General features: G+C 39.9%; 3 protein-coding genes and 1 long non-coding RNA gene across 6 annotated transcripts; 2 read left to right on the top strand and 2 right to left on the bottom strand.

Annotated features, from left to right (window-relative positions):
* The first annotated feature begins 37,691 nt into the window (after nt 1-37,691).
* Nucleotides 37,692-41,036, top strand: LOC105250989 (protein escargot). Its single transcript, XM_011257450.3, has 2 exons — nt 37,692-38,330; nt 39,464-41,036. The coding sequence occupies exons 1-2, from the start codon at nt 38,207-38,209 to the stop codon at nt 40,858-40,860; spliced, it is 1,521 nt and encodes a 506-aa protein (XP_011255752.1). The 5' UTR covers nt 37,692-38,206; the 3' UTR covers nt 40,861-41,036.
* A 120,209-nt stretch (nt 41,037-161,245) lies between these two features.
* LOC112638966 lies at nt 161,246-280,789 on the bottom strand. 2 transcript variants are annotated; one of them, XR_003123234.1, is made up of 6 exons: nt 280,758-280,789; nt 279,227-279,345; nt 277,594-278,027; nt 276,608-276,726; nt 232,976-233,226; nt 161,246-161,617 (listed from the first exon to the last, which is right to left on the bottom strand). It is a non-coding gene; the product is annotated as an uncharacterized LOC112638966 (long non-coding RNA). The 2 variants fall into 2 exon arrangements; XR_003123235.1 differs by lacking the exons at nt 279,227-279,345; nt 280,758-280,789 and adding an exon at nt 278,104-278,180.
* Nucleotides 280,790-281,142: 353 nt separating this feature from the next.
* Nucleotides 281,143-284,819, top strand: LOC105250987 (EGF domain-specific O-linked N-acetylglucosamine transferase). The gene is made up of 10 exons (XM_011257447.3): nt 281,143-281,422; nt 281,655-282,032; nt 282,321-282,527; nt 282,628-282,776; nt 282,853-283,016; nt 283,083-283,203; nt 283,290-283,644; nt 283,718-283,851; nt 283,958-284,060; nt 284,201-284,819. Exons 2-10 carry the CDS (start codon nt 281,859-281,861, stop codon nt 284,456-284,458), a joined length of 1,665 nt encoding a protein of 554 aa, XP_011255749.2. The 5' UTR covers nt 281,143-281,422; nt 281,655-281,858; the 3' UTR covers nt 284,459-284,819.
* A 55-nt stretch (nt 284,820-284,874) lies between these two features.
* On the bottom strand, nt 284,875-286,701 carry LOC105250988 (uncharacterized protein At4g17910). 2 transcript variants are annotated; one of them, XM_011257448.3, is made up of 2 exons: nt 286,579-286,701; nt 284,875-286,502 (listed from the first exon to the last, which is right to left on the bottom strand). In XM_011257448.3, exon 2 carries the CDS (start codon nt 286,473-286,475, stop codon nt 284,913-284,915), a length of 1,563 nt encoding a protein of 520 aa, XP_011255750.1. In that variant the 5' UTR covers nt 286,476-286,502; nt 286,579-286,701; the 3' UTR covers nt 284,875-284,912. The 2 variants fall into 2 exon arrangements, with proteins under 2 accessions (XP_011255750.1, XP_011255751.1); XM_011257449.3 differs by lacking the exon at nt 286,579-286,701 and having other exon boundaries at nt 284,875-285,691; nt 286,395-286,479.
* Nucleotides 286,702-288,358: the final 1,657 nt, after the last annotated feature.

Below are 288,358 nucleotides of genomic sequence, written 5' to 3'. Positions count from 1 at the left end.
AATTTATATCATTATTATTGGATGTTAAAACTAAATGATATGGAAATAATATTTTTATAATCTGGTTCTATAAAACACTAACCGGCCTCAAATACTCGCCGTAATTTAGTTATCTCAAGGGTTTCTCATGTAAATAACATTCATACTCATAATTCGCGTCAGGACGAGCTCATAAAATCGCTAAAAAGTAACGGAGCGCGTTAATACAGATTCGTGGACGATTGAGCAGGAGGAGGAGGAGGAGGAAGATTCTCTCTCCGGACCTTGTGGAATCGTGGCAGTCGGTTTTACGACTGCGTCTCCCCTGTATAAGATTTCCACGGTGACACCGATCTCAGGGTGAATTTATAGCGCGACTTTTACGAGCGACCTATTTCAACCGCGTGGAAGAGATTCGGTACCGGCAAACGCACGAGCGGACCAAGACGATAGAAACATTGTGTCTCGCATTTCTCTTGAATTTTATACTCTCAAATTGCTCTCTAGAGTAGCCGAAATTATTGTAAATAAATATTCGCGCGCTTAAAGTGACTAAATGTTAACAAAATTATTCTATGTGATATACTTGAATTTTTCAATGAAAAAAAAACCATTACAAGCGTATAATAAATAGTATAATAAAAAAATTTAATAATATTATAATAAAATAATAATTTTTCTCGGTATTAGTAGCGCGATACATGCTCTGAAATATCATGACGCAAGCCAAGACAGTCTTCGAGGATCTTATCGCGAGCTCTTTCTTTCTTTGTAGGACGACAAAAAGAGAGAGAGGAGAGAAAGAAAGGTGGCGCATGTAGATATCGGCGTATCTCGAGGCGCCGATAAATCGAGCTCGCCAACGGTAGGAGCGTCATGACATTAGAATAATTCGAAGACGCATCGATACTCGCGCCAAGTTCCTCGGTAGCTCGCCATTTAATACCGTTCTGCGATCGAATAAGTATTGACCGTTCGTATAGTCTCTCCTTTCGGGCCCGGGGACGGAGAAATCGTCGAGACAACGTCTCGACATTGTTGCGGGGAATCCACGTGGTTGCCACGCGATATCATATTGTATCGCGTGAAATACGTTACTGCGCGTTTAAATTTAAATCCGTATGATTTTAGTAAATTTCTCGTCGTCGGAGAGATCGCCTCGCGTCCCGACAATGTTGCGTGCACGATTACGCGAGGGCCTCTCCTCGATACCGTATCGCGGAATGCGACGCGTTTTATTGTGTTCGACAGTTTAAATGCGTATAATTTTGGCGCGCGACTCGTCGGGAACGTTGTCGACTCTCTCGGATGCACGTAGCATTCAGGTGTACCGAACTCGCACGCGCGCGTCCTACATACTTTGGCCTTTAGCACCGAGTTTTTATACGCGAAGCTGGGTGGCCGGAATTAAATCGGGAATTTATGTTATCGTTTATAAATTGAGTTACGGCCGAAAATTGCAGTCGCGATAGATACATACTTTACGATACGACTCCCCGTCCTCGAGTTCAACCCTTACGACGATGTGTATGTGTGAAATAAGGCCCTTGGAATAGCCCTTCAATGGAACTCGTGCGGATACGCGCGCTTGGAATAAGTAAACGCGTAGTCTAGTCGGAAAACCTGATCGAGGACGAACTTGATATCCTCGATAGCCGGGAAGGTATAGGCAACCGGTACAGTTAGATCGGGATATTCGCGGTTGAGGTCGCGTCTCTTTTCGGGATCATGTGTCTCTGTAATGTACACGCGTCGGAGTAGCCTTCTAATGAGCGATAAAGCACCGGAATCGCTTGATATATCCTTCTCGAGTGTCTCATCGCGTGCAAGCAGCAAATATAATTCGAATCTCTGAGAATAAAATATAATACGCGGCTCCTAAGGCTTTTAGAGAATTGATCGGTTTCTAACCGCGAAGGCATAATTGTTTCATTCACCAAAAGGACTTTGCGAAATCCTTATGGAAAATGGCTTTCGGTCAAATGTTTCGAAACTTTGCAAAAAGATAGTTCTCAACATATAGATTGAAAGTGTTCATGGGCATGAAGCTCTAAAAATTTGAGATTTTCAGCTACAGTCATCCAAAGTAGATTTTTTAAAGAGTTTGAACAATAAGGTTGATTTTTGGGTCAGAACTTCGCACTTTTTTGATTGCATATTTGTATAGTTGCGATCGAAAGCTTTCCAAAACACCCTATGAAAAACTTTACGTTGGGGAAAGTTATAAGTCCTCAAAATTTAAGAAACATAGGCATGTAGGAAGCATGCGAATTATCAAGACTATCTGATTTATGATTTTTTGTGCTAAGTAGACTGCCTTAATTGTGTGTGTGTGTGTGACAAATTGAAAATATATACATGTATTTGTTATTTTATCCTCCTCTTTTTAAATACAGGCTTGGAACTATTAATGGCAGAGTTACTTTTTTTTCTTGTTTTTTTTTTATTTTTTTTTGTCCGGTCAGTTAAGACAAGACTGTGGGGTGTCTTTTTTATAAAACCTCACCCAACTAAGATAAGCTACCGTTGCCGATTCGGAATATGCTGCAGAAATTCAAAAATCTACCACTTTGGATGACTGTAGCTGAAAATCTCGAATTTTTAGAGCCCATGGACACTTTTAATCTACATGTTGAGAACTATCTTTTTGCAAAGTTTCGAAACATTTGACCGAAAGCCATTTTCCATAAGGATTCCGCGGGGTCCTTTATTTTGAACTTATAAATGAATTTTTTGATAATCATCATAATTATAGGATATACATTAGACGCATACATATCATAAATTGTAATTAACTGTTGGTTAATTAAACTTCTAAATATTTAATCACGGTAATCGAGCGCTCGTATCGATGGAAGTATTATAATTGCTCGACGTGTGTACCTGTGCCCGTGTACATCGGCTGATATTAGCACGAGGTCGCAATCTCCAGAGTAATGGGAGTAATCGATGCGAAGAATGCAGATCGATTCTCCCACCCGGTGCGATGGTAAAGATCAAGGCGGTCCAGTGACAATGACGTCGGATCGCAATAACAATGTTTACTTCACAATCAATTCGCATCTTCCACTCTTATAATTTTTTTAACATTTTACGATCCGTGATAATCAGTTCAAACCCTCTGAAAATCGCGAGAGATTTCTTCTCGTCGCTTCTTATTATTTTTGCAATACCACTCGTGATGAGCGAGGGAGGATAATTGACGTTGTTGAGCGCTTTCACGCCCGAAGTAAAATGAGCGCCTACTTCTTCAGCAATGCCGGTTCCTGCTCGAGAGGCGTCTTCGTTTTCATTCGCGCTAATTGATAATCCTGATGGACGTTGGCCGTAGAATTAGCGTCACGGTTCGCCGTTCCTGTCGCAAAATGACAGCCGCGCAAAGGGACGAAGGGGAAGAAGACCGACAAGAAGAGGAGGCCGCCCGTGTGTCGGCCTGGCAACCTGATACCGGCAACGCGGTTTTCTTCATCGTCATGACAGAGATTTCATGCATACATTGAGCCTGTGCTTGCCTCGTAATTGTAATAATTATTTTATTAACGTCTTCTTAATATATGTAACTGCTCCTGCTGACGTTTCGTACAAAAAAATTGATTTAAAATTTCTTGGAATGAATTTTATCACTCGCATACTTAGATATAATCATTATTAGTAAATCGGAGAATATTTTCAATTGCCAAGTACTTCAGTTAGGCACGTGGAATTAAAAAAATATCTTGTTTTTCCATCAAATTTCTCGACATGATTGTCCTTAAAGAAAATATCTTGTTTTTCCATCAAATTTCTCGACATTCTCAAATGATTATCCTTAAAAAAATATCTTTTTTTTTCATCAAATTTCTCGACACTCTCAAATGATTGTCCTTAAAAAGAATATTGTTACGCATCATCGACCACCTAAAAGGGCCAACATCCGCGTGGCATCAAGCGCGCAGGTATGGATTCGTAATGTAGGATTTATTTGTTGCATCGGCACCGGCCGTATGTGTTCCGCGCAGAATCCGAAGAGTAGGCTTGACGGTAGCGCACCATCCCGACGACGAGAAGGGCCAGGTGCTACCGCGGGGCGCGTGTCCGTGTTGGGGTAGGGGGCAGGTGGGCCCCCTGCATTGTCAATCTCTGCCTTTCTGTACCTCGTACGTGGGGCTGCGTATGTGTGCGTTTGCGAAGGGTTCGCCATCCACGATGAACGCACAAACGCGTGTAAATGCGTCGCTCACGCGCGCACGGTTGTGGAGGGTGCGGCCAACATATAATGAGGATGTACGCGGATGAAGAGGGGTGGCTTCCCGGATCGGGGATGATGTGTGCCCACCTCGGCTCACCTAGCCGAACGGGCACTCTCGCCATTGTAAGTAGAAAAGGCAGGTGATGAGAACGGTCGACACCACGCGACTCCGCGCGATGGTTCTCAATTCGCGGACCCGGAGATGAAGCGAAGATGAAACTCGTGCCTCCGTCGTCGGATTTGTATTCTCCTTGCGAACGAGTTGGATTTTTGCGGCCTTATACATTCTTCGTTTCGTGGCACCTGTAGCACTTTAAATTTTTATTTTTATTTACTTTCGTTAATCTGCCCTCCATAGGAAATTAAATTTCTATAAAATAATTAATTTTACTTATTAATTTATCGTTTACTAAATTTAAAAAATTTGTGGAAAATTGCATGTTATAATGCAAATTAATTTTTAATGCAATAGTTTATTTTTATAATAATATGGACGTATTAAAAGTCTTTCTATTTTTTTAAATTTATTTTATGAGCAGTAATTTCAGCAATAATTCGAAAAATACTTTAATATAAAGTTGATATAGTTGACTTTATTGTTATAATATTCCGTACTTGTGCATTTATAAAAATGTTTTTAAATTTAATATTTATTCGCAAAAACATAATTAATTACAATCGCTCATATACACTAATTTTTATAATAGATTGAAAGTCTCTCGTTTTAATAAATCTCGCATTGATATTTATGCACGTGCTATTCGTCTATTTTAGACTGTTAGGGTGGTAATATATGACACTATTTTAAATTCGCAATTGAACTCTTACATCACTTGTAATAGATTCTTTTAGTTTCTGTATAACATTAAGTTAAAATCCTCCCCATCTTGATGCTTCAGTAAATCAAAACACAACGATAAGTCTTCTCGTCATAGAATTAGCTTCATTTCAAGTTGCAGAGGTGAAAATCGGAGGCAAGTCCAGAAGCTTAAGACTCGCGACAAAAGATGTCCTTGATTATGTCGCGTTGCTCGTCTTGCTCGCAGCTCTTGGAACGGGGAAAAAAGGAGCGTTGGCGAGAAAAGTCTGGCGTACCATGAGCGAGGAATCGTAAATCCAAGGAAACGCAGTAAATCTGCACCCGCGGACAATGTGGCGCGAGTCGGAAGCGCCGTGATCAACGCTTGGATCAGTGAGACCGCCATCCTGGCGTGGCCAATGAGATTACGGTCTCCTGGTCCGACACTATCGCTTTAACTGGGTCCGGTTGCTAGTGAATAGCGCGAGGAGATTTCAAGGATCTATCAGACTCACAACGAACGCTGAATAGATGTACAACCTGAATGAGCTTCTTTGAAACCTATATGTATCAATATTTTTAGCTACCGTTTACGCAAGCGGGAGGCTCCACGTGTACATTACGTTCATTATTTTTCCAGAAAAAGATGGGAAAACCTGTGACTTTTGAAGCCTGATTTACATTCTTGATAATATATAATTAATTTTCAAGAATATTCAACGTAAAAAAATATACAATAAATTCGTAAGAAAGATGTTCAAAAAATATTTTCATTTTATAAATGATATAAATATTCTAATTTTATCATAATTATTTATCATAATTTTATCTATTTTATTTTTGAATTTTTTTTTCAATTATGATAAAATTCAGAAATAAAATAGAAACTTAAACTTCCTTATTTAATTTCATGGGGATTAAACTTACGCGTTTATTACAGAGTATTCATTATACTTAAGAGATAAACACAACGTAAGAAATCACCAAGCTCAACATTTCGAGCATTAATTACCAGAGTCGCAAATACGATTACGCCCGATTCCAATCCTCCGCGGAACTATTAATGATGTGTAACGCGCTAGAGCCGCTAATGCGATTCTAACGGCACATATTAAAGCCGCTTTGCCATTGCAAGATCTCGCAACCCTCGGGCAAAGTGGGAGAAAACGGAAAAAGTTTATACGAAACAGATCTTCGGACGCGCTCTCGGTTGTTTAGGTCAGCTTGATCCTCATTAGTGGAGGTTGCCATCTCTCTTCTTCCTGTGCACATGCGTGCATTTAGTGTGCGTGCACGTACGCTCGTAATTCACCTCGCACCGCCTGTGGTGTCTCGTTCCTCGTGTTGCTCTCTGCTCTCTTTCTCGCGCCTTTGCTTCTTAGGACGAGGTCTCTCTCTCTCCCCCCTCCCCGCCCTCTTTCCTAGTCTTTCGCGCTCTGGAAACATAATAGTGCGGTCTTAAACACCCAAGCAACAAAGCGTAAGACAATCCTCCTATCAACGCCGCTATAATAGTCGGCCGGGCACGATCACGGTGGACAATCGCTCCGCGGATTGCGCTGGAGAGACTGGCGTGGGCTCACGAGTTGTTGCTGCAGCAACAACTCCAGCATGTTGCTGATACAGCTCCGTCCAGCCTGTCCAGCCAACAGACCGCCCCGAGCCTCGTCCATAAATGGCAGCGCGGAAGAGCGCCGCGGATCTTCCTTCTGACGGATGAATTATTTCGCAGGCTGATACGTGTTGCAAGCCGATGTCAACTGGCGCGTGATACGATCGTAGTGGCTGCCGAGCTGCAAAAATTTTATCGACCGGTTCCTCATGGAAGTTATAGCGTTTCAAGAGAAGCAATACCTAACTAAGCGATTTCTTTCATTAAAGTAAAGAAAAAGAAAATATCTTTTTTATGTATCTCTAAATTAAATTTGAATTTCTTGGATAATTTATGGATGGATTTCTTTGAATATTAATAATAAAAATAATTTATGGATTCTTTGAATATCAATAATAAAAATAATTTATGGATTCTTTGAATATTAATAATAAAAAATGTTAATGTAAAATATTTTCTTCATTGCTAATATATATCTGATCATTTGATAATTTGATCTGGGTCATTTTACATTTATGACTTATGGAAAGTAATTTTCTCTTAAAAATGCTATAATACTAAATACTATAATAATGCTATAATACTAAATATGATCAAATGAAAAATACACTTAATTATTACGTCTCTTCAGGGAGGATAAAGAGGGGTCCTATAGTATTCTCGGAATTAAGAATCTATATCTTGGTTTATGCACCAAGTAAAATATAGGCATATGTCTTTCAAACGCGTTTTAATTTTCGCGAATTACTAATCTTTAAAATTTACGCACTACCATCCGCGGCTCTTAATCGCTCTTTTCTCGGATATGATTTCCTTGAGTGTGATGTTCTCGTGCATGAGGTTGTTTTAACACTTAATTATTCTTTTATGATCAATATTTTTTCACTATCTATTGATAGAAAATTCTTAAACACTCGTTTACATCTTTAACGTATTTTAAAAATTTTAGACAAAATACAATTTTGTTAAACAAAGTAATTTTTTTATAAATATACGAAAACAGCCGGCACACATCTCAATGGACCAAACGCAAAAGGTGCACATGCATCTGTCCACGTTGCGTGTGCATTGGCGTTCTGTAACCTTTCTTTTGTTGACAACCCCCCCCCCCTTCTCAATACTCTTCGATGATCCCCCCATCAATATGTCGCCCTTTAACGGTTGCAATCAGTCTGCTATTCTGGCAAACACTATTTCTGTATCTATCAACAGTCAATCCATGAATAATTTATCATTACATTTTATTGCCTAATTAGGTAATATGATATTTGATCAAATGATCGGTAGCGGGTCAATAACATATCAAAGAGAGAAATGTCTCGAATTTGAATTAAAATTAATTAAAAATAAATTTAATTAACAGGTTTTTACCTCCGTGTAGGGATAAAGGGGGACGCATTCCTCGTGATCAACATCCGATCTCGAATTATTCCAACGGTCTTTTCACGTATGTCGTTGATTCTCGAGGACTCAGTGAGTAGAATAATATAATATATCCCTTCTCGCGACGATGAGAAAGCCTGTTGAAGCATTAAGAGTGGTTAGTAATGAATTCCTACGTGAAACACGGGCGCCCCTGCGGCGACGATGAAGAACGCGTCTGTTCTCGAGGCGATTCAATTCACCGTTTCGATTCTCACGCGCTTCGTCCTGAGAACCTGAAGTGGCCTTCCTCCTCGCAAGACTCTCGAGCTCTACCGGAGCCTCGAACCCCTTCCGGATCGGACGATGCGACGACGACACGCAGGTAAATGCGAAAGAGAGGAAGAGAGCGAAGTCCTCGTTTCCATTAACGCTCCCGTTGATTGGCTCGAGTACGATTCTCCTTCCGTTTTCTCTTTTACGCGTAGAAAAGGCGACGCAGAGCGCCCGTATGGGTCACGAAATAAAGTATCTAGATCCGATATGAGGAACTCATTATTCCGCATCGTGCACCTGGGCACTCGAGAACTCCGCGAAGATTTGCAATCACTTCCGTTTATACCGCTGCCGCCCTTTGTGGCCGCACCCTTGGGTCAGTCTCTCGCCAAGTAATCGAGATTTCCGTTGCTGCTCGAAACAATCATCTATCGAGCTTCTTTGATCGCGAATATATGTTTGGCCTCGACTGATGGTTGCACTTTCAGCGAATTATAGTTTAGCAAGCCATCAATATACTTTCGACTTTTTAATATTGCTCCAGATATTTTCTATAAATCAGATATATATCAAGGAAAAGATAAACCGTTTCAGACGTTAAATCCTAGTTGTTGCAACGAGAACATATTAAACATGTTGTTCGATGGCGAGAATATAGTAGTAGAACGTGAGATATAATCGACGTGGGCGAAATGTACTCGGTACGCGAACGTAACTTCTTATCGACCTCTGATTGAATTGTCCACGTTAGCGAATTACGTGCCGCCCGCGCACGCGGAGAAATCCTCGCCTTTGTCACATTATGCAAGAAAGTTGCCGGTTGCGATATATACCAGTACTAGGAGTTCTACGCATGAATATGATTGATAGCCGGGAAGTGTATTATTAGGTCAACGAGCGCCGTGTGTTCCAGCAGTCGCCGTGCGATTTCATTTCGCCTCTCGAGCGCTCCGCAAACAAGCAGGTATATCGAAAGAACGCGTAAATTAACGAGCGAATATGAAATTATGATAATTTATAGTGGACTCATTTGCAGCATTACGCGGGAAAAATTACAAAATTACCGTAGCTATAAAATATGATATGGGCGATCGATGTTTGGTCGCAAAATAATTTCGTTTTTTTCGTTCGTGAAGAATTTCATACTCGTTCGTGCAAGGTTCCTGGCGTAATATCGATTGTACACTTGTTAACGTCATGAAACGCGGATATACTATGCGAAAAATCAGTACCGCGCACTTACGGGCAGTTATCTGTAACGAGTATGTAAGGTTCGTCGAGCCTGTCACATTATGCAAGAAAGTTGCCTATCATAAGGATGTAATCGTATGTATGATTGATAGTCGGGAAACATATTTAGGTTAACACGAGACTATTATAATAGACTTGTGTGTGAATTCGACACCTCACATTTTTAATAAATTAAGTTTTAAGTTAATAAATAAAGTAGAAAATAATATTTTGATTAAATTATTACAATAATTTCGAAGTCATATAAAAAATAATTCGCCTGACTTTAAGATTAAAAAATCGTTGAATTATCTTGATTTAAAATGTTTGTAGTTTATTTCACTTATAAATACGCTTATAATTGAAATTATAATATATTTACACAATTGCCAAACAGTTTTCAAGTTTCAAAGGTATCTAAAATTCTTTTGCACTGTTTTTTAAAATTGCTTATTATATAGTTGTAGTGATTACTTTTTCGTTTGTCATTTATTTGTTCAACAATTGTATTAATAATATCTTGATAACGTTTAATTTTAAACATATTTCAAATTTACTTACATCATGTTTTTTAAAATTATTTATAGCTATTTCGAGTCATTTTCTTTTTGTTTATAGCACTGTTTTTCCTCAACTATCTCGTATTTAAGTGATTCAATTACAATAAATTATTACAAACAATTAAAAATAATTAGTAATCGATATTTTTTCCCACATCTTCAAGTCGAACAAATTATTTTTTAAAATGCTATATTTTTTATAATCTTTATTTAACTCTGAAAGAAATTGTTATTAATAAAAATAAAAATTATAGAAAGAAAATATTATTTTTTATATCGAAAAATTAATTTATTAAAAGTGAGAGTCAAATTCACGTAGATGGAAGCTTTCTGATGTCGCTGGATACCGATGCACGGGGACAGATGCATGTGTACCTTTACGTACGGTCCATCGGCAGCCAAGACAAATGCACACGTATACATTCAGGGTGCCACACAGCGCGATTCGCGTATGTACGCACATGTGCTACGTCGTCACCGCCGGCACCCCGAAGCACAATGCCAATAATAACCTATCGCCCTCGTAGCATCCCTCCCCTTGCAGATTCCAGCAGATGCTGCCTGATCCACGCGACCCCTCGTTTCCACGGCGGTCTTCTAGTTTTGTCTAGGAGGGGTCGCGTCGGGTTTTTTGGCGCACACAATGAGCCGCAGGGGCAGGTGTGGACTTCCCTTTACGGGTCCGTGGCGAGCGCGTGCCCCACACGAGCGGGGGCGGGATACTCCCCCTCCCCGTCTACCAGTTTCTTCGCTCGCGCCACGTTTCTCTTCCCCCCTTTCAGGCTCCCTTTATTTTTCCCCCGCGAGCTCCTTAAGACAGAGATGGCTTTGCCTTGGCGCGATTTCCTCCCCTTCGGCAACTGGAAAAGCTTACGCGCGGCTCTCCTATTACCAAAGGGGAAGATGCATGGCTTCATTGGGGGTTGCAGCAGTCGCTGCGACCTACGCAGCGTCTTGCGGTACTTTTTGGCAATGTCTAGTAAACGTTGATGCAATCGAATCTTTTCTATTGTCGAAACGGAGAACGTGGGCGTTGTTTCCAAAGTGAAAAGCAGTTGACGTATAACGGTCGCGATGCGCGATATTCTCGAACGATTCAATCGTGTACGTTTATTATGTGATATATATAAATTATATCGCTTGTACACAAATCACGAATGTTAAACTATGCATTTATACACAGAAAAAAAGGACATTCTTGTTTTGGAAATATATTTAGTTTTAACGTGGAAATCTTGAAATGAGATTATATTGTGTTAATTTAAGAAAAATATAATTGCTTGAATAATTGTTTACTTGAATGAAGCCATTTTATATAGTTCAATCAAGAAAAATATATTCTTAATTCTGATTTAAGATTTAATTTTCTTGAATGAAAAAGAAACAATGTTAAATAAAAAAATAACATTTTTAAATCAAGGATTATAATTTTCTTAAAGTAGAATTAAATAATTATATATTCTTGAGGTGACAATTACAATATTATAAGACTATAATATTGTTGAAATTTCAAATTATTAAATTCTTCTAAGAAGATTATAAATTGTTGCGTATATACGAAACACTAAACACGTTCATTTAAGTATATAAGCTTTGACACTTATTTTTTTCTGTATAAGACTACTCGATGATCAAGATGGATAAAATTCATATCGCTTCTGTGAAACTAAAGAGTGTAGTTACTTATATTTATTATTAGCGACTTTCAAAAAAATCAGAAAAATAACAAATTTAATAAATAAAAGTTGAAGACAAACATTTTTTATGATCATCTTGGAGAAAAATATTTTAGAGATAAATAATTACTTTTTGCCGCGAGACCATCCAAGTATCCGGTGTACTTAAAAGCAGCCCATCCAAATCCTAACGGTCACCGCGAAGTCGAGGAGGGGTGGTGGCATGTGTGCGGCGAATAATAAGAGCAAAGGACGCATGTGCGCTTCCGCGGGGTGTGTGTGTGTGTTCACCCCCTTTCAAAGCCGGGATTTCTAAACGGACGCGTGCCATCGGTGAAAGTCGTTCTGGACCGTACGGGGATATGTAGAAGGGGCCCGATTTAGACAAAAATAGTCCTTCATGGCATCAGAGGGGTCTTACATCCTCACGGACAGCTTGGCACGATGCTCAAAGGGTTCATTGTTGTTCTTTGTCCGCTGTTTTGTATCAGCCTTTAACTCCTCCGGAAGCATTTGACTTTCCGAGCGTTACGAGATGGATGGAAATGAATGAAAACACTATCTTAAGTAGCATCTTATTCCCGCAGAAAAATAATTGTAATCTTCTCATAAATTGATATTTGGGCGATACATTTATTGTGCTATAAATAATTATTATTATTTAATATTCGTGGGGATTTATTTTTTATCGCGGTAGTGCCATTGATATAAAAAAATGGACACGTGTTTGTTTAGTGGAGAGAAACAAAGATGATCGCTTCCTGCGGTCAAGTGCGGTTGTCTACGTCTTCAAGTACTTTGCTAATAAGCGGCCGCTAAAAACGATACAGCCGGTGCTTCGGCTCGTATTACGCTCCATATTGAAATATAAATTCTCTTCTTTCTAAGCAACTGTTTTCTTTCCTTTTCTAAGAATATAATTTAGTATATTTCTATATTTCAAATTATCTACAGATTTCTTTCTTCGTAAATTCCTCTGATATATTTTCGTCTTTTAATTCGATACAAACTCTTGATACATTTTATATTCCAGACTCTTCTTTAAATTATTATCATATCAGACTGAAACATTTCTTAAATTCTTTCAAGATTATTTGACGAATCCCTTCGCCGATTGATTTTTTTTCTCTGCAACAATAGCAGTCCAGATGTCGTTTTATCGCAAGATGCATCTCGCGGGTTACTACCCTCAACCCTCTCCTTCATATGCCAAGGATTCGTGGAAGAGAGATCAGTAGTATTGTAATCCATGAAAGAACAAAGCCGGCGGGAGGCACATTCGTCCTAGGGGATCGAAAAAGGGAGTCTCGGATGTCTACATCCGGTTGGTCACTTCCGGCACGCGCTAAGACACGTGGCCTCGGTTGCCCCTTGCACTCTCGCAGCAACTCTCTTTTACTTTATATGATGGCGAGGGAGAATATTTTTCTTCAAGGTCCGGCCGAAATTAATGGTTGTCCAGGCTAAGGGGTCTATCTCTAAATATTAGGTAGGAAGTAGCTTTTCGATCTGTCAAATTGAGTTCTCTCGAGTGCACTATATTAACCATGACATATAAGATGATAAAAAGGGAATTTTATGTTGTACTTGAATAGACCTTTCACAAAATATCAAATATTATTTCGTGTTTCAAAGACTTAAAGTGTTGCTATAATTATATAAAAATTGATTAAAATCTATAGAAATTTTTTTGCGTTATTTGGATTGAGTGTGATTTGAACTTTATTTTTAGGACGATCGCCTAATTGATGAAATGTCATTTTAATTTATACATATGTATTTATATAAATTTTGAAAATATATTTATCTACTATTAGTATGATCTCCTGCATTTTGAGGAGAATGTTTAAAGCGCTCTTCCACAGGACGCAAACTTACACTTGTGCGCCATTTATGCCGCAAGGCATTCCGCACTTGCCGCTATTCGTTTTTGCCTTAAGCGCGTACCTTGAATGGTCCACGGTTTTCAATAGAGAGGATTTCACAAAGAACCGGGCAAAGGAACCGACAAAGGACTCCAAGACTTCTTTTGTCGAAGGGTCTCGCAGTCGATGTGACACAGACTCAGAGTCGCGTCTGCGGGTCCGGGATCTGGTTCAAAATCCCGGCCGTCCACGATAAACCTGCCCGATTGACGAAGTGCGTTCCTGCGCATCTTTTATGAAAGATGCAAGAGGCGAAGAGGAAGAAATGTGTGGACAGGTGAGATGGCATGCCATTGATTCTATGAATTTTTGCATCTGTCGGTGGATTGATCTTCTCAAATCTTATTTTCCTGGAAAAGTGTCGTGGATTCCCCTCTTCACACTTCTCGAGATTTCCTAGTCGTTATAGAAATTGTTAGCTCGCTATCAATAATTAAACCAAATAATTAAACAATTCCATCTTTGCAAAAAAGTACGAAATGCTATTTATCTATTTATTTATATATATAACTATTTATCCAAAATCGCCATTTTGGAAAAATTAATAATAGAATAATTATTACTTCAATATTTTGTTCTGCAATATTTTTATTTTGCTTTTATATTTTTCAATTGATGACGATGAATGAAGAATATATAAATTTTATGAATGATTGCAGTTCCCTGTCGCCATTTGGCGTCCAGTAACGCAACCTCCGCTATTTCCGGCAAAGATTGTCACCTCTTCGCGTCTCAAAGACATGAATGAAGTTTCGCGACAATGCGAATTCACCCCTAGAGAAAGGGTTGTAATTACAGCGTGCACATGCATTGCTCGCGTGCATCTGCCCATCATCTGCGGACAGATGCAGGGCCGATCGTGGACGTCGCCTGGCTCGAGAGAGAATGCCCGGAAATGAAATTCTAAATACCTCCCCCTATTTTATATTCCAATTTATCCGTGCTTCTTTCTTTCTTCCCTCTGTCTGTTTCTTTGCCGCGCAAACAATACGAAGGAGAACTGACCAAGTGCACGTCGTGAATCGTGTGCAAAATTCGCTCATTTGACGAGGATAATGTTACCAATTAGCATAACTTTGGTGGACACAACAATGAAAATAACAATAAAAAATTCACATTGTAATATCCGAGAAATGGACCCGGGAAAAATCTTCTATTTATAGTTACCGCTTTTAAAAATAATTCACAATTTCGCAGCTTATTTTTGGAGAAACGTCGACACCCCTTCTCGACAAGGGAGGATGGTTGTCACGCAGCCATCGTTTTTCGGCGACGACTTTGAGAATTTCGACAAAACATCAACACCTTCTGTTTTTCCTTAAAGACGCTTTGAAAAGCCGATGCTCTTAATTCAACATCACTCGAAAATAGAAGACGTACATCTGAGGATAAGGCTAATATCGCAGTTCCTTACGAAAATAGAGGACAATATCGATTGCGTGAAATAGAAACTAAAATTCTCTGTCAAACACATTTTATATATAAATACAATTAAATAATATTCTAATATGCACCTATATAATACTAATAAACTCCCATCGATCTAAATATTGCTCTAAATATCGGAGCATTAATTTCTCAATTGTGTTTACGCGCGTACGCTTCTCCTCTTCCTCTTCCTCCTTCCTCCCTTCCTCGAAGTATTTATCAAACACACCGCACCTATCCCAAAACTCCCAAGGCAGATGGGCACGAAAGTACCTACTCACTCAGAAAACATATACTCCCGACCACGTGGTCTTTCGGTTACACCCATGGTCACGCTCTTCCACTCCGTCGTACATATGCTTCTCATACGACGTAGACAAACACGCTCTTACCCTCTCGCTCTCGCTCCGCTCCGCACGAGGCGAAACCGATTCAATCTCCCTAATGGCGTCGTGTTCTTCGCCACGAGCTAATACGATGTATCATGCACCCTAATGGGCCAATGGACTCGTACCTGATCATTTCGGCGATGCGTGGGTCGGCAGGTGATACTCTCCCGGATCACCTCTTTCCAGTAGGATCGCGATATGGGTGCAACCATCACGGAATCATAATAATCGGCGATGTGATAAACAGAGGCTTCGCGCGTGTCGGCAGTCATCGCATAAAGAAATTAAACGTCAACTAAGAAAATTCGTAAACGAAACACGAGCTTTCTTGCTAACAAAAAACTCATATTCACGTAATAAACTCAGCTCTAAGAGCAAGGTATACGATAATAAGGAAAATATACATGCATATCTAATAAAATAAATTTGTTACATAATATATTAATTTATTCTATATATTTTGTTTAATAAATTTAATTTTTAGAATATATTGTAGATGCGATAAACATTTTTCCTATCGATCGGCGATTCGATAGAAATCTTTGGACATGGATGTGGCTCGCGGAATGTTAAAATAAGACAAATCGATGAAATTACGCGGTCGCGCGATAAGATAAGACGGATAATAAAAACAATGGCGCGTATTAAATGATAGACAGCGTTATCCGCAGATCGCGATTAGCCGAGAGCGGTGGAAAATTTATGTGGGACTGACACGGAGATGAAAAATCGCAAAGAGCGATATTTAACGTATATACCACCTCGACATCTCCGATCGGAGAAGGCTGATTTCTCGTAATTTCATGCGCTCATATCGGCGCATATGCAAATGCCGGCGCTCACAAATGCAACCAAGTGCAACATTCGCGACTGCCAACGCGACAGTGTCCGATAATTTATTGCGTAACGGTGTTATTCCTTTAAATCGCGACGCAACAACGAGCAAATCTCGCGCGCGCGCGATAGAATTATGAATTACTATAATGCCGTTCGTGATCTATGGATCCTTTTTTTCGAAATCGTTATTTATTCCTTTGACTTCTCTCCACATTGTTGAATATTTTACCGAACGCGCGGGCATTCGTGCATGAGCCCAATCGTTTAACATAATTTATTTGCCGATTTCGAGGACGATTTTAAAATTCCAGCCGATAAGACGATCGCGAATCGCGCGAGGTACAAAACAAACCCCCCCCAAAAAAAAATCGGCGGAGAAACGCGCCGATGAAGAGAGACCGGAAAGATCGCGTCTACGACGCGCCTCTTCGTAGGAGGTGAGAAAGAAGGACTCGGCGTTTTCTCGTCGTCCGAAATGGAGCGTCGTCAGTCAGGCGCGAGGTTAATATTTTATCGGGTGAACCGCGCGCAGTTATCTCTTCGATTCCCGCGAGAGAGCCCGGTAGAAAGTAAATCTCGTTCCGCGCGCTCTCGGGCCCCGAGGTCGCGAGCGCGAGCATAAACATCCTTACGTACACGACCTGGAATTCCCGTTTGATTTACTGCCGCTATCTCGACGCATTAGTCTTTGGTCCCCCGGGGGCCGATATCATCTGCCTTAAAAAATGCGCCCGTCAACGCGGCCCGCCAACTACCGTGCTACCCATCCCTCCGCGAATCGGAGCCGATCGCTCTCTCGCTTCCGTCTCTCTTCCCTCTCTTTCTCCCCTATCTATCTATCTATCTATTTACCTCTTTCTCTCATCATCGTCGCCACTTTCGACGACCGCGCGTCTGATCCTCGTCTCTCCCTCCGCTTCGTTTTACCCAAAGATTGCTCTTCGATCTCGGTGAGATCGTCTTACGACTGGACAGAAGCATGTTCCGGTGTAAGGACCAACAGGTAGCCGAGCTGGATCTGTGGCTACCAGCGAGATATTAGTTTTTTTATCGCGGGACGTAATGGATCTCGCGATCTGGTAGCATTAACATTTTTATATCCTCGTTAAAGATGGTGGATAGCGCGCGGAACGTGATCGCATGGAAATTAATGTCGAGGTTTGCCGCCGGTTTTGCATCGTGGCCATGCTCCCTCGATCGAAAATTAATCGCAGCAACGATTTTTTTGCGATTACGAAAGCAATTGAATATCATTAATGATTAAAAAATATTCAATGTTTAATATTTTATATACAAATTTTGGAAAAAGTGATTTTTTAAACTTCTTAACATTTTTATTTCTTCTTCCTATAAATAAATTCACAAGCATGCTATATTATTACCTGTTTCTCGAATGCAAAAAACTCTCTTCCGCTATATAGCTATATTAAAATTGCTTATTTTATGTACGGCAACTCGAAGATAGTTTATTCAACGTTGGCCGTAACTCATTCGCTTACGAGGGGCTGAAAATTCAACATACGTGGATTTCGCATAATCTACAAACATTTATTATGGCAAAGTTAAGACATAAAAATCGATGATTGAATTACCACGTAATACAAAGAACAGTTTTTTTCATAACCAGATGATATCTATAAAATTAGAATACCATTTTCAAAACAACAAATATCAAATATGCATGATAAATGAAAATTTAATATAATCACAATCGATGATTTCAAATTTAATTAAATATTTAATTAAATATTTTGCTTTATATGCGTAATTTTATAACCCATAATCTTAGGACAATATAATTTCTTTCTCTATATAAATTTATATTTACGATCGTATCGAGAATTATTTAATGGACCTACAGGTACACGGGGTCCGAAAACGAAATTAGTGCGCGAGCTCTCGATGCGGGCGGGTAGCTCGTGCGCCCCACTGTTTTCGCCGGTCGGTGGTCCCCATGAAGAGGACGGGAGCATACATTAAATAAATAAAAATCCCGATTCTCTCTCTGTGCGTCTCTCTCCTTGTAACGCGGCTGCTTAGAATACCGTGGAGAAGCTACCGCGGCGCACCGGGGCCACCTCCTTGCGCAACTGTCGGCCGGTCGTTTCAATTAATTAGCATCACGGTATAAAAGACGATGCCCGTCAGCCGACGCCGCTCTCGGCTCGCCTAGATTATTCAAAGCAACTTGCAGGGATGCGAGACGCATCTCGTCGGCGTTACTCATCCCTCGCGCATGCTTTATATCCTGGAAAAGCTATTAGTGGCCGGCCGTGTCAGCTGGTCCGTACATTTTACGCCGCTCGTGCCGCATAAATAAATCGCCGTAGTTTGCATCGCGACGATTTTTCGATCGAGCCTCGCGGAAGCGATTCGCGTCTGACGACACCTCCAACGTGTAAAGCGAACGATAAAATACTCGTACACGAGTCGTTCATTTTGCCAACGGTATCTATTTACGAGGCTCTTGCGTCCAGTTATTAAGCCTCTGGAATTTTTCATTTTTCAGGGCGAGCACTTTATTCCAGAGTGCCCGAATAAATAACGTCAAGTGATGATAAATTTCGACTAAATATACAATCTGATGCAGTGTTTCAAAATTTAAAAGTCATGTCCACTCGATTAGAAGTTGAAGCTCGCAATCCGAAGAAACGTAATCGATCGCCGCCAATTTCACGATTCAATTGAAAACTCTTCGAGAACACGTTCCAACTAATATCGCACGCGACAGGATATACTGATTTGATCCCTCTAATCATTCGCACGCGACAGGATATACTGATTTGATCCCTCTAATCATTCTCTTGGTTATTAGGGTCACGCTTTCTCCGTCTACCAGACGAGACAATGACCGATCGGATTACGTGTATTACGTATGCGCGCGTGTCGGGGAGTGAAATTCCGTTTGCGAAAATCGAAGTGGCGAATGAAGGCTCGTTTAGTTAAATCCACAAGAGGACCAGACTCGGATCGTTCTGGCAGGAAAGAAAGCGAAACGGATTGTCGATATTCTGCTGACGACTCGAAAGCAACCTCTCTCGAAGCACTTGAGACAGGACAGATTTTCTCATGGTTTGCTACGGCCATACTTTGGATTTTTCTCAGGGTATTTTATAGGTTTTTTTCCGATAAACAACTCTAGTTTTTTTGAAATAAATTATTTCTTCTAGTGAGCAGTGAAATTGTTAATAATTGCGATTAAAATTTGATATTTTTATATCAAGTTCAAGTCTGATTACATAACATTTGTATCATTTTTTCAATAACATTCACGATCGATTCAACGATCGATCAACGTGATTTATCGGTAGATCTACATGGCATTTCGCACCAATCGAGGTGCCAGCTTACAATTATTTCCCTCGTAGTCGTACTCATATGTTCATTTATCTGTCGATCGTGAAAAAGTGAAAACGAGAAAAGATCGAAGTCAGCTGCGCAGTCATGTCCGTAGGTTATTACATTGACTCGTTATTGTTGATGCTCGTGGCGCGCGTGTATCTGAGATAAATTGCTCGCAATTATTACCTACATCAAACGATGAAAATTATGACAGATCGAAGTGGGGAGAGAACAATCGCCAGAAAGTAGCTCCCGGCATTCGATTAAATCACGTTTTTTTACCTTGAATGAATATTGCACTAAATTTCTACAAAAAAATGTGCAAAGATCTACATTTTTTTTAAATTACATATCAAAGATTTGTCATAAACTAATAATTTTTTTTATTGATACTAATTATTATTAATAATTTTCATTAAATTTTAAAATGCGTATTTTTCTAGTAGAAAAAAGTTATTATTAAAATACTATTTATAAGCATATTGCATGTGTATTGTGCACAAGCACACTGCTGTTCACACATGAACACACCTGAGTCTTTTATCAAGTGGCGCCTAACATTGCCAGTCTCTGGACGAGCTGGCGCCTCGTGTCCTGAGGGCATGTTGCAAGAAAATCATATAATTTACGGGGCGACAATGCGTCCGGTTCCGCTTCATTAAATCGCGAACAGCTAAACCCCTAATCGTTGTCCTATCGATCGTTTGATATGAGGCTCGTACGAGAAGCTCGTTCTTTTTCAAATTCCGCGAAAATCGGCGCTTAATTATAGTACGTCGCTGCAATTTTTAGAAACGGGATGAAATATTCATACAATTATTTCCTAACGTATTCATTAATGATTTAAGAAAGTATATGCTAAAGTGTGTAGTTAATAATGAGAAAAAGTGGACTCGAATCTTGGAATTATAATCGAATGTCACGTATTTTATTATGTCATATATTTAAAATTATATATATATACTCCTGGACAAAATTAGCGCACAATTTTTTTCACTTTTTCTTGAAAAGCTGATATTGAAATTTTAACGAAAAATTTTAAAGAAAAAGTGAAAAAAAATTATGCGTTAATTTTGTCCAAGAGTATATATCTTACAATTATTAACAACGTGATCGATACTGCTAGTATCTATATTGTCGAAACTGTCCGCGAGAAATCAAAGACAAAGCGTTTACGGATCGCCGACACTTTTACGAGCCGCGCCGAATCGTCTTTAGATCATCAAGTCACATCCGTCCGTTGATGACGAGGGTTGGTTACGGCCTGACGGCGCGCGGCCCGATCAATTAACGCGGTATTGATCTTACACCCGTGCTCTATACGATGATCGTTTAGAAAAGTTGTCGGCACCTGGCCCGACCCCCGCAGCCTGCCATGAGCAGATGCGTTTTCCTCGTACGTTCTTAGATTTCTTCTATCTGTGATTCGATCGATAAACGATATTCGACGGCTGTTTGACACCGCCATTCAGGCTTCGAATTTCTCAACCGACTTTTTTCTCATACGATGCAACCGATTTTTTTATTGTATTTATATTTTAGGGAAAGAGTTGAAATTTCTAAATTTAAATTATTCCAATTTCAATATATTAGTTTTGAAATGCGATATACAAATCGTTGCGCAGCGTTCGAGATGAGAGACGGTACATTTGTGCAACGTTTCTAACGTTTAACGGAAATCCTTTCTCGTTTCGCGTCTAGAAAAAACGTCGGGAAGATTTTCTGCAGGAGCTGCACGGTTATTGCTTACGTTTTTCACACGTTCAACGGTCCCGGGGGGGACCGCCTTAACCTGTCCGGGCCTCAACGGTCATTCCCATAGTCACCTGTGCCCACGAAGATACTCACCGGCCCATTGTGATGGTCCCTAATACGCGTCATCCTTGCGACCGGTCCTCTTCTTTCCTCGCAAGTGCCTTCTCTTTATCTTTTGCTTTTATTCTCCTTCTCTCTCCCGCCGATTGCTCGTCGCGATGACACCTTGCTCGCGGGAGACAAAGGATCCCGAGCTCGCGGTCGCACTAAGCTGGAAATGCTAATCCCCGGCATGGTGGCGAAAGAAGCGAGAGACGGAAAGGGTGAAGCTGGCGTGAATTACGAGACAGTCTTAATTTTGTCATTCATTCCGACGAGAATCTCGGGACCGGAGAGGAAGTATCACGGGCGAGGCGACGGTTGCATTGATGAGAGACGCTGTTGTTGTTGCTGCTGCAGCTAGTTGTATGCGTATGCACAGGCCGCGTATGATATATACTGTCGTTTCATTGGAGAAAAGTTCAATAATCCTCGGCCGCGCAGACGGCGAGACACCGGTCGACAAGATATGCCACCGCCATAATATAATGGCTAAATGTTACTAATAACCGGTTTCGAGCGTTTAACTAATGCCCGCATTAGACGATCGAGACTTTGATAAGGGTGTCCCTAGAGAGCTAGGTTCTCGCAGTTTATTTGATCGCTAAATGGAACACTGCCATTGATTCCACTATCTATTTTATCTCGACTATTTCCGTCTTTATCCCAACGTTCTCGATACGCTACAATACGAATATTTCATGAAATTAACTATAATACAACGTGAAAACTTGCACTTTTTATTATATTTCATTTATTATCAGGGAAAATGAAAATTGTAAAGGACTTAAAGATTTATTAAATATCTTAAATTTCTTTATTTTTGAAAAATTAAATTTTGAATTATTTATTAAATCCACTAAATTAAATTTCTGAATTTTATTATATTTCTAGGGCTTTATTTAAATATTGCATCAATGTTTTATTAATAATAAAGCGATAGGTGGCATTAAATTGACATCGACTAATGACGTAATGTGTCATTTCCTTTGTCCTAGTCATACGGCGACCTGTTTAGAAAAAAATCTAACACCTCTCTAATCACCGTTAGAATAACCGTACGAGCGCTCATCGAAGCCTTTGACACATGTTGTCGGTCGGCGCAAACTAGTGTTTCGCTTCGAAAACAGATGTAAATCACCGTCAATTTGGTGGTCCGATTTTATGTTTCGGGCGAAACATCTAATTTACGCGGAATTTTATACGATGTTTGGTACGATTTTGCAAATTCCATTTGGCGAATTTTGATTCCGAGAAATCGCGGCTGCCCATGATCGTAGAATCATCGAGTTTCTTCGGTTTTTTCGGGAAGATGATTAGCGGAATTAAACATATAGCGGTTTGTGTGTGCGGATACTCGTAAAAGTGGTCAAAGTAAATATTATGTCGATTTTTACGACATTCCTTTACGCTCGCTGTCCATTATTCGCGTTCGGTCCGCTATGGGATTAGCATGTATCCGTCTTCCTTTTCATATCGCAGTTCCCGCGATTGTTGCGCACTCGTCGAGATAGCAGGTAGTTGGAAATTAATATTGCGGTTAAAGAATAAACAGTCGGAGCGAGAAGAGAGAAAGAGAGACACTGCCAGGTTACGATCGAAATCATCAAGGTTGCGGCAATAAAACTTGTGGTTTCGGCGGTCGCGTCTTTACGACGATCTAGCTGTCTGATCAAGTGAAGTTGTTAGGCATTTTTTCACTCTTATTCAAAGTGCCAAGCGAGACAAACCGTTTAAAAGGATACTTAAAATACTTGAAATTTGTTTTTTGTAAAAATTATGGCCGATTATATCATAATAACCGTTCGACTTATTGCAACATTGTTATTTAAAATTCTTGTCTTTGACTTTTTTTTACAACGCAATTATCGTTGCGAGTATTAGCCGCACTTGAGGTAAAGTTTACCATAGTACAATGAAGTCATGCAAGAAGCAAGAGCCGATGATTGGACCAACGGTCGATACGGTTCAACAGAGATGGCTTTATCCTTTCGTGGCACTATGGAACAGTAGTATTTTTGTATGCGATCCACCACACATGCCACGCGATAAACGTGCCATTGAACACTTATCGAGGAATCGATAAATGCCTGTACAATGCCATCGTGAGAAATATTAAGACGGAACTTGGATTTTTTATCGCATGGAGAATAGAAATTTTCTGGGTGAACGACACTTGATCAAGAATTAACTCATCTTTCATAACGTGATTCATGCATTCTCTACTTTTTAGATAAATTTTTTTAAACTCAGAATTCTGAAAAAAAAATCTCGAATTATTTCGAGAAACTTAAAAAAAAATTATTATTAAAAAAACAGGCCACATGATTCGCCTTAATTGGTTCTTAATTTTATAATAATTTGTGTTGTAAGAAGACGGTAACTGATTATATAACAATATTACGTGTATTACAAACGTTCGCGCCTTTTCTTCTCTTTAGATATTTTGTACTACGAACTTCCTGTTTAGTCGCTTGAGTGATCCTCGCGCGAGATCCATCATTCTTGCTTGCGCACGTGGGACGATCAATGATCCAAAGATAGATACTTGCCGGGCCAGTCGGCGGCGCGCGATCGCTCGACTCGCCAAAAACAGACAGAGCAACGGATTAATTAGAGTCCGTTTGTTCGTGGGCCGCTCCGGCATCGCGGCGAAAACGGTATTATCTTATTCAGAGCGTCTTGAGTTGCCCGAGGTCGGTACCAGCAGCCCCGCCAAAGGAAGATGATGGATCGTCGGCATTAGATAGAACGCTGGTCTTTCATGAGAATGCCGGTCCACGAGGCGCGACTTAATAACGCCATTGAGACTCGTATCTATCGTGCTGAACGACCGGAACGTTGCAACTGAATGCACTGAGACTTGGGTATATTGCTGCGCGAAGCTGTGTGTCCGGCCAAGTTGCAGGGAGATATCTCTTCGATCTATTATCTCGTCACTTCTTTTCGCATTTAGATTATAGATAAGTAAAAAATAAAATTATATAAGAAAATTTGTGCCGATTTAACTCTAAATATCTAAACCTGAGGAGAAAATTTATGCTTCTTGAATTGCAGTCAGTTGTCAGTTTCTCATCTTATCATTTAATTTTGCTATAAATTTTTTTAATATTATTACATTACACAATCGTGAATTTAAAAATTAATTTTATATACGTAGTCTCTTTGAGATTTAATTACAATATATATTAATAAAAAAGCAAATTTTCTTCTCTATTAGATTTACTGCTAAATAATAGATATTTATCTGTGCTCTTATTTTGATGATGTATATTTTGTTACAAACATGTCAGGGCTTTATATCATTCCTCCACCTCTCCTTTCATATTATTCCCTTCATTTTTAAAAGAAAGAGAGACTGTACCGTATTATTCTGTGATTCCGGAACGTCTTGTATCGTAAATATTTGAGGAAGCCGCATTAAAGCGTGCAACCCCTAAAGGATCACGAACGAGTTCTAACCGGCCACGCTGTAAATTCATCATGCAAGTCTCATGCAGTTGCTTGAAAAGAACGGTCGGTGGCGAGCAAACAGCAATTTCACACCGTGATCGCGCGAGAAGCACTTTCCGAGACTCATTCGCGGATCGAATCGAAACTATTGAACTATTTGTTATATAATACTTTATATTGTCGCATACAATATATCATAAATATTAAAACTATAAAGCATTGATTTTATATCGATCGAGAAAGGCAATGACGCACTCAATTCCAATATTTGCGATGGTATATGAATATGTTATTTCTATTAACGTGACACTGATAATATATATATATATATATATATATATATATATATATATATATAATATTGAAAAAGATTGCAATTTTCTAAATATAATTTTATTTTCAAAAACCTGGATATTTATTTTATTATTTCTAAATATATGGATAAACATATATTAAAAGCTTATTAGATAAGCAAAATAAATATTTTTCTATTTAAACATTTATAGTACATAATTTAATATCATGGTTCTTTGTGTGTATGTTGTGTTGAAAATCAACTTCAGGTCTACCTTTATCGCTCGTTTTACGCACCCAATTCACCCTCGATATCTATCGAAAGATAAGGATGAAAGGTAGGTAAGAATTCTATATATGTGTGTTTATTTTTTTCTATATCAGTACGATTCCGTGAGACTCGTACTGTATTTGCGGTACCACAAGGTGCGTTGTCATCACGCGCGATTGTCACAGACTGTCACCTGTCATATTAACAAATAATGTTATCAAGATACTACAGAGTGAAAGTATCGTCCCGCCTCTCCTTGCTTTTCTATCGGAATATCGATGTATGGAAAAAAATTCCGACTTTAGTCAATATTTCTTAGTAGTTATTTTTTTTATCTGCTATCAAAACTCTACAACGACAAATTTGAGTCGAAGTTCAAAGCTTTAAAGTCTAACAAAGTTAGATTAAGAGAATTTACAACAAATAGGATACAAATTTTGAGAAATCTTCAAATTAGTAAAATATCTATGTTTACATAGTAATTAAAGCGTAATTAATAAAACGTATTCGAATTGTATATTCGAATTTTTTATCGTGATATGAAATATTGTTGGGAGAATTGCTGACGATATCTTTCAACTTTATATGATGATCATTCGATAGTGGTCGATTTCTTGACTGTTTGTGTCGTGTCACTGAATAAATTCCATAAAATGTAAGGTTGTGCTTGTTTGCCATGTTACGACCTGTTCTTCGTGACCCGGTTTTGTTTGACTTTTATCAGAGCTTTTAGCGACAAAGAATGCGGCATTTCGTGAAAACGATATATATTATCGTATCGTTTATGGTATTTTCGGATTAATCGTTGTTTATAGACCATATCGATATCGAAAATATCGTTTAGAGATGATGAAACGAAAATTCATAAAGATACAGGTCAGTTTTTTATGTTCAATCATATCGCTTTAAAATTTTGTTTATATAATTGCTTTCCTCTTATCGATTAGTTATCTTATTCTACTACGCTATCGTATATAAAAAATTATATAAAATATTTTGTATATTTATAAATATTGTGTGTATTTATTCTTAAATTAAATATATTTTTTTAAATATACTACATTTATTTGTCTAATAATTATGCAATAGCTAAAAAAATTATTTTAATTATGTTAACGATATATTGTAATAGTCGATATTTTTGGATAAAATAAGCCATAATTTTTTACTTTTATATTTTTTTATAACTCGTAACTATTCATTTTCGAATATGCGCAAAGCACTAATAACTAGCGTTAATGTGAATTCGAGCGGGTTTAAATCTATCAAGAAACCGGTTTTTATTCTCACAATAGTCGGTCGACAGGATGAGGCAAAAATCCGTGAAATCCTTAAAGGAAAACAAAGTGTCGGTCATGCTGGGATCAATTAGGCTCGATTTATACAAACCGATTAAAATTTAAATTTTTAAAATCATGTATATATAAGTTTATAATTAATTATTTCTATATATATATATATATATATATATATATATATATATATATATAATATCTATTTTCTTCGATAAAGAACGAAATCCCTTTCCCTATCTCGGTTTCTTCAAAGAAACGGAAATCCTTTCCCCTATTTTTTGAAACCTCAATATCTGTTTTCCTTCCAAACAGCTCCGATAATGCTTCGTCACTCGTGTCTTTTCGCTTACGCCACGTTTAAGAGGCGGTTTCTCAAAGTGCTTTAAGCGGCCACGCGAGATCTCTACCCCCACGCTTCCATTTTTGTCTCGGAAAAGCTTCCTGTGCGCGACAGAATCCTAGAACGTGCTCGACTGATCAGAGATCGTCTTATAACCGTGGAAAAAAAATGCTCCTCTCCTCGCATCGGAATCGGCCATTCATAAGCGGAGAAATCCCGAAGAAAGATTCCGTTCTCTTTCCTTTCTAAAGGAGATTCCTCTCCCGATGGAAACTGTCCCTGGATCGAGAACAGGTCCGGTTTCCTCCTCATCCACGCACGGGATCCCGCGGTCTGATCCTGAATATCCTCCTCCATCTTCGTCTCCTTCTGCCTCTAGCTTCGCCGCTCGTTCTACCTCGTTTTCACTACGGTGGGTGGTGCATTGTACCGACGTTGAGATGCGTGTACGCCTTGTCGACGCTGATTATGAACGCATCCGTAAGCTCCACTGCCCGCGTGCTAACACGAAGAGCTAGTAGACGGTCGTTCAACCCTCCGCAGGATTTTTTAAATGCATTTTTCCCCCGGGGTGGAATGTTCATGGGACGACCGGGACTAAAATTAAAAGGTTGACATTGAAAATATTTTATCGCGCGAATAAATCGATAAAAATCGGAAAATTTCGCCGAGGCCATACGACTCGATTGTTCCTTTCGTGTCCGGTCCGGAGCGACCAATCGACCGAAATCATGACGTAGGATCCGAGGGGGAATAACGGTCGGCGCGCGTTAGTCGCGTTCCAATTCCTGTCGGATAAATCGTTGAAATTTCGAGGCGCGACGCGTAACGGACGGCGGACGGGCCCGGTTGCGTTACGGTAACCGTGCAACTTCTTAAGCGGGCACCCACGAACGGGGCCCGAGGCGTCTCCGACATTGTTATCAAGAGCGAGGCGTACCTGTATCAGATCGAGATAGTGAACGTCGGTGCTGAAACAAACGCTTGCACTGTCGCAATCGCGCGGGTGAAAGTGTATCGGGGCTCTCCCGCGCGATACGAGAGCCCAATTGAAATTAATTTAATTAAGCAAGCACTCGCCGTGGAGATTGCCTGGAGGACCTGTAGTCCGGCGCACCTCCTTGCGCACGCTGGACAGTCGTTGACTTGATCATCGATTGTGCCGGTCGATGATTATCGACGGCACGAAGGAACGGCAGGAATTTGATCAAAGTGTGCCAATTTATATGTATTGATGGCCGGTGTTTTGCATAATTTACTCATTTACGCGAGAAATTCAATGTTTACTTGGAAAAACTGAATATTTATTGATTATTATTTTAAATAAAATAAAAAATCTTCAGTAAAATAAATTTTTTATTTTAAATAATTAATATATATATTTATTTATAATATAAATGTACTTTGATATGTTTAATTTCATTTATAAAAGAGTTTTGTCAAAGACAGAGATGAGAATGATGAACCGGATGATTTAAGTCAACATCGCGTTGTTTATACGAGTCGATGATTGCGAGCAGTGGTCATCACTTTTAATTTGCTTATTCGACAGGAAGGAAGATATCCATTCGCGAATCTTTCTCGATGATATGACAGATAATTTTGGCCGATTGAAAATAAAGACGTCATCCGTTGAAATTATATCCTCTGTTGCATCATATATTAAAAAAAGTTTATTGCTTTTTATTTTTTCTCTTGGATCAAAAACATTCTTTTAATGGTTCCCAAAAATAAATATAGAATATATATATCATATATTAATATGATAATGTAAAGTTAGACATTATCGCGAAAATAAATAGGCAATTAATTTTATAATTAACAGGTAATAAATTATGATTTGATGCCTCTCGGGCCTTTTTATGCATTCTTTATCTTTGCTATTTTTTTTAATAACATTTATGAAAACATGGTTATTTACGCACATTAATTACGTGATAATTGCATAAAAATTACGCGTATTGTTTAGCAATCTTTAATTGCTTATAGAATAATTATTTGATATCCTTATATTTAATATATAATGTATAAGTATTTTTATATTTTTAATATCAATTTTCTGATATTTGATAAAAGTAACCTGTAATTAAGCAATCATCATCTTATTTATTTCATTATTATCTATGATTGATTTTTATCAAAGTATATCTATATTTGCTCAATGTTTTTACATATCAATATAATACTTTGTTATATTAAAAAAAATATAAATTTAATTTCTTACTAAATTTAACGTATATTTAAATATCATACCATTTATATTATTTTTTATATAAATTACTCAAGAATCTGAATTTATAGAGTTTTGCACGATTAATTATTTCATAAAATCGGACTGTATCTCGATGCCATAGACGATGGTGTTACTTCACACACAGGTATTCGCAGAATGCGTCGCATCAGATAAAGTTCCGTTCGTAACGCGTGAGGTCCTGTCAAAAGGACGAAACTAGTCCATCGAAGATGCCGGACGGTAATGACGCGGACATGTACGGGGAAACGAGGGCGCATCCCGAAAATATAAAAGTCAGGCGCGTTTTGATGTATCAACCGTGGTTAGTGTCTCGCCCTAATGGCTGATCAGATAAGGGCGTCTTGTCCGGTGGTCTTGGCGAGATGCTATCGCGTTCGCACGCTCTCACACTCCGGAACATGTACCGTGATGTCATTATAGCGTCAGAATATTTTGTAAACGTGCTGCTGAAGGAGGTTCGGCGCTTCCCTGCTTTACCGTGCCCTTAAAGACTGGCACCAACATTTCCTGATTGACGAGGGACGTGCTATCGACCGTAAAAATTAACTCGTTTTGATATTCGACTTGCTCTTTTTGTGATTGAAATAATTTTTTTGTCGATCTGAGTGTCGATACACGAAAAATGTATCATTTAAATGGGACGTGATTTAATGAAATATTTATTTAGCTTTTTGAAATTTGTGCGCATCTCGGAAATAAATTAATTACTTTCAGAAGATATAAATATATATTGTAAGATACCATTATTTTAAATTTTAGTATCGTAAAGCATTATTTTCCAAATTCTATCATCGAATTATTTCTCTTTGTCTGTTTTAAAAATTATTTGATTAAATAAATTGAGTACTATTAATATACTATAAATATATTTATGAAAAACTTTACGCATTCTCAAATTTCGGATTACCTTAAGTAAGAGTTAGATTTGTGTAAAAGGGTGAACAGTTGTTTTACAAGATCATCATCAATGTTAAGCCCTGCCGGAAGGTAAGCTGGACATGGTAGAATTTTACGAGGGCAGAATTTGGCGGAGTTTTGGTCATCTGGTCCATATTCGATCACCTGCCTGTCCCTAAGAACGCACCCCTGATGAGCACGCGTCGCAGGAAAATCGTCTGGCAAACTGACCATATGCTAGATTTCTGGAAATGCGATATGCAGTGTTCTTATCTCCCTGAATAGACAGACGTTCCATCTTAGGACGGTTATATCTGCGGTTCGATGCCCCTCGCGTCTTCTTACATTTTAAGCACGTTTCGAAAAATATATTGTTTATTTATAAGTATCAAAAGGTTACATCATAATCACTGTCGAATAAATTTGAAAAAATGTATATTCATTAATAAAATATATTTTTCCCTAAAAGCAAAAAATATAGTATAAAGTTAATTATTTCAATATTAACGTTGCTTATTATTCAACTATTTGCAACATTATATTTCCAATTTTCTATTTTTAATTTCCTGTTTTTGTCACAATATTGAAATTGTTAAATAAAAAGTTTATATCAATAAAAGTTTATTAATTTAACAGTATTCGACAAAATGCTAGTTGCTTTACTTTATGATAAAACCGTAAATATTGAAAAATACTGAATAAATACGAAACCGTTTTATTTATTGGACTAATAATAGACGAGACATTCGAACGGAACTCTAGACGAGGGACCGACGAACCCCCACACGAGTCGATTTTTCGAAAACGGTAACATTGCCACGCGCCCCGCCGGATCAGCTGTCGTGAATCCAAGACAGATGCTGTCCGCTCCGGTACATTCGCGTACGTTGCACCGGAGTTTCATCCCCAGAGATCTTTTGAGACGTCGATTTTTCCTCGATGAACGCAGGTGAATACGTTCGGGCTGGAGCTGAACAAGTTTCGACTCGCACGGAAGACGTGAAAAATCGATATTTTTTATCGGCAAAACGCGTTCTGTTGCCGGGGGCGCTTTATTGCTCACGTCGAACTGTCAGGGCGGCAGGTTACATTAAACGAGTTCCGTTGAAACTGTCGTGTGAATCTCGGCCCGCTGGCGGCGTGTAATTGACGAATTATGTTGATACCTTGCTACAAACGAATAACGGTATACCGTATGCAGATCACGACCAAAAATGTGACGGTGTTAGTTGAATATATATTACACAGATTTTACCAATGAAACGATGCATTTGAAGGAAAAATTAATATAAATATTGTACAAACAAATCTTCTCTTCTAGAAATTTTATCTGTCAAAATAAAAATATATAATTATTGTTATTATAAATTAAATCGACTATTAAATCGATATATATAAAAAGCGTGTCGTTTTAAAATATTTATCCGAAAATTTATCCTCGATTAATTACATATCGATGAAGTATTCGATAAATCCAATAAATCGAGTCGTATTATTGTTACGCGATATGTTGTCGGTTGAAACGATCTAGCCGACTGCTACATGCATCGTGAAAAATTTATATGCTCGTTAACCACGACAGAGAGCTCGATTCGCCCATCGATAAGCGGTATAGCCACGATCTTGAAAGAACTATCCGCTATCTGCAGCGGCTCGAATCACGCGTTATTGCTCCCTATACCTGCCGTCCCGCTTATCTCATCGACACCCACGAGTACAACGTCGCATGTATATCGAGTGCGTGCCGATGAACTACGTTCGACATGACCGCCGATCAAAGGCAATGAAATGAATGTACTCGGTGCTAATTTTTATTTTATGCAGATCTCGCGACGTTCATTTATATCAAGACGTTCTTATATTATGTCAGTATCTTTTCTTAAATATTTTTCATTTCCTTCATATAATATTTTCACGATTTTACCTAGTTATATAATTGATTTAATCACTGGCGCATTAATTGCTCATTTCATCTAACAAAGAGAAATTTATAATTTTTAATAAAATTCATATGTTTATATAAATATACATCCAAGATATATTTCACACCGTGTCCTGATTCGACTTGGACAAGGTGTACGGGTGCGTTTAATTTGCAATCGTGTGGCCTACCTGCCGTTTCTCGGATGCACCGCATTAAATTAAAAGCCACAATCCTCTCTCGCAGTCGCGTAAATATGCGCAGAGGGGCTGATCGACGTTTTCTTCTCGCGGCGGTTTACGAAGGAGCGAGCGTGCACCCTACCGGTTGGCACTGCCTCCATTTTAACGCATCTCGAAAACTAGAGAGAGAGAGAGAGAGGTATCAAGAATGAATCGTGCACCGGTCGTCGACGAATCATCCATATATCATATATACACATTTAGCTACGCACATGTATAAAGAAGGGCTTTCACGCGGCTATCTGTCTCTCGCACAACTCTTTCTCGTCTTAAATTGACGCGAGAGCGAGAAAGAGGGAAGGTGAAGAGAGATCCGAGGGAACCTGCATTTTAACCCGGTTATTCCGGTAACTATGGTTCCGGCAAAGAATTCCGATTCTTTCTTTCTTTCTTTCTTTCTTTCTTTCTTTCTTTCTTTCTTTCCTTCCTTCCTTCCTTCCTTCGTTACGTGGCGGATAAATTATACGGAATACTGGGCGCGCTAAGTTACCCTCGCTTTCGTTTGTCAACGATAAAGTGTACGTCCCATGCGTGTGAATTCCTAGGGAACAACCCGGCGCCCTTCACGCTGATACTATAGGTAATCGCGCGTTCGCACAGGTTGCTTGCGAAAAGATTCTTTATGCGCACGTAAATGGAAGCAGGTCCCACTGGCACCGTGTTCGTCGGTTATGTTGTTGCGCCGCAATGGCCAACCATTTCCGCCCTATCGCGAGAAGAAATACAAATACAACTATGCGCGATGGAAGAAGCAGGTTGAGACTGCAGTGGGTTTCATTAATCGATTTTAATATCTTTAAAAAGTTCTTGATTTCTCTAATTTTTAATTATTTTTAATTATTTTTAATTATTTTGTAAAAGATTAAGAGAGATTTAATTCCCAAAAATGCTTTCTGACGCACATCTTCTGTTTACAATATGAGATAATGATATAGTCAAAATCACAAAATGGCCACAGTCGTGAACAATTTATAGGGGAGAAGGAACGCTCGGTTTTTTGAAGATAGATACATACGTCGGGCGAGCGTATACTTATATAGACAACCGTTTACGGCCGGTATCTCGGTACGATTCTTGTTTTCCCGCTCAAAGTGGTAAATTACACGTTACAGCGAGAGGAAATGAAAGGTGTGACTCCTCGACCCTCGGCAAGATACCCGACGCGCGACGTTACGAGTCCCCGGAACACTCAACCAGTTCGCGCGCGCTCGCTATTAACCCGTTGCGAGATCCGGGCCCGTCCGAATAAATCTGTATAATTATTACGGCGCGCGCATAGAGGATCCGTGTGTGTATGTACCGGGTGGCCGCCCCGTTAGAAGGTATAGCCCCATCGGAAGGAAGCTGGTTTATTTTTTTGTTACGTGCCGCCTCGAGGGGCGCCCCATCGCCTCACCTTTGAAACACCTGGCTATTACGCTGAAACGCTTTATACGAGTGTGTGCGCGCCACCATATGCGATCGGCCCCACCGAGACTAGCTACGTAGACCCATTTTCGGGGCCCGTGGATCCCTACACGTGTGGCAGATACCATCCGAAAAGCGGAGGGGAGGAGAAATCGAAAAAGGGCTTTTTACCTCTTCTCGCATCGAATCCAACATCAAAGCTAGAGTCGCTTCGTTGATATTAGATTTTCCAACTTTGGAGTGATTAAATAAAATTTGCCTCGTATTTTATAATAAACTCTAGCTACATTGGTAATAATTTATTTTCAATTGTACAACGCGAATCATTTTTGTTTTGGTCTTTTGAAGGAATTTGGATTTATATCTGTTGTATAAATTTTATTTTCTGACATTGGACACAGTGCAAATCTTATTATTAAAGTTTTAATCTAAAAATATTTTTGCTTTCTCAAGTGTTAATGTAAAATTAATGAAAAAATATATATGTAAAGTTTTTCTTATTATAATAAATTATAATAATTATTTATTTACGTGCAAATCGTACCAATAATGTAATAAGTCTTGCCTAAAAAAAGTTAGAATTGAAAAATATATTTTAAATTGATAAAAAGAGAGAAATCATAAATTTAAACATTAACACTATATATAAAAAGTAATTTATATTAATTACAAAATACTTTTATCATATGCAATTGAGAATTCGGTTAAAAGAATAATTTAGATAAAATTTCTATAGATATAGATAATTTAGATAGATATTTCTATAGATATTTTTATACAGATAATAAAATATACTCATTTATGAATTAAATATGAAAAACTTAATATATTTATTTCAAAAAGTTATTTGAACCGCAATTTATCATTCAAATTTTATTTTAAGCATTATCTATTTATGCAACTTTCTATGCATCTTAAGGTGCATCTTAAAGTATTTCTGAATTATTCTACTTTAGAATAATAAGCCCAGATTTTTAATACTTTGACCAATGTACGCCAATATCTTGGTTTTTTGTGGTGAATGGATCACGATCAAAGATGCAAGATTCTAACAAAAACTTTGTCTTAAAAATTATTTAACGAATTTCCCTATGACATATCCAAAATAACGTTGGTATCTTATTCATATTCGTTTTGGCTGACTTCTATAATGACATCTCCCCTGTTTTTATCATTCTTCTATTTAATATTTAATTTTTATCATTCTTGTATTTAATAAAATTGTACATAAAATATTTAAGTAATTTATTGCCATAAGCAATGCTTTGACGCGATTATATATTTAAATCTCATATTGATAAGAATTATATTTTATATATTTACGAATAAAAATAAAATACTTCATTCATAAAGAGAAATAAAAAATCTTATTAATATTTTCCACTTGAGAATTTCACCGTTACTCGTACAAAAAACCAGAAAATTCCACAGGTTAATCGATTGAGGAATTCAATATTGTTACAACCGAGATAATGCCTCCTCGGATTTTAAAAATCCACATGTATCTTATGTGAATACGTTTTCTCTCTTAATCCCTTGCATCAGTATCGCTCAATCCATATGAATCGGTTTTCTTTTACGAAAGTCGTCAACTGCAATGATCATCGCAGCAGATCGAGAACCACAGCATTCACAATGATGGATATTTCGTCAATCGTGAATAGAAAAACGGTGTGCCTGAGTTTTTCCTCTTATTTTTTCTTTCCATTCCTCTCACGGTGAATAGTCGCTACGACGCGTAAGGCCCCCTTCATTGTGCAATGATCTCAAAGAATCACAGCCTCGTCTTAAGTTCGTTCGTTCGGCCAACAATCAAAGTATTTTGTATCAAGAACCTGAAATCTGCTGGTATAATTTTCTCAATAAGCATTGTTTTATCGCATTCGTGCCGAATTTTACAAATAATGATGTTCTTTATTATCTCAAGAATTAAATAACGTCGCGAAAAGTATGATTTAACATTGTAAAATATTTATTTATTATATATTGATCGTTTTGCATTTAAAACAAACTTTGTGAAATTACTGTTTGAAATAGATTAGCTTGACTCTCTCTCTCTCTCTCTCTCTCTCTCTCTCTCTCTCTCTCTCTCTCTGCAAAATATTATTTTAAACATCTTATCAATATGTAATAATAATCTGTGCGATATGCTGACTATATGACACAACTATCATTGCTATTGATAGTACAAAAAGATGAAGGCAGAATTGTTTAATGTGTTTGCTGCACAAAATGAATGCATCACTCTTGGCTGCTTTATCGTAGAAATTAAAATATTGTAAAATAAACAAATGTTAAATCCATATTGATGATAACGAGGACTATTTTATCAAAAAACAAATATTTAATAATACTCATACTAAGCCAAAATTTCTGCTCTGCTTGCACCTATATCTCTTTTTCATTCTCTCTTTTTCCGTTTTCTTCTTTCCAATTTTTCTTACTTGACTCGATTTCTTCCATTATTACTAAATAATACGACGAAATGACTGACTATGTGCACGTCTAATCCGAAGAATAAAGTAGATACGAACTGCTTTCGATAGGTATAAAAATCTTATATAAAAAAAATCGCTTAGCTCTTACTTTCTCGCGATGCCTGTCCATCATTCATCTCTTGCTCCGATTATTATTTCATTTGAATAATTAATTAATCTCATTGACAATAGCGAAAAAAATACGCTTTTATTTATTCCTATTTTCATAACTTGAATATAATTTAGAAAACAAGAGGAAAAATATAGCTTTCGAGCGAAAATCATAAGATGTTTTCCTAAAATCGAACAATTCAAATATTCGCAAATATTATATGGGTCCGGTTATTAAAATTACAGGCAATATATTCGAGTATTGACAAGCATCCTAAAAAAACGTGGACGCTTTCTATCTCTTTCCACGCACGTAACCCACAAGACGTCGCGTGTTTCTCCCTTCGCGCGAAAATTGCAGGCGATCTAATGCGAATCTGTTGCTGGCGCACAAGAGGGGGGCATGAGTGCTCCCACAAGCACGTGCACGTACGTGCTACAAACGCACGTATAGGTCCCCGGCGCGCGTGGGCGATGCTGTGGCACGCGACACGACCGTTACGTTCAGATCTGGCACCGTAGGTCGACGCGAAAGGGGGGAGGATGAAATTCAGAAGGGGAACAGGAGGTGGATGTCTGCCCTCTATACCACGCTCTCGCACGTACACACGCGTGTGACAGGCAAGCGTGCACACAGGTAAGAGACGTACAAAACAGCCGACGCGACAACTACTCTCGCACAAAGAGGGAGAGAAGGAACGGCGCGGGGTTCAGGTAGGCCGAACGGAAATTCGAATAAAAAATGCGAGTCGCCGAGTTCTCGCGCGGAGGGGATTCAATACACGCGCGCGCGACCGGCGTATCCCTGATATGTATATATGAGTGGAGGGGGGTCTCCTAAGAGGGGTCACAGCATCTGCTCCGTAGAGAACAACATACATGCACACATTGCAATTCACGCGCGCGCGCGCGCGCGCGTGTATGTGTGTATGCGTGACAGACAGAAAGAGAGAGAGAAAAGAAAGAAATGGCGAGTAGAGCGGAAGGGATGATGAAAAAGGCAGGAGGGCATGCGGTACGCAGCGGACAATCGCGTCGCACTCACGAGCATCCTGTACCTCGACGACGACGGGGGGACCAGCCGGTGGAACATACGTCGATTGGCCAACGGCCCACAACCGACAGTCTCCCATTGGCAAGCAGCGCGGGGCCTACAGGCCCGTATTGGCTTGGCAGCACGTGCGGGCCACCTGCAATTAGTTGGTGGGGCGATCTGTTATAAGAGACCCTGACACAATCCCCTGCCAGTCAGACACCGGCTTGCAGCCGAAACTTTCGCAGCGAGTCGATGCAGCGTATCCCTACGTTTCACTTTCGTGTTTCATGCGAGTTCAGATCCACTTGAATCGCTCGATCAGTCGGTCGAATTCGAACGGACCTGCGGGCGGGATCGATCTTGTTTCTTTTCCTGAGAAGAGATTAAAAAGTGCCGATTTTATTTTCGGAAAAGAAGACATCGAACTTATGTGTGAGATAACAGTGCAGTGACGTTGCCGCGTAAAGATTGTTATCTTGAGGATTTCATCGAGAATGTAATTATTTGATTGACGTTGTGACAAATATTTATAAAAGAACACGAGAAAGGAAAACGCGGTGCCTTCGTCATGTCGTCGTGTCATTAAATAAAGAAAGAAAATAGATACGTAGATAAAAGAGAAGAAACGCAGCAAGAGAGTGTCTTCGTAGTGTCGCGGTGTCAACAAATACGAAAAAGACTATTTCAAGTATTTTTACGAAAAGTGCCAAAATGCTGGTCGCCGAGATGCCGCACAGCGTCATGAAAAAGAATAACAATTATAGTCACTGCCCGCTAAAGAAGCGGCCGTTTTATTACACATCCGAGGACGAAGATGAAGCCCCTGAAGTCAAAGGTGATTATCGCGAAATTATTCATTCGCTATTGTGTAAATTGAAATTACTTTTATCATGTACACGTTGACGTTTATATCGCACAGACTTATCTACACTGTAAAAAAAGTATGTAAAATTACACATATAATCAGTGTAACAATTATGCTATTTATAACGGAAAAATATATATTCATGTGCTTTTACCAAAATTAGTTATTTTACTCTTTATTGTGTAAATATTCGTTTATATTTGATAAGAAATTACAAGATTAAAAGTGTAATTTTTGGAATTTATGTAAATGTACAATTTTTTTGTAACATTTATATAAAATTTAAAAATTACACTTAATAAACGAATATTTACACAATAAAGAGTAAAATAACTAATTTTTGTAAAAGTACATGAATTTATATATTTTCGTTATAAATAGCGTAATTGTTACACTAATTATGTATGTAATTTTAAATTAAATTTAATATGTGAAATTGTATAAATACATATACAAAATGTATTATTACATAAACATTTCTAGAAATCTACTTCTAATATGTAAATTTATTAGTATAAGATGCTTATTTACCATTAAAGATAATAATTTTATCTATGAAATGTAAATTTACTAATGTATATAAATATACACTTTTAATAGTTGGTCTCAATATTACCCACTATAATAGTTGTAAATTTACACAAAACTTTTTTACAGTGTAGAATTGGCATAGAAAATATATTTTATACATCATTTCTCTTGCTTTCTTTTTCTTTTTGTTTTAGATATATAATATATTAATTACTATATAAATAATTATATATTATTCAAGAGACAAAATAAATAATAATAGCAATAATTTTAGTTTTACGAGAGATAAACAGAGAGAGATATATAATATTTCAATATCTCATTATTATCTCCTCTCTCTTTCTTTTTTTCTTTTTTGTTTTCGTTGCTTCTATCTTCTTTCTAATCTTATATATCTAAATTTTTACAATTTTTATATTACTGTATTCTAAAATAACAAGATATCACTATAAATATGTGTAACATATATGACACAAAAAATTAATAAAATAAAAATTAAATTTAATAATACGTATACTTGTATTTTGTAAACTAGACATTTTTTTATCATGTATGCAACGCGTATCTTGCAGACGAGATAATCGACGTAGGAGTAGACGATATTCCCGAACCCGAGAATCTTAGCACAAAGCCCGAGGATCTCAGGAGAACGGCCGATCGCCATCATAATCACCATCAACAACAACAACAACAACAGCAAGAACAAGAACAAGAACAACAACAACGCGCCGGATCCAGGACACCGCCGCTGATCCCTAAATTATCTCTTCCGCCTCTAACGATAGAGCCATCCTCGCCGACGACTCACCACTCGATGTACGTCCATTCATCACCGTTGCATCACTATCACCATCACTATCCGACCAAGACTATCACGCCGCCAGCGGGTATCGCGCCGATTCATCCGGTCGCGAAGAAAGCGCGAGTCGAGGTGATCCAGCACAATGAGAGTTCCACGGCGACGCCGACGGCGGGCATGACGGCGACATCGGCATCGCTCTTTATGGCAAGCAAGACGCCCTTGGAACCGTTGAATCTAAACACACCGGTCGAGCCCTTGGCGCATTACGCCGCTCCAGGTTGGGCCCGCGCGGCCCCGCTGTATCCGCCTCATTACCTGCCGTACCATCCGCCTGCCTATCGTTATCCCGGAGCGGAATTGTATCCGTCGTATCCAGTATCAGGGTATCCTCACTCGTCTCCGGAGCATCATCCGTCAATTTCGCCACCGCCGCACGGTGCACTGACTTGCCCGACCATTCAACGACCCATCGTCAGGAACTACCACTGGCACAGTCCGGATCATTGTGGCTTATCGCCCACGAGTTCCGTGGGTTCCGGCTCGCTGCGGTCACCTCCGCCGGTCACGCCGGAAGACCTGTCCTCGTCACCCAGCAGCGACAGCGGCAGATCATCCGCGGGTAGCACCTCCGCCGGGCCTACGATCGTGAACACGAAGATGGAGAAGAGCAGCCCTGGCGCGAGCGCGTCTTCGAACACGACGTCGCCCAGGTACTCGTGCGCGGACTGCACCAAGTCGTACTCGACGTACTCGGGTCTGTCGAAGCATCAGCAGTTTCATTGCGCGGCTGCCCAGGGCCAGGCGAAGAAATCCTTCTCATGCAAATACTGTCAGAAGGTGTACGTCAGTCTGGGCGCGCTCAAGATGCACATCCGGACGCATACCCTGCCCTGCAAGTGCCAAACGTGCGGCAAAGCGTTCTCCAGGCCGTGGCTTCTTCAAGGTCATATCCGGACGCACACTGGCGAGAAGCCATTCAGATGTCAGCATTGCAATCGCGCGTTCGCCGACAGGAGCAATCTCAGGGCTCATCTACAGACTCACAGCGACGTCAAGAAGTACTCCTGTGACAGGTGCAGTAAAACCTTTAGCAGGATGTCGTTGCTTACGAAGCATCAGGAGGGCGGTTGTCCCGGTGTCCCGGTATCGGTCACTTATCCTTGCTAAAATTTCAAGTTTGCGCGATCTGTACCACGGAGACGAACGTATGTTTCAATCCCGGTCTCAAAGTGCCTTAAAATGCAGTACAAACGACGAGATAATGCAGCCCGGTATCTTTCGGTGAATCGCTCGCGGAATATCGTCTTTAGTTAATCCTTTTTATTATTAAACGTTTTTATTAAAGCGAGCATTAAATTGAAATTTTTATACAAAATTGTATTTTGTATTTTTGTACAAAATTGTATTTTGCACAATTAAAATTTAATTTTGAGAAAAAACAAAATAATCTAATATTCATATATATATTTGGAGTTAATTTTAGAAAAAAATTCACTACAAGAATTATATGATTTTATTATTTTTATTATCTTGCGGAGAAAGGATTAACAATTTCACGCATTTTAAAATCATATCAAATACGCGTCGCGTTACGAAATTGAATTTTACAAACAAATATCTCGAAAAGCTTTATAAAAGTTGGTTTGTTCATTTTTGCTCTTCGCTGTAAATATCGGTATACAAGTGTGTGTAACAAACATGCAGTGATTCATAAAAATATATATTCCTTTCCAATCTTTGACTTTAAATTTTTAAAAGAGTGTAAAAGCATTTAATAATTTTTTTAAAATATCCAAAACCGACACGTACACATAAATTACATAAAAAAATAATTATATGAAGTTATATTAGTAAGAAATTTTATTTTCTCACTTTTAGAAGAATATCAATCGAAGTCAGAAATGAAGGAATGAATAGTTTTATGATTTATCGTATGCGCGCTGATAATACTAGTACTTAGAAATTATTTCGTCCTTCCGAAAGATCAATCACGTCATTCAGAGTACGTGAAGAATATTGGCAATAAAGAGCCGCTCGATTACCGCGTGATGTGGTCCCGTGAAACTGCTGTGCCATTTTTTTATGTCATGCCATTTTCTCTCTTTTTTTTCATTGTTTCCGATACATTTGAACATGTAAAATGCGATCAAAACGAAAAGATCGAGATGTAGGACGATTTGCAAGTTTTTCTTTTTTTCTGAGTTTCATTTCGTTATTGCTTCGGCGTGCGAGCGTATCTCTATTCGATGATGAATGACGCTTGACTGTATCGCTAACGATTTCTCAATTTTGCTGGAAGAAAACACTTAAAACATGAAAAATACGAAGTGTTGGAAAAATGTCGTATTAAAAAAAAATTTTAAGATGCGAGAAATATATTTTAAATGTAATAATGTAAATTTGAAAAAAAATTTAAGAAAAATTGACGCGTTGCGATGCACCAAGTGTCATTCCAAGTGCCATGTGGAGGGCGACGTTAAATCATATGCACGCGCTCGCACGCGTTAAAGTGCAGATTGTACAGTTTAGCACTTATCGATTAGCGAGTAAAATAATACAAATATTATAATTTACCTGCGTTGGGCACGGAGCTGTACTGATAAAAGGAAAGAAAAACGTTTAAAGCATGGAATGAGAAAAAAAAAGATCTCGGCTCTGTATGTTGCATTAACGTTTTCCGTACTTTGCGTTTTGCAAATCCACTATAAGTTTCTCGAACAAACTAGTCATTGTATTATACGCAGAAGAACAAAAGACTCGCTATGATTATCGAAAAAAGATATATATATATATACATATATATATATATATATATATACATATATATATATATATATATATACATATATATATATATATATAAAATAAAGATATATTATATATATATATATATATATATATATATATATATATATATATATAAAGAGAGAGAGAGAGAGAAGTAGAGAGATTTTTCGAGCGAGCCGTTGTTGTGTAGTTTTACTTTTTATCGTGCGTGTAATTAACAGCGCGGCTCAGGTGAATATTACTATTCCTAGTTTTGTAAAGAAAGTAAACTACTACATGAAAAAATAGAGATATTGCCTATATATATAGAAAGAGATATTTTATACAAAATGAATTATGTGGATTTTAAACTCTCATGTGTTTTATATATATCCTTGTCTTCTCCATTTCCCACATATGCCTTCTCTAGTATATATTTATATATTTATAAGTTTAGATTAAGTTTAATAAACCCTATTTGTGGTATAAAATATTTATAATATTTTTAAAATTTTTATGGACACAAAGTTTTGCTTTATTACATTTCCAACTGTTTCAATCGCTTACGAGAGATTACTAAATATATGAGTATTATATAATCTTGCCGAATTTTGGTTATCACATTTTATCTATCGTGTCGGAAGTTTGCTATAACATATCGATATGTCTTAGAGATTCGTATAATCACGCGCTTTATCTTTCGACAAGAAAACGCGATACTCATTTTGGAGGACAGAAATCATTTAAAAGAGAAAAAGAAATCTTTCGACGAACATTGAAATGCGCAGGTGTACTTAATCTTTTGGAATAAATGATTCAGAAGTCTCGGAGGCCTTCGATAAAAATAATTGTCAGTGCCTCGTACTTGACTCGAAACAAATCGATTGAATCCGATTCGGGATTGATTTGACGTACCAAGTATATATTTCGCTGCATGTATTGGTGTCAATGTAATAAATAATATACGAAAATAGTAGAAAAATTACAAGGTCGTGATAAATAAATTTATTCGCAGTTTCAACAAGCAGTGATATTTATATCCTTTTCATCAAATTATGCTCGTTATGCAATTTGTGCCGCCGAGAAAAAGAGAGGAAATCATTATTATTTATCAATGATAAAAATAATCTTTTTTCATAGTTCACGCATTCTATATTTTTCAAGTATTATCATTTATTCATTACTACAATTTTACACGAATGATCCGAATCGATCATGCGACAAATAGAGAGAATTCCAAATTTTTCTGTCAAAACGAGACTTGTTAATTTTTTAAATTATCAGATATTTATGTGAAAAATGTTTTTTAAATCAGCTGTATAACTACATTCTATCCTTAAAAGAAGAAAAATCTTTAATTATATTTTACAATTATAATATAACGAGTATATTACGATATATTACAAATATATTATTTGTTCAACAGCTATATCTTTCTGCAGCAAACAATAGTTATAGTTAAGCTTCTGTGAAGTTGATCATAATCCGCGTTACTTACACAACGTGTGTGTTAACCGCGTCTTCCGGTTATGACAGTTATAGCTCGCCTCGCCAATACATCTCATCATGCGAGAGTTAATCGATACATGTCGGATGCGTTGGCGTGAATGCGCGCGGATTATCCGGCAGGTTATCCAATTTCTCCGCACAATGAAGAATCGAGAGACGGTTCGCGCTCACGCACGAGGAAGAAGGAGAGAGAGAGAATCCTTCTCCTTCCATCCTTTTCTCTCTTTCCGTCGCGTGTTCATTCATACATCGAAGCGTGTTCGCGCCGGCACAAAGCTCTTTTAACGGAACAAACAACATATGGCGAGTAAACGCGCACTAGAAATGCGTCCAATTCATTTCGCCCGATCAAAAACGGGCTACCTGCAATGCGTATTAAATCCCACGCGCTTCTAGCACACACGCATTGCCGATTCAATCGGCCGTGTTGGCTCCGAATCAAGCTTTTTGTTTGGCCGACTCGTCCATATGGATGTGTGCCACGATCTCGCCCTTCCGACACTATCGCATCGATAATATATGGGTCAACGTGCGAGTTAAACACGCGTTTAATCGAGGTTTCAGGCTGATCGATGCACGCGAGCAACATGTGTTTCATTTAGTTATCTAAGATCGATTAAAGATATTATTATAAAATCAATGCGAAATTTCATAATTCCTTTTATGATAATAATCTGGATAGGGACAATTATTTTGTAATGAATAACGTGGCATTCAAGCTGATCTTAATGTTCGAATACTCAAATCTGAGGGTTTTACATTTACGGTCTCGTATTGTATAGTTAACTGCCGTTATGACTGTAATTATGACGGCCCATTGAACGGTGTCCTTTCGCTCGGCACGACAGGTGCACGTGCTATTTTCGAGTACCGGCCCTTGCAGAGGCTGCGCTGTATGTACACACTCGCTCAGAAATGCATGCACAAGCAAGAAAGTGTGGAAGCAAACGCTACCTTGGCCGCTGGGCTTTTATGGCGACCGGCCTGATCGAACAGGTGCGTCAAGACGGATATGCACACATATAAAACGCCGGGGTAAAAGGTTCCATTATTCGTTTGTGTATGGAATGCCGAGGCTTTGCGCTGTGCGAAGACTTTTGCGACAGAAAAGCGGCTGCGCGGTGACAAAAGATCGCAACGTACGGACCCTGAACCGAGAATAGAACGAGGTTTTCGGGCACAAAAAGGAAGAGGTCGAGGTCATCGACATCGATGAATATTTTTTTCTTGCCTTCTACAACGATTTCGATCATTGAAATTGATAAGTTCTATTGTTGACATATCGATTTTTATAAATATCACTGTAACTTTATTTCTAGAAAATCAAAGTAATATTTCACGAATTATGCTTGAAAAATATAATTACTTTTATATTTTTATTTTTTAATTGTACATATTTTTCCTCATTATTTATAAGAAGCAATGCAGCGTGTAATCTGAATATTTCTGCATGAAATTTCGAGCAATAACGGTCTCACGATCTCTGACATTGCTGAAGAGGCAAGTTGACCCCGTATAAAACTAATCGTTCTTTCAGAATGTACAGCACACCTGACCAACGAACGAGAGTCTTTCATCTCTTCCCGGAAGACTCTCGTCTTCTTGCAACCCTTTACTCCTTGGTGGTACGTGTCCCATTGTGTCAGGATCACCGCTGCCGGTTACACCAGGTGTGTTAGTGCCCGTGCATTTCTTCCTCGAGAAGCATGATCGCCGATAATGCGGCGATCCGTGCACAAATTATATATAGTCGTTGCCCTTAAAAATTCTCAGTCGCTTGGATAAATATATTGAACAATCGAAATATAATGTATAGTTTCTAATCAATTCTTATTTTGTCATGTTCCGCTAATCTTGACATCTTATGAGAAGAAATTATTATAATGTCTTACATTTTTTAAATTGTACTATCTCGATAAAAATTTAAGTTTAAGAGAAATTAAAATATTAATAAAAAAGCGTAAGTATTTATTAATAATAAATTTTTATTATTAATAAAAATTTTTCTACAATCATCATTTAATTTTTATTTATTCATTACGTTCTTCTGACTCCTCAGATCGTAATCGATACAAATCGTTTTAAGAATGTGAGCGATTGAAAAAACGTGAGACAAATAATGAGATGAAAGAAGCAAGTCGTATACCACTGTGCTTGTATTCAAAGTAACCTCGACAAAAGCTATTCGTTATTTTATATCTCTGATCTAAATGCGATACGGTTCAATGATCCTTTGAAAAATTTGTGATTATAGAGTTGTTTACATTCATTCATTTCGAGGCAAGGACATCAATATATTCTTTTTAACTAATATTTTAATTTTCATATAAATAAAATGTTTTAAAATTTTACACATTTTTACGGTTCCAATAGATTTAAAAATCTAGAAATTATAAAATGCATTTTTAATTTTTATTTCCCATTTGTAATATCCGTTGAAAAATCGGGAAGCCCGTAATATCGTGTGAAACCTCACGCAGGTGGGCTGCGCTTAGGAGCCCAAAATATCCAAGTCACCGTACGAATAACGAATGGGTCTTATATTTCAGTAGCGCTGATCAAAAGCAGCGCGAGGCATCGGGCCAATATAACCGGCAGAATGGCTCATTAGTCCGTGGAGGACCTTTAAGGCCGCGGACAAAACAATCTCTGCTCCGTGGCGGCAGCAAGGTGTTACCTGCGCCTTATTTTAGGTGGCGTGTACAACATATGGCTCGCGGGCGAGCCCAGGCAGATTTCACCTGCCGTTCCGCGGTCCTCTAGGACGCGGATCGGTGGCGATTCCCTCGCAAACCTGCAACGTTCGCAGCTCGCAGGTCGTTAAGAAAGTTACCAAGACAGACTTAAATCAGGCCCCGCGGTTCCCTGTACCTTGTATCTAAATTGACTGGGGTATGAATTTACTCGCGCGTAAGAATCGTTGTTATCGCCCTCTTCACGCCGGCCTTAATGATCCCTTAACGGTCGTTTCGGGGCTCGAGCTGCGAGATGTTATCGCGGAGCCTCACGAAGGGGGTCCTCACTGACGAGAGAATTCGTGATACTCCAAGAGAATGGGCCGTCGATGTGAAATAAATGACGTGTCGTTGATTCCTTTTTTATGGATTTCATCAATTTCAATACTTTGAGTGTTAAATTATTTTTATACTGACAGGTGAAGATTATTTTCGATGACACGACGTTTATTTTAATGAATTTGCAGAGATTCGAGTTATATGTAAGAAGATGCAATATTTAAGATATTTAAAAAATGCTAATGTCTTTCATTTGTAAATGTAATATTCTATTTTGCTAAATTCACATTGACATTTCTCCTGAATTGCTCGGATGAAAGAATAGCGAAATTTTTAAGATGATCGTACTAAAGATGACATGGCATGCAAGATGACGTGTCATCCATTAAACGAATCACAAAGTGAAATACTTGTCATGATCATATGTTACATGAAGATTTTATGTACTTATGTAATGGCATGGGAACGGACATATTCACGTCTATTATTAAATTGGCATAGCCACTTCAGCATAATCGAATAAAACTTTTATATAAATTTAGCGCTCTTTTGTTGCTGATTAGTTGCTCTATTCCCAATTTTTTTCCTTCATTTTTAAACTCCGAAAACCACCGCCAAAGTTAGCCGTATTAAAAAAGTATTATGAAATTGAGAATTAATCAGATATGCTTTGTTAAAATTAAGAAAATTCAAAAAATGCATTTAGTTTCTCATATATGAGGAATGTATGTAAATATAAACATTACGAATTAATTCTTGTGAGAGTTAATATTATTAGCCACTTGAAGAGTTTTAGAGATCATATGCAACAATTATTAAGATGCAAAAAGAGAAGAAACGAGATCTACAATAATATTTTTATCATAACTATATTAAATTTTTATCGATCTTTATTAAAAATTGAAAAGTCAATATTTTTGAGTATTTTTGAAGAATTATATTTTAAAGCCTATATTGAATTCAAGTCAATTATCTTTTCATTTCTTTAAATTCAATTTTTTTAAAACTGTATGCAGATAAATTTTGGCCAATGTCTAAAATTTATTCTAGTAACTTATTGCATCATCCAATATCTCAATAAGCGATCTCGGTTTGTCGGCGCGATCGCCCGTAATCTTCCTTGTAGCAAATAATTTTTCCCTCGTTCGTTGATGACTCAACGTCATCATCGCGGTTCCTTCTCCTCTTCGCCAATCCTCCCACGCTTCTCTCATTTTGGCTCGGAGCCGTAGGACCCCCGAGTCGGGGAGCGCGCGAGGGCGGAGGAGGGAGAGGGATGCCGGCACACGGGATCATCAAAGTGCTCCATAATGAGCGACTCGCGCTGCAGGGTCGGAGGTCATGCGGTAATGAATTGTTTTGCACCTCGCGGGCAAACCGGACTCCGTGAACCTTCCGTAAGAGCACATGCTCTCGCGCGGGCTACAGTAATACGAGTAAGGCACTCGGGGCCTTATCCGGCGCGCGGTCCCGATAGGCATCCGAAGGGCGATTCCGCTTCGCCATGAGAAAAATGCACGGTGACTTATGGCGATCGATCAGTCAGGCCACGATGGCGGACTAATTGACCGTGATGCGGCCGTTAACGGTTATTGAATTTTACGTTGGTCGCTTTTTCGATTATTTTCATTTGCATTTAAAAGACCGGATCCAGGGCGCCCGCGATTCTATCACAAGATTAGTAAACAATTATCGTAATTCGCTTTAATTACTAGGAGAAGATTGCATGTCCTCGATAGAAGTCTTCGCGCGGTATTATCTGGGCCCATCGACTTCACATTATGCCAGTTATGTCTTTCCTTCCCAAGCAATGACGCCGGCTCGTTAAGACTCGAAACGCCGGCCAGTAATGGTCAGGCACAATCTGTATGGATAATTAAAAGCCGAATCTCTTTCTTCCCGATTATCCTCGTTACATTACATGTCGCTGCTTATTAAGCAGGTGGCAAGGTGATTGGCGATCTCTTCGATCTTAACCCTTAGCTATGTCAATTTTGGCTCGTTGTTGTTATTATTGACGAATAATTAATTATTGATAAATAACGGGAGAGACAAATAAAGATTTATATTTATGAGCAACTAATAACGTAACAATATAACTCGATACAAAAAATGTATCAATAAAAATAAATATTTCGGCTAATTTAACTAGATAATTAAATATATGCATTTTTATAATATTGTATGCATATTATATTTTGATTTATTGACGCAAAATATTTAGCTTATTAATTTTTATAAACAATATTTTATATGCACCTATATTTATTTATTTATAATAAAGCAAAAGATGAATTTTGTGATGCATTTGAAATTGAGAATGCTAAGAATGCATATGCATCTTATAAGCTGAAACGGGATTTTAACGATACATGAATGTCATCTCGTATACTAATGTCCGCATGTTCATCATGTTAAAATGAACGGCGTCACACATATCTGAGAAAGTAATTAATTTCGACGCTGATTAATTCTTAAAAATTGCTGGTTTCTAATAGATAGGTGGGATAATGAACATCTATTTCCTCATCCGGCCATCTCGTAACGACAGGTAGCAGATTTTATCCTTTCAAAATGCATGTTTCCGAAACGCTTTTTTTTATAATTATCTAGGACAGATGGTGACCGTGCGACACGTTTATTAAAAAAAGAATAGTGCTTCTTTTTTTTACGTATTATGAGTTACACGTAAATTTCACACGAATAAAATAAATAAAATAAATAAAATAAATATTTCACAAGAATAAAATAAATACATAACATAAATAAAATAACACAAATAGAATAGATAACAGAAATCAAAGCGCGAAAATTAATAATGGATAAAGTAAAAATGGAAAATTTATAAACAATTGTTGATATCACAGAAAATTAATTTCAAAATACCCGGATATGAAATTATTTTTAAACTTTTTCTATAGCAACGCGAGTACAGGAAAATTTCTATCGAGAAAACAATGCTCCCAATGGACTCTGATGAAGAAAATCGAGCGAAAAGCTTTGTTCCTCACGCTCCTTATACACTTCCGCGTGATTATTCTTGCTCATTATTCTCTCAGAAAGCCGAGATGTGCGCCATTATCCATGATTTCGCCGGTTTCTCGCCTCCGACATGATGACAGTCATGATCGGAACGATCGTCAACCAAATCGAGGTTCACACATAGCGGTTTGCGACCGGTGGACCACCCACCAATGAGTGTCAGCAGTGCCACACCTTGAATAATAACGCGCGGCGAATCGACCGAGTTTGCTGATTTCCAGCTGATGACTGGTTAGCATAATAACGACTGGTAACCATCGGAAGGTGAGTAGAGGGAAAGAGTCATCTTGTCTGTTTCGGTTTGCACGCGAGTGATATTTTATGTACGTGTGCAATCTTTAAGGATATATTTCAGATATAAATTAAATGTTTCTTTCAAATTTTTCTTTCCATTATTCCAAATGACAGGATCGATAGGAACAGAGTTCGAGATAAATAGGTGCGAGACGTTATTGTTTTCCGCGGCGGTTTCGAAACTTCTCTTCGAGAGCTCGTATGAATCATTTGCACCTAACGATAAGTAACCCATTCCGCGCGTCCCGTCGCGTCGCGTCGGCGGGAAGTCGGGTAATTACGGCGGGTCGAGAACGTGCGCGATTATTCAAAGGGAGATAAAACAGACGGCGGGGCGGAATGAGCGAAGGAGGATACACGGCGGTACTTTCGATTCCTCGAAATATAATGCACCGAGGAAGATGGGGGGGTCGCCCAATCCTGCTGGTACTTACCTATATACAACGAGCGCGATAACGGTACTGGTTCTTAAACGCGCCACGTTATTCCGTCAAATGAAATCCTCGTGACCCCTTAGGTCCCGCATTCTTTATCCTTCGTCCGGCAGCCTCCTTCTTTCCCTCTCTTTCCCTCCTTCTCTCCGTCCGCCACCCACTCCATCCCCCTTTCCTCCCCCTTCTCCCCCATGGCCCGGCTCATCTCGTGTGCCTTATAACATTACAATTGCTAATTCTTCCGTTGCGGTTGCTCTCGGCCACGGTAAAGCTCGGCCCGTCGTAAAAGCAAGGGCGACTCTTCATGTACGTGTCGTGCTGACACGGATGCGCTTATCATTGCCGGATTGAAAAATCGCCGGCGCCCCTTAGTTCGATATGGGATCAACAATCGTGATCTAAAAGATACGAGAAAACGTATTTTCTGCTTGTAAACAGCTTTATAATATACGATAATTAATTGGTAAATTATTCATAGCGATAATAAATCGCTGTAATATAACGGCAATGCCTCGGATACCATGTTGTCGGGGGATTTTAAGGCTGGTACAAGTTTCGTAAGTTATGTAAATCCGACACCTCTATCGAGGCAGCCATGTAAAGAGAGAAAGAGAGAGATTGTAATCCTTAATTTATTTCGATTAAAATGTCGTTTATTTGCTTGGTATTATGAATAATTATCATAACTGATAAAGGAACAACAAAAGGTGAATGATTTATCGATAGATTCAATTACACGCGCTACTTGAAAGACATCGAGTTACTCTTTTTTATATTGCTTGTACCAATTAAATTTTTTGCATATTTTATAAATTACATAATATCCAGATAGAAATAGATTCTAGACAATGTAATAAATTCTGCGAGCAACATATCCTCGAAAAAAAGAAAAGAACAACCAGTTTGTACAGGGCATTACCTCCTTTAGCGGCACTGACGATTCCGCACACATGCGTGCGATCGGCCGCGCGCACCGAGGGCGTGCGTGCACGCACGTGCATTTTGAAGGATCCACGGACGGGACTTTAAACGATCATGGCTCTTCCTGGTGCGCCGATAGTAGGTCAAGTTAATATGCTTGCATTGTGATTTTTAATATCGTCCCGCTGTCGGTCGTACCCTCCGCCTCCACCTCCTCCTCCACCACCTCCGTCGTCGACGACCTCCACCTCCGTCTCGCGCTCTTCACGCTCCTCCTCCGCAAAAAAGGAATGAAAGAATTCAAGTACCGGTGGAACGACTCGTTTCGCGGCGAGGACTTCGAGACAGCGAGAAAAAGCATTGTCGAAGATTACAATCGGGCTGGTTAACGCGCGGACATAATGCGCCTGGCTTTTTGTTAGGTGCGTAATGGAGTCGTGGATGTACTTTGTCAAGTAAATATGTCGGTCGCCCGGAGATATTTCACCCGCGAGCCGGACACGCGCCTCCTTCCAACGCGCGAACGAAACTGCCAATTTTTCTCTTGATCCTTTTTACGAGCCCTCTGCTGCTAAATCCCGCGATATACGACCGCGACGATATGAAAGGAAAGCGAAAGATGAAGGAAAATGCGACTGCCGGTTACGTGGTCGTAAGTTAATTTATTAAACCGGAGATTATTAGCTCGGAAAGAATTTCTTCTCCGCAGCGTTGCGTTACGCAATTGATTGGAAAGTTGACATTTCCATTCCTCGCGCCTCGGACGAAACTTATCGATAGTTATCGTTATCAGCCACGCGTTTATTATTTCTATTACAATTGCCAACACAGTCATAAATTCTTCGCGTAAAATGATATAAAGGTCCTCGAACGTCCTGAGCTGAGTGTTGTGGACGAATAAATTTTAATTTCGCAAAATCATTTACGATCCCGCGATTTCTCTTGGTTTATAATTTATAATTTTGCAGACGTTGAATCATAGCGCGATTTCGTCTCGATCGATATTACGTTTGTAATCGGGATAGACACGGGTCGGTCGTGATCGGCGAAACGACGTTAGATACGCCTCGTACGATCGATCCTACCCAAGACAAGTCTAGCCCGTACAGGTACTCACGCTGGAGGAAGCTTATTAGAAGCTTCGGTTGCATAACCGGGGGCGTTTAAGTAGACCTATCAGAGAGTCGACGGTTAACCCCGGCAAGGCCCTATTGCGCCGTAGGGCCCGATCGTGACCCAACCTGTCCGATCTACGGTCAGGTTGAGCCTTCTCCACGGGCCGTACCATATTTCGCGCTCCGTGAAGATTACCGATCGCTTAGACACTTCCGTGCCACGCTGCTCCGAGAAATCGCGTTCCAACGGCACGGCTGAATCGGCCGGAGAATCAAATCGGACGTAACTATCTCCCGCCAACGATAATGCGCTCTATTATTAAGAGTTATTACGAAGCAGGGAAAGAGTCTCAATCTAATAACGTGCACAGGTCGCGAGATTATCGTTTACGTAATTAATAACAATGAAGTAACTTTTCGTCTATCATGTATACGGAATCTTTGAATATTAATCTCCCGTCTCTCATTTTCTGCATTAAATATTTTTATCATAAAAGGTGGAGTATTATTCTCCACGTCTACTACGATTAAAAGGTTTTATATCTATCTCAAAAATTTTTTAAATTTAATGTGATATATCAGAGAAATTTATTTATAAGGATCAGCAAAGATTGCAAAGGATCTTGCTATGATATAGAGTTAGTATGATATTTAAATCGCGCACAATTATTGCATAACCAGAATCCAGCGACAAACGTGATGCAATCGCCAGTTACATTGTAGCATCTCCCACAATTCGCGCGTTGTATCGGAATGGCGGCTATATCATGGTCGTTCCATCCTCACAAGGAACAATAAAGCTGATGAATGCAACATTAGCTGTTTTTTTTTATTTCTTGTGGAAGTTCTCATATTCAATTTTATTTTATAAATAATAGTTGTCAATTGTGTCATGTCTAGATTTTTCTCCTTCCTAGACTTACAATTAAACCTCTCTCGCTTGTTGCATCACTACTTGACTTGGTCTACTCTAAGGTCGCCTCATCTCGATCTCTCTTTCTCCCATTTCTTTCATCATGTTCTCTGTACACTTGGCGATCAAATTTAATTTATGTGATTCCAATATAATGGGAACCAAATTAACTGCATTTATTCTCCTAAATTATATTTAAAAAATTTAAACAATTTAAAGCATTTAAAATATTTTTTTAAATCTCATTATTGACAAATTAAATTAATAATAAATTAATCCGATGTTTTCTATATTAATTTTCTGTTTTTTTTTTCATGTTAAGAAATTGTAAATGTATGTGCGTCGAGAAAGAAGGCACTTGCATAATATATTGCGAGCACCTCTCGATTTTTCTTCATCTCGAGATGAACATGTAGCGATCGATCGCGCATCGAGCTATAAGATAAGAGCGCTGTTCTCGCACGGGGCGGAATAAAAAATGAAGCGGGTTTGGCGGTTAACGGAATTAAATGGAACTTGCTCGTATGGGCGGACGCATGAAACGCGTAATTGTCAGTATTAACCCGCTTGGGCGTCTTCTTTGCACAGACGCATCGTACGTGCGTGCGTGCGTGCGTTCGACGCATGCACGCGAGAGCGTTCGCTCAACCGAGATCGGAAAGTGGTGATGCACCAATCCAACGTTGTTCTTTTATTAGGGTGAAGGTAACCGCAGTAACCGCGATAACTCGAAAAGAGAAAGATGAATACCTCGCTGGTTGGAGTCACAAATAAAATTAATAAGGAAAAAAATGATAAAAATCAATATCGCATAGTGCATGCATAGAGTTGATTGTAAATTATGCAGTAATTTCAATGCTCTACTTCAAAGTTTTATATATTTTATATATTTATATAGTTAATTTAATAAGCATATATTTTAATACATATATGATATAATATTTGCATATATATGTATATATAAATTGCAAATATTTAAATATGTGTTTAAATTAGGTACATAAATACATAAAATATATGAAACTTGTTACCCAAGTAGAGCGTTAAAAATTACTGCACAATTTATAATTTCGCTGAATACGAAATTACATTGACATATTTCTTGCGAATAATTTTTAGATTTGTCATAAAATGCGTTTATATATTACATTGAATCAACGCATTCGAGTTGAGATATTCGCTCATTTCGTCTATCACTTTATGTTGAAAGTTATCCGCAAAAGATTGTATTCGTGGCGTGCAACAGGTGCCATGCAACAGGTGTCGTATAACAGGTGCCAGTGCGAATATATCACACTTACGTTTGGTAATTATCGCATACGAGAACTTCATACTTAAGTATATACGCTCGTTGATTTTTCAGCAAAAATCAAATAACCATTTTAATGACTTAGCGTCTTAAAATATAGATAAATTTCTCTCTCAATTATTACACAAACTTTCTTTGAAATCAAAGGTTGCACGAAATAATTTCTCAATCTTTGGATTCAATAATACTTGAACGTATTAATTTCTATTAAATGACTATATACATCGCTTAATTAAATATTACGTACAGGGAACAATTTCTCAATTGTAAAGATAAGATCGATAATGCAATCGATTCGATCAATCTGAGCTCGATCGATCCGATTGACTCGCCTAAATACCACTAACACGCATCGGTAACTATCCAATATCGTTATTATCTGCGTTGCAAAAATATTCGTAATAAAATATCTCCCTAGTATCGAGCTACAATAAATTATCGCCGTACGAGAATTGCACCGCGCCCTGTTCTAACGTTGTATTTACGTATACACGGCCAGTCATTATATTCGATCGGTAATTAGTAGCTACAAGTTGATCGATAGTTGCACACAACTCCGAGAATTCTCATTATATCGATTCTTCTCACGTTCGCTACGGCATTGTCCACCAGCCGTAATTAAATGCATACATTTAATGAAGCCCTCCATCGCCAAATTGATCTCGATATCGGTTTCATTGATTCGCTGACATTTACGTTAAAATAAAGAAATGCAAACCCGAGGGAAAAATGAAAAGAGCAAAATCAATTGCAGGCAAAATCAATTTACGATTCCGATTTATTATTCACCATCTCGTTTCGAGCAACTGCAACGGACGAAGGAGAGATATTATTCTCTAATCAACGCGATGTGTCTGATTGCAAATATTAATTACGCTATGTATCAACGATCCCGTTATCGACATCAGCATTCGCGTCTCTCTTTGCACCTTACTATCGGCATCAAATCGCAGGCGGAAATTTCCTTGTAGTGTGGTATCGCATCCAATGTCAAAATTGATCGCAGGCGATTACGAAAGTACTGTCTTAATTGCCGGCTAGGAAGCAACGGGTAGGATGAAAAGAGCGCGATCAGGAGGAAACGGGCAGGTTCATCGCACGCGTGCGATTCGATCAATGACAAGATCAGTCGAATGATCACCGTGACTCGCTTTAATTACCATCGGTATCGGAGTGGGGTAGGATGGGAGGAGAAAGAGGCAGGCTCTCGATGGGAGTCCTCGTGCCATGTCGACCGGGACCACCGGCCTCACAGTATGCCAACTATGTCTTCCCTGAGCAATGACGCTGGGCTTGTTAAGACTTGAAACGCCAGTCTGTAACGGTCAGGTACGATCTGTACGGATCTGTAATTAAAAAACTGAATCTCTCTTTCTCTCTTCGATTACGCTCGTGTAAATCCTTACATGTCGTCGCTTATGTAAGCAGGTTGCGAAATAACGCGCGATTTTAACATCATGTATCATTGATGTGTGTCATCAATCGATTCTATTATGTGCAGCGCATGAATATTCATTATGGTTGATGAAGAGATTTTACATTATCATCGATAGATTCTCACTCGCTAGAATTAAATGGCTTGGGTGCAATTAACAATTGGAATTCTCGACCCTGCGATAAATAATAAATAATAAATAGATTTCGAAGACCCGTTAAAATTAATGATTTGTTAATTAAAATTAATTTTGAAATTTTTAAATATTATACAATAAAATATTATGTATATACATGTTTCTTTATGTCCATCTTATGTATCTTAAGAATATCAGATAAATTCTTCATTGACTTTTAAGAAAAATATTCACACGTGGTCGCCAAGCCGGGTCATTTCCGAAAAGCAACACAGTGTATCTTCGTGGCACGCGGGCTACCGTATAAAATAACCATACGTCATTTCATGGTAGTGTCCCGTGGGCGCACCCCGCGGTTAAGGTACAATACAGCCCCCTTCCCTTTCCCCCCCGAAAGCAAGACTAAGAAATTAGTCATCCATTCTCGAACAGTCGCATTCTTCAAACCTTCTGTCTCGATCGCATAACGCTACTCCTCGCTCCTTCTCATGCTTCCTCGTCCAAGCGGGAATTTACATTATATTGTTGGCGACCGTAATTTCCGCGAGACCACCGCGATGCGCGAGAAGAAAAATGGTACCAGGTGATAATGCCTTTCCCAGGTGAACGCGTCCCCGGGAAAAGGAAACAATTACATGTCGGTTTATCGATCTGTCTTTGCCCACGCTGCGAGCAATCAGGTGCCACACTTGCCAACCTGTCGTCCGAGATGCGTCTTCTTAACGGGACCGAGATCTAATGGGACGATTATGCGCACGACCGCTATAGCACCTTTCCGTTATACGATTTGATACACCCATCTATAACTGCACGAATAAAGCGTAATTATAAATCAAAGAGAGGAGAAAAATATAATTATTAAATTAATTAATTGTTTAATTTCTTTAATATAAAATTAGAAATCGACAAATTATCATTATTTTATATCGTATTGGTACAAGTAAGCGACGATAATGATTCAATTTTCATAATTGCAGATGAAGACTGACACGTGTCTCTCAAATTTGGATCGCGACTCAGAATCCTGCGAATTATGTTTTCGACTTGGCACGAGTGCTCGTTAGTAGAGTGCCGTGAGCGCGTCGGTTGCCATTCATCCTGAAAACAAACGCGCGCTGATTCGCTCGCGAATCGCCGCGCGATTCGTCCTACGTACGTGTGCACGCATACACATACATATACACGCGTTCGCTTCTCACAAGTCAGCATCACTCGCGAGGCACGCATACTAATTCCTTATTGATGAGTGTCATTTATTACCATCGGCTGTTCGTATTCCTCGTCTCCCTCTTTTCCCCCCTCGTTCATCTCCGTACCTCCTTCGGCGAGCCTCTCATCACCTTCGAGCAATCGATGGCAGCCACCGAGGTTGCGTTACGGAAAAGCGCGCGGATGCGACTAATTGTCCCTCGAGGGGCCTCATTTTTTGGGCCCCCGATGGCGCCGGATCCCTTGGCGATTTGTTAAACGTCAACGAGCCTCGAGAACGTCACGATCGATCGATCGATCGACGGCGTTGTTAACTCACGAGCTTGTAACAGTGAGCGGAGCACGAATTCTCTTTGATTGTTAAATGTAATCGATTGAAAAAATTCAATGTGCAACTTCATTAAACGTCAAACAAATATGAGAGAGATCGCACTGCCTCCTGACTGTTGTGGGAATACCGATCTATGGGGATTTCCATCGGCAAAGAGCCAGCGAATAAAAGAGAAAACGGTATATCTCGGTCCGAACGAGCATCAGCCATTCCGGACGATTGCGCTTCGGATTGCGCCCGAAGGCTGATCACGATTTGCGCGCGAGTTATACACAAGATCGGTAGATCACTACCGATGTAGATCACTATAGCCCGCGGAGGCGAGATCGCAGGATCGTACACACGTTTCACCCCGCTCGTTGCGATGCAACTGCAACAATAATAGCGTCGTGAAGTCCTGGGAGTCGTAGGGTGGCATCTCCTTTTCTCTCTTCGCTTTTGCTCCCTCTTAGATTCAACTCGATTAGCAGATGAGATAATGTATAGCGTATACGTATATATTATATGGTCGATTTCTCCACTCGATCACGATGCAGCCGATCGATCTTGACTTCACGGAATACCACGATTCTCGAATTTCCTTTATTATGTTTTACAGATTAAGTGATTCTTAATAATAAAATATTTTACCTAAATTTATTTAGATTATCTAAATCATAGAAATGAATTTATAAAATAGTAAAACGTCAGAAAATAATTCGAAGAAAAGCTCGAACGACGCGGATTCCAGCGAGGGTTGGAGCTCGTTAGAAATTGCAGAGAAAGATTCTCGTTGCTTGGCACGGTATGCCATTATCCTACTATTTCGTTATTTTATTTCCGTGCCTTAATGGCCGATCTAATGAGCCAATAAACTTAGATACGACCGTCCGCGGTAAAATGTCGTTTGCAAACTCGTGTCTACCAGGCCACCGAATAATCCACGATTTGACGACGAAGTTTCGCTATTAAGTGAACGGCGAGTATAACTGCCGGTCGTAGAAAAGCTAAGTATCTGTCAGGAGCAAGTCCTTTCTGGCAGGATCTCAAAAAGGCGCAATTATGTCGACTTGACATAGAGTTTAATGCGTTTTCGGGGCATGTCATTTTTAGAAATAAATATTTTCTAGCTACTATCGCGTCGAAAGAGACTATCAAATGACTATAAACGAAGAATACTGGAACTTTAATGCGATTCTTGTTTTCAATACTGTTTCCAACGTGCATTCTTGTATTTATCTCTTCCATTTCAAGCTTATATAGTAAAACCTTTGCACTCCTTACGTTTTTTCCAATAATATCTTAGACTTGTTTACATTTTTTATTTCTTAATATAAAACATACGCATTATTCTTTGCATTTGAATTAATAAATTTATCTGTTTTAATCTTGTTTAAGTTTCAATTCAATTATTCAAATTTTTTTATTGAATTATTGGAAAAGTCATCATGTAGTTGTTTTCTTAATGTGCTCTATTCCATCTCGGACGATACAAATTTAAATTTATCTCGTAACAACTAATCGTGTACATTATTATCCCTCGGAACAATAACGGCGTTGTAAACGACTATAGATGTGTGTACGAAGAACGTTCTTCCATAAAAATCCGTCGTTTTTTCCCCTACAATATTAAATGCCAAAGAAAACCGCGTTCGCACATTATTATTTTTTACGCGCGAAAGATCGTTCGTTCTTATCTTTTTTTTTCTACAGCGAGGCTATTATGTACAAGTTACGCGAAGTTAATGAGGGCATTTTAGGATGTAAGAATTTATGATGGCGATTTTTGTGGGAGCTGTTGAAATTCTTATGTCCAGATTATGTTCCCTCGCTGCGCAGCTTAAGCTATAAAAATACTAATATTCTCTCGAGAACATGCTTGCATATTCTGATCTATACAGACAGATCACAGAAAAAAAAATTAATTACAATATTTTAATTTAATATATATAATATAATAATTAATTATAATATTTATTCAGATTATTTATCATGTAATACTTTTCGTATAACCTATGTTAATATAATCACGTAAAATATTGCTTAGTATGTAGGAAATAATATTTAAATCACTACATTATTAATATGCTATTATTATCTATTATTCATAGAACGCATTCCAACGCAATTATTTGTTTCAAATTATATTTTCTTACAATTATATATTTTATCGTCAAATATTTACATCCATTTCTTACATGCGTTCTGCCAGGTCAGTCGACAATAAAAGTCGCGTTGGTCATTAAACCAATTACTTTCACCCGGATTTCGTCCACATTCTCGAGAGAGAATGCGCGAAGATATTGATTTTCCACCACAATTACGTTACGTGTATCTCCGCCCGCTCGCAAAATCGCGAGGCGCATAAATATTCGCGCCATCTTCTGGCATTATTACAAGTATTCGTGTGCACGTGACACACGTGGCAAGGCAAAAAGCCGTCGTGCACGCATGTTACTCGGACTCGTACTCGTATACGAGACACTGTTCTCGTCCCGCGGGCACTTCGGGACTCCCGAAGTGGGGATTATACTGCTGCCAAATTACAGTGCCTGGCCACCCATAATGCGGCCACAGAGAGACGGCCACGACGGTAATAATGTTGATATTAACGGCGCGGTAATGTTCCCGCCAACGAAATTATAGGTGTTAGGGGCGTGTTAATTTTTATGCTTATTGATTTTCATATATGGCATGCGCGGAAGGGAGTGTCGCGGGTTGTTGTGTAACGGAGAGATGCCGACTAACGTTGTCATCAGTCATAGTGATATTTTTGTGGCGCGGAGTTTGAAATTCTTTCTCGGCTCTAAATGTCCGGAGCTTGTTCGCAAATGGCCCGATGGCTATCGTCGGGATGGATGTTCGGATTTAGGACGCTCGACGTGCTTTTACAGTTATTGATCTCGGGTTATTATTACTATGCGCATGCTGAATACGTGCTAAAAAATGCGTCCCACGTGCAATCAGGTGTTTGGTGTGTCAATGACTCGAGATTTCGTTATCGATTTTCGCAATTTCGGACGACGCCGGCAGAGGTCGATTGCGAACGGTCCATCAACGAGTCGTTATTATTATATTATATATTATTTTTTATTATTTTTTTATTCTACAAAATCTAAATTATTATTTATAATTAATAGTCCATTTGAAAAACTCTATTTTATCGTATTTCTTAGTCTCCTTCTATCCTTAATAATAATTATAATCTAAATAAGATTTTAAGTTAATTTTTCTAAACTCTAAACCTTCAAAGTTTAATATATAAATTTTTCTAAATTTATAAATCTTACTTTTTCTAACCCAAATCCCTCACCCCTATCATCTAATATTATATTATCTCCTCTTTACTTTATATTCACTTCATATCCTTTATGTTTTAACTTCTCAAAAAATATCCTTAAACTTGCAATTTAATATTTTTACTTAAACTATAAAACCTAACAACCTAACCAATCCATCAATTAAAGACAGAAAATACAAAATAAATTATTTCTCCTAAACTTTAAATAAATAATTTATACACTATAAACTTAACTTATCTTTAATTTAATATTTATTCTCCCCCAAGTCGTGTCCCGGGTCAAAGGTGATCACGAGGACGTTTATGCTCAATTCCAAGAGCATTCCTGGAATCGAGAGATATTTAATATACCATCCGGACGGGAGAAATATACGCGGGGTAACCCGCACTCGCACGGGTAGGACCAGGACACGCTGCCTCGAAGGAGGACGAAATCAGGACTCGAAGAGTGACCAAGAAAAAGAGGGGGAAGGGAACGTTGCCGAGAGTTACGGGCCATCCACGTCACGCTCAAATATTTTGGCAAATTTATGCCCAATAAAAATTAACCAGACCCCTTCTCGTTCTGCGGTTTCGGTCCACCACTACCATCATCCTCCGCCACCTTCCTGCAGCCGTTTAACGACAAGGTGGACCTCTGGTAAATTCTCCCGTCCGTTACACGTATATCCGTATATTTGTACGTTCGTCTGTCCGTCTACTACGAACGTGCAAAAACGAAATGATTTACCGCTGGATTTTCTTCCCCTTTCCTCTCTTTCCCTCTTGCAGATCTATCTTCGCTCGTCTTCTTCTTTTCCGCGTTGACGCCCGTCGCGTTTTCTTCGTGTTCATCGAATGTCCCTTTCGTGCCGCGCGAGTTCCATTCGAGAGACGAACGACCTTTTTTTATTTCGACGCTCGCTTCTTCGCGTCTTCCATCCAGCGGGGGCGCGCGAGCCAACGGGACCTTTTTTCATTCCACGCGGGAATGTGTCGCCGGCATAAATCAGTCAACGTCTCCTGGGATTAGCGTTTACGGTACCCCCTGAATGACTTCTCGCGGTTCCAAGGATGGAGCAAGGTGCGCAAAAATTACGCGGTTTGACTTTCTAGTTGGTATCTTCTATTTTTCTTCATCGAAATTACTATTTCGTATACTATTTAAACACTTAAATATTTTATTATTAAAAATGATTATTAAATTTTTTAATTGTACGCTTTTGCTCGACATTTTTCAATTGTACCAATATTTTATTGACACCTAAAATTGTATTTATAATCCTTTATTATTTTCTTACGCAAACAATTGATCGTTCCATAACATGCATTATAATTTGCTGTTTCGAACTGCATTATTTGATTTTCACAGCTGCTCAATTAAAGCCTTGTTCTCTATAAAGTTTCTCAGATAATATTTCGAATATAATACATAATTTTAAATGATTTTCACAATGCTCGGAACGTTTCGCGGTAGCGAATTAGCGTGCCTGGCATGACGGCCAGGATGCCGTACCTGAAGAAGGCGGCGGTTAAGGTGGTTAAGGGCTAACAACTGTGACGCGCCGCGACCGCGGACACTCGCGCGAGGAACCGAGATCAAGCGAGTCGGCTCTGTCTGATTTCACGGACGCTAATTAGTCCAGGCGCGCTTTACCACACGTCTAATCGCAAATTTATATGCCGTCCGTGGCATTCGCGGAAGGTCACACGGGGGCGTAACATCGAGCACGCGGCGAGGTTTTTTTTTGTCTTTTTAATCAGTCAGTCGGAAGTCGTCGCGCCACGTTTCCATATACGCAGCATCCGATCCCTGTTTTTATTTCCTGCATAAAATGTCGCGGGTCGAAGCACGAATATTTCTTTGTTACTTCGTTCATTTTTGATTTTATGATTTTATGAAGTGAAATATAAAAATTATTCTTTACCTTGAAATATTAATTTTTTTTATCAATCCGTCTTTTTACCGCGGATGCGATGCATGTCGAGCGGTTTATCTCCTCTGGAGATCTCCCGGGCGCATTAATTCACCGGCGAAATCGTGGATCTTCCCCCCCTCGACTAGTCTGCTCGCGACGAAACATCTTGATTTTGTGTGCGATCGTAAAGTTAATCGATCCGCTCCATCAAGTCACGTCCGGTAATCGCGCGGATACACTTTGCGGCGTGTTGTGACGCCGGGCATCATTTTCGTCAAATGATGTCTCGCGCGTATCTGTGAGGGCGATTTTTGAGGGACGGGTGAGGAGAAAGGACGACGGCCTTCTCGTTGAATCGCGGCGACTGAAAGCGACCTTTATCAAACCTCGCCGCGGGCGCCCCAGGAACCCGGGGCCTGCTCGCGGGGCCCATAAAACTCTCGCGTTATTTACTATGTTAATTGGCACCCACGTCAAACACAAATTTATGCTAAAAGCCAAGATGTTATCGAGTAGCCGAATGCGTTACGGCGCTGACAGATCCTGCCTCCCAGTGCCGGACGATCAGGCACCGGTCCCGAGACGCATGATAATGCCGATATCTATCTTCGACTATGGTCGACTTCATCCTCCCGTTCGTCTCGCCACAGATACGCCTTTTCTTTTCATCGCGTGCTTCATTTTCGTTCTCTCGCCGTGATGTGCGAATTTCAAGTAAGATGTTCCAAGTCTTCTCTGCGAAGTGGTAAAGAAGACGGACTCGAAACATGTATAGATTAAAAAAAACGAAAAAATACGGAGCAAAAATTCCATCAATAGTTAGAATCTTTAGACCGAATAAGAACAAAATAATATGTAGACTGTTAGATATTCTTCAAAATTTTTGTAAGAAAAAGGCTTATTTCGTTGCTTGAAAATTTTTCTGATTTTTTGAATCATTTCATTTTCTTTTAGAATTTTACAATAGCAGTTCTTCTGCACTCCATATGTCTGCTGATCCGATGTATTTGCGGATTCGTCGCTTTATCTAGTAGAGCGACCTAGTCACGTACAGAAAACATAAAATTTTATGCTCCATCCATCCGCATAACACGGGTTCATCAACCATGTGCTATCCAGATAAGAGAATAATGGGATATAATTTGGCTCTAATTCTATTATATTCAACATGTCTAAGAGAAAGATGTCGAAGTATGTTTGCCATACGGTCAGAGTATTTACCGTTTACGGAGGGTTGTTTCGAAATACCAGTGTCACGCACATGCAAGATTTCACTCCATCCGTCTCGTCCGTCACGGCCCACCACCCTTTTGCAGCAGCCTTCGCCTTCTTAACGTCTCCAACAGGTGATTTACACGCGAGGATTTACTGCTCGCAAGATTTTACGAAAGGCTCTGACCAGCATCGAAACTGGCATGTCGCGAGGTGAAATGCGCATTTCTTCTGAGAACGAAAAATCATTTTTTACGACCGGCCACACGAGCTACGAATTACAAGCGCGATGTCGTACAGTTGAAGCTCTGAGACTCTCGGGACGTGAATCCAACGCGTTTTCTATATATCATATAATGGTGACAGAACCGGCAGAAAACATGAATGTTACAAGAGAGAAAATATGAATATTACAAGAGAAATGTCAATATAATTTCGATTGATGACCTTTTAAAAGTCTAACTGATGTTCACGTAATAAATCTTAACTGCCAAATGAAACTGGCATTGTTGGAAAATCCAACAATGTCTCATTTTGAATAAAATTAGAAAATATTTCAAAATTAAAATAAATAGGATTTTAATTTTTTTTATATTTTACTAAAATATACTCTGATTTATACAGAGATTTATGTCAGAAAAAAATAAGCCAGATGCTGGATTTTATCGAATTGCTGAAATTAACAATCACGCTTCTCCAATTTTCTGATAAATTTTCTGATAAATTCACATAAAATATTTTCTCATTCATTTCTCTTTTAATTAATAATTTATTTGGAACTATTATTCGATAAATGATAGATGGAAAAGTCAATGGTTAAATGCGACAGGAAGTGCTTTAGAGGGTAGATGATAATAATATAGCAGGTAAATGTCACGTTATTAACACACAACCACATCGATATTCTCGTACGTGAATAGAGAGAGGATAATAATAATGTGCAATTTCAAAATTTCTCCGGTCAACTATGGGAACCGACGTTGCGTGTACTTTGGAAAGGCAGGTGACGCGAATCGATTTTATGTAACGCATTTTTGTTTACTTGTATCCGATGATATTCTCATTAACAGGTGCCGGTTTCTATAGCAATTGACCACAATTTTTTAAAAACATTATTAGTATTCGTGTACGAATTCTTAATACTATCGAGAAAATTCCATAATGTTATCTCTTGTTGTAGAATGATTATGGAACAATAATTGACAGTCAAAGAGATTAAAAATTTTAGCGGCTGATTAATATTCATATCGCAACACGTATATTCATATCGTCCACCACGAGACATGTAATAAAACCTTCAAATCAAATTATTATTTCATTTTTTTATTTATAAGTTTTTCGAAAAAAAAATTTTTTTTTCTTATCATAAAGTATTCTTTTTTTTCCAGCGTCGCTTCATATCAGAACAATTTTCTCATAACATGTGCTTAATTATGTCTCAACCTTGCCGAAAATCTCGGAGAACTATGCTTGTCTGTGCATCATACGATGTCCATTTCGTGAGTCTGTATGGTTCGAAAAATTATAGGAAAGCTCGCAAAAACTGCTTGCTCACAACTTCTTTCTCAACGCGAGGAAGTGGCGTGGGTGTTTACGTCTTCGCTTTTATTACTGGAATGGGCGTCGTCCGGCGAACACGATCGCGCCTTTACAAGCTCATTCTCCTTTACGGCCGAATTTCGATTCGCTTTGCTGGGAAGAATTCTGGAAATGCTATCGACGTAAACGTCAATCGGAAGATCGAGGTTTTCGAGCATCTCCCGGTCGTCTTTCCCTTTGGAATTAAGTTGTTTGTTCCACGTTGACGTTAAAGAATCTTGTATGTTCAATTGTTTACTGGCATGTATAATTTTCAGAACTTTACGAGCTGCCAGAATAAAGTTTATATGCTTCTCGTTTTTAAATTTGTTAAATCAATTTATCGAAATTATAATGTATTATAATATAAATCAAAGGTATGCTCCAAATTATCAAGTTCTGGAGCAAAATACTATTTTTTAAATATAAAAACAAGGGAGAAACTTTTTTTATATCGTTCTCTTAAGCTTTATTTGGAATAATTAATAGTGCAATTATTTTATATATTTATCACCACAAATATATACACGTAATTTTGTAAATCTGTAAGGACTAAAATCTACGGGGTTAAATACATTTTAGGAAGAAGACGAGGGAGTCAGAAATTTGCAACAAACATCGCAAGCATCGGGAACGACGAGTCAGTTGTACTGTAGAAAGCGAAACGGAGAGTGCATCGGGTTGCTAAGGTTTTTCCGCCGTAATTTATGCTCGATAATGAATCTACACTTCGCAGATAGCACGGGGTCAGGTGTTAATGTCGGTGCGTGTGCGGTGCGAGAGCGCGGCGCCGCGTGAGACTCGTGGCACATTGGGCCCACCCGCACTCTCTCGCAATTCAGCGATACTCAGTCGTGTCAAGTCGCTCTAACGAGCACTAAATAAAGCTTTTTCAGTTACTCTCTAATTTCAATGAAAAAATACAAATTACGTGAATTTTGCGCCGCCATGAATTTTAATAAAATTTGAATTAAAGATGAAAATTGTATTTTTTCACAGGGTAATTTTTTATCACATATACTGTCGAAGTGAAAACAAACTTGCGCGATCTTCTTGCGAAACGCTCACGACCAATGAATCGATGAATTGTGTGGATTACGTGTGCACATGTGGGAGAGGCAATCCTGGGAGAACTCATCCTACACTTTCTCTCCATGTGCATCGTTTTTCTGAACTTGTCGCACGTCTTACTTTTTCTCTGGACATTAATTGTTCATCTTGATTACACGGCATTTAGTGATAATTTACAATAGTTTATCTCTCATATCGGGTTAAACGTAATGTCCAAGAAATGAATAAACAATTACTTATTCGCGAGTTAAAATTTATATAATGGACGGATTTTAACTTAAGACATGTGCGTAATTTACGTGTCAACGTTCACATAATTCTCGTAGGTTGAGAACCACCCGACGAGCGCGACGTCCCTTAAACAATGTCTACATTAAGCCTAGTTAGGCGAGACGGCATTTCGCGGCAACGAGACGGGCGTCGTGCTGGCAGACACGTCGCCGTCGAGAGTCGTTTAAAAGCATTAAACGCTCGCTTGCTCGGTGGAAACACCGGCATCGGCAGTTCGCCATGGTATTCATCGGATATATCCGCATATACCCGACAACGTATTCGCGATTCACGGTGTATAAAGTACGTGGTTACGAGCGTTGCACAATCGCGCGAGCGGGCTGCGCGCGAGTACGCGCGTATGCGTGCGTATGCGTACAGGGCACACGAGGCTATTAAGATATTTGAATAATATTAACATGGAGAACTCGCGCACGAGAGAGTCGCGGTGTCGATAACGGGAAGGGTCCGCTTGTGCAAAAGGCCCATCCAAAGGACCTCGGGCGATATCGCGCCAACGTTTTAGTACTCGCTACGTCGATAAAACGGCCCCGCGATGATGATGCTGTTAGCCGCATATCGTGCACGACACGATACGTACAGGTTGACAGAGATTCAGGATTTTTGTTGAATTTTGCTGGTGCTTTTTATATCGACATGACAGAATTATTCGCGTGTGAAAGGGTGAAAATTTTAATCATCGCTGTCACACTGAGAAAAAAATCTGGTTGCATTAATTATAATTCTGGTAGATTCAACCAGTATGTCTGTTGGAAAATGGACGAACCAGAATTCTTGTAGGAATTATCAGATGAATCTGATTAATTTCTTCCTTAAATTTATCAAATTTTCTGCTTAATAATACTAAACTCAGCACCAAGTCGTCTAAAATTGTTTCCATCTAATCTCAAAAGCCTGTTTAATATTCTGAATTCCAACAAGATTATTGGATAAATTATTTTAAATTCAGTTTGTTAGAAATTTAATCTAAATTATTGAATAAATTATTTTAAATTCAGTTTGTTAGAAATTAAACTGATAGAAATTAAAAAGTGATGCAAGAAGAGGATGCAGCTCAAATACACACAATCAGAGAGCTAGCATCCTCTTTCTGGCACTACTGCTAAGAGAAAAAAATATACTTATTTAATACTAGTTCTTTATATACATTTCATGGCAAATATTGAATACGAGTTAAGTTAGGAATGCTCACCACCTAGCAGCAAGGAAAGAAATTAATGTAACAAGAAATTTTATAGATCCAACTAGAAAATACTAATCAAATCCTTATAGTAAAATCTATTAAACGTTCTAGTTATAAAAAATCGAGTCTTATCATGATAACTACATGAAATTCTTGTTTGCTTTAACCAAAATGCCTTCAATCATATACGTCTTGTTGGTACAATCAAACGATTTTTCTCAGTGCAATAATGAGAATTCCGGCCTTTTTGTAACGTTAAATTATTGGCACTTCTTACATAATAATATAATAATAATTTCTCTGAGATGCCAAGTCAAAGTGTTCTTAAAAAGAATCTCCTTTTTCTCGTCTAAGAAATAATGGAGTAACGTGAGCTGTTGAACAGGTATCAGGCAGCCTTGGCAGCGCGAGAAGGTGCAATTGCAACGCCGCTTGAAAGATGACGTCTCGCATTTCCGATGTATGCAGGCGGTGAAATAGAGCACGTGCTCAACCATACCGGTGGCAGTTGATATACGCGGAATTACACCGTGTTTATTGGCCATGGCTCACGTACAGTGTTTCGCGCTTATCGCGGTTGCGATGCATCTCTCTTGCATGGTGCACCAATGAAATCACACGGGTGACCTCATTCACTGAGTCAATACTTTCGATGTGTTCTGCGATCGGTCATGCGAGATTCCGCGAACACGAGTGTGCGATTTCGTTCACAGAGAACGTGTTCGGAAATGTAAACTACTCCCGCGTGATATGTTCGCCTGGCTCCGTCAGCTCTTGGAGACAAAATTTTCGGTGTGGCCGTTCAATGGACTACTTCAGGATTATATTTTGACTATGTCATCTGGAAGAGAATAAGTAATCGGCGAAATTTTCTCTCGCTGCAATCTGATGCATTTTACAATTTAAAAAAAAAATAAAATACATATGTGATATATGGTAGCTTTGACTGGTTGGTAAAGGTACCATATGTGATATATGGTAGCTTTGACTGATTGCAGATAAAGGCGGGTTGGTGCAAATGAAATCCACTAAAAGCCACAATCCATGACATATGTGTTACAAAGATTAACTAATGGTAAATGTAAATTTCCGGATCCCACATGTGAGCTTTATGATTGTTTTGTCTGGTGTCCTCCTATTTTCCTTTTACATTTTTCTTTTATACTTTTCGACATGTGAAGACATGTTTTAGTAAAAATAAGTTTAACACGAGTGATAGGAAAGAGAAGGGCAGAAACCGATTTTGAATAAAAAAAGATCTATACAGTTTTAAATTCACTTATTAAATAAATATTAAATGCACAATATAACAAAAATGTAGAAATATAAAGAAAGTTTAAAGTAAAAAGGAGCAATAAAGAGAAAGTCGCGAATTACTGTTCATCGCCGAAAGGAAAATAATGCAAACGAGACGGTGCAATATAAGTTCATGTTTATATAGATGCAAGTACGTAATGTTGCACGCGAACGATCCGAATACATGCTAGTGTATAATGCTTTATAAGTCGCATCGTAAGATGCAGGTTTGAAAAGAAGTCCGGAACACATGTGTAACTTCCGAGATTCTTCCAAGGTTTATTGAAACACAAATTAAGGATGCGCCCGTGGAGCACACATGTGTCGAATAGTTGTAGTGCACATGTCAACGCATTTTCGAGGAAGAAAGTTAAAGGTTCTGGAAATGTTTAAGGGTCCCACGCGCGTGTCTATACGTCTCTTGTTTCGATAAAATATTCGTAAGATTTATTACCCTACATCTTTAATCTTAAGGTCTCTCCGCGCATATATCAAATCGTTCTGCGCGCGATTATTGTCGTTACCTCCGCCGCTCCGTGTGTATAATTTTGCAAAGCAACGGTGATTGTCTTAAGATTTGAATAATCGTATTTCCATTGTGCCATTACTGATCCTAGCGATTATTATCATTATGATAAATGCGTTGGTTTTGGCCAATTTAAACTTCTCATTTTGAAAATATATGTAACATAATAACCCTTTAATTTATACAATGTTTTCTAGTCCATATGTGTGCAGTTCTTTTTATTTTTCTTTGTAAAATTTAAATTAATTATTTCAGATCCTAAAGAATTAAAAGCTAATTTTATTATAAAAATTAAAAAGATCCAGATTCAGAACTGAACATTTAATTATTACACTTGTATAATCTAGATATCAATTAATTAATATATGTATTATCAATCATATTTTAGCTCTGTCATATTTAAGCTTCTCGTTTTTATCATATTAATTTAATTTCCGTATAATATAAAGAAAATACATTTATTTATCTTTTTATAAATTATACTCAAATTAAGTCATCTGATATTTATTTTAGTCTAAAGTATTCGCAGTCACACATTATTTTCATGTCTGTCTAAAAGTCACACGGAAACGTCACGGCAGGTGCAGGCAGCGGAACTATCGATATTCATAATTGACAGAGTGTTGGCGGAATCACGATAATGTTGATTTGTTATCGCATATGTGTGTGTATGCACGTTGGTGCACTTCCTATCTGCAAGTATCCTATCGCAACGGTCAACAATGCGTAGGCCATCGGGGGTCCGCTGACGATTAGTGGACAGGTTGGCCCGCAACATTCCCATCGTGCCTCGCACGAAACTCACCTGCTACCGGTCGATGCAGCTTGTCGTTCTATGCCACATGGTGTTTTACAATCTTAATTTTCCCAAGCCAATTGACCGTGCGTGCCTCGAAAACCTTGATATTTGCGAGTTTTTTTATATCTCTGGTAGCAAAAAAAAACATGGCTTATTTTTTACATATACTGTGAAAGAAGTTACAGTCTTATACATCCGTTACAGTTTAGCACATGATTTCTCACACATGGCGAAACTCATTCACTTTTACTTTCCACGAAGCTTTAAAAGACAGTTTTGATGAAGATATATAGTTAAAAGATTTAGGGACCTGATATTTATTTGAACCGTTTGACTTTGTACATGTGCATTCCCAAAAAGAGTGAAAAACTTTCGAGATAAGATGTAAAATATATTTTTGAAATATATTTATAGCATGTGATTTACAATCTTAATTTTAATGATGTTTTCATGAATTTGAAATCAAGTTTTCTACAATCTTACTAGTAATTTCCAAATTATAAGCGAAAGGAAAAGACCTCTTATGCTTTAAGAGCATAAAAAAGAATAATTAACATAAGTATTCTTCGGTTAACTGTGAACTTAATTTTAATAGAATTTTTATTTGCAGTTTAATTACAAAAATATAGTATTCCAATTGAAAAATGCCAATAAATGATTTCGTGTTTTTATAGAAAAAAATTCGATTTCTAATAGTCGGTCGTTATAGATAGCGAGACATTCTACTTAAAATAATTATGTTATCTTAATAAAAACTACTTAATACAAACTAACACAAATACAGAAGTAATTTATTGTTAATACATGATATAGCTGTTTTAAGCTGCAAAATCAATAGTTTAAGGAACGTGCTTAAATTTTTGATCGGAGGATTTCGCTCTTTTACAGCACTATTATCCATTCCTCATAAATTTCGATATACATCAAAACAGTTAGCTTTGCAATTTATTTCAATTTTGTAGGTTTCAGATGATTCTAAGGAAGTTAAAAATCACAATATGATGCCCGAGGGGCATTCATTCACGTCTCAAAGTACAATGCGATTCGCATTATGTTAATGTCTTTAATGTATTATTAAGAACGAACGTACCGTCACCTGCATATAATCTGCAATGCTAATGCATCGCCTCGATATCACATCCTGCGACCAATAAACACTATTCGGCCATTGTTCGCGTAAAACAAAGTTGCCAGTTTTATTCGCAGCATTCTTATTGGTTGACAATATTGTAAATGTGACATTAAGAAATATAGTTAGTCAAGACTTATACTTCATTCTTTGCACAACTTTTTTAATTATCATCTAATATAATTGTTTTCTTTTCTCTCTTCCTCTCTTTTTCCCTCCTCTTTTTTTCTTCCAAAATTAATAAATAGAATATTTTTACTTTGATGGGAAATATGTTTATAGTGTGTGTTTTCGTAAAAATTATTGATACTTGTATTTTTTTCTTATTCTCACCTTCACAGAAATAATAAATTCAATGATTTAAATTTCTTGGCGAGATATCCTAAGGAAAAAGTTTCACGATAAAGTAAGACACTTTTAATTAAAAGTTCTATACTAATTATAAGAAAAAATTATAAGAAAAGTTCTATACTAATTATAAGATAAACAGAGCAAACCCATGGACAAATATATATTCTTTAACATAATATTTTAAAATGAAGATATAATAAATATTATATGCAATATAATTTGCAAAATTTATTCATAACATTATTTCACGAGAACATCCATCGTTCAAAATCGTAAAAAAGAGACGGAGGATACTTATGAATTTACGGACATCCTGCATATAAGATGCAGTACGCGATCTCGCGAAGAATAATCATTCGGTGAGAGATCGGCTCTCGATCTTCCTCGGTGCGGAAGGTACTCTGCGCGATGGAATCGGCGGTAATTAACGTCGACCGGAGGCGTGGCACGCGGGAGATGGAGGGGACCCCCTCGGCTCGCCAGGACGATTCGTCTTCGTCCTGCGGTGCGTGCATTCGCGCGCATCTCACATTCGCCCGTCATAAATTTATGCAGAACAATTCAACGACAACGGTGCATTACGGGGCCGACGGCGCAGGTTCAAAGACCTTGTCCGTCCGAGCCGCGGGTACCGTCGATCGTCCTCGACGCGGATACGCGTTCCTCGTTCCTCCCGTCCCTTTGCGCGCGGCCGCGCTCGTCTTTTGGCTGGCAATTAGCATACGATTGACCCTGCGCGATGACCCTGCGCGACTTCACCGCCGAACGATTGAATTAAAATACGCTAAAGGTGCGAATCGCCCCGGCAATTTTGATGCGCACAGGAAATCAATTCCTTCCCCGTAAAATCGTACACGGATACGTTTAAATTCGACGTCACATTGATATTCGTTCGATATCGAATATCGTATACATTGATATCACACAGAAAAAAAATAAGTATTAAATCAAAATTTATATACTTGAATAAACGCGTTTATTGTTTCGTATTTCCGCAACAATCTATATAATCTTCCTAGAAGAATTTAATAATTTTAAATTTCAATAATATTTAGTCCGATTTTAAAATATTGTAATTGTTATTTCAAGAATGTATAATTATTTAATTCTTTAAGAAAATTATAATCTGTGATTTAAAAATGTTTTTTATAACAAAAAAAATAAAAAAAAAATAAATATTTTTTCTAACATTGTGTGTGTGTTTCCTTTCCATTCAAGAAAATTAAATCTTAAATCATAAGAATATATTTTCTTGATTGAACTATATAAAATGGCTTCATTCAAGTAACCAATTATTCAAGCAATTATATTTTTCTTTAATTAACAAAATAATCTCATTTCGAGATTTTCGTGTTAAAACTAAAGATATTTTCAACAAAACAAGAATGTTCTTTTTTCTGTGCACGTTTTCGATTATGCAGTTTATATTCCTTACAATCAAATGAAAATGCAAAACAATACGACTGTCTTGACACTCAATAATTTTTAAAAAAGTATCTCTTTCTAGCGATTATTAGAAAGTTTCTATAATGTGAAATATAAAATAGAAAATAGAATCTTAATTTTTGATTTAGTACTAATTTCTCTACTTATATATACAGAGAGAGAAATATATTTTCCTCTCTAGTTTCTTCATTCAAGTTTTCCTTTTTCGCTTTGCATTTTTTTTCAGCTATTGTGCGAATTTTTCTTAATTCTTTTTTGGTATTCTTATCTACTTTCACTCATTCATCTATTATCATTTGTTACTCATTAATCATTACTTTTTTATTCATTTTTTATTTATATTCATTTTTACGACAAAGCATCGATGAAAACAGAGAGAGGAAATTCTTTTTCTATCGATATAAATTATAATGACAGATTATAATTATTGTTTTTTGATTCCCCTCTATCTATCTAATTACTGTATTTTTACCTTGATAAAAATAAATTTTCATATTTCATTCTCACAATAATCTCAAAATTTACATGCGATATTTAGTCATTTTTCGAACAAATAAAGTAAATTTTTTGTCATTTAAAAATACAATGTTAAAATTAATACAATTAATACAAATTAATACAATTTCAGAGTAGATTGGAATTTTATATAATGTGTAAAACCTAAGAAATGTTAACAGAAGTAATAAACGAATAAATGAATTTGTCGAAGGCTCTATAGATGATTGACTGTTGGTTATTATTGTACGCTTATTCGCTATTTCACTATTATTCACTTTTCTCGTCGAATTTCGGTCGCGTAGCGGTATCGCGTCGTAACATGAGTATCGTCTACCATCTCCGTCGATCTTCGCGGATTATCGCGGCTTGTACGATCATTTCTTTTCCTCTCTCCCGTGTGTCACGTCGAACAAATGTACGGCGCCTACGCTTGGCGCCAGACCGAGAAGAAAGTGCGATCGGGGTCGCCGAGAGAAGTCGAGTCTTTAAATGATTGCCGTGCTTGTTTACATCAGCGCGTCGCCCGAAATGCGGGTGAGATTCGGGGCGTCGCGTCGCCCTCCTCCCGGAAGCGATCACGAACGTACGAAAGACGGCTACGTAACGACGAGAAAAAAGAAAAACCAACGCGTCATCATTTAGTATTACGTTCCCGTTGCGCAGGATCGGAGAAGAGACGCGTGAAAGTCCCGACGACAATACTTTAAGCCTTCGTGTGCTTTACGGCGCGGGGGTGATCGTGGATCCGTATCGTAAGCGGATGTCGTTGTCGAATCCTTGAGAAAGGCGGAGAGGTGTCGTAATGAGATGCTTTCGTTCGCGAGTATTACCTTTCTCAGTGTCGAATAAGCGGGCCGCAATTTGGCATCGTGTGTCCCTGACAGGAGACGTGAAATGTTGCAGGCGGATTTCGTTTTCTGCAACGATCACTTGTTGCATCGATCGTTTGCTCACATATTAATAGTAGAAACGTTACATCGAAGCTGAGGAACGAAGGGAGAGAGGAGAGGAAAGGAGGATTGGCCAATTTCACAAAATTATTGCCAAATTGGCAGGTGACTATCTAAAAAATACGATCTCATAAATATTAAAATTATTTAAAATATCAATATAAAATTTCCACTTTACGTTGATCGGCAAAACACTCTTAATGTTTGAAATGGCGGTTTTTATTTGCATGATACATTTGTAGTACGATGACCTACTCAAGGAAATAAGCGCGTAAGTTACAGACTTTGACTCGCGAGCAAACTTTCTCATTTTGATCCGATGTCCGCGAGAACTGTTTTAATTGAGTGGTTAAACGCGTCGTCATAAAGATTTCCGCCGTTGCAGCTGCATCCCCTGTCCCCCTCCCGCGCACCCTTGCGAAATAGTCGGCTAAAAACCAGAACCGTGAAACCCGAACGCGGCTTCCGTGATGCCCGCGGCACGTTTATACGCGCGTGGCAGGTGCATGGCCCACATATTTGGCGCAAAAACTGGTAACCTAACTCAACCGTGCCACCCTGCGGCGCATACTGGACGAAATATGCGCGCGATGCACCTGACGCGAAGAAAGAGTTGCGGTCATCGATGTTTCCAGCCGATATATTATAACGATATTAATCGCGATAATTATATTTCAAGTTTAATGAGATCTCTACTTGAAGTAATTGGTTATCTGAGATGTTTAAATATAAATAATATGTTATTGATACCGAATAATAAAAGCTGATTTTTTTATTGAAAAATATTATACTTAACTATTATACTTATTATACTTTAAATAAGGAATTTTCAACTATATAAAATATTTAATTAAATCCAGAGAAAAATATTCCAGATATGAAAAAATATTGGAATATATTGTACCCGTTTTAATCCGAGATATATGAAATATCTGTGTATATTAAAGAAATGCACTTTATATTTAATAAGTTAAAACATTGCGATATTTTGTCTCGTCTGGATATTTGCGATATCGACACTTTTCCCGCGCGATGACGGTACACCTGCTGCGTTTGCTAGTGACCAAGATGGGCCAAGGTCTGGTGACCTCACTTCCTTCCTACTCGGCTAGACCCCCAAGTCTCCACCAGTACATCGATTAAGTTCTGGGGTGGACCGTCACCTGCGAATCGCCCCAACTACTTCCTTGCACCCCTTTTCCGGACCGCGTTTAGAAACCCCGTTCGAGCGAGGCGTGCGTGCATTTCTTATCGTGGGTGCCCCCACGAAGTCGTCACACCTCGGCGAATCGCTTCCAGAAGCAGGTGACGTCGTGGTTTTCGTGTTACGGAAGCGGATGTACAGACGAGCAATCTACCTCACGAAGTATAAACTCTCTCTAAATGAGCTTAAAGTTTTTATTATACCCGTGACAAATTCTAATAAATCTAATCCATTAATATAAAAGTATTTCTATAAAGAAAATTATATATGTATTACGACACATATTTTTAATTTCCATTTATAAATTAAATATTTTAAATATTTTAGTTATTTTATATTTAATTACATTTTTTAATTAGATTTTTTATATAAAATATTTTTTTTAGATTGAACAACATACGGATAAAACTTGATATAAATGACGTTGTACATTTACATAATAAATTAAATATAGAGAAATTAAAATCATCAAACAACGACGCGAGGCAATCGTCAGTTGGCTTTCTCTTCGATTCAAATCCACCGTGAAATTGTCGCGACAATCGCAGCGGCTGACGGGAGTCATTACGGGCGTAATGTTCGACGGTAAGATTGACTTCTCCCCGCGTCGAACTCCCTTGGGCCCTCGGAGAAAAGAGGGATATAAATGGAATACAACACGCGGCTGCTCGAGCTCATTCGAGTGCCCGGACACGCGCTGCACCGACACGCATACGATCGCGTCTCTTTGCACGCGTCCTCCATGTATCTCGTACGAGAGAACGACGTGATATGTATATACCGTAGATTATATCATCAACGTCGTTACTGCATTACGCCTCTTTGCCCCGAGGGACGAGCCGCGGAGGGAACCTGCTAATATCCCGCCCGGCGACAGCACTGGAGGTGTCGATGTATACGTATGCGTGTATGTACGTATTTCTCCCGGTTATTTTCCAGATTTCTTGCCATCGAAAGGGTCTTTTAATGAAGGCCACGTGACCGTAATAACGCGTGTTATTACGCCGAGATTGTGCGTGTTATCAATTCAATTGTATATAATTGTATACACGCTATTGAATAATTTCTCTCGACAATAATGCTACATATGTTAAGTCGCAGAGTGAAATTTTACTATTACGTGAAGGAAGTAATTGATTTATGATATTATTATATAAAAAGAGCAATTAAAAAATCAAGGAGCAAGATTAAATTTAAAGAGCAAGATTACTCTGTTGTCTTCATTTTTTATTCTTTTAAATTATCATTGAAAAAATTATGGAAAACGTTGAATATGAACATGTGCCTCCATTAAATTATACATTCTTGAATAAGACATGTTCGATACTAATCGATATTAAAATCTATCAAAGTTCTTTCGAACATCTCGAAATTTATTGTTGTTTCTTTTCTGTAGTGCTCATTGATTCTTTTTTTTTAACGATTGTCATCGTTTAATTTTATCGCTTTTGAAAAACGAAAATTTATTTTTATAAATATCTATCACTTTGATACGCTTATAAATAGTTAATTGTTAGTGAATATTAATTTGTTGAGCTTATTAATATTTCACTAAAATCTATTTATTTGAAGTTGTTTCATCTAATTTGTTCCAATTTAAGATAAATAGATTTATTTATAATTTATAATCTCTACAAATCCATTGCCTAAAATAAAATAAAAGTTTCACTCATTAACCGATGCGCTGCAGCAATTATTTTATTATATATTTGCTTATATTATTGCACGTACTGAATGGAATTAATGCGTAAAATATTATTTTTTAAATAATTAATTATTTCTGACATTGCTATAATTAATTATTTTTTAAATAATTAATTATTTCGGACATTGCTATAATTTGGGTTTTATAATTATATGTTACAAATCAATATAGCTTTAAATCGATTCCTTATTGTTAGCATCGGTTGATGACTGATAAACTTTTATTTTATTTTAAGGCAATTAATATATAAATAATAGTAAAGTACTCACCCCAGAATTGCTTCGCCAGCGCCCGATGTCTTTTGTAGGTCTTTTCCATCCTTCAAATCGTTAGGGTTGTCTGAATTGTCGGGGTTCGTTGATTTACATGTTGTATTTGTTGTAAAACTCCATATAGTTTGTACAATTCACTCGCGAAAAGTTTTTATAATTTACTATACGACACTTTGCACTACCGCACTTGACTCGCGACATTTTGCACTCCCGAATTCATGATAAAGACGGACGCGCGATATTTTACACAGCACTCCCGAATTTTGCGATCACAAAATAATGTCGTTTCGCATTTCGAATCAATAAGGTAGGGTAAACAGAAGAGAGAAATCGAAATTAATAAATGGAATAGTTGTGAACAGGTGTCTGCTCTGACTCTTGTCTCAGACTCCTGTCGCGATCACTTTTAAAAAGAAAATTTGACAATATACAGGAATGTCTCACATTATTATTTTATTATTCGAGTATCGCCGAATGAATAACAGGACTATGGAATGCGATACGTCACAAGGTCGAATTCTGTGTTATTGTCAATTCTCGTTTGACGAAATATTTCATAATTTATAAAATATGTATCCGCGAAATACTACGTTTTTTTATTAATTACAGATTAATTATTTATTAAACAATTATCGCATCACGGATTTTTTCGTTATGTTAATTATTTGATTCTGCGATTTGTGTTTTATTGATTTCAAACCGAATTGAATTTAGAATATCGAAAAATTAAACGATTGGACAAAATATATTTAACTATTTTAGAGAAATAATTATTATCAGTACGGATCACAACAACACAATAATTTCTAATTTTGATCGCTGATATATATATTTCGATTTTTATTTTCAATAATAAGTGAATAAATCACGCTCGAAAAATATGTGCTATAAAAGCTTATTATCGCGATATAGTTATAATCGCTTATGATAATTAATGATTATAGCGAATTATATTTCCCGATATTTATAGATCGATTTATTTCGAAAAGGAATTTGACATACGGAGCGTCTCGCACCACTATCTTACTCCTTCGAGTGTCGCTGAGCGAATGATGGCGAGGTCGCGGTATGTAAATAATGACGCGCTATACGTCAAGGCTGAACACCGTGTTATTATCAATTCTCGTAACTGAAATATTTTTCTATAAAACGCGGAATACTATGTTTTTAAATCATAAATTGTTTATTAATTTATAATTGATTTATTACAGATCGTTTTATCATGTTAATTACTTGATCCTGCGGTTCGTCTTTGAGTGTCTTCAAGTCGAATACTAAATGATATTTAAATCGATGAAAAATGTAAAACATCGAAGTATATTTGACTTTAGAAAGATAATTATATTGCCTATTATAAAGAACAAAACAATGATTTATCATTTTTATTTTATAGCTTTGAAATTCTTACTCAAAATATTAAATAATTTTGATATACGCTTCGATAATGACATATCATCGTGATATAATTATATCATTTATTGAAAATTGATTAATTAATTGCAACAATCATAGCAAATTTGTCATAATTGTGTTTCGAACAGGAATTTCATAATGTATAGAGTGCCTTACATTACTACCTTATTTTTCTCAAGAATCATAAATGATAATAAAGTCGCGGCATAAACAATACGCTACATGCTTTCAAGGAATACCATATTATTGTTAATTCTTTACTTTGAAATATTTTGCGCGTATTATAAAATGTATATATTTAGAAAAAGAATATTGTTTACTGAATTATATATCTTAATTATTAATTATATATAACCAATTAATATATTTACGAGATCTTTCGTTTAATCACTTGATTTTGCGGTTCGCGTCTATCCGCAATCTTAATACAAATAGCGCAAATTAAATTACGAGATTGACGAAAAATTAAAAATGTCAAAATATATTTGAAATCCCACGAATATCGTTAGATAATTAATTATTGCTCATAAAAATCACAATAAAATAATAATTTATAATTTTTATAATTCTTTAATTTATAATTCTAATATGAAAAAAACGATATCCAATTATTGTGTCAATTAAGTTGTTATAACCTCGAAATATTTAACATTGTATAACATTTTAAGCGTCTTTTTGTATTTCAGATTAATTTTATTAATTAGACAAGTATCGCATTTGAAATCTAACGAATTTATTTAAAAGATATAATTTATCTTGGTTTATAATCAAGAATCTATTTATATAAAGTATTTAATATCATAATTTATCAATTTTTTTATTCCAAAAGATATTCTTTTCTTTAAAATTAGGATTTTTAATTTGCGGTTTATTAAGTAATATTTGATATATGAAAGAAATAATAAGAAATAAATTTATATAGCGCGCACTTTGTAATATTTTAGTTTATTAAATAAAGAATTCGCATTAATAAAATTATATCGTGTAAAATCGATAGTACACGAAATTTCAAAGTTCACATCACGTAGAAGGCGCACAAATTTTATTAAAATTTTGTATGCCATATTGACTGTGATATAATGTCATAATATATATGCCATAATTCCTTATTTAATGAATCATTTAATAATTTAATGGAGGTGTAACGCGTTCATATTCAACGTTTTTTATAATTATGTTAGCAAATATTTAAAAGAAGAGCTTTGGATGATCGGAAATCTCAAAGAAATAAGACGATAATGATAATAATAACAATGATGATGATGATAATGATGATGACGATGATCGCAGCGAGCACCACTTCACTTCTTTTCTTTACTCGACTTTATCAGCTCTCTCTGATTTACCTCGGTAGCGAGCAAAGTGATGAGGCGTGGTCGATCACCTTGTAGCCACCGGGTTCAGTCCGGTCCTTCGCGAAGGATTACGACCCGCGTGGCCTTTGCTCGCCGTTAGGTTCGATAAAGCTATTTCGAAGGCGTAGAGACGGTATCCATCGATCGGCAGCTCACTCTTAACACGTTGGCCATAACAGAATAATAATCTACAACAGTACTCGTTAGCGAGTCTTATTTTTATTTTCTATTTGTATGTAAACGAATCATAAAGCAACACTGACATTCAATTTTACTATTTATTTAATATAATATTATTTTTTAAATATTTATTAGTTTCGCAAAATATTTAAAAAATTTTTATCTATTAATAATAATAACAACGAATCGCTAATAATGTAAGAGAAACCGATGATCGCTATACTTCGTGACCGCTGCAAATAATTCTCTCTTCTTCGCGGCCGCACTTGCTCGCTCGACTCTCGCGAAAGTGCAAGTGTACAATTCAGAAGGAAATGTTATCAGAGCTGATTAATACATACATTCGGAAGTGTGCGATCGCATATACGAGCGACTCGCTCGCACACAGTTGCCGGTTTCTGATTTGAAATTACAAGAGAATACGTGCACTTTATCTCGGCGGATGAAGCTATACCGCCGTAATTTATACGAAGCCCGCGAAAAGTAATGGGAAAAGCATTCGTCGGGCTGCATAGCGGCCCGCGTCTCTGCTCCAACGATGCGAGGCGGATTACGATCTCGAGGATTCCGGCAGTCGTGCCGCTCACATAAGCAATAAATAATTCCCGCGGCGGCCGCGCCGTCAGTCGGCATTACAAAATATTGCTGTCGTATAAAAGTTAATCGGGAGAAACAAAGATTTTTTTTCAAGGGAATGACGCGACGAGGAGAGCTTCCGGTGAACCGATTACCTTTCCACTTGTCAAAGTGAGATGATCATGACGTCTCGATCTTTACTCGTTTCTTGGGCTTTATTTCTTGAGAAATTTATATTTGCATATACATTCCCAAGTCATATGTGTAAATGGGAATATTACCATTTTTTTAAGAAAATTAATTAATATTAATTTCTTCAAAAAAATTCTAGATTATATTGTTACACTAAATCCTTGAATTATTCCTGAAACATGATATAAAGCCACGACAGGCATCGCGAATCGTGCCCGTTCTTCTCGTCACACAGGTGTAAAAGATGCGCGCAAGTAAGATCATCACCTCGCGTCGCAAGAAACAGGATCCTGGAGTGGCTCGGGAGAAAAGAGGCGAGATCGTCGAATCATCGTTCGCGCCACCCACGTCAAAAGGGACGTCGAGGATGACGATCGCGACGAGAGTGCTCGAAACGAATCCTACCAATCGAGCTCGCCGGCAATGGGCGCAGTCGCGTCCCGTTTCGAGAAAATGAAGTGCCTTCTCGGGGAAGCCCAACAGGCACGAGCGACAGCAGGCACTCGTGCGCGCCTTCGTTCGGCCGCGATTGTCGCGGGGGCCGACAAGAGCGAGGAGGCGAACGAGGGGGACCGCCGAGTCACGATGCACAATGCGCTCGCACGCGCCTTAATTAAACTTATTTAATTATCCCCGCTCCGTAATGACCGCAGCTCGCCGTCTCCTTAGCGGCGTGTTAGCGTTAGCTCCTTCACACGCGCATCGTCGAGAAACCTCACACATCGGGTGACGGTAATAAAACGGCAATTGTGAAGAGAGAGGAATTTTATTATAGTCTATTCTTTAAATTAATTTTTGTTTTTTTTTTACTGTCTTTGAATTCTCTTTAAGGATGTTTTGTATGTACAATTCCAGCAAAAAGTAGCTGAAAATCAATATTGACGAATATCAACTTTTGATGTATTTTGAATATGAGAAATTGTGTGGAATATTACAATGATGATCTTAGCTACAGTGTATTTATTAATATTTATTGCGTTTTTACTGAAATATTCCGAATTTTGTTAATCGAAATGATTAACTTTTGGCAGAGAATTCTTTGGCTAACTTCATTAAATAATATTTAATATCTTTTTAATCAGTTAGTACTTGTATAATATTATTTGACCAAATATTTCCTCTGTATCTAAACTTTCGCAAATTTTAAACAAATTCCGAATATCATTTCCATGTGTTTTTGTCATTTGACTTGACGTGGTTATACGTTTCCCATAAGAACACATGTTAATTCGGTGTAAATTAAAATCCTTATAACTTGTGAATCGATTTAAAAATTGTACTGAAGATTCTATACATATATAAGGACATTCTGTACAATTTTCATTAAATTCTCAATATTTTGAAAATAGGTACAAAACATCCTTAAACGATTACGGATGAAAATCGTATTTATGTCCTGGGTATTTTGCAAGAACGTTAAATCTTTCTAGATAGTACTTTGCGTTTAGAGGAATGATCGCCGATGCCCGCAAGAGTCGTAAGAGATTTCTTCAGCGATTTCATCTCTCGCAATTATCAATCTGTGATCCGACTGGAATAATTAAGTAGGAGAATGTTCGGTATCCCGCAAAAGCACGAGATTTATCGCGATCGATGGGACGAATCAATTTCGAAAACGCTTGCGAAAATGTGGCTTCGTGACCGACCCCACCCGCGATATTGCCGAACCAAACGACCGCAACGTTTGGAAATTATCCGCCTCAAGTAGCAGTTTACGCTCATTTTAAATTGCAGGTACGAAGCCAGGACGATTACGTAGTCTCGCTTGGAAACGGCGAAATGCAGATTCCTATTTTTTTCTAGTCCCCTTCCACGATCGTCGCTTGCGCTATCGGTCAACATGCTTGCATATTTCTCCGTTTGAGAAACAAACACAACGCACATTGCCTCATGCTATCCATCTAATTAACGATTCCTCCAGATTCGTTTAATTCGATCTGGCATTTTCTCGCAGTCAGTAAAACGAATTAAACGAAACGAAGAGATGCCATCAGCAATGTATGGCAAATGACAGGAGAAACGCCCGGTTCGGTCGATCAGGTGAAACGACGCGGCAGTTTTCTCGCAGCGAGGTGCAGGTTCAAATCGATCACCTCTATACGATTACGCGGATTTTTTCACCGGCATCTTCCGTGATCGCGCATTCACATCCAAGACGGCTCTTCTTCCGCCCTTTCCCTCCGCGCGCGACAGCGCCTTCTTTCTTCTCTTTTCTTTCATCCACCCTCACAATAGAAGCAGCGTAATAGCTCACTTCGTTCACTGTTACTGTTATGCAAGATATAATAGGGTAATAATGGCCTCTCTGTCTCTCTTTCTATCTCTCTCCCCCTCTCTCTTTCTCTCTCAGGTCTGACCGGTAACGCAGGGTGGAGCCAGTCACGATCAGAAAACTGACGTAAGCATCTCGTTCGTTCTCCTCCTCCGCTTGTTCTTCTTCCTGCGCGGCTCCGTCTCGTTCTTGCTGGCGCGAGAGACCGCGTTCATCTCGAAATAAGCCCGCAGCGAAACGCTGCTCGACTTCCGCGCTGATTACTTGAAAATTGTGGAGGGCGCTCTGCGCTATATAATATTGGAGGAGGAAGCGGTAGAGAGGTTATTGTGAACCTGCGAGGGATGCCTGCATGTTTTGCAAGGTATTCTCTGACGAATGCACGAGAGACGCAGTCGTTTCCTACGGCGTAGCAACGCTGCGCTCGTTATAGAGATCCCCATCCTCTCTCGAATCCAATCCCCGATATATACAGCTCGCTCTAAAAGAGGCTCTCTATAATAAAAGTATAAATGTGTATGCTTTATCATTCTGACTTGTTACACAACGGATCGAATAATCTCGAATCAAACGAGAAATAATATTATACATCTTATTTTTGTCCTTATTAAATACGAATTTTATCAAGAACAAATAAATAATAAATTAAGTTTAGAAACCTAGACGTCTTATAAATGACTAAATTTTATTTTAAACTTTTAGCGAGACAAACTTAATGCGAATCTTCCTTTGCTTTCCTGGATCATATGATATATATATGCCACGATATCTAAATATTTGATCTTTCCTTCAAAAGATAGTATCGAGAGAAATGGTTAAAACAGTCCGGTGATCCTTTCGTGAACCGGTCCACGACACCGACGATAGATCGGTGTCACAGATCACGCATCAAGTCGGGCGATGCGAGTCAGTTGTCACGTGATGAAGCGGTACTGGCACGACACCGGACCATGAACCCGGACGGGGCCTCGAAGAAATTAGGCAGGGCCGCGCGAGAGGAGACCGAATCAATGGGTCATTAGAGAGAAAACGACGCGGAATTAATTACCGCTCGTGTAAACGACGGACAATTCGCCATCGGTTATTAATCGCGCTGACCGGCCGCGATGGCTCTAACGGTTCACCTTGTCCATCCCGGAGGTGTTCCGAGAGAGTCCATCTTGCGTCTCTCTCTCTCCTCCCTTTCGCCGCGTGTCAATGAGATACATCTTCGTGTATCTAAATCGAATCATAGATCCGTTCTCGATCTGTCGTGGGCGACTTTTCGTCGTGCCTATTACCTACGCGAGCGAGGTAGATAAGTCGGGATACCGTGAGGAATTCAAAGTTGCCTCCCCCGTCTCATCTGCCACGGACCAGGTTCTATCGCGATATATCACAGGTAGATACGGATAATCGATTTACATTCAAAATTCATTATAGTATCGTTGTTACTTTGGAGATCTTTCCGAAAACGCTTCGCTTTTTTCTCAGGAGGTTATTATGTTTTTTTGTCATTAAACCACTTTCATCTCTATGGTATTTCATCGATTTGCCTGGCGAGTAAAAATAAACGTGCCGCGGGACACAATGGGACCTGTCATCGCGCTCGGTGTTCGTGCGGGCACGTATTCTCGATGCTCTTCGCGCTCGTTAGTTTCTGAAACGAGCTTGAGCGGAGCGATCCGTGACCCCGGTAGAAAAAGGGAGTCGATCGATCTCGAACGATCGATCCGCCTAGTGTTGCGGCTATCATCGCGATCCGATGGAGATCTCCTCGAAGACCTCCGCGGAGAATTGCCTTTTTGCTCCTCGCGATACATTACTTGCTTTCGCTCGGCGAAATTTCCATTGTTTAAATAAAAATGTAAGTAGAATAGGAGTAAAATAAAAAAAGCCTTGTATCGTATTTTTCAAAATTTTGTATGAGATTAAAATTATGTATCTATTTATTATGTATCTATTTATTTTAATTCAATGTGAGTCACAAAAGGATACACAAAGGAATACACAATTAAGTAATCGATATATATCATTGCACCGGGCGTTTGCTCTTATCCATGCACGGTCCACGTAAATGGATATTAATCGCGATATCTTTGTAATCTCAGATCGCACTTCCGATGCCACTTAAAGATCCGTAGGGATTAAGATCAGCGTCATCTGACCTGTCGTCGAGTGCCGGAAGAGGAAGCCGCCCTGTCGCAACGAAAAAGAGTCCTCCTTGTCATTCACCCGCAACACGTGTGCATCACGTTATTAAAGTGTGCAACATATGTGATGTGCGTGAAGAAACGTATCGTTATCAAAATTGCTTATCGTTTTCAGAATGTGAGATATCGATTTAATTAACGAAATATTATATTATCGTAAGAAAGACACGAAATATTTTATATCAGTGATATTTCAAATTTAATATTTCTTTTCAAGAATGTTGAAAAAAATTATGATGATAAATGAAGTTTTATTAAATTTAAAGTATAATAGTATAATTAGAAGTATTCAAGCTTGAATTTAAAAAGGAGAATATGTTATCAAATCAATTCTTTGAAAAATGACAATAAATCTTCCCTGTACTTGAAGAATTCTTGTTTACTGCAAGACAAGAATCCTCGAAGACACGATCAATTGGATTCTGCCCACGGCTGGATCGTGCTCAATTAACTTCTACCCTGTCGATCAATCCGTTTAAAAAGATAATAAGTATTGCGAGAAGCGCTCCGATGACTAATGCAGTCGGGCAAACAAACAGGGAAAATAAGAAAAAGGGAACGCAGGGACAAAGATGGAGTATATCGAATCCTACTCGTGTTTCTCCTCGTCTCTTCTCTTTTTCTTTTCCCTACCTGCCATGCGCATTGCTCATGCGATCCTCCTTCAGAATTCAACAGGTGGTGCGTTGCCTCGTAGCCGTCCACAGTGTCCCACACATCATGCCCACGTAATCGCGTACGCATGGGTGTATACCCCATGGGCACCCATATGTAGGAAGTACTTTGACCCTTCATCCGTTTCACGGTCTCTCCATATGCATTTGTACGTGATCTCGGAACCTAACAGGTCCCTCGGAAATGCTTTTAAAACTTTTTAGAATTTTTCTGCTATAAGAGTAGACAGTCCGATCAATTTTATGGAACAATTTAATAATTTTTTTGATTAATGAAATATATTATAAATTAAGCTTGGAAAATTTACGTATAATCTTTATATAATCTTCAAAATTAATATACATATTCAAAATTAATATATCTTACTACTTGTTACTTAACAAGAATGTTATATCGTCTAACTTTTTTTGTAGTCCGATGATCTATCTTTGACGTCTGCTACTTACAAGAAGTTAATGATGTTTCGTATAGCCAACGGCTCGGTCGAATAATAAATAATAATAACTTAAAGAAATATATTTGCCTTCACAGTCTTTCACTTCGGGCTGATGCCTAACGAGGTGGCCGTCCACGAGTCACCCCTGAGCCTCGTATTCGATAAATCGCGTTAGCGAGCGCATAAGTTTTAATAAAGCTTCTCTCGCGCGAGCGTTCGGTGCGATCGACGTTCGGCGAATTTATAATATTGACATGGCAGCTGCTTACGCAGCATCGCCCGGAGCGGAATTCGACAAAGGAATAAAATTCAAGAGTGGGAAGGAGAGAGAAAGATGGGAACGAAAGGAGCGAAAGCGCACGTTGCGCATGTAAATCCGGGGAGGATCTTCGTGATCTTTCTCTCATCCGAGAAATTACGCACGTGCGTGTGTTCCTTTAACGTTCGTGCGTGCCTACGCTGCTGAATCGTGGGTACAGTTCCGACCAGAGACTAAATCAGTGTACGCCGGAGAGCGGATGTTAGGCAACACGAGTGGCCGGCAGGTGCCGCGATGTGGGTGTCGTTTTACGCCAAACCCGAGAGAAAATGTGCGGCCTCTCGCTTCCTTCGTGCCACCCGCCTTTCTATCGGTAACCGAGCGCGAGAGAGACGAATGACGAGATGAGATGAGCCTTCGTAACGTAGAAAGTTCGTTCGCTTGCTTCATCCGCCAAGCGAACTCGAAATCATCCAATTTAGTATGCTACTTATTTCATCTATTCATATATGGATTGCTATATCATCATTCTACGAAAAGTTTATTAGATTTATTTTTTTCTTAATACACTTTTAGAATTCACATGTATATCAGAATTAATGATTAATACACAGTTACACAATTTCTCCTGAGTTAATATTCGAGATAATGTTGAATAGATTTTTCTTACGTGCTGCACATTTTTTTATTGCAACAGTTTATAATAAAAAAAACTTGTCTATTAAATTTTATAGAAATTTTATAGAAATGTATTATTTGATATTTTTAATATTTTATGTAAATTATTTTATATATAAATATTATATAAATTATTATATATTATATTATATATTATATAAATTATTTTATATGTGAATTACTGATAGACATAAGCGCATATAAATATTAATTACAATACATATCAATTTTATTTGAGTTTACGAGCAGGATATTATTATTGTTAGATATCAAAGCGCACTGTACAAGGATCAATCATTCTTTCTATATTTTTTTATTTTAATATCGTACAAGCTTTTAGTCTTCGCAGGATCAAAGATCACAAGGAACAAGTGCGAGCGGTCCTTCCACGAAGTAGTCTCATCAATTTCCTCGTTAACTCTATCATAATCGGTCAGAAAAAAAGAAAGAAAACCGTCTAACAATGTAGTCGATAAATGGCCAATCTTTCTCGAGCATTCCTCCTCGCTGAACGTGGACAGGTTTCCGCTGGTCTTCTATTTCATTCCATAAAGATTCACTCGTGTCCAGACTTTTGTAAATATTTTCAGCGCGGATGATGAACGCCAAATTAAATGAGCAATCGCATAGCTATGATTTATAGATCGAAAATGCGCCTCTTTCTTCTCTTTTACACTCAATATTTAGTTTCTCATCACTTTTCTCTTCATTAATTTTTATTAATTACATTCTTTATTCTACTCTTTTTCTCACAATCATTGAAATAATCGACATAAAATGTGGTGATAGAAATTTAGCATAAGTGATTTGATTAAAAAATATTTTAAAATTCCTATTTGCTCCGCTTTTAAAATATCATGTTTACTTGGCAAAACTTTCAGATCAATAATATTGCAAATAATTGTATCATTAATAGAATCGTTTAATACTCTCATAATAAATTTTTATCCGAAAATGTATTAATATAAAAAGAAATTTAAAATTTAATATAAAATTTAACATAAGTGATCTAGTAAACTAACCGGTATTTTAATACCATTATTTGCTCCAATTTTGAAATATCATAATTTCCTAATGGAAGTTGCAGAATGATAATATTTATTGGAAATATTTATTGCTTTATTAATAGAATCATAATTCAGATGTAATAGTCCCATAAATATTCGCTTAACACAGATTTTTATCCGAATATATCACTATGAAAAGAATCATATATCATCTTTGCCTGCCGCATCCTGGATTAACCAGCTGATAAAAGCCAGGGACAATCTCATCACGGAAACTTGCTGGCAACGCAGGAGCACGTGGTGAACGCAAATACGTTGCGACGTGCAGCGAGCGCTTTTTTCCGCTCTTTTCTCTCCTCTGTCGCCCTCCTTCCTCATCCTCTTGTTTTGTATAAGCGACTGGCCTCATCGGTAGACTGTCTCCACGTCAGCATCACTCTGCCGACACGAAGTTCGCACTGATTTAACGCGAAGCTACGTCGCCACACGTGACTGCGGCCCATCCCATATCTCGATAAAGTCTTAGCTTACCTAACCGGTGGGGCACCTGAATGATTTGCGTCCTAATCGGCCAGTGAACTCTCCCCGTGCCGCGAATATCGATTCCGTCATCCCTCCTCCATCCTCCGATTGTCTTGTCCTTCTCTCTTCCTTTCCGTTTGGTCGGTAATATTGTTACGTAATCCGCGCGACGCCCTAGCATTATGTGGGTGGAGAACACGGAGGAAACGTCCGGTTGGAAAACGTACGACTTAGCCGCCGGTAAAAGAGTACCACGAACAAACAATCTATGCTTGGTTTTGAGTTATCGGGAGCGCAGGCCATCGGGTCCACAGTGACAGCCGGGAGATCCTTATACTAGCCCTCGTTAGTCGGATTTATTTATAACGAAACAGGAAATTCTGCCAAGACGTGTGTACCTTTAAACGCGATATCCTCTAGATAAATTATTACTATGTGTATGAAATAAATATATAATGATAAAATGACAAAATACAAATGCAAGAGAATAATGTATAAATAAAAAAAACATTAAAAAATATTATGAATTTTATAAATTTATTTTTTTTTAATTAAAAAGCATATGAATTGTTTTGATATGCGAGAAGAAGCGTAGAATGTTTACGTGTCTATAGCAAAATAACGATATTTAGATTGATTAATATCAAACCGTATTGTGTGATTAGTTGGAAAATAATCGTCAATCGAGAGATAGGTACACACGGGTGGACGAAAAATGTTTATTAAAATGCGTGTAACGGTGACGGCGCGTTTCTACTCAGGTGGATACATCGCGGTGCAAGTTTCTCCGCCGTATCGTGTCTACCTCGATGGAGTATGGCACAAATCTTTTAACAGCTATCGTAGTACCGCAACGTGATCAGGGATGCGGCAGGTAAAAATCATCCTGACACGTTTGCACGTCCATACATATGATTCCTTAAGGTTGAGTAGGTAATCGTTACAGATACCGATGAGAGATAACGCACGACACAGGCCGGCCGATCATAATTTGTAGAATCCACTATGCAAATTTACATTATGCAGGCGTATTACTTCACAGGACGAAATGTCACCTCTGGCTGTAATATGTATGCGGAAGGTCACTGCAAATTATTACTCTATTTCTCTCTTCGATACCAGGATGACATTTATCGTTCGCGCGATTAAAATAAGCGAGAAATACACTTTTTAATCGTAATCTAATATTTTACACTCTCGTGATGTTGTCCTTTTTATTATATTTTTTTGTCCTCCTTATATTACCTATCTATATTTTTTATCTTTATCTTAATATACGTGCTAACATGTGAATGTGAGATGCTCATTTGCATGCAATCATTGCTTTTTCCAAGATATGACGAGTGAGAGAGAGACATTTAAGCTATAATGATTAGTACTGTAGGTAATGATCTTTTGTAGAAATATCGGCGATGATTACTCGCATATACTTGATATCAGTTAAATAAAAGTTATATATTTTTTAAATCAACATAAAACTTTGATTTTATTAAAAATATTATAGTTAAATTAATAGCATACAAGCATAATTATTCATACTGCGATATAAAAAATATATCTTATCATATATATTCTTTATTATTTTTATACAAATCTTTTGATTTTATGAAGATAAATGGATAAATGTTTGTAATTTTCTGAAGACTTGCATAATGTTTCAGTTATTCTTGTCTACTTGCTCATCTCTCACTAGAGAAAATATATGCTCATTCTTTCTTTCTTTTTTTTTAATCAATTCCAGGCGATTTCTTCATCGCTTTCATTTTATCTATTCTCTATATTTTTGACACTGTTTTAAATTTTTATTTCTTTAAAGAAACATTTGCTTCAGAATAATGATTGATTGATTGCCAATCTATAATTTTTATATTGTTTATTTAAGATTTGTACGTGGTTTATAGGTAATTCAAGGTTAATGACTATAATATTAATTATTTTTTCAATTTAATTTATATATCTACATTTATAATAAAAGATTGATAAACAAAGAATTAATATAAAAGATTGATAAATAATAGGATTAATACAAGAAAAAATAAACTCAAAATAAGTTATGACTACTGATATTAAATCCCATTGGCATTGACCTAAGAAAATGCAATCATGATCTGTTACAAAGAAGAAGATATAATTTTGTAACAATCGCGCACTGAGAAAAAATATAGGAGGAATTGTTTATTCTTCTTGTATACTATGCCAAATTTAGCAAATTTAGCAGTATTACTCGGCCAAGTGACATAAGCTTAAAGCGAACACCATTAGTCGGGCTGACGCTTAGTTTTTACGCGCCGTGTACGCATTGTAATAACGGACGTAATGAATAATAGAATGATTTTTCAGCGGGCATTATCGCGAGAGGAGCCGCAGCAGTCCGCTCTCCTAAGACTCGGGACGAGGACCGAAAGGCTCGCGAGTTTTCGGTGGACGATCCATTTGTATCCTCGTCGGACTTGTCCCCAAGAGTGTAAGGACCCCTGCAGTTTCGCCACACTCGTATTTGCATTCGGTGATCGGGTCCCGTGGCATAACGCGGGGCCCATCCGTAAATTTATCCGCGGCCCGCGGCGTTCCATCGCGTGGTCGAGAATGAGATATCGGTCGGCCGCCCTCGCGATGCTCGCCCTTCTATAAAGAATCCCTCGTCCTGCCGCAAGAGAATATCGCCGCCCATTTCTTCGGGACCGGTCTCCGTTCGGCGCTCGCGAGGCATAATTTTATTAAGATCATTTCTTTATTACAAGGGGATTTTCTCTCTTTAGATTATTTGATAGTCTATGTTTTTTTTTTTTAAAAATAAATTAATTTTGTAACTAATTTTTTTTACTCGATCGTATCTAAGTAAGGTTGATGCGTGCTTGTGTTTGTCTCTATCGTGATAATTAATCCTCAGATCAATTCTACTTGTTGATGTTGTAGTCTGCGTCGACTATATTAGCCGTCTACGCTGTTCGTAACAATGACACAAAGAAAGTGTATAATGAGTCTAATCAAAACGCAGTATCATCGTGTCTTTCCAAATAACCACTTACAGTTCCTCGTCCAATACAATTACGCTCGTTCTTTCACTTTTGTTTACGTGTTGCTCATTTGTATTGCAAAGTATTGGGTAATCCTAGAACAATTTAGCTCTAGCATATATGCATTTCTATTGACAATACTCAATTACCGTGATTCTGATTTAGCAGGAGAAGACATCAGAATGTGCTGCGGCACGAGATAGATACGAGATGCGAATTAAATGATCAGATTCAGAATCTCGTGGTTGACGCAACGATGTCGCCACGAGAACAATATTGTTGGGTTTCGTTTAGCCGGCGATTTTTCCCGCTTGATTCTTCGAAGATCCTGAGCTTTGTCGTGACCGGTGCCACGTGTGTATCTGATGTCTACATGTGTACGAAGCGACTCCGGCCTCGGACTCACGTGATCCCACATAGTCCTTTATACATCCACTTTAGCAGTCTTAACCACCTGTGCTTGAACCAAGCCGCTTTCCCCGTCGCCGTCCCTTCTATCGTACCCATTCCGTCGTCTCTCCCCTTTCGTTACCTCCTCTTTTCCGTTCAGCGAGAGGACATGCCGATGCCGCGTTGGCATCGTTGCCGCGCTCTGTACAAGGAGAGAGAAATGCACTTAAGGTACAGCCTTCGTTCCTAAAGCGGCCAAGATCTATCGTCCCCAGCTTTTCAAAGGGATCACGAGGAATCGCATGTCGCAAACCATTTATCAGCGTGTCGGCCGAGGCGTGCCCTTCGCGCTTGCCGGGAAAGAAAGGGAGAAAGAGAAGAAGAGAGAACAGTTCCGCAAGCTTCGATAAAGTCTCGCTGACATAATGAAGAGGCGGCCGCTTCTGGAAAACTGGCTGACGTTTCAATTTCGTGCATCTTCGATGCACGCACGGTTACTCGCGCTTGAAAAACGAAATCGCGAATTGATTAAGAACTAAAACCGAATCGTGGAAGGCGATATTAATTATCTGCAATGCCATGTTATGTTGGGATCATATTTCTTGATTGACACTGTATTAAAAATTTTTTAAAGTTTTTTTTTGATAGTGCAATAATGAGATTACGTTGTCTTATATTTTGTTTGACATTCTTGCAATAATTGATTTCGTTATACTTATTCTCTCCAATTATGTAATTTTATTGTGTTTTGTGTTATCGATAGTTTTAGAAGATATTTTTAATTTATTTTACCGCATTGTTTTTTAAAAATTCTGAAATTTTTAATGAAATATAGCAATATTGCTTTAATCGTTCTGAAATGTCAAAGTCTAAATTCTCTGCAGAGTTTACTAGTATCGAAAACCCAATTTTAAAGATCATAATGTGATATTTAAAACGATGATTAGAATCTATTGTCGGCTGATAAAAATGAAGATGACTCTTTTTGATTTTCGTAGCCTTTATGGTGCGGTTAAATGGTAAATAACGGCCGCATAGTTTCTATATATATAGCCCATTTTATGATGAAAAGAGAATACCTTTGTATCCTTCATGTTTTTCCGCCGATATGATTCTTTTGGGTGGCATCGTTTCGGCATCCATCAAAACTAAACGCGTTCCTCCATCTCTTTGTCTTCATAAAAATAATAAACATTCTCATTTTTTCTCTAGAGACCCATAAAATCTCAATTCCCTCGATTCCCACATAAGAACCGATCGCTATTTCATGCATGCGCGGATCCATCTGTGGATCCGAGATTTCACGCGGACGACGAACGCTCGCTAGTTCGATGGATCTTCTCGGAAGAGCACTAATTTTCGATGATGGCTGCCGGCGGAGTGTTCTTCACCTATCTGAATGTCCCGCTGGGTCGGCCCTGTAACTTCTCCCGGCTATATCATAACCCGAACATTAGGAATTCGAAGCGGTGGGCGGGATAGGTGGTTCAATAACCCGGCAACGGGAATGTGGGGGACATATTTCAATCCGTTCTGGCATGTCGCCTCGATAAGCGACGCGCATCAGTCAGCCGCGAGGTGTTCGTCTAAATGAATCTCCACTGAAACTCGGTTACAGGTGACTTGTACAAAATGGGTCTTAATGGCCCTTTCTCGACATACCTATACCTATACGGCTTTTCGAGCGTGTAGCATTTAAGCGAGTAGCGATGGGCCGAATTAATGAGCCCACACTACAGTTGATTACGCTAAATTCTTGAGACTTTTTCTTTCGTCAGTTATTACTTTTTAAAAATAAAATTTCAATAGCGAAAATATTAAATATCTTTTATATCAAATATATTTTTTTCTTTAAATACATTTAAATTTATTTTTTCCGGTCATTATTATATTTAAATTTTTTTTCAATTAATCTGTAAAATATCGCTAATTTATATACAAGCTTTAAATGAATTTGTATCATCGCTAAACGGATATAATTCAAAATCATTCTTAGGCTTATTTAAACCAATAAATTTCTACTATAATTCTTTCGATCAATCGTTTTAAAATTTCTGTAATCGCCGAAATTATATTCCGATCCATTATTACGAATATTTTAGAGATTTTTATCTGGTGATGTCGAAATCTTTTAATCATACATGTCGTGCTTTTTGAGATAAGATGCAACCTAACAATGTATAAATCAAAATACGAAATCTATGATCTCTTATCAATTAAAAAAAGATATCTAGATTAGGTGTAACCGATTAATCAAGCACAATTTGAGGCACCGTTACTTTTTTAACTCGCGCAAGTTCATCGAGCCCCAGTGGCGAGTTTAAATCTGAGAGTGAAGAGAACAACGGGCAGGAGACGTAGGACACGAGCGAACCAGATTGCTTTAATTTGTTGCGCGTCCGACAAAAATGTTAATGCCCGTCGACCGCTCGTAATTCAGCCCCAGCTCCGGGGCCTACTGTTCCCCCCTAGCTTTCATTCCTTCCCGCCAACGCGTCCTTCCTGTCATCCTTCCCTTCGTCCGTATTCTCTCTCGCGCGCTACACGGTTGCCCTTATCTGCGGTTTTATGTTCGGCTTTGCGTTTTAGCCACGTCCATTCGATGGCACGGGAGTGCGGGAGGAGGGTGCATCGGGTCTTAAGTTTTACGAAAGGCCAGTCGAGCGACAGGTTTATTCGTTCTTCGTACACGGCATCTTGTACCTCCGGATTTGCGATTCATCGGGCGACATACGCGAGAATTAAATCGCAAAGGAACAGCGAAAAGAAATCGGGCTAAGCAATGAGAAAAAATCCACGACATCGCCGAGAAAAATTTCTTCTACTTATCAAAAATATTTACGCGTACGTGAAAAGAACAATTTGGAGTATAAGTAAATCGAAATTTTATTATTGAATGTTTTATTTAAATTGTTTGATTATTTTTCTTCATTTGTCTTGCAATTGTAAATCGGCAATAAATTATTCATAAACCGTAAGGCAAATTTACTCCAATAACACGTCCGAGCCGATATCGATAAGTAACATGTTCCAGGTGTGAGTATTGAAACGCTCATAATTTTCGTCCGATATCTTAGAGCCGCGCGGAATCTTGGGGGATGCGATATCACGGTATATTTACGCTAAATACGATACCTGGTCTCGCTACGACGGTGAGATAAAACCGGAAAAGAAGAGGGCAGCGGGAGGGGGAGCGGGAATAAAATCAGACTGCTCGTTGAATAGACTCACGAATAGGATAAAGCGCACCGAGAGCAGAATCGCACCTTGTCTAGTATGCATCGTAATAAGGTCAGTCTATATTAATCGCATAAAATAGTATTGCTCGCGTTCATGCGATTGGCTGTTAACTAAGGTAAAATGACGACCTATATCCAACGAGAGTTGTTCTCGCAGGTTGATGCGCTTTGAATGCACTTGTCGCGTCCACTTTCCCGCGGGCGCATTTTCACACGAACGGCCTGTGGGAACCGTTCTCATGCACTGCACCCAGCGTCGCAGGCTGCTGGTATCGTAGGGCGACATGTCGAAGAAAAAATCCGGGCCCTTCTGCAAACACTCGCAGCACCGACGACGCCCCGGCGTCTCTTATGTATGTGTGTGTGTAAGCACATGAGAAGCGAGAAGAACTATGAAAGAACCTCCGTTATAAATAAACACAACCGATGGATATCGATAAGTTGGAGTCCGGGTGTCGCCCTCAATATAATCCTAAGCTCGTTAGAGCGCCTGTCGCGCGACGATTCGTCTCGGATTTGCTGGTGATCTCACGTTACGCGAGTGCAAATTTCCTCGAGGACTTTGTCATGACGGAAATAGAACGCGATTAATAAGATAGGTTTGAAGTTAACGGCCAGACAGCGGAGCGAGATCGTTAGGACTAGGATCGCTAGAATGTGGCATGATTCGGGAAGCGATCCAGATTACGTAATATGCTGGGTAAGAGAGAGAAAAAGAGACTCTATATGTTAATAAATTATTCTTTAATTGTGGGAACGCGGATGCATAGATAGAGGCGATCCTCGATTAATATTTCGCGGAATACTCGCATTCCACTTTATATTTATATTTATATTTATTCTAAGAACGACGATTAGACCTAGATCAAGTGAATTAATTCGACGATTCAATAAATTTCAATAAAGAGATGAATGATAAAAACGATATGAGAGAGAACGGCGCTCAACCACTTGACTTTTTATTAAAAAAATATATATATAAGGGTTTGTTTGATATAAATATTATTTTACGATCCACTCGAAACACTCCCTCGGATCGTCCCATTCATAAACTCGGCTTCAAATATTGTCGAAGCGCAATCGTTTTACTACCGTCATTAACCGGTCGGAGAGTTTCGCCAGGTCTCTTCCCTTCGTCGGCTTTCTTATCCCGTCGCAGGACTTCATCCCCGTTTTTTTCTCCCCGTTTCCGTGTATTCGATCAACAGTAGTCGCTCGCTGTTGACAGTGAGTACCCTTTTAACGACGTTTCACGAGAGAGAAACGGCGTCGGACAGGCATCGATCACTGGTCGCGAGATCGCATCTGTCACTACGGAAACGGCTGCGCACCCGCGACTTCCGTTTCTCAGTGTCATGTTACCATCTCGCTCGATTAATGTACTCCGAGGTCATTGGTTCCCTCTACGCCACTGAGAACAAAATCATCGATTCGAAACAAATGTGATCACTTATAGTCGCGAGATTAGATTTATGAGCAGTCATGATCGTAGATTTAATCTCCTATGACTTGAAATTTAATAGAGACGATTATTCGATTACACAGACATAATTATTGTACATTAAATGATGTTGTACCGTGATATTGGGTTCATCGTTCCCATCTTACTACGGAGAGACAAGAGGAGAGTATTTTCGGCGATTCCTTCTTTAAAGAACATGGAAAATATGGTAATTGATTGAGCAGCGAGGCTCAATGACCGCGTTCGAGTCTCTCCGCGCATCAAACACGGTGTGAAAGACGTTCCCGGCGTAGATCGAAATGCATCGGCGCCGATAACGATGGCCGAACGTTGACAAAGGACGTTATCTGAAATCTGTTTGGGACGCACTGCATACCGCATGCCGAGTAGGCCGCATAAATGCATTTATTTCACGGTCCGCGATGGCGCTTCTGCTCCGTGAAGAACGCGACGTAGATGAAGAAGAAGGTCTTTCATCTCGGTTCTCTATTAAAAATACACTTGGACAGAAATATACTTGAATTAACCATAAGCCCCGCACCGACTCGGGTCAACTATATTTCGAGGCTCGAATACAATCGTCTCTCAAGCTAAGGCATACAATGTCGTAAGTGTGCACATGTCACGAAATATATATTAAGATAAAAAGAAATATTTTTTCGTTATAAATTTATATTCACTAATATTCATTTTTTTTTATTTACAGATATTACAATGTTTCAATAAAAAACATAAATGGACTTTATTTTATATATAATTAATTATAATTTTATTAACATAATTTATATGTCTATCATTTTTTGATGGGCTTAATTTATAATTTTATCTTTTATCTTGTTAAATAATAATATTTATATATTTAGAAATTATATCAAAGAGGGTCCGAAATATCTTTTATTACAAATCGATATTTTCAATATCTTTAGATAACATTTATCACGAAAATAAATGTTATTGATAATAAATATTATTTATAATAGGCCTGATTTCATATCATCATTTTTAGTTAGCCGAGATTTTTGCATCAGCATGATGCTCTGTCTCCAATAATTATAAAAGAGAATAGACTAAATTACCTGCCTTTAAAGAAACGTTTATGCAAATTCACATTAAAATTAAAAACTGTTGATTAGATTATGCTGGAAAAGCAATCATGGATTAAACTTTTACGCTCATCAGAAATTCTCGGATTCATTTCTCTAATTTACTATTCTTTCTTATCGATAAAATATGCGTGACGTAATAACCAAGCTGAATAGTGAAAGGAATTTAACTGACGCTATTCGGAATAATTAAGACCTCTTCTCGTTAAATCACGAGACATGTCGCTGCATCGAGCGACTATAACAAATTCCAAGTAAAGATGACAGGTTTGTGGACATAAGGCTCTCAGTTCGATTAGCTCGCTGCACGTACAGTGGGTCATTGTTATCTCATTGGCATCCCCGGCGTCTCCTTTCAGGAACGGATATATCATTCTCGTTGGGCAAACAGGTCCTTTACAGTGGAGATAACGGCGTGGTGGGCGCCGATAGAATTGCTGCATTCACAGTGCATTCCCCGAAGATGCGTGACGCGCTCGGAATCGTAATGCGGACTCCACTTGTCTTCCTCTCGGCAGATTCATCCTCCAGAAAGACCAACGAGAAAGAGGATTCGACTTTATCGTCGAGGAATTTTTCGGCGTTGACAAACTCGTATACCGCCCATGCTGTACACTTGTTCGGAATGCATTTTTAATTTACGAGGCTGTCCGTCTTTACATTTTTGTCCACGATTTTTCTCTCAGAGGAAACCGAATGTCAAACGATAAATACGTCGTAGATTAAAAGAATGTATCTCAAGAATTATTCTCAATTTTATCTTTTAATTATTATTTGAGATGTATGTGTTTAAAATAATATTATTTTTTATTTATATTTATATTTTTTTAATTCTCTTGATTTTTTTTTAAGTTTCTTACAGTACATGAATTTTTTTCATACAAGCATAATATAAATCGTGGCTCACCAATGACAGAAAAAAAGGAGCTGACCAGGGAGGGGCTATCGCTGTAGAAATATAATTAATTTCCTCTTGACTTTGGTCGATGGGTGGAACACAGTCAATTTCTCTTGATACCGTAAGCCAACTTCGGAGTCCTTTATCCCTTATGCCACATAATCATTAAATCCATCGAGCCAGGAGACGCACACAAAGAATGACCCCGTTTTCCATTGCATCCAAAACAAAATGAGCGCTTGAAAAATATCGATAACTGTTCTCGATCCAAATCTGTATTTATCGTAAAGACACCAGCGATATCTTCGTTTCGATACGGTTGTGAAAAAAGGAGTACAGGGAGGAGGATGCGCCAGGTTCGGCGACAATTAGAATATAAATATGCCGCGTTATTTATTATATCCGTGTGTCACATCTCCGTAAAAGGTACGGGACACTTGTTCCAAATCGATCATACGCCGGGGTATTCACAATGTTAGCCGATCCGAGAGGAGCGTAGCGAGAGAGGAACAAGTGCGAGTCTTCTTCTTGACCTTCCTCACGCTCGATACCACAACCACCTCATTAATCTCCTCCTCCCCCTTCTCCGGATATTAGCTCACGGCTGCGTATGCGTGCGCGCGAGCGCGGCGCATTCGACTCCCCCTTTTCCCCCGCTTTCGACCGACTTCTTTATATCTTCCTCACGATCGGCACGTACCGACTTCACGACTTCGCTTTCGTTTCTGCCGTTAAGAGTCCGGCCGCGTCACTGCCGGGGTTATCACCAGCGTCCTCCTCTGCGCTATAGAGTGATTAATGATCCATCGAGCTTGACCGTTTGCGGGCTAATAGCGTTTCTTGTATCGAACTTATTGTAGCGAATAATGAATGCGATCACTTGTTGAAGTTAATTATTAATTACTGTCTTGTGTGTTGCGCACATAAATTTTTATTATGTAATTATAAATGAAATCAAAGAGTTTTTATAAAAAATTATGTTTGTGTATATACAGGTGTTTCTTAATAAGTGCGAGAAATTTTAGAAAATGATTCTTTGTCGAAAATTAAAGAGGATTTTTGGGGGTAAAAATTAGGTTTTTATTTTTTTTGTCAAATTTGGAACAAGTTAAAGAAATGAAATTAGGTGGATATTCTCTACTAGTAAAAAGGTTATTTATTAATATTTTTTTCCCGTATTGTTATCAGGGGATGAAACTAGCAACCCCTATTCAATTTTTTATTAAAACTTTTTAATATTTATATGAAAAACCCCTCTTAATTTTCGACAAAGAATCATCTTCTAAAATTTTTCGCACTTATTAGGAAACACCTGTATATATCTTCCTCTTTCTATTATTGTAGAAATATTAATTTTGCGCATTAACACGATCGTACTTTCATTGTGAATCTTTATTGTCAAGACACTTTTGAATTTTATTCTAAAATCTTTGCAATCTTTCAATTATGAATTCCAAAAGAAGCGTCGAGATAACCGTTATACTTCATTAACAATTCAAAAAAATCCTACATTATGAACAACGCGACAGAATATACACGATTGACACTTACATCTGTTACTATACATAAAACATCTGCAATGCATAGAGCAATGCACTCCGTGCAAACTTCTCCTCGCGGAACGTACATGTGAATCCGGCCTGAAATATAGATAGTAGGTCTGAAAGACAGCGCTTGGAATCGATTATGCTTGCACTTACGGTGCTCGGCGGAATCCGCCTATCTCGTATATTGCGGGAGATTTACCTCTCGCAAAATCGAAAAAAATGCATCAATGGATGGGAGGAGATGCGCAACGAAGAGAGCGACTACTTCTAGCTCGATCGCGCCGATGAAAGAAACGAGAAAATTGATTCTGCGCTCGGTTTACTTTAATAGTACTGGCTCTCAGCAAGTATGATTTCTCTAACTAGTATCACACACTAGGTCGTGCAAAAGTAAATTTTTATCACAGTTCCATCTTGGAAGTATTCTAGTGCCGTCTGTTTCTCCCCGTCTTTCTCTCTCGGCAGTTTTGTGGGCAGAAACATTCGCCTCAATCTGCACAGCTCTTCTTATAGATCGCTCCGAGATCGTATTAACTGTAATGGCACGGAAATCTTTGGCGCAGTCAGCTCGAAGTCGATATATATACATGCATTTTAAAGTTCCATGCAAATCGTGATCGTTCAGCTTTCATTCGCGATCACATATGGCTCATTTGCTGATATTACATTTATTAAATTGTGATCGCGCAATTTGCGGTTTGCTATCTGAATTACATCAAAGGATTTTAATCAATTATTCAAAAAGAAATCAATTTTGAAAAAAAAGACAAAACATTTAATTTTAATCTGAAGCAAGATCTAAATGCTATATGAAATCCAATCAATATTATAACGTAGTATCCATGGAATGAATGCGACTCGCGAAACTCGGATGAGTTATTCTCAGACCCGACATCTTCGACGTAACATCCAGGAAATCATCATTCCGCTCCTTCTCGACGGACTTAAAGCTCGTGTCAAGTCTGCACACCGCGAGTGGCATTTTGTACATGAGTGGCCCTCGCGATCTTGAAGAGACCCCGCGCGTTATCTGAAATATTGCGGTCGTATTTCGCTTAGAGCTGCAGTACGTACGGCACATCGCGAGATGACCCTTATCGGGCATGAACGCGACCTTTCGGGCCAGCGCGCGCTGAAAGAACCAATGTAATAACTCGCGGCGATAATCGGTGCCTAGTAAAGGAACGAGAGGGAGGAAAAAGAAGCCTCGCGCGGATACAATAAATAAGAGCTTCTTCAACGCGAGCAACGCGATGGATTCGCGAGATTTAACGCCGGTGCTGGACGACCTGGGTGGTAATAGCCGGATTTTACGTGTGGACTAGAACGATGCATTATCATTATTCTTCGCCTCTGCCTCTTTCACACGTACTCTAAAAAGTCATTTTTTATTTTTGTTGGGATCAAGACTGTGAGCTTAAATTTCACCTTGGATTTTATAAAGTCTAATCATATTTTATCTTCTCGATTTTTTCGTGTTGATAACATGATGTTAACTCAGAGAGAAATGACACTTGACAATCGATGGAATCATTAAAAATACAAGATCATGTTTTATATCTTCAATTATTGAAAGTCTGCCTGCGAAAATGATCCGGAAAACTTGGACAACGAGCGATATATATTTGAATTCGATGACTCGATAGTGAAATACTCGCGTCGTCAAGCTAGCGGGTCCGTGACACGATCGGCGCGAAGGAACCGCGTGCAGGCGTCTCGTCGTATTATGCAAAACGACGCGGGACTGCCGGCTACAGCGCCTACACATGCACGAGATCGTTCGATATATCGAACCGAGAGACCACCAGGAGGTTGATCGAGAGCACATCTCGAGCGTACCTATGTCAATATTTCTCGGCGCGCCGCGAAAGGACTGCGATCCGCGTCGTTTTATCCTAATGCAGGATCGAAGAGACTTAATGATCTAGTCTCGATCTTCGGCTCGTATTCGGTAGCTGCAGCTTCGTAGATTATGCTCAACTCTTCTTGTTCGATATCATAATATATGTTTATGCACGTATGATTCCGATGTGTGTAAAATAATGTATATCAAATAAATGTTATCATCAATTGTATGTTTGATGATAATATTTATTTTATGTATTTCATATATTATTTTACACATCAACAAATTCCTCCCTCAAGATAAGCTTTAAAGATCGTGAACAATTGATCTTGACAACATTATTGACATATTCGCGACAGGTAATTAAAGAACACGAGGTACGTGTCAAACAGCGTGATACATAGGCTATTGCATTATTATTGCTTGATCCCATAACGTACCTATCAGTGCGTACGATCGATAGATTCCTCGCTCGATTCGGACTCTCGACAGTTCGCTCTGCGATCTGTCGTGCACCCCCGAGTGCGCCAAAGCAAACCTTCTTTCCGTTCGCTCGTTGTTGAGCGTGATTTAAAGATATTTTTGATATGTCTGATAATTGATCTGTCCGTCCATCTCTGCCTCGATGTAGCTAACCACATGACAGGTGGGACAAAAATAAGAAACTGTAAAGAACTATAGCTCGTTGAATTTATAGTACATTTAATCTAGACTTTTATTTTATATGTCAATAGTAATCTTATATATATTTGATTTAGTTATTTTAAATTATAAAAATACTTTCCGTTTATATAGGATATTTCTTAATAAGTGCGAAAAATTTTGAGAGATGATTCTTTGTTGAAAATTAAGAGGAATTTTTCATATAAACGTTAACAAGTTTTTATAAAAAATTGAATAGAGGTTGCTAGTTTCATCTCCTTATAACAATACGCGAGGCTAAAAAAAATATTAATAAATACCCTTTTTACTAGTAGAAAATATTCACCTAATTTCATTTTTTTAACTTGTTTCAAATTTGACAAAAAAAATAAAAACCTAATTTTTACCCCCATTTTTGGAGGAGTGTAATTTCACAGGGTGGGATGTAAGAGTATATGTTTATATGAAAAAATCCTTCTTAATTTTCAACAAAGAATCATCTCCTAAAATTTTTTGCACTTATTAAGAAACACCCGGTATATCGAAAAATTAAACTGTTGCAAAGATGTTTTCAGAGATCACGGGGGAGAATCAAGGAAGCTTCATTCTCAAGTGAGAATATGACATTTCGCATATTGTACCTTGCGCAAAGAAAGAAATAAAAATATATTCAGCCTAGTGTTGTATCTCATATACGTATGCATGATGCCTCGCGTGGGTGCATCGAATATGCCGATCGTCGAAGACGTACACGATATGGGACGAGTCGAATCTGAGCCGTTACTCCTTCGTCGTGGCATTAACTTCCTCGATTTCCTTTTGTGTACGAGTTTGATATAGTCAGCGCAGAAATATCAACGGGCGATTTTTAGATATAAAATTATCTTCCTGCTTTTAAAGCGGAGCTCTCGCCGAGATAAATTGCCTAGAGGAGCGATCAATTTTCTTAGAACACCGTAATCTTCAATATCAATGAGAATCTTTGATCTGGAATGATTAATGCGTAATGAGATTCATTTATTTAGACCTCCATTTATCTTCCTTATACCGATCCGAGAAATTTACAGAATCAACTCGACTGCGAGGGGCATTACGTGCGCAACACCTAGACGCAGCACGATATCCGACGCATCCTCCCGAGGTATCCTCTGGCGCGCGGAGCCGTATCTATTAAACCGAGATAAATTCCATCTCACCGTCGTCCCGTGCGGAAGTGGCGTTCATACGCAACGCGAATGCGCGAATATATCTCTGGCGAAACGCGAACGAGGAAACGCGACGGCGATTCGCTATCCATCGCCGGTAGCCCGGGTTCCGTAACTCCCACAATACCGTATATGCTCTCTTCCACGAGAGCGAACGACCGAGTATACAGAGTCCCGGTGTAAGAGGATAAATTTTCTAAGTGAGCGGTGTGCTGCATCACCATATACGAGAATAATGTGACATTTTTTCCCATGCCCTCCCTCACCCAAGGAGGAACTGCTCCTGCCGCGCAGATATTCCGTACATGGTTCCCTTATACCGTGCTCGCATATGTACAGTCGACCTGTGTACGAGCCTCCTCTAGACGCCAAGAACGCGCGCACGGCCCGTAAGTTAACGTAATGTTACGTTTACACGAGACTACTTTCCTCCTTTTCCCCCTTTACTATCATGCTTCGCGCTCTCTGGACTCGTTGATTGGATTTGATAATAAAAGCATTGAACATATAATGGCGAGAGAGTATGAAATGAGTGATTATCGTCGTGAACTCTGATGACAGCATGGCTAATGCGCAAAGTTTTAGCGATATTTTTGCAACTTTAGATTCACACATGCGACGTCTTTAATGATTAATTAATATTTTCACAAGATCATGACATAAAATATTATATGCTTTTGATATATTTTTATTTGATATATTTATTTGCATTTTTTATTCTCCAAGTGCGCGATTAGAATGAATATATTATAGCATTTAACAAGTACGTCCTTAGCGCGAATAACGTATACATTATTTCGGGTACATTCATTAAATTATAAGCTACACGCGAATAAAGTCTCATATTTCTTCGGTCCGTTTCACCTTGGCGAGCAAAAAACTCGCAGTGGGCGTTGGGCCGCGCCATTAACTGCAATTTCACTGATGCGGCCCTTCTTCCGGATCGTTAGCGGACTTTGGCTGACTTATGTAAAGTCTCCGTGGATGATGCAGAAGTGATTTAACGAGGATTCCGAGGCCTCTAAAGCGGAGACGACAAGGGTATGAATTTATAATCGCAAGTATTCGACAAAAATCTCGACGCTCTTATTGTCAAAGCGCAAAAACATAATAGTAATCTCCACAAAAATCAATGTCATTTTTGCTTGCAAAAATTCTTTCTTTATATTACCGCTCATATTCTTTACTAAGCGACTCGTTTACGCTCATAATTATTAATTTACAGCGCGAACACTTTGGGAACGCGATGGAAACGAGACGTGTTCGTCGCGGCTACGCCGACTTAATGGCTACCCAGCTTTATGATATAAAAGTCTCAATGTCTTTAGAATTTTTATGCTTATATTAAAATTTTTTTCAATATTGAAAATTTTTTTAAGAACTGTGGGCAATGATATATTTTAAAAAGTTGCGTGAGAATACATTTTACATCTCCATTTATTCATGTCATGCTCTATTTTTAACATTATGGGGATAATTTAGAACATTAACGAACTTGCGTTTGAACCAAACATTCCACACTTGATCCTTCCGATACTTTTTTTACTCTCACTCAAGTTTCGAACGAAGGGAACTGCACGATGACGGATGGCTGTCTCTTGGAGGAGTCCCTTCGCGTGGCCCCCCATCGTCATCAGGTCCATTACAATTCATTACTGTGTGATAGATGTCGTTCGTTTAGCTTCGATGCCTGATTGAGTTTAACCTGTACCTGTGCCCTAAGGATAGAGTATAAATTTTGATCTCTTCAATCATATTTAACGCGTGTATAGCACGATCGATGTTCCTTCTTTCGAATCATCTGATCCTCAGGGTAAAACCAATCAACGCTCTTTTCAACGGATCAGATTTAATAATATTAGAAATCTTTCAAATCTCATTCGATGAATAATTAGTCAGCCTTTAAATTTTCCTTATTTTACCATCTTTATTGTAAAATATGATTAGTTTCTTCTTTTTTAAATACTTTGCTCTTTCTTTTAGACTTTATTAAAATGATCTCATTCTTTTAATGAATCTCTCTCGTCGAACATTCAGTTTATAAAATTATTTGAAAAATAATTTTAATTGTTGTTGACAATTTGATATTTATTTGAACTTTATTATTTCTTTATGATAATTGATTTCACTGCTTTATACAATAATAATAATGTGTACTTTCTCGACTATATAAATTATGCGATGTATACAATTCCTCTTAATTTTTAAGAATATGTTACATCATTACTGTTTAATATATTTTATAATCTAATACCATAAGAATTTGCTATACCAATGGTTAACGATGTTTGTACCGTAACAGGAGCGTAGTATCTCTTGAAAGAAAAGAATATGGCAAAGTGGACCGAGAGAGGAAACACACGAGAGTTCAGGGTAGGATGTGGTATATCGGTCTGTCGCCTCCGTAAATCCTCGGTGCTTGGTAACCGCCACTGTCGTGCTATGGTCTTATCATTGTCAGGGCCGCAGGACTGCGATTCCTGCGAGTTTTGCTTCGCTAAATAATATCTGTCGTATTAATGATTATTAGCTCTCTAAAAGGCATCTACCTTTAACATTGAAAATTATATAGAGGTATCTGCTTTATACCATCAATTGAATAATTTTGTCGATTGGACAAATTTCGGTGAGAATTGAATCTTAAAATTTGTAAACTTTGAGATACTTTTCTATACATAATTATGTAATATTTCTTTTTTATGTAATTTTATCAATTATTTTAATATTCTTATTTAAGATGGCGTTATGAAGGGAGCCATAAAAAATATTGGCAAGTTATTTTGAGTTGTATGGGTATTAATTCCGCACGAGAATGCATCCCTGGTTGGCGGGAGCGCAGTACCGGACCACGGCGGTCGTCCTCATGTATCGTTTGATCTCGTTAATAGGACCGCATTGTCCCGGCATCTACATACTCTACGTGCTCCTCTCTCAGTATGCACTTGGTTGGTGCGGAGTCGAGAGAAAGAAGGACCGGGGAGAAACGTCGGAGGAGGAGAGGGAGGGAGGAAAGGGATAAGCTACGTGCACTTCGCGGTCGTAGGTGCTCGGCAATCGGTGCATTATTTGCGAAATATCTGCCTGCTTATCAAGCACAATGCCGTACCATAGAAATTTGTATGTCGACTGATATCGTTTATATTTAACAACTCCTCGAGTACAATGCTACTCGATTTATTTATTCCGTCTTGTTCGGTTTATTTATTGCCGGCTTTCCCTTCGACTCTTACTTTATTATCCAATTTTACAGTCTCGTTATTTAACCTTCTGTTATTGTTGACTGTAAAAGTTGTTATCTATCATTGCAATATCGATTAAACAGTGCAAATTAATAATACTCGCGATTATGAAAATACTCTTATAATTTATATAAAAATATGGCTGTACTTTCTTATTTGCATGTTAAGAATTCTGTTGCTGTTCTCTGGAGTCTTTTTTATTCTTAATGCGATGCAACGAACGGACTGCACTCATCATTCTATTGTTCTCTAATGAATCCGTAGATGCTGACGGAAGCGTCCTTGCTCAAGATGCATGGGACAGGTTACATCTGTGAGTTTCTTCTTCGTCGCCTCTCTATCTCCTCGTTTCTCTGCCCCGGAGAACAGAAAAAAAATTATTTAGGCATAACGAGCGAGGCTCTCGAGACTTTTGTAGAATCATTCAGTCGCAGTATATCACCTGCCAGAAAAGCTGGCCGAGAGAAACGACTTTACCCGTCATATATGATGGTAATGAAGAATGAACTATGCTTGTCAACGAGAAACGTTTGCATTAGAAAAGAGAAAGTCGCTTATCAAGTTACTTATTTTCTTTCATTAAGGTCATCCGTGTGTTAATAGAAGCTGCAGTACTGCTAATTACTGTTGTGAGAAACATTCGTCACTGCCAGAGTGATAGATATTTAACCTGTGAGAATTTGAGATTCAAAGAGAGATACAACATAATGATACTTTTACTATGAATGATGATGAACAAAATTTTTTGTCGAGGAAACTCATTAAACTTTGAATTCTTTTATCACACACATAGGATTATTTATAATTATTTTGTATTTTTTTCCTCACGTTACTGCACAATTATAATTTGCCCTTCAAGATTCTCTTGCAAGCTGCATCAACTTTCAAACGGAAGGACATCAAAGTGAACGACAAAAAGTCACGAAACATCAGAGAGATGTTAACTGGACGCAAAGTTAGCTGTTCTTCACGGGACCGTTGTAAGACTTTTCTTCCTTTTCTTCTTCTTTTAACCGCAAGTCGCAAGAGACGAACCAGAGTCGTGCGCCGGAGATTTCCAAGTTTCTCGAATCCATTATTTACATGGATCGGAACGTGCCTTTCTTCGATCTTGATTCTGGGCGGGGTCGCGGGGCAAGGGACAGGAGAAAGGGTCGAAGAGCGATCGTGTGGACAATACCATATATCTCTCGCGGGCGTTTTATGGAAATTTATTCGGTTGACCCTCTCGATACAATGATCGGTGGTATCGATACGATCGAGATCGCGGCACCTGTATCCTACGTCTCTCTGCCACCTTCCTCGATAGTCACGCAGAAGCAGGCAGGCGGCAATGAGGTCTCCGGGCCATTGACCTGTTTTAAATATGGAAGAATCGCGGTAGATCGCGATAAGAAGGGTCAGAAGAAGCGGGTTCAGAGGTTCAGAGGAAGAGAATTTCGTTGTCATGTAAATTACTGTCTCTACGTTTTCTACGTCTCTAACTAACTGTGAGCTTACCGAAATGCGATTGAAAGATTGAAGCAACCATGACAGCGCTTTCTCTCTCTTTTTTAACATATTCTTTGGATACGTGCTTCTTCGAGATTATTTCAAATAACAATGTCTCCCTATGTTTTGATGGTTCAACAATGAACTTACAGTGTCAAATTTTGTCCTCTTGTTCTGTTCGAAATTATTTAGTTACTAGTGCTTCAATTATTTAGTTACTAGTTGCTTCAATTTATAGAAATATATACTTTCATATAATATATACTGAGAAAAATCGCTTGTACCAACAAGACGTATATGATTGAAGGCATTTTGGTTAAAGCAAACAAGAATTTCTAGTTATCACGATAAGATTCGATTTTTTATAACTTGAACGTTTAATAGATTTTATTATAATGATTTGGTTAGTATTTTCTGATTGGATCTATAAAATTTCTGTGACATTAATTACATTTATTTGCCATGAAATGTATATAAAGAACTAGTATTAAATAAGTAAATTTTTTTTCTCTTACGAGCAGTAGTGCCAGAAAGAGGACGCTAGCTCTCTGATTGTGTGTGTTTGAACTGCATCCTCTTCTTGCATCACTGTTTATCAGTTTAATTTCTAACAAACTGAATTTAAAATAATTTATTCAATAATCTGGATTGAATTTATCCAATAATATCTTATTGGAATTCAAAATATTAAACAAACTTTTGAGATTAGATGGAGAAAATTTTAGACGACTTGGTGTTGGTGAGTTTAGTATTATTAACGAGAAAATTTGGTAAATTTAACAGGAAGAAATTAATCAGATTCATCTGATAATTCCTACAAGAATTCCGATTCGTCCATTTTCCAACAGACATACTGGTTGAATCTACCAGAATTTTAATTAATGCAACCAGATTTTTTTCTCAGTGTACGATTTGAACGATGGAGATGATTTAACGCCATATCGTTCATTTTACTACAGAATTTATCCGAGTAATTTTACTCTCTCTTGGTCTATAGAAATGTGCTCAGCCAGAGATCATATCGTTTATCTTATTACTTTATTAGACGCTTCATTCTTGTCAGAGATGTGCCATTAACAACAAACTCGGTCTCGGCCTCGGTTCTAAAAATAAGGAAGATATCAGACTGTCTCTCGCGGGAAACGGAAGATAGTGGACCACCTTCGTGTCTCCATAAAGACGCCTATCGCGCCTAAAGGTGGGAGGAAATAGAACGGCACGTCGATTTCCCTTTTAATCTAAGACAAGCTCGGCGGAACGCGATAGCTCGCACGCGTCCGCTCGTTCTCGCCCTTGCGGTCCCAATAAAACGCGCGTTTTGTGCCCGCGCCCGCGGTCATAAAGGACCATTTTGGTGGGCCGAGGCGTGGTCCGTGGTCAGCCTAGGTGGCCCGACAATAACTTACGCGCGGCCATCACCAGACCTATCCGAATAATGCCGCGCTATCTTAAATATCCGGCAATTTATGCGTTTACACGGATTATCCCGCCGTGGCTTTACGGCCGGTAGTTACTTAATCACGTTAGGCACCGCCGCACGAATCGCACGTGGAGCCGTACACAATACTCATACCATCGCCAGAGAGAGAAGGGATCGAGCGAAGTATGCAAAGTTCCATCGGCGATGAATTTATTATTGAATCTAGAGATAATTCTATTCTCGACGCAGAAACAATTTTTATCTTTACATTTCAATCATAGTGTTTAGAGTTTATTTTTTTTTTGGATCATAGAAAATTATCAAATTATTCTTGCCTTATCGAATAATGTTCTTAATGTCTTTACAATGTATATATTTTCTGCATATTGCTTTAATCTCGTGTATCCTTCTTAGGTATTTTGTTTAACAATGGAGGTATATACTTTAAACACGTGACATTCGCGTGATCGTAGCCATGTGTTTCCGACGTGAAAGTCGAGAAACGGCGTCATCGGCCGACTTCTCGAAACGTAACGAGACCCTCGAGTGTATCACGCGTGCGTAATATACGCGCTTTAGAGAATGCTTATACGTGTGGTTAGTTGACGCTCACGCGTGCACGCATGAAGAATCAAAGATACAGGTTGCCGGCCGCACCTGTAAACTCGCTCTCGAGAGACCGCGTGGGCGTCGGAGACCGCAACCAGACGCCAAGAAGGTGACGCGAAACTGCCAATTTAAATATAATTTTCATTTTTTATTCCAGAGAATTTGGAGCCTGTTTAGAAAGCAATGACGTCAGGCCTGTATCAGGTGGAATTTGTTTCGCTACCCATACATTATCCGCCGATTAAGATGTTTAAAGTGTTTTATAATTCGATTTACGGGTCTGTATTTTAGATAAATTACAGGGAACACTGTTGTTTGGAATTTTTTAAATTTTCTTTTTAATCCACAAGAGAGAACCAGTTGTTTTTTTAGTCTGACATGTCAAACATTATGATTTACCACAATTTTTATCGCGTTAAAAAATATCGATAAACCTGACTCGTGCTGCATAATATTAAAAATCAAAAATATCGCCAGCACAAAATCTTGTCTTTTATCAACGCAACGTCATTTATCTTCTTCATACGACATAAAGTTGCTGCGCAGTCGTTTAATCGTCATTCGCGGTGAACTCAGCAAACCTCGCGCGTATCGAGAAAGGATTCTGTGTACTCGCATCCAATCTCGATAAAGAATCATGAAACGGGTCACTCGCAAGGATACGCTACTCGCGAATCTCGCATTTAACGGCCGGCAGGGACGCGGTAAATCACAAAAATGCTCATTGAAATCGCGTTTCGCAAGCTCGACGGGGCCCGTCGATGATTCAACCGCGTTTCCTTGGCGCGAGCCTGGCAACGACGTGCATTCCACGACGTGCACCGGCGCGACCCGGCGCATTCCGCGCTCGCTAAATGCATTTCATTTCCAGCCTGTCGTGTGCCGTGTCGATATTCCCTCCTCGCGGCGAGGCAGGTAGAAGTAAAGCGGCCGAGACCCGGTGAACCTTGAGCGGTCCGTGAATCACGGTGAAATAGATGTCAACCTCGTAACGAGCGTAAAGTGCCCGTGAAGAGCGGATGTTTCGCCTTCATCGAAGGATAAGGAGAATCCTCTCGCGGAGGAATTCGTCGTTATATCCCGCAAACATTACAACCGCGCGGCTTATTTGCACAATCCCGTAAAACCGCGTCTACTTCACGAAAGGGGGGACTCCTCCCTCGCTCGCCGATCGATTATTGACCGCGTGACTCACGCTCCTTCCGTCACGTCTCGGACGAAACTTTCGCGATTCGCGCTGAAAGGACGCGCGGCGAATATTTTCGTCGTCCATCGCGCCTTCCGTTTTACCGCGGGAGCGACAATTATTCTACCGGTGGACTTGGCGCGGCACGGTAGGCGGGATAATGGCCGGCATAAGTTAAAATTTCGGCCGATACACGCGAAAACAGGTGAGTTACGGACGGAATTAAGTGACTTAAGGCCGGCGTCGCGCGTATCGCGGTGCGCACGGCAAGGACGTCGGTTTTATGGCTAATTTGTCGGCCGTGATCGTATTTATCGCGCCAGCCGAGTTGCATTCTGACGCGCGCGTCAGATATTTCTCAATTAAACCCTCTGCATCGCGTCCGTATATGGCACTTGCATCGAGCTTCTCGGTAAAAGTTTCCTTCTCTTTGCGACTTTTCACGCGAAATGCGTTTAATACGATGACAATATCCGAGCTCAATTAACACTGAAATATATTAGGCAAACTCTCTCTCTCTCTGTCTCTTTGGTCTATGCAGATAAATTACTCTTTATTTACATCGGACGCTGTAATTACGAGACTCGGAATCTTTACGACGAAAGTGATATACGTTTTCCAGTGTTTTACGTAAACTGATTTTTAATGATGCATATATGGAATCGCAATTGGCGTCTCGTTAATAGGCGGTTGTACGTTGAAAGAATGCAGATGGCGGAAACACACGCGTGCATTCCGCCTTGCGGTTGGTAAATTGCCGTTAATTTCGCCGGGAAGACGCATGGATTACCATAAATTTCGACACAAGTGACCGCTCATTAGATATGCAAAGCAGCGTGTGGGATATAGCGCCCAAAAGTGTTCACCAGTCGCGTGTCCTTCCTCGTCGTAAAATCTTACGCGAGCTTAAATTTTTTTCTTAAACGCTTATCTTGTTAATTTTTGCAACGAATATATCGCGTGAGTAATGCAAAAAAAATCAATATTAATAAATTCTTTGCCGTTATTAATATCTTATCATAATTTTATCGCGCTATTATAAATACCGAAAGAGAAATTAATGGTTAATTAAATTCTCGCAGCGATACATCCATTATACTTCTCGATATTTATCGCTCAGGCAAGTGAGAAAGATACGCGGAGCGGAAGAAATATCTGACGTAATCTCTTTAGTCTAGTTAAACGTACGATTAAAGCTTTTTGTTTAGCAACGATCGACCATTTCATCGATCACTTCCTGCACACGGTACACTCTCTCGCGTTACATCACGTAGATAGCTAGCTGCACGATGCAACAACGTGTCGCGGGCGACTCCACCTCGGAGAAATTAACAGCATCGTTACATAACGACGATGCAGGCGACGTGGGAACGCGTCGCGTAGACATTAAAATCAAACGCAACACGCGTCAATGGGTCCGCGACCCAAGGGCGAAGATGGGAGGAGGAGACGCATCGGCCCGGGGCTCACACACAATGCCACTCGAGTGGTAATTTGTCGGAGATGGGTCATTACGAGCTTAAGGCTGCATCTTCGTCGTGCCATTCGCCGAGAGACACGCGGAGAAGACGGGGCCCGTTCTTCTCGCGACCGAGGTTCGCCTCTCGTCTCGAGAAAGCGAGACCGGCTGACCTCATCCGTGAACCGCAGCCGTCAAAACACCCGCGTCGGACCCCCCCGATACCCTTCCTCTCTTCCCTGGGCTCTCGTAATTTCGGCGCGCCATGGAAGAAGGTCGCCACGAGACGCGTCCCAGAATGGCAGGTCAAGATACATTCCCGACGACACGAGGACCGGCCCGGGCTCCTCGTTCCGGATCCATTTAGCCCGTTGTCGCGTCATGATTTTCGCGAGACTGTAATTTCTCGAAAGAGAACGGAACAATGGTGGTAGGAATACGTTGCGACGTGCTTGACATTGATCTCGAGTACTTTGAGTTTACTTACGTCACACTGGGTAGGGCTCGTCGCGTGTTTTGATACCGGGGGGGACAAGGACGACAGAGAGCCGAAGCGCGAAGCGTAAAATGAAAAAATTAACGGGAACGACGAGCAGTCGTTCGTCCGTGAATCGGGCTGTTTGGACTTTCGCGGAGCGAAGACACGGGAGACATCGCGTGACGCGCGATTTTTAACGCATCTCAGTATTGAGACAAGACACATGACGCGAAACAAAACGCCGTTGCTGAAAGACACGCGGAAGGTTCATTCTTGCGCGAATATCAGATCTCGTTTGCGGGGCGCGATCTCTGCCTCGACTCGAGCTGGATGCAGCGGGGGAGGAAAAGAAAAGAAAAGAGAGAGAAAGAGAGAGAGAAGGAGGAGACAAGGCAGTTTTTAAGCGCGTTTTAACGCCGAGACAAGACCGCGACGGGTCCCTATCGGCGGCGAGGCGTCGGGCTTCGAGAATTACGGCTCCGCGTGTCTCCCGTAATCCTGGTTTATACGCCAACACCGGGCCTGGACGGCGGTCCCCGCGGATTCTGGGCCTCGCCGCTCTTACATCTTCCCCGGAGCCGGCGTGCCCGACAGGCCCGTCGTCCTCGGAAGCCGACGCGACCGACGTACGTGCTCGACGCACGCAGGGGCCCTCGTCAGGAACGAGTTTCAGCAGGTTGAGACGCGGGCGGGCGGTCCGCGCCCACGCCACGTTGCACGTATTGTGCAGGTACCTTCGCGAGGATCCCCCTCGTCTCGCCTCTCTCCTCTCCCTTATCTACCTATCTGCCCCGATAGCTCGAGGCCTCATTGTTTCAGCGCGATCTGCTGTCATCCGCCACGCGGGAATCCTGACGGATCGCTCCGCGCTGCGCGAATAAGCCGCAAGCGGATTCGTTCCGTTGTCGATCATTCATCGATGATCGCTCGGTGATATTTCCTATGATTTTTCGGTGCAAAAGCCGGATGAGAGGTTGAATTGATATGTGAATAAACGAATAGTTGAATGGAGAATCATATTTTTTTGGAGCATATTTCCGATAAAAAATTCCTATTGTTGTTTGTACATTTTATGTTGAGAATTCTGTTATGTAATATTACTAATAAAAGAAATAACATATTTATATGTATCTTTAATAATAATTAATATTAATATTATTATTAGTATGTATGTTATATATTATTATTATTATTATTATTATTATTGTTATTATTATTGTTATTGTTATTGTTATTGTTATTATTATTATTATTGTTATAATTTCTATTAATTTTTATTAATTTTTATTTTAATTTTTATTAATTATATTATAAAATTTTTATTGATATCATCTGATGACTTCTTAATACACTCTACTTTGTGTTATTAAATGTATTAAATTTAATGAAATTTAAAATAATAGCGCACGCTTATACACATATATATATTATTTCTTTGTTCCTCAATTAAACTTATACTTTTCATAACCCGCTCGATTTTTCATTATAACAGCAATTATTAGCGCATCGTATAATACGTTCTTCAAAACCGTGACGTGCAATCGATACGCATCTAATTGAAAGTCGTTCATTCGCGGCTGCCAATTACACGCTCGTCTCGACTACTCTCGCTTACGTGTTAATTTAAATTCTCAGTCCTAATACACCGCAACGTCGACATGATTAGCAGACATTAATAATTTAACATATGAATTTAAATATAAATTACTCTCTCTCGACGAGAGATTGTCCGCGTTATATTTGCGTCCTGCCTTTAATTTGGACAATCCTTCATCGGCCGGTCATTCTCGTTGTTGTCGTCCCTTCGAGCCCGATATTCCTTTCGTACGCACATCAACCGAGGCGTGCCACGATCCATCACACAGATATAAACGTCCTACGTGCGCATCGCTTATATCCGCGAATGCTTTACGATCTCCAGTAATTATGCGTCTCATTATATTTTAATTAGCATAGCCCGACAGCACCGCGCTCGATTTGTGGATTATCATTAATGTTGTTTACGAAGAACTCATTAAATTTGAATATTATCGAATAACGCTCGTTAGGACGTACAATCTTACCTACGTGTGCCACGAGTGACCGCGTCATCGAACGGGATCCCGACAGGTTGATGCAAACATATATACATATATAATGCTCCTCGACATTAATATATTTCCTCTAATAAGACAAACGCCGAGTCCACCCCCGCAGCCTCTCGATGGGAAAACTATTACGCTCTCGCGAGCGCCAGGTATCGGTGGAAATCTTCCACCTTGTCCCGTCCATCACTCGGTGGCCATTGCACTGTCGAGGAGATGACCGGGAGGTCGAGCCGTTTGAGGTCGACAAACCGTGAAGATCGTGCCGTTTCAGGAACGCATCGCATCCCATCGCGTCGCGTCGCATCGCATCGACGGATCCGAATCGGTTTATGCCGATCAGGACAATCGCTTCGCGGTGAATCGCATAAAGACGCGTTTGCGGAAAGATACGCGAATGCGAGCCCGATATCTCATGCGATTCACGGGCGACCCGAACCGTCGATAATACCAGACGAGTGTACGCGCCATTTTTACGGCGCTAAAACGATCGCGCGACTCATGGGACGACGTCGTAAACCTATGCGAATTCGCGATCCCATGTTTATTACCAGCTGGCTGAATGCGAGGATACTATTGGAAATTGTAAATTTTGTCAGAATAAAAACATCTCTACGAGATGGTGAGATTCTTGACGGATGTAGTAACAATAAATCCACGCAACAAGGAAGGTGAAGATTCCAAATTTTATGGGATTAAAATCAGATCGGTCAAAACTGATAGGTTTTGAGATGCGGGAAGTCTCAAGATCTCCGAGATCTTCGGACCTCCGACGTAGTCATTCCGGGATTTTGCCGCGGACTGTATTCCTAACGATATGCGATTGTCGCCCCATTAGATGCACCTCTCACGGCCTGGTATATGGATATCCTCTCCCACTGCAAAGCGACCGGCGGGGTCCCGTAGCGCTGTTTATCTCTCGACTATGGCAGCGCGAACGTTCATATAACGAGTCGAACCGACCCCGCTCGCCTCGCGAACAATGGTCGCGGTCTGCGGTCCGATCATAACCGCGAGAGGAGAGAAAGAGGAACGAGGGGACGAGCGAGAAGGAGCATCCGAGGCGCCGCTGCCGTCTTCTCCCCGGGGCCTCCCTCGTTGTTATCGCCTCGACCGCTTTCGCTGCCGAGTCCCACCGAAAGATCGGTTTTGATTTATGCATCTGAGCCACGCGGTGCATCGCTGGATCTAACTGATGCATCTCGGTATTATTAGGTCAATTTGGATTAAATGGATATTGGCTATCTTATACTTGTCACAGCGGAAGAACTGTCATTAATTGGTAGAAAGAATAGTGACCGTACAAGTTTGCTACACGATTGTCAGAGATATATTTCGAAAGGATTTTGCAATTTTCAATACCTTATCAGAACAACGAGTTTTTTTATCATATATTTGATATTGATTTAAAATAAAATATATTAATTAAATTCAATTAATTCGATATTAATTTAAACTATTACTCTCTTGATTATTCTTTAATTTAAACTACTACTCTCTTAATTATTCTATCTATTTCCCCGTCTTTTTATTTTTCCCGTAATAACGACGAATGGCTGACCGATTGATGGTCAGTTGAATAAATTGAGCGTCAATCAACGGCAAATCGGTGAGCATTTACAGTTACTTTTACGAATACATATACACTTACTACGAATATATACACTTTTGGGAGCAACTTCCCCGAGTTTATCCGTGATACTTATCTCCGCTGCAAATTCCACGCATATCAAACATTCTCAAGTAATCTCGATGCCACAAGCGGATGAAGTTCTCAGTATTAAAAGCATCACTTTAATTATTTAAAGTGTAAAGTAATTCCACTCGTCGCCGGTCGCTGATAATAATCAAACTAAAAATGAAAGGTATGCGCGATAACGACTGTCAGTTTATTACGCGACTACTTAGTTAAGGATCGCCTCGTTGCCGATCGCTGACGCTTCGATCCGTCTAGCAATTATCGGACTGACGGAAAGCGTGAGAAATATCGCCTCGCGATATGAGGCCGCGCGAGTATCTTCTCTCCCGGAGAAATGTTAGGAAAAAAAATGAAGCTTCCACACCGAAGGCGATCGCGGCATCGAGGCGGTCGAGCGTTCGACTGTGACACCAGGTCGTTAAGGGATCCCTCGTGGCCTCGCGCGTTGCTCGCTTACGTCGATGATTTACCGTGCTGTCGTGTCCGCCTATAAAACGGTCATAATGTTTTATCATCTCGGACGAAGCACGGAAACGATCCACGACTGCCGTCGCGTCGCATAACGAATAATGAAATCTTACTTTCTTGCCGCGAGAAACGGCGCGCGTCCATTGACCGGGTGATTGAGGAATAGAGGAGTGCAAGGATGTAGCGAGCATGAGTTTTATCGTCTCAATAGATCCGAGGCGGTGTCCGGCTTAAATGATATCGTTGTACACCTGTCAGAAGAGCTGAAGGTTTAATGGTGATGAATTGAATAATTCTTAGTTCCTCGAGTTTTTTTCTATCCCTCGAGCATACATACGTCGATGTCTCTTCCGACGATCTACGTCATTGAAGTGGTTTTGCGAGCATGAGCAGCAGGTAGTAGCGATAGAATGACTATCGATACATCAGGAGGATCCAGCGCGCAAGGTCGGCGCTTCCAATGTCTGCAAATGTAATCCAAGTCTCGATCTATCGTGACTGCTCTCGGCACGTTCTGCTCCATCGAAAATTTCGTTCCGCCTGTCTCTCCCAACACTAACATTTATTTTCCGACTATCGGGATACGTGTCGTATCTCTTCCATACCTATCTATTTTATCCGATATATATGAGAGTACTGCTACTGTTGATTATTTTACTCGTAATATTTTGCAATGCTATACATTTTTTTATTTCATTATATTATAAATTAATAATAATTTTGGAATAATGTCAAGTATGAGACATCTTGGAATAATCTTGAAATTAGCATTTTATTTAATTTACTTGCTGGCGGATTAGAAAGATGCGGAATCGTCGAATTCCGTCCATCTCTTGCGTCATCGCGATGCGAATCGACGCGACCTTCGGCACCGAAAATTCCATTTCACTTGTCTCCGCTTTACCTGACGCATTTATATTTGCTGGCCCGCAGCACGTACAAGAGCGTGCCACGCGGTGTGCACCGGCCGAGCGAGCTGCAACAACTTTCGCCCTTGGGCGACTCGCGTTGCTCTTATTTAAACAACATACCTAACTCGCTCGCCTCTTTTACTCGCGACTCCCCCGCCCCCCACCACGGCGACCGGAGTACTCAGCGTCCTTTTTCAGGGACGTATCGCTTTGACAGCGATCGAGGAAGGCTTTATCCAATTTGCACATATGACGAATATTCGAAGGGGAAATGTCATTAAAATAATAATAATAGAATTAATTTTATTAGCATTTTTTCGTTTTTAATCGGATGTAGGAAAATCGATAAAATTTTTTATCATTATATTAATGGAAATTCCAAGCTTTAAAATATAAATATTACAAACAATTTATGTTGATGCTTATTACACGACATTTGTTATTTATGTCTGTTATCGTTCGGCTATTCTGTCCAGTTATTAAGCAAGTACATGATTCATCAAAGATTATCATAGATATCTTTTTTAAAATAGCAATCTTAACAATTAACACAAACAATCGAACTTCGGAAATAAAAAATTCTTCATTTACTTTCCAAAATCTTTTGCAGATATGAATAACGAGTCACGTGGGCTCCAAAAGAGTCCGAGTACGTCGTTGGTATCGCGGGTATCTCGCTTGGAAAGAGCCGTACTCGGGGTTTCTTAGCCCCGGTCCAGCAGGTACCTCCGCGACTGTAGAACTGATCGCCCGGCGATACCGGCGTAATTTAAAATCATCGGGGCACGAGACAAAACAGGCAGCCGGGGAACAAGTGTGTGCGCCTCGGAATCTTGATTATGCATTCCAGGGATGACGGGCTGCGGGATCTGCTTTCCGCTCTCGGCCTCGCCACCCCCGACACCCGAGTGTCAACCCTGTTGTTTGCGCGGCCAGATAATCGGTCGTCAAGCATGTCCTTTAAGCTGTCGCCGTGATGCACCGCACGGTACGATCGTGGTCGACGACGTTAGCACCTGAAGGCTCCCCTCGCCTCGATGGTAGGACGGACGGAGGTGATATTTCCTCGATAAAATATCGCCGGCGAATAGCGAGCCGCACGTCCGTGAAGTTTGCGCAGCTTTTAGCAACGTTGTTACCGCGGTCGCTTCTCATTTTTCTTCTCGCCTTTTCTTTGTCCGTCTCTTCTTCTGGGAACTGGTGCCGGGGCGATCGCGAGCCATCGGCTTGATATATCGCGATAGATATTGGCATGCTGGAGAACACAATTGCGCGCGAGGAGCAGCGCGCGAGGGACGTCGTTCTCCGATTAAGGCCGATTCACGCCTCGCGTTAATCCATTATCCTTTGAGTTATTTTAATAGAATTATGAGCGATTAAAAAATTGTTCGTTTAATTCTATGTAATTATTTGCATACGTCAACATAATAAATTTCTTAAATTAAAGCATACATTTATATAATTTGTAGTAGAATTGTTTTTAAATTAGTATACATCAGCTTTAAGATCATCATGCCATAAGATGGTCACTTGTACGTATCGTATTTCATATCCTAACGTTCGCTGCCCGATGCGTAAAGACGATTCATATTTAACCGTCGTCATTTATTCACATTCAGAATCAATACAAATGCGTCAGTAGAGTAAAAAAATCGCGATTGTCGGATTAATGACTGTTGACAATATTGCAAATATTGTTGACAATCACAGGCTTGTTTTTTTCTTATTCGCGTCATATATAACCGCGCCAGGTCCGCTCGACGTCATGAATGATCTTTAGATTCGATTGCGTGAGATATACTTTATCAAATTGTCTGTCTTGTGTATTTTTTAGCTTTCACTTCTCAACCATCTGACAACGCCTCCTTTCGAATATCGATATTTTTACTATTATACATACGCACACTATCTGTTAACGATTTTATACAATTCACAGACATCTTTCAATATTATAATTTCAATATTATATTACTTGCTATGTCGTCTAGAATTATTTATATTAGCATGATGTTGATTGTGCATGATTGGATTGACTAATGCAATGTCCTGCATTGCATTCTTGAATGACACATTAAAAGAAAATGAGAGAATGAACTGATTTATCCTCTAGAACAAACAGTACACGTAGAAATAAATTACAGCAATAAAGATTTGCATAGATTAGTATAAAAACTGACAATTATTTATAAGCTTGCATTAAGATACATATCAACTATTAAAAAAGGCATTAATCAATATTCGAATATATCAAAGTCTCCTCGAAAGCTTCGAAGTTTGTTACGTTATTTCTTTTCCGTAACGTCAAGTGGTTCTTTTGTTGTGAACTGTCATCACATAATTGTATTCCTCTCAAAAAATATATTTAACATCTACTTTGATAAATATCTGTTATTTCGATATGTTAATAGATTGTTAAAAAATATAATTCATCTTAGTTTGGTCAAGAAATGAAAATTGTTGTGTAAATTAATTTAATGTTATTATTTTATGCTAAATTTTTTCATGTACTAATATTTCTTCTCTTATTTTTAAATTGTAGTTTATTAAGTAATATATAGCGTGAGGAAATAAATGGCGCACGTTCTGTAATATTCTGTAATATTCTAGTAACTTAAAGTTAACAAAATTAATAAAATATTGTAGAGCTCGATGGATTTTATCATTTGTTTTTTACAAAATATGAATAATGAGTGAACCGCAATTAAAAATTATATAATTCGCGTTTTACTTTGCGCTGTTTAATAGTATTAATATTAATAAATATTTTTTATATATGAGTTCACACAATATATTTGAATTTAATTAAACGAATAATTTTATTTATTTTATTTTATTTTATTTTTATTTTATTTTATTACGAATAATTAAACGAAATTTTTGTTATGCTAGATATATATAATCTATCGTAAAATGTTTGAAAAAAAACTGAACGGTATTACAATTCGAATAAGAATAGCAAGAGATGCAAATGTTAAATAGCACTTATATATAAAAGAAAAAACAAAGAGAAGAGAAAGAGAGAGAGAGGAAGAGATGTATGACGCCCCGAGAGCGATTACCGCTATAGCAGCGCACCTGCAGCGGATGAGTTCGTGTTTGAGAGCTCTGCTCGTTCGCTTCTTCTCTTCCTTCCCTACGAAACGAAGCGATTCCGTGGAGGAGATAAAGAGGGGGGCGTAGCAGATCCGCGATCTTCCCCTGAATCCGGCAGTGGTTAACCGATGCATTAGTCTCGCGTGTGTCTCGATACTTAGGATGCAGTTCATGGGGCCGCGTATAATCCAGCGGTTAGTGCATAAATCGCGCCAACGGGTAAACGCGATCCTCGGGAAGAAGCATCGCGTTCCCGCGGCGATGGAGCACTGGAATTCTAGTCTGCTCGATGCCTCCCCCGCGACTAATAAATCTACGCTCGACGTTTCCGTCCGACATTTTTACTTTCACTTACAGTAGTATCCATACTTGCTATTTCATCGTGTAATTTATTGAAGCGATTACATTGTGTGGTTCATCATAATTGTTATTATTGTTATATTTTTGTTATGTTACGCTCTCTTCATATCTGTAGATAAATAAATATTATATTTATGGTACACATTTTTATAAATTTTTACTTTTATTTTCTGATTTGTCAATTTATTGTGTGCGATTTAGAACATTGTGTTACTTCCAACTCTTCATTCAGATTTGGGGGTTGCTTCGTTTAATCGCATCAAGAGTACAGAAATGAACGCGGCTCTAACAGGCGCCTCGGTGTAATCTATGTAACTTTAAGCGCTTGTGACATCGAAGGTAATCAAAGAACCGGCCGGTCATAATTGCGGTAATAAACATTACGATTGTACACATAATATCTATCTTTAGCCCCGGTCATGGCGATACGGTGCGGTATTAGAGTGTACCTTCGCGTATAAATAATGACCACTATTAAACGATCTGGTTGGAACGCAAAGACTAATGCGTCTTCGGCATTATGTTCGCACTGCTCGCTCTTTGAGCCGCTAAAAGGGCTCGCGAGCTATTTGTCTGCTATGCATTTTGTGCCTTGAAGGATCTGCGCGCACGTTCGCGCCAATTCGGCCTCAAGGCCGCGAACGAAAGATATTATAGTCCTATGAAAATATTCATTTGTATGTAATTTAATGAATGCATTTATAAATAATAATCTTAATATTTATTTGCAAAAATGCTCATGTATCGCAATATTTTAAATAAATTTCAATTTTTACATTATTTTATAAATATCTGAATGTGAGGGGGGGGAGAAAAAATGTGCAAACACAAAATACTCGTCATTTTGACTAACGTCATTTTCAACGCCCTAAACGTGCGGACGAGGGCATGCATTCCGTCGTGGATACACGAGGTCCCAGAGGTTGCATCGTCGCCTCGGGGTCCGTGCTCGAGAGGTGCGCACGATCAAAGGGCCCATTGCCGAATCGCCGGAACTTGGCGATCGGCGCGGGCCACACGCCCCGGGCGAATAAGAAAATGTCGATAATTCGCTAAATAATAAACGGCCATTATGCACCAACGAATTCTACGTATGCGAGTCTTAACGACGGCGCACTCTTACATTGTAGAGCCCGTGATATTAAATCCTCCGCCGCATGATAGATATAATGTAATCGCGGAGAATGGGGCGCGTGCTCGCGCGCTATTTTTTTCCTTTATTACAAGCGTGTTCATGCCCACTTAATGCATTCGAAAGTCACGCGGATTCACGCCAGGATTAATACCGTCCGCTCGGTGCGCTCTTCGAGCACGCGGATCGGTTCCTTTGGCGCGTCGGGGCCTTCGGAAGGAATCCCGCAGGAGAAGAAGGCCGGGTACGATGCGGAATAAGAAGAGAACGAATGGGGAGCGCAGAGCGCAGTTTCTCTATTGAGGTCCCGCATGACAGATAAGCTTGAAAAAAAAACCTCCGGCCCATTAACATTATTAACATCTGAACACAACGGACGGGGCACGAGAAACGGGCCGTATGCTCGGCACGTCCGGCCCACGCGTACGCCTCGAGTACTCGTGAACTCCGACGCGCTTGTATCGCGCTGTGAGGCCCCACGAGAGGAGCATTAAGGTCCCTCTCCGTGGCCGCGCGCGACCGACTCGGCCGGATAATTAGGGGTACAGCATCGTGGGGGCCTCGCGGGGGCCATTTCTGGTTATTAATTCACCCCATAGTCGATTCCGACGGGCCCATGGGGCCCATTGTCGGGGAATGGCGGTACCCGCGATTTGGCTCTCGCTCGAGAATACGATTATGAATATCTTGATGCTATAATGATACGCTCTTCGGTGGGTTCTTTTCCTTTTTTCTACATAAAGCATATAGCATGATAAACTCGCTCTCGGATTGTAACACGTGACTATTTTATGATGGATCGAAAATTGGCAATTTTCTGTCGCTCCATTCTTTAATCATGTCTTCTCTCCGCTTTGGATGTGTTTTATAATCTCAATTAGTATTCAATATTTATATTTTTATTATCTTAATCATCTTAAATTTTGTTTTTTCCGTCAAAAATAAAAAGTATAACAAAATGCGAAAATAATATAAAATTGTATCGTACTGTTTAACGCTATGCTTTTTCTTTTTAAAGAACGTGTTTTGTATTTTGTAGAATAAACCAATAACTATAGGATATGAATTAATTTTAGAATACATTTTATTATAAATAGTTATTTCGTAATAATAATCATCGAGCACGATGACATTTATTGTGCAAGGAAGTGCGGAGAACGAAGCGAGGCTGATCGTTGCCCGAAGCGAGGTCAGTTTCTTCGCGAGGCGTGTCAACCTGCCAAATATTATGGAAATTTATTCCTGCAAGCGTATGCCGTTGTAATGGATTCCAACGTGCGAGAAAGACGAGGCACGTGCATGTAGGGAATTCGCCGTGTATGTCTGGGCTCCAAAAGTGAAAAAGCAATTCTCACTTTCATCCTCGTTAGTAATTCTTTTACATTTAAAACGCGCATTTGCTCTTCGTGCATTTAATTAAAATTTATAAGCTATGATAACATCGACACGTATATAATTTCCTTTATTTTTTTTCCATTATAAACAATTTAACGTACAAGAAAAATATATACACATGTAATTGAATAAACTATAATATTTATATAATTTAAATAAACGATTGAATAAAAATTAATATTGAAGAAAAATGAAAGAATCTGCATTACTTTGTCGACTTAATAATATCTCGGAAAATAATCATTACGAGATGTCGGAAGGAAGATCGTTGTTGGTGTCAAGCGATAGCCCAAGGTGAGTGCGCGCGAGTGAGGGTGCAGAAAATTAAATCCGAGGATTTTTGTTAGCCTGCCCCCTCCATCTCGAAGCGAGAGGAGATCACGACAGGTCTCACGGATCCTCGTCGAATCTACCTTCCGCGGCTTCTCTCTCGTACTCACCCTCGCTTTAGGCCCGCTCTCTCTCCCCCTCTGTCCCTCTCTTTCTCGTTCTCGCCCGTTCGGGCCCATGACAGTGTCACGTCCCCCGAAGCAAAAATCCTTATAAAACAAGACACGCCGCGGCGAGGCGCGAGGAGATGAGAAGGAGCAGTCGTGAGAAGCGGCTAAGTGGATAAGGTGCTAAGTGTGGCCCGGAGGGACGACGGAGGTCCTGCGCGGAATCGCCGTAGCCGGGCCCCAATTACCGGGCCCGCTCGGGGAAAGCGAGGACGCTCGCGCACGTTTTTCGAATAAATCGGGGCCCGAATCAGCGCCACGTACATCTGACGTTCGAACGGCGCCGCTTGTCGGAGATGACACGTGCTTGAAAAGTATAATATTGCTCTCACGTGAGAGAGGCGTGCGATATCACTCGGACATCTCGGTTGTCTCGTCGATTATCTTATGAATATTCGCGTGCTTTTCCATCATTATCGCACGGCTGCGGATTAAATTGCATACGATTTCTTTGACTGCGGGTATGAGTGATACGTGTGTGTAAAGAGAGACGTGCACGCATCTGTTATTCTTACGCGTCACCTGTAGGATATGGAAAATTATCGGATAATTTCAAAGAAGGTATAACTTTCATTTGAGAAAATATGTAACAGGTGTTACCAATAATATATGAAATGTCATAAGAAAAAGAAACGAGATGAAAAGAGATGTTTGTACATATGTATTGAACAAAATTTCATGTAAAATGAAAATTTTAAGACATCTATCGGATTACGTCGGTGGTGATTTTTTCAAGGGATACGTTCAAGCATTTTAGGGAAGATGTATAGTACCGGAACAATTTCTTTCGAATTTTATAACGGTTGAATTCTTTCTCGTCGATCGGCGAAGGCGGTATCGAAGCGCGTAGCCAATCGATAATCGCTTACAACATGTGTTAAGCCATGCATCATCGGCATTATCGTTACAGGGAATTCAACGACTCGTCTTTAGCCGAAATCTTGTAAAAGTCTTTCGTGAACGATACTCAGAACGATGATTATATAAATCTTCATGCGCGCGAATTTTTATTACAGAGCTTTGCCGAAACTTTATTCAATAATCTTAATTTAATTCAATTAGCTTAATTTGATTCGATTATTTTTCTTTGTTAGTTCTGAAATATCTTTCCGCGAAATTATCAGATTTTTATTTAAAACATGTACTGACAAATCCCTACAAACGCAGAGCGCAAAGCTGTGTCTGTTGCCGAGAATTTCACGAACGCTTTCTCTTCCTCCCGCTCGACCTCTCCAAAGCCAGATTTGCACTTTTATCGATTTTCTCGATATCAGTCAGGTGCGCGGTAGAGAAAGGTGCGCGACGAACATTCGGTAGCGGAAGGAATTACAAGCCGGCCGTTCTGCTGAAACAATAGCTACTGCTGCAAGCGGTGGCTTGGACCCGCTCTTACTCGGCGAGCGCTGATATTTTACGTTTTCTCATTGTATAATGCATCTAATGTATATACCTATGTACGTGCGTGCGCGTATTTTGCATATATGAAAGTGAGAGCCCGCCAGCGCGAAATCCACGCGCATGCGCGCTCATTATGATTCATTATTGAGTCCCTTTGTGAGCAGTCTGGTTCTCCGCTTCCCCTTTTGCCCATTTTTCGTCCTCACCATCGCCGTTGCTACCACGGACGATTTTGGTTCCTCTCTTTCCAGATCTCCATCGCCTCCTCGCTCTTCATCCTCTGCAACTAGTAGGTGCGGCAGACACCTGTAGAGCGAGTGCCTCGGCGACGGACGGAAGGAGAAGGGAAAGAGAGAGAGGGGGAGAGAGAAGAAAGAATTAAAGAATCAAAAGGACCAAATAAAAAGTCTGTCTTAAAACGCGCCCGAGAGAGAAGCCGGAGAGAGAGAGGAGGAAAGGGAAAGGTAGGAGGTTGAAACCGTCGAGAAGGCGTAGCGAGGTGTGAGCGAGCGAGAGGAAGAAGAGACGGAGAGGACTCGAACGGAGCCTCCGGCCCCGCCGGTGTGGGTGAACACAGCGGGGTCAACCGAGTTCAACCTCAACTGGGTTCCCTTCAACCGGGTCCCCTTCGCGTTTCGCTGCGGCTCGCCCGTTCTCGCGTATTCGGCTGTGAAAACAGCCGTTCTCGGTTCGGCCGTCTGCCAATCACAAACCTTTCTGCGCGATTCTTCAGCATTATAATTTTTTTTTCTTTCAGTAAAGATGCGACGACATTTCAAATTACATAAAAAGTGAGGATAAAACCTGCGCGTATCATCCGTGCGATTAATGATCCTTTCTCGTTGACTTTTTATTAATTCTTCAAATTTTATGCACGTTTTTCGCCTTGCACGATGCTTCGAAATGATTGTAAAACAGGTGCACGCACCTTTTGCTGAGAAAACACTGCCAGGTGCATCTCGCTTATCGCTTCTACGATTAGAAACGTACGCCTGATGCATATATCTGACATTTGCGATGATTTTGATAAATTTTATCTTGCTGATATATAGATTTTGCTTATGCTAATTATAAAATAACTGCTTAAACAATTGTTATAATATGTTATAATATTAAGTTTATAAAAATAAAAATAATTATACACATGCACGGATTCTTTCCGTTGCATTATAATGCGCACAGCTTCTTTGGCGAAAAATGAAATAAAAAGTAAAACGTTAGTGTGCGAAAATCGAAGTATATTAGATCTTAAAAATGCTCGGCGTTTCTCTGATTCGCGGCACCTGTTGCGAATTCCTGAATCTTCTTGCTGCAAGCCTGGGCAGGCCTCCCCTTCTTCCTACGTCGTACGACTTAAAATTCTTTTATGCGGCGAAACAGATGGGCACCTGCTCAAGCTAAGGCAATTTGTGGAGGGATATAACCGGGATGTATTATCTTTCTTAACTCGACAAAATTTCAATCAGTGCCATTTAATTATCTCAACCACCACTATATATCATTATTAAAACGTTCAATTAAGTGGCTTGTTTATGTAAAATTTGAAATTTCCTTTGATTACAAATTTGTTATATATCGCGAAAAATGACGAAATAAAATACTTAATAAAAACAATAAAAATTAAGAAATATAAAAAACAAAAGATTAAATATTAAAATTATTAATATCTTTCATGTAAATTATTAAAATTATGCAAATACAATTTTGTTGTTATTTTTAGAAATTTTATATACATATAATTGTGATTCTCTATAATTTTTTTTTTATTTCTCTATAATTAATTTACTTTTTCTTCCCTTTCAACATAGAAATTATATGAAATATATAAATTTATAATATATTGATATACGTAATTCGACTAATTCTCTCTATTGAGTCAATAAACAGATCTCTAGAACAAAAATTATCGTTTTTTTTTTGTTTTTCTCGATACTCAACTTCTTCACCTGTTTAGCAACCTGCGCACAATCGCTCGTATGCGCGTTACGCGAAGGCGGGGCACCTGCGTGACAAGAGAGCTACGCTCTCTTGCTTCCTCTTCGTCGATTTAATTTGTCGCATGTATCATATGTTTCGCACATCCACCTGCGCTTTCGAGTCCTGTCGGCTCGCTAAAGGGAAAGTAGGGTAAAAATCGAGCACGAGATAAATCGATGGAAAATTTGCCACGACGAAAAAAAGGACACAAAAAAAATGATTCGCTTCGGTTCGATCAGTTGTACATTACGTCCCCATGTTGCACCGTCGACAGGACGGTAGCGTGGTAAAGTTTGTTGTATGGAATATTTTTCTCCGAGACGATTATAACTTTACAAGGCGTGACGCAACCTATCGATAATATCCTGATTGTTACATACAGTGCGGTGATAACGAATAAGAGGTAGTTTAAGACTCGTCGAGCACTGTAATTAGAAATTTCACGGCGCATAATCTATTCTGCTCGGGAAGAAATCGCGCGCTGCTTGTTCGAGATGTTACGACAACAACGAAATCACTTTCGCACGACCCAGAGAAATGATCGGCGCTCACCTGTACGCGGGAAAGACGCGGCACCCGGAACGTAAGGTAAGGTAAGGCAGGGTATACGAAAGGTGAAATCCCAGATCGTGCGAGACCTGTCGCCAAGCTGCATCCATGCGGTCCCCACAAGCCTTTTCATCCCTCTCTGAAGGTGCAACCTGCACTTCCCACGGACGTCCGGTTCAGGCCGAGGGATGGAGGCGAATTGAAAGCGTTGCAATCGAGCGTGCAACGTCGCACGTCACATTTCGAGAATCTCCTATAGAGAATCTCGCCTTCTGTGTGTCTAAGATTCCCGTCGCAGGCTCGATCGTTACCTGAAAACACGCTTGCGCTCGTTTATGCGCAGATGTTTCCCGAGAATTTTCCTCACGATTTGCCTCAGAAAGAGAGAGAGAAAATTGCTGAGTTAACATTAAATTATCTTCTCGTTGATAGATTGTTTCTCACTTTACTCACGGTTTAATTCATCCTCCTTTGTAAAAGATTAAGAACGTGACTCGAGAGTGTGCTAATAAGAGTTTATATCGTCTTCAAGTATAGCGAGATACAAGGTAATTTATGCATCGGTTTTTCATTCTTATTACTATTTTTGAATTATCGAAATTATAAGTAAATTGCATTTATTCTTGAAAATTGCTCTTCACAGATATTACTAATTTTATTAATAAATTTTATATTTACATGTCGATTATATACATTGATTGAAAAAGATTCGGGTCATCCTAGGCTTAATTTCCTGGGATTAATTTCCCTCTGTTTACTTTGCTTACTTCTTTGAGGATGATCGAAACATACTCATGCCATGCTCGATGATACTGTCATTGTATATGGAGACTCACGCGATAGAGGATGACACGGGAACGCCACGTCTTCAAGTCCGGGCTAGTAAATTCTGAATACTCGGAGGCTGCCTTTCTTGATATGACTTGACACGAAGACAATCGCCGATGATTGCCGTTAAGGAGTATAATGGGATCTGTCTGTGATTTCTGCGCCATTCTCGAGATCTCTATCGGCGACGCAACCTTCCTAGTTTGACCTTCGTTTACCACGATAGGAAACAGACAATTTTTATCAAGGTGTTCTCGTATTTTGTGCAAACTGCGCGCAACATTAAAAGACACTTTACAACTTTTAATTAAAATTAATTTATGGCGGTATGTAAATGTTATCTCTTTTCCCGATCTGTTAATTTCAGGCGCAATTAACGGCATAATACACCGTGAAATGCATTACATATTTTGTGGTAATGCGATATTAAAGTAAAATTAAAGCGATAAGTGCGATTACATAATTTTAATAGCATCGCAGCGAAATATCCGGTTTTTACGGTCTATATAAACTACATTTTCGAATCGTCTCTTGATTTGAGATTTCGCCGCTAGAAATATAAGGTATCCAATCATTTTGCAAATTTTCTTCGGCATTACAAACGGATCGCCGCGACATTCTTATGTAGCACATTCCGCGAACCACAATCTTTCTATTTTTCGTCTCCGAAAGGCAGTACTTGACTTTTAAAGGCGAACAAACGAAAGTTACTGCTCGGTCCAGACGGTTCTTTAACTTCACGCTGTTTTTACGCGGCGATACGTCAAATAACATGGACCACCTTGCGAAAGAGATGCAATCTGGTAGCGATGTTAATGCCCGGCTGTGGCGTTTAAGAGACCGCGTCTGGCCCTCTGACTTCACTGACGCTCTGTGTACCTGGCCACCGTTGTCATTTTTACAACAATGTTGTTATTCCTTCTCGAACCGTGAAGGAACGAATCGGCTCATAGTCCACATTTTTCCCATTTTGTCAAATAAAAAAAAAAAATATTACGACGTTCAATATTCGACGAGCCAATCGTTCGAAAACCGTCTTAGGTTCCAATTGAAATTCTTATGGCATGAGTGTTCGCCGTTTAACCCTTTCGCTGCGATTCATCCGACTGAGGAATGTCCGACCATGATGGCACACATGTATACTTGTATGAGTCATTTAAGCGTAATTCTGAATATTTCTGCAAGTTGAAATTCTTCTCATACTTTCGATCTCTCAATCAAACATCCACTTTATTATTTTAAATAATCAGATAATCCTCTTTTGAAATTATTTAATTTATCTTTATCGAAAGCTTCTTGCTTAAACTTTTAAGTAGGAAACTGTTTGTTGACATCTAGAATTTAGAAATGGGAGCAAAATTTCGATTGAGATTTGTTAAAATAGGTAATATTAGAAAAATACCAAATCGATAATTTTTTATAGTTTGACTTGTGTTTTGACTGTTTTACATGCCTATTCGCAGCTGGGGAGCAAATGCCAGCACCAGGTCGGGCCATAGCGATATTTGGGTTCCAGTGCACGAAATCGAGAGTACTCGCTCAGAGAGTGCGCGCTGGAACACTGGACGGAATTCCAAGAAGCCCGTGCCTTTTCTTTTTCTCTTCTTTTCGACGGAGAAAGCACGCCGCAGACGATGAACTCTCCATAGAGTCGGGAAGAGGGGCTTGTACTGATTTATTAATTCTCGTTTTATTTTATCAAGATCAACGTGTTCCGGTCTACAACGACGTGTCGTGGTTAACGTGGTTAATTTTACAACACTTGTTTGTGCGTTAAGCATGAAATTTATTAACGCATAAATCTGTTCTTCGCAGATTTACGCGTTTCTTACGCATTTCGCCATTTACCGAAGTAATATCTATATAAACGTTGGGAATTCTCTCTATTTTGTTATAAATTTACGATGGAACACGCACAAAATACTAATTAGGAAAGAGCAATGTACTACAGAATGATGTAGCCGGTTTGCGGCGCTTATGATACGGTGCGAATTATGTGCGCTATTTTATTCTGACGGCTCGGCCGGCAGTTTATGATTGCACTCGCTATATTTGCGTTGAATAGACCGATAAATACGACGCGCGAGACAATAGACTTATAGTTATCGTCACCGGGTGTATGGTTATGCGTGTGTATAAGCTAAGCGATGTAACCGATGCATTGTGGTCCTCGATTTAATACTCGAAAATCAGTGGAAAACCGCGCCGGTTCGTTATGTGTAACGGCACAATGCGCAAATAATGGAAGTCGACAACGATCACGACCAGTGCTCACGTGAATTAATGTTGCGGCAACTGTATAACGGAGTATGATTGTAACTCTCTTTGTATCGCGATTAATTGTACAATAAACTAGATAACGAGAAGTTGAATTAAACATTTGAAAACGATTGCGAGGGAATGAATTAACCGCCGGCGCAATGAAAGCCATGCTCTCCTTTCGACGAGCGACATTACGAATAAAGTACTCGGGCTCGATACTCTCACTTTCCGCAGCTTGTAATGAAAAGCTGTAAATACAGGACGCTTTGTTATATATACAAACAATTCTTAGTATTATGCAGGGATTCTCTTTCTTCTGCCTGTCAAGGTGGATGCAATCTAAAACGGATTTTTTGAAATACAAGAATATATATTTTTTAATCATGTGGAATGTGTCCAATTAATTTTTTATATAATTACATTTTATATTTTAATTGTCATAAAACATTTGTGATTCAAAATTAATTTTGTCTCAATCTCATCTGAAAAACATTGGCTTTCTAATGTTGCATCGACCATATCTGTTTTTACTTTATATGACGATTATATAAATTCACATGAATCCGTTTGCGAAAATAATGGATTTCTCGATTTCAATGAGATAGCTTCAAAATTCATGGCAAGTTTCTTAAAAATATTTCAATCGGGAAACTTGTCGTTGATAATGAATCTCGAGGATTGCATGTTATCATCCGCATTGCTCGATCTCAAAAGAAGCCAAAGAAGTAAAATCGGCTCTTCGATTTTCGATTTCATTGCTCCAGATCAAAATACATCGGCAGATTCTTATCCAATGATTTTGCACGGCCGAAAAGTGCATCGGAGCGCCGTATAAGGTCATTTATACGATCGACGGTAGCCCGATGCCGACGCCAGATCTCGCGGTGGCTCACGTATACCTGTACGTGCCTGGATTGCTTATATCTTTCTCGCGCGAGTATAAATTTTATAAAACTTCTGAGAAGAATTTTCGGCGAATCTTTGCGTGCTCCGTTTTACTATATCCGGCACTATATCCCGTTTCTGCAGCTTGATTGATATGTTTAACCACTTACTTGAAGATAAATTTAAAGTAGCATTACAAATAAATGTCACGTTTCTCCGTACAATCTTAAATCTCCGTGTTGCATCAGATTAAGTATGAATTTTTAGCAGATTTTAATGCCGGCGTTTCTCGTCTCGCAGCTTTGTAATTTTACAGTGCGCCGAGTTAACTCGTTAGAGTTCCTACTCGTTTGCGGGTAAGTACGACGAGTCTTAACATAGCGTGAAATATTACGATTCCTCATCTAATAGGCGAATTTCCGAAACGTTCCCGCTGATCCCACGGTACCCGCTGTGAACGAAAAGCGCACCAAGGGGGCCCAACTTGTTTGCACATTGTGGTCGTCTGGTAGGTGACATCACCGCGCGCCGTCGTCGATGACAGCTGGAGACTCAAGGACCTTGTCGTAATAACATTGTACGCGCAGTATAATATATATAATTGCACTGTTGGGTGTTCATAAAACTTTCGTGATCTTATCGCGTACAACGATGAAATGCGCATCTCGAACTGGTCGGTGTTAATTGCCGCGCAAAAGCAAATTTAATCAGACCGCCAGAATGTATGTTCGCGCACGCGCAGGAATACTAATTTGATGTTGACAACGATAAAAAAAACCGAGATTGCGCGAAAAAGGAAAAAGGACTTATAGCCGCTACCGATGCATCGTGCCAATAAAAATAATTGCCGTCATTATTCATTGATTAATCTTAATTTGAACGATCCCGCGAAGGATATGATTAAATACTTTAATTAGTAACAAAGTAAGTAATATAGCTTTTTGCATCTCTTTTATTGCAATTTTGTCGCGAATACTTTCGAATGTTTGATTTGCAAACAATGTCTTTTTGATATTGTCACAGAAATTTATCTTATTTATCCTCAAATTTTTGTAGAACAAGAAATGAAAATAACTTGTGCGGTTATTATATTTGATCAGAAATTGATGAAAATTTTCAAACATCCTGTTCATCGAGAAGAAAATGAACGATGCGTCCCGACTCTTCATCGAACGCGAGGAAACCCGTGCACGCACACTAGCGCGGGAATTTATGCCAATTTGTTTGGTCCCGTCGTACGCAAGCGGAGTCACATTCACCGGCCCCCTCTCTCTCGCTTTTGATTTGTGCCCTCGTTATGCGTGCCTCGCTGGAGTCGCGCTGCTCGGAGGAGCGTGCCTAATTTCGTATTCCCGTCCGCGATGGGCCACGAGCGCGTAATTCCATCTTAACGAATCTCGGTGCATCTCGCGAGCGGCGAGTCTGGTAGGTAGGTAGCAGCGCGGCCGCATCAGTAGTATCGATGACTCGAAGAAGAGAAGAAATACGAAGACAACGAGTCAGAGGGACAAAGAGAAGGAGAGAAAGATAGGGGAGACGATGACGGCAATGAGAAGAGGGAAAGGAGAACTTCAAGGAGAACTCGAGGGAGGCCGAGAAGGCGGGGGAGGAGGTAAAAAGGGCTTCCTGTTCGGGGACTCGTTAAATCCCGTCCCGAGCATTCCGAGCGTTAACTCTGGCCCAATTAGCATACACAGCGCAGGCTACATCGCGGAATACACCTGCTTCTTGCTCCTCTTCGGTCCTCCTCCTTCTTGCTATCTCGCTCTCTCTCTCGTTCTCTCCCTCTCGCGTTCTTCAAGAGCGCGAGTTCGGTTTCGCTCCCGCGCGCAGGTTGCACAGCCAGACGCAGGTGCCCCACCTGTTTCATCGCGACGTGCACGTATATATGTGCCATGTGTACGACGTAGCACCGATTTACGTCACTCGTCCGAGAGGCCACCATTCGCACACTGTGTACATGAGTGCGCGCACTTGGCAAAGAGGATATTGAGGATCTATACGAGGCTATTTGCGGTCGGCGCGAGAGGAAGACGCGTGCTTACAGATCTACCTAGACCTCACTCGTCTCGTATGCCTCTCACGTCCTAACCAGGTACCTTTGGCATCGACAGGTGAATCGAATTTGCTGCTTCGATCCGAGGCTTGTTTAGAAGAATTTCCTTTAAATTTATTTACAGTTGAACTTTGATTATTGCAACTTGACTTGTGTATATTTTATTAACGTATTCATTTATATATTTATTAGTTAGAGATTTTCCCTCTTAATATTATGTATGCATTTAATTATTGCAACAGATTTATATCGGAAAAAAAAACATAAATAAATATAGCAAATGAATTATACGAGGTAGTCGTGTACGCGATAATGGGATTATTTCGCAGTCTACTTTTCAAACGGAATGAACAGCCTCGGGGAAATGAGGGTAGGCAGCATTACGTAAAGGGTTAATAACACTCGTAATCAGTCAGCTAAAGAGGGCATTACCTGTCCAGAGTTGGATGTGATACGGTCTCTCCTCTTAGAAGCTCTACGGAGTCCTGATACAACAATATACACGCTGCATATTATGGCAGGACATGATTATATGCCGCGCAAAAACGTAACAAGGTAATATGACGACCGACATTGGCGTGGAAATCAGTGGATTGCTCTAATGCGACATGACACGAATTCACATATGATTTATAGGTGGCTCTCTAAATTTTATAGCTCTAAATATTAAATAAATCCATTACATAAATTATCCAGTATCAACAACTTTTTTCAATTAAGTCTATATAATTACAAATCAAATCTCATTTGTCAATGCGATAAATTATGGGAAAACTTTTACAATAAAATACATTTTTTAATCATTTTACTCTCTGGAAAATTTCAAAATGGAAAGACGCGTGCAAAGAGGTTGCCACAGGAAGCATATTCGAAATAACGCGATCCTTATAATGGATCCGTGGGGTTGCATTTCCCATGGAGTGACCGCAAGGTGGTCCATCGAGTTTCTCAGCTCCCTATACTCCGGGATCACTATCGGCACCAGGCTCCCATGAAGTCCCATAGACCCGTACACCTGCCCGCGCGATCACCGCCCCGCTGGATACTTTCTCTCTCTCTCTCTCGCTTTCTCCCTCTCGCTCTCTCGCGCCAACCTTCTCCGCATCCGCGCTGCAATCCTTGCCTGCAGTTAATCTCGGGTCCGCGGTCGAACCCGAAAGAAATCACGGTTGGGAAAAAAAGCAAGAGACTGGGTTTGACCCGAGGGATCGATAACGGCCGCTAATTAATTCGTGTTCCCGGTTCGATAATTGGAGTACCTATCCGTCGATCGTAGATCCTTTCCCACTTTCCCACGTAATGCATCGCGCTATTACCACACGTACGCGTTCCAATGACACTCTCAGCGTATCTCAGACGTCGCCGCCGATCTCCCCTAGCCGATCCCATCTATGTCTGATCCCCCGCGAACAGGTAAGACGCCAAGAGCCTTTCTCACGTGTCACCAACGTAGTAAATTTCATTCCTCGTGCGCGCTCATCTCATGTGAAACTCTGCCATTACCGCCCGCGGATGCATCGCTCCTTGCATTCGCGCCGCTTCGCAATCGCCTATGTATTCCGCGTGGATCACGATCTTGCCGGCCAGAAGACATAGCTGAAGTGATAGCGCCCGATCCACGCCCTACTTTCGGGCCCACCTATGTCAGCAATTATTGTATGTGTTCTCCGCTGCAATGCCATGTCGAATTCCACCGAGATTTTCCCTCGATGACTACTCTTTGCGCGTATAATTAACTGATTGTAACTAATTTGCCTAGATTGCTATAATGCTAGCTTGTCATCACAATTTTTTTATAAAAGATTAAAAATATAATTTGTAATTTTGTTAACAAAAGAGATTTTTTGACGATTATATATTTCATCCAAAAATAATAAACTTAAAATTAAACCTAAAAAATAATAAACTGTTTAAAGTAGCCGTGAATATTGAATTAATTCTTATCGTAATTTCATAGTCAAGATGGCAGAAGTTCGAGAAGCGCTTATTATTGATAATTCGATAGACTATTAGCGGCAATGGCAACGAAAGGTTGTACCATGGTTGTCTCTAGTTCTCACGAGGTTACGAGAAAGCGATTCCCTCTTTCTCTTTCTCCCTGCTCCCTTGCCTTTTTTCACCCGATTCGTCTTTCTCCGTGCTCCTTCCTCGATCGCGCACTACTCTTCATCTATTCAATGCAGCGATTGCGTAGATATTATTCACGTGTTCAAATTACCATAGAATAACTTGATTCCTCAATAACAATTACGATTACATAATCGAATACGTACATCATTCAACATTAAAATAATAAAAAAATGCAAAAGAAAGTACAATAAAATCTATTACTATTGAAATACAAAAGTAATATAAGATGAATATGAGAAAATTCATATTTGCGTGCCTATTGTATTGATATACAAGCAGGATCTTATTTTATATCAGCGATTAAATTTCATCTAGTAAAGTTGAATAAAAAATTGATGGATCCAAAAATTGATCTATAATCGCTCGGCTGTGCTATGAATGTATTGTTGTAAATCCGTTCCTGCCAACACCTGCCGCATGCTCGTTCATTCACTTCTTCGTCTTCTTCTCTTTCTCCTTCTTCTCCTTCACTTCCTTCTTCTTCTTCCTCTCGCAATCTCCTCGCCCGCGAGTTCTTCACCCGATCGTATCTTCGACGTGCCTTCCAACGCAGATTATAAACCGTCGAGATTTATGTTGATTCCCGGAATCGAGCCCAGAAAGAAAGGGGCGAGACGCCACACGATGTTCTTCTTTCGCTTCTTCGCCACCCCCATTTTTTCGCGCACCAGCGTACCGTTGGATTATCACGAGATCCCGATAAATCAAGTTCGCACGAGCGGATACAAGATGAATATCGTTGAATAATCTTAGCGTTCTCAACGGGAGAATATGCATATGCATATCTAAATGTTTTATATCAACAATTTGTATTAAATAAGTAAGCTTAGCAATTTTCTCGAATTTTCATAAAGGAATTATCAATGCATGACACATATTGATATTACTTATTAAATACTACACTCGATGAAATACACATGCTATTTAATAATATTATGGACTATAATATATGGATTTTTTTTGGTCGGAAAATTCGTGGAAAAAAGACATTAGACTGCAGCTACCTAAATGGATCAATGTTCCATGAAATTTGATCTAAAACGAATAGACACTCACGAATCTTACGCCGAAACTTCGTGAGTGAATCCTTCTACGTAGTCTCTCACGAGTTTGGGCGCACGAGGAGAGCAACAGCCGAGGAAATCTTCCCACAAAAAGTAACAGGTAGGTATCCTGTTTCCATTGAGCGACAGGTAGACTCGTTCGCTCGTAGCTTCGGCCGTCAATACCCGTCTCAAAGATCCGTGAAAGGGCGACGGTTCGGAAGGAAGGAATAGGCCCGAATATAGATTAATATATGCAAAAGTTCCATTGACCGACGATTTTTTCCCACCGGAACAAGTGAACCTACCGGAGGATCCATTCTAGAGTCTCCTATTTCACCTGCTGCTCATCCTTCCTTTCTCTTTTGTTATATATAAGCATTTGCGAGTCCTAAGAGAGATTTAAATCGAGCATCTTTTTTCCCAGACTACGAGAAATCGTCCATCTATAGCAAAAGTATTCTCGCTATTTCCATGTATCCGACTTTCCATGACTATTCTTCGTGTGATTACAATATTTACGTGATGTAATGTTTACACAATTATTTTCGTCATAATTTAATTCGTGTCTAAAGAAAGTAATTCGAGTATCAGATTGTTCGCAAACTCGCTCGCGAGTCCAAGCTTGTATCTTGCATCGCAAACGCAGGTTCTCTTCAGGAGTCGCGAGTGGAACAGCCGAAACCGGCCCGGTGCTTTATTTTATGGTTTTTCGAGACAATGTTCTCGCCGACCGTTTCTGCGCTCGCAGGAGCCCTCCGATATGGGGCCGTGCGCGTATCCAGGACCCATTGTCTTCGTACTCTTGCTGCGCGACCCTATCGACCCGGACGCTACTTTATCCTCGCATTAAACCAGGTCCCTGACTGAGAGCGCCGCGGAAATTTTGTTCCGAAATTCATTATGCGTTTGTGCTCTGCGAGCAAATCAGCTGAACATCTCTCCGCACCTTGTTGACTTTTTTAACGTCGAATTTGCGCACTTTATTATGATGTCTGATGCACACGCAAACGTGTATTCACCGCTGTTTATTGGTTTGGGGCCCGCTATTTCGCACCTGTACCGTTCATGTGCCGTGTTTTAAAAGGAGAGATGTGGTATAAACCGTACAGAATTTGTACAGATTTTTTGAAATTAAAATAATTATTTTTTGAGCGATACAAGTTGAAAAGAGAGAGAGAGAGAGAGAGAGAGAGAAATGTGTTATGATAATTTTATTAATATTTAATTTTCTGTAATATTTAATAATATCAATAATTTTTTTAAGAAGAAAGTAATTGGTTATATATTTTTATCAGAAAAATATTAAAAAAAAACTTGTCAAGTTATGTACATGAAATCAAATATAACTTTTCTATCAAATTTCTACCTTTTTATGCTTATGGGAAAAAATAAAAATAAAGTACCTGCCAAACGAGCTCGTTCACGCTTCTAAAAAAACACGCTCGAAGGATGCGCGTCGTTCGGCATCCGCGAGATAAAATCTAGCGTTACTTTATAAGCTGCGGGTGATTCTTTATGGCGCGAAGAATCCGCGCTTAAGCGTCTTTTATCTCTCCTTTTGGCAATTTCTTAATTTTTTTCTCTTATTTTTCAAGGCCCCGTAAGCGCTGACAGCCGAAGTTCTTCGTTGGAACCCGCTGTTTGATCGCGCCGCGAAATTCCAAAGTGAGAAACTGATACACCCGGAGATGTAACTACTCCTTGATGAACGGCGGGGCTAAAATTATTTATTCTCGTGCCGAAGTAAAACCACGTAATTTCGTAATTCAAATTTTTTGTAAATTGTAAAAGTGATCTCTTCATAAGAAATATATTATTTTTCTAATTAATCGATTTTAAATAATTTCATCTCGAATCTCTCAATAAAGATTATCTTTTTAATATAAAAACTAAATTTCTCAAATTGTTATGTTTTAATGCAACTGATATTAATATTAAGTGTTACAATTTTGCTTTATCAAATATTATAAACACGAGAGGAATATTTTATCAACCGCTTATTCATGTCGATCGCACTCTCTTCTCGCTCTTCTCCACAAAAATCTTTCTCTCGCGCGCGCGTTAGTCGCGTGGGCGATCATCTCGTAGGTGGAGTCGTTTTTGCGTGCACGCGAGTGCATTGTCTCTTATTGTCCACCAAGGATCGGCGTATCCGCTTTCCAAAACTCTCGAGTGCGCGCAGGTTGGGTTTCTCGTTTTAGACGTCGCGACGACCATTGTTCGCTATCGCTCTACACATCTGCTTTCCAAAAGGCTTAGAACTAACGGCGATTATATTATTCACGTTTTCCTCCTACGATCCGCTAATGTGTCTTCGTAGCTACTTGGATCTGCCTCACGTTGGAAGCAACGATACGGGTGAATCACCATAAAAAGGATCATCTTCCAGGAAAAATCGATATTCCTTATCGAACAACAAACTCTTTAGCAATTTATATAATAATGATGAAATATATATTAAATCTATTGCGCTAATTACTCTATTTAATCAGCGCAAAGATTTGCAAATCCTTAAGTTTTCTGTTATTTTTTAATTCGTTCTTTTAGGATATATTTTTTTATAATTATTATTAAAATTACATGTGTGTGTGCAAGTTATTTTTATATGTTAATATAAGAATGATATATCTCAACGATTCTTTGTCCGTGCAACTTGCCAGAAACACTATCGGGTACCTGTGTTGTTTCGTATCGTGACTAATCTGGAATTGCGACACGTGCGCGTTCGCGAAATTTACCGAGTCCGCAAACTGCAAACTGATACGCCGAATCTTAAAGAGTGACACTCTGCGTATGCGTACGCATTTCAAGTTTTGTCCTTCCAAAAATAACAAAGAACGAACGTTGAAAAAGTGCATGTCGGCGAGATTTATTATCGGGCGTTAACGCGAAAAAGTCATTGCGATTGCGGGAATTTAAGTCGTTGAACAAGAGTGGCATCGTTTTCAAAATTATCAAAATATAGAGAGATATAATAGTGTTACTCTAGAGCAGACAATAAAATATAATCCTGTTTAATTATTTTTTTACAATTTATAATACCCATGTACGGGATTGAAAAGTGTTTTAAAATACTTTTACATGTCAAGAACTTTCATTGATGCGTTCATTAATGCATGCGCAACAATTGGACGAGAACAATAAGTCCTATATATTGTGAACGTCTGCACGTACGAAGTGGGTGGCGATTGCCAGCTGTGGCTACCTGTATTTTTCTGTGGCACGATTCCATCTCTCTCCCGCACGCTCTTCCTTCTTCGATCATTCATCTCTTAGTCCATTAGAAGCAAATCGGGCTCGCAATATCGCCCGTATCAGAAAGCACATGTGTATCGGCGGCTTCCTCTCGGCCTTTCCACCTAGACGAAGCTGGATCTCTCGCTTTGTACTGGAAGAATCTCCGACTCATAGATCACTGTATAAATAATAATAGCACGATAATTGTGATATATCGTGATGTGTTATACCAAGCGCGCAGTTACAACGCAAGATTGAAAAGAAGATGTATGAAACGTAAGATGTACCTGCTCCAAACATCTTTCTATGTAACGTAGAAGCTATACTCTACTTTAATCTTTTTTTTTTTCATAATGCGCGGATACCAGATAATGTTTTTTTTTTTATTCAAGACGTAGGTCGCGAGCAACACCCATTTTTTCCGCGAGAAGGGATTCAAGAGATCATCCGCTATCGCACGGACACGCGATTGAGTTATCTATCAGAGAAAGCATATCTTAACGACGTTGACACTACACCGGCGAACGAATGCCACACACCTCGTGACGGTTCACGTTAACGACCTGGGTGATCGTCACGGGCCGATAACCGGCGCGATCCAGAAAAGGGCAATTATCGCGGGATAGAGAATGAGCGGCGTGAGGACGAGGCGAGGCGAGGCGCCAAGTCGTGAGCTAGTGGTTAAGTGATTCCGATAACCTCTCAATCGTCCGCAAACGGCCGGCAGGGAAGAAAAATCGCCGCCCAGATCGGTCCATCGTCGCCACAACGTGATGCCGTGGAATAATTAACGGTGGATCCAACGACCTGGATCGGTTGAGCGTATCTCTTCTTCATTCTTCTTGGCTTATCCTCTCGTCTTGTCTCGCGATATGACATTAACGGCCGACGAAGATCGGATACTCTATCGGGTTTAACAGAAAATTTCTACATCTCGAAATTTATCGAGAGATTATAATAAGATTAAAAATTATATTTATACGTTTCTTTTGTTATACGCATTCGGCCATCAATCTATACTAATTTCGAAGTGGTACTTTTTACCAATAGTTTGCTCAATAATATCTTATGAGCAAATAAATTATAACTTATTTAAATAAATTATTGAAAGAAAGGGAGATATAAATAACGAATGAATTTCATCTTTTATCAGAATTAAATATTGTGCGTATTAATGGCGATTTATCATTTGCGTGTAGACAATCATTTAACGTCACACGTCAACGAGCCAGTTTATAAATTTCTGTTGAATTTTATTTCGAAGAACGGTAATATTGTTTTTTATCCTCTCGCAGCGGATCGTAATCATAAGCTGAACAGCAGGTTCGCGCGCTGCTCGATTTTATAATGTAATATATTTTCGAATTCACGAGGACGCAGTGCGTAACTTAAGAAAAGGACCAAATCGGAGAGATGGCTGCGCTGCGCGTCATCAAGAGTTTCCCCTCCGAATGTTGCGAGCAAAGAACCGTGACGGTAGTCGGCTCCCTGCAGATTTGTGGTTGCTTGATTGAAATAAACAGCCCCGCAGCATTCCCGTTCGTGGTCATCGTTCGAGATCGTCTTATGGCTATTTTCGTCTTGGCTACAGCTTCCTTACGGCGGTGATAAGTTATGTCATCATGGAATATTATCAAAAAAATACGAGTCTACGAATCGAAAAAGTACAAGCGGATTAATAAATAATCCCCGCGAGTTATGACAATCGCAATTTTTTGGTACTCGTACATAAATAGATAAGAAGGATATGCATTCCGAACGTACTTTTCACGAGCAATATCGTGATGCAACAAATTATTTTTTAAAAAGAAAGTGTAATTTTAAAGTCTTTCTTAGCGTTTTCTTTCTCCCGGGCTCAAATATCAGATTTTATTCTATTATATAATTAATCGTTTATATTCGTGCTATTTATTAAATGATGATTTAATCATATGTCGCGCTAAGAGAAAAACTTGAATAAAATATTCTTTTCATATTGTAAGATTTTTCACGATTATCGGTACTTGGCACTTTAATTATATAAAACAATTATGTGATTCGTCTGCGATTTATTTTAATACCGACTAATCTTGAATGTTCCCTCAAAAAATTATTGTGCGGTATATATATCAATATAACAGCATAATAAATCATTATAATTACGTGTCGTACTTGGTTGCAATGTCGCATTCTAATTATTATATTCGTTATTACATCTATGTAAAACATTATAAAAGATTTTATGGCAGGCTACTGCAGCACGTAACAACCACCGACTAAGCTCTCCTAAATTACGTGGCGCGGAGGTCATTGACCTGTATCCCTCGCGCACACACGGGGATAATATCCATCATGCCGCTCTCCCATCGGGCACTTTTTATCCAGCTTCCGGCTCGGGGTCCCTCCTGTGCACGGCGTCCGGGCACCGGAAGCGTTTAGGCCTCGTCACGCTTGTTTTAATTACGAGAACAGGCCACCGTCGGTCCTCTTTCCTTGCCCGCGGTCCGTGAGTCGACAGTCGGTTCGACACCTGGCACTCTACGAGGGAATTAATTTTTCGGATTAGCTTATCGCGCACGATCTGCTAGCGACTTCGCGGAGAACGGGGTTAAGATGGGCTGAGCGGCTTTAGATTAATAAGGTTCCGGGAGGTGACGAAGCTACACAGGCGCGCCGCCTCCGTCGCGCTTGTCCGATTATTATCCCGCGCCTGTGCTAATTGAAGAACTGCGCCCGAGGGGAGCTTTCAGTGCCGATAATATCGCGGTGATGCGCGATTGACACGAATCGCGATCGTTGCTGAGGTAGAAAGTAGCGAATATTCAGGTGTGTCGGGGAAGTATGCAGAGAAAAGTGGACGGTGTTGGCTCGTACACAGAGAAAAATATCATTCTACTGCCGAGAAAAGCGATTACTCAGCTTACTTTTCTTATTTTAAGTAATAATTTTCTTCAACAAAGAATTTATTCTTGATAACAGTCTTAAAATATACTCATCACAAGTGTTAGAAAATCTCATTATCGTGTACTCAAAAGAAGAATTTATTTTCTCTTCAAGAATATTGTGAAGTTGTATCAAAGAAAAATCAAATTTACTTTATGTAGTAAGCAAACCAAATTTTTGTTTTAATTTAATATTCTTGATTAAAATACTGCACTTACTAAAATTCAGAATATATTCAATTAAATTTCATGTTTGTGATGAATTCATGATATATTTGCGGATATATAAACTTATGATATATTTAAAATAAATAATATTTACTTGAATACATTTTTCTCTGTGTACATTCCTGCAACGCGAATCTCGTCGAAAAAAATTAATGTTTTCGAGCGTGGAATAGAAAATATTTAATGGAGAAAGAGGAGATTTATCTCGCTGCTCTCTCCTATCTCATCGAGATTCCAGCTCGCGATTCTATCTCGACCAGCCATTTTATAAAAAAATAGTATTGTAAAATATCGAGAATTTATAAACGATATTGCAATGGTTTAATAAATTTGGGCATCCCTGTACGATTAATATCATTCATCGCTTATGCGCCCGAGAGATCCGCGAAAACTTGCAGGGATCACGTCGATCATGAATCCTCGCCTACGGCGATCGTCGATCACGTCGTTTTTACGTTCGCATGTACACATATGCACGCGCGTATAAAAGCGATCGCGGTGAGCAGGTGTAAGATGATGCTGGTGCGCGAGAGCGGATGCTGGCAGAACAGGTTAATCTCCGGGATTCCAGCAATCAAAGTGCCATCGCCGTCCACGGCCATAGCGCGAGATTTACCGGTAATGTGCCTCGTAAGGTAGATTATACGCAGCTACACGATTTTCGTACTGGCGGCGCATAAACGACCGATTAATCCGAAAATACTGTCTTGTCCGAGGATCTCGCGCTACCACCGGTATTGCTCGTCCAACCCGATCCCTCTCCTTCTCTCCGGTTCGCGCGGCTGACAGATGACGATATTTGTTCCTGGAATAATTAAGCGAAGCTTTAGTGCTCGATATTCCACGGTTGTTTATTCGGCCGATAAACCATACGACGTATATCGGCGCCGAAAAAAAAATGCTAATTGTAATGTCCACGCTAATGATCATGCGAGGACCCGCGGTCGGATGACGAAGGGGCTGCACGTGAGCCACCCCGCGGTGGTCGTCGATCGTTCACGCGAACCGATTCGTGGCTCCTAAACGCACCGCGAAGAGAGTAAATTGTAACCTACCGCATGCTGCGCGCGTTCCAGATGTATGCTCACGCGATGTAAAACATTGGGCTCCCGTTACCGAAGTTATTTTCGAGATATTAATCGCACAAGGATGAATTTATTATATCGTTGGACGTGGATAGATATTTTAAACAATGCGTTTTTCGGGATAGATACACTCGTTTGATTGTACCAACAACATGTATATGATTGAAGGCATTTTGGTTAAATTAAACAAGAATTTCTAATTATCATGATAAGACTCGATTTTTTATAACTAGAACGTTTAATAGATTTTACTATAAGGATTTGGTTAGTATTTTCTGGTTGAATCTATAAAATTTCTTGTTGCATTAATTTCTGTGCTTGCCGCTAACCGGCGAGCCACTTTTAACTTTACTCGTATTAAATACTTGCCATGAAATGTATATAAAGAATTAGTATTAACATTAAATCCAAAGTATATTTTTTTTCTCTTACGAGCAGTAGTGCCAGAAAGAGGACGCTAGCTCTCTGATTGCGTGTGTTTGAGCTGCATTCTCTTCTTGTATCACTGTTTATCAGTTTAATTTCTAACAAACTGAACTTAAAATAATTTATTTAATAATCTAGATTGAATTTTATCCAATAATCTTGTTGGAATTCAGAATATTAAGCAGGCTTTTGAGATTAGATGAAAAAAATTTTAGACGACTTGGTGCTGGTGAGTTTAGTATTATTAACCATGAAATTTGGTAAATTTAACAAGAAGAAATTAATCAGATTCATCTGATAATTCCTACAAGAATTCTGGTTCGTCCATTTTCCAACAGACATACTGATTGAATCTACCAGAATTCTAATTAATGCAACCAGATTTTTTTCTTAGTGCACTGTTTATCAGTTTAATTTCTAACAAACTGAATTTAAAATAATTTATTCTGGATTAATATAATCTGGATTGAATTTTATCCAATAATCTTGTTGGAATTCAGAATATTAAGCAGACTTTTGAGATTAGATGGAAAAAATTTTAAACGACTTGGTGCTGGTGAGTTTAGTATTATTAACCAGGAAATTTGGTAAATTTAACAGGAAGAAATTAATCAGATTCATCTGATAATTCCTACAAGAATTCTGGTTCGTCCATTTTCCAACAGACATACTGATTGAATCTACCAGAATTCTAATTAATGCAACCAGATTTTTTCCTCAGTGTATTTTTAACAAATTAGCAAGAATCGCATTTGAGAAGTTAATCTTTCTTTCACAGTGATTTACACACAATGGTTATATCGCATTTGCGTTTAAATCCCAGATCTTTCTTTGGGAGCATGCCAAGCGATATCATCTCGGAGTAACGTGGAGAAAATTTCGACGAAATTCATCTGCAGCGGAGCTTCGTCGGTCTACCACAAAAGCGAGCGAAAATCGGTGAAAGAGGCCGCTTAGTCGAGCGAGTGGATCTCGTCGGGCGAATCAATCCAAGCATGATTAAGGCTCTACCTTAAAAGCGCGCATCTTTCATGGCTTCGTTCTTGTTCTATCGTTTCTAACGTCTTGGGCTCTCCCTCGCCGTACTATCCGTTTCAGGTTGCATTGTCTTCGCCGGGGCTGCGCTGTCTATTTGCACGCGGGTCCTTTGTGGAAGCCGCCGCCACTTTTTCGTAGCTACCGCTGTTAAACTAAGCGAAAGGCATCCTTACCGCAAGGAGGAAGCTTGGGTACACGACGGTACACCAGATCCATGCGCGGTTCCCTGTTTTCAGGTCACCGTACGAGGTCAGCGCGCGCGCTTTGTACCAAGTGTGGGTTAAGTTACTCGGGTACCAAACTCCGCGAGAGCCTTTGTACCTTTTCGAGTTATAAAACTGCGCCGCGGTTGCTACGCTCATCGTGCCAAGGGAGCCATTGAAACGCCTAATCATGAGTAGTCGATGCGTCAGAGAGTTTACAATATGCCAGAGTAGGAAAGAAAGCTTTTCATGAGCCATGGAATGTTGGTATCTTTTATACATCTCATTTCTATTATACTGAAAATTCATATCAAATATGTAGGGCTCTCGAATAACGTTTTCACTTAAAAATGCTTCACAATCTTGTATTATTGTACGCGGAATATGCGCGAGTGTGGATGCGGAAAAGTGTCGTTTATATAAATATAACTCTTTCGAATTTTCTTGTCTTCCGCGTCACGCGCGCGAACGGCTGTGGGTCAAACACACAAAAATGATCCCACGGTCCTTTGAAACGGCAGCATCCTTTATTACGAGACGTTTGATTCAGTATCACGCCTCGTTCTCGTACGAATCTCCACAATCCTTTTCACAGGACACAAGACGTTTAACATATGAAAAAGTCTCCCGTAGGATGAATGGCGCTGCGAAGCTTTTGTCGGAATTGCTTCTTCTTCTTCTTCTTCCCCTTCTTCTTCCTTCTCTTCTTCTCGAGCAGACGACAGGTTCGTGCTATCACGTGGGTGAGGTCACGCCCGGATATACGTCGGCATATATGAATGTTTAGTGCTGTTCTACCTGCAATCTCTTTCGATGCCGTATCTCAAAGCTTCTTTCATTTTCCTTTACATCGCACTGCTAGTTGTATCGTTTTGTACATTAATCCGTATGAGTATAATATATCATAACAAGAAAAATGTTAATTTTTATCCAAATCAACGAAACCTACATTGATTTGCAATCGAAAAATTTTAATAATCACATTTGTATTCGAAATGTGAAGTCTGACAACCGATTAAAACTCTCATTCGTGTAAATGAGTATAACTTGTTGACGCTTATTATGCAGGGCTTGGAAACGCTATTCAAGTGCAAAAATAACTCAGCCATATACGAGCGCATCTTTGTCGCGCAAGGTAGAGCCCATTATCCTCGAACAAAGTTTTGTTCGTTGCTCGTAAATTTGCCTGACGCTGCCGCGACGCGGCGGCTGTAACATGCGAATAAAGTCGTCATCGCGTCCTCAACGTCCACTAATCCTTCCCCATTTACTCGGGGGACATCGAGTGTGCAAGGATCGGCTCCGACAAGCCGACGAGACGTTCGTTGCGAAACAGCTAACATGCCGGTTTCTTTTTTGAGGCTTCGCCACTTGACTCACGCACAATGCGTCGACCGTTCCTCGCGTCCCCTCCCTCCCTTTTAATTTCCCCCTCGCTTATATCCTTTCATCTACGTTGATCCACGAGCTTCGCAATCCCCTAATGCGGGTTCATTATTTTCATGTTCGGGACGCGAGCGCATAGATCGCGATCGGAGAGCTCGAGGAGTCTGGGGTGGCCGCGCGGGGTGGAATTTTTCTGTATGATGGATCAAAGGAACGGAAAACGGAACCACCGACGGACAAGTGGCTCGCGAGCCCCTCTGCGAAGAAACGAAACGTCAACGGCCATCTAATTGGCACTCCGAGATGCATTTAAATTCGGCTTCAGCGCAGATTCAATCACCTGGCGCAATTTAGAAACGGAAGCGCGAGGAAATAGTCCCTTATATACGGTTTAATGAATTTATCACAATTTTAATCAAAAGAAATTATATAATTATATAATTATCAATACAATTTCTTTTTATTAAAATTTATAAAGGACTGTTTCCTCGCGCTTTCGTTCCTAAATTGCTCCAGGTGATTGAATCTCTTGAATTTAAATGACAAATAAATATTGCAAGATGTAATTATATTATATTAAATAAAATATATATAAAAAATGTGAAAATTGAAATTAAAAAGAATAACATAAAAATGAAAAATATGATACTAAAAAAATATCAATTCTTCAAATATTTCAAAATCACAAACAAGAGATCATGAAAGTAACTGAACGCATCGAACATGTGCTGCATATTTAAATTTTAATCGGGCACATTTATGCAGTATACCGTGAGCGAAAAGTCTCGCAACAATAAGTAATTCGATAGTCCAGATTAAGACTACAAAGATTTTGAAGCGAGGCGTACAAAGCGGCAAATGTGTCACGACAAAACTCGCGCGCCCCTCCGGATCGCGACGCGAGCGACTTACCCTTGGCGTGCATAATGTCGCTCCGGATCGTACGAGACGCGATAACATCTTAACGGTCGCGAGGCAATTCCCTCCGTCTCGCTCTTGGTGGCCGGCAGAAAAGAGCGGCGGTAGTAAAAAGCCGCACCAACAATAGTCAAGTGTCGTGATTTGTGCCCGGTCGCGGAGGGGCGTACGCCACCATCCAGTCTTAATTAACCCCCGTTCCCACGTGACTTCTTACCCCCGGGAGACCCCGAAGGGGGGTTCTGTCCTTCGCCGTGTAACGTACTTTTCTACGCTCCGTTACACACTGTCAAAGGGCCCCCGATTCCCGTCCCCGAACGAAACATACCGAATCACTTGCCGCCCCGTCACCTGCGCTCCAACGTCTTCCAAGGCGAATATCGATCGCCATTAAATCGGAAATGGCCTGGTAACAAAGCGCCGAGAGTAGCAGTTCATCATGACGAACACTTTTCTTATTTTCCCAACATTCATTACTTATTTTCTAGACTTTAATACAATATATTAGCTCTATTAGTGATCGTAATGTTTGATTTTTGCGCATGCAGGTGCCGATTATTGGTAATAATGCCCAGCCTCTACATGCTACTATCTCGAGCGTTGTCTGTTCATTATTCCGATGAGCTGCGCGCACACTTTAATGGCTCAATATACAAGCAGCATGCTTCGCTTATACGTCATCGGTGCTGCGCGCAAAACTATGTTCTCCTCACGTAATATCGATATTGTTTCCGCGAATGGCGAGAAATGCCCCGATGGCGTTATAACGCCCTGTGATCCAGGGGTTAACCGTCCCTCGTAACAATAATAGCGACTATTAGCTAAGTACCGTCTCATGCCAGAGGAACGAACTTGATGATCTTCTTAAGTATCCGACTTGTTCCTTCTCGCGCATGTATTATCACTAAATGAAGCGATAGAAGCATCTATCCTCTTCATACACTCGATAAATCCTTGCGCAAGGGAAACTTAAATAATGATTTAATAATGTTCTTAATTATTGATCTGTTGCTGTAAAAGTTTGCTTCGAAAACTTTTGACGAAATAATTTATATTTTCGTAATCATTACTGGCAAAGATTTCGGGCATTAATTATTGCAACTCGTAATTGACTTTTACACTTTAACGGCCACATTAGCGTTCTCCACCGTCGTCAATCAGCGAACCGAATTTTTGCGTCCATCCGCAACTTCGGAGAAGCGCTGCGCGTTCGGTCACGTATCCTGCGGTAAGACCGACGCGCACGTTACGAGGATTAATGATGACGAACGTACGAAACAATCAGTCGGCGGCGGACGACTTTTTAGAAGCGTCGGCGAAAAGCGTTCCTTCGTGATTCTCGTTAAGTCCCTTCCCCGTTTAATTCATCTAACGGTACGCCGCGCTGGCGGGCGCCATTACGTCAGAGATTTCGTAGATGCCTTGGCGCCAGACATCGTAACTAGCTCGCGAGTTAATATCTCGCGATGCGGCGGGTAATGCGCGGGCGATATATTCCCCCAGGTATGCGTAAAAGGGGGGGGGGGACGAAAGGGAGGGATACGGAGCCCAGTAGGTAGGAAAATGCGTTTCCGGACAGGTACGGGACTTATGACCTCGGGCAGATGAGGTGCTGTCCCGGCCTGTAATCTCGCCTAACAGGGGCCATCGAGTCGCCGGTAATCTTGACTCGGTTTCGAACCGACCTAAGCTAGCGGCAGCCCTCACCTATCTACCTACCTACCTACCTACCTACCGTAGTAGTTGCCTCGGCGTGGTTTCTCGCGGAATCGAGTAATGGAAACCCCGTGTTAGCACGTTCGATTCCCCGCCGACTCCAGCTAGTTTCGACCCCATGGGAAGCCGGCCTCAACTCGGTAGCCGGTAGCGTGTTTGTCCTTCGCCGAATGCACGCCCGTTACGTGGAATTTCCAATTGTAATTTCATTCGAGAGTACGGCTCGCGCGCGCGCGTGTTTCGCAATTTTAATCTTTAATCATCTTACGAGTTTGCGCCAGATACCTCTCTTTGCACTCTTGCGCTTAATACGTTTCCAGACAAATTATTACAATTCTATTACAATGTGTAACACTGTCTAAAAATCAGTGTACATGCATCTGCGTGCTTGTAATCTCCTTCGCACTTATTCTGAAAGCGATTTCAAGGAAAAGGGGGAAAGAGAAAGATTTTCCTTTTTTGTTTATAAAGTTTAATGATCGGAGATCTTTCTCTATTTTTTTATCACTTTCATCAAGAGGACTGGCGGTGGCAATGGTGTATCCATCGTGATTCGTTCGATCCCGAAGAACAATTACGGGAGGCAGTAGTCGTTAGCCTATGCCCTCGCGTTAGTATGCGCTCCGTCACACCTGACTGGCCGCGTAGCACACGCGGTGCCTTCGCCGCCGACAGCGACTTGAGTAACGGCCAGCCACGGCGAAATATCCTCTAACTACCCCGGCAAATCTTTCGCAATATGTCTGCCGGGTTAACAGGAAAGAAAGACATCGAATTCCATCGCGATCGCTCACGTCGATCGATCCGATGACATATCGAGCTAGGCCTTTTCACTCTCTGCGACAGCTCCTTTGCGTTCACGAGTGATAATCTTCGATCGGTCACTCATATGTATTATAGGTCAAACTGTACACTCTCACTCTTTGGCCAATCTCTTCTCTGATCGGCGATGAAATTCCGCGACTTTCTAGAGCGTGGCGCATAAACCCGATTACGCCACCCGCGGTCTATTCTCGCCGGTCGACTCTTCATCGTTACTCAAAATATTATTCGAGGAACACGAGAGATCTCTTTGTGCTTGGAGTCAGATGAAGATAATAGTATGCAGCTAAAAATCATAAGCATAATAGTTTACAGAAAGTTACTCATAACTGCACTGATATGTCATTATTTTATATATTTTTCTTCGTGCAAGAATACAACTATATTGTTTTGCTTGAATAATCTATTCTCATTGTAAGGTTCTTCAAACTTCTTATACTAGACATCCCTTATCGCACGTTTATTCAAGCCCGCTCGATCGTCGATACCGCGCAAGGACTGGATTATTAATGATCCAAACGTCCAAGACAGCTCGCGCGCGAGCCGAGCTGGTTTTGGCTTAGGTTACCGGCGATTTGTATGACATTCGATCCTTCGCCCACACGCGCGGTGCCTCGCGTATCCTGCACTCGATCTGCTACACATCTCTCTAGTCCTCTCAGTTATCCCTTCGGTCGCGATTACGACAACTCGTCCTACCGCTGTCACGCTTTCAAGATTCACTTGACGGCTCTATTTATGTCTATAACTCACTTTATTTATTCAGAAATTTACCCGATAAGCCGCATTACCCGCGTCTCAGCATTTACATCATACGCTGATCAATCAGTATAAATAAGAAGATAATCTCAAATTTTTCCAAAAATTTTATTCCGTCCCCTCTTTTTAAATTATTACTTATATCGTGTATCTAGAATTATTTCGCGGTGCTAGAAATTTTAAACAAATTGCAAAAGAGCGATTGATTAATTTAATAAATGGCAAAAATCAAACGGGATAAGAGAATTTAAAGAGACAGCTCGCGGAAGTACGAAATGCGCCGAGGTCGTAAGATTCAAAAGAAACGAACCCACAGAGAGATAGAAAGAGAGAGACAAGGCCCAACGAGAAGGGCCCGAGGCAGCAGGGCTCAAAAGGTCTCGCGCGTTCGTGCGCAGGGAGACGAGAGGAACGAACACAGCCTGTTCCCAGTTCCCAGGCAATTCTATGAATACGAAATACGAGGTCGGTCGGTCGGTCGAACCGCCGCGGTGCACGCTGCCCGCTTCGCTCAATCATCGCAGACACGCCCGTCATATTGGCTTTGCATAAGGCCGCCCGCGAGCTCCGGTACCTCTCTATGGACCTCGCCATGGATGATGCTGGGCCATGATGTTGACGTGCTCGCGCGTGCGACACGCAAAGATCGTCTCTCCTCTGCGGGAAATCGCAGACTGTGCATTGCTACTGCTCTTATATAATTGTTTTACCGTTAAATGACAGTGAGACAGCTTGATTACCGTCATTAACTCCGTTAAAATGTCTATTTGTCCCGAATGATCGATGGATAATTATTATCGAGTAATTGAAAAAAAAAACATTTATTTCTGCAATAATCGCGGAGAATGCATTTTACCTTTCTTCAACATCGATTCATGAATGTATTAAATGCTACGAGCTAATCAATAAAAGAAGACATTATCTGAGAAGAGATATAAAAATTGTATAATATCGAGACATTGTTTACTTTGATACATTTTTCTTTATACATTCTCCCCTGTATACGATGTTTCATTTTATTGTAGTGAAATTACTAATGCATGTAATTAGCTACCCTAACAAACGAAATATATAACGTTGACTTTTCTCGCGCGTTAGTCATGCATTAGCAGCAACCTTTTCCCTTGTCGCTTTACGATACATCTGGTAGTCTACTCTGTCGTCAATGTTCACAGCACCGGTCTTAAATTACATTCGCTTAACAATCACCGCCAATATCATTCCATATTGTTCAACGTTGACATACGAATACACATCACTCAAGGAAATTCGATATTTCCTGTATGACGAAGTGTCTCATGTGTTTAATCCATCAAACGTCTCTCTCCTACTCTCTCTTTCTCATCTCTTGCCACCTCCGATGTAAGGACACGGATGTCGGGAGGAGAAACGGTGGGGACACAACGAGACAAGCACGTAACGAAGCGAGTCGTAAATAATGCGGACGGACAATGTTGTGAATTACGGTGGTACGCCAAACCCTTAAACGGCACGGTTTTATGTTTGCCGCGACGAGACGCGGCCGAGTCACCCACACATCGTAACGTCGTTCGCGCTTCGTTGTCGGCGGCAGCGAATGATCCGGAGACCAACCGCGTTGTCACGCTGGTAGACGCTTTTCTTTTCCGTAATTGGTGCTTTCTCCGACGACGAGACTTCTGCCGGCCTCGTACTGGCCGGGGAACGAAGGCACTGCCGGAATAAAGTCACTTTATTGCCCGTAACGTTACAAAGTGGGACTCTGACGCCTGCATTTTTACGTCTCCGCTGTCGCAACGTCGGGGGAATATCTGCAATATTACAGATATTGTATAAGTGATGCGCATGGCATAGTACAAGGAAGATCATCAGGAAAATTAATTGCGAATTTTTTATCAATCAATCTTAATTAATTAATAATGCCATTAAATAGTAATTTCTCTGTCAGAAGTCGCTTATCTATCATCAAAATATGGGTACGATAATAAATAATAGGAGACAAAAGATAAGTTGCTCTCCATAACTGTTTGACATTAACCGCGAAATGGGGCCCGTATTCTATATCAATCTTAATTAATTAATAATGCCATTAAGTAGTAATTTCTCTGCCAGAAGTCGTTTATCTATCATCAAAATATAATGTCAGTGTAATAATAAATAATAGGAGACAAGATGAGCTGCTCTTCATAACTGTTTGACATTAACCGCGAAATTGGGCGCGTATTCTATATCAATCTTAAAGTCACTAGATTAACAAAGTACCGCAATTTTGATCTCAATAAGATATGCTGGAGCAAAAATGGCGTCCGATAGTATAGATATAGACTGCGATTGTTGCATTTCTCCACGCAACAACCTGGCATTTTTGATATTTTCTTCTTTTTCTGCGCAACAGAAGGAGTTTTCTCACCTCACACACAACAGGACACAGGACAGACCAGGATCAAGGTTAGAAAAATTGCACTTGGTATAGATAGCTACACAAAGTGTGCACTATCTGCATTATCGGACGCCTTTTTGCTCCATCTTATCTTATTGAGATCAAAATTGCGGTACTTTGTTAATCTAGTGACTTTAATCAATCTTAATTAATTAATAATGCCATTAAATAGTAATTTCTCTGCCAGAAGTCGTTTATCTATCATCAAAATATAATGTCAGTGTAATAATAAATAATAGGAGACAAGATGAGCTGCTCTTCATAACTGTTTGACATTAACCGCGAAATTGGGCGCGTATTCTATATCAATCTTAAAGTCACTAGATTAACAAAGTACCGCAATTTTGATCTCAAGATAAGCTGGAGCAAAAATGGCGTCCGATAGTATAGATATAGACTGCGATTGTTGCATTTCTCCACGCACCAACCTGGCATTTTTGATATTTTCTTCTTTTTCTGCGCAACAGAAGGAGTTTTCTCACCTCACACAACAGGACACAGGACAGACCAGGATCAAGGTTAGAAAAATTGCACTTGGTATAGATAGCTACACAAAGTGTGCACTATCTGCATTATCGGACGCCTTTTTGCTCCATCTTATCTTATTGAGATCAAAATTGCGGTACTTTGTTAATCTAGTGACTTTAATCAATCTTAATTAATTAATAATGCCATTAAATAGTAATTTCTCTGCCAGAAGTCGTTTATCTATCATCAAAATATAATGTCGGTGTAATAATAAATAATAGGAGACAAGATGAGCTGCTCTCCATAACTGTTTGACATTAACCGCGAAATGGGGCGCGTATTCTATATCAATCTTAAAGTCACTAGATTAACAAAGTACCGCAATTTTGATCTCAAGATAAGCTGGAGCAAAAATGGCGTCCGATAGTATAGATATAGGCTGCGATTGTTGCATTTCTCCACGCACCAACCTGGCATTTTTGATATTTTCTTCTTTTTCTGCGCAACAGAAGGAGTTTTCTCACCTCACACAACAGGACACAGGACAGACCAGGATCAAGGTTAGAAAAATTGCACTTGGTATAGATAGCTACACAAAGTGTGCACTATCTGCACTTTCTAATCAATCTTAATTAATTAATAATGCCATTAAATAGTAATTTCTCTGCCAGAAGTCGTTTATCTATCATCAAAATATAATGTCGGTGTAATAATAAATAATAGGAGACAAGATGAGCTGCTCTTCATAACTGTTTGACATTAACCGCGAAATGGGGCGCGTATTCTTCGGGGAAACGATTGCTTCTCTCCAACCTTCACGCCCGCGACCACCGATAGCGCGGACCGTCGCGTTGTCGAGCCGGTACCTTTATTGCCCAGCAGGAGTTACGTATCGAACGTGGTCCGCGTGTCGAAGAGTCAGACGGATAAGTCCGTGGAGAAGTGGAGAGAATAATGGAGGGACTTTCTACTATCAAATAGATTTATGGATATCCAACCGGGTACCTACTACCGAGGTTTATACAGCCGCGAGCGAGCCCCGTCATGCTTTATCCGCCGTTAAGAGCGCAGACGTCTTGCAGATATTCCGCGCGCCACGCGTGAGAGAGGCGAATATGTTTATCGTTCCACGCGGCGAATTGACGCGGGAGGAGCACGTGAAAGCGGACTCTCGTATTGTTTGGATACTTTGGGGAAACTTGCTGTACCCGCCGCTGTGTTTTATGGCCAGCTTCCTGAGCAGCAACTGCGACTTTAAATTATAGCGGATGATTATAATGCCATATAAAAAGATAATAGCTCTCATGGGGTTTTAACCATGTTAAAACTGCAATATGAAAATATGAAGTCTATTATTTGATCGTGCACGGGCTTCACTGTTATTTACGGTCTGCTACGCGAGGATTTATCGTATAAAAAAATTTTATGTGCTTGAAAAATTATATAATTTATTTTTTTTTTCGTAACAATTCAAGAGGCCATTACCGCACAATACGGATTATTCGGAAGGAACAATGGAGCCGCGAATATTGACTCGGGAGAGGTCATCGAGATAGTCCATCTAGCTATCTAGCGGGATTAAATTCGACGATGATCAATACGTCTCGTGTACTGTCGCATCCTCCTCGCTTGGACTCGTTTGAAGAACACAATCGGTGGTCAATTATTCACATGAGTGACTCGGCAGAAAGGCGTTTGAACGAGATCGAAGAACAACGATACTCATCATCTAATTCTAACTCACGATTCATGATAGACCAACGTTGCGATAACCATTAGGGAACGATTCGGTCTCTACGAAAGCCGGTACTTGCCGACGAACTCTTTGACCCTTTGGTCAATAAGCTGGTCTTTGATCATCGGTTCGATCAAAATATTCTTTGCATGTAATTCGTTGATTACAATATTTTTAACTTTGATATGTTATATAAAACGTTTATGTTATAAGAATATGAATGTTCTCCCTTTTTTCACGATTTCTCTGAAAATAAAATATTTTGTTAGCATTATAATGTTTGTTCATTTTACGTACATGTGTACTGATCATATGAGATGTTAATTCCTGTTCTGTAAGCTGCGTAAGTTCCAGCAATTATCCGTTCGCTGGTTAAACCGGCTACGGTTCTCATCGCGGAGGACCGATCTGGAGTTTCACGTTATCGCGCTACATCTCGATACTTCCGTTCGCCGGAGGGCGTAATTCTGTCCTCGATCATTGCACGATTCGCTCGTCTACGATTACACGATAAAAGTATGTAAACCTGTTCGTGAATTACTCTAACTACATCGTTTCTAAACTTCTCTTGAAAGATCTACAATACCGAACCTTATCAGAAATAAATTTTAATTCCGCGTACAAAATTAAAAATATGCGTTAAGAAATATGTGCTTTTATTTATGAAGAATATTACAAAAAGAAATAACACATTTAATAAATTAAATACAAATAAATAGAAATTATAATAGAATCAAATTTGACAATTTATTTGATATCCATCTAAACGTATTTAGATTGCATATCCATCTATTTAAACGTATTTAGATTGCAAGATTAAACAACTAACAGATGGGTCGGGTTTGTCCAATTTCATATATCGGTACATTACGTAAGAATAAAATAAAAGAAGACTATGTCAATGCATAAGTGCCTTGCCAATGTTTGCCCATTTTCCAACTGTTTATTTTCAAATTAACCTCCCGTGCGTACAAACGCCCGCGCGTAACGTGCACGCGTGGCCGGCGCGTGTCACCTGTCTGTCATGGTCTCGTGAGTGCACGCCACCGCTACTTTCGTGAACACTCTTCATGGTGGCGACATGGCCGACTGACCCCCAAGACCTGCTGCTGGAGGTATCTCTGTCCGCTATTTCGAGCGTAGACTAGATAATAAAAAATATACAAAGTGTATATCGAGACATTTTTATTTTGTGTAGACATTTTATTTCATTTTTTTCAAAAAATATGAATGTAAATAGAATCTCAAGTCTTGGATCGAAATTATTAAGAGTAGTTTGTCTAAAATAATTTCTAAATTTTAGCCATCAAGATCGATATTTTAAGCTGATGCTTAATTAAAGACAAAAATTAATAAATGTGTTTTAGTAATACTGTAAAATAGTCGGATTTTCTATTATAAATGTAATTATATAATGTTATATAATGTTTCATAACTGAAGTAATCTACGGGATACAAGTCACTTAAGAATTGCAAAAGAAGGAGACGAAGGGTTGCCCGGCATCACATGCCGAGGATTCACGCACGGTTGGCGTAGACGCGCCCCGTCTTGGGGGCTGCAGGTGCAGGAGGTACTCCTTTGGCGGATTCATGCTTGCGTGATTCCAGGAGCCGGCAGGTCCTCCGCGGAGGGCCCTTCCGCCAACAAGCGAATCCTCCTGGCACGCGTTTCTGGTGCCGCTGGTGTTCTGCGAACATATGTGAAGGAATCATGCTCGACTGCGCCGCCTTGCCACCCCGCAGGTACCTCTTGGTGGTGGCCGCAGGTGGTGCGGTGCACCTTAAACTGCCACCTCGAAGCAGGTTTTCAGGAAGTCTGTAGCGTGCCGATGCGTAAACTTTAGTATGCGTAGCATTTATTATCTATCTGTACACTTGTCTAATCTTTATATAAATTTCTATTTTTTTCCATTAACTTTTGTTTACTTTTGTCATAATATATTTTGACATATATGAAAATAATTGAAGTATATATCTCTCTCCTATAGAGATTTATCATTAACATTGCCTTGTGTAATTTTAGCAATATCCATTGTGCTCCTTCTATGAAGAATTGGCGCACCGCACATGGATATTGTAGAAAATATAGCTGGTTATAAATAGTCGTCGATGGACTGTAGGAGGCTGCATAAGCACAGGACGTTTTTCATGTGACTAGATCCCGGCGATATCCCGACGGTATTGTCGGTCAGTATTTTTACCGGAGGGTGAAAATCGCAAATGTAAATCGTCACCGGGTTGCATGTTGTTGCCCACGCGTTCGGATGTTAAATGTAGAGGGATTACGGCGATCGCGCGCGTCACGGTACCGATATTTCGAATGTATCGACGACCGACATCAATCGGGGAGGGGTTTACGAAGGTGTTCTGGCGACGCGACGGTGTGCATAACGGAACAGCACGGATTTTTGCGCGCGAGGCCTCGAATCGTCCTTCTTTTCTTTTTTTCCTTCTTGCTTTTTTTAGCCACAGACGGAAGTGCCATCGATATTCAATGACGAAAGGTAAATGAATAGATAAGTTACCCAAGTTATCTCCATTGTAAAAAAAAAGGAAATGTAACGAAAGATGTTAAATCGATGGCAGATAATAGAAAGATTCTCAAATAGAAAAGATTTCCCGATGGGATAAGCATGTAAAAGTCATCGAGGTCACTCGGGGTCAAACGATAAAATTGATTCGTATGCCGTACGCATTATCGCATCCGCACGTTATTACCCTAGCCGATGGACAGTCTGCAGATGTATATATTATTTCTTAGATTCTCCTTTCTTGTTGAAGCTAAATTGCATTATACATTCATGAATTAATATCGCATTACCTACACCGGTAACGTAATCCTCTTCAGTAGTTTTAATATCTCTATAAAATTATCTTAATTCCATAAAATTATTTTAATCCTTCAGTAATTTAGTATCTCTATAAAATTATTTTAATTAATAAATATAAAATTATTTTAATCCTTCAATAATTTTGTCATCTACATAAAATTATAATTAATAAATATATGATTATTAATAATGTATAATTATTTGAAAAATGGAAAAACTTTTAATTTTGATTAATTCGTATTTAAATTCTATAGACAAGAATTTTATAAAATTATTTTAATTCTTCAATAATTTTATTATCTCTATAAAATTATTATAATTAATAAATATATGATTATCAATAATTCATAATTATTTAAAAAATTGAAAAACTTTTAATTTTGATTAATTCCTACTTAATTTCTATAGACAAAAATAAAGAGAAAATCCCAACATTTTTTCAAAAGAGATGAAAAAAACTACACTCCGATTATTGTTTCATTGTGGAAATATCGCGTGATATCGAAACGTTAAAGGATTTAATACAATTGTCGTCGTCGCCCGAGATTGAGCCGCCGTGACGTCGCTTTCATCTTACATTCTCAAGCCGCGACACGAAACTGCCGTCTCACGACGACGCTCGACAAAGAGTCGTCGTGAAACGCTCCGAAAAGTGGAGCAGCTCCCTTTTCTCGCGGGCGAGGTCAAGAAGTCTCGCGCTCCCTTTGTTCCCTTTTTCCGTAGCGGCCGCCGTCAGTCGGGCCCATTGAAATCAGGTGTTGCCGCGCGGTTACCTTTCACCATGGCAACGTATTGTTTCAAAGCAACGTGCGTTTCGTCAACTCGGCGCGTTTCCGTGTACTGCACAGGGACCACGAGCGAATGTATCGGCACGCAGGTGCGTGCTAGTCGTGCGTCGTTGCGTTGCAAGGCACTACCCGCACGATTTCTAAGATAACGGTTGACGCTCATAATTATCAGCTCTCCTAAACAGATACATATCCTTTATGCGCGCTCGGCGCAAGGTAATGCTTTGCGTTACATCCGCATTTCTACATCTGTCAGGTTTTGTCAGAATTTATCGTGGACCTTATTAGCGTATACGCAAACGATATTAGCGGTACGCGTGCAGTTTCGCGAGAGAAGCTACTGCACGATCAACCCATTAGCGCTAACCGTGTAATTCGAAAATAATTTATCCGCTTCCTTATTATCCGCTCTCTACACGGCTGTTATTATTTCGCAGTACGTGCTGCTATTCTGTCGACTACATTATTATTATGGTCCGATTATGCTACGCGCTGCTGAGAATTGCGTGCTTATCAATTCTCATCAATGGTAAAGACGGTATTAAATTAGATTCAATTATTGTTACCATCTCGTATGCTCGTTCTATTAATAATGTACTCGTCCTCGAAGCGCATTGTCAGGGTTAATAAACGCGATATTAAATTGAGATCGACAAAATTATTGTTAGAGGGGCGTGTAAATATTTTTCACGCGCATCTATCAGTCAACTTGCATTCTTGGAAATTACTACGTGCAAAATTACTTGAAATCAAATTGTATTACGATGCCTTTGCCGGACAATTTTCGATAATAACTGAGCGAGGGCGAAACATCATTATTTCGTATGTAACTCCGGTACTTTTAGCGGGATAATCGTCGTCGATTGGGATTGATCGCGCAATTATCGGTCTCAGCACGATCGTCCCATTAACGTCAATTGTCGAGCCTCCCCGGTTCGAGGCAAAGCGAATACAGGCGCGACCGGTCGCGTGGCCGGCACGCGCCTCCACCGATGACAACTTCCGTTCCTCGTACCGGAAGTCGCGCCGTGTGTCGACGCAACTGTACAGCTTGCATTCTAGATGCACCCGCCTGTATGTACGTACGTTGAGCAAGTGGCTGTCAACATGCCGCGTGCGAATAAAATGACGTCCTTTTCTTGTGCGTAAATATGCCTTCATCGTTTGGGTGCGTTCACTTATTTACGATGAAGAGACATTTTTATGATTGCTTCGAAAATTGCGTGCTTTAGTTTCTTTCTCCGAAAATAAAAATTCTTTTTTCAGATAAATAGAAAATGAAAGAATTAGAAATTAATTTCTCCCTTTCAAGTCATGCATTCCATCTCCGATTAGCTTAAGACCTTATTACTGTTGCTCCTTGTCGCAGCTACGGTTGTCGCAATCGTGCTATCTGGATGCAGCGAAATCGCGGATTTTATTAAAATCAAGATAGAACGCAACAACTTATTTACGCATTCCAAAATGGTGGCATTCCAAGATGAGCCCCGTCATAAAATTTAACTTGTAAGATGATATAGTGCCGAACCGATACTCCAACACGGGCGCAATGCGGGAGCTGCGCCGTAATAAACGCTGTTTTATTGTGTGACCCACGGTTTCGCTGCCCTTTCGTAAATAAAGAGACGCTGCCAGAGCTTCAACGTTTTTATGCTCTTACTAGATCATAAATCTCGATAAAATGTGAAATTGAGAAATTGAACGTTTTGTCGACCCTTACATCAAACTGTAAATCAAATGTTCCGTAATATCTACATTTCCTTATAACTTGATTTTGTATTTTTTAAGTCTGAATCTTTGTAATTTATTGCAAAGTAAGATAACTTTATAAAAAAAAAACTTTTATTTTTTTATATCAAATAAATTCATTTTAAAGATTACATTTTCCTGAAATTTCTTCTACAATGAAGTGATCTCTATTTTTAATGGGATTCAACCACGGAACGTAAATTTCAACTTTCGCGACTTACGACACAACCAATGACAATTCGTTTTTGTGAATATATGGCCAATGCAAGAAAAGAGAGTTGCCAACACGTGCATCTCCATCCATTTACGCGTTTGAAGGATAAAAGTTGACCTTCTTCGTGATCTTTTCCCGGTTTCTCGCTGTTGAACCATCTACAATTTAAAGACATTCGGACGTGCGCGACCCTCTTTCCTGCGTTCAAAGGAAAAAAATAACTCTCCCTCCCACTCCACCCTTTCCGGTACGAAAAAGTACTTCGCGAGAGGCCGCATCGCGACTGGCTAATCTAAAAATACTAAAGTCGACCTTTCCCGCGGCAAGAGTGATGGCCCTGGACGACTGCTAAATCAACGGCAAGATTGAGATGCAAATGCAGTCTCTCGCATTCAGCGAGAGAAGAGAAGAGAGGAAATGAGACGGCGGGGGCGCGGAAAGAAAGAAGACGCAAAGTCGGGGATGTTGTAAAAGACGAGAGAAAATGCGGAGAGCAAAGATAGGATCCAGATGAGAGGGAAAGAAAGTAAAAAACCGCGAAGGACCGCGCGATAACTGTGCAATTCGGGCAATTAACATTTATAATGTCTCCATCCGGCAGCGCTGACAGGTCAGGCGAACAACCGAGCGCGCATAAAACGCGGGATTTAACGCCGATAATTCAATCCGACCACGATTGTGCGCCGTCCCCGCCCTCCTTGTCACCCTTTGCTTCCCTCTCCGTCTTTTTATCGCAAAGTAACTTTATTAAAATTCGCGCTGATCTCGCAATAATTCATGCGCGATGCGCGCACGACTCGAGCACGTAGTCAGCTGATATCGCGGGCCCGATCTGCCGCATCTCGCGTGCGTATTTGCGGTGCGTATAAATGCGAATGTACGCGGGTATTCGCACGTTCGGAAAATGAAAATAAATCGTGTGCTATCTCGCTATATTTTCTCATTGGTGTCATCAGTATCATAGAAGGTGCAACGTCTGGAACGAACTAGTTCTAATATTGTCAAGAATGAATTCTTTTAATGAAAAATGATAAATTATAATAGCATATACAATAGATAATATAGGTACACGTAAAAATATCTAAAAACATCAAAACATCATCACGATAAACATATGTGAATAATGAAGAGAATTATAAAGAGAAACTTTACTTTGATAAATATGTCAAATATTGTTCAAACTTTAATATTATCACGTTTTACTGATCGCACTTTGAAATTCAGTTAATGGAAGACTGTCTGATTCCTTATCTCCTATTGGCAGCCATTTGCAACGTATTTTCTTCATTTCCTAAATAGAATAAATTTGTAATATCTCTTAGCTATTGATTCAATGATAAAAGTCGACGTAGGAATTTACAGAATTTATTACGGTTCCATTTTCGTCGATTTCACATATCTCATATTTAAAGAGAATAATATGTTCGTTATCGCCTATATATAAAATCCTCTCACGTATGTCTTTAATGATATGAAGTTCAAAGATTTTCGTAACAACTACGTTCGTTATCAACCCAAACCATTTCGTTCTAGATAAATCTAAAAATTATCAATGTAAAATGTTAAATATAAATTAAACGATGTATCAAAATACTTCACCTTCGTGAGCTGCGCGATTTATCGTCACATTTCCCAAAGTCAACATGTCGTGTGCTTTACTGAGAAAATAATAATTGTGACCTGTAAAACTAATTTGATTTCTCCCATGTTCAAGAATTATCTGCAAAGAAATTTCCGTCTCATTCCAACAATCTATTATTCCATTTTAAAGTCAATCTATAACATCATCGGTATCTTCACCCGAAAGTTCACTCGATCACCGGACGTTCGCACACTATGAAATTCCTTACTGAGCCATTTGAAGTTTGTCTGGGTTTTCAACACAAAATCACGAATCGGTCCGAGAATCTTTAGAACCGGTATAGCACGAAAACATGTTATCTATTTAACAAGAAACCATAGAATAACTTGAAAAAAGTGTAGATTATATCAAGACATTTGTAATAATCCGTTACTTGCGTGCTGGTTGGCACAAAAATATTTCCGATTTTATACGCATTTGTGTCAAAGCAATATGGAATCGGAGTATAATCGAGTGCTCCGATTTCTTGAGCGACGATCGGTCCGATAATATTCCACGTATGATTGATATTTAAATTCTTGGAGATACAAAATTTTCGTTTTTTCTTAACGATTAGCGTATGAGCCTCATCACGCATTTTGACAACATTTAATTATTTTGGTTATGACTGTTTCTTCGATAAATAACATTAACGTCAATTGTTTATTATAATTGCGATAAACATCATACTGAAATTTATACTTCTATACTATTATTTAATAATAAATAATTTGTAAATTTCAATAAAAATCATACAACTATTTCTTCAACTTTACCTCGCTTTAATTTTAAATTATCTGAATATTTTATATTCAGTTCCTTTTAAAATTTATATATATAGTCACATAAGAGGACCAGCTAATCGAATCTCATACGAGAGAAAAGTTAACCGAGAAATCGGTGACATCGGCGAGTTCCAAATCGAATCGAGTGATATTCTTATTGTCGATCGATCACGAGGCCCATCTTTTTAGTACATCGGCACAGTCATTTGTAATCATTAGCAGCATGGTACCGTTGAACTCGATATCTTATTATGTCATTTCGTTTCGTATCTTTTCTTTCACGCCGCATCATCGATGTAGATACCTCGGTATTGTTGTAAATAGTATTCGAAGCGAGCATCATTTATTGATGAAACATTGATTAACTTTTATTCAGCGCGGACGAATGCAGCAAAATATGAATAAGCATTTTAATTATAGAATTACGTAATAATAATGTCATAAGTAAATCATCTTTTATCATTGGGATCAATGTAATATTTATAAATATTATAAATATACTTTAATGTACTTATATGTGTACGTGATCCAATTATAAATAAAATTTGACGTTGCGGAAGAACGTTTTTTTAGAAAAACTTGAATCTTATACATTTGGTGCAACTGGTTCCGCGACACCATCGGTGCGATCCTTACAGCAGTAAAGTGTACTACAGTATTGTATCCATGCGATGATATTTAATTCACGGAATGCGATAAACACGCTGATATGTGAATCTACCGTATTCAGACGCGAGCGCAAAATTAACGTCTCGGGAGCAACCTGTTTGCAATTTATACATTCCAGATGGCTCCAAGTAATTGAAAAACTCGATCGCGAGAACGCACTCACGTTTTCCACTCATCGCGACCTTGGATGTAGTACAACTCGAGATTTGCGAAAAGAGACGTTGCGCTTGTAAAAGAAGTTCCACCTGCTCGCCTAACTATGTATTCCGCCTCGTAATTAGCGAATTCCTGAAACTGCCGCGTGAGACTCGACTGCGAGGGGTCTCTAGTAAAGTGAAGTAAAATATCGTCGAAGTTCGCGCGACTTGGAGCGATTATGAGAGAAAAAAAAAATTGCGAAAAATTCTACGTTCTTTGATCTTCGCGGTGAATTTGTGTGATTACGATAGAGTAATTGCAATGCATCATTCGTAGTGTGGCGACGTGGTAGCACTCGCGGCAACAAGCGGGACGGGCCCTGGGGTGAGCCTTAAATTTCCAAGCCGGCAAATTGAAACGGCCCCGGGCCGCATCCCGATATTGCTTATGGTACAAATTTAATAAGACGCCTGCTGGGGCCACCAGTTACCATGCTAATATCATCCGCCATCGGCGCAGCCTCTCCACCTGACGCCGGGACGAATGCGAAGAAAAAGGTAGTGGTTGGAAAAAAGGGGCAATGCGCGGGGCAACGAAACATCGCGCAAGAAAGGGGGAAGGGGAAGGGGAAGGAACCGACGGCGACGACGAAGATGACTGCGACGTGAATGCGGACGCCGAGGAACGCGGGGTGACTCGTAACCCGTAATGTTATGGCGCTGCCCACCGCGAGAGGGGCCTTAAAGGGCCCTCGTGCCGAGGTCTTTAGTGCCAAATTGGTTATGCGGACGCTTTACGACACGGCGCGCCGATATTAACCGAATGAATTACATAAATTATCCTCAGCGTTACTTCGAGAATGACGTCGACGACGACTGCGTCGAGGAACGGCGAGGCGAACTTTCGTGCGTTCGTCCGCGAGTTCCGCGCAGATTCCATCATTTTAATTGGAGTTTCAGAGAGAAAAACAGAGAGGTATCTCTGGAAATAATTCTTCCTTTATGGACGATGTGATGTAGTTGCTTGCGTTTTAAAATTAACGATGTCTCTCTGCGCACACATATTCACATATTCATACATTTAATTATTTAACTATGTAAAACATCTAGAAATGTTAAACTCTTGGAAGTGTCTTTATATGTTAATTTTTTGTTCTCGCAATTGTTATTTTTAACGCTAATAACCGAGGAAAATTAATCTGCAGTTTTTCTCCGCGCAAGTTGGTCTGAAAACTCGCGGATTCCTACGCTGAAATTCCACGGGACTCATCATTCACTGATGCTGCTCGCGAGCATAACGAGGATAGTGTCCGCACATCACATGCGGTCCGGTCTCATCCCTCGTCATTTTATCATCCGGCGAACTGACTCTTGCGGGGTACCTACCGCACTCGGGACGCGTCTCTCGACGGGCAGCAACGCAGTAATCTCGTGCGTCCCTCGTCATTCGTCCGTACCAAATAAGACGAGATAAAGGCGGGCGAGGGGAGAAGCGAGGAAGAGGCTTCTCTCTCGCGGAGAAGCGGAATCAAGTAGAGACATTTTTATCAGTCGTCGAGTCCTCCACGGGAGGTCCTCGTGCCAGCGTACACGTGTCTGTATATCCCATCGAAAATTTCGCAAAGTTTATTTTTCCAGATTACGCTCTCGGCAATTTAAAGTAAAGATACACGAGATTGAATGAAAAGCGAAATAGAGTAGCAACGGTCGGTAGATGAAAAATTCAACAGCCGCCTGGGGTGCGGAGAGGTGAAGGAATTGTTTGCGTGAAGGTGTAAGATAAGATGAAGATGCGGGTTATTTAATGCGACTCGCAGGTGAAGCGACACAAAGGCCGTTGCTACCACAAGGTGTGTCAATGTATCAAACAATTTAATGATAAACCTGCACATTAATAACGATTAATGTAATAGCATCCTTATACACGTTAATAAAAGCACGGATATTAAAATAAGAACACACGCACACAGAGAAATATATTCTGTTCACGTTTCTGTTATATTCATAAGTTATAAAAATCGCATAGAGTTATTGTATACAAGATCAGTTTTAATTCTGGCCAAATATTTCCACTATTTAACATTTACTTAGATGTTAATTTGATTTAATAAAAAAAATATATATTTTTATGGCTCGCTTTACATCCAACCTTGAGAAAATCTTGGCTCCCGACGATTCAATGATCGCGCCGATCCAAGGCGTATCTTTCATCCCGACGCGCGAACGATCTCTCCTTCTAAGTAAACCGGCGCGCAGAGATTTAATGCAGATCCCAGCGTGCTCTTCGAGTATCCTCGAGGGTCTCCTCCTATTTCCGTGCCGGTCTCGCGTAGCGGCGCGCGTACGAGACGCCGCACCGAGAGCGGCGAATGGCGCGGCGCGACGCACAGCCGGAGAATTAGCATACGAGGTTGGAATCGAACGAGGTATCCCCGATGTCTCCATCGCTCGTGAAATGGATACCCCATTCCATCGCGTTCTCCTTTCAGGATTGGTTTATGCCCGAGCGAGACTTACGATCGGGCCGTGCTTCAATCGCCGCTCGGGGAGCCAGCCAGCCAGCCGCTTCACCTCATCTCGTGTGGGTGTTTTACGTGGATATTATTGACTTCGTCTTACTCTTTGTTGTTCTCCCCTGATCCTCCATGAACGAAACGTCTCCGGATGCTACGCCGGGTAATGCGTCGTATGTTGTGAATGGAAGGCGATTTATTCGTACGCCGAATGTTATCGTCGCGATGAAATGCATTAAAGTCAAATGCATCTGGCGACCGTGTCTCTCGCCAAACGCGCAATGTAAACGAATGCGAAGTACCACGCTTACAAATATGAAAATAAAATTAGCATAAGAGTATATAATTAAAATCATAAATATATATTTTATAAACATTAAAATTATATTAAAAAATATTATATTAACAAATTATATTTAAAAAAATTATATTAAAAAATATTATCATAATTTATAATAAATTTAATATAAAAATGCAAACTTTTATTAAGATAACAGTAGCATGGGATCAAAAAGTAATAGTAATAGTTCAGAGTGCGAACAACGCATATTATACATGCATTGAAATCTCTACAATCGGTATCTCTCTACTCGGTATTGAAGTCTTCTTATCTGACTCGACGCGATCGATTCGTCCCGAGCTTACGTCTTATATTTTTCGTGCGGAATATAATCAACGATGCATACGGGAAGCTTTAGTGACAGAAAGACTGAGATAGAGCGACGGGAAAAGGAGACAGAAGAAGGAAGAGAGAGGCTACCGGCTACGGTGAGTTACGTCCTCGCGCGAATGTTCGCCAATTATCTCCAGACGGGTAGTCGACTTTAATTGGACTTTACGCCGGTGGGTGGGATCAGAAATTGTGCATCGCGAGCATGCAAGAAACACGCATACATACTCGACTCGCTGATAATCGATAATTGGTCGAAAGCTGGGATGATTTGCACCATTAAATTCACATGACACGAACTGCCCGGAACTCTACGATCTAATCTGCTCGCTCGTTCGAGATGTCCGACCGGTTAGAAAGATCAACATCGTGTCGGTTTATTGCACATCTTGATCCGAATACGCGCACATGATGGAACTCAAATTCACTTTTCCGACACGTAGACTCGTTTATGGTCGTAACCGGCGAGTTATATTACCATGACGTTCATTTATCGGATATGACCGATGTCTGACGATTGTGATCGTAATTTAACAACGTATACTCATTCGAGATTTCTCAACCAATCGCTTTGTTTTAAACATATATAGATTTTTATTATCGAATAAATTACAGCAAAAACAATCGATAAGATCGAAAATTGTTGTATTTTTCATTCTAATTATCAATCTATTCTCATCTCTCTTTTTCGCTTTGTAGAATTCTTCCTTTTTATGACTACAAAATAATTAGCATTTAGCGCGGACAGACTTGTTTAGAAACCGTCTAGACGATAGTGCATGGTACGAATCGTCGTGAGATTATGTGCAGAAAATGCGAGGTTCATTGCAGCACGCAACGAGAAAGATAATTAAACGCGCGTTTATGCTGCTGCTACTGGCGCACGTGCCAAGCGAAATTAATGCCACACTCGCAATCCGCAGATAGTCTGAATAGTATCTGCGGATGTTTCTGTTATCATTGTTAGCAAATGTCATTTTCTCTTTTCACTCCAAGTAAAGTGGATGTGAATTGCTTAAATAAATATTTTATAAGTGTATTATACATAATATAAAAATGTTATACATAATATACATTATTATTTCGTCTAATCAACATTAGCTATTCATAATTTAACTGATTTCTTACATTTTTGGTGAATGTATACGTGTGTGCAACGAGATCGCACGATGAACGAAAGATGCAACCGTACCAGGTGGAACCAATCCTTCGCTTGTTTTTGCTCCGACTGACTTATCGATATTGGCACGTTGTACGATCGTGTATGTAACTACTCGAGGGAGACAGAGCGGTTGGTGGGCGAAAGGGACGAGAAGCGGAGGAGGAAGCCGTACGGAGGCGCAAGTCTCCGAGGAGGATAAACCAGCACGGCTGAATTATTGCTAAGTGAGGGTAGAACTTTGACCGGCGACCATTGTGTGTACGCGGGCGCGTGTGCATGCGTGTTGCGTGCACGCGCTTTCGCGAGGCGACAGTGATGACCTGGATGGACCGACGCCGAATTCGAAAACACGCAAAGAAAGTGTCTAACTAAAAAATGCTCGCGTGCTTGTATCATTCGTATTTATTACACAGTATCAGAATTGTTTAAAATTATGAATTTATTAGTTTGTCAAAATTGTTACTCTTCCGACTAATTAATAAAATTCAAATTGGAGCAAATTCTGAATTCGCATTTTTTGCGAAAATGGAATAATACTTTTTTTGATCTCGTAATAAATGCGAATAAGGGATATTTAATTCTATTAGAACAGTTTTAAAATTTATTAGTGGACTGATAATTTTCATATAATTGTGAATTGTAATATTCGTGCAGTTTGGAAGGATGAATAAAATAGATACGTATACACTCGATCAACGCGTCTATTATCTGCGCCATGTAGCACCCACCATGTGAAGCGCTTCGTCGCTTTAGGCGTCACATGACGTCTTCTTCAGCGAAGATCCGCGCTAAAATCAAGCATTACGAGAAGAACACCGCCGGAGTTGGCGAGGCTCTCGAAGGAGAACGATTACGCTCCGATGAAACTCCGAGTTATAAAAGCGGAGAACAGAGTGCGAAAAAGAGAGACAGTAAACGCCTCTCTCCCTTCCTCTTCCTCTTCTTCTACGCGCTCATGTTCGAGTCGTGCTGCGGAGGTGGACGAGCACGGAAGGCTCCATGCAGTCAGGGTGTGTTAACTTCTATCAAGCCTATATTATCATGTATTGGTCGATGGCACTACTCGCTGAGAGAGGAAGAAGGAGCGAGAGTCGAAAGAGGTTCCAGGGAAGGCACTTCTCCTTTCCACGAGATATTAGAATTTACAGAGAGGAAGAGTGATGTTACAACGTAGATGCAGTTCAATTTGCTCGCCTATCACTTATATTAACCATCGTATTTTCATGGTCTAAGCTTCAAGGGATACATTAATTTGTATCGTTTAATAATAGTAACGGTAATATATATACAAGGAACAGAGTATATTATATATCACACGTTGATGAGATTTTAAAAGGATTATGTATATTGACATTTTGTGTTTTCCATTCGGGGGTTCTCAGATAAACGCATCTATGTAAATTTTGAAGGCAAGACTCGTGTATTAACGTTACATTTGCCAGCGGGGAGTAATAAATCCGTTTGTTCCCTCTCGCGCTTCGAAACGAAAGAAGGACGAGCCGTGGTCCACCTCCAGGTTGTCTCTCGAACATTTTATTCATTTGGCTCCTCTTTCGTAGGGGGATATCCTAACGGTGTATCGACCTACTCGCTGCCGGAAGTGCAGATCGAGTATTTTGTCTTACGCGTATAACAATAATTGTCGAATTTCAAACACCCGCAGACATCCGCATTTCAGTCGCCTTTCACAAATGAATCAACAATGAGAAGGTTACGCCACGTTTCTTCGCGAGTCGAATGACGTCGCATACATGACACCGATATACAAAAGAAAAAACAAAGTCTAAGCACTTCGAGATTATTTCAAACATACATTTAATGTTAAAAAATTCGGCAATTTTATCACGATTAATATTCGTTACGTTTCTTTTATATAATGGCAATTCTAAAAATGGCCTCGTATTAATCGTATCACCATGAATAGCTGTCCAGACATATAACTTCCTATATCTAGAAAGCGATTCACAGTAATACCTGCGCCGACAGCGCGTTATCGACCACTCTCATCCCACTCCCACATTCCAAACGCGCCGGTCGTTGCATACAGCCACCTGCCGCATGCATTTCTTTCTACGGAGTGATATAACGACGGGGAGGAGAGAGAGCAGAGAGTAATTCGTGCAAACGGCGTAAAGGGAGAGGGGAAAAAAGGATTGCGTAGATCTAATCGTATACGACGGGGAGATCGTATTACGCAAGAAAGCGGCAACCGCGATGCAACTCGCGAACGCTTTAATTATTTAAGTCCCGGATCCAGCTCGCGCGATTCCACCTTCTTCGTTTTCTTGCCGCAGCCTTCTCGTAACTCAGCGACTTCTTTCGCTAACTCTAACCAGTGGCGCGGTACTCGTTACCGATCCACAGTTTTCCACCAGCCTACCCGCTAATCATGCGATTATTTATTTCACTTTATTACTCCGTGATCATTTCGATATTATATTAATCATCGAAATAATCGCAGAGGTTGTCGCAATAACTTTTTGCCCTCCCATCTCGATGGATTATGAAACGTGTCATCAACTTTATCCATTTTTCTCTATCGTCGTAAAAAAACTATTATCGTCATCGTTATAGTATAAAATTTATTTTCTCTCTGAGGATAGAGTTTTTTCTTTCTTTTTTATATTTGTTTTGTTTCATTTCTTCGTTTGAATTGATTTTTATTTTGTTGAGAGATTTAAAACAAAATTTAAAATATTCGAAGGTTAACATGTTTATTATACGTAGTTTTTCTGTAACTTTAAACTGCGACTTATCTCACACAATGAAACAGGTTTCGCACGTCTGATTTTCGTCAGGGTCAAAATGTATGCGGGCAAGGTCGCCTACATTACGCATATAAATTTGGTATGCAGTTAGATTTGCATTTTTTTTTTCGGTTGTTTTCCCATCGTTTTACAAATATTCAATTAATAAACGTCCGTCAATCAAACTTAAGAGTAACGTCGATTATACATTTATGCTTGATTGATATCCTATTAACAATTTCTGACTGGTAAATGAATCGATGAAAGCATTCGAATGCTTGTGAAAGAACGAGTGTCCTATTTACATTTTTCCGAATGCAGATTCTTTGAATACTATGCAATCGTAATCGTATCCTTACTATATTTTTCTGTGCTAAAGAGTTCTAATGCTATCTTTTATGAACCACTTTACATTTTCTGAGCATTCCCGTTGCTGCCCATTTAATCAAACGTCCCTTCGCAAACGGTAATGATGGAACGTCGCGTGCTCTCAAACGCTTAAAAGACATCGTCTCGCAACAATAAAAAAACAGAATGAAGGACGACACGCGCTGCGCCGATGTCGCAGGAGAGGACGACCAGCGCAAGTCCAGTGCTCGGGAAGAGAGTCTGCGTGCGGGGGAGGAGAGAAGTCTCGAAGATGAAGAGAAGGAAGGAAGAGGAGCAAAAAGAGGAAGTAGAGAACACGAGCGAGGAGAGACAGAGAAGGAGCGAGAACGGAAAGAGAAAGAGAGAAACGCTGATAGGATTATAAGTAATGCGCCGCAGCACGTGGCCCCGCTGGGCCCACCTCCAGGTTGTCAAACCTGTTTCTTCCTGTGTGCCATCGTCTCGAAGGTGCAGCGAGAGCGCGGGTGCCGCATCAACGGAGCGTCCGTCGACCGATTTTAATATTCGTCCCAGAAATCGGCCTCGCGGCGGCGCCAAAAGGAATTTGAGATACCGCGCCCCGAGTTTGGGCCCCCCCGGAAGAGCCCCGACGAGTTACCTGCACGTTGTCGATTTCGCGCGACATTTCGAGCGACCGGTCGAGGTGAGATCCACTGCCGAAACACAAGCGAAGGAGCAAATAGCGACCATTAGGCGACCAACCTGTGCCTTAATGGAAAAATTGAAGATAACCACCGGCCTGCCACTCGACCACTCAACCGATTCGCTCGCTGCCCCGGCACGGGAGGTGTTTTCGTCGATTACGTCAACAAACTGGCCCCGATCGCTCCCGCTCTTGGCGGGCTCCGATGCTCATCGAGACGCAACCCGAGACGCACCGTCCTCGACATTGCATTGTCATTTTTTCTCATTACGCATCGTGAAAAGCGATGTTGGCTTCCATTAGGCGATCATCGTCTCCGGGACGGATGGAGAAACGAAAGAAAAAGAAGTTTGTGGAGAAAGAGCCTGTTTCTAAATACATTTATAGCGATTGGAGTTGTGCATTTCTGCATTCTTTCAGACAGCTAAATCATCATGCGCATCATCACATTTCAAATAATAACTAATCAAATCCGTATCAAATAAATTATTTTTTCTTTGCGGTATCTCCTGTTTAAGTATGATAAAAAAATTTCTATCGAAAAACACATGCTAATAAGAAGTTATGTATTACGTTACATAATTTTTATACTACACTGAAATTATATTATTATCTATGGAAAAAAGTTATGGACATATTTATAATTATGTAATTATTATATTAAGTTATTATATATTTGATATTATTTTAAACGCTATTTAAAATTATTTCAACCGTGCTATCTGAAGAGACAGAGTAATGAATATTCAATCAAATTATAATGATTATTCAATCAAAAGAAAAAAGTAGAGATCTTTATTGACGCGTGTATCTATTAGAATTTCTTGAGGCGGTGTGATCCAGTTCGCGCTTCTCAATCAGCGACAGGTTACACCATTTCGTGTAGCCTCCATTCCCGACGAATGTATGTTATTATGCGTGTTTATCTGCCTTTCACAAGTGGTATCTGCGATAATTATACATTTCGAGTATGAAAGCGATGAAAGGTCGCATTTCTACGTTCGCTACCTGGGGCGTCCATTACTCGCGCACGGTTACTTGACGAAAGTGCCTCGATTTCGTTTGAAATAGGACGTCTAGACGTATTATTATCGCATATTGTTGCATCGATGATTTCTCTCCCATCGAATTGTCTTTAAGGTCCGTCAAACAAGTTCGACTCGGTGATTTCGAAAAACAGATTATCCCCAAGGCACCTTATTTCGCGCGACTTCCATTCGTAGTCCATTTGCGCGATTATCGGTCGATTGATATCGATCGATGATGATCGACGATATAATTACAGATCCTAGTGTTTTAAACGTGACGAGGGACGGCGCGTTTCTACCTGGACCGCCGTCGATTATTTGTAGTTACCGCCGAATATGGCCGATCGACCGTGCAGACCGTTATAATCCGCTGATTGAATGAAACCGATGTTACTCCGCGACCGGGCGGAATGTGCGGGTGAAAGAAATTCGCTGGATGAAATATGGTCAGTCTACACGGTGATTAGTTGATTTTTGGGCTACGGCGGCGTCTGCTTTGCCATCCTCACGGGAACTTTCCCATGAAATATGATCAGTCACAAGTTTTATCTCTGTCATCTCTAATCTGAGATATTTTCTTATATATCGCACATTAATATCTTTTTATAATAATTATCTAAAAAAAAAACATCAATAATCTCGAAGATTTTGCTTTCTAAAACAGGGTACTTTTTAGCGCATAATTTTATTCTGTTGATAAATCATTTAGGAAAAGTAGTGAGAGAGACTCATGAGAATAAAATTAATCGACTAATAATAAAGTTAAAGAATTAATGAAAAGTATGTTGTAATGGATTTTCTATTGCATCCTCCAGACACTTGCATAGATTGGATATTAACAGCGTCTGCAAATACGTTGAAAAAAATCAAATACTACGGTGTAGAAGTTTTATTGTAAACGCACTTCATCGCATTTGCGTCACCATGTCGATTCGGCACGACAGTCTCGATTTGAGGTACCACAGGGGTCATCGATCCATCGATCGGCTGATCTGATGCCAACGACAGCAGCGACGACAAAAAAGTTACGACATCACACAGTTCCAGTTTCGACGCCGGCGTTACGCTGATAGATCCGTGGGATTTGATCGCGCCGATACGAGGAATCAATGCTGATCGTTCGATCGATCCGTCGTTCGGCGCCGATTTCTCCGCAGGTGTCCCAGACGACTAGAATACGTTGACGATCGTTGGCGTGCCATTTCACAGAGATCGATAAATCCCCCCCCTCTCCCTCCCCCTCGTTATTCTATAGCGCGTATAGTTATACAGTATGATCTCTCTGTCAGATCTCCATCGTGAAATTGGGACTCCACAATCGCTCGTGGATGCTGATTCTCTCGTCAAAAAGTTCAGGCAAAATTGCAATGATGTTTTCCCATGAGGTTCCGTGTCGCATTGAAATAGATGCTGGGAGAAAGTTACGCTTGAAGATATTGAATCAACCAGTTCGTCGATAATTGATATTGACACAAACTTACACGCATCGCATTTTTTGCATATGTAATTCCTCCGTGAAATAATTTTTTTGCACTAATATCTATATCATTAACAAGACAAAAAAATCTAGAATCTATAAATGCTAAACGTGTCTGCAATGAACGACTAATTATAGAGCGGTGGTAGAGAGACACTCGTGACGGACAATCTTTAATTATTTAATAAAATGTTGGTATTGCTGAAATTCGCTCCTTTGTTCGCCGCGCGCGTCCTTCTGTTTAACTCGTCAAAGAGAATCGTTCTTGAAACGAGCAATAAAGGCGTCAAGCGGAAATTTACAAGGTTTCGAAGTAAGCGTCAAAAGATCATGGCAGAAGATCGAGCACGACGATCGGCGATAAAACGTCATTACGACGTCGAACGCTGGGATCATCACCATTTGCGAACATGCGTGAAAGCGGCTGCTCGAGGCGCAGGTGGCGAAACGATCAGTTTTGCGCCGAACCATTAAAATCAGAGTCGATCGTTTCGCATAATCGATTTAAGCGAATCGAAGAATAGAAAGCCGAGAACTCGCAATTTTGCGAAAATAGATCATAAGAAACGACATAATGTTAATTCTACATATTATTGTATCTGTCTATTTTTTAAATTTGCAAATTATATATTTAAATCTTTTAACTCTTTCCTTTAGAGAAGATGCAGAAGTCACGAAAGAATTTTATTTTAAATTTTATATTAAAATTCTATCAATTATATATTAAATTTTAAATTAATTTTATTTTTTAAATGTCATCGTTGTTTCCATAATAATTTCACGTAGAAGATACATTGGCGACTAATTTATTTCTCCGTAAGAATTTGATGAGTTTTTCGTTAGCGACACTGTATAAACTTGCAGATTTCATTTTCTGGCTTCCCGACCGCGAGTCTCAACTCACGCGTATAAAATTCGCCATTTAATTGTAGACATCGAAACTTCTTTCGTACCTATTAAAGGTGGACGCTTATTTGATCTTGACCTTTTGCGAGTTTTGCAATTCCGCTTCCAAGATAGGCAACAATCGCATCGTATACTCGCGAACCAAACGTCAGCCATCATACGCACTTCTTATGTTTTCGAGATGCACGTCGCAAGAGAGAAAAAGCCTTGCTTCGAGCAGTATATTGCATTTGCAAAAGCTAGCTAATTTATTTGACAGGAATATTTTCCTGTTGCTGAATTTTTTGCTAATTTTATTCTACATATTTAAAAACATACAATCAATATGTAATAATTATTTTCCCTTTAAACAATGATAACTGAAACAGAGAAACTTATTTATTCATTTCACAATCTATGTAATATAATTAAATAAATGTAAAAATTATAAAATAACTTAATGTCGCTAGTCGATAATCAAAGGATCATTGAAAAAAACAGTTTCTTGACGAAGTCTCACACGGACGCATCAGTTTCTCTCAAATTCGAATCTAGTTAAATAATGTTTTTGTTAATGTGACTTGTGCAATTTTGCAAGATTATCGTCTATGCCTGTCCCCTGATTATTATTACATCGTATATACTTGATAAGGACCACAAGCATATGGTTGAAACGTGTCGTATTAATAAACAAAATTTCTGGCTAGTTTGGTCGACTACACTTTTTTTTTTCAATGATCCTTAAATAAATGTATCTAAAGACTTTCTAAGCGTTATCATTGTATTCCTATAATAATTGATACAAATTATCATTGTATTCCTATAATAATTGATACAAATCTCTGGACGTCGTGAGTTACTGATGTTAATTGTGATTCAATAAGCAGCTGCATTATGCTCCTCATAAAGAAAACTAAAGGCTTCAATAGCTTAATACAAATGAGGTGGCAAATGAATCGCAAATAGAACTAACCGACGCTCGTTAAGACGACGATATCCATAAATTCCATCCTTAATATCGAGAACAGGTGAAGGTGCACCAGTGAAAACCAGTGGGAAGCGGCGAATAGAATGTACTTCGCTAAACAGGCCAATAACAGTGATTACTTGAAATCAATGGCGCGTAAAGTAAGTATCGGTAATAAGAATCCGTAAAATCGTGAGTATGAATATAGAATATCCATAATACCGCACGACACGCGGCAAGGAAGATAGAAGGTTAAAGAGGGTGGGATCAGGCGGAGGCTGCATAGGTGTATCATTACCTGGCTGACCCCTCCCGCATCTGATCTTTCGGAGCAGAATCTAGAGCAGACCGTTTCACATGTGAAAGGATACCCGAGTACCTCGCTACAACGTGCAACTATTGTCGGGATTCGTCGTGAATCCACTTTGCGCACAACCGACAATTGTTTCCCGGTCGTCGGGCGAAAACATCTTGTGGGACATCAGAGCTGGTCACGAAAGGGAGTTTAGAGCAGGCGCCGAGGATTCTAGGAGAATTCTAGATAGGAGCGTCCACGAGATGATAACATTTAACGCGGTTGACAGTATTCGTTAGAGTGGTGTATGCGTTTTTAGCAGACAGATAAAAGATCACGTTCATGATTGATTTTAGAATGCATTACATTCGTATAAAGCTGAAATTGTTAATAATATTAATAATATATATGATGAAGAATGGTAATAATTACATATAAAATAGGCTTAAATAGCAATGTCAATTTACAGGATTGATTATTCATCATTAAGACTATTAAGATTCTTTAATTACAACGCCTTCTTCAATGATCAGCAATCATATTTACATACCAGAGATTTATTAAATCATTTAACTGTGTCCATCATTTAACTTTGTTCAATTCAAGCATCATGTGAATCATGTTTCTATTTTGATGGGATTTCAAAAATTTACAAAAATTTACGCTTATTACATAAATGCAAAAAAGTGCTAGAATTGAATATCGTTAATTTAATTATACCTAATTTTATCATTCATTACATATTACATATCATTGATATCACTCGACATTGCATAAGAAAACAGCGTTCATTTATCACGCTACCAGGAGCATTTAATTATTTCAAGGAAAGTTTTATTCATAGAACAACGTATATATTACTTTCTTTTATGTCTACTGGCGATTACCTAATCAGAATACTAATATGGATTTTTAATACCAGTCTACATGATGATTAACGTAAGATATAGTTTTCATTTACTAGAGCAAAATTAGTTCCGTCATAGAAATTAATTGCTAAATTTAATCATAATCATAATTAAGGAATATCCAAAGAAATTAACGCAAAAGAAAATCCTCTCTGTATAGAAATATATTTATAAACGTACGTCAAGGCGTAGTATCTCTCTCTTGTGACCTGGACACTGAGTCAAATGCCGTTTGTTGCCCCGAATTCTCTGTGTCGTAAAGCATATTTTTTTATTGCATGTCCGTGATTCGTGAGCACGGTCATCGACGCGTTTCACCGGCTGGCAAACGTGCGCAGAAATCACTGCTATTAGCGATTGTAACATTTGAGAACAGACGGCAGTCAAATGCCGAATGTATCGATAGGCGATGTGACAAGAACACGTTTTTGCAACATATAAAAATGAATTTGCAATTTGATATATCACGAAAAATGTTTCGCATGCTGGCAATAATGACAGTAATTCGCGAAAACGTAAACAATCGCGTCCTTAATATCACAGGCATCTGAAAATTCAGGACAAATCCAATCGATTGTTACATTTCACACTAGAAATGCATTGCATAGAATCATCTCAAAAACTTTGATTCGAGTTGTATATAATTATATATGATATTTTTTATTTCAATATTTTTATTTCAATTTATAATTCAAAATAATATAATCATATAATAAATCTGCATTTCGCGTTTTTCTAAATATGCTTCTAAAAATATTTAATTTGATTTCATCTTGATAAAAAAGAATCTGTAAAAATGAGCATTTAACGCTCTTCCTCGTAAAAAGATTAGAGTGTCCTGTCAATTTAGACGTAAACAAGCTTTAAATTAAATCGCACTTATTGCTCGCAACAGCACTAAGGGCAACAGCGTGCCGGAAAGAAAAGTGATAGATGGACAGGTAGAAAATGCATTATTATGTTTTGCATCTGCGTCTCTCTACGAAGCGAACGAAATTGCCTTCGATTTACCGCTGTCCGACACGTTTCGCGCGAAAAAAGGACACAAAGTAGCCACGAAACGCACGCGAGTGCGGAAGACGGCCGTTTATATATCATCGGATAATTACTGACGTCTCGATATCTCGCACCGTTACATGCCAGTGCGTTTCTCATCAATCGGGATCCGCTAAATTGAATCAAATCCCGTGTTTTCAAGGCGCGAAAAGCGGACGAAAGGAAATCGCGGAAGGGAATCGCGGGCGCCATGACAGCTCGACCTGACATGCATATGGGAACGTATCGTAATTAGTTAAGTGGAAAAGAAGTTTTCTTTAACACGCGTACACATCGAACGTGAAGTGTCGATAAAACGCGTGATTAAAACTTTCCGTTAACGGGAACACGTTAACAGGCTCACGCGTGTGTACGCAGCTCATTATAAAACGCATATACACGGATAAATATGCATATGCGAGTTCAGCGAGGTCGATCGCGCGGTCTGCGAGCTTTGATGTCGACGGAGAAACGATTTGACCGGTTTCAAGACACTCGTTAATCAACCAAGTGGTCCGCCAGTGGTATCTAATTGACGGCTAATTGAAGTGGACTGCTAAATGAGAAACGGCGATAAGAAACACCAGCGCCGGATTATTACAAAACGCAACGCCATGCGTTGCAAGAGCGGATACGTGGATAGCTGGGATTATTAACAATTTTTATGCAGTTGGACCCGATGACGACGGCGATAAAGAATTTACGATAGAATGTTAGACGCCGCGGATTCGCATTTTTCACAAAAAACGACATGGAAGCCTACGATTAACCGTCACTTAAACGATTATTAATTGAAAGTGTTGCAAATCGCACACACGACGTTACGTCAAGTGAAATGACGAATTTTTCATTCGATCGGTATCTACAATGTATCGGGTGTGAGACACGCAATGAACGAGCGGGAACGAGTTTCGCATAATGAATCGAACGTGGAAAAGAACGCCAGCTATTTTTGTCGCTTACGGGATCGAAACGCGATAGAAACATTGATGTATTTTTAGAACGTAGAATGTAGAAACAGGTGTATATACATGGATAAAAGTCATATCTCGTTGGAGCAGAACGCATTGTACATATATTGATGCTGCTGTAATACTTGTGTTATGATTTATCCAGTCATTACGTAGGATACACAATCCTTATATTTATGAATATTAATTCTTCCAATTTTCCAGAAAAAATGTGTAACGCAAGCACATAAATAAATCATTCAACAACCTAGCAGGGAGTAGCAAGGAGCCAAAGTTTAAAGGGGCGACTTGGGGAGAACGGCGTCTGCGATTCAGACACTTTTGTGGTTATCATTCGGGCATCTGCCGCGCTGACAGATTCTTTCCCGTTGCCGAGGAAGAAGAAGAAGCGTGCCGACCATACGTCTACGTCTATTTCCGTACATCATTTCGGAGCACTTACCGGCGCGCGAGCCCACGCGCTGGTCGTTAGGAACGCGCGCGTTTTAGGATGCCACGCGTGCGGCAGACTGTCGCAGCTGCATGCGTTGCAGCGGACGTTTGGCTCGGTCTCCCTCTATCGCGGACGAGGAACGGAGAGTTCGGTGAAGCGGGACGGCTCGAAAGGGGCTGTTCCGCGCTGTCGTTACGACGGCGACTTATGTACTTTCTAAATCTATTGCCTCGTTTTATGGATCTCCGTTAACACGCTGCTTGTCCGAGTGATAAACAGCCGGCCGCGAGATGCACCGCGGCGATATTGTTTACGTCTTTTCCGCGCCGGAACGAGAGACTTCATCTCCCGAGCCTCGTATTTTTCACGACGTCTCTCACGTCATCGGCCTTGGGATTTTGAGTCCCATCAGCATTTGTCTCTCTTCTATTGTTCGGCTATAAAATGAATCTCTCATTTTGGTTTTTCCCCGAAAGTATTTTGATAGCAATTTATTTGTCACGCGGAACAACGTCGAAATACGAGATACGTGAACGACGAATACACGTGGAGAAATTTTGTTTTCGATAAGTCGTCGGCGTCTTCCGGACGGAATTGGGACCCGCGAGGTGATTTATGCCGCCTCGGGATGAATCATGCTCGCCGGCAAAAGAATCGGATAAGTATATAACCATCGATGTCGGAGAGATTACTATGGCTCGTGCTTGATACGAGGTTGAAAGTAGGAGTGTGTGGGTGAGAGACGGCCAGGCAAAGAAGAGAATTGACTCGGTATTTTTTCCCCGAAATTCTCCCATCGCGCACCCCTCGCCACGCGACTCGGAAAAAGTCAAGCTATAAATGAAAGCCGCTTGCAAGAACTCACCTTACGATCGCCTATAGTGATAGCATCACGTTGGCGCGTCGCTAATTATGCAATCGACAATTTTCAAGCTCCAGCTTCGTCATTAATAATAACCATGGACAGCCATACTTCACATTATCTCCCTTTCACGGATATTCTACTCGTACGTTTCGAATAGATAAGAATAATCTCGTGTCATATTTATGCTGGATTTTTTTTCTTAAGAAACAGCTTGTTTAATCGGAGATGCGTTGATAGCTTAAGGCGATTAGTTAGATAGGCCACGTGCTCTTAGAATTGTCGCCTGGATATCGCGTTCAGGCCTGGATCGAGAAAATTTCATTCGTGACGACGCGACTTTCCAATGAAACTCGAAGTGTTATCGGTAGCATCGTAAATTAACCGAGGAGAGAATAGAAGTGTGTGCTGTACTGGTCGGATTTACCGCGGATAATAACGGGATTTCCTTATCGTTCGCGATTTACGATCGGCGTCAAATATATTTCGCAAGAAACGGGTTGACACGTGATGTTTAAACGGGATCACACGGCCAGTCATAAAACGCTTATGCAAAGTCGCACGATTCCATTGATCGCAATCGATTAATGGAAATATGAAAAAAAAACCTCATATTATACATTTTTATAGCCAAAACTTAATTAAGCATAATATGACAACAAGAATCATTCATTAAATATTCCTCTCCAAAAATTTCAGAAAAATTCAAACTGACCGCTTAGATCGCAAAATAGATTCGTCGAGTCCAACAGCGAGATGAAGAGGTCACGCGAGAAGACGCTCTTCTAAAGATCTCACAATCAGAGGAAGGACCTGCTGGCACATGTTTCGGCTTAAGTCCTCTTCAGCGGCACCTGGCGTAGAGTCCTTGAATCTTTGGGACCGCGCCTTCCGGGTCCGATGAGGGGTCCACACGTGTACACATACACTAGCAAACACACATGGTGCACGCACACGTCGGCCTTCGTGTCATCTCCCCCGCAGTAAAGGCAGAGCAGTGGCGTAGCCAGTATGTAAATTAGTTCGTTCCTTTGCCACGAAGAGACGTGAATCCACCGTCTTCGATTTCCATTAATGCGAACGACAAAAGACATCATGAGGAGATGTTTAAAAATCGTTAAAACAAAATTTAAGATTCTAGAGAGGGATGGATAGATCTAATCGTATCCCTAACTATCGAAAAAGTAATATTTTTCCGATCTTGTGGACATTGCACAGAGATTAATTTTGCGACGTTTAATTTTGTGACGTTTAATATCCTCTCTTGCCGAGATGGCGGAGATAAGTAATGTCGGATAAGGATGGGATTACGCGCGTAATCGATATGTCGAGATTACTCCTGCGAGCCTGTTTTAATTAATTTTGCGAATAAAAATTGCCGAGAGAGATTAAAAATTCGTTCAAGAAAATACCAGCTGACGCCATTGCAATGCACCCTGCGGCACGCGCTGTTATAGGAAGATACCCTCTCCAGCGGGATTTAAAACGTTATATACGGGTTTTCCCGTGTTCACGGCATCCGCTTGTCGGATAGGACACGTGTCTCGCCAGACACGGTAGTCCTAATGCGTCTCCGGAACGTGGGGGAGAGCACGATTTATTATGAACCGAGGATCCGATTCGGATCTTCCATCAGAGTTGGAAAAGCACCCGGAAAGCAATCTAGGGTGAAACGAAAGAATGACGGCGAATACCGTTCAAAGACAAACCTAGAATTCAAGTGGCATGCTTGGCAAACGCGAGAAAAACAAATAAAGCGATGTAAAGTTATTTAACAATTTTTTGTTTTGCTGAAAAAATGCAAAAATATACGTAAATATATACGTGATAATTAACGCGTGAATGCAGTTTCGTTCTATTTTCTCAATAATTCCAAAATAATCCTCTGAATAGAAACTGACATCTTGACGTTTGCATGTCGCGAGAAATGGTGGAGGAGACCCAGACGAGGACAGCGTTTTTTTTTTTTTTTTCGGAGAGCAAAATAATAATGTCAAATTTATCTTCTTGTTCTTCTTTTTTTCTTTCGCTTTTTTTTTACGTCTACCGCAGCGACGTAAAGACACGCAATCTCGTGCGAGCAAATGAGTGCGATGTTCCTGTCTGGTCGAATCTTCGATGCATGTCGCAGACCCACGCCCGAAATTTCCGATCCTCTACATCACCCGGGGCCACCAGATGATATTGTCCCTTGGCTGCGTGTGCACGGAAGACGGCAGATTTCACGATTCGTTTTTCGCCGCGAGCACAACATAAACCTTGAAGTACACGAAGACGAACATACTGTCAAAGTTCCTACAGTACCGCGTTCATATTTTAATCCTTTCTTTTTTTTCCTCAATCGCTCCTCCTCCTCTCTCCGAGATGATAAATCGACAAATATACCTTTACGACCGTATCTTATGATATATACAGTAGATGTTTTGTAATATGCAATTAAATAATGCGTTTTTACAATTATTTATTCGCAAGGGAGTATTTTCTCTCTTTTTCTCTTTCGCATATATTGTATATTATACATTTCATATGTAAACTTTCATTCATATATTTTTGGTATACAATATCGAGATGTAAATAATGCAGATGTAAATTCTATCAAGCACACTATCCGTCTATTATATCCCGTTGTAAAACACTTGCATTTGTCTCCTGTGGCACGGCATATTCGTTAATAACAGGCTATTTCGCCGACGTGCATACATTACGCGGTGGAACCTGCGTCTGGCAGGAGAAAATAAAGCGATCTCGTTGATTTATCCGCGATCGTCTCGCTCCTCACCCCGTTTATCTCCTTGCGAAGTGGCGCGGAGATACTATCGAGCGATTCATGTGTCTCGCCGATCCTCCCCGCCGATTTGACAATGTCGTGGCATCGCGGCGCACGAGGTCAAAGAGACACCTAGCTGTAAATGCAAATACATATACGCGATGGCCCACGATTATTGCGCCGCGTCGCACATAATCGGCTATTTGTAATTATAATGCCGCAATTAGAGGGTTGTCGTGATCTTGGACGATCTATCGGCGCGCTCGCAAGGACGATTAAGATCAGGCCCTCGTGTACGCGCGATACATGCTTCATCTGAAATGTAAAGTCTCCACCCGTCGTTTGACCCCGTTCGGCACCGGGTCTTGGGAAAGCTGCACCCACAGAAAAGATTTCTAAATTTAGTGCTATTGCACTTCAATCTACCATAAAATAGGATCGATATAGCGACAATCATATTTTTTATTTAAAAGGAATATTTTAATCTTAAATGGAAAATTATTAAATCTATGAATAAAATAATCCTGATACTATCTATGAAAGACGATAGACGTATATCGGTTTCACGCAACTACTGGCGCTAATATATAAAATTATTCCAAGAATATATAGTTTAAATTTCTTTATATTATTCTTGTTTTCGGATTATAGAGACAATCTTATTTAATTCGAGAGAAAAGAATAAGAATTATTGTTTTCGTTTTGAAATTGTTCCATTTTTATACTACATAAAATTGTGACGGGATTAAATGTGTCAAGAATAGTTTTCTTGTTATCAGAAATCCTTTCTGAAAGGGTGATGAAAGACAGCGTGAATTTTTCAAAAAGTCCTCGTCTCGAGCCGAGACAACATCACGTGGGACACGTGGGATTATTACGTAACGACGTGACCGAAAATGTATTATATGACTAGAATATCCGTGCTTAAAATATCCGTCGCTGCAATTTACACAAGTGCAACGTACGGGGTTCGTTTTAAACCGGCGATCCGTCCTTAAGCCGGAACGTATGGCGGTAATATTTCCGTACGGTTATTACCGGAATAGTTCGCGATCTCATCCGGATTATCGTATATGCTAATTTATCTTCAAAGTGTCGCTGCGTAGAAAGGAGACTCGAATCTTGATTTTATCCGCATAACGAGACGATCGCGAGGTTTTTATGATCAGGATATCCTTCGCGCGACTTGGCAGATTCCGCTGGCTTTTGGCCTCGAAAAACCTCCCACCACGCTCGTCGATCGAATTTGAAGATACTCAAGGCGACGGTGCGGCGTTTACGCATTTCTAAAAAAGATAATAATTTGCTTAAAAAGTCGCGATCACAGATAAGCTCGTATGAACAATAAAGGAAACGTTCCTCGAAGCGAAATGTTCTTCAACCGTGCAACTCCGATCTTAATACCGAGTCTATCGCGCGTTTATCTCTCGCGGAGAGATCGCTCGTAGAGAAAGCAATTCGTATTTCGAACATCCGGCGTGGTTGCGAGAATCGAGCTCGTAAGAAGCCGAGCCGCCCACCGAGGATCACGATCGCACCGATGTCGGTTGGTTCGAGCTCTCGAGGATCATTGAAGGCGGCTGTGCATAGATTTAACGCGCTGTACTTACGCGCGCGTGCCTTTACGGCCCCGTGGGTCATTCAATAAAGGTACCACGCACACAGCGACCATTCAGAGACGGTTGTGCGAAACTGCGCGAGGTTGGCGGACGTGAAAAAGAGCGGCCGCCAGGGGAGGAAGAAAGAGCAGTCCTGCCACTATACGGTTTATGTAAAACGACATTCCGCGCGTGGTGGTGTCTACTCAATCCTTATCTAAAGCAGTTATATAGAGTCGTTGGGAGTCGCGCCTTCTTCAGAAGGTAATGCACGCCTCCCCTCGCAGCCCTCGCGTTCCATCGTCATTCTTCCCCATCTTGGAGTCTATCGTCTCTCGTAGAGTCTCTTCGTTCTCGGCCTCACACTAGCGTGTATATGCGTAGATGCGTGTATGCGTGCTTGCACGCGCTCTCGAGTGTTTGCCCAGAGAATGCTTCACCCGGTTGTATCCCATCGAGCGCTCGCCGGCCGGCTCTTACATCGCGCCTGCAGGATTATCAAATCGTAGCGAAATGCGGCCGCGAAGAAGGCTGCGCGATCAAGCCGTGGATGGTCCGTCCTGATAAAGATATCTTGAGAAAAGGCACGAAGCGCACAATCTAAGTACACCGTCTTATATCGCCGACCTCAGGTGTCTGTAGCAACAGGTATGCGTAGAACTCGCAGATGATGAAAATAATTTATCTTAGCGTGAGATATCGAAAATAGCAAATTTGTATCTCGGAAAACGCATAAGGAATAGAATTTAAATTTAATATTTGAAAGGGTAATGTAAGAGCAAATAAAGTTGATAAAGATAGCGTAGCTGTCTATTATATTTAATTACAATTAATTAATATTCATAATGTCTGATAAATATATATTATCAATAAATAGTCGACGGGATAAAACTGCTATCATGAAATCGTTAATCATAAACAGATTATGTAACCACTTTAAATATTGAAATAGATAACTAGAGAAAGTGCGTAATATAATAAATAGTATTTACAAGAAGCATAAATATTATTTGAATCAAATCGCTGCATTCTATTTTATTAGGCCAACAATGAAATTCAATCAAATGCGTTCACACATTACAACATCCTTCTGGCTGTAATCTCAATAGCACATTTTACTTATGCTGAATACATTGCGAGGGATTAAATTTCAATCACTCGGAGCAGGTTTGACGCGGCGCGAGCATCAGATCCGCGGCAACGCGGAAGGTGATTAAGTACGAAGAGAGACATTACTCATATCTCAACCTTGATCGCTCGGTTTTATGAACGTTACGCGCTTCGAGCAGATAAGCGCGTTTATTATATGTATGGGCGGAAAACTTGCGTGCCCTCGATTCACCGAAGCCCGCGAGAATATCCGTGGCTGGTGCTCCCCCTTGAATCTCCTTCTCTCTCTCTCTCTCCTTCTCTCTTTCCACACGCGCGAAGGCGTGTCGAGAGAGAGAGGAAAAAAAGTTATAGATTACGCGCCGAATGTAACTTTAGTGGCATCGTAAACCGGTATCTTTACCATTCTCGACGCCCACGCGCTGACGCACTATCCTAGAGCGATCTGCCTATCAACTAGCGTGAAAACTCGGTTTAACACTCTCGCGCGTTCGCTGCGCCTTTCGTGACAAGGCACCGTGGCCTCGGCCTTACTCGCTCGTTGCCGCTTCCACGCGTCGTATACGACTCGCCAAGATCAAACTGCAGCCTTCGAACGCAGCCAAAGGCGACTTGCATGAACGATCGGATCGATCGGAGCGATCGCGTTCCGTTAATTCAATTATATCGTGACCATTACTCGTGATCGTTCCTATGTCGGTGTTTGTATCTTCGATTCGCTTAGAATTGTCGCGTGGCGCGACAATAATAATCGAACGATCAGATATCGACGAAACATACTTTATTAAACGTACCTTTGTAATTGGAAATTTTCTCTTTCATCGTCGGAAAAAGAGAGAAGCGAAGAATTCTTATATATTTTAATAAACCACATTTTTTCCAATTCCTGAAAAATTAGAATTTAAATTTCCCGATGGACCACGAAATCTGAAAGCGACGAAATTCCAAAATGCCGACCGAAAGAAGGAAACTTGCTCTATCGCGTGCTCTCTCAAAGATGTATTCGAAGAAAAAAATGTTTCCGGTATGCAAGGGAATTTTTCGTGCCATGGAGAAATCAATGCTAGCTGCCAGCGATGTTTGTACGATAGAAATTTCACAGGAAATCTTATTTTTCGTTCGCGGATTCACGAAGTTCGACAATGAGTCGTCGATCTTGCCCATGCCCAAAGCGCAACTAAACTCCATTTAAAGTTGTCGAGAATTGATCGAGAATGATACCGCCCACAAAATTGGACAATGGGACATCCGGTCCTTTCGTACAGGTGAATGTTTACGTTGGTGGAATGTTTTCTCCAAATTTTTTTGGGACTCGACAGTGCTAATATTACTCAAGCGTAACTTTTGTTAACAATCTAATCTTTCATTGGATAAATATGGGATACCTGTATTTTTCCTTAAGGAACAATATAATGTTTGCTTTATATAAAAACGATCTTTTAGAATGCACATGTTGCGATTGCCGTCAAAGTAGTCAACTTAGAGGCAACTTTGCGTTGTCTAATGTCGGACACGGTGCTAATGCATTGGTTCTACGCTCGCGTTTCGGCGCGTGGACCGTCTGTCGGGGGATAAAGGCTCCACCGCGCGTACCGTGTGCGCTCCATAAGGTGGCGGCGAGAGGCGCGTGGTCCGCGTTTCACGGTTTACCGAAAAATTAGCCATTAATTTACGCCTGCCGGGCTCTGGTGGGTGTGTCGAGCGCGTGTAATGAATAGCCCGCGTGGCGATCGTGGCCCACATGGTGCGTTTTCCGGGAGGATTATCATGGCTTTCAAACACCTTGGGGAAAACTTGTCAGGCAATCTATATTGTAGAGAATGCGGGGCGTTTAATTATAACTCTACACGAAATATAAAAACGTGTTGTGTATGGCATATATTCCAGAAAACGTTCTTTTTTTCCAGAAAAAAGTCACGGAAAGAGTCTGGTTTCCAACTTTTCAACTTGCAAGTTTCCAAGTCTCCAAGTTTTCAACTTGTGACAAATTGTTACTTGTAATTAAAAATTAAAGATTATGTTATATTGTTAATTTTTTTTTATTTTGATTTTTCTTTAAACAATGCCTAGAAATAATAAAAAATTGTAAGATTAATGATAATTGTATAACGACACCTTATTAATTTTATTATATGAGATGAATATTTAATTAAAGATTACATTTAATATTTTTGTATCCATGATGCGAGATCATTTTAAGATAATCATTGCAGCGAGCTGAAAGAGAAAAAGAGAGATACGACAAGAATGTGAATCATGGAATCAATTTTAAGCGCGTTCCCATAGCTGCGTAAACATTCCAGATTTCTTTTTCTCGCATTCCTGATCCGAAAATGAAGCTCGGATCAATAACAAAGAGACGGCGGAATCCGTGTCGACACGGGCTAGAAATCGATTCGAGATTCACGCGCACGATGATGATTATATCGCGAAGCGAACAATCCGTCGCGCCGAAGGAGGCGCGATTTGTATATATCCATCGTCGGGAAAAACCGGGTTCGCCAACGGCAGCGCGATTGTGTTGCCGAGAGTGTTTTACGGGCGGGATACTACGGTTAATAAAGCTCTCGTATCCCCTCGCCTTTATCCCAGTTTCCACGTAGTCGAGCGGATCATCGCCGGGGCGTTCGGCCGCCTCGTAAGTCTCATCGTAATTATTAATTTTTACGAGGTGGGCAGAGATAGGTAGGTAGGTAGGTAGGTAGGCAAGCAGGCAGTCAGACAAGCACACCTCGTGCAAGGCGCTGCAGGTGCGATAGAGATCTCCCTCTCCTTTTCGCGGCCGCGGACCACCGGCGCACGTCCCTGAAGAAACCACCTCGTTCACGGCCCCCATTACCCCCCCGCTCGTTCCATTAACCATCGGCGTGAGCAAACGCCCGGCGAGACCTGGAAGATAACCCTACTGTCGGCGCGGCGAAATATTTTAATTCCCGACGAATGGAAACGCCTCGTTCTCTCGCCTCGCCGGAGTTAACTCATCCTTCCTATCGGTCGAATCGTCGCGTCAACGAAAATGCAATTTTCTTCGAGGCGATAAGTAGACGACGTTATGAAGCTCGCCGATAATCATCGAGATTGCTCGCGAAAAAAAGATCTGTCATTAAATCATCTCGCGCGGATTAGAGGGATGACATTTATGTGATCAGCTGATCGACGCGCGCGCTTATCAGTCGTTTCTCACGGCAATCGACCGCAATTATCCACGGTAGAACCGCTGGGAGAAGTTATGGAGATACTTAGTTCGTGTTAATTAATTACACCGTTCCTTCATCGCCGTAAATTGCTCGAGTATATTACGGCGGTGCAAAAACTATTACGATTTCCTGCGATCTACGCAGATTTATCTCCTGCAGTTTAATGGAACTCGGAGATAAGTTAACAATATATATCTCGTCTCTGTCTGCTCTTTGAATCTATTCATCGGCTCGACTCGAGGCAAGTATTGTGCAACGCGAGAGGAGATCTCGCGTTTGAATTCGCCAGCACGAAAATCACTTAACAATCCGCCCCCGGCGACAGGAGACAAAATTCTCAAAACGAGCGCATAATTTCGTTTGCAAATCGTCGACTCGTAATTCGCCAGTAATAATCTCCGGTGACATTTAACAATCACTCGGGCAGCTCAGAAAATCTGCCTTGAAACGAGCCGATCGCGAGTTACCCTTAAGTCGACGCCGCGGCTACCCTTAAGTTGACGTCTCGTTGAGATACTTAGGCGAAAAAAGGTGATCGTAAGCACACTTCTCATGACTGGGGGCGATTACACGTCCGCTTCGGCGTTTACTCCTTACTAGCCGAATAGACCACCCACCGCGCATCTTATCCGGGATCTCGCCCGCGCGAGAGCAAAGATACGCGCTAGCGTTATGAGTCGGTACTCATCCCTAGTGATGGGATCAAGCGTCATCGCGGTCGACAATTTTTAACATGATCGAGACTGTTTTTTCGACGAGCATGAAATCACAACAGCTAGAAATCTAAAATAGGCAGCGTGTCCTCAGTGCCACGATTGCTCATATATGAGAGAAACTAAATTTAAATTTTCACCCCATCTTGTTTTTTAGAGATTTATCTTTGTCGAGTGTATATTGGAATTATACTACATAATATATTTATTATAAATATCTCATATAACTCTAAAAAATTTTGTAAATTAAAGATATTTCAATGCATTAAGTATCACGGTATTATTTAAAATTAGTTGAAAACCAAAAGATAATGTAATTGGATCGAGCCCATCGCTACTAATCCCCCCCGCGAGTGTCCGGTCGACTTCTCAGATTCCATATCCTGTTCGAGCGTATGAGAGGATTCCTACGTGCATTGTTTATCCTGTGGGAGGCTGCGGGATGATACGGCGCGGCCGTAAGAGTTGCGCAATAACATCCCGCAGCATCGCGCCTGGTCCTAAGCTCGTCGTTTTATGCTGGTTGTAAGGTCCTCTGATCGCCGATGTGTGCGAGTGCTTCTTTCGAGCAATGGTTCGAGGTATCTGTGGACGCAGGTAGGTCTCGCGCATGGCGAAGAACTTTAAACGGGAAACAGAAACCTTTGCTCCATTCGAGAGGAGCTTGAGATCGTTGCCCTTCGTTTATTCACGTCTAGATGCTTCATTCTCCCGATGTGCTCTTATTATTAGAATCGCACACGCTACGCTCTCTCTCATGCAGAAGAAATAATTTCGAAAAATATTCCTTTATACACAAGATTTATATAAAAATATTCGATTTTCGCGACCAAACTTTCTCTCTCATCTAGATTTTATAAATTATTTTACCGCGTGTTACGCGTATTGAAAAAAGCGAAATTACTTGTCGTAAATCATGATTCTTTCACTGGCAATTACAATTTGCAATTAGATGTCTTCATTACATTTTATTTCTATATCCTATATATATTGCTATGCTTTTATCTATCTCGCACATGATAACCATAATATGTATTCCACGTAAATGGGAAAAACATCTACCGCAAGTGCATCGTGGCCGATCAAGCGCAGTTTGCAGGTAATAACGATAAATATCGCGCGATTGAGTCCTTTAGTGGAACGCAATAGGCATTAAGTGCATTCTTCGTTGCTCGGAATCCCATGAAGATTCGAGAGACGGAGCTACCTGCGCTCCGCGGATCTCTCGATGCACCTTCTCCTGTAATGTGCTCATCCAGGCTTACATCATCGGCGTTCTACATATCTCTTGCTCGCCGCATCTCGTTGCCGGTTATCCGAGATCGGTGCGGGTAAATAGAATCCGGCAGGACGCGGCATATAATTAGAGGAGATTTAATGGGCTGAGTCGGGTGCACCTGTGAAGGAGGCTACCCTCTCGAGGTGCCCGCTGGATTCGTGCTTTGGGTATACCAGCCGAGAGGAACAAAATGGCCAGACGCGTAGGCGAGTGTCCGGTTCCCTTTGTGTTCGCTACCTGTCTTAAGACATCCCCTTCGTGCTATCCTTGTCTCCTTCTTTTTCCTTGCGCGTGCGTATTTACGAAGAGAAGAAAACGGACGAGGGCGGAGGGGATGCCAGATCTTTTGATAGCACGGCATTCCTGCCCATTCGTCAGACATTTGATAGCTTCACGTGGGAGCCGCGGAATTCTTCGTGGTGGCTATCTTTGTCCCCTTTCCCTTTCTTTCTCTTTCTATTTCTCTGCCCTCTGTGCAACTTCATGGAGCGCGTTTAGGTATCAGGTACACGTTTCGTAGCCGTCGATGTCCCTTGATATGTCTCCTCTGTACAATCTCGCTTCTGCGTATCTTCTAACACCACTAGCCAACTACATCTGACCACCCTTCTTCCGTAAATTCCACAATGGCTGCGAATGTTCTTCGCGAACCGTGTCGTTTTACTGCCAGGATCGCTCGCGCCGATATATTCTTTCCGTCAAGAAATACGTTATATTCCGTGTTGCAAAGACTTACGTAAAACGAAATATCGTTGACTGTTAAGTAGCTTTCTAAATAAAAATTATGAAAATATGCTCGATGTAAAATCTAAGAAATAATAAATATAACCCGAAATAATCTATGGTGATGATGTTTCTAGTTTCAGTAATCGCAACTTTGCCGTTGCATGATTGATCGATCACAGCCGCTTTGCTACAAGAAATTAAGTCAAATAGAAACAAGGCAAAATGGAGCTGAACAAGGCGAACAAGTGCGACGTTCTGATCGGGTTGTTAAGTTAGCACGCAGGTAATCCAATAATTTCCTCGTATCGCGAAAGCGAAAGTATCGTCGAGGCCGCGCATGGCGTCGTAAAGTCAGGTTTAATAATCCGACGCGCGTACGGGCTCTTTTAATAAATAATTAATGACTTCTTCGCGGATGCAGCTCGGCTCGTTCCCCCCTGTACAGCGAAAGTTATTGCAATACGTACGTCGGCGCGCATCCGACGGATTTCTCGAACGGAGAGGAAGGAGGGATGAGTGGACCAGCGTGGAGGCATCGCTAGTGAATTTGCATAGCGGCTATCGTGCCGCACGACATATGCTCGGTTCACTATGCGCGACTACCACGTTTTGTGCCGGTCGACATGCGTGCGAAACGTATAAATAGAGAGAGAGGCGCACACGCATAACGCACGCAATATATTTGCAGATCGACTGTGATACCGGTACCGGTGTACCATACCGTTGACCACCGGCCACAGAGGTCGAGGATCGGGGCAAAAGGGGGATCGCGATGAGCCCTTCCCCCGCGACGACTTGCCACGGGTATCGCGATGAGGCGTGCCATGTGGTGGGAGACGGCATATGGGCACGCGCCCAAGATCTGATAAGGTCGGCCGCTTCAATTGACTGCAATCAAGGGGGTTAGAGATATTAACTCGCGGGGATTCTCGCACTGGTGCGCTTCCCGCAGGCTTCTCCGGGAATTTCCACGTAACGAGAGCCTGCAATTGACGGCTTTATCGGGCTTTTCGGATCGTTAAAGTGGAAGGTTGCAATTGGTCCCTAGAGAATAGACGGCAATTGTGCCCCGTGTTCAATTGTTATTAAATGCATAAACTTGTTCATTTGGGGATGAACAAAAGAATTATGTTTCTCTCTAAAGAGTGTTATTTAAAAAAAAATAATTTTTTTTTATTATCTGTGGGAATAATTGATAATTAAATTATATTGTTTAAAACTCTCATTCACAAATAAAGGGCCAAACTCTCGAGAGATTTCTTCGGTTTCAATAGATATGTTGGGGAATATCAGTGAACATATGGACGTGACATATTTATAAAGGGTTGATTGTCACATTTTAGGTTGATTTGTCGGCTAACAAGAACTTGTAATTGACAGCTTTATCGCACCATCAAAAAAATCAAGTCACTTGATTGTGAATATGATAGCAAAAGTACATTCGACTGACAAAAGTACATTTAACTGACAGATTCAGTACTATAAAATAGAATACATAATATCATTATTACATTTTAATTATGCGATCTAAAGATAACTCAATATTAAGACTATCTCTTTTAAGACGCACAGAAATCATTCTAAATGGAAACAATTCACTAGCAGCTGAACGCTGATGTAACACAAAAATTTCGTTGGTAAAAAATCGATCGATTGGCGAGCTGAAATAAAGACTCCATTGGTCTCGCGACATTATTTACTTGTCATTGCTGCAAAAGGTTTCGTGTTCTCCTTCGTAACGACTTCGTGATGGGTTGCGAGCAACACGTCTTCATTAAGCGGCTGAAAGAACCTCTTTCATTGTCTAAACGAGCCACAGAAAACCGGTTGATCGATCAATTGGCCGGGACACGCGCGGAGTGCCGTAGGCAAGAGAAAGACCTCGATCCGATTCATTAAAATCAATTTCATGCCCAATATGGCAGCGCCGGCTGCTCCTTGTTTTTCACAAATTAATCGACCGGCAATTACCGCGTTAGAAGCAATGCCGCACCATACGAGCGTTTTTCGCGTCAGTTGGCGTCGTGCGCACAGCATGTTGCGACAACACGACATCGTGACGACAGCACGTTGGTTGAAAAAAAAACAGGCGGTGCAGTTAGGGCATGAAAAAAACTCCGAACATTATCCGGCGGACATTAGCTCATTAAATAAATTTAAAAGAATCATCCCTGACTCATAAAAGTCATGCCTTGCTTTGTTGACAATTTTAACAAATAAATTAAATTCAGCGGCAAATCAGCGGCAAATCATCTCAATTAAATCCATTTTATATGTGCTTTGATATAACAAATTTTTTTTTAGTATTTATACAGTCTTATACACAAATAAGCGATGTTAAATATTATTAGAAATATCAGAAAAAAATTATTAATTTGTGATTGAAATATGTGTATATAAATTGCATTAACACAATATTTTAGAAAATCTTTTTGATGATTAATGACAAGGTAAATCGGTTGTAAATTTTTATTCGACGAAGGAGTTCTCTGTTCGGTGACCAAGTATTACAATTTTTGCCGATGGAGGAATGAGAGTCTTACAAACTCTTACAGCGTGTCGAATAAAAAAAGAATGGTTGGCTTTCGCCGAAGGCTAACGCGTTTCACACAATTCTAGAGCAACCCCGAGATATCTCCATATTTTCCCAACGAGCCAAAACATTTTCAAACAAACTCTCTATACGAGACGATGGGAGCTGCAACGGGAGAAAGGAAAACTGCTCTTGCGCCGGAGGAAATAAGAAAAATCCCACAGTTCGAGATTTGAGATCGTTGCGTTCGACATCGGCCCACGACAGGTACGGACAAAGCACCTTGCATTGTATCCCTGTCAAACCCCCGGGGCCAACGAGTCCCGAGATACCGGTCGTAACGAGATTATTGTAGGCGTTGAGCCATAGAGAATGGCCACGAACTTACAATAAAGATCCCAGGACGAATCTCATCCCCTAAACGCTGTTGCCAAGCTCTCATATGTGAGATTCCTCTCGATGAGTCGTTGCTCCTAATTTTCTCAAAGTATCGCAAAGGTGAACCGCATTGAAAATGATGCGAAGCAGCAAAATAATTATGTTTGACGCGTGATGCAGCTTTAATTTAATTGTAAAATGCGTGATCGCTTTTCTTATTTTCTAAAAAATAAAAGTCGATAATCATATTAATTACGATATATATATCGATCGATATATCCTCGATATATATAATATATATATATATATATTGAAAAAAAAATATATATATATATATATATATATATATATATATGAAATAATATATATTTAAATCTAATCAAAATACGAAACAGTTGCTTCCCATTACACGATATGCCCTTTGAAACGAGATTTATGGCTCGTATTACTTCTAAACAGTAAATATTTTACATATTGCAGATAATTTACGCTAGCGTGTATCCGAGTAATACAAGATAAAAGCTGATAATCGTGTAATTAATTCGATGCGCATAATGATATAAGTTATTTAAATATAATCAAAATACGATATGTTACGTATAATATACGAAACAGTTCCTTTCTATTACACGCTATATCCTTCGAAACGAGATTTACGTCTGCTGGCTCGTATAACTTCTAAACAGTAAATACTTTACATATTACACATCATTTACGTGACCTAATTTACGTTCGCGCGTAAGCGAGTAATATGCGAGCGTTATTGCGGAATCTTAAATCAGCCTGTTCCGTGCGCCGATCCTAGTAATTAATAAATTCGAATAACTCGATAAGCGACCACCCAGCGCTCTCCAATCCAGGATCTCCCTTTCGCAGTTTCGAAACCGTAAACGGCGCTCTCATACGTGCGTTGGATTAACGGAATAGCGCAATGTAGCAGCGCGACCCGTTGACCAGGTAAGAGAACGCGATCTACCTGCTCGATCATTTCCCGGCGGGAGGTCCAGCCACCATAATTCCGCCTTCGCCTTCGCCTCTGGCGTCATTATGGGATGCGTGTTGCACGTTACACCAACGACTACCAGCGGACGAGAGCAGCTCGTTGGACATAATCATGACGAGTCCCTCTCTATCTCCTCATCATCGTCCACCTGACTGCTCCAAGGCAGATGACACCTTAAAAGCGGAGCCCGGCGCAGGGGGTGACTCCTTCCGTCGATTCGTCAGGTAGAGAGCTACCTGCCTGCGTGTCCGCTTTTGGTCGTCATCATGTCCGATGTCACTTGCCTCTATGCGAGGCAGATGAGTCACTAATGAGAACGAGCCGGCCGGACGAGGAGCACGAGCTTAAAGTGACTACCATTCGACGAGGCTAATCTCGCTCTCGCGATCGTCTCGCTCGATGGGTGCGTCATCTGCTGATGGCGATTAATTAGTGGCTCGTGGAGGTCGCGCCGGTCTATGAATGCTATTGCCTGATAGTTTCGTGAGTAGATTTAGAATGTAACTTCCTGCGCTTATGTCATCACCTCAAAATAAAATTTCGCGTAATTTCTCAATTTTTATGAAAATTAGTACAATAAAAATTCCTGTATCATGCGACTACATATTTCTAAATAAATGGTATCAATCGCTTAACATAAAAAATTATATAAGATGGATATATTATATATAAATATATAAATTAAATATATATAAATTAAAATGAATATTAAAATATAAATATTAATATTAAAATTATATATATAAATTAAAATTAAATTATCCAAACATAGTATATTTGCAAGTATTATCTCTAGAAAGTGTTAATACTTTTTCTATCGACAATTGGCGACATTATTTACGCCCGTCCATACACGCTCTCCGTGCGACGTGATCCCGCATAAAAATCGCGAAACACGACACGCCAAAGCGCGACATTATCGTAACGATAACGAGCATTCGCGCGACGAAAGCGACACGATCAAAAGCCCAACGTCGCTCGTCCATCCGTCGCCTAGTCGTGTGTAGGTTCCGTCCGGATGAACCCTTGCATGTCCAATTAATTCAATGAGTGAATCAGGCCCCGCTCCACCGCCTGGCTTGTATGTAACGTTTTAATGATACGACCCTGTCCCAGCCAGATGACTCTCGATGGTTATCTACCCCTTGACCGCCAACGGCACACCCCTACGGACGACCCCCTGCTATCGAGCACGTGCCGCTTAGAAAAAAGCCACATGTGACGGAATATGTGCGTCGACTCGTTACGAAACATCGGATGCTCTTTCCGGCTATGCGTTTTGCAACATTTGTTTCTGGTAATACTTGTAAGACATATCGATGTATCTCATTCTCTCCGCTACATCAGAAATAAAAAGACTCAAGATTTACAAAATTTCTATTTGCAATTTCTATTCGGATAAAAACTGATTCTTTCATAAATTAATTTTCGTTTCTAAAATTTATATATTTCCAAAATTGTAATATAATTTATAAGGTTCTCTCTCTCTTCAAAACTCTTTTCTTAAAAAAAAAACTTGGAAATAAATCCATTTTATTAAGATTTAATTTTCAAATGTAAAACTTTATTAGCGTGTTTTCTGTCGCCAGACAGGTCCCTTCGCTCGCGGTCACGAAAGAAATGTTCTCGCCGGGTAGAGCATAACTAGCATTGACACGACGACGAAGAGCCCGACGATTCTGTCGGCGATGGTAATTGAGAATGACGTACGTCCTCGCGCCGCGACGACGGCGGGCGGCGTTCTTTGAGATCTGATGTGAGAGACGCTTAGGGTGGGCGTACTAGAAACGTCGGGGCGCGAGATTATATGCACGCCTATTACACTCTATGAGGAAGAAGGAAGAAGAGAAGAGAAAAGATGGACAAGAGAGAAAGCGAGAGGAGCGTTAAAATGAGAGGAACGAGAGAAAAACGGGCTTTGCACGAGTGGCACACCTCGCCTCTACGTATTATCTCGCGATGTCGGAATTATTGCCTCGTGGGTCGCGATAGAGCAAATGGGACAGGTTGTTTCGCATTGGTGTAGACGAACAATAAATCGCGGAAATTAAATCGACGCTATCGGTTGCCGATGGTCCGGATGACGTACGAGAAATAGCGAGACGGCTGTCTCATGCAACTTGGTGCATCGGCTTTATTCTAAAAGAGTCTTAGTTAGTTTCCTTCAAACATGATTCGATAAAAAATAAATAATCCTCAATGTGTATTATGTCATATTCATTTTGTAAAATATAAATTATTTAAAAAAATAGTCTCTTTTGATAAGGGAATTAGAAAATTTGCAAGAAGCAATTGATTGAAGAAATTAGCGAAAGGGATCCTCGGATTGATCCTAATCGTACAAAAATATTATCATACGAAGAGACCGAAAGACCTTTTGCCATGTGGAATCGCGATGACAATAGCCATCGTTCTCTCGGGGATCATTTCCGTCTCGTTCAGAGACATCGGAGAGGCTCGTGTTTAAAGTAAGGCACCGTAATGCCCGAGCGAGCAGTGGCCGGAACGCTGGCGGCCACGAAGATCCCATCGTATAAGGTACACCGGGCATAGCGTGCGGAGTAAATGTTCCAATCGTCGTGCCCTGTCCACAAATTATTCCTCGTGTTCTGCACGATGCATAGCACGAGCTCTCGGCGCACACGCGCGCACCGTCCCAAGGGTTCACAGCTCCGCTGCGGCGACTCTTCTACTCATTCCGAGAACCGAGTATCTCGTCTGCGATTCGTAGGGAGGGACAGAGAAAGAGAAACACCCCGCTCTTGTCTCGTATGCCACGATCGACCTAGCCGGGCTCGCAATCCCCGAGTCCCAGGGCGCTGTATTCCAAACGAGCAATCGGCGAAAGAAACGGTCTCGAGAAGCAGAAAGAGAGAGACAAGAAGAAGAACAGTAGCACGTGTGGCTACATCGATTCGTTTCTCGTCTTCTTGCGGCCAAGTAGTTAAGACATTTCTTCTCCCCCCGGACTAACGTCGTGACGCGAAAGACTTGTTCCGAGAGTCGGACTCTCTGTTGTTATTATCTGCTTGCACTGTTAACATACACGGTTGTCCTGAAGCATTTAAAGACGCAAAAAGGGAACAAAATGCGAGAATAAGAAAAATGATTCAGAAAAAGGAAGTAAATTATTGTAATAGTGTGTAAAACACAATAGCTCAATACTCAGTTTATATATTCGAATCAAAAATGATTGACTGATGTTGCTAAATTAAATAGATCACACGACCTTGTCAATTTATTGAAAAACTTTAGAAACGGACAGATGACAATTTGCGAACCAGAAAAATAAGAACCGATAAAAAGAGCCGAGCCAGCGGATAAAGAGCGCGATTAATCAGACAACGAGTATTCGAGGACGGTAGTCAAGGTGCTCTCGTTTGTTCCTCGTTTCGAGTCGTTCGTGTCGTTCGCGTCGTGAGGAGCTCGAACGAACACCGCCTATCTCTCATCTGCCGTCCACCTGTATTCCTCGTATTGTCAGCACGTGGAATCCCGTGGAAATTAACGATTGACCCCCGCAAGAGAATCTGGCGCTTATCTGACTCGCTCCATCACGGCCGTAGAGAAGCGTTGCGGTTGCGACCGTAGACTCTTATACGTGATCGCAGATACCACGTGCGGCGGCTGCGCGATTCGAATAAGTATATTGCCGACTGACGCAGGATACAGGATTACTCGTGACTCGAAACAAATAGAAATTACAGGATGCGTGCCTGGATAAGCGCCGGATATACATCTATTCCGAGCTATCGCTCTTGAAAATCATTTAACGTAAAATTGAATATTACGCCTGCATTAAAGGCTGTTTTCCTGTTGTCTTCCGTATAGTATCCGTCGAATTAGTCTCACGTGAATCGCGGCCTTTCAGCCAGAGGTGCTGTACAATAACAGCGGAAAAACAATAAAGCACGATCGAGGGTGACTAAGAGAATTTTAAGAGCGCATTAGCGCCGCAAACTATTGAAACGCACAAAAAAACAGGTGCTTCTTCTCGATCTCTAACAGCGAGCGAAACAATTTCTTTGAGAGAATGAAGCCGATGCGAATCAGTGGAACGAATAGAGCCGACAGGTTCCGGGGGTTCTAGATCCTCTTCTCTCTCCATCGTTCTTATCGTGATTCTGACATTTCAATTAAATTCACGGCGCTATTTCGTCTTTCGAAACTCTGTTGGCAATGCAATTGAAATGAGAGTGATGATTGTCGAAGTGCTTCTTGCAAATATTTTATTTTTGATCAAACTACTTTATTCGCGTTTAATATAATCGAAAATCCCCGGAAGTAATTATTTTAAAAAATGCAAGCAGTCTTATAAACGACATTCTCATCAACGTGCAGTAAATCGACAAGATAATATAAGTAGTACATAAAGGTAATAAAGAATTTTCATTTGTTATGAGACAGCCAATTTGTAACAACATGATATTATGAAACGAGGCAGCACCGAGCTGCAACGACAATTTACTGGCGATACGCTGCAGTTCTCTCGGAAATGTAACACAGTCTTCGTGAACGTTATGCCTTCGTCGCTTTATCGGGCAGGTATCTTGAGAAAGAGATGTCCCGAAGAGTAAACGCGCGACCCCCGGGTAGAGTAAAATTAAGATAAATAAAATTATTGCCGCACGTACAAGAATGATGATGTGAAAGTCCAAACCGAATGTTGCAACAGATCTTTGAAATCCCGGATGGAAATATGTCATTGACACATAAAATTTTTCCTAATGAAAAATAAAATATTAAAAAAGATAAAAATAAAAGAAAAATAGAATATTAAAAAATATTAAAAAAAACTTATCAGAAAATTTATATTGTATATTTCAATTCTATCAATCAATTCATTTCAACTCTATTAATCAACATCTACGATTGCTAAATCAATTCTGCAAAATATTTATCGACGTATAAACACCTGTTTGTTGATACAAATGCCTTCAGGTTTCGCGAACACTTCGTAGAAGAACAGAGTCGTCGCAATCTCGAAGAATTGACCGCGCCTATATTAAATGACAGCCCGTTAAGCCCTCTGGACGTTCAGATATCATCGCGAAAATGTTAAACAGAAGGAAGGCTACACTCGTTCTTCTTCTCATCGCCGTGGCTCGATATGTCATATCGCATCGCGTCGACCTTATTCGCGAAGATGAGCGAGCTGTTTGACGATGCACGAATCGCGATCGCAATAGCGTACGCAAAGAGTCTCCACATCTATTTATGACGCATAAAATTCTCTTACACCGGCGGAATGCACGGTCGTAAAGAACTCACGAGAGGATATATTGATTTCAAGTGTTTTGTCATCTTTGCGCGCGCGCTGATAACGCGTTATACATTCCGCGTGAAGCATTATATGCGCTTGCTGATTTGAATTTACAAGCGCCGATGCATTGTCGTTTCTTCGCGAGCCTCTATTGTACGGCGGTTCAGGGGGCGTTGTTTTAACGCATAAACGACTCGTCTTCTCTCTCGCGATCGCGAGCTTCAATCTTCGATTGAAATATGATTTATGGGACCAAAAGAAATTTAAATATGTATATCACTTGGAGCAAATTTGGGTCAAACTTCGATCCCGCATTAATTTTCGCTCGATCAATTAAAATATATCGCATGAAATAATACACCTATCTTATAAATAATCATTTTAAAGACGATTATAAAATGATAATTTAATAGATATATTTTTAATTGGCATCTAAATTTATATGATGAAGATTTTTCCCGTAAATTCCCGATGTTTAGTTTCCTCATCCATCTCCGTCTCGTATTTCTCCGCACCTATCCGGCATGATTATTCGCAGGAAGGAGGTCAGAGAGGAAGCGTTTATAAAGAGAAACGATCATCGTCGTCATCGCGCAATGAGGGTATAGGTAGATAGGTAGGTAGATAGGTGCCACGTACGTGGGCAAGTCAGGAAACGAGGGCACTCGAGGATATCAAAGAGGATACCGGGCAGATCCCCCCTCTTTTATTAATAGGGACAATCCAGCGGTCTGTCACGGCACAATGGTCAGGACTACGCCTAGCGTATCGGCCTCGTATACCGCTGTAAAGTGTATCGCACCGCGATGTGTTGGATCGGGAACGCGTACGTGTACTTACTATCGTGGGTTGTAAGTTCGTGCGGGTTTGGCCAGTACGTGTTTCCGAGGTGGCACACACGTGTCCCGCACCTCCGCGACCTCGAGACTCGTATATAACGCCCGAGGAAGAGAGGAACGCGTTCGGTGCATCCACCGTGCAAACGGGCCAACTAACTTCTCGGTCCTGCACGCTCGTGCCACGAGTCCATGACAGCAGGCACTCCTACGTGCGAGACGTCCTCTCCCTCACGACCGATATATCTTCGCTACCACGTGTTTCGCCATTAGCGATGCATTACGCTTCCTTCAAATAACATTACCGCTGATGCGATGTATATATTTCAGAAATTATATTCCGCAATATTTCACCGGATAAAATACCGTTATTAACCGACGTTTTAATTACTTGAGCTAATTTTGCATTCTATTCAACAAGAAAGTGAAGATTTATTTAATAGAATGATCCTAATTTGGTCTTAATTTATTCTTGGCCAAAATATTTCAATCAACACACACTGACACACTGAGAAAAAAATCTGGTTGCATTAATTAGAATTCTGGTAGGTTCAATCAGTATGTCTGTTGAAAAATGGACGAACCAGAATTCTTGTAGGAATTACCAGATGAATCTGATTAATTTCTTCCTGTTAAATTTATCAAATTTTCTCGTTAATAATACTAAACTCACCAGCACCAAGTCGTCTAAAATTTTATTCATCTAATCTCAAAAATCTGTTTAATATTTTGAATTCCAACACGATTATTGTATAAATTCAATCTAAATTATTGAATAAATTATTTTAAGTTCAGTTTGTTAGAAATTAAATTGATAAACAGTGATGCAAGAAAAGGATGCAGCTCAAACACACACAATCAGAGAGCTAGGGTCCTCTTTCTGGCACTACTGCTCATAAGAGAAAAAAAATATACTTTGGATTTAATGTTAATACTTGTTTTTTATATACATTTCATGGCAAATATTTAATACGAGTAAAATTAAGAGTGGCTCGCTGCCTAGCGGCAAACAAAGAAGTTAATGCACAAGAAATTTTATAGATTCAACCAGAAAATACTAACCAAATCCTTATAGTAAAATCTATCAAACGTTCTAGTTATAAAAAATCGAGTCTTATCATGATAATTAGAGATTCTTGTTTGATTTAACTAAAATGCCTTCAATCATATACGTCTTGTTGGTACAATCAAACGATTTTTCTCAGCGTACCGATTTAGTAGTTTACTATGCAAACGATGCAACTAACTTCTGTGTCCTTCGAGCTCGTGCCACGGTATCGTACGAAAGAAATTCCTTTGCTGCAAGAAGGTTCTTACATATTCAGGAACCGTCTTTCACGGAACCCGATAACTGCCTGCGAGGTCACGCGTCGAAGCACCAAGCGGGCCGATCGACTCGAAGATCCAGTCCAAGTACTCTCGTGAGCTTAAACGGTCGTTCCGGCGCAATCGGCGCACTCTCTCGTATGCATAGTGACGATTCCATCGCGCGACGACTGTGCTTTCATTGCACAAGCGTTGCACGATATTGCATATTTGAGCGGAGCAATAGTAAAGTATGATAAAAAGGATTTAAGGATATTACATAATAGTAATCTCCGATTTAAGATTTACAAAGTTATTATCGATTGATCATTTTACTTTTTCACATTTCATGTGCAAATGCTTTCAAAACTCTATTTCTTGTATAATTTGTTGTCAAAAACACACAGCGCGAACAGACTTTGATCATCGTGCATTCATCGACCTTTGTCCTGATAAGTGCATTCAGACTTCACTTCAGCGCCGTTTTAATTAATGCTACAATTATGGAAGATAACATATCAATAAAAATAAAGGATTAATTAATTGCCCCGCTATTCATGATTCATGTTTAAAGAATTTTATTTCACGTCGGCAGAGCATATCAAGTGGATGATAACTTTCGATTAAACTTCGCTACCACTCGAGATGCTCCGTACAAATTAATTTCTTCCCCACGCACACACGGAAAGACAGAAAATCTAATCACAGATACGAGATACATGCAACTCGTGTATCCAGTCGCAAGAAACCGTTGCTAGGCTTCTAACGACGGCTTTTAATATTCGATCGCTTAAGAAAAATAAAGAACCAAAAAAGAAGAGAGAGAGAGAAAGAGAGAAAAATAAAGCACATCCGCAGCGAGCGCTTATCGACGTCGATGGACATCTTTACGAGGGCGCGTCGTCGTATTTTCGTCCTGCGTCGTGACTGACGGTTTTTGGCAGCAGCCTGCGCCAGGACGTAATGTTTTTATCGCGGTGACACGCCTATAAAGATCCCGAAGGACCACTCCATCGGACCCCGGCGGGTGTATCGGAAGATCCGGAGCACCAAGCGGAGTTCATGTCGCGGCATCTTTGTCGGCGGAGCCGGTTCTTCATCATCGCTCTGCCGATAGGAAGAAGGATGCGCGAACCGGTGCAGCCGGAGAAGAGAAGAAGAGAGACGGAAAAGGAGAGGTACTCGCGAAGTCCTTGGACGCGAGCGAGAGAGACGAACCTGCTCGACTCTTACCAGCCGAAGCGTTCATATATTAATTAGTACGAGGGGGGAGTCCGAGTTATTATTGGCTCGAAATTAATAGACCCCTTCGCGGATAAATAACCCGCGTGCCTCCTACCTCTTCAAACCCGTGCAACCCTTCCGCTCGTCGGCGAGATGGAGGATGGAGGACGACGCGAGGATCGGAGCAGAAGGCATGTGGGACGTGTTTATTGGCGCGGACCCGATGAGTCTCTCTTTGTCGAACAAGTACAAGCAATTAGTTTCATCCAGATTTGTATTTTATGTCGTCGTGTCTACCATCGGACGACGATAAGTATTAACGGGAAGCGAGGTTACGTAAAAAGCGCGATGAAGATGAAATGCGAGGAGCAGACGGGCTCTTGGAGCGACCACGCGAGACTTCGCGTGATACTTGTATTGTGCACTAAATATATCGTTATGTCTTTCGCGTGAGACACGTGTATGTATTCTGGGCGCATTATCGAGTCATAAAAAGAGATGGCTAACGCGTTTGTTAAAGACGGAAAAGGCTGACGTTCCCCGAGCGATACTAGGCGAACATTTATCGTCATCATACGATGATCCACGAGCGAAATATCGAATTTCCTGGCGCGCCCAGAATTGAACGATACCTCCCATTGTATCGCCATCGAGATCTACTAGACGTCAGCTCGTCGAGTCGTTTGTAAGGCTATTGTCGGACTTGACAAATGTTTTTCCATCTCGACACGCTTACATGGCGTTACTATGTAGGCTTTATAATGTAGCGAATCGTAACTTGTGCATCATGCCTGATTTCACCGCGAATATGGATGCGTGAAAACACATAAATAAAAACAAAAAGACATCGAACAAACGATCCGTAATCTTACAAAGAGCTTTAACATAATGAAAGAAAGAGAGAGAGAGAGAGAAAATCAGTATTGATTTCGTGTTAAATTCTAGCGCAATATATACATCACATAAATTCCATAAGATCGTACGTACGCGTGTCAAAGTGTTAAATACAAATATCTGCGTCACTGTCTTCACATTCATAAATCATGATCCACAAGCAGGGCCAATTTTAGCCGTTCCATATAAGAGGACATCTTTCCGCCTCTTCCTCTCACTATCTGAAAGCACCAAAGGGGCCTCCACGCGCAACCGACAAAAAAGACGAGCTCTCGGGGCCTTTTGAGATTCTAGCTTAGCCGCAGGTTGCACAGGTTGCCCCGGATCCTTACCGAGCGTGCTGCCGGCTTCAGGGTGGTCTCGAGGCCTCAGCGCGGGAGTAACGGCGACACAGGCAACGTGCTTCGCATCATATACCCCTTCCATTCAACGCAACCCCCTCCGGCACCCTTCCATCCCCCTTGCCCGACATCATAACCGCCTAACAAATGGCCGACAGATTAGAACTAGAAACGGTACGCGCGCACCGTGTCCCCCTCCGCCACCCTCCCTCGGACCCCTTCATCAGAGAGACTGCGAGCGTCGGTGCCTTTCATGAAACTGGATCTCGAGGGAGCCCTCGTCTATCCCCCGCCACCCTTCCTCGACGTGCAACCAGCCACAAGATAACAGGGTAATAATTCAAGAACTTCACGATACCAGGACTCTTGGGAGTCCTCACCAAGTGAAAGATTAGTCACGGACCGCGTCCTCGTCTTCCTACTTTGCCGTGTCGTCTCTCCGACTTGCCCGAGAAATGGCTAAAGCAAGGTCGTAATATCGATATCGCTTCGAACGTATTCACAGTCACACTTGAAAAATAGATAATTGTTTTTAGCACTGAAAATATAATTATATATTATTGTAAACAAAAAGTACGTCTCTACTCTCATTTCTCTTTCGCGAGAAAATATGCAAATGTAGATCACGATGTGTTTGCAATACTGTTAAAATTTATGAGGGTAATAAGAGAGAATAATATAGTATATCATTGAGATGTAATTTATATCGGGAAAGGAAGACTGTGTAGAAATCTCCAATAAATACTTCCACTTTCACCTAGATGATATCACATGCATTCCGTCGCAGTTTTCCAACAGATATACATATATGTATCATGATTTTATCTTGGTTCTTACGTCTAATATTTATATCTTGCGAATCAAAGTATGACTTTATGATATACGAGGCCTGGTAGAATGACGTTCTTTCGTGAAATTGCCACTTTTAAGATTTCACTTACCGCCCAAACAGGCGTCCATAATCGAGATTGCGCGCGAGAATGTGTGTCACATCGCCTGGATGTGCTATCAGCGGTTCATTTTACGGTAATATTCACAACACGTGGGAGAAGGTACACTGTATGCAATTAAGATCGCTAAGTCCAGTCTCGTTATAAAACTCTGACGGCGCCTAACGGCATAAATCCATAAATCCATGTCAAAAAATAGGTCAAAATACGCACAATCGCTACATTAATATAAGCCTACAGCTGCATAAATGCAACTTTGTGCCGTGCTTGATATAAAGAGCTATTGTGTCAACGTCTATTATTATCTAAGAGCGACGTCTTGCTTCTACAATTTGGATGGAGGTGTCACTTCTCAAGAATACTGAGCGCCCCTTTATGCGTTACTTTATTAATAGTATGACTCGTAGAACAACACGTATGTTACGTTTATCACACTGAGAAAAATCTTGTTTGATTGTACCAACAAGACGTATATAATTGAAGGCATTTTGGTTAAATCAAACAAGAATTTCTAGTTATCATGATAAGACTCGATTTTTTATAACTAGAATGTTTAATAGATTTTACTATAAGGATTTGATTAATATTTTCTGGTTGAATCTATAAAATTTCCTGTTACATTAGTTTCTTTGCTTACTCTCTTAACTTAACTCGTATTCAATATTTGCCGTAAAATGTATATAAAGAACTAGTATTAACATTAAATCCAAAGTATATTTTTTTCTCTTACGAGCAGTAGTGCCAGAAAGAGGACGCTAGCTCTCTGATTGCGTGTGTTTGAGCTGCATACTCTTCTTGCATCACTGTTTATCAGTTTAATTTCTAACAAACTGAACTTAAAATAATTTATTCAATAATTTGGATTGAATTTATGCAATAATCGTGTTGGAATTCAGAATATTAAACAGACTTTTGAGATTAGATGGAAAAAATTTTAGACGACTTGGTTCTGGTGAATTTAGTATTATTAACGAGAAAATTTGGTAACTTTAACAGGAAGAAATTAATCAGATTCATCTGATAATTCCTACAAGAATTCTGGTTCGTCCAAGTATTTTTCAACAGACATACTGATTGAATCTACCAGAATTCTAATTAATATAATCAGATTTTTTCTCAGTGCACACATATGTATAACTTGTAATATACATCTTATATAACTTTTCAGTTAAAATTCTCTTAATTAGCATGTTATTTTTACAAAGAAATTTTGAATATGTTAGACAAAACTTCAACTCTTGGCAAAGAAACGATAAGAGGGGGAGAGAAAGAAAGAATAAAAAGCTGACGTTTCTAATTTGCGAGTGATTTTTGCATAGGAAAACGAAAGTTGTATTTAATGAAATGTTCACCGAGCGTGTCGATCAAGCAAATTTTTTGCCTCGCACGTGGAGTAATCAGCAGGCGGACCGAGTGATCGGCATCTCGGCAAGGAAATCGTGGACCACCCTGCATCCATCGGCCAAGGGGGGTAATTAAGTGCTACGGAGTGATAGGCTGGCGTGACCGACGGTCATACATCGCGCCTCCGCGTTCGTTGATCCGGGGCACGGGTCCCCGCTGATAATTTTTCAATCCACCGATCGATTTGTAGCATGTTACGCGGAGATAATTGTGACGAAAGACTGACAACTCTCGTAGCTCATACCTTGTTCTTCCTCCGCAGCGTTTCTCTATTTTATTCTCCATTGTCGTTCTTAACGAGCATTTAATTTGCCTACGTTTATCTTGAATCAATCCCATGAATTTAATAAAATTAACTTTGATTGCGGCGATAATTTTGTCCCAAAGAAAGAAAGGATTTTAGAATCACGGAAAGTATCTTTTAAAGAGATAAATCATTGATTATTAATTAAATTGTGCAATCTAATTCTGTTTGATGCTACTTAGCTCGCATTTTTATCACCGAACCGGAATGTTATCAGTAATATTACAAAGTTACCGTTAATGCCCGCCGGCAATAACTCGAGCAACGGGCTTTCTTCTTCGTTTAAGCTGGACACCGAAGGAGCTTTCCAAAAAGCTTATTAACGGCGCCAGCTCGCGAGAGGTTTCTTGCGACTAAAAATAAGCACGAGAAGAATACTCGGGGCTAAATACGTGGTCACGTCTGCGTGCGCGTGCATGCGTGCCTACCTGCGTGCAAGAGGACGCGCCTATTGCGAGCAGGTTGCTTATATTCGCAATTTTATGCGCACAGCCGCGCCTTCGCCGCTCCGATACTCCGGGCGGTCGCGAGATATACCCGCGCGTCTGTGCCTCTCTTTTCTCGTCTACCTCTTACAGGGGCGGACTGGCTACGAGGCTCGTCGAGAAACATCAGGATGATCTGAAAGGAACGCGAAGTCCGTCAAATGCAGAAAATGAACGACAAGCACGCACGTTATTAAAAAAAAATAATTATCGAGAAATTACACGTATCCGTAAATATCGAATAAATTTCAGCTAGATTTATCGTAGTTTTATTTAAAAATTTTCAATTCGCGAACAATTTCTCCGCTCCTGTCCTCCTCCCGATGCCATCCGCCGCCTCTTTCTTTCGAGGCTGCTTCACTTCCAAGCGAGGGCGTCGTGTATGCGTGCGCATATTAATACGTAGGCTCGTTTTACTATTAGCGCTTTTTCCCGCGCGCGCGATGATAGTCGCTGGAAAGATTATTACGACGATGCGATCGCGGTTGAGTGCGCGCGTAACGCTCGGATTGCCGTAAACGCACTCGATTCACCACGACACGTAACTTCACCAATATCTTCATGACGGCTTGTTTCAACCACGTCGACGCGTAACACGATACGAAAGCGAAGCATGATGCGCACTTCGAAAATGTTTGGATTAATTTATTTTAAATCTCGACTACATATAAGATACTCGGCGCTTTAACACAGCTGATACTTTATGTAACATGTTATAAATTCATATTGAATTTATAAAATTCTAGTCTACAATATCTGTACTAATAAAAATCAAAAGCAGCAAGAAATAGTATTATATAACAAAAATAACGGATAAATTTTAGACATTATGTCGCATAGGAAGTCGCAAGTCACAGGTGCAAAACAGCAAAGCGGCGATCAAATTAAATTCACTCTTAAGAACCCGAGATCGTAACAAACAAGATCTAGCAGTTTCCCATTGCAATCTTCTATGGCAGTCTTGCGTGTGCTTGCCTATTAGTATAAGCACATATCTGCTATGAACATTACTTCTGCCGCTGGTGCAACAGTGCAAAACAGATAACGATATTACAACTCGACAAATCGATTGGTTAAATCATTTTGATTTATCTTATCTCGTGACTTGGAGCCATGCAAAAACTAAGGGAAAACGATAAATCTGTACGCAATTCGTAATGTTCAATGTCATGTTTATGTGTTTCTTGACTCTAATCACTCGTTTGATCATTTTTATCAAATATATCAAGAAATTATTAATCTTGGCGGAAATTTATTCCGATTTCATTTCCTTCGAGATTTATGCGCGTCCGTTTCAGGTTCCTATCTTGGCGCCACCGATAGCCGCCGGTGCCATCTGACTGCCATCGAGTTTTGCGCGACAATCGTCAGAGTCTCTTTAAAGGAAGGGAAATGATGAACGAAGTTGCGCGTAGAAATGATTTCACGGTAACCGTCGCCGAGTTTCGTGCAGCGTCCTGGCGCCGGTTTACGTGATCACGGTACCGATACCGTGACGTTATCAATGGCTCTCGATTGCAGAAACGTGCGATAGCGGCTTCCACGTTATAAATCAGTAGCGTACATTGCGAGTTCGAGAGAATCCAAGGGAGATACCATTCGATCCGCCAACGGGTTCTCGATTATCCGGTTGCGATTATGTCGTACGACATGTATACGCGCAGAAAAGGACGGCGAGGAGACGAGAAAACTTGAACTCGACAGAGAGAGAGAGAGAAAGAGGGAGAGAGGGAGACCAATCGCTACGATAGCTATCCGTCTAAACGCATATACGCGTAATTAATTGGCAATGGAAAAGCTCGATCTACGATCTTCCGCTGAGCATCCGCCAGTAAAATCCGCGGGTCCAGACAGATAATGAATCCAATCTGACGCGTAGGCTTTTTTGCGGATAGGAAACATGCACCGCACTACGCACATTTAAATCGAGATTACCTTAATAAATGAAAATAGAAATGCGACTGAAAACATATCCGGGAGAATAATTTGATGTCTGCACATCGTATAAAAAAGTCGTTTCAGATTGATTCAAAATCACTTTCACACAAGATATTTGCCTTTAAAAAAGCTACTATATAAATCAAAATTTAAAAATATTAATATTTATTAATTTTTATTTATTTCTTATTTATTAATTAATATTAAATTACATAATATGTTTAAAATATATTGCATGTATATTTAAAATGTAGCTATTAATGTTTTGTATGTACAATCCCAGCAAAAAGTAGCTGAAAATCAATATTGACGAATATCCACTTTTGGTGTATTTTGAGTAAGAAATTGTGTGGAAGAGATGTAATTTTTAATATTTATTACGTTTTTATTGAAATATTCCGAATTTTGTTAATCGAAATGATTAACTTTTGGCAGAGAATTTCGTCTTGTGACAGATACATGACTAACTTTATTGAATTATATTTAATATCTTTTTAACCAGTCAGTACTTGTATAATATTATTGGACTAAATATTTCCTCTGTATCTAAACTTTCGCAAATTTTAAACAAATTCCGAATATTATTTCCATGTGTTTTTGTCATTTGATTCGACGTGGTTAAACGTTTCCCATAAGAACACATGTTAATTCGGTGCAAATTAAAATCCTTATAACTTGTGAACGCATCGATTTAAAAATTGTACTGAAGACTCTAAACATATGTAATGACATTCTGTACAATTTTCATTAAATTCTCCAAATTTGGAAAATAGATACAAAACATCCTTAAAATAAAAGAATAATAAAAGAATAATACCTATATTAATATATGTAAAAATAGAGCCAGGTATACACGATTAAAATTGTATTAGGTTAAAATAGCTATGCAGTTATGCGATTTCAAAATGACAAGTCGCATTAGGACATTCTCGCGTCTCGTGTGTTAGTCACGGCGCCGAATGAGCGATGACCGGCACACCTTGGAGTTACGCAGCGTTTCGACGTGCCGGATGCGAGCGATCGAACCTGATGCCTGGGCGCAACGGGGCAGACGAATCCCCGGCTCTTATCAGCACGGTGCAAATTATAGAACCTATAAGCTCGAGCGCCATATCGCGGGGCACGCCAGCAAAGCCGGGCCCCCCGGGGCGATGCATATTCAACGCGTCCCCCGGGTTCGGGGCCCCAACGACGCGACAACAATCAGCGAAACAAACCCACTTATGATCAACAAGAGTATATGTCAGCCGCTGGACCCGCGAGCGTCTCGCGGACAACTTGTACGCTGAATATTCATGAGAGCCTTCTTCGCGTACGCGCCACGTTGCCATGAAGGAGATGAAAGAGACGTTGGCCGAGGCAGGAAAGGGAGGAAGCTTATTGTGATAGCATTGATTTGTCTTACACATTCGCGCTATTGATCGATAATGCTTTGTATGGTCAGCCCGACAAGATTGACGTCGCATATTGAGTTGTTCGTTCGCCTTTATCAATCACGCTATTTAAGATAACACATTCTGTTTCAAATGAAAGGCTTACTCTGCCAACGACACGGAGAGAGAGAGAGAGGAATATACGGTATTCGGAGAAAACAGTACAAGAACGTAATGGTTTGCAACACTTAAGCTTACGCTTAAATAAATGCTTTCTGAATGTTTAATGCGTACGTTTCCTAGTCCAAGATGTATGAGTCGGCTATTACTGAAATAATGCGGTCTATTAAAACGTCTATCAATGTGTCTCGCGTATTTGCTTTCCTGACCGAAGAGTTCTTATTAAAAAGGCCCTGGCGATACGAATGTATCCTGGGTGTTATAGAGGTAATGAGCCTTGCAGCGGAGCAATGGTGCATATCGATAAACCTGATCACCGCCTGCACTTCTAGCTTCGAAACTGCATGCATAATCATCGAAGATTATCGCATTGTTAGATTTCGTTCTATTAAATTTGATTTTTTCTTACAACAATGAAAATATGGTACAGATAAATCTACAATGTGTACACATTCTATTCTAAATTAATTCGACTTATTCTAAATTAATTATGATAAACAATCTGTCCTTTCTTTCTTCTCTAAAATGTCACTAGTATCAATTTACCTTGTACCTCAATTAATCTGCATAATCACGAGCGAATCTCTCGATCTGATCGTGCTCGCGTTCCGCCAGCGAGGCCGTGATCGCTCAATCATGCGTGTTAGGTGCCGACGATAATAATTCGTGCTCTCCGGTGGATGCACTCGAGGTCGCGAAGGTGGAGAACCTCCAACAGGTTGCGCAAGACTACCGTCATCGTTATTCGTCGAGGAGGCTCGATGAAGGAGTTGATAAGTGGCATCGGAGGAGAGAGAGCATGTAGGACGAACAATTTCGTTGGACGGGCGTGGATCGGCCGACCACCGGAGCGTTGCCGTAATCAACGTGGACATCCGGCAGTAATAATTCATCGATCACCGCGATGCGCAGCGGCACTCGTTTGCTGTTATCCGGCAGGTAATTATAGAAAGGGCCGACTATTTTTTTCATTCCCGGAACAGGCTAATCGATATCATTAATCAGAGGACACCCCCATAGCGAGACTCATGCTGAAATCGCGGTAACGATATTGCGGCGAGTTATGTTACGGGAAATCAAGTGTTGCCGGGATATCGCGCGCGTTTACCGCTTGTAAATGATTCCCCGAAGTACAGGATACGCGCAAATGCATAAATCAGTTTTATTCCCGCGCCAGCAACGTCGAGAGTCGTTAGCCGATCTGGTTTTGACGCAAAAACGGCATGACAGTTTAGCCCCGTGCGGTCCATTCGAGCACGCATTTATTATCTCAGTTTCACGCCAGCTAATCGATAATAATTTGTCGATATTTAATACGGTGAATTATGTCCTCTCGGACTTTTTCCAAGTAATAAGATAACAGCATTTTCGAAGGAACACGTCTTCATTAATTAGCGTGAAAAATGATTCTATCGGTGATAATCTCCACATTACGAGGGACATCCGTCGTAACTTTATAAAATCTCGGATTTCACGTCGTTTGTCGTAGAAACAAACCAGCGTCGACACCTTCCGCGTAGGTGGACCGGAAAAACGCGCGTCGTCCAGTAGCAATCCCCTTCCTCCAACAGTATCCATCGTCGAGATACTGCGATCCTGAGGCAAGTTATCGATATTAAATTGACCGTGACTGACTAGTTAGCCGATGACAATAGGATGTCGTCGGTCTTCCAAGCTATTCGTATATTTCACCAGCTCTTGCGCGCGCGTATTTGCCTATCTCGCACCCGTTTTTCGCATCTTTATGCGTGTTTTCGCATCTGTATGCGTGCGCACGGTGAACGTGCGAGGGTCGCTGATCGTGTCTCGCACGTCCGCGAGCGCGATTGATTTATCACATGCCAAGAGACAGATTGTGCTGGCCCGACTTCGCTTCGCAGTCGGCGGAAAGAGAAAATTCTCTCTCTCTCTCTCTCTCTTTCTCTTTCTCGAGAGAAAAGGAGAATGAAAAAAGGGAGAACTCTGCGAGAGCAGAGATAGGCTGCTCGTGCGTACCGCACGACTCGACTTATCTCGTTTCTTTCCATCCGGCCGGCTCTCCTGAGCGGCTGCGACGTAAATGGAACCAATAGCAACTAGCTGCAGAGAACGATAAAAGGTTCCGCTGCAACGCGTATTCTTGCGAAACGCGCAAGTTCCGTCTGTAAGAATCAACTCGTTGAGCACTCTATCCTGTCAGCGTCATTTATGTTTACTTCATTCAGTTGTGCATGTGAATTTATCGAAATTTGAATATTTCTAAACATCTCAAGGAAGATGACATCCTTAAAAGTTTTGGTACAATTTTACGATAAAGAGATAAATTTTTTTTATATTGTTGTAAATATATCATTTATAAAAAAATATTTACTATGCAAACATAATAATAATTAATGATATAAACATACATTGGCAAATATATACCGGCAGGTTGCCGCTTCAGCAACAGGTTGCTGGCTGAGGGAAAGGAATCAGGTGGCTTGAGTTCAGTGGAAGATAAGCAGGTTCAAGGACCAATGTCCTCCCACCGGCATTCCCTACGCGCAGTGCGGTGCGAACGAGATGAAAGAGCGTCGCGGGCGATAGAGATGACAGAAGGGGATGCGGACTGTGTCCGAGACTTTTCGTAGAGAAGATAACAACTTGATAATGACCGGTGACCCGAGGTCCCGAGAGATAACCGAATGGTGAACATCTCGGTGCCCGGAGCCGCAGCATCGGTATTTGGATCCTTGTCTCGGGATTGCGCGCTGAGGATCATTATAGTGATTAATGCTGATGGAAAGCCCCGATAGCGCTGATTTATCGATGTCACCGGCAACCGGTGATCCGGGGAGACGGTGACGAGATAAATGGTGAAACGCGTCCTCTTACGCGCCTTCTTCCTGCCCGCTTGGAATATAAAGCTTGCGAAATAACGCCTGGGAATCTAACGTGTTCCAGTCGAAGGGATGAAAAATCGATTTACGTCACCCCGTTCTCGTGACTTGCGAGGGAATGTTGATGCATTCTCGGAAATATATATTTCTTCCCATCGTTATTAAATATATACAAAATTATCTAATATTATTGGTAATTGCCAATTACGATAACTGACCAGCGAAGCATAAAAATAATAATCGCGGACTGTGTGATCTCGTCTGCCAGGTGGGAGGTCGGGCTTTGTATATCTATAAGGCTTGGCCTCTCAGACCGGCATCGTATAAGCTTTCCTGTAAGAGATTCTATTTGTTTAATCGAGTTGAATACATTAGTCTACGTCGTGTGCGTATATTTGTGAAAGGTACGCCAGAAAAACATTGTGATATCTCCGTTGTATCGATAAAAGAACCTACCGTCCGCTTGATCGTATACGTAAAACTGTTAAAAATCCAAACTATTTAAGAATGAGAAATTATTTTGTTTTTTTAAAATATTTTTATCGAAGAAAAATAGAATTAGAATAATAAGTAATTAATAGATAAATAATAATAATCGAATAAATAAATATAAATATAAAACTAATATAAATAATATAATCATAATTAATATAAATATAATTATATATAAATATAATTAATAGATAAATAATAATCAAAAAAAAAATATAAATATAATAAATATAATAAATATAAAGCTTATTCTTCTTAATCGATTATTCTTATTAATCGATTAAATAGATATAAATAATTAATGAATTAAACAACAAGTATAATGATCTACCTGAAATTGTTTAAAGCATTCGTCGCAAGGTAGTGCGCGATTTTAAAGACAGACTTTAACGAAACAGGTATCTCATAAAATTTGGTCGTGTGGCCTACGCTTACGTGACAATCTCGGTCAACATGTGGGCGGCATAAAAGCGTTATTTACATAGCATATTGTCTCTGTACATTTTCCTCGTCGCGTTGCGTTCGATGAGATATTCGAGATGCGACACTATCATTCTTCCACGAATAGAACCCTGTTTTAAGCGGAGTTTCGCCTATTCCCAACGCGATTGATGACTATAACGTTCAAAGACAATTGTTGGCGATACAATTGGTCGAATAGCAATTCAGATCCTGACTCGAGGACATGACCCACCGTGAAGGCGATATCTTCTCGAGTACGCGGGATGTGCGCAGCGTCGTTTATAAGCTCGCCATTCAAATCTCGCCTCGCGTATGATAATTCGCCGTGAACCAACCGGCCACCAGAGATCTCGAGATCCCGTCACGGCAGTAGGTAACGGCCCGGGCTTAGGCCCCGATAAGCCCCGGGGTTCTTTTGCCCCGGACCACCCCTGAGTGAATGCATAGATTCGAAAAAGCGTCCAAAGTGTTATTGGTATCTTAAACATCGCACGCCTGAAATACGATAAAGCAACATGCTGATATTGAACAGCATCGTATTTTTAAAGAACGACCAAATATAAAAAATACGATACTTCCTCTGTTATTCTCAATTATATTAATTATTATTAGTCTAGTATTTTAAAAAGAGATAATAATAATGGTAATCACATTTGTTGAATACTACTTAAAATTGATACTTAAATTAATTGCGAAATATTGAGAGAAAGATTTATGTAAACAATAATATTCACACGAACAACAATTCTATTATATCCACTTCTGCAGTATTTTGATATAAAGCACTTCGTTTTGTTCTCCGTCGTCTGTAAAAATTCAGAGTCGGAATCCTGGAAGGATGGAAACTGTTCGAAACCGTGCTCGAGGAAATATACCGCTGAAAAATTCGTCTTGACTTTAACGACAGCGGACCCGCCGCATCGTTATCGACTTACTTGTCGGGCCCTGCCGCCTGTCCCTTCGTCCGGCGACATACAAATTTATCTCGTTATCCAACACGCCGCTGGTATGGACCGTTCGATTGCGCACACGTGGGGTCCACGGGTGCGCGCGTTGATACGCGCGGCTAAACAAATTCACCGGCTCGGATACGCAATAAACGTCCGTGCCCGGGCTTGTATGGGCGACAGTTAGGTGTTTCACTTTCCCCACGTGGAAGGCCACCGGTCAGGGAAAGAAACGTGGCGCTTAAATAAGAGATCGATGCGGGGGAAGCGGGACCGTACGATCGGGGAAGGGGGTACCGGAGATTATCGCGCGAGAGAGACGCGCGTATAAGTAAGATCTCGGGATTTTATGTCGTTACCTCACACGAAGCTGCCGGTCCAAACCGGCCGTTAAGAGCGAGCCTCTCTTACGTCTCTCTCTTTCTCCGACAGTTTCTTATTCTTCTCCTCCTCGCGCCCGCCGCGGCCCCGGCGTCCTCTTTCTCTCGTTGATTTGCCTCTCCGGCGTTGCATCTCGATTCTCCGCAGACCGTGGGTGGCTCGAGCGTTCGACATGTAAACAGGTGTAAACGGGACTCTCGCTTCCCCGCAATGATTCATGCGTATTCGCTTGCGACGCCTAATCGCGCGGACGGCAGGTTATAGGACACCTACGTGCAAGACTCGCCGCGGAATTACGCGAGGCAAATGCGAAATCCACAGAACCTACCTGCGCGGTGTGTAACCACAGTTAATTTATATGTATTCACGCGCTAACACGCGCTATAAAAGTGGAAACACCAGGCGTGATCGTATGTCGCCAATGCGGCTGAACCGCGTAAACGCCGGCGTTTAATTAAATTCTCGAAGCCGTCCAACATCTTGCGATTAAACGCTACGGTCATACAAATTTGCACACGCTTTACTTTTACGTAATAAAAAATTGAAATTTAATTCGTTATTTCAATTAGAAAATTCAACTGGAAAAGATATTCGATCAATTCGGAATAATAGAGCATATTTTATGAAAAAAATCAAACTTTAATAATCCTTATTTTACGTCAAATAAAATTATGATAGTTTCAGATTTAGAAATAGGTCTAGACTTAGCAACACGTCCGTGCTATAAACGTTTCTTATTAAAAAAGAGTAGGCGTGGCATACCAAGTCCCGAGGCATGGAAGAGCAAGTAGGCCGATGTTAGAGATGAAATTAACGTTGGAACTTAAACGGACACGGCTGTAATAAATGTGTTAGAATTACAGCAGAACTGTGTCTCATTTTTCCAAACACGGCTTAGGTTTTAACAACGACCATTCTCGAGGCACTAATACGGTAGAAGCATCGCCGTCGATTGGAATTTATGAGCCTTAGATTTCACGATGCTCCTCGCGATACAGTTGGAAGAATATGTAATGTACGATGTACTAAAATAATGCGATTATTAAATAAAGTACAGCCTTTGAGAGAGCTAAAATCCATTCTAAATATTTAGAAACTCTCGCGCGAGGAAATTAAATCGATATAATTAAACATTTAATAAGCGAAAAGTTTCAACGATTCATTCCCGACTCGAGTAAAGGGATAAAACGAAAGGCTGGGAAAACAAGTCGACGTTTTCTTATGGGGCGCCCGTGAATACAATAGCCTCGGCAGTATCCAAAGTGTTCAGATAATGGCGACACGCGTGGGTGCTTTGTGGGGGGTAGGGACACCCCGCGACACCGGAGCGTCCGATCCCACCGTGCACCCCGTAAATGGGAATACCTGCTAGCGTCCCGTCCATGCGGCATTACGGCGGCTTAAATCAGCCCCGAGGAATCCCGAGAGACACGGGTGTTCAATTACCTGGTCATAAACCTTTACTAGCCCACGAGGTGGACGGCGACGAGTTTGTTGGCGCGAGTGCGATTCGCCTCTCCGGGATTCTCTATGGACACCATGACGATCGAGGGGGTCTCTACGATCTTTACGATCTCGTAGAACCCCCCACCATGACGATAAATACCGCGAGGTGAGAAAATACACCGCCGATGTACGTTTTAGTGATGTTTCCGGTAAGTCGTTTCGAAGAAAATCTTGCCTGCGCTTTGCAATTTCTTGCCTCTTTCCGCTCGAATGTTACAATCGATGTCGCCATCATCTTCGTCTCCTCCTAATGATTACTCTCGGAATCGTTGCGAGGTCTCAACGATTTTAATTACGACCTCGCTCGGAAAGCGAAACGTTCCCGTTGTCAATTATGCATCGCGCGCCGAGTCGACGAGTAAATCGAGGAGGGATTTGTCACCTTTTTATCGACACTGCTGCCGAGCATAATAAAATATACACGGCCACTGTCCCCGGGGCTATCGCCATTATTCTTCCCGATGGATAAGAGAGAGGCCCCGGCATTGTGTCGAAGGTGCATTACGATGTAACGCAAGCGGGGAGCGCGTCTGGCGCGTCCGATGCTCGCGACCGATATCGCGAGTACTTTTGTAAAGATGTCAGAAAAGGACGCCGCGCGCGCCGTACCATTTAATTTTCAACGATTAATCAGTCTAACGATGTCGATTATATCGCGGGCAATAAAATGCGGCGTAATAAGGAGCCAGAAGGAGAGATGTATGCGCTGCGCATCTCGCATAACACAGAACGTCGATGTTAATCGCGAGGAAGAACGAAGAGAGACCGACAGAGACAGAGAGAACGGCGAGGAGGCGGGGGAAGGGGGAGGGAAGAAAGGGTTACATCTGCAACTGTAAATCAATAAACGATACGTAGCGCGGAGGGCACCACCCTTTGCCACCGGCATCGATGAAAAATATATCGCGGGACGCGCCGCGGAATCGTTCGACGGCCGAGGCACGAGTAATATACCCGCGCGCGGCCATTTTTCCGGCGACCGGGGGCCGGTCGTTACTTAGTAGCTTATTTATTTTTGCATAGATAATCCGCGCGAGATACGGAACGAGATGTGGGTGGAGCGCGTATGCTTGAGTCACGTGTGATTAAGCGATGTTATCCGCGGCTCTCGGTGCCGTCGCACCTGTATACCCGGAACGCCTACGTCGAGAGAGAGGAGACTCTCTCCTCGCCTCGCCTGCGGTGTCCCTACCTTCCTTCATCCCTGAAACTCGCGAGGATCGACGGCCCTGGCGATGTCCTTCGTCGGATAAAGAGAGGCGCGCTCGACCATCGTGGATGTATAAATAATTCCAACGGGGAATTGACGATATTCAGAGGGTACATCCTCTACGGCAGGTTAAGATGATTTTAAACGGCGTTAAAAGCGCGAGAAATGAAATTAAAGGTTTATACGGGTAAGGTATGTAAAGTAAGCGTTTAATAATTATACTTTATAATTCGACAGACACTCGTAATACGATTCAATAGCGAATACTACACGTAACAATTTATAGCTCAATAAATAACGGTTCGCGCAATAACATTCTGCGCCAACACAAATTAAGCGATAGCAGCCTCTATATATTAACGCTGGACATTATTCACTCCTTTGTACGTTTCGCGGAAAGCCGCGGCGGCCGCGTTATACGTTTGCATACAACGATGCACAACAGGGTTACGGACATTGTTGCAATCTTGCTTCTTGCGCCTTTCTCAAACGGTACCGTAATGCCGGCATATTTCATCGTTCGCCACGCGCGGGAGTAAGCGGTTCGACGGCCGATTGAATATCGGGAAACGATAATAACAGCCTGTTTCCACGGCAGTTCTGCTAAAAGTATCGAATAATTATCGCCGCGCGGCGATATTTATACGAGTTATACGCACACCTGCCGCCGCTCGTACGTGCTCGTGGACGTAAAGAGCAACGCGTGTCTTAAAACAGGAAAAATCTGCAAACGCGAACCATGCCCAGTTCTGTCTTGCCGCGCTGTATATTTATAATTGCGCTTTCTGTCGCGGCAACCGATAGCGGTTCCATACAGAGAAAACAAGCGGAAGATCGAGAAAGGGTGGCCGAGTCAACGGTTGCGCTTTAGCTCTTTCCGACAAACTATTATCCTGTTTACTAGCTCGCGGGAGGAAGAGATTATTCGAAGAGAAGACACCGTTCGATGATGTCTGTGTAAACGGAATTTTAGCTTGCATCAATTTCCATGTTCCGTTTTGATAATAGCGCGTAATGGAAAGAAAATTTAGATAATAAAGGTGTATCCTTCCTTTTTTATGAGATAATAAAATTGTTAATTAATTAAAAATATTATTGTTGTAATTAATTAAAAATATTAATTGATTAAAAAATATAAATGATATTCTACTTCTAACATTAGCATTATATAATCGATACTCTGTTTATGTAGCTTGCATTTTTGTGTCTATTCCTTGTTCCTCGTACGTTATCCCCGTATCTCATTGTGTGTCGGTCCTTAGTCAGCTTCGAGAGTATGTGTCGCATGCACACGTGCAAACTATCAATGTATCGAGCATGCTTCGCGCGGCGAGTCTCGCGATATCGTCGACTTAAATTAAGAGAGGGCCACACTCGATTAGTCCCAGCAGTCGTCGCACGCGTTTCTTTTTCTCGTTAGTTATCGGCGCGTACCAGGTCTCCGATACTAGGACCCGAATCCTGCGGTCGGGACGACGCGAGAAAATGCAAGGGAGCCGATGTTCCTATCTCGTGATTCAGTAGCGTCTTACCCAGGACTTACCCGAGCGAGTAATGCAGTACCCGTGTACCGGTGCCGATACACCGGGAAGCCTTCCTCTCGAGATCGCCGCTCAATAAGAAAACCCTTATCTCTCCTCTTGTGTGTCGGCGGTATCGGGAACCGACCGGTGCCAAGATCGGTCCAACGTCAGTAGCGAATGTCGGCGGTACTTTTGACCGGATTTGCCCGACCAGAGGATATCGGAGTAACTGTATGACTGGATTTACGGCGATTGCTTTCCTACTTCTAGCCGGGTGAAAATAGTGATAGTGGTACCTCGGTTCCGACTTTGATATCCAGTTTAAAATCCACTCTTTTGCCGGCTCCTTGATTTATGCAAGTTTTTTTTTATCGCGTTATGCGGAAGGTTACGTTGCTGTCTTTTGATGCAAATTCGCAAAGACTAAGCTAGACAAACTTATTCAGTTTGGTTACGGTGAATTTATAGCCATTCACACGTGAGCAGCCACGACTATTGTACTTTCACAGTCTCCGATTTAAATCTACGCAGCCAGCGCGATTCATTTTTTCGGCGTCATGATAGACGATAGTTCCAGGTTAACTAATCGGTCGGCCAGCAAACTAATTGCAAATTTATGGAACTCTGCGTTTCTTGACCTTCTTCTCGGCGAAATTCGAAAATTATTGTGCTGGGAGAATGCCAATTAGTTTCGATCAAATTGAAATACGAAGTAGATAATAATAAGCTATTATTCTGTCATCGCCGATTTTGTATTCAATTAATTTTATTTATTGCCGTATATTAAATTATACATATTGTAAAAGAATCAAAGAATCCAAGAACCCCTTTGCACATCAATTATCCTTATGTAAAATGTGCGACATATTTACAAATTTAAATTACAAACTGTTTCATGGAACAAATCGTAAATAAATTAATTCGCTGTATTAGTAAGTCTTCTTGACAACCGTTTCGTGGCAAAGAGTATAATACGTAACCCCAATATCCGCGCATAATAATTCAATTATACCGAGCAAAAGGCACGCACGTGAAAATGTAAAGCGCCGTAAACAATGCGTCGGTGCCTCGTTTTCGTTGCGTGTGTCGCGACCGCGCCCGATAAAATTAACATACTTTTCACTTTATCATCGGTATGCAAAGGAGACGAAAGTGCACGGTCGCTATACGACGATATATCGGAAATCTCGTGCGTTCCATTTCCAGGATAATAGACTGCCTCATTTATTCCGCCCTAATTCCCCGACCACGCCCGACCGAATAAAAGTGCTTATCAGATTATCAATGTAGCGGACGCGCGCGTGCGAGACGCAGATACATAAGGACTCCGCTAAATAATCGGCAGGCTTTTAGAATAGAAGAGTGTCTTTATATTTATAGCCTTTAACGTGACACGCACCCGCGCCTGCGTGCAATAAAATAATTACAGCTCGACTTTATTACCGCCACAGGTATTTGCAATTTTGCACGGCCCATTTCTGATCGGTACTTGACTGTTCGCGCGAGGTTTATAATACCAGTGATATCATTTTATTTGGCGCAATGCGTGCGCCGCGTCGGATCGACATCACGCTGTGCAACCGAGAAAATGTTTCGCAGCGTTGAGAAATATAGCTGCGCTCACGTGCGTATTTTCTTAAGGGGCACTATTATTTTTTTCGCGCCTGGCTGAAGGAATAACTGTCATCTTAATGCGTCGGAGCACGATTAAAGGTTGCGCATTTGTGTGCCGCGATTTTAAAATAATGTCAGCGCACCACTACCATCAGGAAAAGTAAAAATGTACCGTTCCATAACTTCTTGCGTTCATATACACGCATCAATATACGTTGCTTTATGATAAAATAAAAATTTTTAAAAAAATCGAAGAAATCTATTCTGCACTTTCGTATTTATTTGATACATTTGTGTCAACAATTTTCTAAAAACTTTTAAATTTTCTTGAAACCAAAGCAATGGAAGAAAAATAATAATCGTTGAAGAAGCTCATTCCTCGTTACCTATGCACGTAGAATCCGAAATATGCGTGCATTTGACATATTCGCGTACGATATTCCCATCGTCTCGAATTTCCGATCGCACCTGTACCACATCGGTATTCAAATCGGTGTCAATGCGAATGGTGCTCGCTGAAACGCGTTCGCGTTATAAGGGAAGGCGGATAAGTGAGTATGTGGACGGAGCACGAGATGCACTCGGTAGGGAAACGATTGCGAACACGAGCCACGCATTCCCCGCTTAAGTGAATTCCGTTGACCGCGACACGAATGTCGAAAAACGGCAGAAAGTGCGCGTGCATTTGCGTCTCATGCGGACCCTTTTGTGCTCCATATAAAACGAGGCATCGGATGGAGTTAAAGGAAACCGCGGACGGAAGACATAGGCACGACGACACGAATGATAATGAACCAATGTGACTGGCGATACGCGCTCATCGACGATGACATTTAGTGACGCGTTATGTTTCGCGTCGCGTTCGGAAACATCGTAATACACTTCTCAAGTTTCCAGTTACGATAATGATACTCGTGAAAATAAACGCTGCATTCAATGGATTGCATAATTTTCACGATCATAATTTTCTATCCCTCCGTATGATGCAACGTAAAATTGCGAAAAGTATTATCGAATACTTCTCGGAATTTATTGCAACAATTTTATCGAGACGTTTGAAAGAATTATCGATACGGATAAGAATGCACTGTCGTGATCATAACGTTTCTCGTCACCTCATTACGAAGCCGTCTTACATTAGCCTCCTGTGCGTGTTTTATCCTCCAGCACGTATCTTGCTACCTACTTCGGCGATCAATTGATGCGCGATATAACTCCGCATCAAGGATACCGGTGGCTGGTACATAGAATCACACTTAGTGAATATATATTCGGTAGATGTGGGAGAGACATAGGCAGCCCCTCGAGAAAGAAGTCTACTTCGTCGCCTTCGTCTTGCTCCTTCCACGAGGAGGTTCTATCAACGCACAGAGGCAGCGTACGGTAGCCACCTATGACCTCTTGCTACGCAGGGACGCATTAGTCTCCTCAAGCTTGTGTAAACTTGACGAATTTATTTTCTTAGCATCTCATTTAACTATGTGCGAGAGCAAAACAGCCCATCAAGGGAGACAATACAGATTTAATTCTTATATTTTCTCTCTCTTTCGCCCACATCGCTATCATTAATCATTACAATTAATTTATAAAGATTTTTTATAATTAAACCAAGAGTTTTTTCACAAAAATTAATTATAAATGTAATTATATATTTCGCTTTTCTAAAAAGTGAGAAGGCCAAAGAGCTGCATGAAGAAGCAAGATGAATGGAAAGTCGAAATAAAAAATGGCGTTCACAAAATTTCTACTTCCACCGCGAAAAGTCCGCTGGCGATCTTAGAAATTATGCGACGGGGTCGCGTATGCACTTTCACGTGGGCGAGTTTCCAGAGAAGTTACGATATACGGTTGATCTACGGACAACAATTAAGCATGGCATTATAAATATCGCGCTCGCGCGTGTGCCAACGTAATTCCTTCGTCGGCCGGAGGCAACATAATGGCGCCTGAAAGATGCGTACCTGACCTCTAATGTGCGTAGGTGAACCTACGCATCCTATGAGAACCTCATCTTCACCATTCGCTCTTCTCTCCGCTCCACTCGCCTGAGAAGCGAATGGAAATTGGTTGGCAAAGTCGGAGACAAATCGATAGCTTTCTAATAAATCGACGATTGTTCGAGTATGCGTTCTTACTTCATATATCAACGAGAATTTCATAATAAGCAGTTTCAAATTTCCTAGACACGGTCTTCCTGCTCTGAAAAAAACTTGGGTGTCGAGAAAATAATTGGATAGTTTCCATATAAAAGAAATTATGTGTCTTGATGTTGAAATTACGTAAATAAAGTTCTAAAACGTTCTAAAACTTTTCTCTTTTAAAAGGAAAGAAATATCACCGTACTTTCTGTCATTATAACAACGTGAGTCTTAATTACTAGACTTGAAGTTTAACTATTGATCGAGATCCACGATATTAAACTATAAATAACCTCTTTACATTTATTTTCAGATATGTATTGTCGAGTTCATTACTCGTGCATTCCTCTGAGAAATTCTATGAATTCCACCATATCACTAAATTCTCAGATATAATCTGATTGGTACTTATCGCTTCTTCAGCCAGTCGTAATCTCTAAATATATCTACCATCGCAGTCACATCTGCTGCGATCTCTTCTAAAAGGTACATCTACCTATGAAGTCTCTCGCACTGAAGTGATTTTTCCGAGATACATAACGCACATCGTGTCGGGAAATATTCAAATCGTCTCCTCCAGTATCAGGTATCGGCGCTGACTCGCGGCGATAACTGCGGGCGGAATAATTTTGAGCCGACACGTCGCTTATGATAATAAATGCGCGCGCGTCACGAGCTTCACATGCGTGAGACTCGATCTCGGGCTCTACTAATTTATAGGTTTCCTCCTCTCTTTTATATCTGGAATATACCCGGCCACGTACGATAATGCACGCTTTTCCCTGGCAGTGTCACCGTCGCCCAGAACAGGCATAGCATTAACTGGCCGTTGCCCGCGCGCGACTCGCACGAAGACGATCTCGCCTCTCTCGACTCGTAACCGGCGCCTCCTCGGCCCCTACGGTCGGTCCATCAAGGTAAGCGGTAGTGGGTATATACGGTAGCCGTCAACGTGTCAACCGGTGACTAATGGATCCACGCTGACGGGACGACGTTGGTAGCGCGGACCCGGTCGTAAGTAGCGTGGTCGATAGCGGTGCCGACGATATAAGCGGTACATAAGCGTCGCCTTATTATAAATAGACGTTTAAGATGAAGCTCGCACTACTCTCTTGGAACACGGAAATTCATCTTATCGGTCAAGAAGAAATAAATTACACCCGCTTCATTTAACTCGCGTTATTAGGCAAGCGTTTTCTCGTCGGACCTCGCTCAGAGAAGCTTTACTCAAATTAAAATTGTTTTAAATATGAAGAAAGTGAAATTATGGCACGTACAAATGTTGCTTCATTTATTTGGATTATTTAAAAGTTGGATCATTAAAAAGACTAGAGGTACAAGTGTTTAAGATACAAGAGCGGAAGAAGCGACCTAAAATATTCAGTTAATGTTCAACATCCATTTGAAGAGATTACCGAAGCTAAATCTGATCAAATGGCTTGGAAAATTCTTGCCATTTGTTGTCTTAAGTACTATTTGGACGTCCTATTAGGGCAAACGCTACGGAATAGCTGACTTTTCTCGTTCAACGTAATAACGATCCCATGATACGAGATATAATGTCGTCTGTAGAAGACATTTAATGTTCCTGATAATGACGCACGTTAAGGTTCAGAGATATCTAATCATTCGGTTATGGCCCTTCACTTTTGCTTGCGGCGATAGTGCACATCGTTTCGACATTGTGTTCCGAGAAAACGTTTCTCGACACGCAATGGTTCCGCGAATGGGCGAGATTATCTTTCATTTATGCGGACCAACGGGCGGCACAATGTATTTGCTAATCTGCGATATAAACGTCCGGTAAATTTACTCGCGACACGCGAATTTCAGCGAAATGATGTTTGTCCGGAGCAGTGATCTCATCCCCCGAATGTGTCGAGATTGTCGTTAAGATATACACGACGACGATTCTCGACGCGTAAATCTTGCACGTAAAAGCTCGCAAAATGTTGGCTTGGTCCGCGAGCAATCGATATTTGTGCTATCGTTAACGATGATATAAATGTGTTCGCAATAAATGGTATAGCCCTCGAAGAACGACATTCCTCGCTTTTCATAGATTTATCCCAAACTGTTTCGTAACATGTTGAAATCTTTGCATCTCTCTGGCAACAATTTAACCCTTTTACTTTTAACATAATTGCCTTGAGTGAAATCTTTGCTTTAATTGACTCATTAATATTCCGATAAACACAATGTTAATTTTGTACGTATAAAACGTAAATGCGATACATAAGGAGATACGAGAAAAGAGATACAAAAAGAGAAAGATCTTTGAAAGGAGCCGAGTGGGCGACCAACGTTGCAATCATCAATGATTTACTTACTTACCCTATGATTTACTTATCCCACGTGTACTCGAGTATCCTCCCTCTTTGCAAATCTCCCTTTTCGACGATTCTTCCTCTCTCGTTGCTTCTTTACCTGGAATCAGTCTTCGAGTGATGCACCGATGCTTGATTTATCGTCCATCTCCATCTTCCTTCCTGACTTGCGTGCCGCATTAAAATTTTTCTCCTCTACTTCTCTGTTTTTCCCCGTCACCTCCGCGCTAGAGCAGCCAACAGGTGACAGGTACTCATCTAAAACAATTACGGAGAATCTCGGTTATTTACGAGATAGAGAGCGTCATTGACGCTGGAGAGGAGGAGCGATGATTCGAACGGCTCCCCGGGCGACTAGGCGGCCGTGAACGGCCGGCATGATTGAGAGCGCATAATGCGAGATGTTGAGGCAGGTCGGGAATCGGCGCTAATGATCGGGCGTGGGTGCGAATTAAGCGGCGATGGCCGCGGAGGACGATGTGCCGACGACCTCACGGTTCCGGGGACGAAGCGGACATGCAAACTCACCTTCCACGAGCAACTATTTTCTTTGGTCGCGTCAACAGTCATACAGAGAAAATCATATATAGAAAACGCCAACCCTCATGTTTGTTTAATTAGATGCGCGTTTAATATTTGAAGCAAATTTAGCGAATTTTTTGTCTTGTATTCCGGATAATTATACCCCCTCAGAAAGGATTTCTTCTAATAGGACGAAAAATATTCTTGATACATTTAATCCACAATCATACATTTAAGTCACAATCTTATGAAACAATTTTAAAACTAAAATAATAATTCTTATTCTTCTCTCTCGAATTAAATAAGATTGTCTTTATAATCTGGAAACAAGAATAATATAAAGAAATCTAGGCTATATATTCTTGCACTTAGAATAATTTGATATTAGCCAATAGTTGCGCGAAACCGATATGCGTCTGTCGTCTTTTGTAGATAGTATCAGGATCATTTCATTCTAGATTTAAGAAATTTCCATTTAAGATTAAAATATTCTTTTTTTAATAAAAAATATGACTGTCACTATATCGATCCTATTTTATGATAGATTGAAGTGTAATAACATTAAATTTAGAAATCTTTTCTATGGATGTAGTGTCGATTACATTCGTACCCTTGCATCCTTTAATCGTCCACGAGTATCATTCAAGTTGTCAATATATTTATTTCGAAAAGATTGCAAATCTATAGTCGCTGCTTCAGCTGTCCCATGTCATTTCATATCTTCAATTCAAGTGCACTAAAAATGTTATTTGGAGTAAAAAATCTGATATATATTTAAACTTAAAACGAGATTACAATATTAACGAAGGACCTACAGATGTACTGATAATTATCGCCGATATTGTGCATTGATAAAGCTGTGAAAACACACACGAATTACAATATAAATTCTTACAATATAAATTCTACTTTATTCTGTTCCATCTTTCTTTGGGATGTATGCCAAGATTACCGCGACATTATTCACGCTCTTACCGAGTATTCTTTCAATAATTTACCGATTATCCGCTCAATTATCGTCCTTAGTCGAGCAACAAAAGGGCCTCGTTTGCTCCTCGTATCCCTATCGTTCCAGCTCGTCTCAAAAACGCGCCACCGCCGCGCGACATTAACGCTCCGCTCATTTACATCGGGCGGTCGTTAATTGGTATCGGATCTCAATTACCGTAGATTACGGTGGCCTTTTTTCACCTGTTACTGCGAGCGAGAATGCTCGCAGCTCGGCTCGCGATAAGGCGTTTATGACTACCGCGCACACGATGCCAAGGTTGGTTTCTCCTTTTCTCTCTCTCTCTCTCCCTCTCATTTTCGAATCGTCTTTCCGTTTTCTGTTTCCTCCTCCTTAAGTTCAATTTATCGGGTCTTAAGATACATGCGAGAGTATCGTCACCGGTGGCTGCATAGAAAGCGTCGTCTTTTTCGCCTCCGCAAACGGACGCTTCTTCCCGCCAAGAAAAGAATCACCGCGCCATAACTCATGCGACATTAACGGAATTAGCATAGCAATCTCATTGACTGGCTATATATGTGTGCATAGGATACTTCATCTCAAATTTCGAGATCGCACACGTTGAAACATACAACAAATAGAAAAAAATAAACGCTTAAGAGGAACGTTTTGATTTCAAGCATGTTAATCAGAGATTAAATCTTTTTCTAGACGGTGGTATTTATCACCTTGATATACTTCCTTTCTTGTTCTGAATTTTCAAGCCGTACGATCTGAATTGAAGCGAAATAATCTACGTGTCCGACGTTCACGTGGTCATGCAGTCGTGACTTTTAAAGCTGTTCGAATCGTGATGCGATCGGCCGACCCTGTTCCGTTTCTTCGGAGGAACGATCGCGAGACGATCCGGTAATCGCACCTGCATATCGATGGCGGAACACCTACGCGAATTCTTTCGTCCGGATGATGCGCAACCAGGCAGACCGACGTGTTCCCTTGGAATTACAAGATACGGAGTCTGGAGACAAGTGCTGGAGAGCTGTGAGGTTTCTTTCGCCAAAGATAATACTGCTAAATAGATACAATACTCTGACGATTTATTATAGTCGCTTACAGATGTCAAAGTCTTTCTTTAATATGACGTTTTCACTACCGTCAGTTAAGAATTCAGATTTGCAAAATTGACAACAAAAATATCCAAAGACTTTCGCAATCTTCCATTTTTATCCAACAAAATGAAAAGACTTATTTTAATAAAAAATAAAGAAGGACCAAGTGCAAGGAAATATACAAGCCGAGAGAGAGGAAGAGAGAAAAGTTCCACCTGTGTCCCCGAGAGCCAATCTCGGGAACGAATCAGACCCTGAACGAGTAGAGTCGGAACAGAGACCTGGGCGGAAGAGAGACAGGCGTCCATGGAAAGAAGGCTTCGAGGAAGTACACTTCGACCTTCCCGTGATGCCAGTCGTTATCGCGCACCGGGCATCGCGTGCCGCAACCCTACCGTAGGCGAGTTCCCTCTTATCGCGCATCTACCACCACCTGCGAAGGATCGAGAGCGCGGTAATCGTCTCACGGTAGTTCCCCGGAGCGCGTCCTGGCACCGTCCCGCTTCTCCGCGGCATCGCCGTTCTCGTCCGGACGAAGGAAACGGGACGTGCGGAGGGAACGGTAACCGCAGACCGGTACCGCCTTTGGCGCAAGCGCGCATAATGAGAGTGATATAATAACGACGCGCACCGGCCGGCGACACAACTCATCCCGATAAAAGGACACCGCTTTCTCGTAGAAGCGGAGAATAGAAGGTCGAGGAACGGAACGGGCAGCGGAGGACCGGCGCGGAGGAGCGTCTTCGGGAAACGAAACAGGGTACGGACGAGGCGGTATGTCCGTCGCGCGCAGGAGGAACGATGTAACCAGTCGGGTTAATTAAGAGGATCCAACCTTGACGGACGTAGCCATTGTGCACGTGCTGCGCCCCGTCCCATCCTCCTTTCCTCCCCCTTCCTTCCCCTCGGCGCGTGATGCGTACTTAAACGCGTCCACATATGTACACGTCCGCGGGACACCGTCGTACTTCGTTCTTGTCGTGCACCATTTACGGAGAACTTTTTACGGGCCTCCTGCGCCGTTGAAGAACGACCGAGAATTGTTCACACAAGTTTCCTGCCGCATCTCTTTTGTTGTAGAAAAAATATATTATTGGAAGTGCAAGAATATTTTTTTAGCAAAAATGTGGTTAGAAATGAAGAATATTTTTTAGCATTTCTACAATCTTTCTTTCCTTATTTAGCGAAACATACATTTAATTCATATCGCTTTTAAAGGAAATGAAGTCATAATACACTGTAAAAAAATTTTTGTGTAAATTTACAACTATTATAGTGGGTAATATTGAGACTAACTATTAAAAGTGTATATTTACATACATTAGTAAATTTACATTTTATAGATAAAATTATTACTTTAAATGGTAAAGTAAGCATCTTGTATTAATAAATTTACATGTTAGAAGTAGATTTCTAGAAATGTTTATGTAATAATACATTTTGTATATGTATTTATACAATTTCACATATTAAATTTAATTTAAAATTACATATATAATTAGTGTAACAATTACGCTATTTATAACGAAAGTATATAAATTCATGTACTTTTACAAAAATTAATTATTTTACTCTTTATTATGTAAATATTCGTTTATTAAGTGTAATTTTTAAATTTTATATAAATGTTACAAAAAATTGTACATTTACATAAAATCCAAAAATTACACTTTTAATCTTGTAATTTCTCATCAAATATAAACGAATATTTACACAATAAAAAGTAAAAAAAACTAATTTTAAAAGCACATGAATTTATATATTTCTGTTATAAATAACGTAATTGTTAAATTGATTATATGTGTAATTTTACATACTTTTTTCACAGTGTAGCGTACAATCTAAACAGCTGTTTGAGATTCATATAAAGACGAGGTTAATAGAATCCAAGACACTGTCTTTTGTTGATGCGGATTTCTAAAATTGATTTTCATATATCGAGATAGCGTAATCATAAGACGCAAGGTACTCTTATGCATCGTTTACGTGACGTTCCATTATCTTTTCGCCGTTGCAAGACGAATCAGCGCGCGGTTGATAGCGCATTACACGTCCCGCGTGCAAAAGCTGGTCCGGAGCAGAGATATAAAACCGAGGGGGCGTCCTGGTGACAATTAACAGACCCGCTCGACCACAAATCACCGGGCGGCAAGCTCTAATCACAACCGCGAGACCGCTCTCTTGCTTTCTCGCACCGCTCTCCCCCGCCGATTTGCCCGTCTTTCTCTCTCTTCCTCTCTCTCTCTCTCTTGCCTTCTCAGATGTTGGCGTGATGTATAATAGTATCGAGTCTCGTGAAACCACCGCTGAAAGCGCACCGCGTTAAGGTGCGACACGCTTAAGAGCGATCTCGAGACCGCGAGATCGACAACTGTTTTCTTACGACCCACTTTCGCGGCGCCGATCGCGCCGATCTTTCCTGTCGCCGACGTGCGCGGGTGTAAATTTCAATTTTCAGATTGCCTCGTAAATCGTGCGCTCTCTATTCGAGGAAGTCTGCGGTGGATAAGCGCGGGCAGACTAGACGAAAGCGTTGTCTCGGCCCAAGATAATTGAGATAGCACACTGCCTGGTATTCTTACGCTATGATGCAAATTAACGTCCGCCCACATGAAAATTCCGATTTTATTAGACAACAAAATGTATGAAAATTACGAAATGATGACTCGATATGAAATAATTTTGATCTCGTAACATTAATCATGGAGGGAAGTTTATGATATAGCGAAGGTCTAATCAAGGTAAAAGATAAATTCCGTATCTAATCGGAAATGAAAATTATCTATCTTCTTAAATCCGAATAAATTCAATAGGATTATTAAGGATCATGTATCATCCCAACGAGTTCAGAAACGTAGGAAATATAAAACGCTGTAAAAAAAAATGAGCTTCCCTGGTATTCAGTGGTTAACGAGATCCCGTGCTTTAGCGAATCTACTACATCGCGACACATTAAATTAATTGAACGCCGATTCCTAATGGATTGGAGCGTAGCTAGATCAATATCATCCCGTCTAGATAAAGGTAAGCTTCACAGGCAAACGACCCGACGGTGGAAACGGATGGCCGCGCATTTAATAACCGATAATTTATTAATACTGCGCGTTCAACATTAGCCCGGCGAGTAAATCAAGGCATCCTTGTTTTATGGCATGCATTCATTACCGGGCAGGTTGCACTCGCTCGTATATCTCCGGAGTTCCGGGCCCCGACGAAGAGGGGACCTATGGATTACGCGGAAAAGTGAGAAGGACGGATTCCACCCCCTCTTTCCTTCGAGCGAGAAGGATAAGAGAGGATCTCCAGCGCCTGTCCCGGGCGTTCTTCTCGCGCAGCATACATTGTTAGCTCGGTTTACGAGGCACATTTTAAGACCTTTACGCTCCTATGTCTTTACGTTTACGATCGTTACAGGACCCCTCGTGGCCTCCTTCCTCGCGACAATTCCTCGACATTCTTCTCCGCCGACACCGGGATCAGCGGACTTTATCCGGGGTTAAGGACAGAATCCTCTATATTTTTTCCCTCCTCTCCTTCTCTCTTTCACGCGAATCTCTCTTCGCTATCTCTAAATCCTCGTTATCCCCCTTCGGATCACCTCGGAAATTTATCGTTCTACGTCGACGACATCTCAGATCCCGACCGAGCTTGGGAGCCTAATGACCTCTCACACGATGTGGAGTACATAGATATTTCTTATGGTGGGGGTCGATCTCTCCCGCGTGTCTCCAACAGTGCATTTCTGTTTTCCGCGGTGTCGCAAAACCCGCGAGTCTCATCAATCACTTATGTTTAAAGGACGTATTTAGCGGTTTAATGGAGTTTCACGGGATACCTGCGGCGCGCGCGATAATCCTTCGCAGCCACGATGAATTCCTTAATCGTGCGTTCTACGGAAAAAAATCGCGACACGCAACCATCATCGTTGATCGGTTTAATCCGGAAAGGAGAAGAGCCGCATGATAAATTAACAACCATTATCAGTAATGATGACATCAACCAATGTTTGATAAGCGAGATTCATTCTTGTTAAAGAACACGAAATTGATTAGAAGTTGCGGCAAATACTGACAATTTTAACATGACACGATGGATTGTAATACATCAGGCACGATAATTCCCGCAAAGTGCAGCGATCATCTTTCGAATGGCAGGTGGTCGCCGCGACAATCGCACGCAAGACGACAGGGCGGTTTTATCGGCGGACGATGGTCCAAGGGAGAGGAAACCTAATTGAGTGTCCTCGCCCTGGGTGTCCAACGTTGTCCGGTGTTGTCGCCGCTACCTGAGGGCGTGGGCGTTCTGATATGAGTTACGAGTCTGTCGTATTACACGGCGGTGACCATGGCACGGTCGCGGTGGTCCTGCCCGTTCCGAGATTACGGACCATTTATACAGCGAGCGATCAACCCGGGAATAAACCCGGTAGCATTCGCCGCCGTTTCATCTATTCCGTTATACGCTCGATCGGAAGGTTATCTGAATCCCGTAGCCGCGCGACGAGATTATCCGAGATGATATCGTAAGGACTAATTAATATAAAGTTGTATCGGAGAAATTATCGACGTTAGTTGTAAAGATAATTTAGTTCTGATTGGAATCAAAATTTTTAGATTAACCATAGAAGGCTTCCAATCTTTTAATTTCATCGTATCATTATGTAATGTCTCTTGGATATTTTCTTTTAATATTAAAAACATATAACAGTGATATTTTGGAAAATCTGGATATCAACAGAATGAAAGCAAGCTACATAATTTGTCGACTACGACGTGGAAGATGTCGAGGTGGAGCCAAACCGATGGTCACACACCCACGACGACACACTACGGACGTCGACGGCTATCACGACGTAAAGGCAATAAGGGGTAGGCCGGCGAGAGATCGCTATAATGAGCAGAACCAATATTAGTCGGTGCGGCCACCATGCCACTCCGACGAAGGAATTGGCGAACGAGCACGGACGGATCAGCCGGGTAATTGCCATTACGATATCATCTAAATGCTCTCACGGCTATCCGTAATGAAGACGCACACCGACGGGGAGAGTGCCCGAGACACGTACGAGAGCGAGAGATCGACTATAACGTAAGCATCGTATACGCCCACGTAAACATACGCACGCGATCCGCCGATGCTTTCGCGCTTGTACGCCTCGCATCGTCGTTCACCTCGTGAATCCTCTCAGGCCGGACTTCTCCTCGCCCCAGTGCCTCCTCTTCCTCCTCCACCCCCGCTAAACGCTTCTCAATGCTATCGACGAGATATGAGGCGTGTCTAATTACGCGATCGGTGCACGTCCAATCAAACTGCCTTCCTGTCGACGATCGCCGTCACCATTATCGCGATCGAACCGTGCGCGTGGGGAATCGTCTCACCCTTTTCCGTCGACGTTCGCCGCCGGGACTCCGAAGCGAATTTCACGGACCGCGTCGCCCGGTGCTTTGACCTCCGATTGATCGACCGATCTCCGATCTCGTTCCCGTTCTCCATGGGAAGATTCAATATCGCGACGCGCAACGAAGAAGGGAGAGACGAGATTTTTATCGTGTTTCTTGAACAAAGAGGAAATATTTCAGAAAATAATTCCGGAGGAACTCACTCTCCAAATTGGTTTATATAATTGATATATGCGAAATAAAATAATATGCTTAAATTATATTGTTCCGACAAAAAATTATCCGTAATTAATATAAAATTGACTAGATTTTTAGTGTCTAATGACAGTCATTCAATAACATGTTTCAAAAAGAGAGCGTTCGAAATCAAAAATCGCAGGCAATAATAAAGTAATGGCCATATTTTTTCACGAGTTGTACAAAGACATGACTACAACCGACTGGTTTCGTAGAAACCGAAGTCACCGTCGAGGGTCAGCGATTTTAATAAGAAAATTTCTGAAACGCAATTGCGATTTCTGTCCTCTCCCCCTTTCTACACTTCTTGCTCAACACGAGCGAGAAGTGATTAACATTACTGCTGGAATAACGATTAGGACCTCGCCTCGCGGTTGACGCCGTCTCATTAAGTCAGTTTCAGTCGACGAATATCAGTATTTGTGTCTGTGCCTGACCTCTTGACGCAAATTTCCCGCGATTAAACTCGTTCTCCGATAAGATCATCGGATGGCGATACATTCGACGTACAGCATAATTATTGAATAGAATTCTTACAGATGTAGATAATTTCTAACCACGCCATAACTTGCTATGCTGTTTTCCATCGACAAAATATATAATCGTTTGATTATATTTTAAAATACTCATTAACGATCTAAAATATAGGCCATATGTCTAGTGATGGGAAAATTAAATTAATATATTAATATTATTAAATTAATATATTAATATTATTAAATTAATATATTAATATTATTATATTAATATTTTTAATTGTGTCTATGTAGAAAATAATCATCTCGCTGTCTGTGTGTATAATCGATCTTTCAATGGCAGGAAGAATATCTACTGCACATAAGTGGTAGCGCGGGAAAGTAAACTTAACGGGGTGTAATTCAGCGATATCTTTACGCATGATGGCCACCGGTAATTGCCGTTTTTACACGCAATCAGAGCATGAATTTATTGGTTGCGTACGAACGACTCGATTAGTCGCACTGTCGATTTGCACGGTGGAAGCAACCGAACTTATTAGCCCGCGTTAGCTAGATGCCGCTAATTAGAGTCGTTGTAATATTTGCGACGCTCAATGGCCAGGAATCCTGTACTAATTTGTCATCCATACGCAAGTCCGTAATTTTGCTCGTAAGATTTTAAAGATCATCGTAAAGTCATAACAGTAATTTATGTATTTGCCCGGCAGGAAAATAGAGGAGGGGAAGAAGAGAGAAAAGTGAGAGAATGCAATGATATGTTAATGCGGTTAATGAAATGCCCTAGGCTATACAAAAATACAAATTAATATACTTGTTCGGTAAGAGATCATTTTTTTTCAAAGAGACTAAGCTTGTTCGAGAAATGGTGATATATTTTCCTTCTGACGTATATCGTAAATTGCATTATTAAAAAAATAAAAAAATATTAATCCGTCAAAGTTTTTTAATTGGTTTACAAATCTTCAATTTCTTTTGCATTTTTGATCCAACTTTATAAAATCTGCAATATTTCTCTCTATTTAAATAATGCATGTCTATTGTTAAAATAATATATTCGCTATAACACATAAAATATAAATAAAATAAAATATATATAAATTACCGACAAGTATCTTTTTTAATTTATCCGACTATTCAATTTCGTCCGTACGGGCATCTCGATCTCTAGCGAGAATTAATTTCGCTCGATTGAGCGCAAGCCAGAATTCCATTTTGGGCCCACAATGTCGTCAGATGAGACAGCGGATTATGTTCGACGATTTGACCACCCGTTTTTTTCCGCATTATCTCTATTGCATCTTGTTCCACTCTAAAGCAAAAAAAAAGCGGACAGCGCAACCTCGATCATAACATCTTAAACTCGGCCATTAAGCGCCTTTTTTTAACACGCCATCAATCGATATTTATCTATGTCAGATTCGATCGCGCGGTCAGATATATTAAAAATTCTATTAAACGCGGACGCGAGATACTTTAATACATTCGAAACTTGGCTCGCGTTCTCCGCTGATCGATTGAATAGAACGAATTCAACACCGATCGCCACTTCGATGCGTGTCCGCCACCCAAGTCGTCAGGGCCGATGCCGCCGTAAGAGACGATGTTCCTTGACAAGTTCGTTCTCCGGGACATGCGCCGGTGCTACGTCGAGTCCCCGACGATTTTCACGACGCGCATCGAGCTCGTAATGAGGGGTCGTTAATCAGGGGGAGACAATGGACACAGAGACGCGTCCGCCGTGATGAGATGGCGGCGGACTCGGAGTAGGCGAAGAGGCGGACACGATGACACCTGACACGCGGGCTCCTTACAAAGAGATCATTCACGATGATGTGCCCGCTACTAATTATTAGGTCTCACGTAATGAGGCGCCCTCTGAAGATGCCGACGCAGATGCGGAGAAACTTGGCTCCTCTCAAGAGACGCTCCGCCGAGGATCCTTCCCACGCGATTTTACAACAACGATGATACTTTGTAACGATTATATCAACATGACGCTGTAAGATCTTGATGTGCCATTTAGTAAACGTTTCTCGATAATATTGCACAAGCAATATTACAGATTATCGTTTATGCAATAATATATATATATTTTTCTTTTTTAACTGAAACTTCTATCTTAAAAATTTTTAATATTAATTTAATTATATATAATATTAAAAATATATTTATAGATAAATTTTATATTTCCGGATACACATTATCTCTATGTGATATTGAAGAAAAAAATGATCAACACATTCATTGTCTTCCTTCCATCACATCCTTGCATCACAGAAGACAAAATGTCATTATTGCAACATCGAAAAACGAACGCTCGGTTAATTTCGCCGACATAATCCGTCGATCATCCGTCGCGTCATCGTGCAACATTGTGGGCACGAAAATCCGTTTCGGCTTACGGATCAATTAACTTAATTAACGACCGGCGGGCAAATCGGCGGCGAGTTAACGCGGGGTTTCGCGCTAACGCGCCGCTCAGGGCGCCCTCGGAAAGCTACGTCGACCGTGCATAAAGGAGCATAAACACGGCCCTGTCGACGTCGCGGGTTTATTAACGCCGACAATTATACCGCCGGGGGCTAGGCGTGATTTACAAGGGGAGCTCGTGAAACCGCGCGACCTACGGTCCAGCCCTTTACCACGCGAGCGACACACTCGTATAGGGACACCTTTGCCTCCATTGTGAGGTATATAAAAAAGTTTCTCGGAAATTTTTCGAGAAGACGGAGCCACAACGACGAGGCTTAAATTTCGATAGTCTGAAACATTCTCTCGCATAAATGTATTATCATAAATATGTGACCGGCCAGACATAACGCGTTACGATAATTGTCGCAGGTGTATACGTAAGTCGTATAATTTACGATCGATGTTATGATCGCGGCTTTATGATCAACGATCTAAACCGCAGCGAATGCATTCATTTCGCGCACGATCGACCCATTTGTCGCGACGCTTCTTGTTATTTCGCATAAATTTCAACCGGTCTAGAAAAACAAGAGCATTTAGATGACACTTTATGATTTAAACGTTACATTTATATACGTCGATTTTGATAAAATCGATAATATCTCATAGATTCGAAAACGTTATGAAGATTAATTCGTTAAATATTATGCATTTATTAATATTGATCCATAAATCGTTTCATAGCAAATACAAATGTGTCGATTCATCAATAACTTATTTCCTGCGAATGTACTTTTGATAACGATATATATTGCGATCAAGAAATGAATGCATGCAGAATGTATTTGTAATAAATTGTCTCAATATCTCGTAACCAGGTCCGACCAACTCCGGCTATCTATCTTTCGTTCCGAGAAGAGAGCCGGGCGGACTTGAACTCTGAAAAGCCGGGTCTTCTACTCCGGGGCCCAGGACTCCCCTAATTTGTTTGAGTGAAACAATATCGAGTTACGACCGATGGTATCGCTCGGACACGCACGTGCTACGGCACACGGAAGGTTCATCGCGGTTCTCTGACGAGCTACCGTGCCGAGCTATCTTCACGAATCTCACCTCGCCGAGAAGAAGAAGAAGAGGAAGAAGAAAAGAACGCAGCGGCCGCTGCGAAGACGACTCCCTTCCATGCTTCAAGCAGGTTTTAGCATTGCGCGTATACGAATTTATGTTGCGCCGTGACTTTCAACGAGATGTTGATCCTCCATTCTGATCTCGCAAGAGCGGAGACAGCGGTAAAAAAAAGCCGGTGAAGAAGATCGCTCAAATCTACCTAAACATTTCGCCCGAGAAAAATTTCAGGATCCAACGAAATACACCTGACTTTGCGAGTGACATTTGTGCGTCTTTTAATTATCTTTCACTTAAAAAATTTCTCCTCGAAATATATTCATATTTCTATGTTTGGATACAATTGATATAACATTATTTCATCAATTGAATATGAAAAAATTATACTTTTTTGTCTTTTAAATATTTTCTCAAAAGATTGTTGGCAAAATTAGAAAGAATTGTTTAAAAATATCTCACAAAATTGACTACTTTATAGTAATGACATTGGTTTTTGAAACTTGCGCTCTTTTAGTGTCCCTTCACCAACGACAAGCCTTTGACAAGCCGACGTGCCACCCAACGCGCGAAATTAGGACCGTATCGAACAAAAAGGAACTGCGGTCCTGCGGTCGACGAGATGTTGCTGCTTAAAATTCCAGCCAAGAAACGCGCGACACAACATCAATGATGGATCCACCTTCCTCTTGATCGCCGTTACGTTCTCCCGATACTCTTCTAAAGAGATGAGCGCTTTCAAAGGAGATCTTTGATAGGGAAACATGAGGAACTGTCGTGCGGTGTGTTCGCGAAAGTTACTCAATGAAACGTCAAAACAGCAAGACACCATCTTTCTTCCGCATGGTGTCGTTTACTTCTGCTTCCTTTTTTTTCTTCCTCTTCCTCGACGCGTGAGGGCGAGCGCGTGCGGATCAATCGCATTTATTAAGACGAGGTGTCACGGAATCGTTATCGCTGTCCGCCTTATAAGCTTACTCGCAGTACGGAGGTGTCAGCTACATCGATCGAGAACATTAGCCGCGAGACGCGTAGCCCCCCTTCCTAACGAGACAAAATGACACGGGTGCGTTTCTCTTCTCGGGCGTCTCACGTGCGGTTTCGCAGCCGCGACCGATCCGTGGACGATCTGTCTTTCAGCCCGATAAATCGCATTCGACGCGCGGCTTCGTTCCTCGGTACTTTGCAATTTTGAGTGGCATTAATCCTGTTTTGTGCTACTTAATTGTAATCTAAATCACACGCGTAATGCAATCTGGAATGAGTACGGCTTTTAAGATACTAGAATGTTTGACGCTTATATTGTAGCAGTGTAAAATAGAAATGTTAAAACGGTTCGCAAATATTATTGTATAAATTAATCAGTATCGAGCACTAATCGTTAAAAAAGTAATAATCGCTAATGTTAAGAAAGATAAAAGAAAATTGCATCTTACAAAAGTGTACGTATCGTATCATGGAACGAAATGTCGCACAGAGAGTGTGGTATTTGTAGAGTAAATCAATCGTATAGATTTACATATTCTTAAAAGCTTAATAATTTATCGCTTGTCAAGCTTACTTTGATACATTTATCTTTTATGATAATGAGATTATTTTACTATTTTAATATATATATATATATTTAGATATTTCGCGTTTACTAAAACATTTTCTCTCGTTCATGATAATTTCGTTTGATTGAAAAATCCAAGTTATAACACGTACTAATTTTTAGCAAAACAAATGCAATATATGCAAATTTATATTCCGAAAAAGAAACAAAAATTGCATGTTTTATTGCATGCAAAAATTGCGAGGATTTTAATTATAAGACTTAATTAAATACTGTTTTTATATTTTTACAATATTATATAATTAATTATTATAATATATTATATATAATTAATAAATATTGTGTAATTAATTTAGTAAACATTTATCTCTCCATTTATGAAGAAAGAAAAAATTTGCCTCACCATAAGCTCTAATTTAATTAATTATTCTGAGATATTAGATGAATAATTCGTATTCATATTAAATACATAATTATGCTTGAATAATAAATAAGCATAAATTTTAATTAAGCCTTAAATTAAACATATAAAGGATCAACAAAATGAATGCTTCAAAAACTCGTAATAAAGAAGAGCAACGAAATCTTATCACGCGTATTTACGTTATCATAAAAACAAATGGACAACTAACCTGTTCTTGTATTAACGAGCCGGCGCGGATCGTGCTCTATCTCGCGAACGAAGTGTTTTATCCTCCGGATCCGAGACGTGAGAGGAATTTGAAACTAAAATCGGCCGCGTTGGAGTCCGCGGAACGAACAAAGGGGATCGTGATTCCCGCGTCCGTCAGTTCCCGTATCCTGTCTCCGCGAAAGGAGCTGGATCACGGGAAAAAGGAGAGGAAGGAGAGAAGAAAGAGACGAAGGAGAAACGGCGGGATGAAGCGAGACGAAGGAGCAGCTTGCAGGGAAAAGAGCGAGCAGAGTCGTTTTGAATGGTCTCTCTCCTCTCGGGTAGCCGGATGCGTCTCGGACGAACATTTCATCTGGCATAATCCAGTTTATGAATCCCTGAATGTGCATGCACATACGCGGATGTCTACGTATGTATGCGCGCCTTCTATTTCGTCGGTACGGCGCGAATGGACAGGAAACGGCCGGGACTGAATGCTCCTGGAATTGGATTAAGAGCATTCTGTGTAATGCTACCGGCTTCGTCATGGTTTCGCCAAAGCTTACACGAGCAAGACTTATTTCTCCGTGTAACGTCGATTTCGCCGCCGTGAAAAAGTCAAAGATCATCCTTGTAAAATCCCGCCAACTACGGAAGATTAGTTGAAAGTCATCCGGCTCAAGAAACGGATCCATCGCAAACATTGCGATACCCCAAACATCCGGTCGGATTTTTTCGTGGATTACGCAGGTGCATCCTATATAGCTGCGCGTTTCTAATTTTTTCCAGATTTGGGAGAATTCTTCTATTCCATTAAGAGTTAATAGTATCGTTTTCGTTAAGACATATTGAAGGAGTATCATGCGAGATTATGTTTTCGAAAATGACAAGCATTTATCTAATTGTATATATGATTAACGAGATATGATTATTTTTATTATACGGCATTATAACTGCTTTTATTGATACCGGTCATAACAAAATTTTTTATAACGCCCTGATATGTAAACGATACGCGCCAGATTTTCACAATGTGAGATATTGCCTAGAGATTTATATCAATGTGCGCGCATGCGAAATGAACGCGTGATCTATGATTCCGCCTCTACCCGTTCCACCGGTTTCCAATTTAGATTGCCACGTTCCTTCACCTTTTCGCACTTATCCCGCATACATAACGATATGCATTACAGAATTCTGCTTAATTGCTTTGACATCGCGAACAGTTGCTGGAATATTATTGCTAAAGTGACACGCACGTTGGCGGAAATGGATGTGACAAATGTTGCGTTATCATCAATTTATTCGCGAGCAAAATGTACGCTCGCCTTCGAAGGAATTAATTGCGCAACCTACGAACCCATTTCTACTGTAGCGAGACATTTTATGATTAGCCTCACGAGGAAACACTATTGCGCAAGACAATCAGGCATTATTCTAAATTACAAAACAACGACATCTTCATCAACAACATCTTCATCAACGGTCCGTGGATCACGAACTATCGTTTATCGCGCATCGCTATTTTCCGCTGCGCTCAGTCTTTCGAGACGAGCGTATTACTCGCCAACCGATCCCTTTCCGCACTCGCTCGTCATGATCCTAACGAGGTACCTGCCCCGACTAATTGCGCGATTAGTCTGAATTTGGGCGGAACCGAGCCTCCCAGCCCGCGGTCGCATCGTACACCTCGAGAGATGAAAAGGAGAGAGAGCGTGCGAGCAGGGCGGAGAAAAGAGAAGGAGAAAGGAAGGGAGAGAGCCGAGAATTGCTAATTAGGCGCCGCGCGCGAATACCGTGTCGGTGTATATCGGACGCCGTGATTATGGCTAAACGAAGTCTCATACCTCGGAAGCGAGAACGCGAGGAGGGACAGAGAGAGAGAGAGAAAAAGCGAGAGGGAGAGCAGCGGCTCATACGTGGGCTTCATTAACGGACCGTGTTAATTAGTCGCAGATAACCGATCGACCGAACCGAGTGCGGCAACCCCGTCGATGCCCTACGTCCCTGAAGTCGCAATAATTACGCGAGCCCGGTGGTTCGTGGTCAGTGGAAAGAACTCTGCAATTCCTGATTTTCATCGGGATCTTGTTGCTGCTTGCGCTCCGACGAAAAGACTCGGATAGGAAAGATTTGGAAAAGATTAGACTTGTGCAGCAACATTCGATCATTGACTGTTACTAATTAGCGCAATGATATAGCGTGCGCAAACAACTACTTCTCCCTTCTTTATCGTTCGACCGGGAATTGTATCGTTCTTTTTCTATTTGTTGCAACAGAGAAATGTTTATCGATCGATTTTTAAAAATACGTCTTCTAACGAAGAAATATTTTACGAGATTAATAAGAAGGAATCGTTCAATTTCCACCGATTGACGACTCAAAAAATAAAATGACTCGTTGGCGAAACTCGGGAGCTAATTAGCGCGAAATTTTTCGCGCTTTCGAATTACGGCCATGGACAGGAGGCAATGGGCAAACTATAACGAATGCGTGAAAAATGAAGAGATAATCGACTGTGCGTATCACATAGCGCAGTTTATTAGCTAAAATTCATTAACTACGGCACACGGCGAGATTACGAGAGCGAGGCTAAGGCAAAAAGCGGCTTCGGGATAAAGTGGAATATATAGAACGGGACATTTAACAGCACGTGGTGAGGCACGCCTACCGACAAGGCGGCGCGAGTTAGCTAACCGCCGGCGCAATTAACATTAGCCGATCGAGTGAGCGAGCCTCACGTTAATTAACAAAACGTTGCACGATACGCCGACTGGAAGCTGACGCGGCGGCCGCGGAAGCGCGGAGGACGGCGGTGCTTTTCGTCTCGTCTTCTCGTAGCGCAAACTATCCCTTTAAGAGCGTCTTGCAGTTCTCAACCTGTCCCGAAGCGTCAAATATGCGAAGATCTTCGCGCGAAATTCCCCGCATTTGTTTATTAGAATCGAAAATTTTTCGAAATTCCCCTCTCGATATTTTTTCCGTTCGAGAATTATTTTAATTTGACTAATATTTTACTACCGTAAACATATAAGAAGCAAGGTTTTTGTTTTTATAATTCGCGATAATAATTATGGAATTTGATTTTGATAATTGGAGAATTCGTTGAACATATTATAGATTTTTTGTGCGATTTTTCAGCAGTTGAAATTGCTTTGTGTAAATAAAATATTTTTTAAAAGTATTGTATAAGATATACAAAATATATATAAATATTATTTAACTTAAATAATTATGATATAATCAATTTTTTCGAAACTAACCGAGAACACAATAGGATCATTTTTACAATCGTAAGGTACGATTAGAATAAAAAGATACAGGATCGAGGGAGACAATGGACCATTTTCTCAATGCGCTAATAAAACTCGAAGTCGACCGGTACTCGACGAGTTAAATTTCTGGACGTGCACCTACACCTCGCCTTAGAAGTCTCGGGAGAGGTGGGCCCACCCGGGATCGTTTCTTCAATGGAATGGTGGGCGATCTACCGTGAATGGAGGTCATTTACTCGCATTCAACCTTCTCCGACTGCACCATGTGGACCTGCCATTGTGCGCAGGAGGACGAAGACTGTACCAGGCCAGAGTCCATGATCCGACAAAGACTCGGACACGTCCGACATGACAGTACCGGAGGTGACGTCTATCTTCGCTGTCTCCCTCTTTCATTCTCCGCGCGATCGTTCTGAAAGGATACCTGACGTCTTGTCCTCGGATGCTCCTCGAAGAAGTCACTGCGCAACAACTACTATCTCGTGATTTTATTGTGGCCCGTTTATGCGGCAGTTTCGGACGCTTCCAAAACGACTATATTACATTTCCAACTGAATGAAAGGAAATTAAAAGACTCAAGTCGGTAGACAGACTGACTGTAAGGTCAAAAACCTTTTTATAAAGCGACTTGTATTTTTTTTTAGAAGCTCTATGTATTTTTTTCATCATCACAGATTAACATATATTTATGATTATTTATAACAATGTTATATAATAATAGTAATGTTGGCACATGCACATCTTATTTGTCATTTTAATTTTGTTTTATTTTTTGGCGTAGCCTATATTAAATTTAATTTTCTCATCAATTTACACATAGATGAGTTCGTCATAGATCATCGTGAGTGCGACAAACATATGGCGCGTGTCTAGAGACATATAGATTCCCAAAGACAGTTGAACGAGCGGAACGCCACCTTGCCGATAATATATCGATCCTTGTGTCTGGAAAAGGATGGAAGGTGTAACCGTTCTCTGGGAACTGACCACCGTGCATACCAGTTCCAATAACGAGGGTGGAACTAGCCGTTTGGCTGTTTTCTGCCGACGACTTTTCTCCCACCTGCTGTTGCGGGGGTGCTTTCCAATTCTTCCATAATAACGGAAAACCGTGAGCCAATTCCTGATGGCTCTTTAATTCGGGGTTTCTCTAATCGAATATCTTTGTTTTCAGGAAAATTGCAGATCTCGTTCGTTTTAGAAAAAAATTGATATGTCTTTCAAGCAGACCTCCCTAGAGCAACATAATTAATGAATGCAAAGTGGTAGAATTTTCTTCATTTTCTTAAATATGTTTTAATATTACACAACCCATAAATATAAAAAATTATACGTTGTTCCCCAGGTAATTTAAGCATCGCTTAATAATTAGTACAATATTTAAATTTTAATTTCATAGAGATTTATATTTATTCTCCTTCGAAAGTGTTGGCGAAAACAATCAGTTCGATATTCTAAATATTCTTGGCATTTCCGTTATTCGAGCATTATAATTTGTATAATAAATATTATGTAATGCTGCACGAGAATTCGCGTCGTGCAGTTGCATACCACACACGTCGCACCCGACGCAGGTTCTCCCGACGAAGGATTTGCCATGAAACGAGCGAGTTTGTAAGCGCGAGATTCACAATGAAACACGCATGAGGAGCTACGGGGATTTACAGCCTTTTCTTCGGTTGACTGTCCTATGCGCTTGTCTTGGACACGCATAATAGCACGTGTTGCGCGACCGTCGGTGCTTATACCACTTGTTTCTTCATTGTAAACGTGGTACATGGAATACCAATGTTGTCTGTGCAGCTCGCTTTTGATTACGCGATATGAGCCAGCCTTTAAACATTGTTGCACTCGCGTCGCCGGCTACCTCGTGGCTATCGCACAATTCAAATGCTATGACTCTCATGCGACACTGTTCCAAGCTTTATGCCGAGAATCTCGGTGTAAGATACAGTTTAAGAACCGCTATGACCCATTGTGACTTCATAAGAGCGCGCCTTATCGTTTTTAGCGCGCAATATTTCTCGCAAATACATGTGCATCGACGTTATGTAAGCTTCGTGATCATTATAACATTACTTTATTATACCCGGTTGTGAAGTAGAATTTAATCTGATTTCTAACATTCCTCGTAAACTGCCTCTAATACCGTTCATAAACTGCTAGTTACATAAAAAGAGATAGTTTTTTAAATATTATATTTTGTTTCTAATAATATATTTTGCTTGTATTAAAATTCAAATTTTAATACATCATAAGGCATTCTTTTTCAAGGAGATTAAACTATTAAAATAACACTATCAATATTTTTATTTGACACTTTCGTAAATTATGTATCTACTGAACTAGTATTTTATACGCTTTTCGAAAATAGATCGTTCCCGAATCCATATCTACCACCACTTAATCTTTGCGCCGCAACCTCTGAAGAAGAGAGAAGGATCAGAAGAGGGTGCCGAAGAGGGCCATATGGCATCTTTGGACACGTGGCACAAAAAGAGAAGTCGGCGCCGTTTTTAATTGCGCCATGTGGCGATCTGAAGAAGATGGGTACACGAAGACCCAAGCTCATTTGTAACCGCAACTGTCAGATCTCCATAGAAGACCATTGGTAATAGTAAGTGCTTTCTATTTCACTTTCATCGGCCAGACGACAATGATAATCGAGCCGATACTTCAGGTGTGTGTCAGTTGCCTGTGTGATATAATATCACGATGATGTTGCGCATTCGTACAATTTTTCTGAAGTTGTCGACTTCTTCCGGTTTTTTTCTATCACCCGGATGTTATCGAACGTGATGAAAAAAATAATTTAAAAATAGAGTGCGATATAGTTTTCAGATAATCTCAACATGATTGCTAATAATTATTTTTTTTTTCAAACAAAAAGAAAAAAATAAGTATTTCGAACTCAATTGTGACAAACTTTGATGAAATCTTATTATCCTCTTATCAAAATATTCGTTAAAAGGATATTATCAAATTTCCAAAATTTTTTATTTAAAATCATATATCTTTTTAATATTTGCTAATTAGGTATTTACCGTTTTTTTCCAATTTATAAATTTCTAAAATCTCATCAGTATCATTTATAATAAATTTGATTGAAAAAGCACATAATCTCTCAAATAACAAAGTTAATGACAGAGTATAAAGCCATTTTCACGTGTAACAACCGTTAACTCTGATTATACCTCTCACAGATATGACAATTTGAATAATTTCCACGTTTCTGTGTCAATGACTGGAGAATTCGTCTGCCTATCTTTTATTTTTTTACTGCCAATCCAGCGAATTTCGTTATGATGGAAGCGAATGACGCGAAGCTACTTGTAATTTCTCAAAATTACTACTCTGTGGATTTTTGCTCGTTTGGAATATTAATATACAATTTTACCAATTTCACGAACAACTTCAATCTGTCTCATCGATCCCAACAATATAATTATTTCCCGTTGCTCTCGTATGGTTTAAAGATTTCGAGGAATTTGAAATTCTATTTTTGGAAGTGTTGTAGAATTGCTTTCTCAGATTTGGTAAGGACATATAATAATAAAATTATTATAAATATAATAAATTATAATAAATTATTATAAATATAAATTGTTCATTAATTGTGTTCATCGAAAAAAATTTGCTTACATAAACAATTTTCTAACTTGTTATGTTTGTGAAGTAACCAACGTTTACTGTTAGATAAAGGAATACAAGACATTTCCATCGCTTTTTTATTTTTGAATGAGATGACGAAGGGTTCAGAGGATTACAACAAGCGTGGAATCGTCCAATCGACTCGACCAAGATTTGTCGGCACAAAGAGTAGCTGAAGCGTAAAAAAGGAATCTTACGTAAAAATCTCAAAGGATTGCGAAAGCCGCTGTGGTGATGGCAAGGCGACAAAGCTGATCGCATCGAGGTTTACGGATAAAGGGGCGAGAAGAAAACGAGGAAAAGCGTCCGCAATTCCGCGAACGTTCCCATGCAAAGAGGGATCCCCATGAGAGGGGGAAAGGGAGAAGAAAAAAACATGGAGAATAGAAAAAGGTTTCCAGGATTCGGGCAAGTCTGTGGGAAAGGACTGAATGAACGCAATACTGGTCGTCTTAGATGCTCCAGTATTATTCCGCCGATAAAAATAAGATATGTTGCATCGAAGACGATGTCTGGGATATATCTCAAGAAATAATATTTTCAAATAATATAATTTATAAATAATTCAAAATAAACATTATTTCCAACGTTTGATATAATACATTTAAATTATATTTTATATTTTTTAAGGAAATAATTTTTTTTCTAATATCACTAATTAGAAATTTAATCGATAATATTAAATAGTTGATAATCTCTTTAAGCTAATTATAATAAAACATTTAATACTAAAATTTTGCAAATATATTAATCATGAATGATATTCGCGCATTAACCATATGTTTTTTTAATTTAACCGTATCCATTTTCTACGAAATACATGCAAACGTTGAAAAGATTTTGCAATAAATATTTTTAACACATTCAATTTGCTAGAACAATCATGGTTATTACTGATAATAATGATACTATTACTATAATAATAATATTAATCTATAATTTTTTCATAGCAACGAACTGTTCAATCAATTACTATAAATAACCTGCAAATATCGCGAATATATACAGAGTGTTTCATAAGTGGTGGGCAAAATTTCAGGAATGGATTCCTTATGCTTAGAGAAGAAAAAAAAGTTAATCAATATAGGTCCGCAAATGATTAGTTTTTGAGTTATTAAGATTTTGGACAATTAGAGGAAATGTTCAATATGTCCTGTCACAATACAAGCCTCAGCTTGTCGTTTCATTGAATCCCGACTTGAAAAACATTGTTGATTTCTGTAAAAGGACTTCTAAAACGAGAAATGAGACAAAATTCTGTATTACAAAAATCTTAATAACTCAAAAACTAATCATTTCCGGATCTATGTTGATTAACTTTTTTTTCTTTTCTAAGCACGAGGAATCCATTCTTGAAATTTTGCCCAGCACTTATGAAACACCCTGTATTTATCAAATCGCGTCTTCTTAAAACGAGACATTCGAGTTTTCTATACAACAGGCAGCTCGCCAGGCGAAACACATAAAAAGATCGTCGATAATTCGTCTGCCACATCCCGGCCGCTTCTCCAAGCGGCCAGAACGGCCGGTGGCGCGCAATTTCGAATTCTTCGAGGCTTAAAAGGCTCCGGGGGATCAGGTGTGGTCGGTCCCTTTGGGTGCTCTCTACATAGGTGTCGCCGCGCCGTCACGTCCCCGAAACGACAAAAGATCCGCGTCCGCGTAAAACGAACTTGTCCGCGCGATAGACGACGCGGCGGCGAAACTTCACAGGCTCTCCGAAACGTGTACCACGAAACGGGGCCAGGTTGTCAGAACACGCGGTGAGGGGGAAGTAGACGGCCGTTCCTCACCGCGCGACTCACGCGGATACATGCAACGAGAAAGAAAAAAAAAAACTTGTCAACAAGCAGAATCCGAGTAAAAAGTGCATTGTATGAGGGGAAAGTGGGATGGGGTGAGAGGAACGGTCGGGATGGCAGAGGTGGAGGGAAACACTCCCCGGTCGGAGACGAGAGAGATTAGCAGCGGGACCATGCTGATAAAAAAAGCGGTCTACCGGCGAAATAATACCCAGATACCGGGGCCTCGTTGCCAGGAATGTGAGACGTTTCTACTTTAAATATGCCGACTCGAGGCACCATACAAATTTGCTCGACAGTCATAAAAAGTGGACGTCGCGGCTGGATTAAGAACGTTGTTGCATACGCGAATATCGATTTACCTAATAACGTATTTGCAAATTCTTTTATTGTTACTGATAAATTTGGATAAAGTTGGAGTTATAATTAATTATAATAGATTATCAATTATTCTATCCTACTATAATTGAGCGTCTTTGATGTGTGAATATTATCAAAAATATTATTTTTAATATAAAATAAAATTTAAATTCACATTGTATAAAACGTAGACGAAACAATATTATTTATTTTTGAAATTTATTTTCGAAATTTATTTTATTTTTATATATATTTTTTAATATAATAAAAATACTTTAATTCGACAAAAAATTTTTTCTGAATAAGATTAATGACGATTGTTGATTAATCTGACATTTTCATTAAGAAAATAAATATACGTAACCAAAAGAAAAGCTGACGGTCTTAGCGTGTGTTGCAACACGCCAAAATTCGAAGGCAAGCCATCTATTCCCTTATAAAATCCTATATAAAATCCCACGGAACTCTATTCAAAAAGAACTAAACTCCATTATTCGATCCAGTTGACAAACGCTATATCGAAAAGAAAATCGTACGCTTCCATGCAGCGCGCGTCCTTTCGAAAGAATAGAAATTTCAAAGTAAACCTCGAGAGCAACCGTGCGATGTGGACTGTATTAAAAAAGAATAAGACATCAAAATAAAGAGAGAAGTGTTTTTTCGAAATATAAATACGATAAAATCAACAATCGAAGGAACAATACGTTGTCAGTACGCATGGAGAACGAAATAATTCTCGATATAGCGACGATACAATCCATAAGAATCCGAGGAGGGGCTCCCCTTTTTCATTCTGCATCGTCCATATCCCTCAATGGAGAAATATTCGACCAGTGGTCGATGTTAGGATACATTTTTACGTATAGGTACACGGAAATTCTATGGAAACGTAAGGTGCAGAGGATTGTCGCGCAGGTATGAATGAATCGAAGAATGCAACCTGAAACAAGTGTATCGTCCCACAATGGCAAGAATGCGAGGAATTCCAGGTGATTTATAGACTTCCCGGCGAATTGAAAAGAATCGGAAAATAAGAGTCGATGACACATCGATGCTCACGTTATGATTCATGAATCTGCGAACGATTATGCAATTCTAGACCCGCTAGACTGGACGCATAAAACAATAAATAAATATGTCCTTTATTTTCTCACATGAAAATGAGATAAGGCATTTTAATTATTTTACTTTGAGAAACAATTGCAACAGTTATGCACGCTGTTAGTACTACAATAAACCGGTTACTCGAATGTCGAGTTATTCGAGTCTACCAACATTAGAAACGTCCCCCGCAGCGTCCACGGCCTTGGTGCCAATTACCGATTCGCACGTGAATACATAAATCGTAATTCGTTAATTCGCGAGGCGACTCTTCGCGAGGCTAGCGGGATTCGATATGCCAATGTCGAAACTTGCCCCCGGGCGCGGTGCTATTCATTTGGCTCGAGAAACTCGGGCCGACCATTGTTTGTGAGTTATGTTCCTGTAACGAGAAACGAGACTTTGGCGCATCGCTTTAACGGTTGCCAATTCGCCCATCTTCGAGATCAATGCTATAATGCACATCGCATGAGAAAGTGTTTTGCTTCATCGCGCTCGCGAGCGAAATTATAGACCAGTGTTTACACGTCTCTCTCTCTCTCTCTCTCTCTCTCTCTCTCTCTCTCTCTCTCTCTCTCTCTCTCTCTCTCTCTCTCTCTCTCTCTTCTTTTCTTCGAGTTTCGTTTTGCGAGATTAATTTATTGCGCGCTTGTTAAATTATATGTGCATTGCGCAGAAATGCGCGATATTTCTCATATTTTTATCTCCATAAAATAATTTACGCAGATGGAATTTTTTCTCACCCACTAATTTTTTTCCTCTTGACTATCTTCGATCCTCAACATTCAGAATTGTCAAACATGATGTATTAAAAATTAAATATACATAAAAATTAATATTATATAATTATTAATAATATTAATATTAATATTAATAATATTATATAATTATTAATAATATTAATATTAATATTAATAATATTATATAATTATTATATAATTTTGCAAACTTTCATTTTATTTTTTATATATACTATGCATACGTTAGATGAAAAATGTATTTTGGACAGGAAGATGAAGAAGAAGAAAGGTTATTCAATCGAGGCAGGTTAGATTTAAGATACTCCAGAAACTCTATAAAGTAATCCGACTTTGGCAGCGGATCGCGCATACAATCCACGAACCTGCAGGCGTAAGAAGCGAATAATGGTCTCATTCATCGAAGTAACGAAAACCTCTGAGCGTATAGTGCCGACCGTCCGATGTTTATAAAGGCATTGTATCGATCTCAATATCCACTTGAAAAAAGCGGCATTCCATTCTACGGTAATCTTCGCCAAGATGCAACCAGACGATGCGTAATCAAAAAGGAATGAAAATGGAGATTTTTTTAACTAAATTCACTTTCACTGCAAAATTCTAATTTAGATTTTGACAATTTTGATTATGAATATTACTACAAGAGATTGTGCGTTTTTAATTTCTATAATAGGATAAATAAAGATATTATCTGCCTAATTTTTTTCCGCACAACAATACGAACAAGAAATGCACCAGAAAGAATTACATGTGCATAAAATATAAAAATACTTGGCGTGATTTGAGACAAAAAAGTTCCAGATTTTAAAATATAATCTGCATCGTCGTGATTGTAAAATAGCTGAAAAGAAGCGGTCCTTTCGTAAAGAAAAGCGATTCGGACAAAGTTGGAGGCGGCGCAGATCGTAAAACCCGTTGGAACTATGTAGAATCTAGAAACCAGATCGACACCGAGGCGAGGCCGATGATGAATAGACCGATTCGTGAAGCGGTAGCGGCGGGAGAAGGAGGAAACGGAGGTCACGATCATTGAGACGACTTCGCGTGTGCGTGTGAGACGTGCGATTGTACGCAAAGGTTCTTACACGATAAATCTTGGACCTTGGTCCTGTTTTCGTGTTCGCGCACTCGAGCGTGCCGACTAAATCTCCGTGATACAAAGGATTTTATAAAGTAGGTGGAACTTATAAAGTGACCTTTTATGATCTCCGTGAATGAGAGTGTCACGCGAACCGACCGATCCCTCGGATTTTCCAAATTTTATTATGCCTCCACTGGATGCTCATGTGAGAACTCGCAAAGTAATCCGAAACGAGATCAGTTTCTTCGGGACATTCGAGGCAAAATATCCTAATTCATGGGAACTATATGAATAGAAATATCAAGTAAAACCGACAAAATGTATAGGTATTAGTCTCTCTCTGCATAAGAACATATAAAATTACTTAAGAAATAATCTAAAAATATATATTTACGTAAAATTAAAAAATTATAAGCCTCACATTTTGTGCAAGATACTGAAGAGGATATTTTTATCTTAATGGAGTTTTATTTTTTTTTAATTTATTCGTTCAAACCTTTAAGTTATATCGATATGTCATCCGTGAATATATATTTGATCGAGAAAAAAATAAACGTACGTCTAGACAGAACGAGAGCTCTCGCTACCGAATATCATTAAAATTTGACTATCGGCATTTTAAGCATCGTGTTCACGGTCGTTGAGACTATCTGAGTTCAACAGATCCTGTTCTGTATAAGGTGCACGCGGAGATCCTTCTAATGATGCTAATCAGTCAATCGAGGTGACAGAGCGTGATCGAACCGGTCGCCAGCACGTGCTTCTACATCTGAGAAACATTCTCATTCGAATTTCGTGTGTCTCTTGGGAGCGCGTCTAATACTAATGTGTTGCCATTTTCTGATAACTTGCCGTAGATAAAATGTAAATTTCTTCAGTAGAGTTTGAAAGCCGGCTGAAGATTAAAAACTTGCTTGCAAATTTGTAGCGAAGTAAGCTCTGATACCGCCGTTATAATGGATGTACGATAAGGAGCAGTTTGTTTTCTTATTTCTGTAGAGCAGGAAATGTTCCAGAAAACCGGTCTTGAGATTTTCTCTAAATGTGTGATACACACTCATGGAAAAAATTGATCAGAGATAATTTTCTTATAATACACTATTTTGTAAACTTTACATTTATATTTAATTAATACTGTTTTTATTGGGATATATAAATTCTCTTCGTAAATTTCTTGCATACAAATTTTTAGTTTCTTATATTGTTCACAGCATAATAACGGTCGCGGATCGTGATGACCAGAATCGGACCTGAAAAGGTTAAGAAGAGCTTGCGGGATCTGTGATTTCTGCAGGTGGTACTGGGACCATAAAGAACCATGTATTCAAGAATAACGGACTAGCGAATGACATCTCTTCGATCTTCACGGAATGACATGACCCTTGATCGGTCATCGAAGATCCCAGATCCCTGAGGATTCCGCCCGATCGTTCGATCATTGTTCTCATGCTCGCGTTTCTCGAAACACGCCGAATCGATGTGCGAAATGTTCTTCTTCGTGCGACTATTTGACTATTTAAAAATAGTTAACAGATCGATTTCCATGTAACAAGATAATTAAGAGATATGTAATCGCTGATTAAGATTATAACGTGCTCCATATATAATATAAAGAATTCATTGGCGATAATCAACACTCGCAGTTTAATTAATGAAAATAAATGTTTAGATAACGTAATAGTGTTTTCATAAATATTATCGAATGTATTAGCATGAAATAGTGTAAGTATAACTGCTGAAAAATTCAAATAAAAATTCAGCGCCGATTGAATCCGCCATCGGGGATATTTCAACAATAACAGTTTGAGCTGCTCTCAGCAACGATTTCCGGCTCTTCTGAATTTTCCTTCCGCTTTTAACAATACTCGCTGATACGAGATGCGGCGCGCCTGCGAGCGACGAGATCATAAAACCCTTATGAGTGATTGTAACTGGAAAACAAAGAAGGGGCATCGCGAGGTAGCCGTGCCTTACCCTACCCTTCCTCAGGATCGACCGCGAGAACTCGATAGAAATTGTTTCCGGGTAGAAGGATCCATCGGTGCGGTTAGCACGATGCCCCAAAGCGGGTTGACCTCGAGAGACCGTAGAGTCCGTAGGTCCAGGACGGTCGGAGCCAAGATCATCGTCTCTCTCTAATCTCGCTCTTCGCGTGTCTGTATGTGTCTACTACCACAAAGTGAGAAATCGAGAGGGGAGAGAGAGAGAGAGAGAGAGGAGCCATAAGAGAGACGCGAGGACGAGGTGGCCGGGATGGACAGACGAGGTGATCGTCCACTTCACTGGAATCGAAAAATGGCCGCGGGTCGGTTTCCGAGTCACGCGTCCGTCGAGACACTCTTCCAGAGCATCAAGTGTCATTACTGTCGCTTCTTGACTCCCGCTCGATATGCTTCGGAGAGGTGCCTTTACGAAGCGGGATTCATCCTAGAGAAAACGTGTATCGCTGGCCACTAGGCCACGAAGAAGAAAATACTAGTTACATATGAAACGCCCTTCAATGAATATTACTCGTGGAGAATCGGATTTCCGCTTGATCTTCAAGTAATAATATTAAATATTCAATCTTTCATTATTTTAAATATGAAAATAATTCGCGCAACTATTTTTAATTATTTAAAAAAAAATTGTAATTATTTTGGCGCAAATAAACGTTTGAATATCAAAATCAAGCTGTTTAAATATTAAAATCAAATGCAGCGTTGGCAATCACTGCCATTATTACACCGATATTGTTTTGCTCCGTTTTAATCATTTCAGATTCTTGCAGTTCAATCTACGCGTCTGTGTTCAATTAGCTTCTCAAGTATTCGAGCAAACGACCGCACCTCCTTGCAGGATGATCATCCCAATCGATGCGATCACACGACTTCCTTCCTCGATTCCCGTGGCAATCGGGCCGCGATTTCTGTGCCCTCCCAGAGACACAACGGGCAATTAATTCGTCGAGCGTGTATCGGAGTGTATCGACCGATCGCTACGGCGTCTTGCTGTCGTTCATGATTTATGCCGCATTGTCTTCTGGCCCACGGCAGTGGGTCCCAAGACCGTTCGAATTTATCTATCGCTTATATATCCCTTCTTTTTCCTCGCTGCATCACTTTGCGCCACCTCCCACTTCCACCTCCACCTCTGCAAGGTTCGAAAAAAGTCTTTGAACTCTCAAGAGTTTATCCTCCCCGTGCGTGACCGGGAAGTTCTTTTTCTCCGACCTCCTCCGCAGCACCATCATTACCGAGAGGTGCGATCGTCGCAGCTGTAGCCTCATTAGCCGTCTAATGTCTCTCTTAATTACTCCTTCCTGCTTTTATTTTATTTGTTGGCGTCGATTGCACTCGCCAAGCCGTGCAATTTTTATTTTCTTTTCGTCATTATTAATTTAGAAAAAAGAATAACATATGTAGAAAAAGTTTTTGAAAAGCTAAACTAAAAATTGTTGCGATGATCCTACGTTATCCTTGCACGTATGCGGAGGTCGGTCCAGGAACGACCGGTGCTATGTAGTTTAAACGCCGTAAATGTCGTAAACACTGTGATCACGCATCGCGTGCATTACGCAGAAGAGCGAGAGCGCATTGTCGGAGCGTTTTCCTGTGTGATGGATGTACCGGGGTGCGGAGGTTATTCCTGTGCGTTTTCTGTGAATTAAAAACGCCTCGCGCGGTAATAATGATTAATAGGGTAATTTTCGAGATCACGTAAAACCAAATTGGGTAATATATTTCTCGCCCCCCGGAATATAATAATCTCGCGTCATATCGTAACGAAATGGAACGTAATGTTGCGCTTTTTCTCCCCCTTCTTCCGCGCAATATTTTCAAAAGTTATTCGTCGAGTACGCGGAAGTGGAAAAATGAACAATGGCGCTTTTGAGTTGCATATCGGCATTGCGGAGCTTATAATAATACTCGTATTTATGATCATAATGGAGCGTTCGCGAAGGAAGTGTTCTCTCACGTGTCACTGCGCCGCATGGCTATATATTTTCCCTCGTGCAACACAAACGCCGGCTCTCCCTTACATCCGCACATCGAACGTTGTATCGATCCTTCTCACGAGTGATCGATGCGGAGATCCGAGTCTACGGGCTCGTCGATCGTCACCATCGTCGATATCGTCGTTGTTACCCAATGATTTAGGTTCTTAACCCGAGACTCTCCTGCTGTCAGACTCGGCGCAAACGTCGTTCCCACTTCCACGCGATCGACAAAGCCTGCGCCCTGTTCCCTTCCTCTTTCTCCTTTACGCTTTTTTCCCTTTCCAATTGTTTCGAAAGATCGGTATTGGCGTGAATGTCATATGTACAAACGTATGGGCGGCTCGTATAAACACAGTATTCACTTTCTATAAACCGTATATCGGCACATTGCCTAATCTATTTTCGCGCAGACAGTCACTTCAATTGTGCTTTAATTTTTTTATATAAGCTTGTTGATTTAGGGTAAAAATCGGCACCGATTCAGCGATCAGTTTGGATTGACAAATGATTTACAGTCAAAAAAATATTGCAAGCGGAGAGCAATTAAACTTGCTTTGTTCCACGAAGACGGAATTAAACTTGAAGTGTCCGTTGGGCGCTAATCTTGCATCAGAAGCAAACGGGAACAATTGCCGTATCTCACATTGTTTGCTCCGATTCCCGACTTTCGCAGAGGTGCTCTGAATTTACAATTGCGCCACCGATACGCACTCGATACACGCGTTTACAATAATGTTGTTCTACAAATCCGACAGCAGAGACGCATGCAGTGTGGACCTCACGATTGTGGCTTGCTATGGCCACAATACAATATATTGTATACATATTGGCGTGTCGAAAAGTAAAAAAAAGAATCCGGCAACAAGAAAAAGCGGGGAAAAGGAAAGAAAAAAATATGTTTTATATTCATATTCGCACGAGACAAGATGATAACCGCGAGAAAGATAGATAGAAAGACTTGAATTATGGACACATTCGAGATTTCTTCAGATTATACCTGCTGGCATCGGTTAGACGGAAAGAGCAGCCTTTGCTTTATTGAATTGGGTTACATGATTTACGATACCACTTCCCGATCTCGGTCGATCATTTCCTGACTCGTAACATTCAATCTCTTTCAAGCTCACGTCGCGCACTCGTTATTATACATATCTTTCGTCACGATCGATAACAGACAAATTCGCGACAAGTAGGTGTCAAGAGATTCTCTGAATGAAATAGAAAATCTCATGTCGGGCAAGAATAAACAGGAAATGCGCAGACAAAGGATAACTTTCTCATACTGTGATATGATTTCAGATTAAAGGAGCGATCGGAAACGCGTTGCTTTTTTTTTTATAAATGATAAGACAAAATTGTAAAATGATTTTACGATGGATGTCGATGTCAAAGAGTCGTCAAGATCCTCGAGATATAAAGTGTACGAGGAGCTTGGAAATATTAATTCCTCCGGAGAACGCGATGCTGTAATTTAGTGACGCTCGAGAAACCCACCTATCGTCGGGACGAGCCGTACGTCTGCGCTTACCGGTAGATATTAGCGATAAGGTCTATCCGCTTCTCAACCTGTTGTGCGGGCAATATTACCGCGGATTGATATACTGCCATGTCGCGGTGAATATGTTGCTCCGTTGTACCGTTCAACGTAATGACGTTGTACGGTAATGGCACGGTAATCATGGCGGCCGCGTTAATACTCCAACGCGATATTTGTTCTCGGACCTGTGATCTTTTTCTGATCTCAACCACCGATGGCTTGACACCATCACGTATTCGGACCACGCGTTTCTGCTCAATGAAATTATCACCAGGCACGATCACGAGATATATCGTCGTTTCAAGTTTGCGATATTTAATGTCAGTGTTAATGTTTTTATCGTCTCGCCACTTAAGATTGCACACACAAGAGATATTTGATAATTTGAAATTACTCAATTATATTGTAAACGTCCTGCCGATCCGATTCGTATCCTATGTAATCTATCAGCTTGTATTAACAATGCTCCATCAATTTATAGAAAGTCAACGATGGAAAGCGTACACACGCGACGTGGGCCGAACAATCCTGCAGTTGGAAACGATAAGCCGAGCGAAATCATTTTATCATATACGTAAAGTAAAACAATTTCAATTCGCTCAAAGTCAAGATGTGTAAAAAGTACGCGTCTGTTTACTCGATAAAAGCGGGTGTGGTCAAGCTCATTGGCAGACTCATTCAGGGCCGTTCGGATCTCGTGAGATGCTGAAGAAGAATCTCGTAAAGCTAGAAAGAGCGCCGTTCGTTTATAAAACGAGAGCAGGAAAAATGCCCATATCGTCCGATCTTCTCGTACATCATTCGAAGAGGAGAAATCTGGATGGGTTCTCCGTGAGATAATCATCAATCGCCGTCTAAATAAGCGGTAAATTATCGCATCTCGATATGAAGCTCATATCGACAGAGATCAATCTTCATCGGTGCTTAATTCGTTGGATGAGTTAAATCGGAGCAATTTCAAATAGGACACATTCGATAACGAGGCTACCGTGTATAACGGTCTCCTCGCCTCTTCTCCTCTTAACGCAATCGGGAACGTCATAAATAATTGACACGCGGTTGCATAAAGAATTGGGTAATCCGACAGATCCGACGTCAAACGCGAGCGATTCGCCAATTTGAAGCGGCCTCGAAATGATGATCTATCAGGGAACCAGTTTGAATGCGTTCCCACTCTCGGCGAGCTCGGGCCTTTGAGTGATGGCCGGAGCCTAGGGCCGCATTGGAGACCGTGTACCATAAAATCGCTTCACTATATCAATCTGCTTATTGCCTCGTCATATACAGCCTTTGTATCGCAATAAGCCGGGGCGAGGTGTGTACAAGGGTGTCACTTCTTCTTCCTTCATGTAATAAATAGCGTCGGTGAATCTAAGGAAGATCTCTATGCCGAACATGTGTCGGGTATTATGACGTTCGCACACGCGCGCAACATAGCTTATTGTCCGTTTACGCAACTTGGCACTGCGTATATTAACATAAAGGATTCAATCAAACGCACAAAGTATATTGTTTATATCTGAAAAATATCTTGCGCGTGTCTGCGCATATTTTTTCCTTTATGCAAATTGTGCGGCATAATTTGTTATGACATTTTCACCACTATTTCCGTAATAATGTCGAATAAAGTATATGTACACAGAGAAAAATGTATACTGTATTCAAGTAAATGTTATTTATTTTAAGTATATCATCAGTTTGTATATCCGCAAATATATCATAAGTTCACCACAAGCATTAAATTTAGTTGAATATATTCTGAATTTTAGTAAGTGCAGTATTTTCAAGTCAAGAATATTAAATTAAAACAAAAATTTGGTTATTACAAGAGTTGACGTAAAATAAGTTTGATAAAATATTATTTCGTAAAATAAATTTTTCTTTTGAATACATGATAATGAGATTTTCTAACACTTGTGATGAGTATATTTTAAGACTATTATCAAGAATATATTCTTTGTTGAAGAAAACTATTACTTTAAAAAAGAAAAATAAACTGAGTAATCGCTTTTCTTGGCAGTAGAATGATATTTTTCTCTGTGTAATGCACCGTTATCCCGAATCCTTGAACAAATATAACCAAGCGAGTAATAATAATCTTGTAATAATTACCGTTTCGCGATAACAAAGTTGTTCGTCCAATAATAATTTGTATTTTAATAATCGGAACGATTATCGAATATCGGAAACTACATGGAATTTTATACAGTTATCTTATGCTCGTAATTATGCGTATATTATACGCATCATGAGATCATCAGATGTAAAGTTTACCTCTGGAATTTTGATAAAAAGAATACTTGTTAGAATAGATGTCGAGAAGAAAATTTTTTTACAAGATAAAATGCAAGGAAAATATTTTCAAATATTTGATAAATAAATCTAAAGCCTCTATCAATATCATAAATTTATAATCGTATTGAATCTTATCAAATAGTCTATACCTCTGCCAAATAATTAAATCAACGAAGGAGAATTATATATCTTTCAATTATATGTGCATGTACTTGCTTGAAGGAAATAAAAAAAAGTAGACAGAAAAAAAGCTATTTTATAATCCCAGAACTACCGGACATCAATGATAGCACGAGATTCACGGCTGAGTCACGGATTTACGGCGACGTGTTCCGCGAGCGGAAGAGCGGTAACACGATTTAACAGTGATTTAATAAGTGGACGACGCTGGTGCACACGATACGAGTAACGTCTCCCCCCGACGTCTCCCCCATCCGAAGTCGCTTCCACGATCAGGATGCGCGTTATCTTCTTTACCTTTCTCCGTGCCCACTCCCCCCTTCCCCGGCAAGCGATTCCACCACGGTACGGCTCCGCTGGACGCCGCCACGCTGGCGCCATGCACTCCCACCCACACTTTCACGTTCAGGCCGCGGGAGAACGCACGCACGCACGCACACACGCCAACCGCGCGCAAGTGCAACGCGTGCATCACGCGTACATCGACGATGATGTCAGGGGAATTTGCACCTGGCGGTGCGCGCATGTACGGTTCGCCGACGATCGTACGCTATATTCGTTCCACCACGTGTGGAAGGAGCGTCGGATTCCTCGCCGTTAGAAAGTGCGCGTATATACGGACGAGACGATATGACGGCCACATGCGAAATCTTACGGCCGATGGAAAGTCCACGGCGACGTACGGCTACATCTCACTCCGGCAGAGGCGAAGGCGAATAATTATCGCCGCTGGTTTATGGCTCCATCGCGCACAAAATCGCCGCCACGTCCGTACGATAAGACTATAGAAAGCAAACGCGCGCATCTCGCGAGATGAGAGGATTTGTTTAAATTTTTTTTTAATTGATTCACCGGAAATTCCGACACAAAATAATTTGTAATGAATAATCGATTATATTTAACTATTGATTGATTTTAAATTGTATTTTATTAAGGGAGACTATAATAATGTAATTATATTATCTCCTAGTCTTATCGTAACTTTTTGTTTCATAAAATGTCGAGAAATAAATAAGTTTTAAATATGGAAAATATTTAACGAAATCAGAATAATTCGAGCTATTTCAAAATAGTTCAATTAATGTTGCATTACGCAGCGTCTGACTTTTGTCTTGAAGAAAAATAGAAATAACTCGCGGGCCGTGATTAATCATCAGACACCGTTAGTGGCTCCGCAACTATGCGAACAATTTGTTTTACGGTATTATTGTATCTCACTTAATAAATTAATTTGTTGTACGATAATAGTGTATCTCGTTTAATTTATTAGCGATTTTATATTCCGTAAGCGCAGCTGAATTCCAATTTTACGGGGACGTGAGAAAGAGGAAGAAGCGCAGGTTGATCAATCTGGCAGATGGGTTACGTGCTCCTCTGGGGGCGGCATCAGCGGGCCTTAAGAGGCCCCAAAGAGGCTACTGAATTACTGACAGCCAAATAACAGGGCGATCCACGGCGCGATGTTCCACTCGTTGTCGGCGCCCTTTCTCTTCTTCCTTTCCGCTCGTGAGCGGCGCATCTCGGGGCCCGCACCGCTCGGCTGTCCCAATATGGGCCAACATATTATGCATATCGGCCATCGTGGCTCTTATCTAAACGACGTAAGTACAGGCGCATCTCTTTGGAGTAGCCGACCGCGAATGTTGCTTGTGTCCCGACAACTACCGCTCGTCGGATCGACTTGATTAGGCGAGAATCTTGTCTCGATGTCCCGGAACGCATAACCATTCGGATAAAAGATTATTGACGGCGCGATTGTCGAGATCGACGTAATAATGCGCTCTCACCGATACGGAGAAAATGCCATTTATCGCGACTATTAACGCGTCGTGAAAAAAGAGACGGTTCTTATAAAGTTAAATTCGCGCTTGATTATTAACAGCAATAATAGCGTAATGCAACGCCGATGTATAGGCGCCTATTCATTATCTCCGCTCCGTCAAAAGGCTTTTAAAGGGAAGTTACGTAAAGCACGTATTATACGCGTGAATACGATTAATTGCCACGATTTGTTCCATCCAGTTTAATGTATGTCCATATAATCACTGTCGTTTGTTCCTTTCTCTCCTGCAGCCGCGCCCGAATTCGTCGTCTTCTTACTTAACCGCGCACGTACCCGCAGAAATCGATCGACGTCGATCTTGAACCGGCACGTCTAAGCCAAGCGCCTCGTACGGTGCGCTCGTTAGTATCACCTAGCTCAATAATTACAACCGCGCGATATTTTTCCGCGGCTGTCCGATAAGATCCAGCGCAGAGGTCGCGCAGAGACACAATCTATAATTACATCGGTGCGCCGACCGATGCACGTACACGAGATCGCATTGCTTGTTAACACACACTCGCACGATCCGCCCTGCCGTTCTTTTCGTACGAGAAATACGAGAGTACTGAAGGATGCTTGGCTGCTTCGGATTAGCTTGTAAAATAAGATATATCCCCGTGTTTGAAAGGAAAATAATTGCGTTCGGTCATTTGTCTATGTTGCGTGTAACGCCAAACATCTCAATATTCTCTACCTCGCAAATATATTACTGTAACGTACAATGGCAGGCTGTGAGGAGAATCTGTGCCTTTCGTTTGGTGAATGTTTGGAGAAGGTGAGTCATGCAATTCGATATAATTTGCCCTGCGAGCATCGATGCTATCTCGTTCATTTTCAGCGATATGTCACTCCTTATGAAACGATGTTCTAGGATGATGAGGTCTCTTTTTACGCCAACTCGCGCGGATAACTCCGTTCGGATGCATGGGCGGAGCGCGACGAATTTCGCGATAAATCCCAATCGATACCGGTCATCGATCGATTAGCAACGGTTAACTGCCTCTTAACTGACGAGAAGCAAACGACAAGTCACACTCGCAAAGTATCATTGACGAGGATATTACTGTTGTTTGTTGACAATCAGCTGATTCTTACTTTACGCATGATTTTCGATTGCGAGAGCGACGATAAATATATTTATCGATTCGAGAAGTCTTTTATACGAGTCTCGAGAAATTTCACATCCGCTTCTGTTGAATTACACATATTTCCCTCGTTTTGTTTCGATTAAAGAGCGTATAATTACTCTTATCTCTCATCTGTCACGGATTCTACTGATGACTAGCACTTAAAACAATGTTGTTTAATGAATTTCAATCGTCCTTATTGCATCGTTTGCCGCGTATCGAGAATACGATTATACAGGAATATAAACGAGTATGCATAAACGACTAAGTAGCAGGAGGGAGGAAGATAACACGAGAAAGACAGACGCGGCGGCTTAAAGCATCCGATAAGAAGCACGCGCGCGGGGCGCTTAACGATTTCATAAAGGAGATAGCGGCCAAAGGTAGAGCTAATTAAGTGATACAATTCCTGCATCCTAAAGGCCGTTAAAGCCAACATCAAATGCACACTTGTCCACGGTAAAAGATACTTAAGATATGTACTACCGAGCATCGACTTGCCTAATTATCCTTGACATTTTTGTGCTCAGCATTGACAATGTCTCTCTTGATATCACATTCTTATTTGTAATATTTTTTTAAAAATATTTTTACTGTGGTATTTAATTTTTACATTCATAATTTTTATATTTTCATAATTTTCATAGCAAACGCATATTTTTTCATTAGAAATTATCTATGAAGATTATTATGAAAAGAGAGAACTTTATATAAACATGATTTTTTAAAATTGTTTTCCGTTGAATTGAAGAATATCACGTTCTTTCATCGTACGCAAGCATGCGTATTGCTATGTATTGCGTGTTGTTATATATATATATGTATTGTTTCGAGTTTATATAAGAACATTCACCGCCGATACAGGGTAGATAAGTGGAGTTCCGGACTAGTTGGAACGATGTGGACTGATCCGCAGCCAGAAGTTGATTCACGATTATGGTCCTGTGCACGCCTTTATTCTTTCGATCCTACCTGATAACCGGTGCAAATCTCGATTGTGAAACAGTTTTCGGCTAGGATTTTTTTTTGTCGGCATGACATGGCAAACTTCCCTCAACATGGAATGTCTCGCATTATTTCCGCCTGGACGACTCACCGGATCGCCGAATTCCTAAACAAATAACCCCTGATAATCTGCGCGAAATGTCTGAACAACTACTTGCTTCGAAGGCAATGCTTCGGATATTAAATTCAAAATTTAATTTAAAAAAAATCCCTTTTATAAATTTTTGACGTTGAACTTGCAATCACAGAAAAAAAAAACAAAAAATATCTGTAGCGTAAAAAGATTCAGCAGAAATTTAATTGTTATTAAATGAATATACGTCATCATTTTGATATCAATGTATCAAAAGAAGTAAATTAATTGATCAATAACTCGTTTTAATCGTATAGTTACTATCCAATTAGTTTTTCCGTGAAATTATGCATTGAAATTATAAATTGCGATATTATGACAGCAATTCTCACAGTATAGATAATGTAGCGATTTATAAAACAAGATTGAAATTCCTTCCCGACTATCGCGAATGTCACGCGTGCATGTTTGTGCGTTGTTTTATGGCGTAAAAAGAGTCATCAAGTATAACTACAGCGCATTATATGTCATGAGATCTGACGTTTAATGGAAGACTTATTTCAATGTGTTATGGCCGCGCGCGATATGCAAAAATACTCGCTCTCCTCCGGACTCCGGAGATTTACTAATTATTATGCAGGTCACCCGAAGTAGTCGCACGCTTTCATGGTGAACGTGTACACGCAACGAATAAGGATCACGCAGGTGCAGCTCGACTCGCGAATCGCCCGAGAATTCACCTTCGTGTCCCTCGCCTCCCCCGCCTCTATTCTCCCTTCGTCTTTTCGCAACCTTTCTCTCCTCGCCACCACGAGAAACTGATTCGCACACTTCTCGCGTTTCCATAAAGATACGAAGAAAGTCACGTGCATTCTTAGACCAGCGTGTGGTCTGCGTTTGTTAGAATAAAGTAGAAGTTCCACGTCGCGGAAAAACGGAAAGCTACAAACACCTGCGTTTCTCGCCGCAGCACGGTAACAAATGTCGTTTTGATGCAAGATCCTTGGAAAATGTTTTCTCCGACATTATAGTGTAATAATTTTAAAGGAACGACTAAAAGATCTAGATATAAATGCGTTGTGAATTAAAATTTTGATTAAGAGAGCGTGGATTAAAATAAACGCGTAATCTTTTCCATCTTCAGATACTTGCTGTCTCATTAATAAATTATAATTAGCTATTAAATCCGCACTGATAATAAGCATTTATAAATATAATATAATATAAACTAACTACGCTAAGAGCACATATAAAAATATGCTGGCAATTTCTGTTTCGAAGGGCAAACAGCTCCGGGTCACGCCGCGTGTCCAGATCATTTTTACGAGAGGATTTAATGGATTATAGAGACGTTAGAGGAATACTCGAGACCTCCTGCCGACACGTTATATTGCTCAAATTTTTGTCAACTTTTATTGTCTTTCTCTTTCTCATTTGTTGTTGTCGTCAATAAAAATCTAAACCTGTAAAAGTCAAGTTCGGCGCAAACTCATTATTACGATCATAATAGTTTCATAAAAACTCATTATTACGATCATAAAGTTTTCATAAATTATTAAAACACATAATTGCTATAAAATACGAAAGCAGTTAAAGCTTATTTTATAATACAGAAAATATGTTTTTGAAATCTTTAATAATACCGTAAATATTTATTCCGCAAAATAAGAAAAAATTTATGCAAAATATCTTTATTTAATAAAGTTCGCGAAAATTTAGATGTTTCATATAAAATATATAAATTTCCGCGAACTTGATCAAATAGAGACGTTCCGTTCTATCGAAAGTGACTTGTACAGAGATCGGCGGGAGAAATTGAGCGATCACCTGAATCACGTTGTAAGTACCGTCCGTGCGATAATAATCATCCCCGAAGACCCGCCGCAACCGTCCTCGTGATTATCCTCACGAAGAGACACGTGATCCGGACGACTCCGACCGATCGAGATAACCGCGAGCTCCGAGCGACGTTATTGGCCATCTAGAGGCTGCTCGTATCTAAGCTGTACCAGCGATCCGGCGGAAAGGAAGCGACGGAGAGGGGCTTTTTTTTGCAAACGACGACAAACTTGTCCCGCGGTGTTCACGATTCGACCTGGGCTGTGACCTCGACGTCGTAAATTTCGCGTCATAGCGGTTGTCACCGGTTCACTTTTTACGAGCGCACTGCGACGCGCATTCACGGCTCCCTCCAGACATATCCGAGTTGCCAGAGTTGTCGTAAGGACCTCTTCGACGAGAGGTCTGGTAACAATGACCTGGTACACCCTGCGTGCGATGATCCTGTCGCATGGCATAGATTTTGAACGACTAAAATAACTCGTGGAGTTATTACAGTTAATCTTCTAGAAATAAATTGCTCTTTTTGCGAAAGCTTTATGGAAATGTTTTAATTAAATCTTATTATCGATTATTTAGTTAAATATCTAGGAAGCTTTCTGACTGCATATCAAGATGAGAATATATATTTTCGCATTTAACAAGAATCTTAGAGATAAATATAATTTTGGCGAGTTACGAGATTAGGTTAATTCTACATCTATGCAAGGATATATTCTGCTTTATAATATAAGATTATATTCTGTAGTTATTTCTGAACCGCCAACGCAGATTCGTATAACGTTAACGCGATAACTGTATTTCAGAGCGGATTTATTATAGAAGCGGAATAGAAGCTACTTATCGCGAGGCTAGTTAATGCGGTGGTTGTGTTCATCGAGACGAAGGCATTTTTAAGATGAAAGATATGATGAAGTTTTGATTTATAGTCGCGGCACAATCGATCGGGGAAGTGACGATAATTCGTTAGCGGATGAACCATGTCATTGATAGTGACCCGACTCACATTGTCACCCACAACGATGTTAATGCGGCCAAGCCTTCTTTCGTTTATAGCGCAGATATATGTGACTACCACGTGTTTCATGGTCGACATCTCATTAATATTTCAATTACTGACTCCCGTTTATGATCCCGTCCGTGCGAGGAACAGTGTCCGAGATGACATTTCTCGAAATGACAAACCAGAATATAATAAACGATTGCTTTATCATTCTCAAAGAAATTTTAAATTGAATTTAACAAACATAATGAAACAGTCACTTAAAAAATCGCAACTTCTAAGAAGCTATACAAAATTCAAATAATTCATATGCCACTTGTCAGTATATTAATTAAATCATAAAAAGAGTTTTGCGTTTTACTTTTATAAAAAAAAAAGTTTGCTTACTTATTAACAATTCTCATTTCTTTATATATGCAATTTATCATGCAATTTGTGTTAGGATTGCATCAACTAATATGCATCTTTTATTTCTTTCTTTCTTGATGATAAACGTACAAGAAAACTACATTATGTTATTGAATCTTTAATTTTTATGATGGCTTCTTTAAATTAAAAATTTTTATTTTAAAATTTAACCTGTATAAAATAAATTTATAATTTAAAATAAATTTATTTTTGTGAAATAATTTAAAAGATAATATATTTTAGTAGAGATTATATAAAAGTTACATTATATAATGTAATTATTACATATTATATATGTATGTATGATTCATATATATATGACAAATCAATTATACTTTTTTATATATTTTCCGCTAATATATTCGTGATTATTAACAAAGATGATTTCGACATTGGATGCAAGTTATTTGATGCGTACTTTCGAAAGCAGTGTATTTCGAATTAAAGGTCCTTATGGACGAAACTTTAAACTCCCTGCCCCGACCCTCATGCAATATTTTAAGCTTCGCGCGTTCCTGGCATGCCTGCGACATCAGGAACCGCAATCCCGTGACCCCGTCGACACGTGAAAATAAATCGCGCGAGTCACGAAGAAAATTCGTGGAGAATCTCTCTTGGAGGCGAAGAAGAACGAACGACACGAAGAAACGTACTCCTGTCCTCGTCGGCGGATCGAGGACGAGGCCGAGAGGACTGCGCATTTAATCGCTCCGCTTCGTAATTAATTGGACCCGGTAACGAGCTGCGTGCAGAGATCTACGAGGCTCGTCGATGGAATTGCAAACATTTATCATCTATTAATTAAGCGATTAGTCCGCGGCGTCGCTAACGAGGAAGTCAGCGCGGAGATGCAATTTTTTTGCCAAGACGCCATCGGGCAATTTCTGCAACGCTAATCAGACTTAAATCCGCTGGAATTTGAGCGTGCATAATTTCTAAACGTTGATAGATTTTATAATTATCCTATATTGCTCTCCGAGAAAGAAAATTATTATTTCTTATCGTATGCTAGAGAGAATTAGCAGTACGGAAATTGAAATGCAGCAATCTGATTTACGTCCGCTTTTTTGATCGATTTTCCACGCTTTCCGTTTCACGCATTAACGATCCGCACATTCATGCGTTCGATTACGCTTTATTGATTTTGATAGCTGTAATCTGCAATATGTCAACGACAACAAGTGGCATCTCCGCGCGACTCGTTAAACATTGCGACGATGTTCGAAGCGAGCGTATCTCGATAATTCGCATTTCGGTCTATCCGGAAAAGATGACATCTCGCTATACCTTATGCCTACAGATACGCATTGAAATGAGCGCGTGGGTGGCGGAGAGAAAAGACGCAGGTAGATTCGCGCGAGAATATATGTATGACGCCTGCGTCTCGCGTAGATCGCGCGACGCGAGGAATTTCCCATAACTATCCCCGAACGTCGAGGACCCCGTACATCCTTTTCCTCCGCGCAGCCACAGAAAAGGAATTTTTATTCGTCGGCAAACTTTTTTTCTATCGCGTGGGTGACCCGGAGCGTTCCCATTTCGCAAGACATGTCGCGCTGCGGTTGCAATGTGACGCGCCGCCCCCGCGATTTTCTCCGAGATGGTGGAGGAACCCCGAGATCTACGGGGAACACATTATAGCGTTGATTTTCGCGTAGGTTGAATAACCGGCTCTTTCGGCCGTGACACATGGCGCCAAAGTGGCGGCGATGGTTGGGCATTACGCCGATGTCATGGTGTTGGTATTATCGCGTATTGCGTTGCGTTTCTGCGGAAATGTTGGAATCCCCTTTATCAATCGTGAATTGCGCAAGGTTGCGTCATGAAATCAATCTGGCGCGCGATACGTCATGTGACGCGGCTTTGCGCGACGTTGGAGAAGTTTTACGACAAACGTCGTGACTCAAACATGACGGCAATCGGTAATTTCAATGGTCACATACCTGTATAGATGAATAGTTCCGCTTATTTCAGGGATGTAAACCGGTTTCACTTGAGAATTGCCTGTTTCCGGTGTCTGGAGCGACAGCGAATCTTCTCCGATTTCCAAGTTTTCTGCTATCTGGAAAATATATTTAATCTTTAATAATTATAATTAAAATTATCATAAATTCCTTTCTAAAAAAGGTTTTGCGTTGTTCTAGTAATTATAAATTCTAAAAATCTGGTTTTCAAATAGAAACTTTTTATAGGTTTTATATAAATGTCTTTCTTTTAATCTCTCTTATTAAAATCATTTAAATGAATGAATCAAATTAATGAAATTTATAATAGTTAATATACAAGTAATAAGATCACTCTAGGGTTGCTCTAAAAGACCCACATTATAGCAGCAAAATAATTAATATTTAAAAAAATTATTATTGTATGTAATTTTATATAATTAGTATTGTAAAATTATTATTGAATTTTATATTTGATACATAAAAAATGATTATATAAAAAAATAATAAGTAGATACAAAAATAATTTTGCAAATTAAGAAGAAATTATATTAATAATTTTCTAATAACTCTATATAATAATCTCTCTATATATAAAAATTATAATTATATTCTAATTATAACTATACTCCTGGACAAAATTAACGCATAATTTTTTTCACTTTTTCTCTAAAAGCTATTTAAATTTTAACAAAAAATTTTAAAGAAAAAGTGAAAAAAAATTATGTGTTAATTTTGTCCAGCAGTATATATTATAATTTTCTAAAAGTAGAAACTTTTACAAGATTATAGCTTTTATATATGAAAATCTTTTTTTTTTAAATTCTTTTTTTTTCTCTTGTTTATATTTTTTTTTTAAATTCTTTTTTTTTCTCTTGTTTATAATTAATGCAAATAAAAAAATCAAATAACACGATTAATCGCTTAATTTAAATCGCACGTGCGCAATTAATAAATAATTAATATTCAAATAATATATTATTTACCATAGGATTGCTCCATCGGCGCCCGATGCCTCTCCTAGGCCTCCTCCTCCTCTCAGCTCGTCAATATTCACCTTAAACGCGCGATACTTTTATCGACACTCCCGCACTTATACGTGCGATACTTTTATCGCTCTCTCCGCACTTGTACGCGCGATACTTTGACGGCACTCCCGAATTTCGGTACGAATTACAGATCGAGATATCCGTTTCACACCGAGAATCACAAATCGAGGCAACAAGCCTCAATAAGACATTAATTGACCACTTAATTGACATCAGAAATGTGATAACTCGGTCACAATCGTGAAATCGGGATATCAGTCTAGTTGAACGCGACAACGCGGAAACGCCGATGCCATCCGCGCACGATGACGGCCCTTATGGTGCAAAAGGTCCAAAGTCCCATATATGATCCATTAGAACATGTGGCAAAGCTGTGCAAAAATGTGTATAATTGTTATAATCATAGTTCGAGAGATAATACGATATACAGAGCAGCTCGTACTGTACCTTCTCGCCCCGGTATCGATTGCGACAATTATATTTTCTTTATAAGACCTTATTATATAACTATAATTGTAATTATAATAATTGTAAAAAATGACCGTATAATCGTCGCAATCATACTTCAAGAGGTAATGCGTCGTATATTCGTGCCGTTTCTTCTGCACTGTAAATAATGACTGTGATAAAATATATAAATAAAAACGCTATTGTTTACATTATTTTGTTGTTCTTTTGGCGATACTGGCGCGATAAGATAATGCGAGTTGCTTTGTATCGTTTTCTATATGATTCATAAGTTGTTGTATATGATCATAAGTTATAATAAGAGATATTAAAGTTGTACAAAATCTATATATATGTTAGCGAGAGAGTTAGTATCATCTAAATTCGATCACGCAATTTTTACAAATACCGAGCACAAATCATAACTTCGTATAATTGTGATTTTCACATTCTGTCGCAATAAAATTAAGTACGCGTCAAACTTTAAAAAATGCGACATGAAATGCCGTGGGATAGTGATTGCAATTAATTAATTATTCATATTTTTCGAATGAGTGTCGTATAAGTGTCATTAAAAGCAAACGATAAACTAGAAAGGAAGAAGATAGTTGGAAAGTCATGAGCGATACAATTATATAATTTATAATTTTGTTATTAATTCATTATTATTCGTAACATTAATTACTCATTTATCTTTGTTTTATATGATTAATAATTTGTTCTATCTATAATTTGTTTTTCATTATTATATAATATAATATAATATTATATATATGGTGTAATATTATATATAGGTGTCTCTTATTTTTAAATATATATATATATATATATATATATATATTTCAAATCTTAAAACATTTATAACTCTATAGTTTAGTTTTACAAGACTTAATTTTTTCTACTTATCATTTTATACGTTATTTATCAAGCTGTCACGGTACTTGTATTACTGCGTATTGCATTACGTTTTTGCGGAAATCGCGATTTGCGCAAGATTACATCATGAAATCAATCTGACACGCGATACGTCATGTGACGCGGTTTTGTGCGACGTTGAAGAAGTTTTACAACAAACGTCGTGACTCAAATATGACGGCAATCGATAGTTTCAATGGTCACATACCTATATAGACGAATAGCTTCGCTTATCTCAGGGATGTAAACCGGTTTCACTTGAGAATTGCCTGTTTTCCGGTGTCTCGTGATGCGACAACGAAACTTCTCCGATTTCCGAATCTTCTTCTATATGGAAAATATATGATACATTTAATCTTTAATAGCTATAATTAAAATTATCATCAATATACATAATTATAAAAAAATAATATAAATTAACAGTCAAATGTTTAATTATGAATTTTTTTATATTGTACATATAAATGATTTTCAACATTTTAATTTTTGATACAACTTAAATTTCCAAAGGTATTTTGTTATTCGTTTTATCACACATTAAAGCCTCTTCTAAAATATTAATCTTACAATTAGATAAAGAACAACAAATAACAAACTGTCAAATATATTTCATATCCTAAAGACATCTCTTGACAGGATAATTTGACCGCGTTGTAATTTCTCGGGGAAAAGATTTATCCGAACGACATCCACGACGACAAAGGAGATTTACAAGAAGAGAAATAAAGTTGGGCGAACTGGTATATAAATAGCGAGCACGAGATACCGTTGTGACCGTACCTCGGGTTGAGGGTCGGGGTGATGCGATCGTGATCGATGTAGATCGTTCTTTCGATCTATCTGCGGCAATCCGTGCTTGGACAGGCCGCTGAGCCCCCACCAGTCTATCGGCTAATCTACATATACCGGTAAACTACGTGCTTTTGCACAAAGACACGGCAACAGATCCTCGTGCACATGCACGTGAATAAGTTATACATATATAAATATACATAACGTTCGTGTAACGGCGAGATCTCGAGTCACGTTATGGCAGGTTGATGCCGAAGATATCGACGCTATTGTCCCGCGATATCTCGCATCGATTAGCATTGATTTGTAGATCATCGTGATTGACCCGCGGGACTAGCGGCCAATGCCGATTTACTCGGATACGTACGAGAGATAGAGGTGATCTTCCGTTTCGCGAACAATCATGGGTAATCAGCTGGTCAGTCGCCCGCGGTGAGAAAAGATCGAGATCGCTCGATCCCACGTAGAAACCTCATAGGACACGTCATGGTCAGATATTTCAATAGTTGAGCACTGTGTCTGCACTCCATTTCAATATTTAAGACTCCCTTGTTTAATGCGCACAAAATCGAACGTCAACAGCTGACTGTCAGACTCTGACTCGGTCACGTCTCTCGAGAGAAGAATCGAACTGTCTCTTCCGTATAAGACGAAATCGTTGTTGACGTATCTCTCAGGGATTAGCATAAGATGCGTTCGATAGATTCGGGCCTTGCTTTACGTAAGAGCATGATGAGTAACGGGAACCATCATTCGTTATTGATGCTAGACGATATATATCAAATAATCCTTACATTGCGAAATAATTCCTTGCACAGTCATTTTATGCTTATACTCTAAAGACAAGCGATTGTTATTTCTCTGTACATGAATTTGAAATCATAACCTTCGCGCGCGCATACACAAGATAAACGTTATAATAATTTATTTATAAGGATAAAGCTTACCTCCTAAGAGTTCCACAATTATTATTTCCTCAGTACTTTATATACACAAAATTTTTACGTTTCTTTTACAAATTACAGGTGAAAATTGCAAATAAATCAGACTTTCACTACGCGACTAACGTTTTACAGCAAATTCAAGTAGACACAAGCGCCCTCATTCGATGCGCTTTCAATATTTTTCGTGCTTGATCGGTATTGAAGAGCAGAAAACTGAGAAGGGTTTACAGATATTCATCTTATCTACTATATCTTTTATTGATCATATATCGATAGGAGGTAAACATTTCATTTTCCTATTTTGCCAACGTTTTCTAAATATATGCTACCTTTTGCAACCCATATAATGGAAAGAAACCCATAGATGGACCCAATTCACAGTTCAAAATGCTTTCCCAAGCAACACAAAGCCTACAATGCGTTACGATTCAAAGATCCGAGTCTCCAGACGGTGGAGGTTACGTGATTCGCGTGGTAGGAGCTGCTCGAAGGTGCATTGTTCGATGGTTTACTCCAAAACTGGATCACTTCATATTTCAAAAACAAACAATTTAAGTGAATTCGTGATAATAAATAAATCATCTTTGTCAGTGACAGTTTGCGCGCAGCCATATGCAAATATGATGTTAAACAGCTGATCACGCGTGACAGATAGCTGGATGCTCAAAGTATTTCTCTTGCTCTTCTGTCTATATAAGAAATATATTTTGATACTAAAGATTTAATAAACATTATTTAATAAACTTGCCTATGACCATTTCGATATTTTTACTTGCTTCGTATCAGAAGAGTTTATTAATATATCGTGTATTAAATGTCGGTCTATTATTTGAAATATAAAAAATACTCAAGGCGAGCCAGTGTAATATCTGTGATGTAACTCGCGTATCGCATTTTCAGCGTCGCCTCTCACCGTTTTTTCACGAGTCCTACGCGCATATGTGTACGTATCGCTGATGCACGTGGTTGTGTGTATGACAGGTCATAGTAGGTAGGTGAAGTCATACATCCACCTTCACAGGTGGTCCGTTTTTCATTATCGCCGTGCGCTTCGCCGCGTGTTGCTCTATCCGCTTCGTCCCAGTAGCCCTTTTACACGAGATCATGAGGACTTTGTTTGCGATTCATCCTGCGTCGCTGGCGCTCGTATTCACGGTCACTGCCATTGGCGGCAATTACACAGATATCAATCTACCGCACGCCCACATCAAGTATTATTTTAACTCCTTTCCCACGGTAGCAGAAAAATGCCGCAACGACGCAGCTTGTCCGTATAAGGTAAGGCTCATATTTAATTTGATACATACGCTTTCGTCTCCTCTCTTCCTATGTGTGATATACTTAAATATATATGAAAAAAATCACCAAAAAATTTTATTTTTCTATCAATTTCGAGATGATTTTATCGAATTTTCAAATACGTATTATAATACTAGATATTGTCTCATCTTTTCATTGATAAAAAATTTCTCAGATTGTTCTTACACAATTATACTTTAATTTCTTATTTTTTAAATTATTTATACTTAATGAAAAAAAATATATTAATTTCATGATATACTCCAGAACAGTCTCGACACAAAAGCCTGTTGGGGCTACGAAGAAGACTGCAAAATAGAAAATTCTTTTTCCATCCCACACTGTCCAGGAGATCACAAGGGATGGGTCGCTACAAAAAAAGCTCAATTAGATACATATTATGCACAAGGTGATTTCGGATACGTGCGCGATCAGAGGAGAGAGATGATGCTATTATGCGAGCCATTATTTGTGGTGAGCTCATTGAATCATGATATAAGTCTGACATCATATGCATGGAATATAAAAAGATAATTAAATCAATATCTTGATCAAATTCTACAATTTTTTTCAGGACGACTCGTCCTTAGAATGTTCGGAGCATATGAGGTTCTGCAGAGCGAGAAACGTGATGCTAAATTTCACGGATTTGTTGAATCGCAAGGAACCTATACGATATAAAATGGACGTTTTACGAGAAGGTCAAATTGGCGGCTATTGCACGTAAGAAAATATCAGAGAGAAATAGATCACCTGTGCGAGAAATTGGAAAGTATCTAACTCTCTCTTCTGCGATCAGGCTGAACGAAAAAAGAATGCAAGAAAATGCGGATCATATCAGCCCATTGCAATCTTGGGGACCAGAATTGCGAAATTTTCGAAAACTGCACCACCGGCCAATCATTCACGGTGACTGCGAGATTGTCATTGAAAAACCGACCTTTATTATGAAAATAGATGCCAGTAAGTTTTAGGACATTTGCAAAAAAATTCTGCCAAATAAATTATTCATATTCGTCATTTTTTTAGTCTTAAATATGTATCATCATTTTTGCGACTTCTTCAATTTGTACGCATCATTGCACGTGAATCTCTCGCACCCATCCGTCTTCGACACAGATAATCATATCATGATATGGGAAAGTTATAGGTACATAAAACGTAACACAAAATTGCAGCACAAATATAAAATAAACATTATGAACCGTTAAATATTGACGTATGCTTTGTTTTCAGTTACCGCTCGGCGTTCCAAGATACTTTCGAAGCATTCACAAAAAATCCATTGTGGGATCTAAAAACATTTAAAGGCAAAACAGTATGTTTCAAGAATCTGGTGTTTCCCTTATTGCCGCGAATGATTTTTGGGCTGTACTACAACACACCACTTATTTATGGCTGTGAAAAATCCGGATTGTTCAAAGCTTTCAGCGATCATGTGTTACATCGACTTCGAATACCTCTTCATCAAAGAAAAGATCGAAAAATTCGCATCACATTACTAAGTAGAGATACTCAGTATAGGAAAATATTAAATGAAAATGAATTGTTAAAAGCTTTGAAAGAAAATCCGGAGTATAAAGTCAAAAAGGTAAAATTTTAATAGATTTAATATTTTTAATGTTCTATTTATCATTTGTCATACAACTGACTCATTCTTGTAGGTAGTATACAATAAAAATCTATCATTCAGAAAGCAGTTGGAAATCACTAAAAATTCTGACATTTTTATTGGCATTCATGGTGCCGGATTGACGCATCTAATGTTTCTACCAGATTGGGCGGCATTGTTCGAAATGTAAGAGTTTTAATACTTGTAAGAACTTTAAATATTTTTAAAAATTGTAAAATACTACGGTAGAACATTAGTTTTTCATTGCTATATGCATTCCAACTGTTTTCAGATATAACTGCGAAGATCCTAATTGTTACAAGGACCTTGCACGACTAAGAGGCGTGAAATATTTTACGTGGGAAGATACATCAAAATTAATACAACAGGATCCAGTATGTCTATATACATTTTTTTACTGAATCTTAATATTTAAAAAAATATGACAAAATATTTAATAAAACTTAATAATATATAAATATTAATATATAAATATATTAATATTATATAAAAATTATTATATAAAAATTTACAGGGAACGCATCCCGATGGCGGAGCTCATGCTAAATTTACAAACTATAGCTTCGATGTTAAAGAATTCCTGAGAATTGTCTCGCTTGCAAGAAATCACGTAAAACACCATAACGCTTTTAACAAATTTATCAACAATTTTCACAATGAAATGCAAAATGGCACTAAGACGATGGAGAATAAAAAATCGGCACAGTCTTCTAACACAAAAGAATCGATTGAATTGCAAAAGTCTAATATATTTTACAAAGATGAACTGTGAACAAAATTTAGGTATTAAATTTAAAAAATTTAGACACGTTAATAAAACGGATTGAACAGCGTAATCTGAAATGCAGTAAACTATTTGTATTAAATAAATTTTTTTTTACTTATTTTTATATTACTGTACATTTTAATAAATAAATGACGTGATTTTGTCGATATGTTTGAGTTGCATTTGGCAGTATTTTCTTTTAATTGCTAATTCTTAATTATAAAGTTTATGTAATATCTACGTAATATTTAGTTATATGTCAATCTTTGGCCATATAAGAAATCACATAATTTATAATAAAAAATTGTTATCCATACATGTTTAAGTACATATGTAATCATCATTAGCAATATGAAAACAAACATTTAAAAGAATAATACTTTCAATATAATTATCAAAAAATCGATTTTAAAAGTTGGAAATTCATAAAAATTGGCTTATTATAGTTTTTGCATACATTTCACAATTTAATTGGTATTTGTAATCTGTAAAGTATCAATGTAGAAAATATACTTATAGCCATGTAAATAATTAATATTAATATAGTTAACAACTGTTTTACATATAATGTGCACATTAACATATTGACAAGACCAGTCAAAACATTACTAAGAAGGAAGAAAAATAGGCCATTATAATTTACAGCATCACAAATTTCCAAAGATCTTTTAACTACACATTCTGTATTTTCTCTCCTCTCACTCTCAACATTTTTCTTTAAATTTAATCGCGAATTTTTACTCAATTTTTTTGTTCTGTTTTCATTGCATGGTTCATTTGCTGCATAATTAGTTATATCTAGTAGAATCTCTACATATAATAACAAATTAAGCAGTGTAGTTGTCAAAGTCAATATCCATATACAATATCCAACATTGACTAGTCTTCTTGAAACCTTTGAATATGAATTGCATAATACCAATGCGATATAAGCTAATACAGATATCAAATATAACTTAATACATAACAACATGGACTCGTTATAACTTGCTTCAAATTTAAGACCACATAGTTTTACAGAAATCTTCATGTTCGATTTTGTATGTGAACTTTGATACGTGGAATGGATTAATCTTCCAACAGCCACACCAATGAAATACAGACCTACGTAACCAGGTACAGAAACTAAGCCCTCTCGATTGGCAGAGAAAAAATCATCTCTTGGAGCATCTCCTAAAACCCATGTACTTAACCCTTTTGTAGTCATAATATACTCGTGCATACCCAATATCCAAGCACCTGAGAATAGCGAATACTTGGAGTTAATCGTACTGGTAATCATACTAGTGAACAACTTAACAACAGCTAAAGTTACAAAAAAATTCCAATGAACGCCATATTCGGTAACATGCTTCTGATATCCCGTTAACTCGACTGCTACAAAACGCCCAAAGCCTAACACTAAGAGAGGTATACAGCTTCGGAAACAATTTTTTATATTCTTCGTCAGGGTCTCCTGAAATTCTGTTTGACGAGAAGTGGAAAAGTCTCGAGCTTCTGGCGCAACCAAAGCATTAGCTAATATAAACAGCCCGACACCCGTGTCCATTAAACTATATCCATACACTTCTGTTTTGACAAACTTTCGCGGAAAGACTCGAAAGTCAACTGCCAATATACAAATCGCAGTTATAATATTAGTTAAGGCGCGAAAGTTAGTTATGAAGGGTCTTTTACCGGTGATCGGTCGCACATCCAACTTAGAAAGTTGAATGCTCTTATTTCCTAACAACCACATATTCAGTGTGGAGATAAATATCATTACTATGCATACGCTAATGATGTGTTCTGACAGGACGGTACAGCACAAGATAGTCGGGATGACAATCAGTATGAATTCAACGACGACTGTCACATTCCTGTCGATATATTTCCTAAGAACTCCCAGAGTCGTTGTTGTCAACAAGATGCCGCAAACGTTCGGTAAAAGCGTGAAAATTACCTCTTGCCATGTCGAGCCTTCGTGATTAGAAACAAACGCTTCTTGTTCAAGCCGATATCCCTCCTTCGACGCCATCGTCATAGAAACGTTGAGTCTCTCAGGCGTTCTCTACGAACGTTCCAATCCAAAATAATTTTATGCAATTGATATAAAAAGGCATACTTGACGAAGGCGACAAACTTACAGTTTGCGGACGATCTTTCCGTTAAATCATAATCGCTCGGAGATTTTCGTTTCACGACGAATAAATAAGCCAAGTGCTGCGTAAATGTGCGTCAGAGAGAAGCCTGAGAGGGCCACGCTGCCATTTTTCAGGGAACACCCCTACGTCGTACACTAGCGGTGCATACATTCATTTTACGCCGCCTGGAACTACATGATCACATCCACTTTTAGGTGCCGATAAAACAGTCGATTTTTTCGATTACTATCTTAACAAATAACTGTTTTAATTCGACTGACAATGAGCAATGAGCAATTTGCTAACATGTTATTATTTTGTTCACTTAATAATAAAGTCCTGTTTGCTAATAATAATTTGTACTCGATTGACAAAATAGACTAATAGTTGAATAATCATTAATGTTATTGAGAAAAACGATGTGGGGTTAGAAAAAGAGGCGTGCAGAGGTACCCGCGCGCCGATACGACGTGCCGCGCTAGATAAATTAATTTATCTCTACCAGTAAACATAATTTCTCCATTAATAAAATATACGTTTTTTATAGAAAATTTAACGTAGAATACGATGGTTGTATTAAGAAATCGTTAAAATTTGGGGGCCATGGTTAAAAATTGATTTAAACATTTCAATTGTTTATAACAATATGAAATTTTTTATAAATTTTTTTGGAAATATTTTTTTCTCAAAATTCACTCTTTTATCTTCAAAATGAAAAAAAAAGTTTTTTCTAGCTTAAAAAGAACCGGAGTTATGAATTTTTGAAAATGAGTCTCCAAGGCAAAAATCACGAAAATCTTAAACTTTTAATCCTCTCTATTAAAAAAAAAAAAAAAAAAAAAAAAAAAAATTCCTCGAACACGTATCTTTTTTTTTTCGATATAGAACCCGTAGAAAAAGTTTCAGCCAAATAAAAAATGTGTCGGTCAGATTTTGCCTCAATCCGTCCGGTTTGTAAAAGAATTACCCATATAGGAAAGCGAGGAAAGTTCGCTACAGCGAATTTCCATTTAGAGAGATTTTGCGATACCCGCAGAGTTGGTATAAGCAGAGAGAAGACTGAGAGGTGTCATGGCCCGCTTTTAGGTGATCCCTGAAAACGATACGTCCTCTGTTAATCTAAAAAACGTGGACATGAACTACAAAGCCAAAGTCCACGAAAGTTCTCAGAGAGTAACATATATGTGCACAATTTCTGATTCTGTTCCGTGCTATGTAAAAAATGCCTGTAGTACACGAAATGCCTATGTACACGAAATGCCATCAGTGCTGTATAGCAAAACGCATATATAAATATAAATAAATTTTTAATTTTAATTTTTTAAATAAATTTTGTGGTCTTCTCTCTCTCCCTTTCTCTCTCTTTCTCTACATATACACAAATAAACACACACACATATTATATATATATATATATATATATATATATATATATATATATGTATGTATATATAGTATAACGCTACAACTTTATTCTGAAATATCTGCGTTATGTTTAGAAATATATATATATATATATATATATATATATATATATATATATTCAATTTAAAACATTACATAAAATACACGCGCTGGAATTACATATATATATTCTATGTGTACATAAATACAGATATATTATCTCTTTTCGAAAGATATATTAACATTGAAAAATTTAAATATAATATATATTTAATTAATTGATTCATATCTATTTATGTCGTAACACAAAGTAAGAAGTTAAAATTTGACTTCAATCGAAAAATACTATGATCTAATGATTCTAATGTAATGTTCAAAG

The sequence above is a fragment of the Camponotus floridanus genome, unplaced genomic scaffold (assembly GCF_003227725.1).
Source record: "Camponotus floridanus strain SB8 unplaced genomic scaffold, Cflo_v7.5 scaffold41, whole genome shotgun sequence".
NCBI classification, from domain to species: Eukaryota; Metazoa; Arthropoda; class Insecta; order Hymenoptera; family Formicidae; genus Camponotus; species Camponotus floridanus.
Note: the sequence above shows the minus strand (reverse complement) of the source record. Positions and strands in the feature narration are given on the sequence as shown.

Bases quoted from the DNA above. Each gene is read 5' to 3' on its own strand.
- LOC105250989 (XM_011257450.3), top strand. From the start codon at position 38,207: ATGCTGGTCGCCGAGATGCCGCACAGCGTCATGAAAAAGAATAACAAT. The intron at 38,331-39,463 runs GTGATTATCGCG...CGTATCTTGCAG, and splicing joins TGAAGCCCCTGAAGTCAAAG to ACGAGATAATCGACGTAGGA.
- LOC105250987 (XM_011257447.3), top strand. From the start codon at position 281,859: ATGAGGACTTTGTTTGCGATTCATCCTGCGTCGCTGGCGCTCGTATTC. The intron at 283,017-283,082 runs GTAAGTTTTAGG...TCATTTTTTTAG, and splicing joins TATTATGAAAATAGATGCCA to TCTTAAATATGTATCATCAT. The intron at 283,852-283,957 runs GTAAGAGTTTTA...AACTGTTTTCAG, and splicing joins TGGGCGGCATTGTTCGAAAT to ATATAACTGCGAAGATCCTA.
- LOC105250988 (XM_011257448.3), bottom strand. From the start codon at position 286,475: ATGACGATGGCGTCGAAGGAGGGATATCGGCTTGAACAAGAAGCGTTT.